The 259839-nt window shown below is 46.3% G+C and overlaps 6 protein-coding genes and 2 long non-coding RNA genes across 31 annotated transcripts; 4 read left to right on the top strand and 4 right to left on the bottom strand.

Annotated features, from left to right (window-relative positions):
* Positions 1–7567: 7567 nt before the first annotated feature.
* LOC119153017 lies at positions 7568–15053 on the bottom strand. The gene is made up of 3 exons (XR_005106012.1): positions 14955–15053; positions 14018–14092; positions 7568–12035 (listed from the first exon to the last, which is right to left on the bottom strand). It is a non-coding gene; the product is annotated as an uncharacterized LOC119153017 (long non-coding RNA).
* Positions 15054–15787: 734 nt separating this feature from the next.
* On the bottom strand, positions 15788–17541 carry POU4F3 (POU class 4 homeobox 3). Its single transcript, XM_037397914.1, has 2 exons — positions 17083–17541; positions 15788–16794 (listed from the first exon to the last, which is right to left on the bottom strand). Exons 1-2 carry the CDS (start codon positions 17200–17202, stop codon positions 15910–15912), a joined length of 1005 nt encoding a protein of 334 aa, XP_037253811.1. The 5' UTR covers positions 17203–17541; the 3' UTR covers positions 15788–15909.
* Positions 17542–33517: 15976 nt separating this feature from the next.
* Positions 33518–59418, bottom strand: RBM27 (RNA binding motif protein 27). Of its 3 annotated transcripts, none has more exons than XM_037396697.1 (21): positions 59214–59418; positions 56402–56520; positions 55461–55585; positions 52941–53047; positions 52183–52376; positions 51095–51352; positions 50315–50548; positions 49007–49141; positions 46768–46917; positions 44774–44921; positions 44334–44487; positions 42954–43217; positions 42704–42832; positions 41716–41838; positions 41137–41211; positions 40863–41027; positions 40347–40451; positions 40051–40242; positions 37993–38079; positions 37414–37524; positions 33518–36808 (listed from the first exon to the last, which is right to left on the bottom strand). In XM_037396697.1, the coding sequence occupies exons 1-21, from the start codon at positions 59270–59272 to the stop codon at positions 36722–36724; spliced, it is 3021 nt and encodes a 1006-aa protein (XP_037252594.1). In that variant the 5' UTR covers positions 59273–59418; the 3' UTR covers positions 33518–36721. The 3 variants fall into 3 exon arrangements, with proteins under 3 accessions (XP_037252594.1, XP_037252595.1, XP_037252596.1); XM_037396698.1 differs by having other exon boundaries at positions 52941–53032; XM_037396699.1 differs by lacking the exon at positions 46768–46917 and having other exon boundaries at positions 59214–59417.
* Positions 59419–60144: 726 nt separating this feature from the next.
* LARS1 (leucyl-tRNA synthetase 1) lies at positions 60145–93013 on the top strand. Of its 2 annotated transcripts, XM_037396695.1 has the most exons (32): positions 60145–60273; positions 61640–61758; positions 65014–65101; positions 65766–65846; positions 66280–66417; positions 67532–67693; positions 68393–68505; positions 68905–68968; positions 69503–69570; positions 69928–70153; positions 71172–71259; positions 71362–71438; positions 72117–72170; positions 73159–73299; positions 73963–74040; positions 74978–75063; positions 75153–75218; positions 75316–75398; positions 76051–76189; positions 78322–78534; positions 79938–79995; positions 80900–80963; positions 81572–81755; positions 81985–82075; positions 82922–83062; positions 83618–83758; positions 83853–83963; positions 84818–84928; positions 87046–87150; positions 88969–89064; positions 89965–90097; positions 92609–92907. In XM_037396695.1, exons 1-32 carry the CDS (start codon positions 60268–60270, stop codon positions 92812–92814), a joined length of 3531 nt encoding a protein of 1176 aa, XP_037252592.1. In that variant the 5' UTR covers positions 60145–60267; the 3' UTR covers positions 92815–92907. The 2 variants fall into 2 exon arrangements, with proteins under 2 accessions (XP_037252592.1, XP_037252593.1); XM_037396696.1 differs by lacking the exon at positions 84818–84928 and having other exon boundaries at positions 92609–93013.
* Positions 93014–94280: 1267 nt separating this feature from the next.
* Positions 94281–109296, top strand: LOC119152056. Of its 2 annotated transcripts, none has more exons than XR_005105656.1 (4): positions 94281–96407; positions 101849–101980; positions 102677–105371; positions 105746–109296. It is a non-coding gene; the product is annotated as an uncharacterized LOC119152056 (long non-coding RNA). The 2 variants fall into 2 exon arrangements; XR_005105657.1 differs by having other exon boundaries at positions 102677–102990; positions 105275–109259.
* A 6-nt stretch (positions 109297–109302) lies between these two features.
* SH3RF2 (SH3 domain containing ring finger 2) lies at positions 109303–150744 on the bottom strand. The gene is made up of 8 exons (XM_037396722.1): positions 148375–150744; positions 131173–131442; positions 126840–127163; positions 118391–118485; positions 116159–116329; positions 113794–114014; positions 110551–110918; positions 109303–109617 (listed from the first exon to the last, which is right to left on the bottom strand). Exons 1-8 carry the CDS (start codon positions 148744–148746, stop codon positions 109324–109326), a joined length of 2115 nt encoding a protein of 704 aa, XP_037252619.1. The 5' UTR covers positions 148747–150744; the 3' UTR covers positions 109303–109323.
* Positions 118377–172156, top strand: GRXCR2 (glutaredoxin and cysteine rich domain containing 2). 3 transcript variants are annotated; one of them, XM_037396721.1, is made up of 11 exons: positions 118377–122196; positions 125362–125461; positions 131804–131898; positions 133166–133889; positions 143097–143231; positions 143336–143475; positions 161024–161039; positions 161736–161872; positions 164564–164932; positions 167611–167826; positions 169678–172156. In XM_037396721.1, the coding sequence occupies exons 9-11, from the start codon at positions 164588–164590 to the stop codon at positions 169855–169857; spliced, it is 741 nt and encodes a 246-aa protein (XP_037252618.1). In that variant the 5' UTR covers positions 118377–122196; positions 125362–125461; positions 131804–131898; positions 133166–133889; positions 143097–143231; positions 143336–143475; positions 161024–161039; positions 161736–161872; positions 164564–164587; the 3' UTR covers positions 169858–172156. The 3 variants fall into 3 exon arrangements, with proteins under 3 accessions (XP_037252618.1, XP_037252617.1, XP_037252616.1); XM_037396720.1 differs by adding an exon at positions 130427–130647 and having other exon boundaries at positions 118377–125461; XM_037396719.1 differs by having other exon boundaries at positions 118377–125461.
* A 104-nt stretch (positions 172157–172260) lies between these two features.
* PRELID2 (PRELI domain containing 2) lies at positions 172261–251431 on the top strand. 18 transcript variants are annotated; one of them, XM_037396705.1, is made up of 11 exons: positions 172286–172370; positions 174014–174259; positions 175512–175751; positions 177498–177610; positions 180363–180420; positions 180506–180553; positions 182538–182611; positions 184116–184276; positions 188734–188839; positions 245641–245702; positions 251183–251431. In XM_037396705.1, the coding sequence occupies exons 5-11, from the start codon at positions 180375–180377 to the stop codon at positions 251370–251372; spliced, it is 687 nt and encodes a 228-aa protein (XP_037252602.1). In that variant the 5' UTR covers positions 172286–172370; positions 174014–174259; positions 175512–175751; positions 177498–177610; positions 180363–180374; the 3' UTR covers positions 251373–251431. The 18 variants fall into 18 exon arrangements, 17 of the variants coding, with proteins under 17 accessions (XP_037252599.1, XP_037252597.1, XP_037252613.1 ...); XM_037396704.1 differs by lacking the exon at positions 177498–177610; XR_005105655.1 differs by lacking the exons at positions 174014–174259; positions 175512–175751; positions 177498–177610; positions 245641–245702; positions 251183–251431 and adding exons at positions 190745–190835; positions 194250–194286; positions 194770–196154 and having other exon boundaries at positions 172265–172370.
* Positions 251432–259839: the final 8408 nt, after the last annotated feature.

The raw sequence follows: 259839 nt of genomic DNA, 5'->3' as shown, positions 1-259839 counted from the left end.
AGCGCCTGTCCCCGCAGCCCAGTGGTGCGGTCAGGGCCTGATGGTGCCTGGCTCTGCCCAGCCTGCTCCCCGCTGGCGGCGGTGCCGACGCCCCGCGCCAGAGGTGTCATCCATGCGGGCGAGCGGCTGGGCCACAAGGTGTTTGGGGAGCCACACGGGCTGGGCCCTGGCAGAGCGTGGCCCCTCTCACCTGCTGCCAGCACCTCAGGGGAGCTGGAGGGCTGCCCCCATGGCTGCATCGGTTTTAGAAAGGAATAAAAAGGAACAGAGAGTGTGCACCAGGTGCTGGAGGCAGAAGTGGCTCAGAACATGCTGTGGCAGCGGGAGAAGGCAGCATGAGGCAGCTGGTGGCCTGATGCAGGCTACAGGGCCCCACACCCACCTCCCCAGAGGCCAGAGGGGTGCTGAAGGCAGCTGTGTGCCTGCTCCCTGCACCAAGGGGACATCTCCTGTGCTGGAGGCTTCAGGGCTGGCCCCAGCTGGGACAGAGATGCAGAGTGTGGGTGGCTGTTGCTGCCTCCCTCTGCCCCCATTAGCACCACCTTGATAACGGGACACTGCAGCTGCATCCTGCTCTGCCTCGTGATCCCCGAGTCCCTAATTGAGATAACTGCTGGCAAAAATCCTAATGTAGACACGGCTGCACTGGCAGAAGCTCCTTGAAGATGCAATTTTGCCAGTAAAGCCTTGTTTTGATTGGGGTAGCTCATTTCTCCTGCTGTAGTTTGATTTACCGTAATGGCACATGGTTGCATTTGTAGTAAAAAAACCTGCCAGTGTGCCGGGCATGCGTGGAGCTGCTGCTGGGGCTCCCTGGCCAGGGCAGGCAGCCAAGTCTGCAGAAAGCTGCTAGATCTTGCCCAAGCCCTGCCCAGGCCCCAGAGTTCCCCTGGGAAACCAGCAGCTCTGCGGTGTGCTGCAGGGGCTTGGCTGGGGCAGTGAGACCCTTGTGTGGGAGCTGCTGGCCTGGGCCATCTCCTCCCTGAAGCCAGTGGAAGGGGCTTGGGTGCAGGCTGTGGCAAACAAAGCCACCGGTAGACATTGGGGTGACATGGCTCATGAGGGTGGAGGGCTGGGATGGAGCCGAGAGGCGTGAAGTTCGTGGCTAGTCCCTGCTGCTGCACTGCCCCAAGGTGCCCCGTGGACTTGGAAATGAGGGCTCATGCTGTGCTGTGTTTACTGTGGGGCTCAAGGAGACATGAGCAGATCCCTGCTGCCCTGGGGAGATGGGAGCCCCATCAGGGTGGGAGAGGACCCCTGGGGAGGTGCCAGCAGGGGGTCCAGGTCTGCAGCCGTTGCTGGCAGGCAGCATCAATGGGTTCCCCTGAGACATGGCCCTTGGGACATGTTACAGGTGGGTAACAAGCTGAGGACCCATTATATCCAAGTAACATACGTGAGAAGTTGTGCAGTCAGTGAAGGAAATGCACTTCCAGTTCAGACACCCAGTCCTGTGTTTCTTTTATGGCTCCTGTAATTGAAACACTTGACACACACGGGAAAATAGGTATTGCTGTGAAACACTTGCCAGCCCTGACTCATCAGGTGAGGGCTGAGAAAACTAAATTTACAGATAAAGCCTGCAATAGCCTGCTGCAGGAACTGGGAGCTCAGCTGTGGCGCTGATGTTGCATTTGAGCTGTAATGAGACATAAAATATTCTGTTGGAAGGCCTCATGCAGCTGAGTTACACGTTACAAAAGAAAAAGCCCTGAACAACAGGGAAGCAGATCTTTCCCCCCACAAGGCTGCATTTTGTGTGCCAAGGGACATTGCTACCTCTCCCGGCTGCGGGGAGGATGCCAGAAGCCCCCACTGAGCTATTTGGTCTTTCCATCTCTAACTGCTTTGATTTTGTGATCCCCCTTTTCCCATTCCTCTCTTTGTGTCAAAAAAGCTGTCAAATAATAAAAATAATCAGAATTACTGAGGGACCTTTTGGTGGTGCTGTGATAAAGAGACTTTCACATACTTTGATTTTGCTGCTTGGGTTTTTTATTCATTCTGTTTTGCTGGAAGTTGCTGCTGCTGTGAGGACTTTTTGACAGTTGAGCAGGCGGCTGGGGCTCCCCAGGCCTGTATGCCCCATTCCATGTTCCCAGCATGGCCTGGCCACGAGCCCAGGTGGCGGCAGCTCCAGAAGCCAGGGGTCCTCCCCATTGCCTTGGCCCCTCCAAGGAGCCATGGGAAGGAGCTGGGGGTGACCTTGGCTGGCTCTGCCCAACCGGCGAGATGTGGAGAGCCTGGCTCTGCTCTCTGTGTGCAGGGGAGATGGAGCCGGGAGTCCCCACCCTGCCTCCCCCTCGCCAGTGCCGCCAGTGATCAGAGCTTTCTGACAGCAGGAGATTAAAACAGGTTTTGGACATGATAGCTTAGATCCTCCCCAAACAGTGGAGCTGTCTGTCTTCCACTAGTGCCTTTCATCCCCCTTTTCATCTTCATGTTTCAGGATTGTCTCAATAATTTATTAATTACAGGCTGGCAGATAGAGGCATCTGCAAGGCCCTTTCCCATGTTCGGGGAGAGCTGTCCCCGTTCCACATCCCCCCTTACTGCTCAGCTTTATTTTCTCAAAACATTTCAGCCAGTAATTCTCAGACTGCAGCTTTTTCAGGAGCAATTAATTGTGAGCTGCAAAATGCAAGTAATTTTCAAAAATTTGATGGCAGCTACCTGTCCAGCAGGATGTGGCTTTTGGAAATAGTACAGTTTATTGCACTAATATGTACTTTCCCTTAGATTTCATTAAAAATCTGAACTCTAATAACACAGTTCGCTGTTTGTAGGGACACCCTCACTAATTAACCAGCAGATAAGTCTCCAGGAGTGCAGATACGAGGGGGGACTGATGAGCCACAGCCCCTGGATGCACTCAGGCAGCACCAAGGCTGCTGCAGACCAGGACCTTGCTGGTACTAGCTCATCTATCTGGGCAGAAAGTCTCGGCGCTGCTGCTGGGCTGGTGGCAGCACTGGCCGTGCTGCGTGGGGGAACGGGGCTGCAGCAGGCACTGGCTCGGGGTATAGATCCCTTCGGGGGAAAACCCAAACATAAACCAACTGCAGCGCTTCTGCGGGCTGTGATGGTGCTGAGATCTGTTAGGCAAGCTGGGTTCTTTGGGAAAGCTGGTGGCCAGGGTGCCCGCAGCAGCCTGGGTTCCCCACTCCCTGGCTCGGAAGCTGCTGGCTCTGTCTGCCACAGAACAGCACAGCACGGCTGCCGCTGCCAAGAAAGAGCATTCTCCACGGAGAATTTGAATCTGCAAACCTTTCCAAATATTTAGATCTCTGTAATTTGAAAAGGACTGTTTCTTACATGGTCTGACTTCTCTGCCAGGCATAAGGAAAGGATGCTTGAAATTTCCAGTTTTGGATACTGCCGCTCAAATCTGCTCAGTTTCCCAAGCTTCCTAGGTTCAAAGCGAGCGGCCTTTTTCTTCCTCATTGCAGCTATGTGACATGAGATGATTTTCAGCACTTTGGTTTCCTCTGGCAGAGAGTGTCACAGCCCTCAAGCTGCGGTGGGCTCCCACGAGGGCTGGCACCCCACACTGCCACTGAGAAGTGCCTCCCATCTGTGGAGCCACAATCAACTGTTTGGTTGTGCAGGCTCGCAGCTGCTGACATCTTGTCATTCTTTTTTAATTTTTTTCAGATTTCAGGTTGAAGTGTGATGCCGAATTAAAAATTTTGCCCTGGGCTGTCTGCAGGGCCTCTTGGCTGCTGCAGTGCCGGCATCTGCCAGGGAGACCCCCAGGTCCCGTGTCAGAGGGCAGCAGCCCCGGGCGGCAGTGGGGGGATCCCACTAGTGCGGGTGAAGGCGGCACTTTCTTTCCCAGCTCCCTGCTCAGCCTGGCATGTCACCGCTGCCTGGGGCAGGTCCATGGGGAGGGAAGGTCCCTGTAGGGTCTGCTCGACTTCAGCCTGTCCCGGCTGCCAGCAGTCAGCGAGCAAAAGCACGGCACAGCTTTGGCAAAGGGGAATGCCGCACTGGCTCTGGGCATCCCTTGAAGATGCTTTTCCCCAGGAAGGGCAGATCTCCCAACGCCACAGGCAGCCACTGCAGCACCACCCTTGGCCAGCACCCTCAGCAACCCAGACACGTCCAGTATGGGGTGAACTGGTGGGGCTGGGAGGTGTGCAGGCTCACGGGGAGGGAGAAGGGAGCAGCCACCCACACACCACCTCCGTCCGAGCCCTGGGGCCCCATCTTGCAGCCCTGTGGGGGCCAGTGGGGGCTCCCTGGGGGCTTGGCTATGGCTATGGCAGACCTTGCTGTGTAGGGTAAGATAAACAGAAAGGTCTTAGACTGTAGTTCTGATCGGGGTCTGGTCCTCACTGTTTCAGTAACATGTCCATTTTTTCTGCTGGTATATTTTTTTACATAGAATAGCGATGCTTAAAATGGTAATTGGCTTCACTCTGGCTAACTGCATTTCACAGCATACCTATCTGTAGAACAATCTTCATATTTTCTGACTGCTAGGCTATTAAACTAAGGGCAGAAAAAAGAATTTATGGTTGTGCTTTTCTGTGAGGTTTAAATAATTATTGGTTTTGGAAACCATACTTTGGAAATGCAGAGGAAGGAGTGGTCCTATGGAAGCCTGGGGAGCCAGCAATGGGGTGACTAGCCCCTCGATGCCCACACTGGTGGTACCTGCCACACTGCACTGTGCTGCACTGCATTGCACCGCACTGCATTGCACCGCACTGCATTGCACCGTGGCACACCACTTGCTGCCCACCCCTCTTGTTTCTGCAGCCCTGAAAGGAGATGGTGTTGTTGCAACCCTTCGGTAACCCTGTGATGGGGCTCCAGAGGGGGGTTTTGGGGCTGAAATGGTAGGGCTGGCCACCCACCTCCCCAGGTGCAGCATGTGCTCGAGGTGCCTGTGCACTGGCTGTGCCCCTGTGTGTGCTGGGCTGGGGCTGGCCCATGCCGGCGGCCTTGGGGAGGCACTGGCCAGGTGCTGTAGGGGAGCAGAGGGGTCTGGGTGTTGTCAACCCCATCTGTCACATCAGCTGCCAAATGGCATGATGCATTAGGCCCCAATCTGGGCTAATGCTTTTCCTGCATTTATATGAAAAAATCCTGTTTTTTCTGTATGAGGGAAGTCCATAGATTCTTCCCAACATGGCGAAGAGGGCTGTGGAGCTTAGCTGTGGCAAGGGCTACAGAGACAGGCAGGGGTCCATGGCAGTGCCCAGAGCCAGCCAGAGCAGAGGGTTTTGCTCAAACTCGAGCTTGTTTGGAGCTTGTAGATGGAGTATAGCTAACAAAGCCAAACCCAGCCTCTCCGCTTGCTGTTTGCAGCACGATCATCTCTTGCAGCTCCTTGGCCAGGAGGGACTGTGCCCAGACCGTGCCACCCCAGCATGCGAGGCCTTCTGAAAGCACTTGAGCCCCTGACTCTGTCAGCTGCCCACCACTGCGGACCCGGGAGCTGGGTCTGGCTGGGGACGGCACGCTCAGCCCCGTCCCGAAATTCTGGGGCACCCAGGGAAACGTCTCCTGCCTGAAACCAGCCACAGAGCTGACACTAATAGAAAAAGACCATTAAAAAGCTCTGTGATACTCTGTTCTCCTGCTTCTGGTCCCTCTTTCCCTTTGTTGCTGCTGGCATTTTATGAATTATTGATGTGCCTAGGTGCTGCTGCTCTCCCGTTTCCTCTGCTGCTGCTTCTGCTGCCGCAGCCGTACCGGACCCACACTGTCCCGGGGCCAGGCTGCCATCAGGCGATGCCCTGGGAGGTGGCAGGAGGGGCTCAGTCTCCAGCGTGTCCCCACCGCCGAGCAGCTCAGTCCCCGTGCTGGGCTGCAGACCTGGGCTCCTGGTTGGCACTGGTGGGGGCTTTACACAGATGTAGAGATGCCCTGTGTGTTTCTCTGCTCATATGAGGCTCTTCTCCAGCTCCTGACCATAACTTCTACTCGTCCCCAGGTCCCTTCTCCAGCCCACACCGTCAGGGGCTTCTACAGGCTGTCCCAGCTCTCTCCCTCAAAGCACAGGACCCGTGGTACAAGGCATACTGTGCAGGGCTCATGTTGCAGATGTGATTTGGCAGAGCCTGCTGACTGGGGGCTGCTCGACCCCAGATGTGCCCATACAAAGCCCCATACCAGTGTCACCCCAAGAGAGTGGGGTCGGGGTGGCTGTGGGGAATCACCACAGGGTCAGCTAAGGGGACAGCCCAGTGACGGCTCCATGTCCCTTCCTGGTGGGAAACGCAGGTGGGGGTGGCTGTGCGCCAGCCTTGTGTAAGTGTGCGTGACAGGGTATCAGGGAAAGGAGATCTTCCGTGGAGCATTGAAAATGTGCCTCTTTCCCTGAGAGACCAGAAACACTCCGTCTCTGGGGTTAATATTTAATGAGGTGGTTTTAGGATAGAAGCTGTTTGCTGAGGGACAGGGCAGACATGCTTTCCTGCTCATGTGGCAGTATGGAAGGGTGACAGCACTGCTGGGACAGTGTCCGTGGGGCTGCTCTTGGGGGAATGAGGCTGGCGGAGGCAGTGGGGTGGGAGTTGCAGCAGCCCAGGGGCTATGGCACCCGCAGCTGCCCACCACAACCCCTGCTCAGGGGCTCAAGTGCAAGGAGGTGGGGGGGCTGCAGCAGGGTGATGGGATCCATGCTGGTCGAGAAGGCTGCTCCCGATCTGGTGTTCATTTGGTTGCTCAGGACTGTGGTGAATTGGAGCAAACCTGCTCCTCAGGCTCTGCCTCAGCGCTGCTGTGCTGTTCCGGGGAACAGCATCGATGTTAAATCCCAGGACACTGTGTCTCATGGCCAATTTGCTCAGGTTTCCTTGGTGGGGGCTAATGTGTTTTCCATGTTAACGTGCCTGCACGTGGCATCCAACCCGACTGCAACATGGAGCCGTTAATGCTATATGACCGGCTCACGTGCCCCATTTGCAGGGGGACAGGGGCTGTGCACATTGCTGCTGCTCTGCTCCTCCAAAGCTTTGGCCTGGACCGACCCCAGATTTACAGTAGTTCAGTTTCCTCATTAAAGCAGGAAGCAAATGCCTCCTGCAACCCCAGTGCCTCTGACAATGAAAAAACTTGCTCTATACAAAATATTTCAGGTCTCTTCACTGTTCTCCCCCCCACCCCCAGAAAGCTACTGGGAAAAAGTACAAAAACTGTCTTTGGAAAGACCAGCATTTAAAGAAATATCAACATTTTTCCTAATTATTTCCTTCTGTCTTTAGAGTTATTTTTAGTGGTGAGGCATTTCAACCCTGATGGCAGCAGCAGTACTTGGTCAAAACATCCCCTTAGAGCTGGCCCCCAGCTCCCCCCCACCCCCATCCCACTGGCAGCTGCCTCTGAGGTTCCCCTCCCAGCAAAGGCATCCACCAGAGCCCATCCTTGTTGTCTACTCAGAATCACCATCCCTCAACCTCCTGTCCCATTGCTACCGCAAAGAGACCCCCACAGTCCTTCCTCTGCTCCTCAGGAACATGATGCTCCAGGAGGAGAGGCCAGCTGAGGAGGAAGGGGCAGGACAGAGCATGATGAGGGGTGGAGGGGTGGGAGCCAGCCAGCAGCAATGGCCATGCTGGGGATGGAAGGAGATCCTCCCTGCCAGCAGCAGGCACAGCTGGAGCAGACTGGACACATACTGCAAAAAAAGCACCTGCGTGCTGCCTGTCCCTCGGTGAGTCCCCAGAGCCACGGCCATCGGCCGGCTGGGGAGCTGTAGATCACAAACCCAACCAAGCAACCAACAGAAGTTCAGATTTTTTTCAGATGCTTTTATATGTTCTCATTACATTACTTAAAGAAGGATCTCTGAGTTTTGCTTTTTCTTTTTTATTTAGGCAGAAAACTGCACTCAGGCCATAATATGATAACTGTTGTAGCCTAAGAAGTTTTGGCATTTGGGGAAAAACAGATGCACTCTGAAGTAACAGAGTTATTAAACTTTAACTACAATTCTGACTCACATCCTTGACATGTTTTGCTCCTGCTCACAGAGCTGCTGAGGGAACACATAAGTGCTGGGCTCCACCAGAGCAGCACAGGGGGCTGGTGAGCTCAGGGGCCAGCTCAGCCCCTCAGAGTGGAGCAGCACAGCTGGCACCCCACCAGCATGGGGGTTCAGTGGGAAACAAGCTGGCCGCCTCTGTGGCAGGCTGCGGCACACAGGGCCCTCCGGGCAGGTGCTGGCGGGTCTCACAGGAGCTGGTGCAGACCCCAATGCGGGGCTCGGGCTCCAGCCCAGGGGCACATTGGTGCAAGCTCCAGGCAGCTCTGGGGGAGCCCATCTGGCCACGCTGGCTTGCAGGGAGCTATAGGTAGCCAGGTGACTTGCAAAAATTAGTTTAGGCTCTGGCAAATGATGGGTGACCATGGGGTGCTCAGCTGAAGCTTCCTTAGCTAGGCATCCTGCTGAGGTCTTGAAAATTTAATCCTCCCAAAATAATTTCCTAATTTTTTAGTGGGTTTGTCTTCTAGGCCTAACATCCTTTTATGTATCTTTTGTTGTGTGAATTATATAATGTATTTGGGCACGCTCTGTGAAGCCCTGTCCCACAGGTAGCTCTGAAGGAGGATTTCAAACACAGGAGATGAAAGGGATGTTCTCTGCATGCCATAAATACCGCAGCTCCCGCATATGGCCCTGCTCTCAGCACGCCTGAAGAGCATGATGGGCTCCAATCCTTCCCGGTCTCTGCTCCCCACCACCGGTCACACAGGCAAGCCCAAACACATTGCAGCCTCCCCAATCCCCATCTCCCCCCCGACTGCGTGCTGCAGGGGAGCCCCAGGGAGCAGGTGTCCACTCGAGCTGGACCCTGGCCGCGTGCTCCCCCTGCCAGCCCTCTCCCACCTTTCCTCAGCCCAAAGAATGGCTTCAGCTGCTGTTCCTGTTCAGAAGCAACTTCCAGATGCAAACGGAGGCTGTAGGACCCTTTGCTGTGAGGCCGAGGCAAAGGAGCATCACCTCCAGCAGCACCAGACCCAGCTCCCTTGGACTGTCCCGTTGGTGCAGAGCATCGCAGGGCAGCATCCCTTGCCACCCCACAGGGACCAGTGCAGCAGAGCTGGGCACCGGCTCTGGCTGTGGGGCTTGTGCTCTCCTCTCACCCTGGGAAGTGCCTTATTTTACACACACACCGATCAGCAGAAGTCTGGTTGGGAGAGTGTTGCAGCACAAACTAGTAGGCTGCAACAAGGCTTTTACCATCAGTCAGATTCTACTGTCTGTGCTGTTTCTCCTTCCTCCAAAGGTCAGACCACACTACTCATCCATCCAACTCCCTCTCCCGCACTCCTCAGTGCCATTTAACTACTTAGCAGAACGAGCTACAGCTGCACATCATCCATGTCAATCAACCCACTGCCTTTGTGGCAAGGCCACAGCTGCATATTGTCAATGCTAATTAACCCACTGCCTTCATTCCTCTACAGGAGGGTGCTTAAGTCTCACTTGCATGAGCAAAGGTGGCTTGGAGGGTGCTGGTGATGGGGTCCTGCCGAAGTGGCCCCAGGTCTCACATCCACCTGGCTGGGGCTGTGGGGTGCTGGGGCAGCTCTCAGCTGAGCCAGGTGGCAGCAGCACTGGAAGCTGCTTCTCCCCCAGGCAGCCCAGGGCACTGCCTCTCAGATCCTGCTGAGGGGGGTACCGGGGGGGATCTGTCCCCTGCACCGTGATCCTCCCTCCAGCAACACCCCCAGTGCTCTCAGGCTCCAGCAGCAGGGCTTGCTCTCTGCAAACAAGGGCCCTGGTAAACTTGTGGAAGGCATGTGTTTAGGCACACCAGCCTCAGGAAGAGGAAAATCAAAGGTTTCCCTGCAAATCCATCTGCCCTACATCTCCTCTCCATTTTGATCTCCAAACTCATGCAAGTTTGAAAAGCAAGTAAATGCTGCCAGTGTGATTAACCTCCCCACCAGCTCCCTGCTTCTTTCTCCCCTGGAAAGAGAGGCTCAGCTCACCTGCCTGGTGGGAGCATCTCCTTCCAGTGTGAGGATACAGGGAGTCAAACCAAGATGGTTCCACTGAAAGTACAAAACATGACACTTCTAAATAGGCGCTGAATTATTTAGCGCCCTTGCACTACCCAAATGCTTTGCTCTTTTGGTGGATGATGTCTTGGTTCCCCCCCAGCTTTTCTGTTATGACAGTGAGTAAATGGAGAGATACCGTGCTCTTCAAACATTTATAAATAATAACCCATGTCAGGATCGGGCTGTGGCACTGTGAACCAGGCAGGGTGCGGGGTGCCAGGGGCAGCGCAGCACTGGTGCTGGCAAGCAGTGGCAGGGATGGCCCCCGCCGCGGGGTCCCCATGCAGCCGCCGGCCAGGGCTGGTAGGCATGGCTGGTGCAGGCAAGTGCCTCCCCGCTCCCCTTGTGCACCCTGCGAGAATGGAAGCATGTAGCACTGTAAACCTCGAAGGCATGGACTGAAAGCACCAAGGGAAGGAGTAACCCCAGTGTGGGGGTCAGAGCCTGGGGGTCCCAGCCACAGCCCCATCACTGCCCGGCGCAGGTCCAGACCCTTCAGCACTTGGCATCCAGCAGCTTGGCATTTCCTTCTATGCACAAGGCTTGTGGAGCCTGTCACATAGCCCCATTCTTTAGCTCTCTATTAATTCTATTGTCTCATACACATTAAATGTCAGGCTAGGGGAACCATACAACAGGGCACTGGGTAACTGTTACTTATTCCTGAGCTTCCCAGAATGTACCCAGAAACATTTAATTAATCCTCAGCACCCCCTGACAGAAAAGACACATCTGCAGAGGAGACAAAATGTTGTTTTCCATGCAGCTGGTTTAATTTTGGCAGTATGCTATGGCCAAGAGTCCCTGCTCTGACCCCGGTGCTGGCCTTCTGGATCCATGTACAGTGAAAAAAAAGTGTCAGACCCTGAGCTGGCCCTGAGCACCCACACACCCCGCTGCCTGAGAGGGGGATCTGGGCGTTCAGCAGTTTTGAGACCACCTCTACTTTACACTGCATTTAGGAGCTTCATTTTCACTGGGTAGTTTGAAGATGTTTACCATATGTCAGTACCATTTTACAATAGCTGATCTACATTTATGTAGTGTTATTGTACATTTTTAATTCTCTTTGGATTTAAAAAACAGTCAAAGCATTTCATTTTCCTCTGTGTATTGTTTTGCTCTTCCATATAAAATTCTATTGAGAATGTTGTGACATGTATAGTTCTAAATTGGCTTAAAGAAACAAAGTCTAAACCATGTCTTGATGATGCAATAAATTTGTTCCTAACATTTCCTGGCAAACTGCAAAGCACAACTAGTGTCATTACAGACAAATTTGCTTAATTGCTTTAAAACACTGTTCTGAAAATAACTAGTGAAGTGGTACTACTGGAAGGAGTTCCTTCTGCTTTGTGTTGGTGTAAGGTGGCACTTTCTCCTGAGTCAGTGAGTCTCCACGGACCTCCCGTCTCTTCGCTGTGAATGCCCACCTCAAGCCTACGGCCACAGGCTCTTAGCACCCCTAAGCTGGTCCAGTTGAACTGGCAGGTGATGGGGGATGCAGTCCCATCTCTGTGCGGGGCTGAGCACTGGGGCTGGTTTGGGCGATGACGAGCCAGCAGTAGTGTGGGCTGCTGGGGACTGCAGGGGACAGCTCCACTCTCAGGGTCCCCAGCTCACCCTGGAAACCCCGCTCGAAGGCAGGTGGCTGTCCTGGGGCTGTTCTGACCACTGCTCCCTCACCGAACTGGGTGTAGCTGGGCTGAACCAGGCTGGGCTGGGCTGCCCAGGGCGCCGGGACTCCAACCCTCTGGCCCCAGCGCGGTGGGGGTAGCCCCCCGGAGTCCCACACCTCTGGGGTGCAGGTGCTGATCCTCACTCCAGACATGTGGGGCACAGCCCTGAGCACAGGGGTCTGGAGCGGAGGCTGGGCGCTCGGCACAGATCCCTTCCAGCAGAAACTGCTTTTCTAAGGAACATTTTTCATTCCACACTGAATATGTTTCCCAGGGAGGGCGAACATCCTCCTTACAAACTCGGGAGAAGTGAAACCTTGGGGAGGGGAAGTGCTGAGAAGAAAGAGCCTGGACATTAGGACTTTTGCAGCTGAAAATCGTCAGTTCTCCAGGAAATAAACATGGCCCCAGCTCCAGCCTTGGTTCCCCGTGCCAGCAGCTGCCTCCTTTCACCTGCGCCTGGTGCTGCCCCGGTGCGTGAGCTGCTCTGTGTCCGTTCTCAGGAGTAGCTGGGAGCTGGGACCCTCAGCGGGGCCCTGCTGCTCCCACGGGACACAGGCATGCGGGACACGGGCACACACACCCCACATCCCCCCCATTCACATCTGCACTGTAGCAGCAGCTGCTGCCTTGCTCCCACACACCCCAAGACCCCTGCACCCCCACCGCTGCACCCCCCAGCCCCAAACCCCCCAGTGCTGGCTGTCCCTGTGTGCCCCGTCCCGAGGCCCTGGCCTCCCTCTCCCCCCTCTGACCCTCCCCTCCTGCACCTGCTTTGGTGCATCTGGGGGCTGCCCCCCCCCCCCCCCCCGCCCGCCAATCCCGTGATATCAGATGTGCTTCTATTGATTTCCTCCCTGCATTTGTTTTTGTTATTCATTATTAATGGGATCATTTTTCCATCCTTCGTGCATGAAGGCAAATTTTGTGTAAAAATCAATTGAGTGAGCACCGCCAATGGCTTGTTTGGTTTTCTGTGCTTTCATCTCTTGTGCGCAGTCCCCAGGAGACAGAAAGCAGGATATTAAGGAACAAGTGCGGAATGGGGAAAAAAATAATAAATCAATTGTTAGTGGTTCAGAAACCATAGACAGGGGTTTGCCTGCTGAACCTTTGTCTCATACACACACGGGCTTCACTGGGCATTTCCCTGCCCCCCTCCCAGTTCAGCAGGTTTCCCATTCCCCTTTCCCCAGGCTGTCACTGAAAGGGGATTCCATTTCTCAGCAGGTTTGGCCTACAGTTTTTATTTTACCTGTGGGAGGTGGGCTTGTGTGTGTGTGTTGGGGGGGTGTTGAGGAATTAAGTGTCCCAGGGTAGGTCTCACAGACCTGCTGACCAGGACAAGGATCCCCAGCCCTCCAAGAAAACTGAGGGTCCTGATCCCCGCACACCTGGAGGGAACAACAGGGCACGAGGGAGCTGGGGTTTGGGTTTTGGTGGCAGCTTCTCACAAAACTGGTGCCCTGTGAGGGTGATGCCAGCATAGCCTGACTGCAGCTGACAGAGCCAGGGCCAGCACTGGCCACCATCCAGGGTCACAGTTATGGCAGCAGCCCCTGGCCCCTAGGCAGCAATGGAAGCCCAGGTGTGTGGGGATGGAGGGAGGCCAGGCAGGACGAGGCCAGGCAGGCTGCTGGTGAGGGGCTGCACCTCCCTACCAGGCTTCTCCTGGTGACACTTCTCACCGGATTTATCTGGCTGCTTGGACAGAAGACGGAGCTTCACATGAAGCCTTTCAACAGCACAACAGATACCAAAATGTGAGCAGTGCCTCATGCGCGTAATGCATCTGCATGCATCCCAGGGCACTGAGTGCGGGATCAGAAATACAAACCTTTCCGTTTAAGAGCAGCAGCCAGTAAAACTCTTATTTGCAGTTCCCAGCTGCAGCCAAAACATGGGTGCCTTGGCTTCGCAGGGACGGGGTGGGGGACAGAGAAGCCAGAGGTGACTGTGCTTGTGGTAGCAGAGAGAAGGTGACTGGAGACTAGCGCTGCACACCCGGGCCTGATGCTGCCGCCAGCCAGGGATCCTGCCGAGCACGGACTCCTGCCTGCCTTCCACCACCCCGGGCACTGACTTCTGCCTTTAGGGTGCTATTTGTTATACCAAGAAGAAAACGTGGGCTTGCTTCTTTGTGCATTCTTGGCAATAAATACTGGTTCTGAACTATTCCCACTGAAATTGATTCCCCAGCTCCAGGAAGATTAGATGAGTTTCCTGTGTCACAGTGTATTTATCTGGCACCAGAGCTTTGGGAACCAAACCCAGGGAAAGACTAAGGCATCAATGACAATTGAAACAGCACATACCTGACCTCCAAAGTAAAAACCCAATTGAAGTTATCAGGTCCTGTGTGCGATAACTGGGCAGAGCAAGGCATAAACCTACACATGCAGAGTGAAAATAAAGCTAGAATTTGCAAAGAGTAAAATCTGGGTGCAGATGCAGTGCTCTCTGCAGCTCTGCCTCCCTGCAGAGAGCAGCCGGGTATAAAGGAGGGTGAGCAAGAAGGGCCAGGTGCTTCAGATCTCCCCGGTCAGTGTATTTGAGGGGGAGAAGGAGCTGGGACAGTAACTGCAGGTTTGGGAAGGTCCGTTTAGGACTTGTTTTACACCTTTAAGCCCATCTCTGGACCTACGCAAAAGGGACAAATGCAGCATTGTCACAAAAACATAGCAAATCTGGGCAAACCCGGAACAGTCATAAAAGGTAAAACTGCGGTGGCATCTTTGCCACCGTGGGAACCAGCACGCTCCCGCTCCCCTTCCAGCGGCGAGCAGGCGGCCGCGGCCAGCACCCCGTGAGGTGCCCTGCAGCGGTGGGCAGGGGCCGGGGCCGGGTGAGGCTCACACCAGGGTCCCGCCGGGCAGGCAGGCTAGCGGTCCCGCTCGAGGGCAGGGTTAGGGACTTTACGTTATTTCTGCTGCGCGCTGGAAAACAAAAGGCTCTTGAAACGGCGAGGGCTTGCGGTGCCCTGCAGCAGTTGCAGGCTGAATGCCTCCCTCTCACCCGAAGGTGCTGTCCCGGTGGGTCCCGCCCGCTCGCCACCCCGGAAGTCGAACGAGCTGCCACGCCGGAGCCGAGCCCCGGAGCCGAGCCCCGCTCCTGCCCCGTCCAGCAGTGGCCCGGCCGTGCCCGCTAGCCCGGAGCCCCGGCGGCCGCGGAGCCGGTCCCCGGCATGAGCCGGGACGAGCGGGGAAGGCGGCCACGCACGGTGCCGAGGGAAGAGAGAAGAACGCCCCTTACCTGGGTTTGGGTGAAAAGCCCCCGGCCGAAGCCCCTGCGGGCGGCGGCCCCAGGAGCGGGGCGGCAGGGAGCGGCTGCCTGCTGGGCAGCGGGATGCCGTCTGAGCTGCCTCCTGCCCCTTTTATGCTGCGGTGGGCGATTAATATTGCATCACCCGTATTTTAAATTTTCAGAACCCGCAATATAATGTAATGGCATAAGGGCATTTATTATTAAAGAACATTTGATTGGGGAAAAATCATTGGGGCCGATTGGAAAAGCGCGGAGCGAGGGAGCGTTCTGGCTTCTCGGCGAGCTGCAATTAAAAGGCGAAATTTGTAAGGTCCTTCCCTGATGGGGGGGTGGCGGGGGAGACCCGGTTCTCGGGTTTGATGTTTGTCACTCATTGAAATGCTGAAGCGAGAGATTCAGAGGAGGCTCGCGCTTCGGGCATTAATTTTTAATCGTTAAGGTGCTTGTGGGAATCGTAAATAAAAGCCTTTTCCCCTTCTAAACAGCGTTAGACGTGAACCCGCCATAGGTTTGGTCGGGGGGAGGCTGCTTCACCCGACGGGCGGGAGGCGCGGCGCAGGTGGCTGCCGCCGGGTCACCCTCCACGGCGGCGGCGCGGGCGGCACCGGGGGGTCCTGCGGGGCCAAGCCCCGTTCCGTGCCGCCGGGGGGGCCGCCCCGCCGACGGGTGTTCGTTGGTTTTGCGCTTGCAGGCGTTCCGTCCGCTGCTGCCGGCGCGGGGCGGCGAGGAAAGACGCGTCCCTTCGGGTTGAAAAATAAAGCTTTATTCCGGGACGGGGCGGGGGTCCGGCGGGGGGGGAAAGCGCTCCTCCCGGAGCGGAAGGCGGCCCGCGGACCCCCACTGCCGCGCTGGGCTCCGCTGCCGGGGCGGGCTGGCCGGCGGCGGGGCGGGGGTTGGGGGGCGCGTCCCACCGCGGGGGCCGCGCCGTCGGGGCCGGGCGCCGTCAGTGCACTGCCGAGTACTTCATGCGCTTCTGCTTCTGGCGCTGGTTGCAGAACCAGACGCGCACCACGTTCTTCTTGAGGTCCAGCTTCTCGGCGATGGCGGCGATCTTCTCGGAGGAGGGCCGGGGCTGCAGGGCGAAGTAGGCCTCCAGAGAGCGCTTCTCGGGGGCGGCGATGGAGGTCCGCTTGCGCTTGCGCTCGGCGCCGGCCAGAAGCTCGGGGCCGGCGGCGCGGTCGCGGTGGGCGGCCTCGGCGCCCTCCAGCCAGGCCTGCAGCACCGGCCGCAGCGCCGTCATGTTGTTGTGCGACAGCGTCAGCGACTCGAAGCGGCAGATCGTGCTCTGGCTGAGCGAGCCCACCCCTGGCAGCTTCAGCGCCGCCAGCGCCGCCCCCACGTCGGCCTGGGTGACCCCCAGCCGCACCCGGCGCTGCTTGAAGCGCTCGGCGAAAGCCTCCAGCTCCCGCGGGTCCGAGTCCGCCTCGGGCGCGGCGGGCGGCGGCGCCGGGCCCCCCGGGGGGCCCACGCCCACGGCCAAGGGGCCCGCGGCGGCCAGCGGGTGCGGCGGCAGCGGGGCGGGCAGGGCGGGGGGCTCGGGCAGCCCGCCGACGGCCAGCGAGGGCGAGAGGTGCTCCAGCAGGTCGCCGCCGTCCAGCGCCGGGTGCGGGAGCGGGTGCGGGTGGGCGGCGAGGGCGGCGGGGTGCGGGAGGGCGGCGGCGGCGCAGGGGACGCCGCTCATGGCGTGGTAGGTGGCGTCCGGCTTGAAGGGGGGCGGGGGGTGGTGGTGGTGGTGGCCCTTGGCGTGGGGGACGATGTCGACGGCGGCCAGAGCCTCGGCGCGGGCCAGCAGGCTCTCATCAAAGCTCCCGAATATATTGCCCTGCAGCTGCGAGCAAGAACGCGCATGGTGGAGTCAGTGGGGAATACTGTCATCTCCGGATGAAAAACCTGCCCCGGCACCGCGATTCCTCCTCAGAGCTCAGGTCATAAAAATTAATATGAAGGCAGCAGCCCTGCTCGCGCAGACGTGTGGATCAGAGACAGGAGCGGGAGCGGGAGAGGGGGGGAGAGAGGTTCCGAGACGCGCGATTGTTCTGGCGACATGAAAAAAACATTAAGCCGGTGCCTGTCAGAAAATGTGCCTTAAAGCGGTAATTACGCTTCATCTACATACCTGCGGGGCCGGGAGGCAAACTCTGCGCATTGCCTCCGCGCTGGAGTGCAGGCTGGAGAACTTGGGCTCCTGGAGGGCGGCGTGCATGGCGAACGGCTGCTTGGCGTTCATGGCCATCATCTTGGCGCGCCTCGCAGGTAGGCAGCCCCTGACATCGGCTCGGGGTTGTCTCTCTGCCTCGCCACTGCCCAAGTGAGCGATTTTCGATGGCAGAGCTTCCCCTGCGCGCCCGCTCGCCCCCCCCCCCCCCCGCTGCTTCTTCACTCATCTTACACGCTGCCTGCCAGGAACGGGCCCCGCGCAGGCGTGCTGCGCCGCGGGGGGACGAGGGCAGCGCGGGCACCGTGCGGGCAGTGGGACCTTTCGGCCCCCCCGGCCCCGCCGCCGCCCCACCGCCATCCCCGCTCCGGGCGGCGGGACGCGCCGTCTGGGCCGGGGCCGGGCATCGCCGAGCCGAGCCCCCGGGCAGCCCCGGCCGAGCTGCCCCCCACCCCTGCCCGAATCCTGCCCTTCCCTCGGCCGGCGAGGAGCGTCGGGGACCGCGAGGGGAGGGGCGGGAGGAGGGGGCGTTTCTTCGCGGGCGAGGCCTCGCGGGCTGAAGTTGGGACCAGAGGGACCGTCCTTCCTCTGGACCTGCTGCCAGGGCTGCTTGCTCATCACTCAAAACAACCTCAAATCCCCCCCGCAGCCCGCGCAGGAGGGCTCCTCTGCCGCCCCCCAGCCCGGGGGTGATGCCGCTCGATAAACCAAGCGAGCCCCGGTGTGTCAAAGGCAAAACGCAGGGCTGACCGGAGCCCGGCAGCGCGGCCCCGGCGGAGCGGCAGGCACGGCTCCAGCTCCGCCCCAGCTCCGCACCCAGCCGGGTTCCCCGTCCAGCCCCGCACCCCTCTCTGGCAGCCGGCCCCCTCCGGCCCCCACACCGCCCCCCGGGGTTCATGCTGCCGAAGGCAGAGCGGCGGAGCCCGGCCCAGGGGCTGCAGTACCTTCATGGGGGGGTGCGCTGCCAACACCCCCCCCACTGCTGCGAGCCTTCATAAATCCCGTAAATACGTTCTCAAGGACAGGAGAATGCAGCCAACGGGGAAGCGCTCAGCGAGCTGTGCCACAGCGGTGTTACGGGCTGGAAACACCTGATCCTGACTTGGTGTGAGAAGGCAGGAACCCACCCGCCCCGAGAAAAATAGTCCTGAAGTTGGAATAACTCTACTACTGAGCAATTGTTTTATTCTTGCTCTCCTCATCTTCATGTATGTTCAGACACTACTACACTTTGATGGTCCAGGGATGAAAGTATTTTGCAAGTGTGAAATTTGAGGTTCTTAAACCAAAAGTAAAATCTACTCCTAGATTTAAAATTTCCAAAGAGTTTTACAAATCATAGAATCATCAAATGGTTTGGTTGGAAGGGACCTTAAAGATCATCCAGCCTAGTGCACTGCCACAGGCAGGGACACCGGCCACCAGCCCAGGTTGCCCCCAGCCCCGTCCAGCCTGGCCTTGGGCACTGCCAGGGATGGGGCACCCACAGCTGCTCTGGGCAGCCCGTGCCAGCGCCTCGCCGCCCTCATGGGGAAGGATTTCCTCTAATATCTAATCTAAACCTACCTTCTTTCAGCCTAAAGCCATTCCCCCTTACCCTACCGCTAAATAGTCTTTAAATCGTTTTGAAACAACTTTTAATAAATAACAAAAATTATAAGTTTTTAAAAAAAGCAGACCGAGAGCCGAAGGAGCCGCTGTCTGGGTTTCCCGGCACATATGCTGCGGCGCGGTGGCGGTGCCGCTACGGTGAAGCGCGTTTCCTTAGGACACGCACAGCACAGGGGCTGGCAACGGCTGTGGCCCCTGCGGGCCGGGGTAGGGCTGCGTGGCCAGCAGCAGTGGCCCGGTGGCGACTCGCTCGCGGGGGAGGGTTCGCGGCCGCCACGCGCTGCCCCGAGGGCGCGGGTGGGGGGCCCTGAGCCGCGCGGGGCCGCTCCCGGCGTCAGCACCGCGGACAGCGCCCGCCGCGAGCCCGGCAGGGGGAACTGTCCGTGGTGCTGACCCGGGGGGGAACGGGCGGGGGGCGCAGGGCAGGGGGCGCAGTGAGGAGGCGCGGCCGCTCCGCTGCGCAGCGGTCTCGGCCCGCCCGCCCGGGGCGCGCAGCCGGGAAGGGGCGCCGGGGCCGGGCGCGGGGAGGCGCGGAGGAGCACGCTGGCAAAGCAGCTGCCTCCCACCGGGGGGAACCGGCGCGTCGTCGCCAAGCTCCGTGCCCTGATTTATGATAAAAAATTTAAAGGAAATCATTTATATTTCAGAGGGCCTAAATAGCTGCATGAAAGTTTTATCTAAAGTGCCACCATATTCATAGGCAGTGTAGCTGTGTTGGAAGTAATTAATAGAGGGATAAATTTCAGGCTTGTGCTTTGTTTTTAATCCTCCCTGTATTTAGTGCTGTCTGGTTAACGTAAATAAACAAGACGATGCAAACAGAAAGCTGGGGGTGAAGCCCGAGGTGGTGTCTGTTGGTCAGAGCATGTCTCCCCAGCTCCAAAAGCACGTGCATTGGGCTGTCATTTTTCTTCCATCTCTCTGCTGTTGCTTCCTTCCCTTTCCAGCAAGGAGGAGATGTCGGAGACCTCACACACCTCCTTCCCCTGCTCCCGTGTGACACATGCATGCGCCATTCAGTGGGCACCCTGCAGCCGAGCATCACGCATTTGGATACAGAGCTGGGTTCGGGGCTCATGTTGCAGCTCAGAGCACCCTTCCGTCACAGCCCACCCCAGGAATACCCTTCCTGCCCGCCGATTCTAAGCACAGTCCTTTCCTTCCCTCCTGAAGGCAGCTGCTTTGAAAGAAACCGGACTGGGTAATGTAGCCGCTGAGCTCCCTTTAATTAAAGCTGTAAAATATTGATGTTCCTGGCCCTGTCTACTGATGTTACACCTTACAAACAGAGGAGAGAAGTCCAAAGGATAAACAATAACAAGTTAAAAGAGCCCAGATAGTTTCTGATGGCAAACCATCTGCAGACTCAAAGGTGTCACTGCAATAGATTTCAGAGATCATTCACCTACTGGTAAATAATTAATGGCATTCTGGAAGAAAAAAGAACACAACCAAACCCACCAAACCCATACCCTGATAAAACATCACTAGTGACTCATTGAAAATCTGAAGGTAAGAGTCAGATTAAAAGTGTGTGCTATTTTTATTCTTTGTCATAATTCAAAAATTGCTATCTGTTTTCCTGATATTCTGGAAAACGGAAAGCATTTTTTGCTACCCATCTACCCATTCACCAAAAGATTCTGTTCTTATTTAGAATTTAACTCAAAGGCCATCACCATCAGAGTGTTGTTGACAGGTTCTTGGTTTCATTAATTCAATTTAGTTTAAAAGTTACATAGTAAGTGCTTTACACAGGACTGATGGGGAGTCTGAAATAGAAACATTTTATTTAACACAGGATTCATGCTGACACCCTCTCTACCATGGATTGTAAGCAGCACTACTGCAGTCACAAAGCCAGCATAACATGCCTCATTTTCTTCAGTGGCTATTTGGAACAACCACAGTGCTTCCTGCAAATCTGGCCCTCTGGAGCAGATCACTACAGTACTTACCTCGTGAGATTTGTAAGCTAAAGCATGTGCAGCTAACACAGAGATGCTTCCCTTTGCCTCACTGGGGAACACAGCTGTGTGCACCCACTTTCTGTCTCCTGCCTTTGCTCCCCTGCCCTGTCTGCCCCAAGCCCCGGCAGGGTTGTGTTGTCATGTCCTCACGTTTGTCTTCACTGTGTAGCTGAAAAAGAACTCATGTTTTTCACACTCAAGTTTCATGTGATAAAATAAGTTCTGTTGCTGAGATGCAGCCTGCTATCATAGAATCATCAAATGGTTTGAGTTGGAAGGGACCTTTAAAGCTCACCTAGTCCAACCCCCCTGCAACAAGCAGGGACATCTTCAGCTAGATGAGGTTGCTCAGAGCCTCATCCAACCTGGCCTTGAATGTTTCCAGGGGCGGGGCATCCACCACCTCTCTGGGCAGAATGGGTCACCTCATTGTAATAAATTTCTTCCTTACATCCAGCCTGAATCTGACCTCTTTTAGTTTAAAACCATCACCCCTTGCCCTGCTGCAACAGGCCCTGTGATGCAGCCTGTCCCCACCTTTCCTGTAGGTCCCCATTAAGCAGTCAAAGGCCACAATAACGTCTCCCCGCAGCCTGCTCTGCTCCAGGCTGCACCACCCCAGCTCTCTGTCCTTCTTCACCGGAGAGGTGCCCCAGCCCTCTGAGCCTTCTTGTGCTCCTCTGGACCTGCACCAAGAGGTCCATGTCCCTCCTGTGCTGAGGTAACCCCCGAGCTGGGCGCAGTGCTGCAGGGGAGTCTCACCAAAGCGGGGCAGAGGGGCAGAAGCCCCTCCCTCACCCCACTGGCCGTCTTTCTGGTGATGACCAGGACATGGCTGGCTTGCTGGGCTGTGAGTGCACGTTGCTGGGTCATGTCCAGTTTTTCAAGCACCAGCACCCCCAGGTCCTTCTCTACAGGGCTGCTCCCAATCCATTCTGCTCAGACTGGCTTGATACTGGGGGTTGCCCTGAGCCAGGTGCAGGGCTTTGCACTTGGCCTTGTTAAACCTCATGAGGTTCCCACGGGCCACTTCTCCAGCCTGTGTCCCTGATCTGTGTGAAGGAAGAGTGGCGAGTGCTGACTTTGGAAGGCTCCTGCAGAACCTGGGTTTGCACAGCACATTTCCAGTACCCTGAAAGCGTGAGCCATGCTGCACCCAGTATGATATGGCTCTTCCACTGCACAATCTGATCGAGGAAATATCTAGGATTACCGAGACAGTCAATTATTCATCAGCTAAATAGCCAAGCATCAATTACCTGGCTTGATTCTCTTATTCATTAAGGAGATTGAAGAGCCCAACTTAACAAAGCAAAAAGAAAGTTGCTAAGTTACAGGAGCTGCCCGGCTCAGTAGCAGGGCCACACCATGTCAGGCTTTCAAAGGGAAGGGATCCGACAGCGAGGAGGTCTCCGAGGCGATAGTGTCACCCAGGGCACTCAGGTTTTAGAGTCTGTTCCTCCGCAGGCCTGAAAGCACCGGGGTTAAAGGAAGAGGCAGGACTGCGCCAGTTATAGCTGCTCCTTGGTGCGGGTCCAGCGAGAGGTCAGCTGAGGCCTGACCCAGAGGAGAAGGCTTGAGAGAGTGAAAGGTGTTTTGAAGAAGAATTTGAAGGGTTAAAGCCAGGGGCCAGAGAAAGACTATGGTCATTCTGGAAAGTCCTTAATTTGAGTGGGGGTGGGATGGAAACTACTTCAGAGAGCAAGTGGCATCACCACAAAGGTACCACTCAGCAGAGATCCTGCAGCAGAGGGTTCTTACAGGCAGTTTAAGACACGAGCATGTCTTCCACCCATCCCGAGTCATCTCCCTGTGCAAACGGACTGGGCACTGAGGGGCTCAACAGGTTGCTGGGGGTCACCACAGCCCAGTGGGCAGGGATGAACTCGAACTCAGAGACTGAAAGAAGCGTGGAGCCACAGGAGGGGGGTGCCCACTGGCTGCTGCAGGGTTGAGCCCAAGGTGTGTGTCTCCAACAGTCACAAGGACAAGCTGTGAACCGAAGTTAGAGCCAGCCCGCATTCTGCAGCGCCTCCCACAGTGCCTGGTAAAGCCCCACGGCTCCCGTCGCTAAGCTGCACGCCAACAGTAAAAACAACCAAAAAAATTGCAGTGAGGGTTTGACAGACAGCCCCCGTGCAGCATGGGCGGGCCTGACCAACCTGGCACAACTCGGGGAAATAAAGGTGGCCGCCGGTGCTGGCATTCTTTTTTCAGAGGAATGGGTGAAGACTGGGAGCCATGGGCCTGGGCAGCTGTGCTGGCTGTAAGGACCTGGGCGGTGAGGGACAAGGACAGTGCCTGTGCTCTGCCTAGAGCCAGGGCGTGCAGTGCTGGCAGGGCAGGGTGGGCTCGGAGCTGGGTCCCAGCATCCACCCAGGGAGAAGGTACTTCAGTGACACAAAGCTTGAGCTGACGGACTGTGTCCCCCCAGACTGCTGGAGCCTAGAAGAGAATAATAGCAATAAATTAAAAGTCAGAAAGCCACAATGTATATAGTTATGCAGCTAAGGACACAATCTCTTGACCATTCTGTGACTGCCTTACAGGAATCTGGGAGAACTACAGAGACACGGCATTTCATTGAGACAAGAGACAATTCTAATTAAACAGAATTTTCCAATAAATACCTGTCTCATCAACATTACCAACCTACTCTGGTAAGAACTGTCCCCAGGTCGTGCAGCCCTGCAGTCATCATGCAGGTGGGTTGGTGTGAGCACCGGCTTTCCCAGCACGGCTCCATGCCCCGGCTCTGCCCGGGGTCCCCTGGACATATCGGCTCTCCCTGTGAGTCCCTGCGCGGATCATGGTGACCATGCAGCTTCTGCTCCGGTTGTGGACCTTGGTGCCAATCTTGTGACGTGTCCTTTCCTCCCATATCTTTCTCTTCCATGATTTGTCTTTTGGTGTTCCTACCCTGTGCCCTCTGGCATGGCCGAGACCTGGAAAGCCGGTGTTGAATAGGCCAGGGCGGGGAAACCCACGGGTGTGGAAAGCAGAGTAACTATACGCAGGTCCTCTTGCTCGTGGTGCTGGAAGCAGCAGTGAGGGTCCCCTGCCAGGACTCCGTCCCTCGCAGCTCGGCCCTGCTCGGCCAGGGCTCCCCATGCCAGCGTCCTCTGCGCCAGGGCAGCCAGCCTGGCTGCTGAGCCCCCCTCCAGGGAGAGGAGGGGGGAAGCACCGGGGGTCTGGGTGTTGCTTCAGATGAAATGAGAAGTGCTCCCCTCACCTTCTGTCATTGCAGAAGAAAACGAAGCTTTGCTGGCTGCATGTAGGGGAGCTCTGGGAGAGCAAAGCCTTGGCTACGTTACTGGTCACAGGCAGCTGGCACCAGCAGCTCCGCACTGCTGAGCCCGTGTTTGCAATTATTAATCCTACATCAAAACTAAAAACCCTTTAGTATTAGAAAAGTGTTGTGGCCGTACTAGAAAATCAGAAGCGCCAAAGCTACACTGCGGCATTGAAATGCGTGTTTAATGGAGGCAGAACAAACAGTCTGTCTTCTAGCAGCAGCATCTGGAAAGCTGATGCAATCTTATTTTTTAATTTTTCAGTAAACAAGGTTTTGATTTGAGGTCCCAGGAATGCAAGATGCCAGACAGTTCTTGCTAACTAGGAGGTCTTCCTTGTACTTGTTTGTAATGTGCATGAATTATAGAACTTGCTTCTTGTATCATTCCCTGAAATTAAAATGGTAACAAAGGACACATCGGTGCTTGTTAAAAATAAACCCGATCTGTTCCTGATGGAGACAATAAGAGCAACATGACAATATTTTCCAGAGGGAGGTGGAGCAGAGCACTTATCTGTCAGGCATCTCTTTCTTGTTATATTTGCTCCTAATTCTAGAAATACATCTAAATGTAGTCTAACAGGACTCTGTTCCACAAGAAATTAATGAGGAACAAACATTAATTATTCATTTCCTGAAACAGTAGGTCTGCTAATGTTTTTGCTAATCAACAAGTCAAACAGCTGTATCTTTGTCAGGGCAATCTTGGGGAGGATGGAGAAGGAACAACATTGATGTGTTGTACCAGACTGCCCCCAAAGCCTTGCCCTTAGTTTGCACATTTCTCCATCAGGAATCCAGGGTTTCTGCTGCTTTTTAATGCCATCCGTTGTTAGAATGTCAAACTGAGACACTCTCCGGCACAACGTCAGATGTAGACTGGACCAAACTCCGGTGAAGCGGCTGTGGGGAGCACCCCAGCTGGCTTCCAGCCCTCCGTAGAAAAAAACTAAAGGAGTGAAACAGGGAAAACAAAAATTCGGCCAAAGGAAAAAGGAAGAACCGGGATTCAGCTGCTCAGGCCTGAACTAGAGACCCAATATTTGAACAAAACCTGCATTTGGCACGCCTGGTCCCTCATGCCCCAGTGGGAATCCAGCAGTTTGCTGCTGGCAAAGCTGGGTAGCAGGAGCTGTAGACAGGCTTTAGGGCCGACTTTTCATGCTGGGCCTTTATCTGGGTGAATATAATGAATCGAACCTACAAAAACATTGCTGTTTAGATATTTGCCTAACACAACACACTTAAAAATTAATGACTTTGTTTAGAAAAAAACCTATTTTTTAAGAAAAATCAAAGCAATTTAGAGAACAAGTTGCTTTCAAACAAGAGCTTGGAATGTTAAAGAAAATAAAAAAATATATTTTCTTCCAAGGGGCAAAGATTATGTAGCCAAAAAAGGATTTACAATCCTCTTGCTGTGCCAAAATTCAGTGGCCTGAAGCTATTTTTCAGTTGCTGTGACATTGTTTATTGCTTGAACTAGAGCAGAGTGAGGACTGTTCAGCGTGCATTTAAGCAGAGACTCTTAGACATCCTCCACCTAATTCTGCAGGAGGCGATTGTCTCCACACCCACCCAAAGGAGCACAGAGCATGGGGAGCAGAAACAGCCCCGGCCCTGTACTGCCCAGCAAAATGCAACAATAAGGAAACTCAGGGCAACGGTGCCACAGAAAGCAGGTCAGCATCCTCACACATTGCTCCCAGCATAGCTGTTTGTCTCATTTACCATTCTTTGGTCATCCATAAACCAGTAAGAGCAGATTCATATCTTTTTCCACTTTCAAACTGGAAAAAAAAAGTTCTAAAAAAAAATCTTTGCCAAAAACTTTCCAAACAATTTTTCAAATTGAAGGGATTTTAAGACTTGCCCATAGTACAAAATCTCTACTTGTCCAACAAGGTTCAAAATTCCATTACAGCTGCTGCATCTTAAAACTCATCCAGGAATAAGGCGAAGCTGCTTAAATCCTGGAGCTACATCACAGCTATAGTTGCAGCAGGTAAAGCCCTTCCCTCCCTGGATCCCCAAACAAGCTGATCACCAGTTTAATAACTGCACCCAGAGTTTTCCTGCTCCAGGTGCTCTAACAAACAATTTTCTGCCACATCTGCCTTGGGATTAATTTTGAATTTGTTCCAATTTGATGAGGCACCACAGGACCCTGCATCGAGGGTTTGGGGCTGTCTCCAGGAGGGGAGGTCTGGGAAGGTCTGCATCCCTAGGGGTGACCGATGCCCTGTGGGCCGAGTGCCGCAGGGAGCACAGACACCGGGAAGCTCTTGGGTGCTGCCGTGCCCTGTAGCTCTGTAAAATTATTCAGCTTTGTGCCGCTTTCACATCCCTGTTACATTAACGTTCCCTGAAATCTTCATTAAAATTTGAAATTAAAATGTAACAGTCAAAGGGGGTGGGGACCAGTCCTGCCACCTGATGTTGAACTCAGCCCTTCCACGGGCACATTTCTTGGGCTGTAATTGAAGAAGTCATACTGACTGCTGCACTCGCGCTCAAGGAGAACGAACGGTCATGGGCCAGAGCGTGCGTGCCACCAGCGATGTGCCCATGGGAGCCGTGCTGGTGCCAGTGCTGATGGGCCACGGGTCCCACTGGCTCTCGGTTTGTGGCAGAGGACGTGGGGCTGTGCCGCACTGGCTACCCGCACCCCAGTGCCCCTTGCCACAGCAGATGCTTGCTGGCTGCACGTGTTACATGGCGTGCGAGCAGCTCGGCAGGGCCTCAGCATCACGTTGCTGCTTCTTGCACAGCTTTTTTCACCTATCAGACACACCAAGACACCTTGCTGCCATCAGGAAAGAATCTCAAGCTCTGAACCTGCTTTACATTTAGACATCCCAGTTAGAAAGCTCTGTAGGCAATAAAGATTTCCAAAGGAGTGAAAGGTTTCTATATTAAAAACATTAAAGAAATCCCTGGGGTGTATTCCTGAAGGAATGCCGTGCTCGGCTCCTAACCTGGTGCTTGGCCGCGTCCCGGGACCTGCGGTTCTGCCCAGCACTGACCACCCTGCACCCGCGTTACTCAGCCCAGGCTCCCGACTCGGCGGTGCCATCATGTCCCCTCCCATGGGAAGGTCGGTGCTGCCTGCACAAACTGCAGGATGTCCAGGGGACACTTACCGTTGGGTTCTGCCAGAGACGGGCGACCCAGGGAGTGCAGGCGTTGCAGGGAAGGTGCTGGCTCCTCCCAAAGCTGGTGAGAGCTCGGACAATGGAAGGAACCATCTGAAGTCAGTCCCTGAGCCGCAGCAGGGTGAGAGCCAGCCTGGCACCATGCAGCCACGTTAAGATGCAGGCAGGGACACTGCACGCTGTCCGAGAGCTGGTCCAGCACAGCAATAGCAACAGTGGCACCCGGCTGGGGCTGCTTGGGCAGGGTTATAGGTCCCTGATCCTACCAGCATCCCGAAAGGTGCCACCATCAGCAGCTACACAGGAATTTGTGATGAAATTAGACTGGCTCAGGAAAGGGGTTCAAAGGTTACACCTTTGCTTGCAGGGGACACTAAGCAATAGTTGCGCACCGGTCAGAGCAATGCTCTATCTCCAATGATTCTTACATGTTGCACCAGCCCTTTCTCCAGGGCTGGGAGGGCTCTCCCCCACCCGGAGCTCTGTGGGCTTCGAGGGGAGCTGGAAAATGGTGCAGCCGCTTGTGAGGGTTTGTGGTGCCGCCGGGCAGAGGAAGGGTGAGAGTCTTTGCTCTGCCCCACAAACCTGCCTGCGATGGCATGAGGCTGCTTGCTGCAGCAGCGGGTGGGTGCAGGCTCGGGCTCAGGGCAGAGCTTTGCATACAATCCTGCACAGCTTTGCAGATTTTACTGGTTGAAGTCACACGCATCATGTTCTGGAGGTCTCTCCTCCCCTGGTTTAGTGGACACAGTGCCCTAAAGTTCACGGCATCAAGTTTTGCAGCCCTTTATTAGGCTTTTCCCCAAATACACAAACAGTTCTGTGTCTGTAAATCTGTAAGAATCTGTTCCTTCCACCACAGGCAAACCTCAGACGTTAACGTATTTTGCAGTTAAATTAACAAGTCTTGTTACTATTCTCCCTGTCACATCAATCCCCCACGCTGACATTAAAGCTTCCAGTATGTACAAATACAGCCCGTAAATGCTTTCTTATAGGCCTAGATACATTTACAGTTTTATACTTTTAACCTGATTTAGACTTAATTCCATCTTTTGTAACAGAGACACTAACAGCTGGAAGCGTGCTTGTACAAGAAGTCCTCCTCACTATTCTTTGACCCACAGATAACCCAAAGTCATGTTAAAAAGTGAAAAGGAAGAGCGGATGAAATTCTTGTCTGACATCTTTAGCCACCAGAGAACACGCAGAGGTATGTTTTGTTGAGTTGACTCCAAATATTTTTCACATGAATTACTAAAGTGCCAGAAATGTATAATTTATTAGCATTTAAATAAATCACAGAACAGAAGTGCTTTAAGGTTATCGGTGCAAGATCCGCAGACTAGGCTATAATTAACTCAAAAACGTCACTGAGTGCAGTGCTCTCAGGGGTGCCGCACCAACACGATCAAGGCGCAGCAAGACAAAGCACAAAAAAATCAGATGAATAACCACACAGTGGTCAAACCCCCAAGCTGGGGGTGACACTGGGGCTTCCCTAGCTTTGGGGCTCCCCCCACCAGCTCCCTGTTGCTGGCTGGGTTTCCCTGGGTGCTGGGACACCGGCTTTCCCCTCCCCAACGCTTGCAGTCGCGGCAATGCCGCAGCCTGCATGCTGCCCATTGGCATGAGCCGCTGCAGCCATCAACCTCTGCAGGGGGAATGCCACCTTGACCGGCACGTGTCCCCCCAGACAGCTTGCGGCCGGTGCAAGGGTCGCTGCTGGGCTTGGGGGGTCTGGCCAGCACTGCCTCAGCCAGGTGTTCCCCCCCCTCCCCACTGTCACTTGCCACTGCTGCAGCAGGAGGCACAGAGAGCGGTGGGACTGACACAGTTACTGTCTTCATTGGGGCTGGACTGTATCGACCAGGTAAAATGTTTTGTGAAGTTCAAGTCTAAAAGCTGTTTCTGACAAAAAGCATATTTGCCAGATGCTGTAAAGAATTAGCGAAAGAAACCTCGTTTATCTTCTGCGGGCAGAAGGGGGAGGGCCCGGGTGGAGCAGGGCGCTCAGGGACACAGGCAGTTCCGCCGTTTGACCTGGCTGTGAGGGAACAGCATAAGGCCAAGGAAATCCCTTGGTCCCCCAGGTCTAGTTGGATCCTTTGCTTGTCCTTTGCTCCCCGGGTTTGGATCCCTGGCTTGTCCCTGCACCCACCTGTCTTCCCCGAGGGATCCCCCCTTCTCGCATCGCTCCCGGCTGGGATGACAGGCAGGTCCCCTGAGGGGACACGGGCTCTGTCCCAGAGCCCAATGCCTCCCACACGCCCAGGGAGCAGTGGCGGTTTTGGGGGCTGTGCCATGGTCCAGGGCAGGTTTCTCCGCAGAGTGTAACCGCTGCCAGCTCAGAGCAAACAGTGCCCTGGCTGCACCTTGGCAGCGCCTGCCCTTCAGGTGATGCATTTCATAGCAGAACCCCACGGCTCGTTTACATGACGCATGCAAAGTGGGAGCAACAGCAGTAAAAATCTGCTTCAGCCCCACCGGCATCGCCCGCTGATGCCATGTAACACTGACCCACGCATCGCGCAAGGCCCAATGTCACCCCCATGGGCAAGGACCAACTGCCTGTGTGTCACACGTATCCAGGTGGAATCTCTCTTACGGCAAAGACAATGTTGACCCAAAGTAAGCACGGATCTACCCGTCCCCACACCAGGGACCCAAGCATGAAAGATGGATGCTGCTTCCGAAACATGGCCAGAGTGGGGACGATTGCTCCCTGCCAAAAGGATCTTGCCTCACGCGCACAATGTTCATGCAATCACAAGTTTAAAACCCCCAACGTCAGCTTTTTCCATTTGTAATTTTCAGGTCACACGAAAGCTGCAAGAACATTGCTAAATAAGTTTATAAACTTCCAATTTATACTAGGGTTAAAAGCAAGACAGCAAGCAGAAAATATTGAAAAAGTATGGGAGCAGTGTATCGTCAGTATCATAACAGTCTGCCATTATGGAAGAATGTTTAAGATCAAATTGAAAATAAAATAAGCAGACAAATCACAGTAAAATGCGTTAAGATTTGTGAATGAACATAGCCAGGGTTACAGCAGATATTGCTTTAAAAGACATTTATCTGGAGATTAACATAAATCCTGTTCTACATGGTTTCCAATAAACTTTTCTGATGTCTTCTATCTGGAGGTGCATCCCACCCCCCCTACAGGGACGGGGAGCAGGGCAGGCAGGCTCGAGCTGGGTGGGGAGCAGCCTGCGGGGGGCAATGCTGCCGACCCTACTGGCACGCCTGCCCCCACCCCAACGCCCAGGGCACCCTCCAGGACAACTGGACAGAGCCCAGTTCTTGCTGACCATGGAGGTGTCACTCATCTCCAGAGTGTCCCGTTATGACCCCTCCTGATGAAAAAATATTATTGCAGAGAAAATAACCTCACACTTTGATCTGGCAAGTATTTGTTTGTATATTCAACCTACCGGACTGCCACTGCTTCTCCCCATAAACCAAAAAATTCCCCCAAATGCAGTTTGGTGTTTATGTGCAGCAAGCGACCCAGGGAGCAGCCCAGGAAGCGTAAGGATGCCTCGTCTGCTGCTGCTGCTCTGACCCCTCCTGAAAATAAATGGTCTAGAGCAGTTACTTGGGAAACACAGTACTGTCCCTCTGCTTGTAAGGGAAAAAAGCACAAACTGCTGTGCTCCTGGCATCCAATGTCAACTTAAGATGCTGCACAGATCTATTAAAAATAAATCCTGGACTGCATATCCTGTTACGGAGCAAAGACATCAGCACCTCAAATAAAGCAGGCGTTGGGAAGCTGAGTGGCATGCAGCGCGCTACCTGCAAATCAATCCCCGACAGCGTTTTAAAGGATAAAAGCCAATATTTTGGCAACCTCACCCAGCACTCTGCCTTTGAACAGAGCGACATGAAAATCTTCACTTGGTTAATACAGGTCAGATACTTAAAAATATTCAGATGGTTAAAGATACAGATTTCAAATAATAATAAAAAAGTTGAGATAACCATTAGGTTCTGATGCTTTTACCTTTTTATTAAGCCTGTCCCCAAACAGCCAGAAAATGGGAGATGCTGAAGCAATGCCGACAGCTATGGAGCAGCAGTGCAGAGATCCCAGCTTGGGAAGGGTCCCCCGCATTCCACTGCCCTCCACAGAGCAGCCTTTAAAATGCTCAAATGGTTTCTCCAACCTACACTTTTCATCAATTCTTGTATTTAGCTCCTACCACAAGAGAGGGCCGTCCCACTGGAATTATAAGTGTGCTTTAAAGACTTATTTTGTTCTTCCAGACCAGATACTGTTCTCATTATTTGAACCATCCCCACACCTTCCCAGTATGGTAGAATGGTTTGGGTTGGAAGGGACCTTAAAGACCATCCAATCCAACCCCTGCCACAGGCAGGGACACCGGCCACCCGCCCAGGTTGCCCCCAGCCCCGTCCAGCCTGGCCTTGGGCACTGCCAGGGATGGGGCACCCACAGCTGCTCTGGGCAGCCCGTGCCAGCGCCTCGCTGCCCCCATGGGGAAGGATTTCCTCCTAATACCACATCTAAATCTACCCCCTCTGTCCTGTTGCTACATGCCCTTGTAAGAAGTCCCTCTCCAGCAGTAGCTGTACCAAAGTGGCTGCCAAGCACCAGGTTATATACAGACAAGACCTTACCTCAGCACCTCACTGTCGGCCTTGCAGTGATCTCCACATCTGGCTCTGCACATCCAGCACCTAGCACAGATCAGCCCACCTGAAAATTAACAGGCAGCAACTGGAAATTTTCTGTGGAGCAATCCTGGGGACAAAGAGAGAAAAAAAGCTCTAGTTAATCCATTTACATCTTGTTCATCAAATTGTAGACCAGTCTCAAAAAAAAGTAGTGGAAGTACACATAAAAATCTTTAGAGAAACATCAAACTTACTTTTCTGTTTTCAACCACACGCTCGTGTCAGCGAACTCGTCAATAAGGACCCAGATAGATGTTACACAACCTGCTCCATGGGCTACACAAGACAGAACTGGGTCCCAAGTTTCAAGAGATGAGTTAAAATTATTTCCATTGTTGGGAAAAGTCTCTCTATCCAATTATTGTTGTATTTCATACAGCTATGACTGTAGCTACTGAAGAGATTCTTGGCCTGAGAACTGTAGCAACAATTCACCTTTGTGTACTTGCCCTGTTACAGCGCTTGCTGAGCACACCTCATCCCCTGCCAAGGGCTGTCAGCAGAGCCACTGCTGCAGCAAAAGCTGCTGTACCCCACCAAGCAGGGGGGAGAAAAATAAATCCAAAGCCACACAAAGAGAAAACACTAGCCTCCTTTCAAGTTCCTTTTATTCCCTTTTGCCATTAAAATTAATTTTGATCACATAGGAAGAAACAAGTATTTTGAACCGAATGCCAAACATTGCCTACTCTGTGTCAGGACCCCACCTCCTTGAAGGACCTTGTTGCATCTTGCAGAATGAGGATTATTTGGTGGTTATTGACAGGGAAGTGGAATGTGGAAAGACTCTAAAGTTCCATTACTGGCACTGAGAAAGCATCCAAAAGCCAGAGATTTACCACGAAGAGCCTCTTCATCAACACAGAAAAGCCAGGTCATGTTTTAAAACTTTTACATTGCGGGATCACAAAGGGATGTGAGGGAGAGTGTGACACAAATACAGTTATTAAATACATGAGCATGCTTCTTCCTCTCCTCCCCCTATTTCTCCAAGAGTGCAGTGACAAAAGGAAAAAGGAAAAATTCCCATCAGTGAAAAATTTCTACTCTGCTCCACATCCCGCCCCCCCCCCCCCCAAATATCTTACCACAACAGCACACTAACAACACGGGTAAGAAAAGGGAGTGCAAGAGAAGACTTTTAAATTGGATCACAAACATTTACATGCATGAAAACAACACAGGAAAGAGAAGGGAATAATGGAAACTAGTGAAAGAAGCGAAGACCAAGAATAAAGTTAATAATAGAATAAATTATTTTTCAGCCCAAATGGCAAAGGGGTTAGAATTTGCATGTATCTAATTTCATGTTTTGCACAGTTTTCAATAAGCCAGCAATACTGCAAATCTGTAAGAGACCACAGAACCCACCGTGGTCTGTAAAACATTTTTTCAATTTTCTGTTAAATGTTGAACCTCCCCAACAATGTAAAATTGCCTTTACGGAATCCCTCCCACCCCCACCGTATCCTCCCCCCATCAATTCTGCTGTATTAATTAGTACTAGCGCAGAGCACTGATACACTTGAAGATTTTTCTCCTAGCTATGCTAGCAAGTAAAACAAACTCGCACACACATTCCACATAAATAAATATCCCCTCCACGCATACAATTCCCCCCCAAAAAAGTGATAACGCTCTTTTTGTGACAGTTGTAATTTTTTTTGAATGGTTCTGCTGTCCAATTTATTTAAGTTAAATTTTTCTTTGTCTTTTCTAAGTCTTGAACCATTCCACAGTATATCTTTATTGCAAAAAAGTCAACATGCATCTTAGAAATTCAGACCGTAATCAATAAAACATTACATATATGAATTTAGATGTATAAACAGTTAGAAATTCAACAATATCTCCTATTATACTATTACACAAGTTCACAATTTGTAAAAACTATAGTACAAGTTTACTATACACCAAGAGGAACTTCATTCCTTTTCACATGATTTTGTTAAAAAAAAAAAAAAAAAAAAAAAAAAAAGGAAAAATAAAAGTGTTTTCACAATAAGGAGGCAATTGTTTTCAGATTTATCTTTCTAGCTCTCATTTTGTTCTTTTTGCTTAGGCTAATTCAAGAACAAAAGGGAGGTAATTCTTCATAGCAGTTACATTCTTTTCTTATCACATACTCTTTCAGCATTTACACACTAGGTACAGACTGGTAACATCTAGTTACACATCACCTGTAAATCCACTGGCTAGTGTACACAAGTTAGTATTGATTAAAAATTTCACTCCCTGAAAGTACACATGAATTTAATAAAAAAATGTTACCATAAAAATAAAGCAAGTTGTACTGCCATGTTACTTATTAAAACAAAACCATCCCTCAAACAGTTTAACGCAGCCTGTCATACCCTACAATATGGGGAGAGCCACAAGCCTGGGAAAATGAAGGTCACTTTCAAACAGCTTTCCTCCTTCTTAAACACCAGAAGTCAGATACAGCTATACTGCCCATCACTTAAATTCCCAATAATTTAATAGCATGCTTTCAATACGCAAGCCAAGTTCAGAGGCACAACTCACTTTTGTAGCTCTGCGTTTAGAAATCATGTTTGGGATGTCACTCGAGGATTTATGTAAGCCTGCCTATGTGCACTGTTAAAGGGGGGGGGGGATAAGGAAAAAAAAAAAAAAAAAAAAAAAAAAAAGAAATCCTATGAAGCTCTCAAAAAATCATTAAAGCTACCGCACTCACCTCCCTCCTGTCTCGCTCAACTTGAACAGCCAGCACGACCGGGGGCAAGGGCAATTGTCCCTGACAGTGTGCCAGTCAGGTGTCACTTCAGAGCTAAAACCATATGAAAAGGAATCCCGTTCTACGTGTCTCAGACTACTGCAATTTTTCCTACAGCTTCATTCGTTCATTGTAATTTTAATTTTCCAAATACAAAAATACAACAATTCTTATTGAAATCTATACGCTGGTAGTTTTAGTACACAAAAAGGCAAAATATTTACAAAATTATACAGTTTAAGAAAAAACTCTGTACAAAAAAATATATAAATCCTTTTGTTCCCTCTATCTTTTGTTAAACTGTCAGGACTCAAATATGTTTGCTGCAATGTTTTTTTCAAAATATACACTGTCTGAGCCACAGACATTTAAAAAAAACAAAACGATTAGAGATGACGGGAGAAAAGCAAGACATTCTAAATATATAGGATTGGTTTCCCCTCGTTTCTCCATGTCTGTAATTTAGCCTCAGTATTAGCAGGGAAGTCCTAATTATATAAAGAACTGAGGTTTCAATGCGAAGAGGCAGAATACTGAAAGACATATTCCCTTCAACTGACAAGGAAACAGAAAATGATATGGTTTTGACTTTTGATACACCACAACGGCAAAAGGATAACAAAGTCAGGGGAACTGTAAACCCAAAGGCATGCTCAACTACATGTCGCTAGCCAGGTTCAGAGCCATTGTAATTTAAATTTTTGATGTATATTTTTCTTCAGTTGGGAACTCACTGGGAAATATACTGGTAAACTAATTATTCAAAAGAGGAGAGCATTTTTGCACCGACATTCTGTTTATTTTGTATAGAAATGTACATAAAATGTACTGAAAAGTGTACAGTACAAATGGACAGTCAAGGAAAATGCTTGCTGGGTAACATGTTCATGAACTGCAAGAGCTGCGTAACAGTTAAGATACACGGCTCAAGTATCTGAACTTGTTATCCTCATTCCTATCATAATACACGCCATTATGGGGTGCGGGTGTGTTTTTAAAATGGTACAACAGTAAGGCAACCGAGAATGTAATGGTGTTCATCTTAAATGTGTCAACAAAACTATACTCGGAGATAAATTAATAACCTTCCAAACCCAGCTCTGAACACTCCTCTGAAGACTCATCACTTACAGCGCTGGTTTGATGCCAGTCTTTGAGCAGGACACTGACATTCTATTGGCTAAAAAGCATTTTGCTCTGAACACTTCATGGATTTGGTTTGAACATAAACAGCTGGTAACAGGGTGAGGAGGAAGAGTTGCTACTGGCTGGTAGGCAGTTGCCTGCTTAGTTGTTTTCCTTTTTGAGGAAGTGTGAAACTCATTACATTCATGCTCACAAATACTGAAATGCAGTAAACAGTCTAACTTAAACTTGCACCTTAAACTGAAACTACAGAATAAAATCAACAGCGAGTGAAAATTCACTCGAATACGTGTCATTGCTGATGTTTTCTGTGAAGCAGAATTTGAAGAAACAGAGTGAACTGGACAATACTACAATACCCTGTTATGTTGCTTCTTCCATCTCCTCTCACAAAAGGCAGTAGAACACAGAACCTGTGTGGCTTTCAAACATATTGAAATAAATGATTTATGAATCTAGCCACAAATAATCCCTACAATAAGTGATTCCACACGGAACAAAATGCTACCCTTTTTCAATTAGCAAATGAGGCAATTTTTTTCTTTCATAACATTTAATGAAAGTTTGCGTCTTTCCCCTATCCCCATAATATTGCTAAATAAAACCTGTAATATCTTTTCAATTATAAACTGACAAATCAATCACATATAAAAAACCCAAAACAAGGTAATACAGGTGACACAAGAAAATACTAGTATTTCCCCCCCACCCCTCTCCTCTCTTTTTATCCTTCTTAAATAGAAAAAAAATCACCACCTTGGTGAGCTTGATAATTATGTAAAAAGTTACTGGGCCTTTGGCTAGCTTAGTATCACAGCTCTGTATCCGAAATGTTTTTATAACAAACTTTGCTCACTTTAAATCTTGTGGTTTGAAAAGAAAGTAAAGCTTTTTTTGGCTTATCAACTTCCTTAAATAAATGTTTAAAGGATGTAGCTTGAACTACATTCCTAAAATTATACATTTCCAACATCAAGTTTCATCTTCTCCAAGAACGGGATTCATCCTCATCTTCGTCGTCATCATCATCATCTTCGTGCAAAAATAAATCTGAGGTTTCAGTCTCCTAGATGAAGATAAAACATAATTTTAAAACAGTAAGTTCCACGCTGTATCCTAGGTAACTTGTCATGCAATGCAGCATCAGCTGTACTTTACATCAGGTTCTTATTTACCACGTATCTCACTTAAAAGCACACAGTTACATTCATTTTTACGGGAAGAACAGCAGCCTCACACATCAGGAAAGGAAAAGAAAGCAGGAATAAACAACCACCCACCCTCTCTGAAACAACAGTTTTCTGTTAGATGCCTGCACAGAAAAACCTTCAAAAGCTTAAATGTGTTCATCATTACAGGAAAGAATATACGTAACTTATCCTATAGTGGAGCATTAATACTGTGAAGTAAAAAGATGAGCAGCCTGCATATAGAGGATGTTAGGTTTATTTTCATACTTGACAGATCAACAACTCAACCAGAAAGTTTAGGGTTTCCCCCCCCCCCCTTTTTCCCTTTTTTTAAAATGTACTATTCAAAATGAGTTAAGTTTCTGGTTTGCAGACACATCTTTCATGAAAATTCTTCAGTAAACAGAAAATTGTATCCCAAAGAACTCTTAGCTGTTAGATTCCTAGAAGAGTGATTTAAGTTATTGACGTATTTTCATACCTCTTCCTTAGACTCCTCTTCCTCAATTTCTGTGGACACAGAAGGTACCTTAGGTTTGTACCATGATATCTGTAGCCTTCGGTCTTTGAACCGGGATCCTTGGTTAGCAGCCTAGGTTGTATTTTAAATGAACGTATTTTCAAACAGACATCAAGTAAAGAACTTTTAAAATCAACAACAATAAGCCTGACCTAGCGAACATCATGCAGGTGCACACTTGAAGATCTCAAGCATATAAGCCACAATCACCTGCTTTGGTCTTCTGAGAGCAACTTCATTCAAACCTGAATCTGCTAAATAATGCTCATTTATCAGTGGTCTGGAAAGATTAACAGGGCTCCAAATTGCTTGTGACAGAGCCCATATCAGCGAAGGACCAATGTTACTATTAAGGTAAACATGAGGTATTTGCCCCTGTAATGATGCTTCATGCAGTGGCAACAAATACTCACACTATCTAGCTCAAAGCAGTGGGATCAAAGCCTGCTAAATTTTAAAACACAAAGCTTTGCAAACACAAGAAGTTAAAAATTCTGATTTTAGAACCATTAAAAAAAATATATCCATTATTCTACTTACATTCTCAGCTTCTGATCGAGACTTAAAAGTTAGAACAACACTTAATGGGGAATCCTCTTCTTGAAGGTCTTCAATATCTCCAAATTTCTATGAGAGAAAAATCTGTTAAGAACAGTGGTAATATTCTCCTCTGAAAACACGATCATTATGTGCTAAAGTTGCAGTGTATTGAAGTGCCACTGAAACGTCTTTTTTTTTTTGGACAGAAAAGTGAAAGCCAGAGGAATCTCAGCTGTGTCATCCAGCAATATGGCAGCGCTTGTACCTCTACTTTTGGGCAAAAGCTCAGATTTTTTGTTATTCTAATAAGCAGAGCTTAATTTTGCAGGAGGAAAGGGAAGCGTATTGATTTATACCTCAGAAAGTAATTATTTGAATTTACTATTTCCCTTGTTCTCTTCTGCTTTCACTGTTGAACTTCTTTAGACCTGTTAAACAAGTCCTTTAAAGCTCATTAATTTGCAAGAGATTTCAGTAACAGGAATCAAACTTTGCTATAGAGCTCCTGAATACTTTCTGTCAGTATACTATAGGAAGGAGGAAAAAAGTATTATCTAGTATGGTTAAATTAAAAAGTTTGCATTTTTGCTATTTATGTATGGCATAATGGTGAAAACTGGAATGACCACAGCAATGATAATTAAATAGTAAAAAAACCCACCCCAAAACAAACAAAAAAAGGATTTATGCATGGAGTACAAGCAGTACAAAAGAAAACCATATTGAACTTTGGATTTAATATGAATAACAGAAGAAAAGTAGTTTAAAAGCCAGTAAGATAATAGCTTTAGTAACAGCACTAGCTGCTTGTAAAAATTTTTACTGGTTTCAGCAGCTAAGACCAGCTAAAACTTTTAAAAACACGAAGTCACTCAGAAATAGAATTAAAACAAAGACCTTTTTAGAAAAGGCACTCTGGTGCCCTCTTAGGACTTCTCCCAGGGTTCATAGCACTATTATTACACCATAAAGCAGGTTGTTCTTTTTGATCAAACTACACAACATTTTTCACTGAATTACCTAATCAAATCAGTAATAGTGGCCTCTAAGCTTTTGGTAAGCAATGAGGCCAGAGTAACAGTTCCCCAAAGAGCAAAGCTTACCCCACTGTATGAAGAACTGTAAAGTTCTCTTTTCCCACTCAACCCAGGAACAAGCAAGCTTTCAGATTACCAGTTCTCTCCAGAACTCTATTGCTTTTCTGATCCAGCTCTAAAGGGTAAGATTCTACAAAATGAGTTTTCCATATCAGTCACTTGCTTTGCAAAGAGCATCCAGAAATATCAAAGTGACTTGATCAAGCTTAGCTTTCATGCTGGGTCTATTTATGAACTATTACATGACTTCTCCAAGAAGTTTACTAGCTTTGCATATGAAAACATTTCATTCTGGAAAGCACGACTGAGGGAAATTTAAAATCAGCTTTCCCTTTATTATGGTAGCTTACTTATGATGCTAAACTCCCTTGTTACCTTAACTTGCACACTAGCAAGCTACTTGCCCTACCATGAGTTTATGAAGAAATTTAACTACTTTGAAACTGATGCTCTGTTTAGCAAAACAGTGCTTTACTTCTTGAGCTAGAGAGAAACAAGATAAATGGTAGGAATTGCTAATCTGAAAAATAATTTGTAAACAGTGAGAGGCTGATAGGTATTTTTCATCCCTCTAACATCTGTTTTGAACTACTGTAATGCAGAATTAATACGAGTAAGCTTTTTAGCTTTACCCATTAAAAGAATCTATTTATAGCTGCTTTGCAGTAGCTGCTCAAAGACATTACATTTACATCCTTGACAACTCTTGAAACCGTTTGCTTATCCACAGCCTGTTCCATGAATTCAGGATGAAGTCTTTGATTTGTTTGCACTAACAGAAACAGACTTGCATCTTCAAGATTTTGGAAAAGAAAGTGTTATTTACAAAGATCTTAGCATGCCTCTCTTCGCAAGTAAGCACATATCCTGGGTATTGGTTACCTACTTAATCTCAGATTTATAGTTTGGCCACGATTCTTCTCTTCAGGTTTTTCTTTTTTTAATGTGACCTCATACTTACAGAGAAGTGCTGTAACAATTCATCTTTTTCTTCTTCAACGAAGCCTCCAACTGTTAGTGCTTTGGGACGATGATCCACCACCATATGATTCAACATGCCTCTTCCTCTCGCACCACGACCCCGTCCTCGTCCTCTTCCTTGGGCTGGCACTGTCTTTCCTCGACCAACAGGCAAAATGCCTAAACGGGCAGCCTGTTAAAGGTGGCAAATAATGTACAAAACCATCCTCTGTTTAAAAGGATTTAAAAAACATTTAAATATAAATATATTAAAAGCATCAATCCAGACAAACTCACCTCTACTTGTAACTGATTTAGCTTTTTTCGCAATTCAGTTGTGTCTTCGCCAGATGAAAGCCTCTTATGAAAGTCCAGCTCTGCATCTAAAAGTTCCTTTTGTGCCTTAGAGAAAAAGGTGCAGAAAGAGAAAACAGAAGGGAAAAGCAGAACTGTAATGAGTGCTTTTAATGTTTTGTTCCACTTCTTCAGCAATACATTTATGTAAATGACAAATCAGTACACAACATCCATACTTTCCCCTATATTCAGTTTAATTGCCACCATGCCCCTTTTCCAACCCATTTTTTGAAGGGCCCAGAATTCTCTGCTTCAGAATTGGAACAAGTTTGGATGTGCTACATGCAGAACTAGGTCAGAGTTCCTTAAAACCATAGCTCACTTGTCCATGGTTATCACTCAAATTCAAAACACTGCCTGGGAAGTGTTTTGATCTAATGTTGCTGCATTTTTAGGAGACAGTATTAGAAATAGTTACAAGAGACAGGTGGGTAAGTTATCTTGAGCAATCAATACCTCTGTCTTGGACTTTAATTTTGACGGTGTAGTGGCTGTAGATGATGTTTTTAGTTCATCCTTTAACTGAGATATTTTTCCTGCTAGCTCCTTTAAGGTCTTCATTATTTCTGCTCTCTCTTCTGGTTTCATGCTCTTGTTTTTCTCCAGCTTGGATATCAACATCTGTGTATTAATAAATGAGCAGAAATGTGAAATTCCAGGAAAACCAACACTGAACAGAAGAGTATCTATAAATTGATAATGTATTTACTAGAAGACATTCCAGACTTACTTTCTGGCATTCTATTTGTTTTTCTAACATCTCCTGCTTCTTTTTCCTCATGTCTTGTTGGAGTTTCATTGCCTCCTGTATAAGAAGAAAATCCTTTCAATCAGTAAACAGCAATCTAACATTATATGTACTCGTATATATCTTATTTTCTTCTTAAAGCTACAGAAGTGAAGGCTGTAATGAAAACTAGCAGTCTGCAAAATGCACAAGTGTATCTAATGCAGATGAAAACAATAAAAAGTTGCTAACTTCCTGCTGTGAAGTACTCTGCTAAATTTTTGCCCCTTTCTGAAGTCTCTTAAGAAATGTTTCCTATATTGCCATTTAAGTGTCTCATACCTGCAGAGATTAAAATCGGAGAAATGCCTTGAGCCAGAAACACACGTGACCAAGTGTGTCAAGTCAAACACCCCAAAAAGGAATACCTCCATACCCATGATTTACCTACATGTACATTTGCAAGAAGTCTGATAACGATGACTAAACCCACACTAATGTAAAAAGTACACTGCAATTACCCTTCTTTGTGATGTACTTTGATCGCTATACTGTCAGTCAACCAATGAACAGTAGAAGTACCTGTTTTTTTTTAAGGGCTTCTTGTACATCATGGGGTTTAGACCCTGCACCAGGCTTCATAGGTGTCTTTAAGTTTGAAGAACTGTAAACCATTTTTGAGTGGCTTGTAGAAGTAGGAAACGTCTGAAATAATAAAACCACACAAACAAAAATATGTAATAGCATAAAATGAATGCGATACACTGCCAATGAATTTTAGAGGAATGTACGCTGTGAAAAATGACCACAAACTTCCATATTTGCGCAATGAGACAAAAAGACCAAGGTAATTAAAACACACGCATAAAAGCATTGGTCTAGCAGTCAACTTGCTCAGAAGCAATCAGCTTAAATGCTTGTTAAAAGGCTTTCTGCAAAAGGTACTTTCTTTCCTTCTTCATCCGAAACACCCTCTGCATCCTGATATCCATTTGGGAAGATCACTGAAGCTGATCTTCTGCATCTGCATTATATTCAGCTTCGCAGTCATAGTCCAACACCACCCTTTCTGATCAAATAAGGCAGCAAAAGTCACCCGTATACTTCCTTTCTTAAAAGGAGGACTTCTCTGTGGCCAAGAACACATGCTGCACTACAGTATCAGTGTGAATCAAGCAGTATCAACCTGAACTCTATGCAGAAGTATTCCATAAGCTTCTAGCACTACTGTTAAAACACAGCATAAACTGAAAAATCACTGGGAAAGCAATGAGATCACCAACAAAAAGTTGACATCACATATAGGCTGTCAAATTTTTTTACTATGAAGTATGGCCAAAAATACTTTATGCTACTTAAAATACTTTGTTTCTGAAGTCATTGTACCCGTTTTATATAAACAGCTAACAAAACTAGGAAGCAGCAACTGACCATGGGTGCATGGAACATTAGTGAAAAGAAACAGAACCAAGTGGGAACAATTTGCAAGTTCTATTTGCTAGTTCCAGCTCTGCTGACAGGCCAAAGCTTGAACTGAAAGCATGAAGACTGTCAGCCTTCACAAACGTACCTGAGAATCCTCTACTACAGCCCCAGACTGGCTTAAGTCAGGCTGGTTTCCACCTGCTGCTCCGAGGCGACGTTTCACTGGGACTTTATTAAGCACATAGGCACCAGATGCCAGTGGTTTATTCATCAGCTGTGCATTAATAGACATTAAAAAAATGAAAAATTATATACTTTGCTTTTTTGAAGTAGCAGTCATTTAGGAACACTGATAACCTTTACTGCTCAATCACTAGTTTACAATAGCACAGTACCTTTGACAGATTGCTATGCATGGTTACAGCTGGAGTTGCAGTCAGGGCTTGCTGCTGAAGGTGAAGTTGGTGATGAAGAGACTGTGTGGGTGTCTGCTGCTGTTGCTGCTGCAGCAGTGAAGGCTGCTGTTCACTTTCTCTGTGCCACAGTACCCTTATAAACCGATTGTTCAAAACTGCCTCTGTGCTGGAAATTGCCTTCCTAGCTTCATCGTTAGTTAAGTACTGAATGAGAGCAGCTTCGGGATCATTCTGGAAAGCAACCTAAATCAAAAAGTTCATTAGAATGCATTATTTCTCAAGGAAGAAAACATCTCAACCAGTAGCAAACAAATCTAAAGATCTCCAATGAGTGGGATATATAGTGGTATCAACAGCTCAAAATACAGGTAAAACATTCTACATAACTGAAACCAAGTACCTTTTGGCAAATATAACACGTACTTGCAATAAAATAGCATCAGATATCCAGAGCACTGTGAACTGCCACCATGGGGTATGGCAGAAGAGACCACAGTGTTGACTCAAAAGCTCTTTATTCTAGCCTCCTGAGAGACCACGGCTGTCCGAGGACGCACAATGTGAAGTTTCACCACATTCTGAAAGAAGCACTATCTAACAGTCCTGAATAAGACTATTTTTCTCTAAAAATGTATCACAGGAATAAAAACAAACTTTGGACTTTCTAGTATAATGACTGAGACAGCATGTTTTAAATGCATTACTTCATTATCGAGGTGCAGAAAGCACCACCGTATCTTTTGGGCTAAGACATAAAACGATTAACTCAATAAATACAGAAGCTTCCCAGGTATCTGTATTTTATTTAAACCCCTGAGGACTTCTGAGGCAACTGTTTTGTCTAGAAAAATAAATGGAAATTAAATGCTATTTTGACTGTGTAACTACCTGTGTTTTCTTACATAGTGCTTTTCCCCTTCTTACAGGGCAACGAACACCACTGAACTGGAGTCAGTTCTAGGATGCAAAGTGGTAATAAACTGATGCATATAACACTCTCCTGTAGCATCTTTGTCAAAATCCTGAGTATGAAATACTGTAGGATCATCATACAAGACAGAAAGTGTTAGAAGATATCTTGTAAAAAAGTTGCTCAAAACCTAATTTGGTTTAGATACCGTTAAACCTGTAAGCCTTTCAAATTTAGCAAGACTTCACAAAGGCAGAAGCCAATGTACTTGTACAAAATTAAGATGATAATAATACAGAGCAGATCAAGAAAAGGTTTCTTGGAATTTGATTACCTACTCTCCCAGTCAGCCTCCACTAAGAATGTGGTTCTGCTGCAATATTCAAGAAAGCTTCAGGGAAAATAAAGTACCCCCACTCAGGCATAAAAATCAAACTTTTTTTTTTTACCTGAATGTTTACAATAGTTCCAAATTTGCTGAAGTGTTCATTGAGCTGTGTAATATTGTTCAATTCTGGTGGAATTTTTCGAACTTCTAACTTTGTATTAGTATACTGATTCTTTTTCAAAAATCCTGGCTTATTCTGGTTGTTATTTGCTTGCCTAGAGAACATGAGACCAAGATAGTAATTTAGACAGGCATACACATACTTAAGTAGGGCAGAAAATGTTAGCACATTTAACTTTTTCTCATAAAAAGTATATGCTCTAGACATTAACAAAAAACCCTCCTCCCACCATTAAACATTTAGTAGTAGACCAGATTATGGGGACACAGATTTTCTGACCCAACCAGCTCAAATTACAGGGACTGGTGAATAGCAACATTCACAGCATTGACAGCAACAAATTGCGTTCCAATTAGTCAACTGCAGTTGTTAATTCTTACTTTGCCAGCCACGGTTTCTTTAATGGTGGACATTCCATGCTACTTGGAGATCTTTTCCTGCTGTCTGGTTCAAGGACAACTCTAGTTACATTGCTGCTATTATTTGTAATGGGAATGGGAGGTTCAGTCTGGATGATAATATTGGCAGCTGGAGGAAAGGAATATGGCCTGTGTTATTCACCACACATCAATGGAGACATCGGAAAAAATGGTCATTTAAACAGCAAAATAGGGTTGAGTTTAGAACCATAAAAATTAGGAAGACTTTATCAAGTTGGTCAGTTTTGTTTCCAAAGTTACTTCAAAGATCACTGCTAGCCTAACTAAACAATGTGGGGAAAACAAACATTTAGCCCAGCGAGCAGAGATGAGATTTTGACTTTTAACATTAGTATTAGCTTGAAGAAACAAAGCTAAAACTCCACCTTTCAGGTACTGAAAATTGAGATTCTGCAGGAAGAGGGGGAAAAAAAAATTTAAAAAAAGGGAGGAAAAGAAACAAGGCTAGGTTCCCAGACTTCTGCAATGTGGCATGGGCTGAATAAACAACTTTCCTTGTATTAACCCTTGACAGTCAAAAACCAACCAAGAACCCACTCCTCCCACTGCTATCCTCTTGTCACCCGTCCATCCAGTTTTCAGAAACAAACTGTCAATTAAGTACAATTACAGCATGAAATTATACTCTGAGACATTAAAGTTTGAAGCAACTTCTACAAACAGAAAGCTGAAGTGCTAGATCACAGTTTTCACTGTTTTTTTTATTTACAACCTTTTTAAGATTATGCTATTGCTGTTAGGATCCTGTGTATGCCAAACATTTAACTCCTAAAAAGAAGTCTGAGTTATAAGTTAATTTTCTATGGCTTTTATATATGTCAGAGTTCTGCTGATTACACTGGTGAGAACAAAGACTGGGCATTTTTGGGCATAGTTTTAATTTTACTTTGGAGGATGATTTTAGACTAAACCTTAGACACACACAACAAAGACAGTAAAACAAGTGGTCTGAAGCATCACCACTGAACATTCACCCATGCCTTACAACAGCAATGGGTCTTACAGAGAATCTGAGGGCCAGCAACAAAGCCCCAACCCTGCCTTTATGATGTCTGTTAAGATGCAAACAGCAACAGCAATTTCTGCAATAATACTTAAACACATTCTTTACAGGATGAGTCACTGGAAGGAAATATTGGAAAAAAAAATCCACTAAATAACAAACACTGAAGTGCAACAGTAAACAAAGAAATTTAACATTTTTTTTCTTTTAAGGATCAGGGTGGGGAAAGCAGGATGGAGAAAGAAAGTTATACAAACAGAATAAAAATTCTTTAAAGAGCTGTGACTTGTTCTCTCCCCTAAAAGATATTTTGTACATGTCACCTCTAAGAGACTACATCTACATCCATACAATTAAGGATCAGAATTACTTAAATGCAGACTGGGATTTCAACCAACTAGGAGAATTAGAATGCTATCTAAAATGTTCATTTTTGAGAGAACATCTGTCTGACAGAGTCAGACCAAGTACAAAAAACATGCCATAATAGTTTTCCTCCTTATTACCATCATAACTGCTGAGCCACGTATTGTAGATCACCACCTCTGTGCCCCGGGTCCGAAACATACCCTTGGCTACTATACTACTTAAAGCCACCTTTCTACACCATTTTCCTTTCTAGAAGCACCCAGCACCTGAAAAGTGCCTTCACAGGCTAAAGAGGAATAAAAATCCAACCAACCAATCCCCCCACCCCAACCTGTAAGTTATTTATTATTATCCCAAGCAAGTGGTTATTTTTGAGAAAAAGGCCGCTTTGACTTTAATATGGTCATATTAGCATTTTTAAAAAGGTAGAGATCTCTGAAAATTTTTCTGAAATACTAGAACAGTGAGAAAAAAATATTGCTTTCAGCCTGAAAAAGGGGAAAGTAAGTGTTGACCGCCTTGGACAAAAATAGCAACAGCAATGACTAGAAACCCTTCCTACCTCTTGGATTTGTATCCATCTCCCCAGATGTTAGGCCAATTAGATTTGGACGCTGCGTTTGTGCTCTTGTAAAGAACTGTCGATACTGAGATCTACCAGCACTGGTAATACTAGGAGCTTCAGGGTTATAGCCATCTGGCTCATATGTATCTATAAAAAAAGGAGAGAAATGAAAGAGTTTTTCAAATGAGTTTAAGACTCAGGGTTAATTTTCCTTTAAGGAAATGCATGATGTCCAAGAATCAGAAGTTGTTTTGGATGAAGAGAAGAGAGAAAAGGGGTCGTACAGCCAATGTGTGTAGCTATTTAAAACCTTCAACTGAACTTTATGCCCAAGTCGGGGGGGCATATTCTTTTAGGGTTTTTAATCTGTTATTGTTTGTCAAAAGCGCACACATCACAATAATTGAGTATTGCTGATGAGCTACCTGAAGAAGGAACATGGTGTCTATATGACAACCTTCACAACGTCTGACAATGTTTCAAGGGAAGCAACAGAAGATTTAGTTTGAGCATTTATTCTGTAGGGCCTAAGATGCAAACAGATTTTCAGTCTTTGCTGCCCAACAGTCTAGTTCACTTCAGAAAAAGATTTTTGGGGAAGAACATATTTAAATTATTCCAATCAACGAAAGCTGAGAAATCAGGTAATTTGACCAATACTTAACTATTAAATTCTCCTAATTTTTGTAAAAGCGAGATCAGCTGCCTAGCTCCAGTACTAGTAAGGTACTAATGATTATTTTCACTAAAAAGGGGTAACCATGAGAACACAAGATGACAGAATTGACTCTTATTGTTCCTCCAGCCCAAGGTCCAAATCAAGGATGATGCATTTTTTCAACCATAAAAAGGAAAAGCTATACAAGAACGAATAAAGTCTATGAAAAGCCTCCACAGAAACACACTACATCCTGGAACAGAAATGAATGCCTATACAAGGGAACTTGATAGACTTGAAGCACTCTAAATTTACAGCGCCTTATTCCATAACAACAATGAAGACCCTACAATTTAAAACAGATGCCCCAGAATTTCAATGCTGATGTCATACAGTTTAGTTTCAGACTCTGCCAAGAAGTTTCATTAACCTTGCATGAGCTGAACCGCAAGTTCCTTCTCCGCGATTGGCATACAATTGATTGCAAGAGGGCAACCAGCAGTTGTTACTGTTACCAGTCCCAGAACAGGACACAAGAATCTCCACAGATGTTCTTGAGAACTGAATTATGAAGTGTAACTGAAGTCAGTGATGCCCTGCCAGCTAAGATGGACAGTTGCCCATTAGAAGCTAAGTTCTGAAGCCGAAAGAATCTGATGGTGACATCTAAATGCCTGACAGCATTTGGAGATAATTTAACAGATAGTATCTAACAAGATATTTGAGAGACTGAAGTTCCAAAAAGCATGGAAGTCACAAAGGAAGTGACATGGATCATGAACTAGAGCCCTACTTTGAATAAAATTCAGAATATTTATGGGAAAAAAACCCAGACAGGAAGATTATAAAACACTGAGATTTAATTATTTAGCTCACATAAAACATGGAAATGCCATTACTCCTCTCACTATCAAAAGAAATACAGACTTTGATTTAAATCAAGCAATCTAGGACTCTCCAGGTGTTCTGCTACTTCCCCTAATAAAAACCCACTTCTAAAAAATTTGAGCTCTCTTAAGGAGATGGACATGTTGAAAGCCATCTTTTTATTTTTTAAATTAGAATGCTAGAACCAAGTTGATTCTGGAAAAAAAGACAGAAAGAAAGCAGTAATGTATATGAAGACTGTAAAGACTATTGTGATACACAGCTAAAAATCAAATAAAAAGAAAATCTCTCATCTGTAGTAGCCAAAACCAGACAAAGACCAAGTTAAACAGTAATTACAGGTTTGCCAATCTATCTTTTGCCTACCCATATTCTACTAAACAACGTGAAGATGAACGGATCCCTGTCTTGGATTCAACAATCTTATTGCTTTGAGCATATGAAACCCAACCAAAGCTCCCCACAAATGATCTTTCCCAAGAGAGTGACAGAACACTCCTGCTATTTCACACAGTAACTGCAGATGATGGACTGACCGCAAGGAAAGCCATCAGACTTCTTTTTAGATTTGTATGTACTGGAGGAAGACTGAGATAATCTGTCTAATCTTCTAATCACACATCAACAGAGGAATTTTAAAATGTATATCTCAAGCAGATTAAAAAAAAAAAAAAAGTAAAATTTGCTTACGTTCTGATACTGTATACAGTAGGTTCTGGGGTAAAGGAGGAGGTAGTCTTGCTCCTACGGGTGCAAGACTGGGCACTGCACTCGTCCCAGGCTGGTCACGATTATTTATCAAACTTGACTGTGTTAAAGGTGGTCCTACAATGACATCGTAGAATAGATCACTAAGACTTAGAACTCCATAGATAAATTATGCAAACAATTCAATGCAATTTGTTTATGACTTGCTATGAACAAGGTCAATTACAAATATTTACAATCCCACTACAGTAAAATAAATTGAGAAGCCCTGTTCAGAAGTTACTCTAATTCCAACACCTCTTTTCTTTCCCAGAAAGGACAAAAAAAAAAGTGTCTCCTCTTCCCCAGAGATTAATTACTATTAGAGCTTGCATTAACTAAAACACCTCCTCCCTCAGCAAGACCATGGAGAATCAAGGCTTGCTCAGAGCAAGAGATTGTATCAGCGACATTTAGATTACCGTTTTAAAACAAGAACTACAGGGCAAAAAGCATTTACAGACAAGAAATTTATCTAGCTATTTTTGCTTTGCTTGCACCATATACAAATACACACATTCCTACTTACAATATGCCCAAAAAAGGACGATGAGTTTACTACTCAACCTATCAACACACAGCTGCAATGAGGGAGCACTGTCAGTTCACTCCATAGCAAGCCAATTCTGCCCACTGAAAGGCTCATGCAAAGTTTAGTGTTAAACCTACATGAAATTATTTCTCATCCCATAACTGCTGCTATTTGACGCAACTATCACTGCATGTATTGTGTTACTGGAATAGAGTAACCACATCTCTAATACTCTTTTTCTTCATATAATTTACATTGTAAGATACAGTAAGACAACAGAAAAGGCTAAACATCACAGAGATCACTGTTGAGCTAAAATTGATCTTAGATGTATCAATTATGTACTGCTTTTTAGTAGCAGATAATATAGCACAAACACAGAAGTTTATTAGAACTTTTAGATTAAATCTTTTTTTTCTTAATGCATCAATGTTAAAAGCTAGTAATCCAATTGTCAGTGATCAATCCAAACACCAGCAGGGTTATGAGATAATCTGAAAGAGACTCCCCTCCACTTCCCCATCCAATTTAACTAATTCAGTTTGGAGTGCTAGGGAACATAGTATTTTACAAACTATTTTACAGACTTACTTTGGCAATATTTTGAATAGAACATGGCTAGCAAAGCAATTTGAACTTATTACTTCGAATACACATGGATTTCCCAGAAAGCTATCATTTTAACTTGGTAACAAAGAAAGAACAATGTTTTTACTTACTTGGTACAGGAAGCACAACAGGAGGTGGTGCCTGTGGATGAGCTTGTGGAACTGGTAACCTCATGTTACGAGCTGGACCTGGCAAAGGGGGCAGAAGCATACCAGGAGGAGGAGGAAGTCCCGGAGGTGGTGGAGGAAAAGGAATCATACTTGGCAAGGAAACTTCATCTACTACTAAAGGATCATTTCCATGATCAAACTGGCAAAGGTCACCAAGCACACAAAATCCTCGCTCTGCAAAACAGGACATTTAATAATCTTTTTAGGAAAAAAATTAATAAATTGTCAAGTGATTTGTAGCATCTCAGTTTCTGCCAGAATTTCTTATTAAAGAAAACACTCTATCACTGATCCAACATGACATTATCAGAAGAAGTTTCAAAGTAATTCAAATTTGAATAATCTTCCATAAAAGCATACAAACCTACATACATCCATCATAAAAGCTATGGGAAAAAAAAGTCAGAAGTATCATCTGTTTTATATTAAACACATATACTACAATCTTTATCAGAACTGCCAGTGGTTGAGATATTTGCCAAGCTTATACACAATTATGAAAAAACTTCACATGTTCTTATCCACCAAATAAACTGCTTCCAGAAAGACTAGTTGCCTCCCCAGTAAAATATAGGTCATACATGCATCCTTCCCATACAAGGTATATTCCACATGCTATTGCATTTTGACTTGCTGCCTACATTTAGCGAACACCTTAAAAAATGAAAGGTCACAGAATAATTGAAACAAGGTGTGAAACTGAAAACTAAGAAAGTTTACCATCATAATCTCGACATCTTCTTTTAGGAGGAGGGTTTCTGCCAAACGAACTGGGATTGCTATGATTGTTATAGTAATTTGACCAGCTCTCTGTTGTGTTTTCAAGATGGTGCGCAGGTGCAATTACAGTAACAGCACTGGGAATAGATTGTGCAGATGAATACTGTTCAGTAGATTTACTGGGAGACACAGAAACTGGATTATATGAACCTTCAACATCGTTTCTTTCACTCTTGAATTTTGATCTCTCCCGGTGCTCTGTTTTAAAAAAAAAGTTAGGCAAAGTCTTCACACTTCGTTCTAATGTAACAGAGCTTTGAGAAAAAGACAATACACAACAGTATAAACATTTCCTTTAATATTCAGTACTCTGCATGTTAAACTGTTCTTGAAGGAGCTTAGCCTTATCAACGGAATAAAACCTAGATATAATGTCAACAGGGTTTTAACTTCAGAAAACTAAATGTTTTTCTTTGCAAAATATGCATTCATTCCTCTAGTCCTTATTCCATTCTGGATTACAGCTTCTTTCTCTTTTAAAGTAGGAAGAGGGAGGGGAAAGCCTGAAACAACAAACCTACTCCATGTCCTTAACTAAGGTGGTCTCAATGCATGTTGGAATCTGTTGTAATCTGCATCTCTTAATTATCCAACAGCCCTGAATGAGCCCTAAAAGAACAATGAATCACATAATAACCACCATCAATTACAAAGAAACCTTCTCTAAAAAATACACAGTAACAGAGTGAAAGAGGGTAACACTATTTTCCAAAAAGATAGGGTTTGTGTGTGTGTGAAAGAAAAGGAGTCAACAGCTTTGTCAACAAACACAGCACAAACATATCAGCTACTGATATCCACTGGTATACACCTGTGGATAAATTAAGAGGTTAGCAAAGAAGAAAACAATCCCCTTAATTGTTCTACTCTGAAGAACAGCCTCTTAATAATTTCAGGAACACAAAGTTCTCAGAATTTACTCCAACTACTCAAGGACATCTACAGCCTGCTAGACCATACAGTATGTAGGAGCCACCTCACATCACTAGTGTTAGATATTCTCCTAAAGCAGCACCTTGGGTACTCACCAGCACTTCTGTTTGTATCACGGTCTTTGCTTCTACCCCTACTGCGGCTACGACTTCGACTTAACCCTCTGCTTTTACTACGACTTTTACTCCTGCCACGTCGCCAGCTAGACTTCTCTCTGTACAAGTCACTCCTGTCATAGTATCTGTCATAGTCCCTCCATTTTCCATCATCTCTCTTCTTCTCTCTGGTTCTAGAAAAGACATATGTAGAATGTGCTTATGAAAAGAGAAACCAAATTAAAAAAAAAGCTTGCAACAAGTGACAATACTGTTCATCCCTCCCGTCCAATCTGGGCCGTCAAGTATTAGAGCCAGAATTTCACAAATTACAAAGAGAAGTACAGAATCTCAAAGCTGAATCACTTATTTGTAGAAAACAGCAAGGGGAGAACTAAATAGAATTGGAAAGGTGAAGTTAGATAATCAAAACAAAATAAGTTTTAAAAGTGATGCTGACACTGTGTGAATCCCCCCCCAACAATGCTTTTCATTTATATCACAAGGGAAAGAATGCAATTGATGACATTCCTAGGCACTAACAATTAAAAAACACTGTCAATTTTTTGGAAGAGACCAACTTGTGGTGAAGAGTTCTCGTGCACGTGACCAGCATACAGATAATACATTGAGACAGAGAAAATAGGGAGGAAATCATGATTTTTATGAAAAATCACTACCTATGAAGTAAAAAATCCACAGTTATAGATTGCCAGCAAATACAGAATAATATATTAATATTTTGGTTCAAAACTAACCTTTGTTCACTGGAATCTCCACGGCTTTTCTGTGGACTGGAATACTTCTTTTTCCTGCCATCGCGCTCTTCCTCAACTGACTCTTGAAAATTCTGTTTAACAGACAACTACCAATCAAGAGTATCACTTTATTTTTTTATAAATGAAGAAAACAAGACCAAAATTTAGTTCAAGGTACAGTTAGCATCCCGTAGAAAAACGGTATTTAGCCATTACTTGCACAGAATAGTTAAGCACTAGAAGTAATCAAGCACCAGAGGTTGTTGGGCTTTTTGTTTCAAATCTTCCAGGTTTTTCAGCAGAGGGGATGCCCCAACACCATACTACTATAATTTTTTTTTTTTTTTAAACAGGATTAATGAAAGACAGTTTCTCTATCCACTCTCATTAGTTAGAGTGAGCAATTCTACAAATGAAGTATTTTCTGAATCTTGTAACTGGAACACAACTAAGGAAAACTACTTCTCCAAGTAGGTATGTCACTAGTTTACACTTTGAAATGAATGCTTTAAAGCAAAAAACTGTTCACATGGTTGAACTAGTCACACTCCTTGCTAGCCTCAACAAAAGAGTTTTAGAAGTCTGTCAGCTATACCACTGCTGTAAATCACTTTGAAACTACTCTGTGCTTTTGCTACCTTTGCTACCATTTCACACTGCTTAGAAGTTACTGTAAATTTTAGTGGCTAAAGTTTACTTGCAATAATATTTAAAAGATTTTTTTTTCCAATTAAAAAGGAGGGCCTCCTGCATCCTTGTTTAGGGCTATCTGGGCAAGGTTGCTACAAATATTCAAGACTTTGCTTGACAGGGCTCTAGATAGCTTAACCTAAGGCCCTGCTGTCAACACAAGTTGTATCGCATGGTATCTGGGGTCCCTTCCAACCTCAACTTAGCTATGATTCTGCACCGGGTTTCTGTCCTCCATTTGCAAGAATCCTGTAATACACTGAGCCATGTGATAAATCATCAAGGCCTTACTGATGTTGAAATAACTAATTCATGTCCTGATCCTGTAAAGTTGTCCCACAAAGCTGTCCTACATATCTTCTTTTGCCTCATCCCTGCCCCTCCCCTCATACACCCAAAAATTCCCACTTTCCCCCCACTGGAGCACTGACCAAATCAACAAAAGTAGTTCTAAAACACTTTTTCTAAATTACGACGGTACTTTTGAGAACTGATTGGAAAACTGTTAAAGTGAAAGCCCTATATAGTTGCAAATTACGAACTTCCATCACCAAAGCTACTTCCATAAATTTTTGTAATTCTGGGTTTCATCCTCAAAAAAAAAAAACAAAAAAAAAGACATCAGAAAAGAAAGAAAAAAACTAAAAATAAGAACTTTAATTTAAATCAACTGATGAATCACATTCTGTCAAATGATGACTGTGTTCTGCACGATAATGTAACGCAGCCTTGTTTTGGTTGACTGACAGATTTCGATCTACAGCCATTTGCCACCTTCATGACCATCAGCCAGTTTTAACTGTGAAGACTGAACAAGTAACTCCAGCTAAGTCTTTCCTTGGTGTTATTTTAGGCTCACAGACAAAAGCACAAATCTGAATACCATTTAGAGTACTTGTCAGAAAAAAAAAAAGTTCCCCATGGTCCATTTATAAAGAGAGCAAGGTTCTGCTCTTAACACTGCATGACACACACATCCCTGGAGCAAGGGGAAAGGACCAGAATTTCATATATACTTTCTAACTTCACCTGCATCTTTTCCATAGTAATTAAACCACATATACGATCTGAAGTATATTTGCAAACTGTGATCAGAGTATAAGGAAATAAAGAACGTTTAATTTTATAGCAATTTTTTCCCCAGCACACACTCACAGCTGGTACATTAGGATGCTACAAACACAAAGAGGTCTCCTCCCTTGGACCAGCAACTCGTAAGGAAAAAACCACCTATCTTAGACAAATGATAGCAGAGGATTATACAATATACAAGTAATTTAGACAACTATGGAAATATTACTTCGCTTTTCCCAAAAACTTGATTGTTTTCATTTCTGTCAATAAAACTTAAAAACAAGAGAACAGAACTGTTTGCAAATGAACGCTACCTCACTTTTAAAGGCAATTATCCCTTGTTATAGAGGCCACCATATTTCACTGATTTTTAAGGATTATAGAAAACCCTTGAAATAATTTCTATGCCTCCCAGAATATACAAAATTGGAAAAGGAAATGTTTTAGAATGTTTTTGCTTCTTCCCCCTCTCTTAAACCCTTCCAAATCATTACCAGCTCATAATCCCAGGGATGCCTGAATAGGATTTCTGAATGCTATTAATCCAGATTAAAGGTAGATTCTACAAAGGGATTTTAAAATGTTCTTAATGTTCTTATGTGAACAGTCATCTTCCATTTTTCTTCAGATGCACAAAGATTGTAAAGATCATTAGTCACAATAAAGTGATTTTTTCTTTCACATTTTGCCTCACAAATGTAGAGGATGGCTAATTTGCAAATCAGATACAGGTAGGCAGAAAAAAAATGATGTTACCTCCTCCTTGACTTCTTCTTTTTCCTGACCTGCAGGCTTCGCTTCTACTTTTGAAGGTTCAAGAGAAGGAAGATAACTCTTTGTATACAGACTTTCAAAAAGTTTATCTACAAACCCTGAAGTTTCTGAGGATACAGAACACAAGAAAATATTGTTACATACTGATTTAAGGGCATTGTTAGATTTACCAGAGAAGTACGGGGGGGGGGGGGGGGGGGGGGGGGGGAGGGTCATCCAGGTGGAATGCTCACAGCCTCAATCGTCATCTTAGATTAATGAACATTAGTTCCAGTGATTACATTTGTGGAACTTGAGGTTGTTTGTTTAGACAAAGAAATTCATCAGGTATATGAAAGAAAGAAATGGAGACTTTTCCTTCAATCACATTTACAACTTTGAAGTGTTCTAACGGGCAAGAATGATCATAACTTATGATTAAGGAATAAATCCACAGTTATTCCATTAGCTACAGTTGCAGCCTCTTTACGGCAAATTTTGAGTATATCATTCACAGAAGACTAATCATCAGTTCAACATCAGATCACAAAAAAACCTGCACAATAACTTCCCCAGCGAGGGTCAGAATTTCAAGTGTTTAATGCTGACCAGAAGCCTGAAAGATCAATATAGACCAGGTTTTCAAAAAGTTACCAAACATCTGTCAGCACAACTGACACTTCAAAATGAAATTGCTACCTTTTGTTTCAGAGTATCTCCTCCGACCCACCATGAATGAGTCTAAGTTACAAAACTTCATCTTAAGATTATTATTATTTTTTTTAATCACAAGAGCTTATATTCCTTCATACTCTGTAAGAAATATTCAATTCATGGATAAAAAAAAATATTTTGAAGGCAACAACGGTGCATCATCCTCCCTTCTCCCTCCTCCCCCCAAAATGAAAACCACCGAACAGATGAGGCAGTGGAGAGCACAGTACCTTTTTGCAGAAAGACATCCAGCTGATCAGCACAGAAAGCTTTCAGCTCTTTCTCAGGTTTGTCTTTCTTGACTAATGCCACAACATAGTTGGCTAAGGCTGAGGGGTCTGCATCACATCTATTAGAGAGAAAGAACCATTCTTGATTCTGCTGAAGTATGCCAAAACCTCCGTGCTAGACAATCAGTTACAGAAGAGCCACCAAAGAAAACCTGGCAACCATGTTGGATGCTTTTCTGACATCCAGCACCAACACAGCTGCACTGGGATGACTGGGCCAGCAAAGGATTTTTTTGTTTGTTGGGTTTCTTTTTCCAATTACAGAACAGTATTTTAGTTGCCTTGTGACAAGCCTCCCCCCCACCTGACAATGTTCCCCTTCTTTTGCTCCTTCCTGAGCTTTGTGCAGGAAAAACTATCATTCTTTTTTACAGAAAGATCCAATTCTAGGGCAACTGAGCAGATGCTATTTTTTCTTAACTTTCTGTGAGCGCAGCAACCCCACCAGGTATGACTCTACAAGAAGAGAAGAGTAAGTATGAGGAAAGTCACTGCACAATACGTGGAGTATTAAAGTGGTTTAAAAGTTAAACTGGATTTAAAATTAAAGCATTACCACCATCGAAAGTAGTCCAGAGAGATATATCACAAAAGCACATTTTAAATATGCACACAGATACATTCTGCAGCTTAAGTTACTGTGCCTATCACACTGGGCTTTTCCTTCCCCAGGGACTACTTCTGTGCCTACAAATTTCACAATAATCCTTTAACACTGGCAAAATGGCTTAAAGGGGTGCAAATACTTGTATAGGTTCACTACCCAAGCCCTTATCTAGCTTCATGAAGGCCAAAGATAGCCAACTTCATGCAGCTATACTCTGCCACTAATCTTTAAATTGAATATTACTTGAGATTCCATTATTCAACTACTAGAAGAACACTTGAAAGTATGAACTAGATTGACAGCATTAAATGATTAAGCAATAGCTCTTCATTTTGCCGCTCTCAAAAGAGGCAGATGCAAGCTATCAGATGGTAGGTAGGAACCTAACAGTGGATGATGTGAAGATTTTTCTGTTTTTTTTAAGATTAACATTTAAGGAGGGAATTGTGTATTTTCTAAGAACACTAACTATGGAAATAGAAGGAAATGGCATACAGACCTCAAAATAATCTCAAGCGAAAAAAAAAATAATTTCCAGAAAACAAAGTGCAAAAAGCCATGCAGCTCACAACTGGTTAGAGAAAATAAAAAACCTCAATGAGTAGCCAATCAGCAGCTCTACTCCCAATTAGTTTGCTCCATTTCCACCATCCAATGAAGCCATGTTAATGACAATTTACAACAAATTATCGACAAATTAACAACAAAGAAACCACAAATTTAGATTTTACAACTCTAACATGCACTCACAAAAAGAAATAAACTGTATGTAATGTATTCAGTTCAAATGCCCACATGCAACTTACTATAAACCTTCAAATTAAAATAAGGAGATGGTTCGTGACTTTATAACCATTCCTATTCCCTTCTTCATATACTAGTTTCTCCTAGATATTACATTAGGCATTACAGGAGCACATGTAAGGTGTGTACGCTTCTCCAGGTTCACCATTTTGTATTTTCACTGCTGAAAACTTGCCACTCAGGACCCAGCAGCAGATTCTATGATCCTCTGCCATGAACCCTCATCCCCCAGCTCACATCCCTATAGTGCCGCTCAGATACCCAGGGAATGCTGGACAGCAAGACAGGAGGTCGGCTGGAATCAGCAGTGAAGGCGCAGGAGCAGATTTATGCTCCAGTCTAGAGAGACTTTCGACAGGATCTGACAAAGTACCAGAGAGACCCGTTATCTTAAGAAAAAAGGGAAAGCCATGAAGAATTTTCAAAGGCCTGCTACTTATGGCTACATATGAGTTAGTTCCAAAACCTATCTAAAACCGAAAAGCAGAAAAATATCTGTGGAAATATTAGTTAACTACACGTTGTAAACGTATTTCTTGCAACTTCAAGCAGTTTTACTTCGGGGAAACTGTAAGGCTAGCTGATCACGGACCGGTGAGCTGCCTTTGGAGGACCCCCGCTACAGGCCAACCCTGGCACCCCCGGCCACACCCCCGCCGCCAGCACCCCCCGGGCAAGGCGCTTTTCGGGAACATCAGCTCCCGCTGCCCCGCGCAACACTCGCCCGAACACTGTCCCCCCCCAAGCCCCGCCTAGCGCACGGACCCCGCGCCCCCGGCCCCACCGCAGCGCCGCACCCCGCCGGCAGGCGCCCCGCACCCCGCTCGCCGGCTCGCGGCCGCGGTAAGCGCTGCGCTACAGCTCCAACGTTACGCGGCTGGACATATGAACTTCTACGCGGCGGCGGAGCGGCGCGCGGCCCCGCACACCGCCGGGCGCGCTCGGCGGCGCGTTCGCATGGAGGCCCGACGCAGATTTCGGGACAAAAGGCCACGCTTGGCCACCGGCCCTCGGTAAATACCCATCCCGCGGCCCCCAGCCGTACAACACGGGCGTCTCCCGTGAACGGAGAGCGCTCGGAAGCCATGCAAGCGGGCAGCCCTGACGGGCCGGAGCCTGTCGCCTCCCGGGGCTCCGGACGCGGGGCTGCCCCGGCTCGGCGGGGCGAGGGAGGGCTGCCGGCGGGGCCCGGCGCCACACCGCCTTGCCGGCTCCCGCGTCGGCCGGTGGAGAGCGCTGCCCGCCCCCGTCCCAGCGGGCAAGCCGCCTTCCCTCACGGCGGAGAGCCTGCCCTACCGCCGCACCGCCGGCCGGGCTGGCCCTGCCCCCGCCCGCACTCACATCGGCTCCAGCAATTTGGCCAGCCAAGACTTGAGAGCGTCCACGTTCTCTATGATCATGATGGCCTCGCTGCTCCGCCCGGCTCTGCCCTACACCACCGCCGCCATCGCCAGGGCCCAGCCCGCTCCCCGCAGCCGTTGCTCGCCCCGGCCCCTTCCCCCCCGCCGAGGCCTAGCACAGGAACTAGCCGCCAGCACGCAACGCAACCTGCTGAGCTTAGCCGGGGCGGGTCTGGGCCTCCGCTCACCAATCAGAAGGCGGAGCTATTCTCTGCGAGCCAATAGAAGTCGCGAAGAGCCCGTCCTGAAGGTCAGGAGGAGAACTAGCAGGCTAGGTCGAGCAAGCACATGACCCTGGTGCTACATCTTTGGGGGGGGGGGGGGGGGGGGGGGGTGGGGCTCTTAAAGGGGCCAGCACGCCTTGCCGCCCGGGTGGCCCGCCACGGTGGCGGCCCCCAGCGGGAGCTCCGCGGGGCAGCGCAGCCCGGCTAGAGCAGGGGAATTTATTTTATTTTTCCCTGTTTCGAGGTTTTCGCAGGGGCTGGGGGCCGCCCTGGCCTTGCGTTGTCGAGCCCCAGCGCAGTGACGCGCACCGGTGCCCCAGACGTGGGTCGGTGCTGGGGGGCCCAGCGGCGCGGCGGGCTCTGCCGGTGGCGCGCACAGCACGGGCAGGCCCGGCTGTCTGACCAGCGAGGCACGGCGCGCTTCCAGCGAGCAGGCCGGAGGCCCTGCCGCTGCTCGGCATCGCCACTGCCAGGCGGCCGCGCTGGCCCAACGCTGAGAGCGGGCCTGTGGCGGCGCATGGGGAAGGCCCTGCGCCCGCCGTGCCCGGGGAGTGGGGCCGCGGGAGGCGGACGGCCGCGCTGCTCCCCCGCCGGGCCGCGCTCCTGCTACTGGTGGCTATTGACAGAGGCCTTCGCACCACCAAGGGCCCGCGCCTGCCCCACCCGCCGCCCCGCCGCCTTGGTACGGCCCGGCTCAGCCCCGCCCCGCCGCCTTGGTACGGCCCGGCAGCTGCGTGGCCTGCTTCCCGTCGGGCGCGGCGGCCCAGCAACATGGCGGTGAGTGGCTGCGGCAGCTGGGCTCTGCGCAGCGAGGCCGAGCGAGGGCTCCGGCTGCGCGGCCCTGCCTACGGGGTCCCCGCTTTGGGGCCGCTGTTCAGCGGCGGGACCGGGGCTGGCTGTCCGGGGGCCGCCGTCTCTTGGCCTGCGGCTGGCTACTAGCCGGTGCCAGTGCCTGGACTCCCCCCGTGCCAGCGGCGGGCGGCCTGGCCCGTTTCAGCGCGCCGTTCGGCGGTGTGCGGGGCTGTGGGAGCAGAGTCCCGGGCCCGGTGCCCTGGGAGGGTCGCGGCGGGAGCCTGGCGGTCCCCTCGGGTGTCCCTGAGCCCTCCTGCCGCCGGGGTCGGCGGGCACGGTTTGTGTGAAACTTGCGCTTTGAAAGCCCGAGCTTTCTGCAGCTGGTTTCATGCTTTTATAGGTGACATTATAATGAGTAAAATGATAGAGCCGCGCTAAGGTGAATGATTCAGTACCATGGGGGAAGAAGAGTCTAGTGATTACACTTCTTGGCCTGAGTTAGAGCCTTTCATTAAGTTCTTGTAGTATCTTTGTTTTTCTTTTAAAGGCATTTTGAGGTTTGCTGTAATACCTTTATTATTAATCAGACTTCTGTTTGCCTGTATGAGTAAAAGTAGGCACAACTTCTGCCCCAAATACCTTAGTAGTGCCTTGATCTTGGGGAAGTAAACCCACGCCCTCAAGCATTGTGCGTGTTGAGCTTTATCACTGTGGGATCTGTAGTGCATGTATCCTTTAATGCCTGCAGTATATTAGATGATAAAAGAATAAGGAGAAGGAATATTTCACACTTCATACTTACCTGAAGAACTCTCTTTGTGAACTACAGTTAGAGTACAGTTGTGTGACAGTCTTCTGGCATAGGGAGTGCTATTCCCACTTAAATGTATAGCAAGATGAAGGAACATTACCTGGGGTTTATGAAGAGTCTGGAACAAAACCGGAATTCTGTGTGGTGTTTTTTTTTTTTTTTTCCACTAATGATTTACGTCCACTCCTATTGACTCAATTCAGGCACCTCCAGGTTTGTTAGCTACTGCTAAGATGATCGGGTTTGGTAGTGTGTGTTATGTTGACTACTGTAGAGCACTTTGTGTTGGAAAGAGGTTTTTTAACCCTTTCCTTACAGATCTTAGATCTTGTTCAGAAAGCTGAATTTCAAGGATACAGGTCTGCACAGACCAGTCATTGATCGCCTTAATGATGCTCTGTTGTGCTGTTATGCTGCAGTGTTACAGAGTCCAGAGAAATGCTTGCCCATAGCAAAAACATTTCAGGAGTGGTCTGTAATGTATTGCAATTCTGTATTTGTTGACCCATTCAGTCAAACTTTTCTTCTTACTATTAACAGGAACGTAAAGGGACAGCAAAAGTTGATTTCCTGAAGAAAATTGAAAAACAGATCCAGCAAAAGTGGGATGATGAGAGAGTCTTTGAGATTGATGCTTCAGGTAGACAGAACCAAAAGAGGTATTATTACTTTTTTTTTTTTTTACAGGCTTTATCTTTAACTGCTTGAAGTATCTTTTCAAGGAACTTTTTTTCTTCAAACCCAGGAGGGAAAAAAGTGGCCTCTTTTGAATGAGTAGTATTTCTTGGATTATCTGGAGGTACTTACTTATGCATAAGTTGGCATTTCTGTAGCTGACAACATGACAGCAATGGCGTACATATGTTTGGCCAGTTCCAGCAGGATGCATTCCTTGGTATTTGCAGTATCCTCTGAGATTTTAAAAATGGATTCTCTTGGGTGACTTCTACTGTTTGATATGAGGAGGCTTCTCAATGTGATGCCTGTGCCCTTACTGTGAGAGGGCTTGTTCTGCTTTGCTGATAAAATAGTTAAACAAGTATCTTGGGTTCTGGTGTAGGCCAACCTGTTTTACTTTGTGTAGGAGTGGATGAGGGTCAGGTGTGTGATCATTACTGCTCCTCAGGTGAAGTGTTGTGATTTCTTTTCGTGCATAAACTATATTGCAGACATTTGTCGTGATACCTTGTTTGTCATAAGAGTTTTTGGTTTGCACTTCTTGTTGTATGTGCAGCTCCAGCAAAATAGTCCCAGAACTGAGTAAAGAGTGAAGGACCCAAATGGGTCAGAAGATTTGAATGGTAAATTAGGATGTGTAATAACAACTGTTGTGTGTGGGAGGTGTTGCTCACACTTTTTTTTTTTACTTAATCAAAGCCTGCATTTCTTTTAAGTATTCACGGTCTTACAGGTTGAAATTTAAGCTGCAATTAATACTTCTGAACTTGAAACTGACCCACTACTTGACAACATAGAGCAATTTAGTATGAAATTTCAATGTTTCTTTATGCTAACATGTGACCACCTTCTAATAGAGAAAGTTGATTTGCTGAAATATTGTTCTTACACTTCTAGGTAAAATGCCATATATTTATTTCAGGGCTTTGTCTTAAACTTCTATCAATGTTGTTAAATAGCTAATACTACTAAAAAGCTACCCTGGCAGGGAGAGATGATGCTGGCAGAAAGTTTCCATGGCCAGGCCTTATATAGTCACAGTGGGATTTTATCCTGTAGCAGGAAAAGGCTTTATATAAGCAAATGTCTTTTCTATGTTGAGATAGAGCTCTACTATGATGTAGATGGAACTGCTGTAGAGATCTGTTGCTGTTCCCGCAAACTCAGTCCTAGGAGGTGCTAGCAGGAATATCTGTATCAATTGTTAAAATTCAGTTATTCAAAGAAAATGGACCAGGAGAGATGACCTATAACGTGGTGGCCTTTTCCACAAACGCTAACTTGATAAATTCTTTGACATAATTCTGGTTTGAACCAGAGGAGCTCCCTAGGAAAAAAATTAACCTTTATTTAAATAAGAATGGAATTCTACCACAGATATTCTTTGGTTGTTTTAATGGCTAACAACAATGATCTGACTTTTTTTTTTTTTATTTATTATTATCTACATAAGAAGTTCTCTTTAACTTCAGTTCTAGTCACTGCATTTATTATTGACCAAAGAAGCACTATTCTGCTTCTTTGCTTGAAGCTTCCTCTGCTGATGTAATTTACTGTGTTTCTAGAGGGACTGTGTCTGAACCATCTCTTTGTTTTCTGCTGTTTCCTCATAATAATGCCATTGGTAGGATTACCTTTGGTCTTTTCTTTTGTTAAAATAAAAGAAAAAAACCACTCCTGTTGACATTATTGCTGTGTGTGGATCACAGAAACCGTCCTGAAGTTTATCTGTTTTTTTTCCTTTCTTTTTTAGTATTTGTCACTTCTAATTAATTTGAACTGCTGTGAATTTTACCTTGTTTTTCTTAGTTAAGGATTTTTTGTTGTTGTTGTTTATAGAGCATTCTGCTTTTAGTCTATGTTGGTTTTGGTCAATATGATATTTTGCTTTGGTAATGGCTTTCTGGTTGTGTGGTGCAATATTCCTGAGCTGCTGCCTGTTGATTATAGGAGGTGTTTATGGTTTTGTTTAAATTTTCTTCCACCTGGCTGGTTTCATAATTGTTCTCAGCTTTGTGAAATAGATTCTTCTGGGCTAGTAGGCATGTGTAGCATGAGTTTGAACTCTTCACTTTCCATGTGGCAGATAGTCTGCTGTGCTGCCTGAGCAGATGGCAAGCTTTAATGTTCTGTTGCATCCCTTTGTTTGTGGGGACGGGTTGGCTGGTGGTACGTGCAGTGCTGCTGGACTGAACTGATGTGGGGATGGCTGCCGCTTGCTCAGGGCCAGGTGGCAGCCTGAGGAAGGGATGGAGCAAAGCTGCTGGCAGGAGGAAGTGATTCATGGGTGAAGGGAGTGTGCTGTGGGTTTAAGAAAGCCTGTTTAACTCCTGGGTTTATTTCTGCCCCAGAGCAACCCTGAGAAACTTAAGACAGAACGTGGGAATGCTTAGCATGCTTGGGAGCCTGATTCCTCTTGGGTCGATAGGGTCGATACTCTTTACAGTGTAGAGAGGGGCTTCCTGGTGGAACAGCATTAGTTGTTTGGGTAGGTCTCTGACTGAAAAAGCAGTGACCTTGGCAATATGAGGTTAGTTATTATCTTGGTTTAGATTGACTTTCCTACAAAACAAATAACTAAAGCGGTGTAACAGGTGGCAGCTGCTTACATTGTAATATTTTGCAAGTGAGCAAATGACTTGGCCTTCATTTATGCATGCTTATACATCAACAGTAGCGTCTGAAGAGAAAAGACAAGGCACCAAGTAGAATGCAAAGGTTGAGGTAGAAATTTATAGTGTCCTGAAGATCTGGATATTATTTTAACTTGCTTTGAGAGGTCAGGTTACAGCAACACAATATGTATTCAAAACATCCTGTAACAATGTATCCTGTGAAGTGAGTAATTATTACAGTGAGCCCCTAAAAAATCTGAACTGAGCCAGTGGGAGAGTAAATAGATGACTTCAAGTCTTTGCAGTAATTAATTTACAGAACCAGGATTAAAATTTGTTACCTTTGGGGAGATGTTCTACCTATTTCAAAGTCTCTTTGTGATGTCGGTCCTATGGGGGCTTTTTCTTTTGTGTTTTTTTAAATTTTTTTTTTTTAAGATGCTAAAACCTGTTAGTGTATCCGTTCTTTAAAATCAAAGACATTACGGGCAGGGGAAATATTTTAATGCCACTACAAGCTGATAATAGCTGAACATATCAGTGAACTGTTTTACCTGTACATCTTCTGATGGTTATTTTAAAAGCTAATTGTGTGTTTTAATTCTTTGAATTTCTTCTCAGCAAAGGAAAGTACTTTGTTACCTTTCCATATCCCTACATGAATGGCCGCCTTCACCTGGGACACACATTTTCTTTATCTAAATGTGAGGTAAGCATTTTCCTTTGCTAATACCTTCACATACTACTCTAGAACAAATGCTAATTTTGTAGTTAAATTTTGAGCTAACAGAATACCTCGCTAATTATTTTATAGATTCTGTAATGACTTATTCAAACTTTCCTTTTTTCCCATATTTTCAGTGGAAATACTGCTGGTTGAAGAGAAATGCCACTGATCACTTTTTTTTTTTTTTAATTCTAGGAGACACAGACTACAGGTGTTTCCTCTATTCATTTGTTCAGATTTGCCAAGATTTTCAGGAGGTGCTGCTAAATGGCACAAACTTCACAAGAAAACTTACTCTCTCTTTTGTTTGTGATTACTGTGCCCTGATACCTGGGTGTTAACAAGTTTTAGGCTAGTGGATAGGATTCCACAAAATTGATCTCTCCTTTGCACCCATTTTTCTCTAGTCAAAAACAGCCCCTTGAAAATTAGGGAAGCTTGTACTTAAGCAGGCAGGCAGTGGCAGACCTGATAACCAAGTCTAGTTTCACCTTCTTTCCATTAATTAGCTTCCTAGATGCTGTTGACCGCAGTCAGCGCGCTCTCAGTGGTTTCATGTTAAAGAATTTCAATTACTTTTTGAGAAGGGTGCTAGTTTAGCCTTATGCTGTTCTTGTTTCATCTGTTTCATTTTTCCACTTTATAGTTTGCAGTTGGGTACCAGAGGCTAAAGGGAAAGAACTGCTTGTTTCCATTTGGTCTACACTGCACTGGGATGCCTATAAAGGTAAGGTGTTCAGAGTTTTACCGAGAGGTTTTTCTAATGTATCTTATACTAAAGAGTACTTTGAGCGTTACTTACTGCCCATCCTGAACATCACACTAACTTATTAAAAAATTCATCAAGACAGTGTGATTTGGAACCTGAATTTGTAGTAAAGATCTGATGTGCTTGAACTGTATGTTATGAGTTTCTAGAAAATAAAATGCTTTAAAAATAAGTTTACCTATTGTATTTTTGGATTTGCAAGAAGATCCTTGCTATAAGCCTCTTCCTGCCATGGCAGGCGTTCTTGAAATTGCAAGATCTCATAGAAGTTAATGCCATGTCCAGAAAAAGTTCAAAGCATTGTAGTGAAATACAAAGTGTTATCAGTAAAAAGCACTCATTAGCTATGATTGAGGAAAAGTGCTGATAGACTGTGAATAACTCTATTCAGGCTTGTGCGGATAAGCTGAAGAGAGAAATGGAATTATATGGCTGCCCACCTGAATTTCCCGATGAGGAGGAAGAAGAGGAAGACAGTTCTGCTAAAAAAGAAGAAATTATCATCAAAGACAAAGCAAAAGGCAAAAAGGTAAGATTTTAAAGACTTTCTGGATTGGTAGCTGTGCTCTCAAAGCTTCGAAGTATGCATTCAGGGTTTTTCCTCCTTCACACTTAGAGAAACCTGCAATACAAATATTTTGATTGTTTCTTTCCAAGGTAGCTGGGTACTTTTGAGGTAGACTTGGAGAAAAATGCATCTACTGCATGGTTTCAGAGATACCATTTTAATGCATGAAATCTTAATGGTGAAATGGTGCATTGTTAAAAAGGTTCCTGACAAAAATGAGATCATCCAGACTGATACTCTGATTTTTTTCTTTTCTTTTTTTTTTCTGCACAAAGCATTCACAAACAAGTTGTAGGAAATAACCCTGCTTTGTCAGAGGTAGGGGATGTATATACCTACTATTTGATTATTTTCTTGTAAATTGGTATCTAGCCTATTCTGGTTAGATAAGCTAAGTAAAATCATCCAATCTATTTTGGCTTATTGGGTATTTAATGAGATTTATGATTTTGGGATATCATAAAGCAAAGAGAGGAATCAAGTCTATGAAAAGCTTAGAGATGTTCTTTGGTGTGTTGTTTATGTATGCTAAAGAGATTGTCATACTGGAAGCATTAGATTTGGGATTCTGTCTGCTCTACATCAACAAAGATGTGATCTTGCCTACCCTTGCAGGTAGTAAGTTGCTGTTGGGTAGAGACGTATTTGAAGGACAAAAGTTGGAGAAAGTAATACCAGCAAAGTAACAGCAGAAAAAGTTTTTGATGCAAGGATATAGTGGAGGGCTGCTCTGTCTTTTCATGGTAAAAAACCCTATTTGTTTGACTACGCTGTTGGCAAACTGGTAATTTCTTGCCCATTTGTCATGATGCCCTTTCTGCGGATGTATCGGGTATATGTAAGCATGTAACCCTTGAAAAGACGAGGGGGTAATGTATGTGTGGTTGAATACAAGCTAGGAAACAGTGCAGATCAGAAACTAATCGGTAACACCTGGAATATATCTTGAATATATGGAATCTGTGTACCTTGAAATAGAAACCATAAGATTAATGGAGAAGAATGCTCTTGAGCATATAAAGCTGTCATGGATACAAGAATGTGCAATTTTTCCTAATCACAGTTGTCCTTTCAGAGTAAGGCTGCTGCCAAGGCGGGCTCTTCCAAATACCAGTGGGGAATCATGAAGTCTTTGGGTCTTTCTGATGAAGAAGTAGTCAGTTTTTCTGAAGCTGAGCATTGGCTGGATTATTTCCCTCCCCTTGCTGTGCAGGATCTGAAAAGCATGGGATTGAAGGTAACTGTTTGAAATCTAAAACTCAATGACAGAAGCAGCCATATATGTATTGTTACTATATTTATGAATATGTGGCTTCTCCTTTGGGACTATTTTCAGCATAATACCAACAATATTCCGGAAATACTTCTGGTATTTATGGAATTATTATTTTAAACTTTTAATAGACTTGAGTGATGATTAAGTGCTTGCTTACATAGTGCTTATACCCTATGCAGTGATCACAACTGGAAAAAAGAATCTAATAAATGAATTATGACTTTCACTTCTTGTTTCCAGATTAAGTAATTGTTCTGTAGTCAGTATTGATAGTATATTAGGAAGAGTAATGATGTGATACTAAATAAAGATACTTGTCCTTCTGACAACAGATTTTTTTTTTTTTTAAATAAAGACAGGTAGAGATTATGAAACAAGGTAGTGCTGAAATTTAACTTGAGCGGCTGGTTAAAACTTATAAAACCTCTCAAATTCACAGTCAGTAGATGGGGCTTTGAGTCTTTGGCATCTTAGCTCTGAAAGACCATGTACATACAGATTGCATAGTTATGTTCTTATGCATGCACCCTTTGTGTGATAATGCACTTGCGTTACCTTTTGGAGAGAAATTTCTTTTTATTTTTAAAACAGTTTTGCTGTTGTAAGGTTCCTTGAATTTCTTTCTTTATTTACTTACTGGAGACACGTATACATTTCTAGGTGGATTGGAGGCGTTCTTTCATTACTACAGATGTTAATCCTTATTATGATTCCTTTGTACGATGGCAATTTCTTACATTGAGGGAAAGAAATAAGATCAAGTTTGGCAAACGGTAAGCCTGCCGCTCAACTCTGAGTTTATTGTGAATATGGATAAGCTTAGCTTTACCGAAGATGGAACCCTATGACATGTCTCTAGAATATGCTTATAACTCACATTAAAGTGGAATCCTTTAATTTCAAATGCTCAACTAGACAGTAAAGCAGCATGTGCTAGCGCAGACTGTGAGATCGAGTTTGTTTCAGTTTTTCCATGGATACCCACTCAAAGCAAAATAAGGCCAATACTAAAGCTCTTACAAAAACTGAATGTTGACATTGGTGGAAAATATGAAAATACCATTGAGGTGTCTTTTTCGTAAAGATCTTCCCTGTGACACCATCACCCCCACCCCCAGCTTGGTGTACTCATTATTATATTTGCTACTGTATGAGTATATGCCTTTTTTCAGATACACAATTTATTCTCCAAAAGATGGACAGCCTTGCATGGACCATGACAGGCAAACAGGAGAGGTAGTATTTTCAGTTGACATTTTTATGTGTTGCTTATGATCTTAAGTACTGAATGGAAAAATAAATTGTATCTTGGAGCAAAATTTATTTTGTATGTATAGAGTTACCAGTTCTCAGTTGTCGTGTGAAAATTGAATTAACTTCTTTATTGAAAATATTTGTCTTGAGCTATGGATAGTATTTTTTGGGATAGCTGCCTGCTGTGATTATTTGGCAATTTGTACTGATGCTGCTGGCACATCACATCATTATCTATCTGTTGAAATAAAACAAATAAACTGTTACTAATTTATGTGTTGCTGAGATAGTGCCTGTAACAAGTAAATTTTTGGATGTAGGAATAAAATAACCTCTCTCACCAGTCTGCATTTTAGTAAACAGCCATTTGTTTCAATGGAAATATGATTTACTTTGAAGAAAGCAACAGTACCTTAAATAGCATTTGGACTAGGTTGCTACAGAATAGGATTTATTTTCTGTAAGGGTTGAGTCAATGTTATATATTGATTGCTGCATTTTTTATGTGAATTGTAGGGTGTCGGGCCTCAAGAATATACGCTAATAAAAATGAAGGTGTTGGATCCTTATCCCACAAAATTAAGGTAGGTCTTGAACCTACTCACCATTACAAATTCTATCTTATGGCCAGAAGTGCCCATTAAATTAAGCAGTCTTGTTTTGCCTAATGCAGAACTTAATTCTACCCTGTTATTTCTGTCACTTCAAAGACTTCATCACTGTTTTGAGCTGCTATATTCCCTAGTCTGTGTGGAACTCAAATTGGAGTGTTTTCTTTAAAAAAAAAAATAATCAAATTAAGAACCCACAAAGAACTTAATGACCCACTTTCATCCGTTGGGAAATGTTACTGAAAAGTTCATGTTATCTTAAAAGCATGTTCTGTATTACCCTGAATGTTTTTATTTTGGTGACTTATAAAATTCTTTCCCCCCGCTCAGTGGCCTAAGAGGAAAAAATACCTTCTTGGTGGCTGCTACACTCAGACCGGAGACCATGTTTGGGCAGACTAACTGCTGGGTTCGCCCAGATATGAAGTACATCGGCTTTGAAACTGTGAATGGGGATATTTTTATCTGTACCCAAAGAGCTGCCAGGAACATGTCCTACCAGGGCTTTACAAGAGATAATGGAGTCGTACCTGTTGTCAAGGAGCTGATGGGAGAAGTAAGCATCTTGCAGCTTGCTGGTCAGGCTTTCCTGTTCCTGTGAAGCTTACACTTACATAGGTGATGGTAGAATTCTAATTACAAAGAAAATATAGGAGCTATTACAAAAATTTTGGGAGTGTTTAGTGACTAAAAAAGCAAGTAGAAGACAGCTTCCTTGGCAGCTGAGCTACAGATACTTCTGAGAGATTAGCCTGATGCACTTACCTGTGGAGAAGGGCATTACTGTTGCCTTAGCATTACTTGATGAATGAATGGTTTTAGGTAACATTTTTCTGTATGCTGGGAAGAGTGATGACTTCTCTGAGGAATGGAAAGGGACAGAAAAAAATAGGAGCTAGAAAGGGTTATGTGGAAAAGGTTTTTTGTTGATGCTGACATTTCTGGTACATCTTTGTGAATGAAGCTTTCTTATCTTAGTAGCTGAGTATTAGTGAGTTTGAGATTTAGTATCCTGAACTCCTTAACTTCTGTGCTTTGAATAAGGGTAGTTAGTGCCATTTGTTCATCCTAATGCAAAGATCTTTCATGCTGTTTGCATCGCTCAATCTCGGTTCACTAAAACTTGTCACTATGTTTCTTGATCCTGCTTTGAAGGATGAAGTAGAAAATACAGGGGTTTGGCGTTTTTTTCTTTCTTGGTAGACTTGATCTGAATTCAAGCAGATTAGGGAGATGGAAGACAACTGCAACATCTAGACTATGTCCTGTCAGTGCATAAATAGTCTTGAAAATAGGCTTTTTCTGCCTTTGTCTAACCTAGTTTTTGACAATATTATTTGTCTATATTATCTGGTATTTGACTTTTCTACCAGTAAATAGTCCATATACCATCTCAAATGGTATATGCATACTTTTCATATGTACTTTCTCTTTGTCTAACTAAATATATGTATTTATTTGTTTGTAATATATAAGTAATGCCAGCAAATTTAAAGAGTATCAGCCAGGAGAGCTTACTTGGCTAGGCTGAAAAAGTGGTATTTAATGTAATGATATTCCTTTGTTCTACATAGGAGATTCTTGGCGCTGCACTTTCAGCACCTCTCACCGCCTACAAAGTTACATATGCTCTTCCCATGCTCACAATTAAGGAAGATAAAGGTAACTTTACAGCAGTGTCTTGCCAAAGCCTGTTTGATGTGCACCGTGCATTCAGTATGTGTTGACTAATCTTTTGTCTGTTGTATCTTTTTCTTTGTTAAGGAACTGGAGTGGTAACAAGTGTTCCCTCTGATTCTCCGGATGACATTGCAGCCCTGAGAGATTTGAAAAAAAAACAGGTCAGCCTGTTAACTGAACTGCTTCTGTTTCTGTTTCCTTTCATAGTGTGGAGGGTCAAAAGTGGTTATCTGCTGGGTAAAATGAAACTCCCTTTAATTGGAGTTTTGCCATCTCTTAACTTGAAATCAAAGTAGTTAAAAATAAATGAAGTTAAAAACAGGTGGGCTGGGACAGATGTTTTTTCTCAGACTCCAAGGAGAGTTTTGGAATCGTGTAACTTCTGCTGCATGTTAGAGAAGAGTACTAGTGAAACAGAAATAAATTCCTGTTGTGCAAATGACTTCCAGACATGGGATTAAGACCTCTGTATGAATTTCAGTTTCTTAATTTGATAAAAAATAAATTGAGACTTAAAGTAGCTGTTGCTATTACAGCTTCAAGAGTACATCAGCATCTAAACAGCTATCCCTGGCTATTGAATTTTTGTCCCGCTCATTTTCAGGGTACAGCAATATTGTTTCTTCTGCTCTTAAAATTGTAGACAATTGTGACAGAGAGTCACCTGAAAATGAGATGAGGATTAAACTCATGTGAGAAATGGTGGGAAGGCAGGAAAAAAGTGGCTTTGCTTTATAAAATGTTATGTACAAGGAAGACCCTATGAATGGATGAAAACCTTTTAATTCTAGGTTTTTTCTATCCATATGGCATTTTATTTTTTCTTCTAACTTTCAAAGGCTTTGAGGGTGAAGTATGGCATCAAAGATGAAATGGTCCTGCCGTTTGAACCGGTAAGTACACCCAAGCACGGCCAACCATGATACATGTGACTTTGCATTCATGATGAGAAACGTACCAAGAACTGTGCCTGCCTTTTCCAGAATTTCTATTTAAAACTTCCTCAGCAGAAAGAGCTGAAAAGTTTAGAGTAAAGCTTTCATGTTTTGCTATAGTTTTACGATTTGGTCTGTTAGGGGTTGCAACCAAGATCTGTTATTCTGCCCTATACTTGTGGGAAATACTGTTTTGTGGGAGTTACTCGTTTGGAGAATGGGCTGTGTGATTATACTGATAACCGAATAAAACTTACAGCCTTAATAGCCAGATTATTATTGTATCTGTTCTGTGCAAAGAGCTCAAATCCCTTACTATTAATGCTGATTCATGGCTGAATCTGTTTTCATTGGAAAATATAAGTTACAGGTAAGACCATCCTGATATTCTGCATTACCATTGCTTCCACATGCTGGCTTCAGTACTGGTACAGCTTGGTACCAGTGTCATGTCAGGAGATAAAGCTGGGTTATCGCTTGCAGCAGGGCACATCAGTAGTATACTGGGGACTGCCAGGGATTTTTGATTTGATGAGTAGAATTGCACTAATACTTTTTAAGTCCTATGTAACTTGATTAGTATTAGATGCTGCAGATTTACAGAGTAGCACAATACAGTAGGACTTTGACATGCCCTAGCACCTGCTTTTGCTGCCATTGGGGTTCTTGGGTTAATATTGATTTTGGCCAAGATACCATGTAGCACAAATTCTTTCAAGTAATGAGTAATGACTGTGGTTTTTCCCACCTTCGTAATCCCTGGTTCAAACTCCCACATCAGCCTAGGGACTGAACCAAGCAAAGTGTACTTGTCTCAGTTGCATTCAATGCATCACTTTGTGAAGCTTGTGAAATCTGGGGAACAAAACTTTGTGTAGACTATAAATGTCTAAAGACATTGCGATAACTTGAACTGAATATCTGATGCTGTTTTGTTAATTCTCAGGTGCCCATCATTGAAATCCCTGGCTATGGCAACCTTTGTGCTCCATTAATCTGTGATGAGCTCAAAATCCAGAGCCAGAATGACAGAGAGAAGCTTGCTGAGGCCAAGGAGAGAGTGTACATGAAAGGATTTTATGAAGGAGTGAGTAATAATAAAAGATTTTGATAAGTGTTTTCTTGCTGAGTTTGATTAGGAGAAAAAGTGGCTAAAGATAATAATTGTAATTTTAAAAAAGACTGTAAGAAAGAAGGGAGGGGTTTTTTTTCTTTTTTCCCTGGACCACTTTTCATTTAGACTTCTACAATCAGTTTCTGCAGTTGGAGGAGTTTTGTAGAATTGAAGAAAGAGAATGGAGGAATGTGTGAATGCAAACTGAGATTTATAATCTGATTTCTTAGCAAGTGATCACTTTCTGGGGAGTTGACCAATTTTGCTACAAGTATTGTTTTGGAAGCTGATATGAAGAGAGCAATGTGTTGGTGTGGGTTGTTTGTTTGTTTTCCCTCCTGTGTTTACTTGTGTAGTGGATTACTATGATGTATTCCTCAGCTGTTTTCTCGTAAGCTGGCAACAATTTTTATTTCTGACTATCCGTGTTTGACTGTCTGTGTGCATGCTGACATGTATGCAAACTCATTTTGGGTAAAGATGACTGTATTTAATGGAAAAAAGCCAAGCTTTGTTGCTGTTTTTTGCATTTCAAAGATTGCAGTGACTGCTCCTTTATGTTGATCTAAAGAGCTATTGCACCTATTAATTGTTAGTTTTTTTTAAAAAGCAACTTCTGTGACCTGTCTTTTACAGGTAATGTTGGTGGATGGATTCAAAGGACAAAAAGTTCAAGATGTCAAGAAGCTTATTCAGAAGATGATGGTGGATAATGTATGTGATAATTTAGAAGCAGCTGCATGCATACTATCCATTTTGTCCTTTTCATAGTAGCTGAGTTGCTAAAGAAACCTCTCTGTTTTTGTTCTGCAGTCCTCTCAGTGGTGCTTTGGATCGCGACAGAGTCCAAAATAACTGCTAGCAGAAAGACCTTGTGCTCTTGGACTAAGTGGGATGAATAGCTTATTTAGAGATCTCTTACTCCCTGCTTCATCCCATCACCTTGTCTAGGAAATATTTTGATGGTTTGATTTAATCTTTGATATAGTTGGGAGAATACTGGAAGTGTAGGATCTGAATTGACAGTCTTTTTCCAGCCTGCCAATGAAGGTTATTCATGGTGTGCAAACACCCCATTTCTGGGGTTCATCGTGCAGAGAAAGAAGAATAGTACATGAACCATGATAATGTCATCTCTTTATTAAGATTTTCCTCATGAGGACTGGAAGTGGGAGAGGCTTCAGTTATTTAGTCAATATTCCTTTGCTGTTGCAGCATTGTTCTGTTCAGATTATAATACACTTCATCCTGCGTAAGAATACATGGTTTGTGAAGGTAGAGTTAAAGCTCACCATTCTATTTTTCTTTACATTCCCCCCATCCCTCTGTCCCCCAGGGCTTTCTAGAAGCTGTTGTAATCAGTAGGGGCATAGTCAGTAATATTTTGTGCTTCTGTCCTCCTTTTTGTCATGCATGGAGACATTCTTTACAAAATTATGTGAACCAATACCTCGGAGAAGTACATAGCCAAGTGTTGCCCTCATTTTACTGAAGTCAGTGCTGAGACAGAGAGCCTGTGCGGTGATGAAAGCCATGTAAGAAATGCTGTAAAACAGATTAGAATGGAGAGGATAATTTTTAGTAAGATGTGAGGATTTTCAAGACTGTTAAGTACTTAAATCTTAGCTTTTATTGCCCTTTAAACTCTTAGGGTGAAGCCATGATTTATATGGAACCTGAGAAACAAGTTATATCGAGGTCTGCTGATGAATGTGTTGTGGCCCTTTGTGATCAGTGGTAAGTGAAGTAAAGCTGTAGTTATAAAGTTACTGCCAAGTTATATTCTACTTGTGGATTGCTTTGTTACAGTAAACTTTTCCTTGTAGGTATTTAGATTATGGTGAAGTGACCTGGAAGAAACAGGCATCTGAGTGCTTGAAACATCTGGAGACGTAAGTTGTAAAAGTAGATAATAAAGTAGAGTAATTGTTTACTGCTGGTGGTGGCAGTCTAAGAGGGCTGAGAGGTGTAATAGTTTATTTCTTACAGGTTTTGTGAAGAGACGAGGAGAAATTTTGAAGCTACTTTAGGTTGGCTACAGGAACATGCCTGCTCCAGGACATACGGTTTAGGTAGGCAAAACACTCCTTTTCTAACTCAGTGCTTCATGAGAATGGTACTCATCCCTTCACTTGGAAGACTTAAGTGCTATCTAGAATCCAAAATGGTATAGTTAAGTGTAGAACAGATTTATCCAACTTGCACCTTGACGCAGCATGCCAGAGAAGACACCCTTTCTTGAAAATGCACGTGGCCAGGGGTAATTTGACTTTTGCATTACTACAGTGGTGTTGTGTGGCATCTCTGTAGCTTTTTGCCTGGGCCGTTGATTTGGAAGGGACTTCAGAGGAAGAAACTAACACCATTTCTCAGGTGTTGTTCTTACATTCTGGCTAGCCTTCCTCTTGTGTAGCTTGTGACATGGGACAGCTGTTATAACTGCATTAGAATACACAGCAAATGATCATGAGCTGAAATTTGTTCGATATGTTTGTTTAGAAGCTGACTAGAGAAATAGCAAGTATTTTTTAATAAAATTTTCAAATGTCTGAGTTGAATTTTTAACAAAAGGACTTTTAAAAGCATAAGCATGAGTACTTGCGCACGCGTGTGTGCGCATCTGTGTTCCACTGAAAGTCATAAACTGCTTAGGTATGCTCGAGTGTCATGCGTGTTAGTAGGGGTGTTATGATTGTACCGATACCTGGCTTGCGTCTCTTTTAGGTACCCGGTTGCCTTGGGATGAGCAGTGGCTGATAGAATCTCTCTCCGACTCAACCATCTACATGGCCTATTACACAGTGGCTCATCTGTTACAGGGGGGCAACCTGAGGGGCCAAGGAGAATCTCCTCTAGGCATCGGGTGAGGAGAGCGAACTGTTAAATTTTCTTGTTTAATTTGGTATGCTTATCTCCTGAATTGCTCTTGACACAGACTTGCCAAGGGGGCCGATTTCTTTGCTTTTGTGTTTAAAAAGCATTGTTATTAAAACTTAACCTGCTGTTAGCAAAGTTACAGCAAATCTACAGAAAGGGAATAAAGAAAGAGAAAGGAGTATCGTGGCTGGAGAGAGAGGAGGAATGTCCCTGAAAGCAAACTATATGCAGAGTAAATCACCTTTTTTAGTAGTTGTTTGACTTGCTTTGAAATGGTCCTTGCCAGGTGTTTTTGAGTGATTGGTTTCAGTGGCTCCTGAAGTGTCTCTGCTAATGGAGACTGCTTTGCAACTATAAAAAGTTGCATGCTTCGGTGCTCAAAGCAAGCAACATTAGCACTTAGTTTTTGTGACACTATTAAAAGTTGGTAACTGTCTTAGAAACTTAAAATGATCTTTTATGCACAACTCCTATGTAGAAGCCCTTAAAGTAAGAGGGAGAAGAAGACATTTGTACCAAAATACCTAAGACTGCTCTGTGCCCTTTTGGGTGGGAGAGGTGGTGAACTTTCAGTGAGAGAGATGAGATTGTACAACTCATCTGGAATTGGAAAAAAAACACTTTAATCTTGCCTTGAATCTTATGTTCTATTTCTGCATGTTTTATGAGCTGTTTTCTGGAGTAGTTTACGCGTTGGAACTGGAACTTACCTTATTTGATACTATAATTAATCTGAGAAACATTTTCAAAGTAACAATTCTTAGAAACAGAAATAGTTCTGAAAGACTTGGCAAGGCTTTCATTTTAGCTCAAATCTCTCTTAATTATAGAGGCTACTTATGTACTAGTCATATCTGGAAACAAACTTTGAAGTGAGCAACCTGAGCATTGAATTATACTTAATGACATGAGATCTATATACAATTGGAGCATACTCTTATGTGAGCAGATAACATCTTTCTTACAGTGTTAGCAAACACTTTTTACTGAGGCTTACTCTGTGAGGTAAAGTGAAAGGGGATTTATGGCACATCATGTCAGTCATCATTCAGTTACAACAATCTTTGGCACCAAACATAGAAGCTAAGTCACAGCACACCATTTAGAGCATAGAACAGTAACTACCAGAACTAAAGTAGCCAACTGGTGCATGTAAGACTTTTTTCTAGACTGGTGGTATCGACTGTCATCTGAACTAGTTGTTTAATATGTGCTGGAAGTGCTTTGGATCCATAATGCTCTTCCTCTCTGCATAATTTAACAGTCCAAAGCACTTTAGTAGATGTTAACAAATAGTAAACTTTGATTTGAAATTACTTAATTTGAAATGTGTGCAGGTAGTATCTGGTGGACTCCAGAGAAATTCTGAAGGGCCAGGAATAAAAATCTCTGTAGAAACAAGAAGGATATTTTTTTAATGCAGGCTAGTGGCTGCAGAACTGTGGGTCTGAGTTGCATCTCATCAGTATTTTCACTGAAAATTGTGGATCCTATCTTTGGTAATTGGTAAAATACGTCTTACAGTAAATGTTAATTTTGAATGGATTAATTCTATTCAAAGTGGAAAAAGATCATGGATTTTTCCATGTAGGAGGTGACTTTGAATTGTAGAATAACTCTCTTGTACTCCTGCTCTTTCACTTTTCTGGAAGCCAGAAGGAATGGCGCTGTGACCCAGTGCAAGGAAGGGCAGAGAAACATATGTGCTAGTAACAGGTTTTCAGTATTCAGTTAAGGTCACAAGTGGTGCTGGCGGTGGGGTGGGGGCAGCATTTGGAAAAGAAATTATCAGGTTCCCAGAACATTCAAGATAATGCTTTCATTATTAATTACTTTATGCAAGACTTCATACTTTATTAGGAAATACCAAAGGGCAATTTAAGCAGGGCATGGCCTGACCAATTCTGGAATTCTGGGTTCTGATTTTGTGACTGATGTTGGACTCCCTCGTCTGATCTTAGACAAAGTACCTGTGCACTCTTCGTCCGTGTTTGCTCTGCTTATCAAATGGAGTGTGTTGTGAGAATGAATCGACAGTTTTAAGCTGTCTTCTACAAAATTCTGTGGAGTGTAAGCGAACTTTTACTGACATCTCAGTATGGGATTAATTCTGTGCAGGGCATGTCAAATGAGCAAAGAAGTTTGGGATTACATCTTCTTCAAGGCAGCTCCATTTCCTAAAACAGAGATTCCAAAAGAAAAGTTGGATAAGCTAAAGGAGGAGTTTGAATTTTGGTATCCCGTGGATCTCAGAGTTTCTGGCAAAGATCTTGTTCCAAATCATCTGTCATACTACCTCTACAATCATGTGGCTATGTGGTCAGATCAAAGGTAAGTTTGGAGATAATGCAAAATAGTTGTGTAGGAGATAAAGCTGGAGTTTGCAGTTCTGGTTCATTTGCTAATGGCTTTTTTGGAGTGTGCAACATTCAGAATTAGGTTGAAAATGCATTCTTCCATATTGCAGCTTTGTTCCAGTTGTTTATAGTAGAAGTTACTGAAATTGAATGCTTTCTACTATTATTTCCCCAGTTATTTTCAGGAATCCTTTGAAGATCTTAGGATGCAAGATTCTTAAGTACAAATTTTAAAACATTATTTAAAGAAAAACTGAAATCTGTGTAATATGACTTTAGTTGACTTGCTGAAATCCTGTGTGTTCTAAATACTGAAATTCTAGCACGCAGCATAATTGACTTGGCAGTTTCAATTAGCTCTAGAGCAAACATAAAGATTAATATGTCCTAACTAAACAGTACCTTGGCTTGGTGTTTCTTTAGAGGATACGTGTGAAAACATACTGAGACAGCGTTGGTGTATCTTCAGGTTTTTTTTGTCCTTTGGGAGTGGAGACAATACTGAGCAGCAGCATCTAGAGCTAAATCCAATTGCAGCCACTGTTGGAATTGTGGTGCCTGATGCTATTTTGCATTTGTTTTAGCTGTCTATGCAAGCATGAAATGATCAGTTAAGTAGCCACCTGAAAAAGCAAATGTGCAAAAGTAGAGAACAAATTTTAACTTCAGCTTTCATTGGCCTGTTTTGTAAGAGTCAAATGTCTTCTGTAAATATCTCCTCCTATGGATTTTTCAGTGTGGAATTGTATTCCTGCGCTGGGATTTTAAATTACACTGTTATTATTAAGTTGTCTTAATTACTTCTCAAGGATCGTTAGAACTACACTTATATATTGCCATGGACTGCAATACAGGTTGAGAGTCTTTGTTGATCACGTGGTGCTTTTAGAAAGATGTAGTTCTGTGCACGAAGAAGCTGTGTTTGCATTCCCTTCAACCTCTGTTTAAGCATTGTATAAAACTGTATATAGGAAAAGCTGTTTTCTGATGTGTAGTAAAGATGACCGTGGGCAATTTGGTGTCTGCTTCCTCCATTAGAGATATGTGGGACCTAGCTCGATCAAGTTCTGTTGGGCAATGCCAGTCACTGGCCTTTAAATTAAATGTAGCTGAATAGAGGGAGGTGGGGTAAATGAAGTATAATTGTAGGTGCAGTGCTCCCTGCTTTGCATTTCAGCCATGATAATCGCTTAGTCCTTGCATTGTAGTTCTTTTCATCTTCAAAGACACTCCTTAATTTTAAGACACCCCCTAGGTATTTTTTGAAGATTCCACTTAAGGTGTTTATCCCAAACTGGAACGTAAAATCTTTGTTCTTTTTTTAAAAGAGAAATTGTATTTGCTTTACCAAAGGCTTTATATCTTGTCTTGAAACAGAGAGAAATGGCCAGTAGCTGTGAGAGCAAATGGACATCTTCTTCTCAATTCCGAAAAGGTACAGTGAGGTTTCATGTATGAGATGGCTTTGGTGGTTGTCAAAATAGGCACTTGCCAGCCAGACTGGAAAAATTCTCAGAATTTAAGAGGAGGAAATAGTGAAAATTCTAGTGTCTTCATTGGTGCCCTCCAGTTTTCCATTCATCAGAAGCAAAGATCTGCCTCGCATCCAATTTTATGTAATGCTTTTCTTAAGTTAGTTCTTGTATATCTTCACCAGTTTAGTAAAGATATCAGTACATTTCTATTAAGTTTTAGGGTAATATAGAATGATTTTATTTTTTGTTTTACTAAATTTTAGCTTTGTCAAGCATTGGGGTAGGTACAATGAGAGATAAGTTTGTGGCAATAACTTGCTAATGTGTGTGAGTTCTGAAATTGAATTTAATTAGAAGTGCCTGAACATAGAAATTGGGTCTTGGAGACTGTCTAATGTGAATCAAAAAACCCCCACCAGAGTCTGTCTTGAAAAATCAATGCAGGATGAGCTGAAAATGCCAATTTTGAAGTAGTATTTAAATTAGGTGATTCCTGGAATTAAATTTTGGTACCTGTTGCCCTGTTTTTCAAAGCCTGACAAGGTCTGGGGTTGAACCCAAATGATGCAGAAGGCAGCTGCCACTTCCCTGCAGGTGTGGCTTTTATGGACCTTAGTAGTAACAACTGGTGCAAATCTCAAGACAAGTTTGACATTCAGGAGTTGAATAAGTGCTTGCAAAATTTAGCCTGCTTTTGCTGTGACATCTAGTTCAGATTTACTAAATTGCTTTTGCTGTGATTCATGAGCAAATACTTTCTCAATGGTTTGCCCAAACTCTTGTTGCATCTGTCTTAATTACTGAACAACAAAATGGATGTGTGAGAAAACAAAGACTCTTTCTGGTTGTTTTTTTTTTTTTCAGATGTCTAAATCTACAGGCAACTTTCTTACCCTAACTCAAGCTGTTGACAAGTTTTCTGCAGATGGTAAGTATGTTCTGACCTACATCTGGTTTTCAGTTGTGCCAGAATGACTAAAATTAGTGTTTTACTCTCAGAGGAGCCATGGGTTTATTGGAGTATGGAATGCAATAAATCTACTGCTTACCACCTGTTCTTGTTTGAAAAGCTAAACTCTAGTTAGAAAACTAGGAAGCATGTTAGCACAACACATATTTCAACCTGGAACTGGTACTGGTGTTGAGACTTTCTAGAGGGTGCCTGTCTCATTCTTCCACGTTAATTTAAGAGATCAAACCATAAGACATGTACTGTTGATGCACATGGTGTGTATACATGCACACTTGTGTTCCCTCTTGCATGACCTTGTTTTTTGGACAGTGACTGTGCTAGTCTCCTGGTTCTTGGTGTCTGTCTGTTTTCCTTACTAAGGAGGGCAGTGTACCTCTCCTGGATAAAGTGTACTCTTTGAGACATCTCTCTCTAGTTGGCCAGGCAGTTTGTAAATTCACTTTGCATTTTATTAGTTCATAATGAATTACAATTAACACTTCATTCTGAGTCCCATGCCTTCTGTATCTATATCTACCAGCTAATTGCATGCCAGCCATGTCAGCTGATCCAGTTTCTTTCAGGCATGCGTTTAGCCTTGGCTGATGCTGGAGACACTGTTGAAGATGCCAACTTTGTGGAAGCTATGGCAGATGCTGGCATTCTTCGTCTTTACACATGGGTGGAGTGGGTAAAGGAGATGATTGCCAACAGAGACAGTCTGAGAAGTGGTCCTGCCGACACCTTCAATGACAGAGTCTTTGCCAGGTACTGTACAAAGGCTAATAATACAGTTTGGTCCATTTTTTTTCCTTGCAAAGAGCATCTCTGAAGTTATCTTTTTCCCTACAAATTAATGAATTTTACAAAACACATTACAGAATAGGTTATGGGATTGTGCTGCACTGTTGACATTGATAGTGTTGTTTTTACAGTGTTGCCATTATGTGGGGCAGACTATGCAATACTGATGTTTTCGTTTCCCCATCCTCCCTAGTGAAATGAATGCAGGCATAATGAAGACAGACCAAAATTATGAGCGGATGATGTTTAAAGAAGCTCTGAAAACTTGCTTCTTTGAATTTCAGGTGGGAGGTCTTTTTTCAGGTGTAAGAAACTAACACTTAGTGTTTGTTACTTTGTGGATTTCTCTTGATCCTGATGTCTGTGATGGTTAGTTACACAGCTGAATTGGCATCAGAATTGTGCCAAGAAATGAGTACTTTAATGGAATAAATCTAAAATGAAAAGGTAGTCTTGAGTCATTTTACAAATGTCCAGAGGAATACAACTGTGATGCTGCAAATAGTCCTGCTATCTAATATGACCAAAAAGCTGCTTAAAAAAAAGACATTATTAAAAATTGTTTCCTTTCTTTAGCTCCTTTGTAATAAGGAATTCTTAATCAGAAATCCAGATAATGTATCAACAAAATTGTTTTAAAGCGGAGTACTTTTTGGTATATTCCATAAACCATGTCTCTGGAGTGTCTGCTGAACCATGCTACTTCACTTAATGAATTATAGAGACTCCTTTATGTGGCTCTTTTATGATATTCAGGAATATGATTAAGTGGGCTGAGTTATAATGATAGATCATATTCACTGCCTTTTTATTAATAATTATTAGTATCTTCATGCAAGCTATTTGGGATGATAGCACCTGATAAACAGTTGTGGTTATTTTTGTCTTTTATGTCTGTGCCAATAAATGCTTTTAAAGTACCATATTAATGCAAAAGTCAAATGACCAACTGACAGATTCACACTCAGGTACTTAAGGAAAATACAGTTCTTGAAATAATCTATTTATTGAGTTCCAAGCTGCTTACATTCTAAAGGTGTATTAGAAGAAAAATTGTGTGTGTGTTCTTCTAAGTGTTTCTCCATGGCAGTTGGAGTGTGTTAATGATGGTTGCATTGGCTGTGTTTCAGGCAGCAAAAGATAAATACCGTGAGCTGGCGATAGAAGGAATGCACAGAGAGTTGGTGTTTCACTTTATTGAAGTTCAGACTCTGCTGTTGGCTCCTATCTGTCCGCACTTATGTGAGCACATCTGGTCACTGCTGGGAAAGGTACTAATGATTCAGTTCTGTCATTTGATTTGGATCTGAACTTCTACTGATTTTTAGTAAGGCTCGTATCAGGCTTACAGATGTCTTACATATGGAAGTAGAAGAAGCATGTCTTATAATATGAAGAGTCATAATAGCTTGTTATGCGTAGGACAGTGAACGTACAGAGTTGGTCTGTTGTGATGATACATGTGACTTTAATACAAGTGTTTTGGTTGTCTACTGACCAAGAGGTGACCTAAAATAAACCAAATGGTGCCATATTTCTATGCTTGTGCATGAAACTTAGGGTTGTTTTTTTTTCCAAGTGCCTTGTGCTTATAGATGAGATTATGTAGCTATATGGCATGTGTAATTGTATAGTCCTTAACACACTTGCAGATAAATGCTTGTTGGCTGTACACTTATTCCTTTACAGCCTAGTTATAGGTGGGTGCTCAATGAGATTCAAACTGTCTAAACTCCAGTTTCCACTCAAGCTATAACAGGTTGAAAACCCACCAGGTACTAGTGTGTTTTCATCTTGGTGCATGTCATATCTTCCTTTCTTCAAAGCCCGATTCCATCATGAGAGCCTCATGGCCGATAGCAGGTCCTGTAGATGAGGTATTAATTCGCTCTTCTCAGTACCTTATGGAAGCAGCTCATGACCTCCGACTCCATCTCAAGAACTACATGGCACCTGTGAAAGGAAAGGTGAAGTGTGCTAGGTCATCTTTTTAAGTGTGCATACTTGATAATTCTGTATTGCCTCAGGATCCCTTCCTAATTTTTTTTTTTGTTTCTTTAGAAAGGTACTAAAGAACCTTCCCAGAAGCCTTCTCACTGTACCATCTATGTGGCAAAGAGCTACCCGCCTTGGCAACACATCACCTTATCAGTTCTGCACAAGCACTATCAGGTGGTCATCCTTCTATGTTTTTGTGCTGCTTATCTGCTTTTTTGTGGGCTCTTTCCTTTTCTATCTGTAAAAAGCTTATAAGCAAGATACTTTTAATATTTATGCTTTCACAACTGTGCAATAGATTTTGGTGCTTAATAAGAATGTCCTAAGGAATGTCATTGATTTGACAGTATGATTTCATTGGTTTTTACAATCTGAGGAAAAAATGGCATGTGTTCTGTTATTTTTTTCATTTAAGTCATTAATTTTTAAACTACTCTTTTTTTCCCAAGTATATTTCTGAGGAAGCGTTGTTGACTGACAGATTAATGCTGCCCTGCTATGCAGGGGGGCTTAGAAGCATTGTTTTGGTCCTTGAATAGGTGTGTACGATCCAGTGAAGTTACAAGAAATACACTGAAATGGAATACATCGGTCATAAGTAGAAGAAATAAGCTTTTCCAAAAGCAGAAAAATCTGCTTCTGACACGAAGAAACTGATGAGAGTGGCTTTTGGCCTTTTTCTTGATTCTTCAGCCTTCTCAGCTTGAGCAAACATTATAGTAGCTGACAGATTAGAGAGGTGTGACTATTCCAAATTGTGGTATTGAGATAAATTTCACATGACGAATATGTGTTTGTTTTTGGGGTATTAAAGTTTTGGCATTCCGTAGGCTTCCTCCTGAATCCATGTTAAAATCTGCCGTTTGGCCTGACATTTCAAAGGGATGAGAAAATAATTTTATGTGGAATCAATGATGATGGCAAACCTTGCCTGGTATTTATGGGAAAGCACAAAGGCTATGTGATATTAAAGGGCAAGGTTTTTTAATGATACCTATACTTTTTAATGGATGTTCATCAATGTTTAGGTTGGTGGAGGTCAACTGCCAGATAATAAAGTAATTGCCAGTGAGCTTAATGCTTTGCCAGAGCTGAAGAAATATACAAAGAAGGTTATGCCTTTTGTTGCCATGATTAAGGTAGGTGTCAGAGGGATGGTTCTTGTGTAGAAAAAGCTTCTGTGAATGAAATATGTTAGACAAAGGCAACAATCTGTAACTTGATGCGTGGGTGGTGGTGTTTTTATTGCATTCCTGGATCTCCTAGTAACATTTGACTTCAGTCTGTATCTTGGCCCTTGCTTATTTGGTTTCTTCATGTTTTTGTTTATAAACTTCTTTGACATCTCTGGAAGAAAGGTATAATAAAAATGTGTCTACGTGAATGAGCCCAGGTGAACTGATGGTCTAGTTGAGGCTCAGTAGTTTGTGTATTTTGCAGGTTATATAATCTGCGCTTCAAATACATGTGGATTGCTCTGCATTTGAAATGAATAATATTTGCCTTTTCCAGCTTTTCATGCTGATATGAGCATAAGGTGTTCGTCTGGAAATGTAAGAATGCTTAGCATTTGAAAGTTAAGAGCAATGCTAGAGATAATTAATTGCACTACTGTTAAGGGAGTTTAAAAAGGACTGTTCTGAGCCCTGAATGGAATTACGAATTTTGTGTATCATTCATGTGGTTTTATCACTAATACCGTGATATTTCATTATTATTTTCCCAGAGTCATGCAAGCCTATTTTTTTTTTGGAAGAAACTTTTGTGCTTAGTGTTGCACATAAAAATTCAATGCAGCAATTAGGAAGGTCCAAGAAGTATAATATAAGCAAAATTTTAAATAAAAAAATAAGGTGGGCAGAGCAGAATTTAAAACCTTTTTGACTTCTACTCGTAGTCTGTGGAAGTTGAGAGGGATTAGTAATGGAAAAAAATCTTAAGTGTAAAAATACTACTTTTTCTCCTTAAGCTTTAGCTTGATTTTTAAAATTTGTCTTCTGTTTGTAGGCTCTGTCATATTTTATAAATGGAGGTGCTCTTTTGCCTTCTCTCTAGGGTTATTCTAGTTCTTCCTTTTCATGGTAGCTCAGAAGCCTTCAGAGGAGCAGAGCACAAATGGGCTATGAAGCTTCCTGTTAAAGTTTGTAACGAGATGTAGTGATGTGTTAGATCAACTGATGCAGTTGTAAAAGGTCAGACAAGCTTTCAGTCCTACAAGTGTTAGGTCTGAAACATCCCTGTTTTTTGATGTCCTTAGTCTGGCAATAGTAGTGATGCTGGTGCACACAGGGAATGGGTTGGCATGCTGAGGCTTACTCGATAATCAATCCTTTCACTTGTAAAGAGCAGCAAGCAATTTCACATAAAGACAGAAACATCTGAGCTGAAACTCCCTGGATCAGTATGTTTTTCTCTGAAACCAGTTATTCAGCAATTCTAGTGTATGAGGAGCAATTCTGCTTGCGCTTCCTATTCGTGAAAGGAAGGCTTAAATGTAGAAGAAACTTCGTGATTTACAAAGGGAAGCAATTCAGTGTTAATGTAGGGAATCTTTCACATTAAACTGACAAGGAAGCGAGGAAACCCCAACCATGCTGAGTCTGACAAAGCAGATCTTTAAAGGAGACAGCTGGCTCAGCATATGAAAGCAAGAAAGGGACAGATTAAATTCTGAAGAGGAAGTTCTGTTTTAGTGTTAAAAAAAAAAAATTAACGTGGTTTTTTATATTGCCTTTAATACTCTGTCTCTTGTGACTGTTGCTGTTGGCTTTCTGGACTAATTAAGTTCCTTTTATGTTAACATATAAAGTAGTTGTTATTTCCCTGCAGAGAACTTGTTTTATGACTGCTGTGAACATGTCCAGTTGTTGTATGCTTGTCCTTTATTTTAAACTAGGTCATAAGACTGAATTTCCTGCTGTGAAATACCACTGAAATGCTGACTTATTTTGTGAATTCTCAACCTGCACATTAAGTAGGGATTATAAATAACTGTGAATGTCAAACACCTTTTCAATTCTCTATTAAAAATATGTTCTAATTGCTCTTACTCCTCCCATCAGTGTCACTTACTCCCTGTAGAAGAAACCCTGTTACAAGAAAATTATTGCTCTTACGTTAGCATGTTGTGCCAGCAGAGAGCTCTCATATTCAAAAGCCTATTCTTTTAATGACTAATGTAGATAGTTTGCCATTTTGAAGTGTCATTTTACTTGCAGTGTTTAGAGGGTTTAAAGTTTTTTTTTTCCTCTGACAGGAAAATCTGGAGAAGAATGGTTCACGTGTTCTTAATCTGGAACTGGAATTTGATGAACGTGCAGTGCTCGTGGAGAATATTGTCTATTTGACAAATTCTCTGGAGGTTGGTACATTCTTGGCATATTCGTTACTTGTTTTTTATTGGGGTAGCTGGAGGACTGCCTTTCCTGAAGCTCTAAACCTATTTACATTAACTTCTGAGTCTATGTTGCTCAAGTAATATTTTTTAATCAACTTTCTGTATTTCAATCTTGCTGTTTAAATTTGTCAACTATAGTTATATAAATCTGTTAAATACAGGCTCGAGACACAGTGGTAGGTGTGTAGTATACAAACATCTTCCCACAGAACAGAGGTGGCTTTTAGTGCAGTGCTGGTTTTATCTGTAACAGCAAAGTCCAGTGATGCTTTTAAAGAGACATTTTCCTCTGACCCAACCAGTATCTTACATTTTTTTAGCTGAAGAAATGAGAAGGAGATGTTTCAAGGCATTATTAGCAAGAATGATCAGAGTCCCTAGCCTTGTATCCTTGGACTCTTACAACGACACATTAACTGCAGCAGATCACGTTGCCCTCTTCAAGGAGCAGGTTCTGGGCAGGGCTTTTAAAACTATGGCATGTAGTAAAATGGATGCCAATCTAGTAGCAGTTATGCTGGTTCATATGCTAATCAGAATTTAGTTCAATAGGTAATATGTTGATGAGGGGATAGCTCAGGTAGATTATGTTTAAAAAAAAAAAAAGAAAAAGAACCAAAACCCAAGAACAACCAAAAAAACCCAACCAAAAGCAACTGTTTTAGGAATTTCTTTCAAGAATTTGCAGTGTGTGTGTATATATGTCGCAACACTTCATTTTGTAACCTGTACAGTATGAAACAAATGTGGCTTTATTGGACTTGTCCCATATTACAGTCAAGAGTGAGCAACAACTTTTATTTTAAAATGTTTGTAAATCTGCAAAACCCACTGAACTGGGGAGGGAGCAGTTAAACAGCTGATCTGTTTAAACAGTGTCTCTTTCATGTGGGAGAGTCTAGAGAAACTAGAGAACTGGGCTGTCAAATCTCCTGTAGTTTAACAGGACCTGCCAAGTTCTGTACCAGGGCAGAATTACCCTGTATTTCTGTATGTTGGTGCTGGGTGGCCATCAGCTCTGCTACAAAGGACTTTGGGGTTACCCTGGGGTTGTCAAGAGTAATGTAAACTTCACGCGAGTGTGCTGTCACCACAAAGGAGCCACGCTGCATGTTAACCTACATTAGGAGGAGTTACCAATATAAGGACATGATTTGGCAAGTCAAGGGAAGTCATCCCTCTCCACTCTGCTCTGCTGAGCCTGAATTTGGCTGTGTCAGTGTCATGTCCTCCCCCACTCCACATCCCCAGTTCAGAAAGGCTTTGGGGACTTGCAGTTGTGGTGGCTGGGGGGAGCTTAGATGAGTGACATACAGCCAGAGGCTGAAGGAGGTGTGCTGGTTGAGACTGGCTGAGGGGAAGGTTTCAGGGAAACCTTCTGCAGCTTAGGGAGTTAAAGATGATAAAGCCAACCTCTGTCTTGGTGGTGGGCTGCCAGTCGAACAAGGGACAGAAACCTGAAGGTACTGCTGGAGCTGCAGCTTGTGAGATGGGACGTGAGGACCAGCCTTTGAGCAGGCCTCCCAGAGGGGCTGGATCTCTGTCCTCAGAGCTGCCCGGGGGCACTAGTCCACGCAGGGAAGAGGTGACTCTCAGAGATCCCTTCCAAACAATATTTTGTGATTTCAGTTGTGCTTTTGTTACCTTATGCCAATGCATATTTACTTTCTGTTTTACTGTACAACCAGTTGTTTGATAGCCCTGGTTCTTAACTCCTCTTGTTCCCTCTAAAACAACTGAACTCCTGTTTATTCCCTCATCCCCCTTTTTTCTTTTTTACAGCTTGATCACATTGAAGTGAAGTTTGCTTCTGAAGCAGAAGATAAAATAAAAGAGGACTGCTGTCCTGGAAAACCATTTTCTACATTCAGAACTGAGGTAAAATCAGCAATTCAGATACTGGAAGTCTGAAAGCTGGATTTCAAAAAAAACCCAGATAAAAGCAAATATGGCATTTAAGACTTTAATCAGACATGAACGTTGTATTTATTTTGCCTTTGACCCCACACCCCTTCGAAACAAGAAACATTTCCTGAAGCAATTGTGCTTTTTTCCTTCCTCTGTATAGAGCCCTAAATGTGACTATGGTTGTACCTTAGCTTTAAGGCTCGTCCAGTCAGCACAATTTAATGCTTTGTCCTGAAGACTGCTAAAAACAGGTGACCTAACATTCACATACTGTTATACTACTTCATTTCAGCCATATGCCTCAATGACTGCTGTTTAGATAAGGTAGAACACAGGCCAAAAATAGAGAATTGAGACGGTCTTGTGCAAGTATGGCAGGTATAAGTGAAACTATGTGAAAGTTTGTATTACTTGTTTCTTGAATCCCAAAGTGTTTTTTAATAACATTCTGTGCTTAGCCATTAGTCCATAATGGTCTAATAAATTCCATTCAGTTGCATAAAAATAAAGCCTTTCAGAAGTTTTTCTACAGCTGTGTTCTTGGAAGGATTAGTGAGTAATGTGTAAGATCAGTGAAACTCTACAATAGTGGTATCACGTGTGAATATTTCTAGCTCTAAGACATTTAACAGTAAAAAAATGCATTGATTTCCCTAAGTATATCCTAAAAACTTGTGCATACTCTGGCATATTTTAGAGTTGGGGGACTGCTTGCATTCTGCCACTGGCAGTCAGTGTTTCTAAATGAAGTTTATCCATCCAGAATATTTGGTGATAGATGATGTATATTTCTTTTAGTTTCACGTTTCCTCCGAGGCTTGGATCACAAGTACAGGTTCTCCTTTAACATTTGTATTAACTTTTTTACAGCCCAGTGTGTCTGTATTTTTGGTGAACCCTCAACCATCAAATGGCCACTTCTCTACAAGAATTGAAATCAGGCAAGGAGACAGCAGAGAGACAGTGATCAGGCGCTTAATGAAGATGGACAGAGGGATCAAAGGTACAGTACTAGCACAGATGTACAGCTGTCACATGCTGATTAGATTAACATTTCCATGAGAATTGGAAACAGCTGATGAAGTTTGTGCTGCTGTAATAGATGCTTAGGAAAGAGCAAGAAGTTTTGGGTCTGAGTGAACAAGAAAAGAGATAACATGCAAATAAGCAGGTTTTGCTATGCATTTTCCTCATTAATCTTTCGTTCTGCCACTGGTACACAAAAACCTAGCTTCAGCCAGAGGTGAATATGGATGATATTTCAGCTTGTGCTTTGAATTTACAAGAAAAAGGGTTAGTCCCGTAACTGGTTATAGGCAGCTTCTGCCACTTCTATTTTGGACCTCAAGGATGGAAATAAAATAAATTACTAGATTCTGTTTAGCCGAAGGTGAATTTATCAGTGCTATGTTGGCTTCTAATAATTTCAGTCTCAATTCATAGTGGAAAATGGTCTGTTCACTTAAAAGTGGTATTACTGAAGAATTGTTCAATGGCCTATTAATTACCATTGTTTATGCCAAACTCAAACTAGCAACCTCTGTAGGAATGAGTTCAATACTCTTTTTCTGTCCTCTGAGCCATTTCTTCCCTCTCTACTCCTGTATTCTTTATGTGCTAATACTTTGAGCTGTTGTTAAACATAGAATTCTGCAGTCTTAAGAGACACAGTAAGTACTGGAAGAATGTCTCTGAAAGTGCTCAGTCCTTGGGCAATAGTGTATTCCAGTGTGAAAGTATTAATCCTCACCTGCGGACTGACTTTGCATTTAAGCCATTGTAACGCTGCCTGTCCAGTCCCTTGGTGCTGGCTGGTTGCTAGTAGTGGAGACCCAGGCCGGAGTGGCCAGGGGGCAGAACTTGCTGCCATGTCTGACAGTGTCATCACTGCTTGCTTAACAGAAGCTGGTGTTTCGGTGGTGGTGCAGCGATGGCTCCGACAAAGGTCTTCAGGCAGAGCTTAGGGGTGCTGCTTTTGCTACATAGAGCCTGTTGAGTGCTCTGAAGTGGCTGGTGTTCCTGAGTTTTTCCCCCCCATGTGGTGGGGAAAACCCCAACTCTGTCGAGGTCCCTTTTTTGGGGTGAAAATCCTGACTGCTGCCAATAATGACTTTGCCTCCTCTTGCTTGTTTGCTTTCTGAATAGCTTTCTGTCTAGCAGCTTTATGAAGGGCTCTTCTGCTGCCACATTAGGTTCTTGGGGTGGTGTGCAGTGACAAGACAGAAGAGGAGAGGTGGTTTTCATCTTTGTCACAGTCTCATTGTGTGGCACTGAAAATCTTGGCGCTTTCCTGTTTCTTGCCATGTTGCAGTTGGAATAAAAGCTGCCTCTTAGTACCGCTATGATCAGTTTAAATGTTTGTGGTATCTCAACAGTCTTTGTGGTCTTTGCAGGTAGCAATATTTCAGGGCGGGTGCTTTTCCTTGATTTTTTCTTGGAAATAAGCGATGTTTTTTCTGGCCTACATATTGATAATTTCAGTATTCCTCACTTATCCACCTGCTTGGAAAGATATTTTAGGAAACCACAGGGTAGTGTGATAAAATTTCATGTCAGATGTTGTTGAAACAAGCATTAAGTTTCTGGCCAGTGTAATGAATGAAAATAGCTTTCTTAAAGGAACAGCAGCTGTGTTTTTGTTGAAGGATATGGGAATTAAAAATAAAACAAATCTGAAGCACTGTGAGCTTGGGTATAAAGGGAAAACTGGACCTCATCCAAAAGCTTGTGACAGGAGAGGAATTATTTCTTTCAGTATCTTTCAACAGCTTGTATTTATATTAATGTTTATCTGTAGAACAAAGACAACTACATACTGATGATGGTGCACACAGAGAGGAATATATGATAAAGTACGTAGTAAAATACAGGCAGGGGGAAGTGCATGGTTTACACAGTAGATGTGTATGCATAGGTGCTAGCCTTCTGCTAGGTGAGTATTTAGAAATGATTGAAAGCAAGTGAGGTTAAATAGCCACATTGTCACTCTGCCTTTTCCAGGAGGTGTCACTGTTCTGTTGGTGCACAAGGGCTGGAAGGTTGTACCTGGAGGAAGGCTTGGCTGAAAGATCCCAGGCTTCCTAGAGCTTTTTTCTTGGTCTGCTTAGTAGTCTTTTACTAGTGTGCATTTTAACAGGGAATTGTATTTAAAACATCTCACCTTCTTTCTGTCAGTCTCTGAAATGAGTTCCTCAGAAAATGCTACTATAACTGTTCAGTTACTCATAACTGTTCCAAAGCCTGATAAGGCAAATTTAGTGCTTAGGGTGTGGTGCTGGGAGTTGGTGTTTCTATGTGTTTTATTCCCATTTCTGCTGGTAACTTGCTGCATAACCACTGAATGACATCTTTGTAGCTGGTGTAAGTCTTAACATGAGTGTTATTCCTGAGAGAATGTATTTCCTTGCAGCAGGTATAGAAGTGCCAAGTATTAAGCATTGCTTTGATTAATTCAGTTGATATTAGCGCTTGTGTGTAGATCCCGTAGCCTAATTAGCCAGTCTCTTTACTGCAGATGTCTCTAAAGTGAAGCTGATGAGGTTTGATGATCCTGTGCTTGGGCCCCGCCGTGTTCCAGTCCTTGGCAAAGAAGCAGCAGAGAAAACGCCTATTCTGGAGCAAGCTATCTTCCACATCAACCTGGAAAAGAAACATGTTCACATTACTGAGAATGGTCTGAAAAAGGACATTGGTGACACAATTGTTTATCTAGTTCATTAAACTGGAATGTAGCTGGCTTGATACCTGGCAGTGAGACAACTCATAGAGTGATTTTGAAAGCATCTGTAATGAACAAAGATGAGAATTTGTTCTATTTAAAAACAACAAAAAACAAACCACCCAAAACACCTTAATTTTGCATGCAAATTCACCCCTACTCTTTTAAACGTGGATATAATAAAATTATTTTCCTCTGGCCCTTTGGCTTGTCTTGAAAAGAAACAGTTTTCCTGACTGTTAACTTGGCAAATCTTCCTTTTCAGCTGAACCAGTGTTTTCTGAAGCAAACTAGAATATGATGCTCAGTTACTCTCCCTCCTAAATAGGCTAGGATCTGGGTAGAGAAACTGGTTGTAAATCTCCTGTAATAGAGGGGAAAAAGATGCTTGCACACTTCTGTGTTTTACTTTTCAATGACCCAGGTGACTGAACACCATTTTTACACGAACTAGCAGTTCAGAAGTAATTTGATGCTGACAAACTCTTAAGCAAGAGTTAGAAAGGAAAGTTCTGTGCTTCCCAGCTCTTGAAACAGGAGTGCCTGTAGCAAACACTGTTAAAAGACTGACTTTTCCTTTCTTATTCTTTTGTAAAACTATTCGTAGATCTGTTTTAAGGAGAAAGGTTAAGTGTTCTTTTCATAGATTTTTTTAAACTGATATTTTTTTGGTAATTTCAGGGCTATCGCAGGCTGCTTTTTTCCTTTTGATTTATGAATCATCACATACAGCTTCAGGACTTCTGTCTGCAAATGCATGGAGGTGGCTGGTGACAAACAGCACACTTTGTTCTGCACCATTGCACTTTGGCAGTTTCACAATTCTTTACGCTCCATGTAGTTTAACACTTGAACTTCCTCTAATAATATGTTGCAGTGTGGGAGGAAAGAGCAGTGCAAGAGCCCAAGACTGCCATACTGAGAGTGCCAGCACTGCTGAGTGTGCTGTTTTCTGTCCCTCCCTTTATTATTCCTTTGTAAAGGCAGGTTTTGTTTGTGGTTACACAGACGCAATATGAGTTTTCTGTCGCTGTTGCTTCTCCCTGGTCCCGCTAAGCAAATACTCATGTGGTTCTCTAAAAAGGTTTGCTTGTCAAGAGAAAAAGGGTGATTCCATGGTCTTAAGGCAGTCCCTGGGCACTGGGGTTCGGCAAGTTAAAAGGCTGACCTAAATATTCCTGCTGCTGCAGGGTCTTGGGGGAAAAAAACCCCAACCTTTGCCAGCCCCAATCCTGATGGGCCTTTTAAGTTGCTGGAATACCAGTGGGCAAGGGGAACGCCTGTGATGGGCAGAGGTATCTGCTTGCTGGTTGAGAAGAGCTGCTCCCTCTGTGCACTGGACTTCTGGGTGGGCAGCTGGTGGTGCCTTCTGAGTGGAGCCTTGGGGGAGAAGAGCCCTGGGTGCAGCATGGCCGTGGGGACCCTTCACCACCGCAGCCGGGACTTGGTTCTTTGCTGAAGACTTACTTTTGCGTAGTCTGAGTGACTTCCCTTCTGAATTGGAAAAATAAACCCCAGCACAAATATTTGGTGCCACTTCTCATATGTGGCTGTCTTCATTAGGTGTTTGGAGCGCGATGGTGAGATGCCTGTGCTAGTGCTGCTCTGGTATGTGCCCTTGAGAACTCCATTTTCCTGTTCAGTATGTGGTGTTTCACACCCAGACACCATCTCTGCATTTCTTGCTCTGTAACAGTTGCTTTGCAGTGCAAAGGGTTGACGGGTCCCCTCGTTTTTCCAGTGCAGGGACCCCTTTTGCTTCAGCCAGCCAGGCTGCCCCAGCATCTCCCCAACAGCAGCGTGGCAGCAGGAAAATGAGGTATTTCAGCATTGCGATTGCGGAGCATTTGTCATTGCAGGACCAGGAACCTGATCTGAACTCTGCACTTGCTGGGGGAGAAATTGCAGCCACCAGAGCAGAAAGTTTAAATATCTTCTGTGCTGGGAGACTTTCATACCCAACTCTGTTGTGGTTAAGTGCGTAAGCTCTGAGACAGTGTGACACAGCACCTTGGGTCACCATGGGGAGGGGGCTTTAAAAAGTCTGACAAAGATTTGAAGTGGTGAGGGGCCGATGTGCTCACAAAACCAGGCATCTGGAATATTGCTCTTGTTTGATTGGCTCCCTTTGGGCAAATTTGGCTCCAAGGCTGTGAGCAGAAGTCTCTTACAGAAGACAAGACAAAGGTTGTGGGGTTTCCAAATAGTTTGAGATGGATGCAAGACTTGCTCTTTTGTCTGCAGGCAGGAGGGCAGACATTGGATGCATGAAAGCAGAGGCAACATGTTGTGGAACTGGAACCCTTGTAACTTGTCAGTGGGTGCTCTTACCACATTTTGATCACCAGTGCTTCACAAAGAGCAGCCAAGGATTGAGTGAAGCGAGTTGATCAGAAAGATACCTTTGTGTCTTGTACAAAACCACCTTTATTAGTCCCAAGAAGCAGTGATTATGGCAATAAAAATCCAATATCTTGACAAAGTAGCAGCCAGATAATCTAAGCAGGTAAAAACTAGGTCAGAGTTTTAGAACAATAAATATTGCTTCCTTACTCTTTCATAATCTGTGGGGTATTTTTTCCTTCAGCAGCTGTCCAGAGAGCAAAGGCTTTTCTACAGATGTTTGAGAGAGCTGGTTTCTAAAGGGGGGTGTGCGTGCGTGCATGCTGTTCATGGTTTTTTGGGTGGGGTTTTTTTTGTTTTTTTGATTGTTTTTTTTTCCTGCCATTAAGTGTAGGTTAAACAGTGGCATGTTTTGTAGTCTCAGTGTTCAAGTGAATCAGCTAAACTAATTGTTAATGAGCAAGATAGAGTTAAAAAGTTGGGTTTTTTTCCGTGATGGTTTGTTGGCATCCAGGAGATGTCACTGCTATGCTGGTTCTTGTGCTTTTTTTCCCAATAAAGAATAGTAACAGATAAAGAGGCTTTCTTGCTATTAGATTTCCCACGTTATTGACAAAATTCTGGCCTTGCCTAGTAGTCTTCATGGTATGATTTTTGGTTAGAGAAATCTGGAAAGGGAATGTTTTTTCTTCTTTTTAACTGAGCCAGTTTTGGAAGTGCATAAATTAACAGCCATAAAGAACCAGGGTTATTGCGTTTATTTCCTGGCTCTTCCAGTTTCCTGCTGTAGCACCATAGGATCTATTTCCTTAGCTTCCTGGGCCCTTCAGTTTTCCTGTCTTCAGGAGAGTGTATGGATACTTTTCTCCAAAATCTTGTGGTGCATAAATAACATTTCTTACAGAAGGAAGTTAAAATAATTTGGAAAAATTCAGAGGAGAACAGCAAGTGCTACCAGCTGCGTCACCTGATGCCATGCCAAGCTGGACAGTCTGGCACAGCACAGCAGCATCAGCAGTGGGAAAATCTGCTCAAGACAGAAAGCGACTTAATTGTCTCTGCAGATGTTTTCCAGTGTGTGAAAGGAGTAAATCTGCGTGGTGCTGTTCTGCTGCGCAGCTCGGCATGTGCAAGAGAAGCAGCAGGTTTGGATCAAGTTGTCTCCTATATGTGTCCCGGCATCATGGAGGAGGCAGCAATGGGCAACCGAGGCACCATGAAGACCTGTTCCTTCTCTGTGCCTGTTCTGCAGGTACTTGATGTATTTGTCTTACTTCAAAAATGAAACACCCCCCCCTGGTGTGTTAGATCTCCCCTGGCACCAGCAAAGCACTGGGTGTACTTTTCACCCACTGGCAGGTTGGGGGTTTGCTACGTTTTGGCAGGGAAAGCTCGATGGGAGGAAGGTGCTCCTGGCTGTCTGGCAGACCTGCTAAAGCTGTGCTTCTTGTCAGCTGGACTTGGCTCTGTCCTGCAAACGCAATTCAGCTGAATGCTTTAATTTGAGAGCCTCCTGCCTGGGTGGTGGGGAAGAGGAGGATGAGGAGTGGTCCTGGCAGTTGAGACCTGGTATGACATCAGGGCATGGAATATGGTGGTGTCACCTGGCCCATGGGCTGGGGCTGCTCCCAGGCATCTGTTTCCATGCCTGGCTGGAAGTCATTGCTCTGCTGGCAGGATAAATGTCTCTGAGATCTCATCCCTGTTTATTCTTTTTGGGGTAGTGCCTGAGGACAGGATTTCTTTTCTTTCTGGTCTCAAGTAAGGAGTAAAGTTAGGAGCTCCATCCTTGGTTAACATTATAAATAGTCTGGTATATGAAAAAAAAATAATAAAAAAACCATATAGCTGATGAGAAATGAATGCTCGCTGTTGCATATTGCACTGTAAAATATCTCTCTGCAGTGAGACTTGGGTAGGGCTTCTGTTACTCAAGAATTCAGTTGAAAGCAGTTTATTAATCCCTCCAGGCTTTGTAGGCAGAAGAGAGAATTATTGACTCTGTGGCACCAGCAAAGTATCCAGAATCTATATTTTGTTTAAAGCAGAAACAGTTATTTTTCAACAGTGCCTTATTGTGTCGGAAGGCTTGTGTGACCTTTGAATTATTTTCCGCTGATGAAGCGGGGAGCAACAGAAATCGTGATGGAGCTGGAGATGCACATAGTCTGCTGAGCTGGGGAGAGCTGCCTGGGAACAGTTGCTGGGGAGGTTGGTTTAGAATGGTCTTTTTTAATACTTGTACCATACTTTTGAGGATTACCATTCATATTGATCTGTTTTTGAACTGTCCGTGTGGCAGCAGTAAACCTCCGTGCTGTGGCAGAGCACGTCTGTTCCAGCTGGTTAATGTGAAGGGACTGAAGGTGTCCTCAGCCTCCCCCCATCCTTGTGTGGCCCCTGCTGCCCCCGTCCTGTCACAAGTGCTGCTGGGGCTTGGGAGTGACACCACCAGCACCCCACCAAAACCTTCTACCCTGGAAAAATCAGTATTGGCCCTTGGTGCTCCTTGCAGCGAGGTTGTGACTGGTGGGTTACAAGAAGAGCTGGAGAGCCAGAGATCTGATCACAGCACAGCTTTTAGCATCTGAGAGGCTGTGTGTGGTGACGTGGCTGCGGGATGCTGAAGTCCTTATGGGTATCATAGCTTGCTCAGGAAGCACTTGTGCCTCACTATAGATGTGGAGGGTGGTGAAGATCAGTGCTGGAGATGAGTGTAGAGCTCAGTGGCAAGATGCAGGAGCAAGCAAATCCTTGAAAGGGAATGGGTGTAAAGTAAAGCAATCCCATGACTCTTCTTCCCTCCTCCACAAGGTCACTCCAAATATGTAGTGTGTGTGATTTAAAAATAGACAGGATCTTTTAATTTTATGTGTTCTTGTTCCTTTCTCCAATGCACAGCAAAGCACCAGGGCAGCCTGAGATGAGCCAGCCAGTCCTGCTGTCGCCACTGCTGCAGGGGCTAGACCACCGGCCCCTTCGATGCTTGCCACAACAAGGCAATTTATACGAGTTGGTGTGGCTGCTTGTTACTCCCAAAATGTCCCTGTAGCTCCTGCAGCAACACCGAGATAATGGCAAGCTCGAACCTGTTCCTGTTGCCTGTCCCACCTGCAGTGCCAGTCACCAGCTGCTGTGTGGGGTGACCCAGGAGGGCTGGGCAGTGTCTGCCATGGCTTCCCTGTGAACCAGCAGTGTGGCCCTGTGTGCTCTGGGGGTCTGCGCTGCCCCCCACCGTGGAGGGGCTCCGGCAGTGAGGCACAGCTGCCTGCAGCGCAGGTGCCCTGGCTGGGTGCCCAAGCACAGCTAAAAAGCTGTGAGGAGATAAACCTGCATTTTATCTGTGGCATAAAGGGGTTTCAGCTGTTGCTCCTCTGATCTTTAAGCAGTGGCTGTTAAAGTAATTTCTGATCCATTAAGCAGAGACAAAATAGGAAGAATTTTTATTTCTTTTGATGTTTTATTTCTTTAGTAGCAGATTGGGTTTTCGTGTCCCTTTTTCTCTTTGTTTGGGCGGGGGTCACATCACTTTCTTCCAGGTTTCTTTTATGCCTTTCATAACGTGTGAGGAGGAGAAAATCATCACCACTAATTTGCATTAAGGATGTGAGTTTAGATTCAAAGGCACAGAGCACTTCAGCAGTGCTTTCTGAAAATAGTTCTTTGGGTTTTGTTCCGACACCACTCTAAAAGCTGGGCTGTTTATTTGATGGAGGGAGGTTTATAATGCTCTTTGGCTGAACATGTGAGACAGGGTGTGCAGATGCCTGCCAGACCCGAAACAGCTGAGAGGGCTGAGCAGTCTGAGCTGGGGCAGTGGCAGCGCTGGGGCTGGAGCTGGGGCAGGGAGCCCAGCGGCGTGGGGGACCTCGGGCCCTGCTGTGGGCGGCAGTTCCTACCTCACACCTTTCCCTGCTCCAGGATCTCACGTAGAGGAGGCAAACCCAGGCTTTTGATCAGTTTTCCTAGCTTTTTTGGTTTCTGTTTTGGCTGGATCAGTTGGGTCATGAAGGATGTGCTGCAAGTGCCAGTTACTTAAAACTGGGGGCACAGTTCTGACTTGTGTTCCGCGCAGCCTAAAGCATCCTTCTTGTACAGCCCAAAGTACCCTCCTTCGGGGGTTTTGATTCTCTCGCTGTGCCAGCTGCTCTCACAGGTACAAATCCAGGCAGTGTCCTCATCACAGTGTGTGGGAGAGCTGTGGGCCTCTTGTTTCCCAGCTTTTTGGCATTTTTAAAGAACTCACTTTAGCACTGCAGGGGTTTTTCATAAACAGGGACTTACCGATGAGTTTAACAGAGCAGGAAGCATTATGTCATTATAATAGTACATTGTGTAGAGTACTGTTACTGTTGTTCGAAAACAGATTCAAACAATGTGATTCCATCGCAAAGGTCTGAGAGCTTTGGTTCTGCTGGGGATGGTGCCTTGTGCTGGGTGCATTTCCCCGTGCACTGCAAAGAAAAGGCAATGCAAATGAATGGAAACAGGCTGCAATAGCAAAGTACTATTGAATTTACTTCAGGCAATAGCAATGAGAGAGGAAGCTAGATATCCAAATGGGAGTTGGTACTGCCCTCCCAGGTGCTCTGAGGATGATGCAGTTTGTATGCGTTTCTCCTTTGTTTCTGCTGGAACGATGTTTCACAGACTTTGAAGTCTGTCTTCACTACTGTTGGGGATATAGCCAGCAAAGGGGTTTCATTCTTCCAGTTAATAGCACCAGTTCAGCTGGCAGAGATGATGACACCTGGGCCCCAGGTGTGGTGGGACTCTGTGCAGTGCCGGAGATAGAATTTGCCATAAATACAGGGAATTTACTGGAATTGAAGCAAGGTTTTGAAATGCGTACACACAGAGAGCAGTTAGAAAACATCCCTCTTTGGTGTAAATCTGTTGGGGATCTGAGAACTTCAGCTGAGATTTTTCTTGTCTAGCAGCCTTAAGAATTTTGGGATATGCAGTTGTGCAGATTTATTACCCAAACGTGCTTGCCCTGCTGTTGGAGCAGAGCTGCACTGCTCGGCCTCCCCTCGGCGGTGGGTGCTGCTGGCAGTGCTGGTACCTGCCCTGCAAGCTGAGCCCCAGAGGGGTGCTGAGCATGGGCCAGTCTCTGCAGGGGTAGAGCTCTTCCCTTGTGTGTGTGTGTGGGGGGTCAGTTGGGGCACCTGTCCCCGGCGAGTGCCCCTTCCCCAGGGGCACCGCTGTGGCTCAGTGCATGCAGCCGGGATCAACGTCCCGGAGTGCAGCGCTGAATGGTCGTCTTGTTAAAATGATGTGGATGTGAGAAGTTCATTTGGGGCTCAGTGCCGGAGAAGATGGATCCTGCCTACTGCCCCCCATGTGCTGTTTGCACCAGCATGTGTGTGCAAGATCCTGTAGCCAGATTCCTTTTTGATCTGAAAATCTGTTCTGTCACCTTGATGCGTTTTTAATGCAGAACTAATCCATTAAATCTAAGGAATTGCCCTGTCTCCTGCATGGAGGCAAAAGCAGCATTTGTTTTGTAATGGAATGGCAACTCCAAGCAACGACTCATATTTTTTAAGTACTTTGTAAGAGCAGGACTGTGTGTGTCTGTGCAGCTGTGGTAGCATTGCACAGCCTGGAGCGGATGCTCTACAAGATACTTCGCTGTGTGATCGAGCAGTGGGGAGGAGACACCCAGCATCCTCACATCCTGCTTTCAGTGAAACTCGTGGGTGTCCAGCACCCCTCAGAATCTGTCTTCTCAGTGTTGAAGGTGTACTGGGCAGAGGATTCAAGGTCACAAGCTGGGATGCATAAGATATCTCTTTTATATAAACATACACACGCTCTGCTATCCCAGCAGCCAAGCACCGGGTGATTCACTGGATCGGGTCTGGATCTGGCCCATGAGCTTACTCTGGCTGGGGAGTGATCTCGGCAGGGTGTGCAGGGTGAGGTGGAGATGCTGGTCCTTGCTTGTGCTGCTTGTGTAAATCCTGCTCCCTCCTTGCAGGGGACCCTGGGTGGATGCTGGGCAGCATTCTTGGCTGCTGGTCAAGTGGCCCAAGAGCCAAAGCCATTGGCTGCCACCAGACCCTGCAGGAACGCTGCCGCTTAGCTGGGGGTGTCCTAGTTAAAACAGCTCCCAGTGAGGGAGCCTGAGTCATGGTTCTTTCTACCCGTCCAGTCCTCCTTCCTCACCACCCACCACGCGAAATGCCTTGTTTTTAAAAATAAAATGCACGAGTATCTTATAGCAGTCTCTGCTGCTTCTGGTCCCTTTTGGTAAGTTAAACCTGGATGTAATGCCCAGTAACCTGCTCCTGCCAGATTGCTGTATCACAGCAGTTTCCTGATCCAGCAGTGGCTTCGAGAGGGTGAACCTAAATTGCCATCTTCAGCTGGGACTTGTGCTCTGAAAATTTAATGCAGATTAATTTGCTGCTCTTGGGAGAGCAGCAGTGGCCCACTTGCTCTGCAGCCAAAGAGCCTTGGCAGAGGGGTAGTGCTACAGCATCGGTGAGGGTGCAGGCAGGACCGGGGTCTGTCCATGTGCTCTGCCTCTCCCTGCTTGCAGGGACTTGCTTCTTGCTGTGTGAAATGGAGGAAAGCGCTGTGCTCACCTCCTGGCTGGAAATTTCAATGCACTTTAGGAAGAAAAAAACCCCCACCAATCGAAACAGGTCAAGCAATGATAAATATTATTGTTATATTTGTTTGTAGGTTCCTGCTGGGGCAAAGAACATAAAAAATAGAAAGCAGGAGCTCGAGCTCAGGCCGGCTGGAACTCTGTTCAAGCCAGAACCTGGCTGGTGAGCCGGAGAGCAAAGCCCTGGTTCCCGACCTCAGCACCAGGTAACCCTCCTCTTCCTCACCATTTGTTCCTGACAGGTGAAACAGCAACACAAAATAAGAAAGTGAAAAACACTCCTGGGTTTTTTCATGCAAAAACTTTTAATGGTAACACAGTAGCTTCCATGGGATGGAATACCGCACACATTGGGCACCAAAAGTTTTCCCGAGAGCCGTGTTCCCCAGGGTGACCCCCACCACGCCAGCCAGTGGATCTCTTGGTGCTTACATGCTGCAGCTCAGTTCTGCAGCTTACGCTTCCAGTGTATAAGGTGCCATAAGCCATTCAGCTCCAGTTAATTAATCTACAGGCTACAGATCTAAGCATTAGTGCTATAAACTTAGATGAATAAACTTCTGAAAACTTAGAATGTTTTTAAAGCATTGTTTTTCAGTTACAGAAATAGAAAATAAATATCTTGAAGTTTAATACAAACCAGAAAACTAATATCTTTTTGTTTATTGACTTCTCTCTTCTCCCTTAATAGTATGTTAAATTGAAAAACCTTTTTAAAAAATGAACTTCAAGTCATGGAAAAAATATTAAGCATCACTTAATTTGTACAAATGTCTCTGAACAATAAACTAAATGTATATATTTTATTTATTTCTCCTACCCATCACCAAGTAAGATTATGTAGCCTACTGTTTCTAAGCATATACATGTAAAAATAGTCACTTCTGTTTTCTCATTTATAGTAATGTGGCTGTAACATTTCATTATAATGTTTCCTGGGCTCAGTGCAGAAAGAAGACAAAAAAATTCCCTGGCCTGTTATGGAGGGGATCAAGGTAAACCACCTTTTGTTGATCCCTACTGCCTTTAAAATTTCAGTTGGAACTTTGGTATAAATAGAACTTTTTCCCACTTTTATTACACACTTTTCCCCAGCCCGACCACCACTGGGTGTCTCGTGTGCCAGCCCATAGGGTGGTTTCTGATGCATTCCCAACTTTTTGTTTGAAACGGGTACGTAGTGATCAGCTTGCGTGAGCTCCCGCTGACCTTGCTGGTAAGTGCCCATCGCTTCACCTGGATGGGTTTGGGTTCTAAACACCAATTTTATGAATATTTTGAAATGTTACTTTTTAAATGGGGGAGATGCTGAGACTTAAGGCAAAAAACTTGAAAAAACTTAGTCTGTAACTATTATTACACTTAAAACATGTAGTTGCACAAATGAACTGGAATAACTATTGGGCAATGAATAAACCTCCTAAAATAATGGTAAATGTACACAAGAACTTACACAGTCCTGGGCTGCTCTGGTGTTTCCAACTTAAATGTTTTGGGGCCAGTGTTTGCATTCCTAGAGCAAGGGACAGAGAAGGGACGGGGTGACGGGACCCCTCCAGCTGCTCCCGGGCTGTGCCGAGGGCTCAGCAGTGGCAGAGCTGGCTGTGGGCTGGAGGGGCTGCAGGAGCTGGGGGCTCTTCTGTACGGACTGTTTATTCTCTCAGATTTTTCTCCTCAAGCTCCTTTCTTGGGTCCTCTGAATCTAGAGGAGATGCTTGGTGTTTTAATAGTTCTTAATTTGCTTTGGTGGCTTATGAAAAATTAAACAGGGTGAAGTCAGGAAATTAAACGCATGGATATAAGTGTTCATTAAAACACCTCATGACTAAGAATATAGCATGGATTGGAAGTCTGAATGCACTACAGCCTTAAAGGTGTCTTTTTAATGTTAGTTTTAGAAAATGGACCTTTACCAAGGGGAAAGCAGGGTGGTTGGGAGAGTGAATGAAGCAAGTATGTGGTGCTCTGCACACTGGTCTTTTACTAGGAAAAAAGTATTCCAGTCCTGATAACCTAAAGCCCAAGGGTTTTGGAATCATGTGGTCATGATGAAAAAATTTCCCCTTGACTTTCATGTAAAAAGAGGAGCCCTCATGGCTGTAGGAAAACTCTGGGCAGGACTTCGTCATGGTTACAGAGCCACCCCTGGCATTTCTCCTCTTTGTGGGTGTCTGGAGCGTGCCCATACCCGAATCCAGCCTGCGAAGCTTCGAGCCTGGCCATCCCCTGCTGCGGGCAGCGCAGTTTCTGGTGGCACCTGACCTGACGTGATGCTAAATGCTTTGCATGTGATCACAGCATCATCTTGTATAACTCATGTTTTCCGACCAAGGGATTGTTAGATCTTCTTAACAACAGAGCAAGGACTGATCCCAGGGGACTTCCTATGGACTCCAGCCTGGCTACAGTTCTCAGGAGAGGAGTTGCCAGCGATGCAGCAGCCAGCTGCTGTCTGAAATTGCCTTGCAGAGTTCCCTCCTGAGACTGAGCATCATCACTTTGACCTTCCTTGTGGCAAGTGGTAGAGGAATCCCCTTTGGACCTAAAGCTCCAGCTCTTGAATGGGCTGGGTTGGTCTGGGAGGCTCCTTTTGCATCCTCCTCCGTGGCCGAGATGAGTTGCTGGGGCAGGGAGGCATTCTTCACATGAAGGATGCTGGAGAGAATTAGTTAATGTTATGTTTTCTTACCTCCGCTGCCTCTGCTTGTAATTTATCAGGAAACATGACTGCAGTTCAAGCTCAGGGGGCAGGTTACTTACTGAAGCGCTCCAAGGTTTCTGCCAGGCTAGGCAGACAATTAAAACTGAGCTGATGAATGATCTGATTCGGGCTCCAATTCATTAACTAATGATAAGAAACGAGCAGATAGAAAATAAGGCTAATTCAAGAACTTGCAAGAGGTTTTTTAATGGTCCCTCTGTCCTTGTCTGCTGCTTTATGCACTTTTGTAGAGCTGCTTTCCCGCGCTCTGCTGACAAGGGCGATGCTCCAGGTGGCCAGAGCCTGCATCAGCCTGCCCACACCTTCAGCTGTGTAGGCAGAGAACAATGTATTTTCATTACAGAAATACATTACGCTGCAGTACAACTGCAATTGTATTTTGCCTTTCCTAATGTTTTCTTTGCACTGTGTGCTTCACACACTGGTTTGTGGTAAAACAGAAGACAGCACACATGGTGGTTTAGCAGGACCAGGGCTCAGAGCAGCCTCTCTGGACCACTGAGTGTGCAGAGGGGAGACATCCCTGTGGGGGGGAAGGGGGTGGCCTTTGCCCGTGGGCCCTCTTGGCCAACTTGGGAATGACAAAAGAGGGTCCCAGTGCTGATGTCTAACCTCTCTTCACTGGGGAAATAGGCTGAAGAGTGTCAGGAGGGTGGGAAGACAGGAGGGAAGTTAAGTTATATATATATATCAAAAAAGAACAGAAACCGTTGAAGAGCTCACCCACCTCCATGTGAAGCTACCACCCTCCTGCCAATATGTGATGCCTCTTTTTCAGTTGCTACCCAACTAACAAAAATAAAACTTGGATGACAGCAGCCAGAGAGGGACAGCGGTTTGGAGCAGATCCTCATGGAAGATGCCATGTGCTTCAGGTCAGCAGCCCAGAGGTGAAACAAAAAAATCAATGTTTGATCACGCTCCCAGAACCCAGCGTGGTGGTTCTGTCTGCAGTGTAAAGGTGGTCAGAGTATTTGTTCCAGAACAGATGTTTTTAGTCTGGTGCACTCAGAGAATTGCTCCGCGCCAGGCCTGGTTGATGTCTTCCCCAGCATGATCGGCTTCTCCATTTAGACAAGGGCCACTTGTTGGACACTGCCTCGCTCGGGGCTCACGACAAAGCTCCAGGTTGGTTCCAGGAGAGTCTGCTTTAGCCTGGGCTTTTTGAAGAAAAAACTCTTTGAGTACTAGCCCCTGTTCCTTGGGATGTTCCTTGGTGAAATAACACAGTCCAGATGCTTCCTCTTAGGTATTTCCAGGGGAGGAGTGGAGAAGGTGAGGAGGACTTAGCGATTCTGCTCAGTGGGCTGCAGTATGAGACCAGTGGGCAGGTATGTCTATGGGAATAAGATGCTTATTAGAGCTGTTGCTTTGAAATATATCTTGTTTTCAGTTCTCTCTCCCTACGTATTTTTAATATATTTAGGACACTTATCACCATAGCATCAAAGCACTCAAATATCCTGTGCAAGAATCTTGAGACATCTGTCCTAAAATAGCTGTCTGCTCTTTTACCAAAGCACCAATTTGGCTGTTAGTGCCTCCTTTCTGCATTGCCCATGATGTGCGTGTGTGTGCATGAGTGTCACAGCTCTCTCCCTCCCCATCAGCACTGTCACTTGTTAGCATAATGCGGTGGGTTAAAGGCCAAGTCCGGGAGAGATTTATGGTACTTTTTGGTGTTATTTGTCGTAAGACTTCAGTATCGTGTAATGGCCTGAACAATTTTGCAGGCTTCCCTGTGTGCATGGGTGCTGTGAAACCTTATTGCTGTTTATCTTCATATGAGAGGATAAGAGGGTGATTTTGTTTATGGAAGGCAATATTCTGAACTGACAAGTGGTGTGTTGTGAGCCCAGAAGGACTATATGGCTTGTGAAATCTTAAGGCGTGCTGAGCACCTTCAGCCTTTCCTGATGCTCTTGGTGTCCCCTGAAGCTTAGTGCATCTTGATAAATTGGGCTGAGGGAGGTGCTGTCTTTCCTCAAACCTGGGCTTTGGTGGCAGGACTGGGGCATGAGAAACAGAGCTGCAGTCACTTCTGTCTGTTGCTCTTGGAGCCTTTCATTTTGGAGCCCCAAACTGAACTTCAGATTCTTCCTTGCTGCCTGGCTTCGCATGCCTGCCTCTCATGAGAAAACCTGCCCCACTTGTACATTAAATTTACAAGGTGACTTACATCACTGTACATCTGTCTGAAGCCCCTGGTGAGTTACGGTTTGTTGTTTTCTTTTTGCCCCTCATCTTCAGTTGACTCTCTGCATGCAGATTGCACTGAGCTCCCTCCTGAGTGTCAGCAGTTACTGATGTGCTGCCTGGCCCAGAGGAACGTTTCTTCTGAGTTCCTGATGAAAGAGGCACTGGGGTCTTGCAGGGCAGGGTTAATTGCCAGTAACAAGGGAAGATCTTTGATTAGAGCTGCTGCAGTGTCCCTGGCCCATCACCTTGTTCCCAGCTCTCTGGGGACACTGAGCTTGCTGGAGCTGGGGGGCTCACGGCTGCCTCTCGCTGCAGAGTATAAAAGCTGGGGATCGGCATCAGCTGCGGTGCGTGTGCAGGGGTCAGCCTGTCCCCCTCCCCAGGGCACAGCCCAGCCTGCTCCCGGCGTGTCACCCCACTCAGCAAACAGTGACCCAGGCAGTCCTGCCAGACCTTGGCTCTGGTACGTTGGCGTGAGATGAGGACACTGCTTTTGGGGGGCAGTAAACTATGGATGTTCCCTTTCCTTCCCTACACACACCATCCCTGCCAAGTATTCAGCTGGGCTTCACTTTTCCTACTGCTCCTTCTTTGCCTGCCAGCATTTCCATCTGCATAATTAGTTCTCGTGTAGCTCCAGCCACCCATGTCACTGTCTTTTGTGAGTCCTGTGGGAGGTCAGCTGCTGGAATGCATTAGATGCTCGTCGGTGGGTGCAGATCAGGTCTTCACAAGCCGCCTGTCCTCTCATTAGCATGCAGGCAGCGAGTGAGCGCATCTGGAGCCAGGCGTGAGCAGGCAGCCCCTCCAAACCAACACTATGAATTACTTCCCAAGCTGGTCCTGGACACACTTAATGCAATTCTATTTATTTCTGAATGTGCTTGGGAGAAGTGGATATGTTCTTGGTTATACAGTCAGCTTTTGAGGTTTTCTGGTTTAGTTTTAAAGGGATGAGAGGAGTCTTCAGCAAAGAACTGGCATGTCTTCTCTGAGATGCTCAACTGCTTTTGAGGTGGCATTGCTGAGAGTCATATTCATGCTCTGATTTGCAGCTCACAACCACCTTTTATACCTGGGCAAACCACATATTTTCAGTTTGTCAGGATTTTTCTGCAGAGCTTAAATAGTGACAGAGAACACAAGGTGAAGAACTTATCTGTGCCACTGATGGCTTCTGCGCTACTGAAAATCCCTGTAGGCAGATGCCGGCTTCCTGTTCCACAAACAGAAAAAGTCTGAAAGAGTAAAAGAGCAGGGGCTGTAGACTACTAAATTACTTTATCAGTTTCCTTTTCTTAGTTCCAGAAGAAAACTTCCTTCTCTGAAGCTGTGCTAGTGCTGCAGAGAGTTTTTGTTGACCGTGGAGTTAATTTCATGGGTTTTGTGTGCAATTAACCAAAGATGTGATTTTACAGCAGTTTTGGATGAAGCACAGTTACTGCTATTAGGAGATCTAGCAGTTGGTGGCTGTAGCTAGGGTGAGAATTGCTGGTCTATAAACCAACAATAAAAACAAAAGCTGTCATGCACGGGTTTGCTGGAGAGAGGTTCCAGCTGGCAAGCTGGACACAGTGCTCTGACTCTGCCTGCCTTCCATGGATTCACAGAAAGATGCTTGAAACGGGGTCAGCTGAAACCTGGAGCTGGTGTGCTGTGACAGAGGGGTGGCCTGTGGCACAGTAATTGCTGAATTCTGCTTTCTTTTATGTTTTCATGCATCGTAATGTAGACTTAAGCCCATGAATTCCACTTAGGATATTTACAAAAGCAGTATCTGAATGGGTGGTTGGTGGGAAGAAGTTGGAGTGAGCTCATGGACTGCTAGGAGGTAGCTGGCAGGTAACTAGGGGAAACCAAGCAATGAGGAGAAGCAAGATTCAATACCCCTGTCTACAGAGTCTAAGTGACTGCGGTAATGGCACCTCCCTTTCCATTGTCTCTTTCCTCTCCAGATCACCTTTTAAATTGTATTCTGTGTTAAAACTCCTGGACTAAAACCAAACAGAAAAGCAAGCAAGCAACAAACCTAACAAAAAATCTGAGCGACCCCCTCCTCCCCTCAAAAGGCAACACAAATCGTCAGCTAGGAACTGACTGATTTTGATTTATGGTTTCTTTATCCTGCAGAAGCAGGAAGGTAATGAACCAGTGTTTTGATCTCTGTAGGCTTTCCTGCAGCAGTGTGGAGATCAAAACAAGCTTTAACTATTTCTGATACCTGCACGCTTTCTTCCTCTTCCCACTCCTCCTCCAGCACCTTACAGGCAGCCTTATATGACACCAAAGAACGTCCCTTTGGTGGATGCCACAACCCTCCTTCACATCTCCCTGGTGCTCACAGCAGCCCTGGGGGAGGGGGGCTCCTCCAGCCACGCTCAGCACGGCAGGGGCTGGGACAGGACTCTCCAGTGCAGGGATGGATGCTGTCCTGTCCCGTCCTGCTCTCTCGGGAGCTCCCCCAGTTCTCTGCAAGCCTCAGACTTGCAGGTGCTGAGGATGCTGGCGGTGTGGAGGCGTGGGGACATGGGGAATGCTGGTGCGGGGTCCGGGGCCCTCGCCCCTCACAGGAGGGAGGAGCGGAGCGGAGCAGGTGCATGAAGGAAAGCAAGCGGAGGAGTTACCCTGTCAGTTTGCAGAAATGCTGCTGTAGTTCTTCTTGACAGGGAAGGTCAGCTGCCCGGAGAGGTCCAGCGACAGTGCCTTCGGGTGCAGTGCTCGTCGCTGGTGCAGGGGGCTGGAGCTGGTCCTGGGCGAGTAGAGCACTGCCAGCTCAGGGCCGGGCAGGCTGGCCTCTGGCAGGAGAGCCTCTGCTGCGGCCGCCGGCTCCATCCTGCTGCGCGGCAGGCTCGGGGAAGGCTGCAGGCTGTGCCGCTTGGGCGGCGGGGGGCTGTGGTTCTGGAACCGCACCGTCTTCACTTGCTGCAACAAGAAGGGGACCAGAGTCATGGTGGGAAAAGCAGCCACCCACCCTCCTCGCTGTGATCTGCTCTGGAGACCCGGGAGGATGAGCTGAGGGGGTGTCTGGCTCCTTGCCGGGGGCAGAGGGTGTGGGGACGCCCAGTGTGGTGCAGCAGTGCCATGGCTATCAGAGACCTGGGAGAGCTGGCCCAGAGAGCCATCCCCCGAGGCAGCAGGAGAGCAGGGAGGGGCAGAGCAGGTGGCAGTATGACATGAGGAGGGAGGGTGTGGGGGTGGGCCCCTCCTGTGCCCCTCCGGGAGAGCCTGCGTTTCTCTCCAGCTGATGATGCTCCTCCTGGGAGCTCTGAGGTCAGTTGGGCTTTTGGGGGCTTGTGGAGCGATTTACTCTTTGGGTGCCATGGGAAGGGAAAGCTGTTACTAGGGCAATTTGCAGGATGATTATATCTTTATGAAATTTCACTCCGGCTGTCAGAGGGGAAAGAAATTTCCATTCCAAATGGCTCAGCCAAAGTGACGCGAGGGAGATGGGGAGAGCTCTGTAGAGACCAGCCTGAAATAAGGTCTAATGCCCAGGTCTGTGGTGTTTGCTCACCTGCTCCCAAACTCCCAGGGACTTCAGTGGGAGTCTTGCCCAATTTAAGACCTGAGAAAAGTCACAAGATTTGATTGTAACTTAACATTGGATTACCCCAGTGGAAGGAGACCCTGCTGTAGCATCTTGCCTTTCTAAGGGGCTCAATCTGAACAGCAGTGCCACTAACACAAAAGTCTAAGGCAGGCACCTATCCCAGTGATTTCTATCAGAAGAAAACCTGGTGAGAAGGGAGTGAAGCCCTGAAGGGATTTGGCTGTGGTCAGTATTGGTCTGATCCCGAATGCTGGTCCCCAAGGGCCCAGGGACCCCTCGGAGCAGCAGGTGGCCACTGACCTTACCTTTTCGGCGCTGTTGCGGGAGGTGTCTGGTTTCACCAGGATGGATGGTGGGGCTGATGCAGGTGGCTTCGGAGCTGCCTCGCTCTTTGCTGGAGGGTCTTTGGCATCCAGGATCACTGAGCTGCACACAGAGGGGGTTCGGCTTTCCCCTCCTCTGACCGCAAGTGCCGGTGAAGCATCGTGGGAGAAGTTTGGCCTCGTTCCTGCCTCGGCCATGCCAGCTCCAGGAGGGATGCTGTGCGGCTGGGGGCTGATGTGCTGATAAAGCTGAAACTGCTGAGGTCTCGCCACAGCTGTGGGAGGACGCCTGAGGGAGCCGGCAACCTGCACGGGGGTCCCTGCCTGCCCCGGCCTCTGCAGGGATCCATCTGGGCACCAAGAACCATATGAAAAGAAGTTAAGTCAGCAGGAATCCAGAATGGCACAGACAAAGCAAAGAGGCAGACGCGAGCAGTGGTCACAACCCCGCACTAAGAGCCCCACTCACAGAGATGCTGTGGGCTCGTAGCTCCCGGGGACTGCCAGGCACCTGCCCCCATGTGCCGGGACTGGGGTGCAGCAATGCTGTCTGCCTCCATAGCCTCTCCTTGGCAGGCAGCCGCGCCACTGGACACTGGCAAAGCCAACATACCAAAACCCTCAATCCTCCTGTATTTACATAATAACTCATGGCCACAGAAATTCTTCTATCTTGGATAGGACCGGTCTAGTTTCTGAGAGCTTGCCCTGCCTTCTCCTGGACCACAAATCCTCCTGGTGCAATCGCTGGAATGCACTAACCTCAAACATTGGGTTGCACAGCCTCAGCATGACAGGGCTGGGTTTTCCTGCCCAGCTCCTGAGCCGAGGGGACGTGGCAGCGCTGCTCCATGGGCTGTGTGGGGGGAAGCACTGCGATAAGCAGGTAGGACCAGACGTGGCCCCACTGGGAAGGGATGAAGGGGGAGGCAGTGTTGGGTGATGCAGGACATCTGCCACCAGCACATGCTGCTAGGGAGCAGAAGCCAGCCCCCTGAGCAGGAGCATTCCCTGGGGATCACCTCCTGTGACAGGGTCTCCACGGTTTCTTTGCTGAATGTCCAGCCCTGCCCTGGAGCCCTGCTGCCAGCCCTCATCATCCTGTGCCGTTTGTTCCTGTTTGGCTGCTCCATCCCATAGCTGCTTTCCTCTCTGCAGCACAGGAAGTCACGCACTTTATTTCTTCTGCAGTTACTTGCTGTTCACAAGATTGATTTTTTTTTTTTTTTCTTTTAAACAGCCACCACAGGGAACCGAGCCCTTTACCGTAAAACAACTCTTAAGATAAATCCAATTGCGAGCCTAAAACCACTGACAGTGGCCCTTGCAAATGTGCCTGCCTCCAGTAGCAGCTCTGCCTGTGAGCATTGGACAATGTGCCATTTAGTTGCCCAAATACGCTTGGAAATGTATTCCAGAACAGCGTGGATGGGCTGAAGATAAACCTTGACAGCCTTGTTGGAAAGAATTTAACCAACTGAGCTCTGCACAAACCTTCGCAAAGAGTTTTACTTTGCCAAGTGTAAAACACTAGAATTACCAAAATAACCACAGCTGGGGAAAACCAGTGGTGTGGGAGCCTGGGGTCCCCGCCAGCCGTGTGGGAGGGGATCACCAAGGTTCCCTCTGCCAGTCCCCCATCCTTGGGAGGGGTGTTTCCTACAGCCCTGGGCATGTGCGAATGAGAAGCACATTTTTGATCTTTATGAAGGAGAAGAAAAATAGAGCTGATACAGAGGGAGTTTGCCTCTAGCTCCCTGCTGCATCAAGGCTTTTTACTTCACAATTTCACTGGGTAACTCCTGCTGCTTTTTTTTTTTTTTTTTTTCTTGTGAAGTATCTTTTCTCACCTTCAGGCTATTCATGATTTTATGCATCTCATATATTTCCAAGTTGAAACTTTTTTCTCCTGAAATAGAAGTTGCTCTATTCTCTTGATCATCCTCCTGCATACTTTTCCTGATTTTACCATATTCTGAGTTACCAGAAATACGTGAAGTGTTCAGGATATGAGTTCACTGCAACTCCCCCAATGGCATGGCTGTTTTGCTCTCTTGTTGTGAGTTACTTTCTTAATAATTCCTAATAATACTCTAAATTAACCTTTTTTAAAATTGCTTCTGAGCATGGAGTTGGAGGTCTCAAAGAGCCATCTGTGACAATTCCAAAACCTCTCTCCAGAGCAAAAAAAAAAAAGCTAATTTAGGGGCCCAAGGCTGTGTGTATAATTAGGGATTATTTCTCCCCATATTTGTGTATTGATGTTTCAGTGGTTTAGTATCCTGTTGCTGGGTGTTGTGGATTTCAAAGGTTGGATTTGCTGATTTACATTTTCCAAGATCACTGCAGAAGCCTCTTTAAGGACTGATAATATTGTCTTGGTACAGTTCATGGTTACCTTGCTGGAGTTTGTATTTAATTTTCTTTGTTTGCCACACGAGGTTGCTTTTACATCTAATGGCCTCCCTTACTCTATTCTTTAAATGGTTTTGGTTAACCAGTGCATTTTGAGCCACATTCCCATGCCTTTTGAGGACATGGTCATCAGCCGCTCTGCAGAAGGGAGCCGTGCCACGTTCCAGCGTGGTGCTGGTTGGTGCAGGTGAGCCCTTTGTGGGGCACTGACCCACCCAGGCATTTCCCCCCGCCGCTGCCAGCCTGGAGGATTAATCCACAGAGGTCAGGGCATGCTTTGCTGTGCTCAACCTAGAAAATTCTGTTCTCCTTTGCATACAGCCCCTTGCTTGGTGGCAGGATAATGCTGCCTGGCCTTGGCATTGCAGCCTGGCTGTAACGAGACCCCTTGGAAAGACCTTTCTCAAGGGCCCGTTTCACAAGTGGGGTTCAGCTGTGGGTGACAGCGCTGTCACTCTGTGTCTGCAAACCCAGCATGTCAGCCACGATGCCTGCCCACCCCAGCTTGTGCTGTGGGGAGATGCTGAAAGTGCCCTGTGAACGGCTGGTCGCTGCTGGCATTGTGCTCAGCCTGATGCAGGAGCCTAGCCCTCGTGGGGACCACTTGGCAGAGCTGCCCTCTTGCCAACCTGCATTTGGTTTTGGGTTTTGTTGTGGTGTGTTGTTTTTTGGTTTTTGTGGGGGTTTTTTGTGTGTGTGTGGCTCTGGTGCTATAACTGCAGGCAGCCAGTATGATTTTTTTGGGGGGTGGGGGGTGCGGGGGGGATGTGACTGCCTTCTCTCTCCCAGAGACCCCCCCTGAGCACTTACTCTTCCTCGTGCTGCTGCGTCCGCGCCGCAGTGATGCTTGTCCTGAGGCTGCCGCGCTCCTGCTGGGTGAGGTGATGGGCACAGGCAGCAGCGCTGGTTTCAAAGGTCTGCTTTGTCTGGGGCTGTTTTCTGAGATGCTCCCTTGGGAGGAGAGTGAGGAGGTCGACAGCGTCCACGAGGCGTACAGGGAAGGCATTTTTGAGTCGGAGAGGTTAGATTTCCTGTTTAAAAAGGAAAAGAAAATAAGCTCAGACTAGACTTGGGGTTTTGTAAGGGAAGTAGCAGTTTGCCCAGCAGGGAGATCAATGGTTTTAATGTGCCTGTACTGCTCTGAAGTCAGGACTTTGGTGGGCAACACTATGGATACAGTTCAGGTTTCTGATTCCGTTATAATGAGGGCTTTCATCTTTCTGCACTGACATCAATTATTCCCAAGTAGGGTTAGATTTCATTACAGTAACGCTGTGGTATTTCAAAGGGGCCTGGCAGGCACCAGCCCTCCCTCTGCCCTTAGCCCCACATGCTGCCTCCTGCCCCTCTTGGTGTGGAGGCACGCTGCACAGCCCCTCTTGGCACAGGGGCGGGTGGGTCCTGGTGCACCGGGCAGGATTCGTGCTCTGGCCTGGCTCTTGCTTCCCTGCTGCTGTCTGGGCAGCTCTCTGGTGCACAGCAGCTACTTGGGGTTGTTCTCTGCTCCCCTGCCTTCCCTAGAGAGGTCACCTGCATGTTTTCATAGATTCATTTAGGTTGGAAAAGATCTTTGAGATCATCAAGTCCCTGAAGCCACTAAATTGCTAAAGCCCATCAGACTTCCCCACCACTGGCTGAATACCACTCCGGATTCCTGGAGAGAGTGGGCCATGATGTGAAGTGCTTTAGCAAACTCCTTAAAGGAAGGAAAAAACATTTCTCTGATTCTTTACCTTTCTTGGCGGGGTAGAGGAATGATTTATGGTTTAATAACTGAAGCAGTGATTCATCAAATAACTCAGGCATCAATTTATTATGAAGAAATTTCTGAAGGAGGACAGAATAGCAGCTCCAAAACCAGTGCTTATGGTTGGAGCACTTTATGAGGCTATTTAGGGTGACTGGGCTGTGCTCTCGATTATTGGTTTGCTCTGTTTATCGGTGAGGTGGGGCTGCAGTGTTATCAGCTATATGGTGAAGAAATGAGCTAGAGAGACGAAGAGTAATCACCAGCGCTCTTGGATGCGGGAGGGTGCAGGGGGGCAGTGCTGAGATTAAAGCAGCACTGAGACCTCCAGTCTGAACTGTGCAACTTGGCAGAATAAAATATAAGCAGGGAAAGAGAAGCAAGGAGGGGAGAAACCAAACGGTGTGGGAGTGTCGGGGAGCATAAGGGAAATTTTCGATGTGTCACTGGAAGGCTTTTAGGGGGGCAGAGGCTGAGGTGCCCCCTGCAAGCAGAGCTCACTGTGCCCATCTGTCCCCAACCCCACTCCTGCAGACGGGGCTGGACCATCGCAGTGTTTCCAGACATGGAAGCCCGGCTCCAAATAATGAAATCACAGTCCTGGGAGAGGTGTCCTGGCTTATCCCCACTTCCTATTTGTAGAAGCAAAGCTCCGCATTTCTAAGCTGTTCTTTGTTTCTCTGCTTAACCCAAGTGTCTCTCAGGGGAACTAAGGGCACAGGCAATTTTTTTTCCCTGTCCTACGCTGTATACTTGTAATTATTGCCTTTTCTAATGCATGCTTGTTTAGTTAGATCAATGGCGTCCAGTACTTAAAATGCCTGCTCTAAAGACAGTATTTTGACTCTAAAAGAGCTTGTAGCTTATGGTTTCCCTTCTGGCAGGGGAAAAAAAAAAAAAAAAAAAGACCAGTCATCCAAAAGGAATAAAAGAGAGTTCGAGCACAGACACGCTGCTCTTCGTCCTGGCTCCCAGACTAACTCATCAAAGTGTGCCGGTTGTGTCACCTATAGGTTCTGCCAAAGCTCCTGGACTGAATTAAACAGTCACGGGAGGAGCTGCTGATGTCTCTGTCAACATCCCAGGTTTAAAACAAGCAGGTGAAGGCTGACAATGTGCTGTTCGCTCCTCTGGACCTTGTGCCCCCTGTGAGGGGAACACTGCCATGACTGCTCCCTGCCGTGACACCTGTCTGTTGGAGGGAGCTGCAATTCCCGTGTGGTGCGTGCAGCCCAGTCGGTGCACAGAGAACTTGAGGGGGTGGGCGCTGCCAGGCATCATCCTGCCCGGGCGAGGAATCCCTGGCTTGTGTTAGTGCTGCAGGGATCCCTTGCCGTGATTTCTCTGCGGGAACAAGAAGACCCCAAATCCTACGTGTTACCCACTCCCCTCTCCGCATGCTTTTGTTTCATGTAAGAAAAAACAGACCTAAAGAGGGGAGCGACATAGTTGCTGGGGAAGATCCCCACTCTCCCGGTGACAAGGGACATGCCCCGCAGCCAGCCGTCATGGTCTTTCCCGAAGACGCGGACCCCTTCTCCCTTCTGCAGCTCCAGCTCGTCTGGTCCATGAGCCATGTAGGAATGGAGAGCCACGCACCTGGGGAGACAGTGGGGTGATGGGGAGCGGGGCAGGAGCTGCTCCGTGCAGGATGGCTGGAGCGCACCCTGAAGCTCCCATGTTTAACTGTGCTGGGAGCTGCTGCTGCTCCGCTGAGTGGTGGCTCTTTGCCCGAAGCCTCTTCAGCCAGCACTCACATCAAATGTTGGGGTGCTGCCGTTATTGTGGAAAGAACTTGCAGGGAAGAAACCGCCTGTAACTTCAGGCCAAAGGGGATATGAGTAAGAGAAGAACCAACAGGAATGGAGAACAGATCCTGTCGATGGTTTCTGTCCCAGAAGTGCCAGCCAAGCCAGCGACAGGCGTCAGGGAGGAGAAAGCTGCTGTTCTCCACCTCGCGATTAAGGGCTCGTGTGTACCTGTCCTAAGGCAAAGCAGCATGAAAGAGCACAGGCACGATGCTCTGTCCGAACGATAGCATCAGGAATACGTTCTGCCTTTGAAGTGTGTGGTGAGCCGGAGGCCTTGCATCTGCTTGCCTTGAGCATCATCTGGAGGTTGCAGAGGCGCAGGGAGGAGCGCTGCTCTGTGGCAAGGCGCGTGAACCCCATCTTCCTCCCTTTCCTCTTCTCTGCAGAGACTGACGCCCCTGCAGAGACTAACACTGAGATCGAGTCGCTGCCACTTGGGGGCCTTTGAGAATAGAGTGGACGACAGAGGAGGTACATGGCTCTGCTCTGGGCTAGTGAGGAAACCAGGCTAGAAACTGATTTGAGATCCCCTCTAGACCTCTCTGTAGTGATTCTGGGACTATGACTAGATGATGAAGCTTTGCTCTCCACTGTGAACCACGTGTGACCACGCAGCAAAACAGGAACAAAAGAAAACAGCATATTTTTTCAAAACATTTCTGTATTTGTTCTTTAAAGAACTTTGTTTCCAGTGTAACACATCTAATTGCATTGTTGTTTTTTTTTCCAAGGGGAATGTGATCTACTCCCACATATTAATGAGTTACAGACCAGTACAGCAATTATGAAATACTATTTAAGAAATAGTAACCACAGACCTAGTTGTCTAGATAGTCCTTGACTATCTCATAACTTTTTAAAAGGTTTATCTCTCCCTGTTGTTCAGAATGATCACGTGAAAGTTTGACTTGAAACGCCTGCATTTACATGAAGTGACTTCTGTTACTTGCCCAGAGCAGGCGAGGTTCATTGTAAGGGTGTTCTTATTCCGCAGTGGCTTATCACTTTATACAGGATTCATCTTGAAGGGCAGGACATGCAGATACTGGTCTGGTATTATAGGGTTGAAAAAGGAGCTATGCAAAATAGGCAGCTGATGGAACGCTTTAACACACTCCTCATTCTGCAAATTATTGTAGGGTCCAAGGAGTTTTCTAGTGTTTAGGATTAATTGTGTGTAATAGTCTTGGGTGACCTATGCTAATGCACACAAGTAGCAAACATTATGAGCGTAGTACAGATTTATAGGTATTGCTCACGTGTACTAGTGTTTCCACAGGTCTGGCTTGATACTGTGGAGGTGCTAATTACCGTGTCGACAGCTTGTTGCTGTTTTGTTGTCATTAGGTAGCTTACTACAGTGCCAGGCTGATGAATCTTATCTGGAGGAAACCAGATCATTACAATATATAATCTGCAAATTTTAACCCTGGGAAAGTACTAAAAGATTGGATCATTCAAAACACCAGTGACCTTCACTGTTTTAAAATAAATAACTACAGGCACTTAAGGAGTAATTAGTTTCTTTAAAAAAATGTAAAACATACTGTTGACAAGTAGGCAGAACTATGTATCTGTGGATATGAAGTAAGGTAGTTATGCGCAAGGACGGTTCACCTGCTGGGAATATAATAATTTAACAGTGATATTAAGTCGCTGTGACCCCCTGCTTAGACCAGCCAAGTACATTCCTACGAGGATCTGCTTTTGGATCCAAGCCCATGGGAGCTGCACTCTGCTCTGCCTTTACCTCCCGGCATGCAAGAACCTTTAGCTGGATAAGCCTAAGGTGAAGGTACAGAAAATTACACGCCCCTCCACCCCGCCCGCATGTATCTCAGTTACGTACATATAAGCTGATATGTGATGCTGCAGATGGGGAAGAGTGACAATGGCTGCAGAGTGCCCCAGTGATCCTGGCACAGGGTAGTAAGATGCACTGACCTAGAGGGAGAAAGAAACCAATATATTAACCTGAATGTAGACTTATTTTAGCCACTGGAAGAGCAACTAAAAACACTTCACAGGCTTCATCTACCCTTCAGAAAAAAAACAAAAAACAGCAAAAAAACCCCATATCCACCACCAAAACCCAAAGATGTTTTGGGAGAAAGATGAGTTTGGAGCATTTGGCAAACAAAAGAGCAGGCAGTAAGAGGAAGACCTTCCACTTCAACAGTGAGATGCTTTCCAGGGTATGGCCCAGTGGGACTGATGGTGCTTATCCCATGGGAACTTGTTGGGACAGGTAACCTGTGTGTGAGGAGGCTCTCACAGCAACGATGAAACAGGATAAGCTTAACTGAACAGCCGTGGATTCCAGGAGTTCAGCTTGAGCCCTAAACCTGTAACTGTTGCTCATCCTATCTGTACAAGATCCACTGGAGCAGGGGAGCACTCCTTTGCCTCTCTCCGTGTCCTCAGTGTTTTCTTGCCCCTTTTTGCTTGGCTCTGAAGAAGGTGAGTACCTCTGATTCATTGTCTCTGCTGCCTGCTTCAGAATGGGAAAGGAGCATTTCAAGCCCAGACTTTGCTAACCAGGAGGAGACAGTCACGTCTGCCAGGTGAGGGCTGGTGTAATCATTGCTGTTCTACTTGTTATGTATTTAGCTCCATCTGGGAGTATTGGCATAGTCTAAACCCTAAATAATACAGTCCTTGCCCCAGTGATCTTTTAATAACTATTATTAAAGGTATTTACTACGTCTGTGGTGTCTCGAGGAGCTCCACAGACCCATGTGTGTGTACAGTGCAGACTGTGCCGGGTAAAGGCAGCAGCTGCGCGGGCAGAGGCACTTCACCTGGGTTTGCATTTAGTTTGTGGTGGCCCTTTCCCCACCATCATTTTTCATCTATGGAGAGGTACCAGCCACCATAATGCCCCTTCTGTCCTCTTCTGGGGGCCTTTCACGTTCAAGGGAGGAACCTCAGCCCCGTTTCTGCTGTCAAGGTAACTGTGTGCCTTGAGCACACCGTGCCTGACCTGCTGCTGCAGTGGGCGAGCGCCTGGCCCCGCCGCTGCCCACCAAAGGCAAGGAGATGCCTCCTTGGACCTCCCTGCTGTGCTGGTGAGGATGCGGGCAGTGTGCTTGGCCGTTCCCCTTCCCCTGTACCTCCATGTCTCACAGGTCAGGTGACATCCACCTGCTTAGGGGGTTTCTGAGGTGAGCATGCGCTGCTGGGCATCCTCTGCCCGGCGTCCTGCTGAGCATCTGGCTGTTACCCCAGAACCTGCCTGCAGGGTGCCCCTGTTCTTCTGAGTTTGGTTTCGGTTATTTGTCCTTTGTGCTTGCTGGGCTCTGGCGTGGTCCCACCATGGGCACTGTCCCCACCTCCCATAGCGCTGATCTCTGCAGGGTTTTCACCTCCATGAGGGGACTGCAAGGAGGTGGGGCTTTTGTTCAAAGGGTGAAGGCCATGCAGTGGAAAGAATATAAGAAATTTCTGCAAACACCAGCTTCTTGTGTAAGAGCAGTGCTGCTTGCGTGCCCTGCACATTGAGGAGTAAATAGGATGACCTCTCTGAGGCTGATAAACTCTCCACCTCCATCTCCAGTGTACTGTGCAGGCTTGAGGGAGCTTCCAGATGCCAAGAACAAGATGTGGAGATGTTTCACTTGGTTGCTGGTGTAAGGTGAATTAGTGTTTTGTAGCTGGCTGATTGAGCGGTAAAAAATCAGCACTAGAGCTATTAGATATGGGAAATGTTAATTCTTTTCCAAAACCATCTGAAGAACATGCAGATAAAACCTCCTAAGCCAACTATACAAAGTGCTTCCACCAAGAAAAGCTGCTGAAGTGCATGGTGGAGGTGTAGGTCTAAGTGCCTCCTCTGCTTTTACCCCTCTGCTGGGGCTGCAGCTCCTGCTGGAAGTTTGTGTGTTGGCATCTCTGGCCTTGGAGTGCCGGTGGGTTATCTGATCTATCCGATGGGGGAATTCCTGCCATGCCAGAGGAGGAAGGTGCTGGGCTAGATCCTGTTGGGAGCTGTGTGATGGCGTGCTTTAAAGGGAATATTTTCCTTGCTGGTTGCAAACTTCTGTAGCAGTCAGGGTAGAAGGTGTTTCAATGTAAACAGAGAACTTTCTAGGGAAGGTAGTAGACCCTTCCCTTTCATGTGAAAACCCAGCTATCTTTCAAATGGCAAAAGCAAAATAATTTAAGCTGAACTTTGGTGGACAGTCTAGCTGGCCTTGTTTCTGTGCCCAGCAGCGAGGCAGGGGTTTAGCTGGTACAAGGATGAAGACATCTGTGTCCTCCAGAGGTGGTCCCTGCCGGCAGGGACCCAGCCATGGTGGTAACCCCCGCAGTTCTTGCCTTGCTCGGGGGCTCTCCGGGGGCCATGCGAGCCTGAGGAGGTGGTGGGGTCTCTCTGGCCTGGCAAGTTTGCTGTTGCCGCTCCTCAGCTGGGAGGGCCGAGTCCGTTCAGGGGATGGTGGGGCAGCGCAGCCCCCCCGCAGCTCTGGGGCGCTGGCCTGGGGGCGTCCCTCTGCTGCCCTTCCCCAGCAGCGCTGGCTTCTGAAAACAGTGAGAACAAGCGGTGCTGCTGAGCCCGGCCCAGGAAGGTCCCAGTCACTGACCCCGCTGCTCTGTGCCCACCATGCATGCTGCTCCTCCTCCTCAGTTTCTTTTCTACTTCTGCTTTTCTGGCCAGCAGCAGAGCTGGAGGCGGTGAGGGAGGGTGCTCAGCAGCGTCCTGGCCTGTTTGCGTGGGCTGGGTCTGCGGGTTTGGAGGAAAGGATGGCAGCGTTCAAACTGGCATCCTGACAATGCTCTCTTCTGCTGATCTGTCCCTTCTAAAGCAAAGAATATGTCCTGGGGTGAACTGAGCAAGTAGTTCATCCCATTTGGAATGCAGCACTATGTGCACTGGAAGGCACTAGCCAAGCTGTGCCGCTGCAGCCAGTTCCCAGCAAGGCAGGGCAGCTGGAGCAGTGTCTCTGGGGAATCTCAGCCCAGTGGAAAGTCGCTGGGCTGGGATGTGGCTGGCAGTCATGCTCTCCAGCCAAGACCACAGGACCTTTAATGATGCAAGTTGTCGGGGCTTTAATCTCTTATTCATTTCAAATCTAATTTCTAGTGGTCATGTCTGTAACACGGTGCTGAAGCACTGGCTTAGCAAGGACCTAGGGGAAAAAAAACATGACTCACCAGCTCTGTTGCTCTCCAGTAAATGAAGTTAATTAAAAAAACCCAGCAACTATAGCTTCTGTCTCTGGACCCAGAGTGGCAGGACAGCTTCAAACCATCTTTGTGTTCTTCATTTTCTAGTCCAGGTAGGGTCAGACTAGGCTCTCATATAATCAAAGGTGACTGGAAATTATAATTCCGTTTTAATATTTTTCATAATCAAAACCTTCAGAATTTGGGGATTTGGAGTTTCTTTTTCCTGCATTGGAGCAAAATTACAACCTTTTGCTGGTTGTCCTGATGGAACTGTGCTGAAATGTCCACCTCTGGATGGAAAGCTTAATGTTTTTTCTCTCTCTGTTCCCCCTCTTCGTGGAAGCAGCAATCCTTTCAGAGCCTGCATCAAAGCTGGTTTTGAATTTTCAACAGAGAAGAAAAAAGGTTGAATGAAATATTTTCTAGCCACATAAAACTGATTTCAGTACTCACTTTTGCTGATCTCCTGTGAATACCTTGCAAGCCCTTGTAAGTACAAAGAGTTTTGTTTCCTGCTTCTCCTTAAATCCCTCTCTTACTCCATCTCCCCACCTAGCTTGTCACCAACATGATTTCTAGCTTGGCTCCTCTCTACAGTGCCCTGCTGACTCAGGCAATTCCCTGTCGAGAGTGTTCATGAGATGCCTTGTGGGGAGGAGGATTTTCCCCACTGCATCACGGGGCAGCCGGTGCTCTTGGTGCTGCTGAAAGTTGGATCCCGCCAGTTTCAGATCATTTATTGCATAGAAAAGCCAAATGTACTAGAAGGCAGATGCCGGGTTTATCAGCTCACTTGAACGAGCAGCAAAGGGTAGCAGCAGCTCTTAGCCAGATGTTCCCTGACCCACGTACCGGCCAGCCCAGCGGGATAAGCTCAGCTGGGACCGGGAAGAGCTTCCTGCAGCTGCTGGTGCTTTCTGCTGGACGCGGCAAGGGAGGGCGCAGCTCGGTAGTGCTTGCTCCCCTTGCCCCGGCAGTCAGGGCTTGCACAACAGGCACATGCACAGACACGGTGCACCACAAGCCCTGCAAACTGGTTCTGGCTCCCGCCTGAGCCTGGCTTGGCACCTGGAAGGGGAAGGAAGAGCAGGAGGAGGGCTGGCGGCAGGGCTGGCTGCTGCCGGTTCTTCCCTTTTATGGGCTGAAATGAGTCCGACCTGGGCCTTGGTGGTGGAAATGCCAGGCAGGCAGACGCGTTGTGGTTTGGAAAGCCATACAAGCACCTAGCACAGCCTCTTCAGCTTCGCTTCTTAAGCCGTGCTTTGTTGCGGTGTGTGCCCAAGGTGCAGCCCCTCCTGCTCCCTCTCCCCTCACCAAGCACCAGCATCGCTCGAGACGTGATGCCATGGGGGAATGTGTCACGCACAGGGTGCTTTGGGGGATGCTAATGATCTCTTCTGTCTCCCTCAGGCATGTGTAGTCTTATAGCATAGGGAAAATGTCACATAACTACATGCTACTGGAAAAATACCACTTTTTTTGACCCCTACCCCAAAGAAAGCAATGAATGCATCCATTCAAAATGTGTGGAATCTTTTTTTTCTAAATTACCTGATCCAAACGTATGTTCAGTATCTGTCTGGAAGCCTGTCCTGGAAGAGGCGATGGATTTAAATGCTCAGGTAGTTTCAGGGTTCCATGTTTTCCAGTTTGATGGCTGAGGTTGCTCTCCTGCCCCATCCTCAAGTGATGGCTGCTGCTAGACACCCCCTCCTGTGATCCTAACCCTCACTAGTGCTAAACCTGGTCGCAGCACAGCTCCTTTCCTTCCACCTGCTCTTGTGGGGCCTTAAATCCTTGTCTTGAACTGGGAATGAAACGGGGTCGTTGCCTGAAAGGACACAAGAGCCCCGAGTGCTCGGTGGAGGGTGCGCTCCTGGCGAGCGGGTGCCTGCCCGGCGCGGAGGCGGGCGCGGGGCTGCGCTGCTGCTGCTGGGGCAGCTCCTTTCGTGGGTGGAGAAAAGCTCCGGTGTTCGGGTGCGGAGCCCAGGGGCCTGGGATGCTCTCAGATTTCTCAGGGCTCCGCATGGAGCCCCAGATGGGGAGGCAGGCTTTCCCTGGCTCCCAGGGAGGGCGGATGCTGTGGTGCGCATTCCTTCTGCCAGTGATTCATCCTCTAACCATGCGCAGCCTCCGTGGCTTCGCCTGCCATCTCGGGCAGGCTGCTGCCTTCCCACACCGTCCCTCTGCTCCGTGGAGGACGATGTCAGCGCTGGCGGCCAGGGGGGCACTTTCCACCCCCCCATCGCCCGGCCTTTCTGGTATACCTCACCCTTGCCTGCCAGCTGAGGTTATCCAATGTTGGGCTTGGTTCTCCTGGGATAATTCCCACTTAACTGGTTAAATCCTTGCCTACTTCATTCTCGCAAATTGTTCAGTCTTGCACAGCGGGTGTCGGGAGCTCCTCGCAGGGGCTGTGCTGTTTGGGGCTGGCTCCTGGGGGTTCAAGAGCGGCCACCGCTGCTCCCGCCGCAGCACAGCCGTGTGTGAGTGCAGGTGCGGCACCGGGTCAGCCCTGGGCAGGGTTTCAGCCCAGAGTCAGAAAGGCTGAGCGGTGCTGTAGACTCAGCTCCATCTGCTGCACCATATTTGTGACCACCCACAAAGATCCAGGCTACTCAACTTCTGCAGGCTTAGCGGGGAGCACGAAAATGCACGGAAGCAATTAAGGGTGTGATTCAACCCACTCTTTACTATATTGCTAATAACAGAAGACCCCAGCTTGGAACTTGTACTCCAGGGCTGGCAGTAGGCACGGAACTGCTCCTTGCTTCCAAACTTTTATCTGGAGTAGTTTAAACCCAAGAAACATTGATCTTTTCCTTTCAAGTAATGTTGTGTATATAAAACCAATTGCCATGGAACAACCATACTTTTGGAGATGCACTGCAGTTTTTCCAAAGTCTTAGCACTTGCTGTCAAAGCTGAACTTCCACCAGAAGCTGCTGAGTGGGGCAGACCAGCCCTCGGGATCGGCATCAGCTCTTGTCTCTCCTATTATTCCTCAATGCTGCAACTTTGTTCTGATCATGTGAGCTGCCTTATCAACATGTTCACCCCCACAGCTTTTGCATCTGATTAATATTAGGAGGAAGGATGAGTGACCTCACTGGGATATGGCCAGCATGGTCCAGCCTGTCAGCGTGTATCTGGGCTTGCAGAGGAGTCACAACTTTGCAGGTCAGTCATTGCAACGCAAACCCGGAGATGGAAAAAGGAAAAGCTGCAACCTGTGTGGCCCTGTGAACAAGAGGGATCCTCCTGCAGCCCTCTGGGAGATAACCCGTTGTTTAGAAGAAAGGAAACACCAACCCTTCCAGGGCACAGCGTTAACATGTTCCCTCTATTGCTTCTGCTATTGACAATAGTTCACACTGAGATGTTTCTGGTAAAATTATATTGGGTTCGCGAGACATGATACCATTTCAATTGAATTACAGTTCTATTGTAAGGCTTCATTTCCTCTCACATAAAACAGGATCTAACATCCAAGGCTTTTTGCAGGCTATTGCTAAGTACAAAATGCCTACTGGGTTTTATTGCAGACACTGAACTACCAGGGGCTGGCTTATTGCTTTATAAAACGTTAGAGCAACCTTGAATATGAAAGATGTCATATAAATCTAAACAAAACCTTTTTTTCTCCCATTTCAGATGATCTGTGAAGATTCTGTATTGAGATCTTTAGTCAGAGTGTGAAGAAGGAATAAGAATCTTTTGCCTCCTAAAGTAAGGAGCAGATATACTCCAAAAGGTCAGTCTATGTTTATTATCTCGGCCACAGGTTCATCTTCTCTCAGCACAGTCCTGGGTTCAGAGCAGGCTGGCAGGGACCCATGGGGTGCCCCCTGCCCCAGCAGGAGCTGCCCTGGCAGGAGCCGGTGCCCGGGAGGAGGTGGGCAGGTGCAGGCAGAGGCTGCCGTGGGCTGTGGCAGAGACCCCGACTGCTTTTCAGAAGGGCTGACAGCCCTGGTTAGAAGAAGCAGGAGGCTTCTTCATTATGTCTGTAGATGTTGTAACACTGCTGAGGTGACATTGTGTGAGGAAGCCTGTTCTGTAGGCAGTTTGCCTTTGGAGACAACTTTGTGTTTTAGGGTACAGTAATGGAGCTCTGTGCCTCCGCAACGCCTTCGTGTGCCCCAGCGGGCAGAGTAAAGGTGGTGGTTATAGATACCCAAATGTGAGCGCCAGGGCTGAGATTTCAGGCAGCGATTAAACTTGATAAATTTTTTCAATTAAGCCCAATGCTTACCGTTAAGGATGAGCATTGGGGATGCCGGGGACTCTTTATATGCTTGAGACTTTACCAGAAAAATTGAAATACCAATTATTAACAAGAGCAGGTTTCTCCTTTCCTTTTAAGCATAGGGGTTAGATGAAAAAGCTGTGCAAGCAATCCCTGGCAGTACAGATCCGCTCAGCGCAGGGCAGCCTCCTCACCGATCTTACTGGGCATTTATTTGCTCATAACTCAGGGCCTGATTCTGCAGGTCCTGCCATGCCAGTGCAACTTAATTCTGTGAGGAGCTCAGAAAGGCTCATCATCAAAGCAACACAGGTGAACATGGGCAATGGCTGGTTTTAGCTTTAATTTTGCAAATGCTGAGAACTGCAGAACTATCTGGTTTTGATCTACATCTTGATGTGACAAAACAGATGTTTGCTTGCAGTGTGAATCCAAGCACACACACACGTGCATGTCTGAATGGACTGAGGCTCCATTAGCTCCCTTGGGAAGTCACGTTCCTTACTTCCTAAAATGAAAAATATTTTATTTTGCAAATTAAGCTCTCTGTTTTCTCCCCCTCTGCACATGGAGCTCACTGCAGTAGGGCAGAAATCAGAATGGGAATGTGCTTTACCAGTGTGCTTTGATAACGGATTTTCTCTTTTGATTAATTCCCTTGGGCCCCTGAACTCTGAAGACAGACCTTTCAGATTCAAAAAGAGTGGAAAAAAATCCCAGGCAGCCTGATGTGGGTGACATCTCTTACTGATGCTATCAGCACAGGTGCTTTGCCTTTGCATGTGTATGCTTTTTGCATTGCCACCTGCACATGGAGTATCCCTACCCAGGACCTGCATTTTGGACTCATACTGTTCCCACAGCATCCATGCTGCCACTTCCTTACCTGGAGAGGGCTGCTGCAGGGAAACTGTGCTTTCTCGCTGCTCTGGGTGGCCACGGTGGGGTTGCTGGAGCTGATGAGCACGGGGGAGCTGATCTCCAGCGCCTGCCGCTCAGCAGGCGCGTGGACTATCCGGTTGAGGGTGTTCAGGGCAGTGGTGATGGAGAACTGCCGCAGGCTCTTGCACCTGGAGTCGGGCACCTTGGGGAAAGCTGGTGAATCCGCGCCCTTTGCTTTGGGAGATGCCGTTCGGAGGGATGTGCACTTAAACTGAGGGGACCAGTGGCTTTTGCTGGTCTGCAGGAGTTGCCTTGCAGTGGTGTTTGGCTGGAAGAGACAAAGGGAGATGTGATGGCATGCTTCAGAAGTTACGCCTGGCACAGCCCAGCACCTGCTCAGTTGTTCCTTTTTCCTCTCTTTTCCTACCTGGCAGCAGAGCTGCCAGCAGATTTCAGATGATGTTACAGGTGATCTTTAAAAACCCGTGGCTCAGTCGTTTCCCTGGTATGTTTTCAGTAACAAATCCCGAATGCAAAATTACTGATGCAAAGCTGACAGCAAAATTGAAACTGGTTTGAAAAATGTGTTGCTTAGACAACATGTTACTGAAGCTGAGCGTTCCCCCCCTGCCCAGTACTTTACAGGAAGCTTTTTTCCTGTCAAACCCTTTGGCTTGCAGAGGTATAAGGAGAGCTGGCTGACTCTCTAGCAGCATTATAAAAAATTAACTCTAAATTAGAAGGGACATTTGGGCACATCTTTCTTTTCTACTTTGTGCTGGCATGCTTAGGTGTGACTGGCAGCAGGGTGTCAGTGCCCTGCAGCTGACTCGAAGTCAAGAGCTTGGAGAAGCCCTCACTGATGGTGACTTTCCCAGCAGAAGTAAAGCCACCCAGTTACGTCTCTGTAGGTCTAAACGTTCATGGCTTGGTCCTGCTTCCATTGAAAGCCTGGCTCATTAACCACTGGGTTTAATGAGGGAAGAGTCAGGCCCTGAGTCTGCATACAGGCAACGTTCAAACAGTATTTCTTGGGAACTGCTGATCATACAGTATTAATAGCAAAGGGCATGTGGTGACAGTGTTTTTTACCACGATGACTGCCAGAGGAATTAATCATGATTTACTGCTGACATTAACGAATTGCAAAACTTTGAGATTCTCACCCACTCATATGAGGCAATGTGCCCGACTCCTGGGATGGACAAGGCTGACTCTAACGCAGGAAAGGTACAGGTGTCTGTCAAGCATTATGATTTTAAAGCAGGGATTGTTTTCACATTTCCCTCCTCCTCACTCCTTAAAGCAAGGTTTAAAAACCATATTGTGTGCATCTGTACATATATAAGATAGCAATATTGTCATTTTTGTATGTAATTAAACTTTAGCCTAAACTGGAAACATTTTCCTGCCTTCTCTAAACACCAGGAGACACGATAAAATGGAGCATAAACCTAAGTGTCAAAGCCAAGAAAAGCCTGGCATCTCCCAAAACAGACCTACCTTTGCCTTCTCCATAATTAATTTCTAATTCCTTCGTGGCTTTATGTGGCCCTAACTAACTTATTTCTGTTAACTCCAGACTTAAGTAATTACTGAAACGAAAATGATTTCATTAAATGAAAAGACATTTTACAAAATGTATGAGAGCTTCAAATAAGATGTTTTACTAGTATCCTTTTATAAAATAGCCACAAAGAAGTGCTTGCTGTAATTATGGTGATTACAAGTATTAATTTTATTTCTAGGAATTCTTGTTGGTGCCACTTACACCCTGCATCTCAAGCTAAACGGCAGGAATACAATTAATGTCTAGACCAGTGCTAACGAAGTTCTGTCAGGGAGCGGGTGGCTTAAAGGTCTGCAGAACTGGAGTGCTGGGGATGCGACCCGTGATGTGCTGGTGGTGGCTGGGAGCCACTGTGCCCAGCCAACACCCCTGCAGCCCCCATGCAGCCCCGGGAAGCAGCTGGGGGGGGGCTCACAGGGCAGATCCACGCAGAGCAGAGCTACACAGGAGCTGGCTACAACAGAACCTGCTAAAAATGCAGTTTTGATGTTTTGCCTGAATTTTCCATTTTTGTCCCTGATTTTTTTGTCCCTGTGGAGGCTTTGCGGCGGTGAGGGACAGCTGTTGGCTGGCTACCCGCAGGGCTGGGGCAGGGGGCCCTGCCAGGCTGGAGCGGGGCTCTGCCCATGGGTGCTGGCATCAGCCACTGCCCGGCATGGCATTGGGTGGGCACGGTGGCGGTGGGGCTGTACCCCCAAAATGGGGAAGGGCCAGCCCTGCTTTGTCACCTAACGTGCCCTCTGTTCCCATCAGCCCTGCGAGGGTGGTGATGCTGTCACCCTGGAGGGCAGGAACATGGTGTCACCCGCCCTCCCTTGCGGCAGAGGTGGGTGCCAGGGTGGGAGAGGGCTCACCCTGCCATTTCGCAGAGCGGCCTCATCGAACACCCACCGTGGCGCGGTCCTGTCGGGTCCTGTTCAGCACAGATTTTGGTGTCTGTGTGTTCTGAAATGCCACCTTGTCTGGCCTAACTCAGCACAAAGCTCAAACTTGCTTTTAATTTAAAGGCAGGAGCGTGGCTGAACCGGGACTGTGGACACGAGTCTGAGGGTGAGGGCATGAGAAGCCTTTGACTTGCTGGGTGGTTTCCATGGCGTGGAAATGCCTCTGTAATTGCCACGCACACAACTAATAATACAAGTAGCACTGTAGCTAGGAAGCAAGAGAAAAACCCCTATGTAAGTGCAGAGGCAGTTGGTGTCATACTGCTGAGAACTTCCCATCTCTATTTCAGCAGCCAAGATCACCTGACATTTGCTGGAGTAAGGTATTTGAAATAATGCAGAGGAAAAAAAGCTAGTTTGTATTGACTGATAGGTACATCTCTTTGGAAAGATTTACACTCCTGAGCAGCCCAGCAGAAGTAAATTTTGTTAACTTTGAAGATGTTTTCATTTCATCTTGTTAAGGATATCTGCCTTGGGGGGGGGGGGGGAATAAAGAGAATTTACAGAAAAAAATTCATGTTTTTCTCCCTTCTAAACTAACATGCCGAGTGCTGCCACTGCCTCGAGGTTACTGCAGAAGGGAGTTGCTGAAGTGACTCCTTCAGCCTTTGTAATTTCGTACGGTAACAACCGACCACTGTCACAAAGCAGGGGGACAGGAAGATGCTCTTGCCATTTTGCAGAAGCGTCTGTTTGTTTAGATGTGCGCTAACTCCCCACGTGTGAACTTTGCTGTGGGAGTGGAGATGAGCACAGCCTCCTGATGCAAATAAACAGAATGAGTAAGCTGTGAAACAAAGGCAAATTGAGTGAAAGAGAAAAAACAAGTGAACGCAGACAGCAGAAAACCAAGGCAGGTGCCTCCTGCTAATAAGTGAATCCAAATGACAAAGGGAGGATTGCTGGCTGCCTGGCATCTCTGCATCTGCACTAGCAAGTTGAGCACCCACATTTTATAGAGCTGCTGGTGATGTAATGCTGCTGCTCTGAATGGACTTCTCTCTGTCAGTTCCTCCCCTTGATCATAAGCCACAACTGGCTCTCAGCTGTTTGATTTCTCTTGCCCCCTGCTAGCCACTCCACATCCAGCATGGACTCCCTGGGGAACCTGGCCTGGGCCACAGCCTCTCTCTCCTGCCTCTTCCCACCCATTAGAGCAGCTGTGCTGCTGGCTGGACGGAGAAAGAGATGACTTCTCTGCGAGGACACTGATGCCTCTGGACAGCACTTGCTGTTCTGCTCTGCCGTGCCTCACCTCGTTCTGACACTACAGGGGCAGCTGACTTTGCTGGGAGGTGCAGTTACTCAGAAGAGTGTGTCCTCTAACAGAGTAGAGGCAAGCTCTGTAGCCTTTGGGGAATAAAGGGAAATATAGTAAAAATTCAGCTCTGCAAATCCATGCCTCCAGTAGGCTGGGTATGTTCAAGCTGCATAAATGATGTATCCCCAGACCTGGAAGCAATTTTCTTTACTATGTCAGTAGGTGTCTTCTAGAGATCCTGGAGTGTTTTGGTCAAGAGAGAGCAGACTGCCACCGTTGGCCACTCCTCATCAGCAACAGCAGCATGATTAGAAGCTGAGCTGAGGGACTGCAATCGCTGCTCGTAGCAGGCACTAGCATCCCTCTCTGGATGCCCCCATCCTGCACGTACCCCCATGAGGCAGTCCTAGGAGGTTTAACTGCTGGTGGCAGTGTCTGAGCGGGCTTGGGAACCTCACTGATTTCCAAAGGGGAGCTCCTATGGAGTTGGGGAGTAGCAGAACAGCACACAGCCTAAAGAAGAAAAGCGCCCAGCCCAGCTGCTGTGGGGTGCTGTTACCTTATGAAACGTCAGGCAGTCCTTGTTTTCAGTCTTATCCCTGCTCCTCAGGTCAAAGCTGTAGAGTGCTCTGCCAAGGGGTGCTGGCAGGGGCAGGTGCTTGATGACTTGCACGGAGCTGGCTGGAAAAACGCCGCTGATCCCGTTGACCTCCCCCAGATACCAGTTCTCGTCCAGCTGACGGAGCAGCATGATGATGTCCCCCTTGTTGAACCTTAGCTCCCCGGGGTTGTGCCCTCGGTAGGTGTACAGGGCCTTGGCTCTTGGGACCTGTGGGATGAGAAACAGCCCTTGCAGTTCATCTGTGACAGCAATACTCACCATAGACAGAATTCCCCAAAAGCTTTCCCCAAAAATAATTACTGGGAAAATTTTAGAGGTCTAAGGCTTAAGCATGCATTTGCTGGGATTAACTACCCACATCCTTTCTTGATTTGTTTTTCTAATGAAGACAAGCTCCAAAATACTTATGCTAAATTTCTATCAAGATGAAAAGCAAGCTGAACTTGTTTAAGAATATTAAGAAACAATTAATGCCTTAAACTAGTCTTCCCATGGGATCTTATTGCCTGCTATATGGCCTCCTCTAATACAATGTCTATTTTAATGAACCCAAGTATTTCTATTTCAGAATGACCGGAGGTCTCGGCCATCGTCCAGCTTCCCTGGCGGCTGTCACCTGCGGTGGCCAACTGTGCATGTCTGCAAGAACATAGCAAGAGCAAGGTGAGTGCAGGTTACTGCTCTCCTGTGGTTATCGCCCTGCTGTAACACTGTGATTTTATTTCTGGGTTACAGGAAGACAGGCTTCTTAATATTGCTGTTTCAGTATAATATGAGAAAGAAGAGATATACCAAACCCAGAAGAGATGAGGGAACTTTACCGTCTTGACTCTCATAAAAATGAAACTACAGAGTTCACTTAAAATAACTGCTTTACTGACACTTATCTATACTCAAAACCTCAATTTAATACACAGTGCAACAGATCATTTAGACAGCTGAATAAATCCACAGCTGTCCCTAGCCCGGTGCTGTGAACCCACGCGGTACAACTCCAGGGCAGCCTGAGGGGTGTTTTTCCTGGGAGAAGTGCAGATACGCCACCCTTTTCTGTGCTCTGTGTAGCTGTTCTAGGTATGTGTTTGGGGGGTCCTGTGCACTGGAAATCAGCAACACTGAAAGGCTCAATCTTTACCTACTTGTGCTAAAGACAAGGCGGAGATACCTTTAGCATGTTTGTTGGATTAGAGTACTGCATCCCACACAAGTGCATCCTAGAACAAATACGCAACTTGAGTGTATTGCCATTTGCAACATCACAGTTGTGTATGAAATGCAAAACACCGAGTGTTAAGCTCTGTCCCGCTGGCCCATTGGCTGGAACCGAATGCTGCTCCTTTAAATGCTGGTCGGCCCTGAAGCGGTCAGGCAGCTCAACCAGGTGATCACTGCGGATCCCTTCCAACTGGAATCCTGTCCCGTCCCGTCCTGTTCCGTGTGTTTGAACGCTGTGAGGTGTGCCGTGCTCACAGGACAGGCTGCCAGTGGACCCATTGTCCTGTCATCTCTGCAGACAAGTTAGAAATAAAAGTTGGAAGAACAAATATCCTCATGTGTGTTTGTGGAGCCTCGATGGCTTAATGATGCCATTCTAGCACGGGCCCCTGTCAGTACGCAGCGTTTCTGTGCTGTACTGGGGGAGTGGGCCATCCAGCCTCACATCCAACTGGAAGCAGCAATCAAGATGATGCGCTCGGCTCTGCTGCACAGTGCGCCACTGGGAGAGTTTCCTTCTTTGCTGGAGGCAAACAGTGACTGTTTTTGGCATGAAGACAGACAGCTGTAACTAAACTATTATCTGAACTGTTAATGCTGCAGATATTGCTGTTTCCTTGAACTGTACCAGATTCTCAGCTTCACTAATATCTTGCGTTGTGGTTCATTTTCTTTGATTAATTTTGAATAACTGTTCCTCTGATTCTCATTGCAGGACCTTCACTGCAATTGGTAGGAATCTGGAAATAAGGAACAGATCCATTTTCTGGTTTCTGCCTGCTTTCCAAGACATGGCAGTAGCTGCTTCAAAGGATTCCTTGGACCAAGAGGGGAATCCTTGAATTTGGAATGGGAAAGTAGTTTTAAGGGTCCTGGCTGCCCCTCCTGTGCTGGTCGATGAGATAAAAACCCCATCAAGTGTCTCCTGGGCACCTGCAATGGAGGCAGCCACGGCTCTGCACCTCTGCAGCGTGGGAATCTGTGCTCTGCCTCGGGGGTGCCTGCCCTCACCGCAGCGGTGCCTCTGCACACAATGCACCCCTAAAGTTTAAGTGAAAATAAACCACATGCTGAGCTCTGTTTCTGGCCTCTATTTAGCTGCATGAGGTACATGCTGAGAAACTGGGAAGCTGTGATTGTCCACAGCTCCAGAACCTCCATCAGTTTTAAGCAGAGGTGCCGGTGCCCAGGTCAGCCAGGGACAAGAGGCTTTTCTGCTGCTTCTGTGCCAGTCTGCAGATTTACATTGTCCTTCCCCACTTTTTAGTATTTGTAATGTCACGTGTGGGAACTGCAGGAAGAACCTTTGCGGATGGCAGAGGAGCTCCATCGGTGGCCAAGTGCTTCAAACCCAGCTCTCTCCAGCTCTGGTCTGCTGGCTGAGATGTGTGGGCACCACGGGGAGCTGGTCCTGTCCCATGAGAGCTGTGCTGCACCAGGTGTGAAGGGGATAAAGGGGAGCGTGCTGGGGGGGGTGATGGGACCCAGGGCTGCTGGCTCTGCAGCTCCTGTGGGTGGATTTTTGTCTGTCAGCTGCCAAGTGCTGCGGCCTTTGAGCAGGACCCTGCACTGCTGTTTTTCCAAGCCATAGTCACCAAACCCCTGCCGACCTCGTGGGAGATGGCACATTTGTACCAGTGACCCAGTCAGGCTTTTCCAGCCTTCTTCTGTGGAAGGACATAAACCCATTTCGCCAGGTCTGCCTGTGTCAGTGCCCCGGGCTTGGGCAGGATTTCTGCAGGGCTCACGCCCCCATCAGCCACGTTTGGGAGGTCAGGAAGGTGGAAGACAGAAACTTGATAGGAGTTTCCTGAAGTGTGGAAAAGATCAAATTTTTCATGGAAATGATCTAGGTTTTGGGAAGATAACATCTTCCAGCACTCTCAAATACTGATGCTTGATAGGAAAAAGGAACCAAGAAGAGAAAAATGTCATGTACCGTGTTTACTTCAAAGCACTTGAAACAGGAAGCAATTAGTTTAATGTTTAGTTCTAATTAACACATTTTGTCTGGTAATTTGTGCTAGTAGTAAAGACGTGCACTCAGCTTAGTGACACTGAAAAGTACATTGCTGGAAAAAAAAGAAAATGATGAAAGTGAGACTGTGGCTAGCGCTGCTCTCCATCAGCCCCCCGAGCACGTATGGGACGTGGGGACCGTGTGCCAGGATGGGAACGCTCCTTGCAGACTTGGGCCTGGCGGCCGCGCTTCCACACACACAGAAACAGGCTGTGGGAATACAGCATCACGGGAGGGCCGTTCTCCTTCGGAAAGACTGAGCTGACAGACTCTCTGGTGTGAACCAAGGACAAGGAACACAGAAAGAGACTCTTGATTGCCTCAGGAGCAGCCAGAAAACAAACAGGACTCATGCAAACTGTGAAGCCAGGGCTTGTGAAGGAGGAGCGCAAACGGACGGGGATGATGAGAGTATGGTTGCACAGCAAAATAAAGCAAAACATAAAAGGCATCAGGAACGAGTTATGGAAATGTATTAAAAGTAAGAGAAACTCCGAAATGAAAAGCATGCCTGTTACTAACTGGGAAAAGTGAACAAGCAGTAGGGTGCTGAATCTGGAATATTCTTTCTTCAGCAAGAAAAAGGATGACACAGGCAGGCAGGCTGGAATAAATAACTGAAAACTAGGTAGGATAGGCGTGCTGGTGACATCAGGGCTGGCTGAAAGTTGCCTCTCCTGCTTGGATGGATGGGCTGTTTCTTCCTCTAACCATGGTCACAACCTTCCTTTCTTCACCTTTCATCCCACTTCCATGCTCTTCCAATCTCACAGCCATTCTGTTTTCAGGTTTCCATCTAAGCCTGGTTTTCTTTCCTGTCACCATTTCCTGGAGCTTGCAGACCACTGACATAATCTTACGCCTCGCTTTATAGAGCAGAGCGCTTGTATTCAGTCATTGAAATTTGTTGTAAAACTTTTGTGGATCTAAGTGATTAACAGTTAATGCCTACATGCTGCTTTAGCACCCAAAAAGTACTCAGAACGTTGGTCTTTTGGGGCTTGCTAGTAATTTCAAACACTTACAAGGTAACGCAGGTATATTCCTTCACAGATGTTTTGCTCAGGAACTATTGTGACGTTGGTGGCCCTTTGATCTGTACCACTTATTCCCTGCTAAAGCTCCCTGTACTCCAGGGAAGGGCTCTGCAGTTCCCCATATTTGGGGTGGGGAACCTCAGAATTGTTTCGAAGGGATGAATGGTGTTATGAAGAGATTTGGAGATTTATATTAGATATTAGAGGAAATCCTTCCCCATGAGGGCGGCGAGGCGCTGGCGCGGGCTGCCCAGAGCAGCTGTGGGTGCCCCATCCCTGGCAGTGCCCAAGGCCAGGCTGGACGGGGCTGGGGGCAGCCTGGGCTGGTGGCCGGTGTCCCTGCCCGTGGCAGGGGGTGGGACTGGGTGGTCTTTAACATCCCTTCCAACCCAAGCCGTTCAATGATTATTCCACAACTGGATGTGCATTTCTAGTTGTATAACAGGGAAAAACTGTAATCACACTGGACTGTTTCAGCACTTGATGACTGACATTTTCATAGTTACATATTCTTTGTAACTGCCAAAATATTTTTTTCTAATATTTTAATAGTCTGTTAACAGCAAAAATCAATGTAATTTAAACAAAGAGGAGAAGAATTTAAAGAAGCCATAGCAATACAAAGCATTTTGCTTTGGAACCAATTGAAATTAACTTGAAATGAAGGTTTTAATGATCTTCACTTCATAAAAAATAATAGTAAATAATTCAAGTAATTTTTAAGGCCCAAGTAATTTTTTCACAAGTCTATCTTTGTTGCTTTTTTTTAAAAAAATGTTCTTTGTCTGTTCAGATACTGAGCCAAAAATATCCCATTGATTTCCCAACTTTACTTAGGACATAAACCAAGCTTTTATCTATCCACATGGAGCAACCAGTGTGGTTTTCGCTGTACTTTTCACTTTCCTGCTTTGCAGGCCTTTCACAAAGTAGTCAAGCTGAAGTTTTCAGAAGGGCATACATCAGGGTCACTGTTTTCTAATGTGTTCCTAAGATGTAGAAAAGACAAAGAAAAGCAGCTAAACCCCCTGCAGCAACTGCCCGGTGTGTGTGGGGGGGCAGCCAGCAGAAGCCCTCCGCGGGAGCTGAGCTCATTGCTTATCGCTCCTCCTGGGGCTGAAACAGGCCGCTGTAGGTGCATCTCAGACCTGATTTCTTTCTCAGGCTTTGGCTGGTTTCTGTCCACTCCTGGATGTATAAGATCCTCTACAAGGCATCTGTTTCGCTTTATTTAAAGTAGGTTAATTGCAATGACAGAAACTGGGGTGCCAATTAAAGCTGGTGATAAAGACAAGGTGTGCCTGGAGGTAGATCGCTCCGGGCTAAGGGCAGAGGGAGAGGCTTTCCCAGGAGAGGACATGGTCGTGGGCGTGGGGTGAAGAGGGAGCTGCTTTGTTGTGATGGGTTTTTCTCCCGTTAGCATGTCCAGTTGCTTTTTGTTAATCCGAGGCAGCATTTTATTTCAGCAGGGTGGTAGCTGCAGCAAAATGTTCAGCCAAACACTGTAAATATTAGCAGCTCCCTTGCTGCAGAGTTCAGCACCTGTTTTTAAATTCATTTGGGAAAACACTGTGAGAAGTTCCGTGAAAAACTCAGCTAAAGGCGGTTGAGAAGTTGTGTAGAATATTTGCTGCCCTGTAGCAGAGAGGCAGCAACTACAAAGAAACATCACCGGTGAACAGAACAGGCTCTTTTCCCGTGATGCCATGCCATACTGCAGCTCTAGTAGCAATGCTAAATTAAATAAATGAGAGGGAGAGAGGAGAGTTTTTCACGTACTCCTATGTGAAAGCCTCTAAAATCAGTGGGAAGCTGAGCAGAAGAAGGGAATGCCATAGTACATCAGATTGCCCACTGGTACTTTTCAGGCTGTCAGGCAGATGGAGACCAACAGGATGCTTTGCCCAGACCTTTGGGCCAAGGGCAGCCGATGGTCACGAACCCAAACCCCTGTGGGTTTTGGTGCTGAGGAAATGCTTTTTTTCCTGCCTGTGGTGCCTTTGATGGCTGCAGAGAGCCTTGCCTCTCCCTCTCTCTGTCTTCTAGGCAGTTGTAACATTTTTCAACGCTGCTACATTTTTTTTCAGTTTCCCCCCCTCCTCTGTGTTCTTCTCTGTCATGCCCAAGTGAGACATGACCCTGCCCCCCGGAGGTATTTCAGTCTGTCAGAGCAGCTAGAGCCCCCTTGCCGTGGGGCTGCCTGCGGAGCTGCTGCGAGAGCCCAGGTGAGAAGATGCAGCAGGTGAACTCCGGGATGTGGAACCAGAGACGGCCTCTTGCATTGGTGTGCTATGTGGTGCGTAGTGTCTAGGTGAGGTACTTTTCTGTCCTTGGCCGTACTGCCAGCAGGGATGGCCATGGCAGATGCATCTCAAAGCGTTGTCCCCATTCTTAGTGGATTTAAGGCCATTAAGGGAGAAAATATTTTTTTTTTCCTATTTTTGGCATTTGACATCAGCTGCGCTAGGGCAGCCATCCAATGCATCTGAGTCTCCCTCCGTACAAAACAAAGAAGCAAATTAAAAATATGTACATGTGTGTGTGAGGAAGCAATTCAAAGCATCTCTTCATAGCTGGGAGAAATGCACACTATAATTATCTTAAATGAGCTAGTTATAACTTCCTTATTATTGGCAGTGGATTAATGTAAGACCACACACTCATAGCACTGGTATTTAAAAAAAAAAAAAAAAGAGAGAGAGAGAGAGAGAGAGAAAAAGAAATGTGTGAGGCTGGCTGGGGTGGTGGTCACCAGGGAGAGACATTCAAAATTGTCACCGTAGGAGGAAAGCAAAGCCAGGGAGTGCAGTGGAGAGATTTCTGATGGAGGCTGTGAATGCCTGTAAACCTTGTCCCAGGTGACTCCATTTAACCGCCCCCCGAGGAGCAGCATGGCCCCATAGTGACACTGTCCCTGCACAAGCAGACCGCGCCGCTGCCTGTGATACCCCGGGCTGAGCATGAGCACAATGCCATAAACCTCCCTGCACCTGGGATTTGTTTACTCCTTCACCCACTTCCAAGCAAGGCTCACTGCAAATGGCTTCAGCGAGACACAGCTAACGATGCTGGGTGGGATCCCTCTGATTCCCAGATGCTCTGAGTTCACCAGCATCCATGACTGTGTAGATGGACATATGGGATGAGTGACGAATTAATCCTTGGAATAGCTTATGGCTGTTGATGTCCAGGGGTGCTTCCTTCTGATTTTCTGCATGCTGAAGGGAGAGCAGCAGGAGCTGTTTTGGCAGGAGCGTACCCCAGAGCGCTGCCTGCTGCGGGCACCCCTGCTCCTGCTCCGCTGCCCGGGAGCAGCACTGGAGCTGGGACCCCAGCCCTTGGCAGGCGCCCTGCTGGCTCCGGCAGGGGAGGCAGACACATGGGGCTGAGGAGGCTGCTGGTAGGTGGATCAGGAATGGCCTCAGACGGGTTTGGACCTGCACCCAGGTGGTTTCCCAGCTCTGATTTTCATAACTCCACACAGGGAATGCCCTGGAGTGGCTCTTCGCTGTGCCTCGTCCCTCGAAGGTAGACAGCCACCACAAGCATGTGGTCTCCTCCCCCACTGGCTGAATGTCTTTGCAGTAAATACCGAGGGCCTGATCCTGATCTGGGTTTCATGGGTGTTGCCCCACGTGCAGGGAAGCAGTCACCCCCTTGGACCCTGTGCGGGAGAAGCAGCCCAGGTGTGGGATGCCTGGGAGCCCCGGTCCCCTGAACTGGAGCAGCGGCGGCACTGCCGGGCTGTCCCACCCTGGAAGAAGCTGGTTGACCAGAAACTGACCCAGGACACTGCAGGTGAGCTGTGACAAGCCGGGCCAGCCCCACTGCATCACCTGGAAGGTCTGAGGGGATGGAGAAGATGCAGAGGGGAGATGCGCCCGTCCTTGGTGCACAGTCCACGGAGCCCACATGAGAGGCAGCTCAGCCCCGTGCTCTGCACGAGCTCTGCCTTCCCCTCCCACCCCCGGCACTGCGTTATTTGTGCAAAGAGCTAAACAGCTGTGCTGTGCAGAGGCAGCGATATTCCTGTAGATACATGATTTCTGTAACACGTAACAGCCTCCTTGAGAGGAACAGTTTATTTCTAGGATAGCGCCAGGAAGAAAAGAAATCCAGTCCTGGATGTCTTCCAGTTCGATTTTTCCCCCACTAGGTACTGTGGGTTCGGTTTGCAGGTGTTTTTTGATTACTTTTTATTTTGGAGCAGGACTGGTGTCAGTCGGAGGGGACTGGCACATGGGTGTGCTGCACGAGGTGGCATCAGGGGTGCCGGAACCAGGATTCACCAGGACTTGCTTTTTGGGGAAGCATGTTGAATTGGGTCCTGCAAGCCTCTGAACTCCATGGCACCAGCTCTACGCCTAGAAGCAGGAGTCCAAGTACAGCCTAACAGTTAAATTGTACTGAGGTGCTCGAAAGAACTTCCCACTCCAACACCAAAGGATGGAGAAGGCTCTTCCTACCAACCCTATAAGAACTGCGTGGTGTGAAGAGGTGGTATGTGGTAGGTGAGGGCACATTTCATTCCCAAGATCCACAAGCGAGTGCTAGAGGTGTACCGGCGCGGCTAAAGAAATGTTACGAGTATCTCTGCTCTCGACTGGGCCCAGAGTGACCCATCCAGCTCTGCACAGAGATGCTTGCATCTTCAATGCGGTGACCCCCACAGTGCAGGGACAGGCTGTTCCACAGCACACATGGAAACATCTAGAATACTCAATGCATGAAGGAAATGGAAAGCTTGTGTGCTGACCCCGCCATGCGGGCGGTGAGGGCAAGATGGCCAGTGGTCCCCATGCTCAGGCACGGTACATGTTACCAGAGGCTAGTGCTGTGCCAGGCACTGTACAAGCACAGCAGATTCCTGCCCTGGAGAGCCGGCAATTTAAGAGACTGTGCAGATGAAGGTTGGGGTGATGGTGGAGGTACTCTCCCTGCGTTACCTGCGGGGATAGTACCAGGGGAGTGTGAATGACTCACCTAGAGGCAGAGAGCAACTCCAGGACAGATCTGAGAGCACAGCCCAGGCCACGATCCTGATGAGCAGTGATTTACACACCATGAATGGAGAACTGGTTATTACCTACGTTCTGATGCCAAAGGACATGCTGGCTTTTCATAAAGAGATAATCAACAACAACTGCCATACATTTTGATTACTAACTTCTGCAAGCCGCCTTCAGCATCCTGCCACCGACTGCCCACATTTCAATGGGATGAATGAGCCCCACATAGTCTCCTTTGTGTACTCAGTTAGCACAGTTTCAGGGCTCTTTAGGATCCAGTTGGGTGAAAAGAGCTGTCTGAATGTAAATTAATTGCCATTACAATTCTGTTTTTCTGCTTTTCAGCAGAGGCGATAACTTCAGCCTTGTCACAGAGAACAAAACCATCAGAAGTGAACTTGTCATTTCAATCTCTTCGTATAATTATATTCTGAGGATTCAGAGAGCTGGGTGGTTTCTGCATTATTTCTCCCCTCAGGAGGATTGCTCCCATCTTCCAAGCACAAGCTGACTGAGTGCACCAGGGAGAACAGAGTTAGTCCCCTCCCGCTCACGTTGGTGCTGGAGCTGACCGGATCTGCCCCGTTCCCTCTGGGGTTTGCCAGGACGTGAGGCCAGCGCTGGTCATGGCTAAAGCTGGTGGCCCTCCTGCACCGTGAGCCAACAGGCCGGCATGGGGGCAAGCTGGAGGTGTCGATTGTACAGAGTTAGCTGGGTGTGGAAAACAGCATCTTAAGTTACAGGTGTAAGTGGGTGTGATTTACAGACTGAGGAGATTAAAGCAGCTGAAGGAGTCTGCAGAAGCAGGTATTGGAGCCTGTTGCTGAGGGTGCTGGGGCTGGTTTCTGTGCTGCAAAGTCTGTGCATTGTGGGCGCTGGTGGCGGCGAGCGGGAGCCCTCCCACCGCCTGCCAACTGACCCCCTTTGGTGTGACACGGCACCAGGGCTGCTGCCACTTCTGAACTTTGCCTGTCCTAACTCTGGCTTTGCACTGCAGGAATGAAACGGAAAATGGGGAAGAAGACTGAAGAAAATACAGAGTAACTTCTGTCACGGAGAGGCCCAGTGGGTGCCCTGTTGGTGATGGCTGAGGTGCTGCTGCAGACGCCCAGCCTGAGAGGGTGCCTGGCTGCCTGCCGGTGCTGTCCCCATGGCTCTGCGGGAGGACAGTGCTGGGTCAGGCTTCCCTTTGCCCCAAAAGGGGTTCAAGTGGGCAGGAGGGGTGCCAGGGGCACAAGGCAGGAGCTGTTCAGTGGGAGGGGAGAGGGCAGTCTGGCTCAGGGCATGGCAGGGTGATGCTGGGGACCAGCGTTTGAGCTGCAGTGTCTGCACGAAACCTTTTTGCATCTCTTCCACTCATTGCTGCTATCAGATGTTTTTGTCTCTGCTGCAGTCAGCAATCTCGGGCAATGGTTGAGTTGTGTGTCATGGTTTTAAGCCGTGCAGAAAACAAACTGTGTCAGCCCTTGGCGTGCCCGGTCATGATGCTCTGCCTCAGCACCGCAGTTCTCAGAAGTGGCTGTTTACTGTGCAGGGAGGAAACCTGCATCCCGCTCCCTCCTGCTGCTGCTGAGCCCTGTCCCTGCCAACGCGTTGCCCTGCCTGCGTTGGGGACGGGTGCTGTGGCCACCGCTGCTCTCCCTGGCCTGGCAGCAGTGCTGCCCTGCTGGTGCCCTGTGCCTTCCGACTGCCCGACAGCCCAGGACTGGGTTTTCATAGTATTTCAAGGAAGTCCTTAATTAGTGATGGTACCTCTCTCCATTAGCCTGCCACCTCCACTTAGCAGCCATTTTGATGGTAAATTAACGGCTGTCATGAAGTGATGGCCGCTAGCTGGGCCTTGCCTCAGCTGTAGGCTGAGCCCAGGAAGGACACTGTCCACCTGGCCTTGGGCGTCCTCATCTTGCCCAGACATGGGGCTGGGTGAGGGAGCTGCTCTCCCCTTCCTTACTTCCATCTCCTCGGGAGACCGACTGACTCCGCAGCCCAGTTACACACGCTGCACGCCAGTGTGGTTTCCCAGCAGGTGAGGCTTGCTCTTTCCTCCCTGCAAAGCCAGTGAGAAATTCTGGGCCCATCAGTTGTTCATGGCCCAAAGAAAACCCCCTTAAAGGGGTTGGATGGCCAAAGGACGCACCTGTCTCTTACAAACAAGATCGTAAACTTTGTCCCCTGTGCCGACATCAAAAAAACGGAGGTTCCCCAAATCAGGGTAAGCGCAAATCTCCACCTACAAGCTCCTAGGGAAAAGGTTTTCTTAAAAAAAAAAAAAGGTCATAGTTCTTTGTTCATTTGCCCAGTGCCTTGCTCGTGGGCTCCTGATGGTAAATGGAATTCCAATACCTGAAAATTAGTAGCAGCAGAACAAAGTCCAGTGTTCAGTGCCAGCACCGCAGTTTTCCTACAGTGAAGCAGTGCCACAGTGAAGGGGGAGCCAGGCAAGGTACAGACGGCAGCAATAAATGGGTTTTCTCCCTGCCAGGGTCCGGTCTTGCCTCTCTCAGGACATCTTTTATCTCCAGCCCCAGCGCATCGGCAGAGCTGCACATGAACATGCCTCCTCCTCTCCCTTCCCTCCAGAGTGGAAAATTACAAACTGAGGCCAATGACCAACTTTGTGGACCCAGGGATGTCGTCCAGCCACCAACAGGGAAACTGCGAGAAGAGGAGGACTCTCAGAATTCCAGCCTCCTGCCTGACCACGATACTTAGCAGGTGAACACACATGCTGAGAAACCCTGCTGTTCTATTCCTGACTTGCCATCTGAGCCTGACTCATTGCCTTGGTAACAAATTAAAACACTTCCATGTGTTTGCAGCTCGGAACCTAATTTTGTAAAACCAGGGAAACTGGACCTCGTGGAGGTCCTTCGGCTTTCCCCCGCTCTGCGGTATCACCTGGGAGTGGCCCCGTGTCCCGCCTTGCTCATCCTTCGAAAGTATGGAGGGCTGTTTGCTGGTAAGTGAAATGGACCTGAATAGTCTTAAAACAATCACGCACCCACCCCAGCCCACTGCAGAGCCACCCTCACACCACCCTGTCCTGCCTGGAGTGCAACAGTGCCACCTCGCATTTACAGTGCAACTGGGTGTTTCATCCTTTGTCCCATCAAAACGGTGTTTTCTTTTTAAGCTTTCTGTAGGGAGCCTGTCATAGCCCTCATCCCCTGACCCTGAGGCTGTGGCTCTGCCCCACACTCCTCTCCGACAGAAATGAATGGCTCAGTCTCCTGGTGTAACACCAACTCGTTCTCGTGGCTGCAGCAGTGCTTGCAGCTACTGTGAAGCTTCCTGCTTCTGTGCTCCCAAATCTGTTGTTGCACGCACAGCTTTTGGGGCGTGTATTGTCAGGCAATCTATATCAAGGTGACTTCACTCTCACTTTGCAGTAGATAAAAGTGCTAAAACTACATGCAAAGGTGAAAAAAGGCATACGACAGTATCCTGCGCAAGGTGCAAGCCAGCACTGTGCAAACAGCTCCTTAAGCCACACTCGGCATTTTTTTAGAATGAGACAAACCCCGATGGGATGTGGCTGTGGAGGAGAATTGGGGCAAGCCCTTTCTCCCAGAAGGCTGTAAGGCCAGCAGGATTGTTTTAGCCAAATAAAGTGGCTCCACTTCCAGCTGAGGGACCCTGTGGCACAAGCAGCCAGAACCCACAGCACTGCTGGGCGAAAGGATGCTGCCCCTCTCCAGCAGAAAAGCAGCTGATGACACCTGTTCAGTCAGAGCCAATGTGCCTGTGTAGAGTTTCTGGGTTTCTAACATCTGCGTAGTGCTTGTCCAGCCTGAGGTGATATGACATGCGTCATGAGGTCATTGCCGTGACTGCACAGGAACTACTGGGCTTTTGCACAGCGAGTGGGTCAGGAAACATATTTGCCTCTGGGTGCAGATGAGAAGGTTGCTTTGAGTAAGGTTTCAAAAAGATCCAGCAATTAAGTCCTGTCTGTCAAATTTGGAAAGGAGTTGGAGATGTTTGTGGAGGAGAAGAAAATATCAAGACACAGGCACTATATATAGACGTCCGTGTGAAGGTGGCGATGTTGGAGCGCAGTGTATTTTTATCCCAATAGAGGTGTTATCTGTCTATCTCCCATGAAATACTGGAGGGGGGTGTTACAGCACTGAGTTCATGCAAAGAGAAAACAGCCGAAGTCACAGTTAAATTTGTGTGGTCTGTGTTTTCCAAAGGCAAGATGTCATACTCGGGACTTTTCTCCTCTGGCTCACTGCCCTGTATTTGTTGCATGACAAAGTTCATCATCCAAGTAGCTGTCTAGTGGCCTGGATGGATTTTTGCCGTGTGCAGGGTATGGTTTAGGTTTGCTACTCATCAGAGAAGTACGGGAGTTTTGTGTATACCTCAGCACACACAATCTTTCTGTTCTCTCACCAGCAGCAAAGCCATGTTTAGCTTACATCAGGGTTGAGGCCAAATAAGAAGGATGCTTCAGCACAAGATGTAACCACATCTGGCACATGCCAGGGGCGGTTCCGAAGAGTTCAAAGGCTTCAGTGTAGATTAGTTACGCATTCACCTCCTAGCAAATCCTTTTATTCTTAAATTCCAGACAGTTTATTATGTGGAGATCCTGAAAATCCAAAGTCTTGTCCTCTGCATAGATGTTAAACGATCTTAAAACCTGGCCAGACATCCCGGGAGCTGCTGCTGGGCAGTGCCAGCGGTCCCAGCACTGCACTGCCTGAGCGGCTGCTCCCACGGTGGCTGCTCAGGGCCCATCGGATCCCTGCGAAGCACAGCCTGTGCATCAATAACGCACGTATGTGCCCACGTGCATGGACCCGGCATGTGCCCACCCCACATCAGCACATAGGAAGTGGATTCAAAAGGGATTTATATGCTAGAAAATAAAAAATAGTTTGGGATGGGCTGTAACTAGAATACTCCCTGCTTTTTAAAGGACTGGCTGTGTGAAATTCCTGACTGAAAAATGAGTATTGCAGTACTGCTAATTCAGAGCTCTTCTGGGGCCTGCTTGCACTTCCCTCTCGGAATGGAATGCGTTCTTGGCTTGCTTGGTGATGAGGGGATTTATTTTACTTTTTTGTCTTCATGGATGCTCATGAGGATGAAGAGCAAAAAGCTGGCAAGGAACATCTCTGCTGAGAAAAGAAACTTTGCTCAAAGTTGTGAATTTCTCAGCTCCATGGAGTAAAGGAAGTTTATTTATAGAATGGGTTCTTTGGTGAAAACAAAACACATCCTGTATCCTGCTTTTGATGGCATATCTGGCTGCAGTGCAGCATGGTGCTCGTTAATTTTATTTGCTTTGTAGCACCAAGTGGTGCATAGTTTTAGCAGTAATTAGCGGACTATGCAGATTGGGGCAGTCTTTCTTTGGAGAGTACACGACCTTCCACTGCAGTTGCAAATGGATACTGCATTTAAGCGTACCAAGGAAAGCAGTTGTGGTGGGATTAACTGTGGCGGAGCAGGATTGCACGATAGCTGTTCTCACTGTGATTCTTGACAAAAAGCATCTGTTCTGCCTTTGGAATGGTCTGGAGGCCTCTGCTCACCCAGATTACTTCAGATGAACACCCTTCATGGAACTCTAGCACTCCGCAGTGTAGGGAGACCTTATGACTGCCTTGTCACTTTGCAGCACACAGGCACTTCCAGATGAGGCCTTGCTGCTGCCAGGTGAAGCACTGCTGTCACCGGGGGCCGGTTCAGGGGAGGCTCCGCATGCGTGAACACCCCACTGGAGCACGTAAAGTAACACCTAGTCCTGTCTGCGTGTAGTTATAACCACCAAAACATGACTAATATGTTACATTCTTCACCTTGCAGCTGAGGATTCCGAAGTGTTTTATAATTCATTAACTAATTAAGTCTAAAAGCATTTCAGTGTAACGTGTTTTTATATCCCTTTGCTGGAGAGGCACAGGGAATCGGAGGGCTATCCCAGTGCCGCGTCCCCGCGCTGCAGGGAGCGGGGCCCCAGCCCCTTCACTGGTGCTCGCTAGCTCTGCTGATGCCCAGGAATTTGGTCTTAAAAGGGTTTTGGGAGCTGCAGACTGATGGATGTTGCCATTATGTAATATCAGCAACAAGTCCCTACCTGACCTGAGAACTAGTAAAAGAAATGTGAAACAGGTGAGAGAGAAGGAAAAAAGATGAGCGTATTTGTGCTTCTTTATCTACAGCTCGGGGAGGCGGGTTGGAAAACCTACAAATCTCATTTTCAGCTGAGATGCCGCCCGTAACGGCAGTGGCTGGAAGCTGTGGCTGTCCGATGGTGTGTCCCGTGCGCAAACGGCACCAGCAGCCCCTTGCCACTGCCCTGGGGAGCTGGTTTGCGGCGAGGGGCCTTGCTGGCCGTGGCTCTGCTGCTGGCAGGAGCCGGCTGACACCGATGGAGCAGGGCCAGCTGCGGCGGAGACTACCAAGCCCCACAGGTCACGGCAGCCCAAGGACCGTGCTTACCCTCGCCCTGCTCTGTTGTGAACTCCGGCCACCACCCACCTCATGGGTGCTGAAGATGGGAGATGGCTGCTGGGCTGCGCTGTTGCCCACCCACCCCTACACCCCAGCACCAACAGCACAGCATCGCTCCGTGCCTGCAGGGACTGAGCTATGTCTTGCCTTAAGCTAAGGCATAATTCACAGCTGCCGAGGTGCATGAGGGAGAAACGGATGGCCGCTTCCAGGCCACCCCAGGTTGCCCACCCGGCCCAGGCTCTGCCTCCGTGCGCGGGCAGCGTGCCTGCCTGCCTGCCAAGCTGTGGGCTGGGCAGGGCTCCCAGGAAAGGCACCCAGTTCCTGTGTCTCAGGGCCATGCTGCCCTGTTTCCCAGTGGGAAAACCTGAGAGGTGCCTGGTTTTGATGTGTGATCCATCCAAGACGCCTTAACACTGCCACAGAGGTTCCCTGGGATACGCACACCAGCTTGTGCCCACACGACCTAGGGGGTCAGCTCCGCCGCGATAGCCACACACGTGCACCCCTGTAGCGCAGGTGAGAAAACCTGTCCTATGTCTGCCTGGGAGTTTATAGCTCTGCAGTTGTGAAAAATGCTCTGAGAATTAACAGCCGTTTAAGCAAAGCTTTTGAATATTATGGAGAGGTTTGTGGAGACATTGTACAGAAGAATAGTTTGGGTGGGAGAAGTGGAAATCCAGGAATATTATGCAGGAAAGGTGAATCCACAAGTCAGTCTCTGCCCCAAATTCAATCTGAGCCAAGCTCCTTTAACAGGTCTAATATCATGTCCTCGTTATTTAAGAACAGCTTTTGTACTGTTAAAGAAAATGACAGAAACATCTTAGAATTTTAAAATCAGCCTAGTTTACTAACATAAAGTTGGTAAGTTAGTTGAGTTTAGTATTTTTGATTAGTAAACCTCAGAGTATTTTGCCATGGACATAAGCATCATTAGGTGTTCTCCTTCCTTTCCAATGGTGGGGGAAACTGAGGTGCAGCAATGGGAAATACCTTTCTCTGCCTCTTAACAGTTACAGCTTTGCAATTACTGATTTAATTGCTATCATTCAAAAATTGTTACATTGCCTGAAAGTCAAAGCACCTGAAATGCCCCCCAAAAGTCAGAAACCACCTGAAAACTCCTAGGGAAAACAGCTGCTGTGAAGTTTTTGTAAGGAGAAGGGCAAGCTGGTTTTGTCTCAACCTGAGCGTGCAATTACTGCTGTGATGAACTTTAAATAGTCAAATACACAAGGAAATAGCAGACAGATTTGCAAACAAAATGATCTCTCTTACTTCAAACATTTCTGCAATACTGCTAACAGGAAAGTTTCATAGCTTTTGGCACACAGATAGAAAGCTTTCTATGCTTACAGAGAGAGTAAAGAACGTGGACCCTCCTTACCCCTTCCATGTGGATCCTGGGATTGGTCAGCAGCCGGTGCTGATGAAGTTGCAACCCCCTGGGGACTCTCCTGATGGAGGCAGGGGAGGACAGGACCCCTGACCTCTGGATTGAGCCAAACCTGGTAATGTTTTGTCCACACCTGACTCCATCCAGGAGGCGAATGAGGAGCAGGTTGGAGGGCAGCTGCTCGATGCTGCAAAGGACAAGGGTCCTGCACTCGGGGCACCTGAGCTCCTTCTGGGTTTTCAGGATCCTCTGCAGACAGGGCTTGCAGAAAGTGTGCTGGCAAGGTAGCACCTTTGCTGTGGCATCGAGCTTTTCAAAGCACACAGGACACTCCAACAGGTCAAGGAGCGCTAAATCATCCATCTTCAGTGCAGAGCTCTGTCACAAGCAGAGCCATCCACATGCCCCATCCACTGGAGCAGGCTGATATGCCTTCCTGCGCCTGCAAGAACCACACCAAAATCCTGGGCTGAAACAGCTATCCTGCACAGAGGGAGAGGGAGGAGGGAAAAAAGAGCAGAACTTGACTGCTGGAGTATGTAATACATCCCACCTACATTGCAAAGCAGTGCCTCACCAGCCAATTTGCAAATGTATACTTTGCGCTCACATCCAAGTTTGAAGTGAGTCACTTGTGACTCAGTATGCGCGAGGGGACGACGTTTGGGCTGGCACCAGAGGCAGGTCCTGCTCGCTGGGCAGACAGATCCCGCAGCTCAGATGGGGCGAGCTGGCTCCCCACTGCCGGCTGGGGCAGCGCTGGCTGCAGCAGGACAGGATGCTCAGCCTTACTTACACAGTACACAAAGTTGTCTTTAATGCTTCCTGGTCTGCGGATCATAACTGACACAACAGTAAAAAAATTGCTAGCTCAGGAGATGAGTCCATGATAAACATCAGACTGGACCTGTTCACACTGGGCTCCGGCTGAAAGCAGCCACTTGCTGCATACATCCCTCGCACACCTACATGCCACCTCGTTTTTCAGATCAGTCCCAATTAAACTTTCTCTCTACCCATTTTGACAGCAGTTCTATAAAAAGTCCTTCAAACACAAACACTCTCCGGAGGTACCTGGCAGAGACGCGAGGCACTCCGCAGTGCCATCCTCGCCCAGTTTGGCTGCCTCAGCTCTCTGAAGCAACCCAAGACGATTATTCCTCCCACAGCCTGAAGTCACTCAACCTGTTCAGCTCCCCCGGTGCTGCACGCTGGTTGAGACTGAAGTGCACACCACGTCGTGATTCAAGTCTGGACTTGCGGCAGCCATGCATCCCCACGGCGCAGAGGACGCCCCGTGCCCACCGCTGGCCAGCTGCTGGAGCAGCCACGTGTGCCAGACCTGACCCAGCCTCGGCCTTCTGTGCCCTCGGCACAGGGAGCAGCCTCTCCAGCTGCTCATCCCTATGGATGCTCGCCTCAACAGCAACCGCTCTGTGCGGCAAGAGGGAAAAGCCGAAAAGCATGCGTTTGTTAGCTGACTCCCTGTGTGACCTTCAGTGCCATCACGACGCGCTCCAGCAGCTCCCGGCTGTTCCCACTCCCGGGCTGGTGGGGCAATGGGTTCTGTGCTGGGATGCGGTGGCCACAATGAGGTGCCAAGTGCGTCCAGCTCCTGCCACAGCTCCCCGCAGGAAATGTGCCCACACGCTGCAGTGGGACCCAAACCCAACAACAGCAGTGTGGGCTTTGTGCCTTCTCACCCCAGTGAGGCACTGGCTGTGGCATGGGAAGGCCAGGGGACATTTCATGGCATCTGTGATTTGCATTCACTTTATCAGCTGAATTCCTGTCTTGAGGTCTGCCTTGCTCACACATACTGATGGATTGCCTAATGAGAGCAGCAGATGTAGTGAAGATCCAAGATAGTTTTCCTTATAATCCTTGCCATATCTCAGTTGTGTGTTTACAACCTACAAGTACGACAGATATTAAAGGAGGAGAGTTAAATCTGAAGGAATGGTTTCTCCTTGATCCTCTCACAGATAACGCTACCAGATTGCACATAACGTCCCTTCCCTTTTCGCTGGAGGACTCATTCAGAAGTACAGAGTGGAAATAGTTAATGTGATTTTTCAGAAGTTCCTCCCCCCAGATCATGATTTTGTCAAAACAAAGGGTTTTTTTCTCTCTCTCTTTTTTAAAAAAAATAGTGGCCATTTGCTAAATTAAAATGTTGACAAACATCTTCAGGATAATGCAAGAAACCAATGACCTCACTCTGTTTCATCTTGAGTTTCCTTTTACTTTGGTATTTCTTTGTAGTCTGTCATATGTTGATTTGTGCTTGGCTGACTGAGTGCACACTTTTTAATGAATGTTGCAAATAACATCATCTTACCTACTGGTATTTTTAAATGCAATGCGTGACATAAACTATTTTGAAAACAAAGGTTTTGAAGGTTGTTTTTCTTTCTTACATATTCTTCCATATTTGTGCTCTGTGATTAACACTCATGTCATATTTTCATCTGATTAGAAAGGAAACAGAATCATGAAATATTTTGCAGTGGGCAAGTAGTGGTGGAAATGAAGTTGACCGGCTAGTTTTTTGCACGCCAGTTAATGCTAATCTCTGATCAGATCTGTTTTGTGAGTGCTTCTTCAATTTTTCCTAAACTTTAAAGGCCAGTCTGCTTTAGTTGTGCTACCAAAACAACAGGCAGGACTGAAACTGCTGGGGAGCAGAGTGTGCATTTTGCAGCACAGTTCCTGGCAAATTCCCAAAGGAAATCAGCAGCTGCTGCCCGCACACCTGGCACCTCGGGAGGGCCCAGCCCAGGGGATCCAGCGGCGCTGAGTGTACTCGAGGGATCCAGGGGGATCCGGGGGGTCCAGAGAGCACTGTGCCTGCAGGGTGGCCAGGCCAAGGCAGCAGTTACTCTCTGGGCTCCTTGCAGGGCTGGGTCTTGCCCCTCAGTGCAATGTGCAGCTGTGGGAAGCATGCAGTGTTGTCCATCGCTTCAGAATGCCACCAGGTGCTAAGCTTGGGGCAGCCTTTCCCCCTGAAGCTGAGAGTGATTCCATCCCCCTCCCTGGAGCAAGCAGGCTGCAGGTCACCGAGGCAGGGACAGGGGCTTTTTCCAAGCAGGAGTTTCTAAATTGCCTGGTACAGCGAAGCGAGGCTCTGATCTTGATTGCAGTCTCTGCATTCTGCTGCAATATAAAAGTTGATGATGCTAACACCTAGCATTTATATAACACTTTAAATCTTCAAAGCACTTTCCAAATGCTAATTCATCTGTGGAACGCCCCTCGGGCTAAGCATCACCCCCACTTTGCATGGAGAAAACCAGGAGATGAGGCCACACAGCATATCAATGTCCAATTTGGGATCATGATGTGAGGCTTTCCTGGTTCTCCACTTAACACTCAGACCATCCCATTGAACTTTATTATCTGCCTCCGCCTCTCCCTTGCAATGTGTCTCGTAATTGGGGTTAAAAAGCAAAGGCAGAACTAGAAAGCTGCTGGTCCTTCCCTTTCATTTTAAAAGTCTCTGTTTGATGCTGGTGTTGTAATTAACTCCAGGCTGGATGCAGTGGGGTGCCTGCTCTGGAGGACGCTGCTCCTCGGGCAGCAGGCAGCACTGTCGCTGCAGAGAGCTCCTTCCCCGGGCACAGCCATCCTGGCCCCGCTTGGCTGCAGGAGCTCTCTTCGGCTTACCAGTACCACAGGGATGAAACTACTGAAATACGTATTGTGAGTCTTGTAATCAAGGTGGTTTGTCGTGAAGCTGGAAACTAAGAAACAACATTGAGAACAGAAATAGTTGTTCTGCTCTGACGGGCCTGTTCTTCACTTTGGTGCTGAGTGGCTGTGCATCCGTGTCTCGCCAGAGAGCTGCATCCCTTGGCTTCCCCCACCTCCACAGTGGACTCAGAGAAAGCTCAGACAGGTCCCAAATAGCAAATACACTTTGTCCCCATTGTCCTGCAGGAGCCGGGCTGTCCAGTAAGCGCTTCTGTGCACCCAAATCACGTCAATGCCGGGGACAGGCTGAGTGTGCCCAGCCTTGCAGCAGCTCATCTGTGTGCTCCCCCAAGGAGAAGGCTTGCTGTTACCAGAGCACACAACGCATGATGGGAAGCCAGCCCTGTCACTCCTGAGAGCACGGAGGGTTTACGGCAGTATTTTTCACTGCTGACTCTTGAGGCTTGGCGATATGTGCCATGGTGAGAAGTGTGAGGTTTGTTTTCTCCACACTGTCATGGCAAGTGCCTTGTGAGAGCCACAGTCTCTCCCACCACCTTGCTCCAAACCTTTCTCTGTTTGTTTTTTCCGGGAGAAAAATTGGACAGATTTCTGTGTTTACCTGAGTGTGTGCAGCTCCTCCTCTCTCTTTGACCAGCAGGCTGTGAGCATCCAATGCATAATGAGACCAGTGAAAAAGTATTGCCTTTTACCAGCTTTGAATTTCATGTTTTAATATCGTTGGCTATTGCCAGTTCTGGTGGTTATGAGACTCCGACATATACAGAGGCTTTGTATTTAATACCTTTAGATCACAAATAGCTCCGTGAAGTTGGATATAATTACTTCCATTTAAAGAGGAGGAAAACCAGAGGTGGGGTGACTCTTCAGGGTCATAAAAGCAATCAGTGGCAGAGTGGAGAAGGGAGCTTACATCAAACAGCCTCTGTGATCAGCTCTGCCTCACTCATGGCCTGATGCACTGGGATGCATCCTTACAGTATGAAAACTAATTTTATCACTTTTCCTGTGGCTGTCTGGGCAGAGTTACCAGAAGATAAGGCACTGTTACAAGAAATGGGAAACTCCACTCATTTCACATGTATCATACAGTTTCAATATTGAAGGGCAACAGAACATGGGGAAACTGATCGTGAAAACCCTGCTGTTGCAAAGCAAACAGTTGGTCCGTACAGCCAAAGCCATTTTTACATGTCTGGTCTGTCCAACCAAACAGGTTTACTTTGACCCACCAGAAAGTTGACTCACAGAGCTCTGCGACCTTCCGTCTTCTGGCTGAAACGATGGAGACGGTGCATCTGTGTCTCCACTCTCCCGGCATAGGGAGTCATGCCGGTGGGACTATTGCACCTCTAGGATGCCGCGTTCTCTACGCTGCCTGCCGGTGTGCAGGCTGGGCAGCACGGCTCTGCGGCAGCACCGACATCCCGCATGGCTCTGGCAGCGGGCTCCCGGGAAGCCCCTTTGGCAGCAGGTGGGGCAGCTCTTGTTTCTGTGTCCCTTTGGGCTCCCTACTCGAAATAACAATGGGGAATAATGTGAGCAAGTGAGAGGAGCTTCTTTCTGTTACCCCTCTCCTCGTCTGCTCAGGACCATCCTCTTCGCCCCATCCTTCATCCCACCACACAGCCCAGTGCCCGGGCAGCCAACCCTGTGGGTGTCAGGGACCCTGCGCCCCCCGCCAGTGCCACAGGGGCACCAAGCTGTGGCTGGCTGAAGGCTGCAGCACTGCCTCAGAAGGGGACTGTGCATGCTAGGAGAGGGCATGGCCACGGCAGCGCTCCCTGTGCCCTTCCTGGGAGTTATAAAAAGCCTCCGCTACTCTGCATCTTGCGAGTGGATGGCACATGCCTCCTCCTCTTGGGAAGAGGGACCTTTCAGGCTGTTTTTAGCTCCCGGAGGGCAGGGAGAGGGGGTGCCTCTTACAAGCTGCTACAAATTATAGATCTGAAGCTAACAGCTTGTCCTCCTACCCACCCACAAACATAACGCCCAGTGTTGCCACTGCAGGGGGGCGAATGGCAGGACCTGCCCATGCCTCCAGACCCCGAGCAGCGGGACGCAGAGCAGTCCCCTGGCACGGCATGGGGTGGCTTGCTGTGCCACTCGGCTCCCCAGCTGACAGCACACCTTTGGCTGCGGCAAGCGGCTGTGCACAGCTGCAGCAGTGGGTTTTGTACACATGGGCTAATGCTAATTTAGAGAAGCCTGCACATTTAGTAAATACATTGCATTTGTGTGAAGGCATAATTAGGCCAGTGTGAATCTGCAGGGATGTGCACAGCACAGGGACCTGCAGCCAGCAGAGCAAAAGCCTTCCTAAAATTTTCCATCTCTCAAACCAGCGCTTGGTCCCCTCTGCTACGTCCTGGTATGGCAGGCAGCCAGCCGCCACCACCTCTCTGCTTCCAGCACCCAGCTCCTCAGCCTCCGGAGGGACACACAGCAGGGGCAAACCCACCAGCAGCTGGATATGTAGTCTTTCTTTCACCTTCTTCCCTTTCATGAGCTATGCCTGAGATGGTGGATAGAAGCCAAACGTTGAGAAGATATCTACCCTTATGTAAGAAGAGTGGTTCAAAGAGCTGTTTATTAATCTCGTGGAGAGTTGAATGCTGTATTTTGCCCATAAAAGCCTTGTGCAGTCTTGCTGTTGGGTAATGTGAAGGCTTCAGCCAATTCTGAAGTAGCTGGAGCAGAGCAGTGCCTATCCAGAAATAGAGAAGTATTTTTAAATGAAATTTATTCACTGGTTTTCCTTAACACAGATTGTTATGTGTTTGTTGAAATATCACTAGAAGTAGCTGGTGGTGGAGCTGGGTGAGCAGCAGTGAGTGGATGGATGCTATCCTCCCAGTGCCTGGGGAGGTCACCCAGTCCACCTCCTCCTCCTCCTCCTCTTCCTCCTGCTGCCACCTGATTGCTGCACCAAGGGCTGCAGCGCCAGTCCAAGAGGGGAACGAAGGTGATTAAAGCTGAAACCAGGCTTATGAGATTTTGGGGCAGCCCCAGAAGAGGCTTTGACACCTCTGAGTGAGCACCTGCGAGGTCTGAGCTCAGGCACTGGGTCCCAAGTGGGTGCCGCTGGCAAGCGATGGGGCAGCACCGCCACCCGTCCAAGGGCAGGTACCCTGGGCGCCATGTGCTGCAAGGGCTGGTGCTGGAGTTTCCTCTTGGGGAGGGAAGGGCACTGGGCAGCCTCTTCTCAAGTAACCCCAGTTTGGACCTAAGCTGCCTGTGCGGCTGTGGCCCCTGCAGCAGGCAATGCCCCGGGTGCCCTGGCACCAAAGCCAGGGCTGAAGAGGTCGCTGCTGGCAGCCTCTGCTCCACTCTCCTGCTGCGGCTTTCTCTCTCTCTGCTTGCTGGTACGTTTATCCTTTTTCCCTACAGTGCAGTGAAGAACCAAAGAACACAAGCACTAAATCCTGCTTCACTGGGATTTGCCTGATAAGGGCTGAATCTGCAGAGATGCAATTTTCCATTTTTTAAGACAAGAAGAAATAAGTGTTTCCAAGTGGCACTAGAGCTGAGCACCACTTAACAGGCCTTTGCAAGTTGCTTTGAGCACTTCTCAGCTGTTCTTCACATAGGTTGACCACAGAAAATATCAGGCTTCAGTTACCTAATTAAACACAGATGCAAATAACAACACTGCTTGCCACAATGCATCACCTTTTAGTGTTTCCAGGTGCTTCTGGCCAACAGTGTGTGCTGCAGCCCAGAGCAGGGCCTGGAGCTCAGCCAGTGAAGCCAGCCAGGTTATAAATACTGCTGCTGAGGAAGCACTAGGGTGGGATGGTTGTGGGAGGGAGAGTGAGCATGATGGGGGTAAGTATTTAGTGGACTGCTGCAGATGTACCTCTGCATTATTGAGTTAAGTAGCAGCTGGATGAGCTGTTTGCTGCTGCTCTGTTTTGTCACATGGTGATTTGAGGGCTGGTGGTTTGAGTTTGTGTCTCCAACTACTTGCAGAGCAGTGCTCCTTGTGGAAGGAGGTCTGGAGAGCAGGACCCAGGCTGCCTGTAAGCCTTGTGAAGAAGAGTGTAGTGGAAAGGCACAGTGGGGTTGGAGTCATTGTGGTAGAGTTACTCCACACTGGCAGGCCAGTTTCCATGTCTGCAGGTGCCTGGGAGCTGTAGCTCAGCCATGGGACAGACCTGTGTTCCTTATGCACTTGCCTCTGATGTGAGGTGGTGTTTATCCAAGCACTGCCCATTTCTTTCCTGTTGTTCTTCTCCACAGCTGTAGTCACTGAGTGTTTCTGGGGGTGTTTGTGGTGCCATGCTGTTGTTGCACAATGGTGGTCTCTGCTGCTCTGCTCTCTACCCAGAGCACATGTGGTGTTCTGCACTCCAGTTTCAGGTTGTGCTGCTGCTCTCAGCTGGAGCCAAGGGATGTTTGCCTCTGTAGGTAAAACTCAACCCTTGGGAATTTCCCTCTTTGAAGTGCTTTTTCCTGGTTTTTTTTCTTTGTGACTTCAAGATTTTTATGCTTACTTGGGACTCTTACCCGCACATGTAAGAGTCTCTAAGGCTAAGGTGGGTGCTAAGTAAGCTGGCTTTCATCAGGGAGCCTGCACGCTCCTGGAAGTGCTGGGTGTCCTCCACTCCCACTGAGCTCAGCCTCCAGGAATGCACGGCGGGACCTGCCTTGCGCCAGGCAAGGCAGCAGCCAGCAGAAGGAGACCTTCTGAGCTTGGGTTCCTACAAAAATGGAGTCTTACGAACTCGCAGTGTAGGTGAAGGTGAGCATGTGTAGTTCTGTCTCTATGCATCCTTGTAACTTGTGAATCCAGTTCAGCGGAGAGTAAAAGCATCCAGAATTTTAAGTATCCTGTGACTTCTGTGAAAACAGGAGGCCGAGCACAAAAGAAGGAAACCCTGTTAGCCCTCTCGTGAAGGGAGATGATGCAACATGTCTTCATGCCTTATTTCAAATCTAATTAGATGCTCACAACTCACCACAGGAGATGGTAAAGGTGCTCCAAACAAGAGAGGATGTTTGCCTATTAACGGACATCAGAGAATCCAACTGTGAGCTAAATGCATATGGAATCGGGCTTGCTTTAGCTGCTCTACACATAAGCCTGCTAGTTATTACCATAATACCAATGGCTTCATTTATGCTGTGTCCTGGTCCTTTAGCCTATAGGGGGTGTATTGACCCGTGATTTCAGCCCTCTGTAACAAGAAGTTTGGATGCAGGATGAGAAAGAAAAGTGAGTTAAGAAGCCCCATGGTCAGGATGCTCAGCAAGGGCTGGTGGTGAATGAGCAGCAACTGATTGCCAGTTGATGCACATGCTCATCAGCAAGTGAATGAACACCTTTGGGGGAGCAGACTGGCACTGAGCAACCCCAGCCTAGAGGGGAGTGGGAGTGCTGGGGCTGCACCCACCAACCCTCCGCAGCAGCATGGGTCCCTTGGCTGTGGGAGCCAGGGGTGTGCCCTGCCTTAGGGAAACCCCTGCTTCAGCTCCCTGGAATTTCAGCAGGGTCCATGCTTGCCCCTGTATTTCGTAGCAGGAACAAGTTGCCTGCCCAATGCTTCAGGGTTTTTTATGTAAATCTTTGGTAGAGGATGAAGATGGCTGTGGATTTCAGCCATGCACTGTGCAGGTCAGACTGCTCACCATCACCAAATGGAGACAACACGTAGTGCTTCCTGATCTGACCATCAGAGCTTACACTTGCATCCAGGGCTGAGCCAATCTCGTAATGATTTCCATGATTTTGAAATTGTGTTGTCAGGCTAATTAGTTTCACTGGTACCACCCATTTCAGTTGCTGTGTGTTGCTCTTTTGTGCCTGTTTTCTGCTAATACTGTTAAACAAATTCACTGCTATGCATATCTGTAGGAACAGAGAATAGTGAACAGATTGCTTTGAGCAGGAGGCTGGATTAGATACCTCTTGAGGTCACTTCCACCCTGGTGATCCTAAATCTAATAATGAGCGTTGTATAGCTAGCACTGAGCACCCTGTGACCTCCCTGTTCAGTCAGATCTGGCTGGGGCAACTCATATTAAGAAAATTATTCAGACTTTTAAATTGTTCATTTAAAAAATGATACAATCTTTAATGTCAGATAGAAGATTACAAATACTATGAGCTGCTTGCAGAGATAAATGGAAGATATCTAGAAGCAGACCTTTGCCTGTCTTTTCTCATGTAGACTGGTTTGTAAGGCCCCCAGTATAAAACCTCAGCTAAGACTTTCTTGATGCTGCTGAATAGGAAAATACAGAGCAGTAATTTGCAGAATACTTTTATTTGCTAAAATATACTTGTAGCTGCAGATGCCAATATCTCCTGATACTTTGGGTAAGCAGAGGGATAAGGTTATAGTCTTCCAGATCTCATGTCCATGCTCTGCATCTCCACCTGCGTTCTTCTGCAATGTATTTGCACTGTGTCACTGTCATGTCCCCAGTGTGGAGGTGGCCGTACTGAACTGATAGGCTCTGCTGCTGGGGACCACGTGAGGACAAAATGATGCAGCCTGGCATGCCGTGTTGCTGCTTGCAGCGATGGCAAGTCTTCTATCAACTAATCTGGAGGGAAATATCTGGGTTTAAGGAGGGCTTTGGGTGATTCAAGTGCAGACCTTGTCCGATCAAGGTGGTGATCCAGTGTGAGCACTGGAAAGGTTCAGTGCTTGAAATGAAAAGATGGTGATCTCACTGCTTGACAGGCACTGTATTGCATTGTTTCTTTTACATGGGAACATAGGACTTTCTGAAACACATTTAAGGCATGCCAAAAGGGAGAATTTTTTTCGCTACGTATATAAGGACTGGTCTGGTCCTGTCTTTTTTGCCATCTTTCCTCAGAATTGCTGTGCTTTGCTTAATTACTGTAACTTTCTTCAATACAGATCCATGTGTTGTGGTAGTACTTAATGGAAAGAGGAATGGTGAAATGTGATTCTTTGTATCAATGGCATGCTCCCATTTACTGGAATGGAAGCCTGGCTGGAGGAGGCTTGTGTTTCACCACTTCTTCAGCTAAAAATGCAGGAGGGTGTTTGACAGACTTGGGTGAAGTAAGGGGAGCCAGCAACAGTGAAGACCCCTAGTTTGAGAGCTTTGAGACTTTGCACCAGACAAATCAATACATGTTTACTCCAGGTCCCAGTCTAACCCCACACACTGTACTGGGAGGCTTTTTCTGCAGATGAAGAAACAAGTGCTGTATTTAGGCAACAGCCTCATGGATATCTTCCTCACGCTGGTGGGTGAAGTAGTCTGGTCTCAGCCACTCCCTTCATCAAGCACCTGCTGTGGCACTATATATGGTGCAAGGTTCCTGTAACCAGCATAACTTCCTAGGCTGTCCTGCATCAGTGGGCAAAATGTCTTGTTCCATGTGCAGACCATGTCACCGCTCCCCATGTCTGGTCCGGGTGCTGTTGGCCTGGTCGCCCATCCTGTCACGGCTGGTCCTCTGCAGGCTGGCCCCAGCAGTGAGGGAGTATGGCTGGTGTACAAACATCAGTCTGTGCTTGCAGCAAGTTGGTTTAGAAGGGAATTAACTGTTTTTTTCTTTATTTTATGAGATCAGAAATATGAGGGGTTTATTGTAGCCATTCTGCCTGCTGGGTGGCAAATCCTCCTGGCTGGCAGGTTTGAGTGAGTGAGTCCTGCAGAGCAGATGCTATCAGGAAACTGCACGCAGTCTGTTCAATGATATATGGAAAACCCTCATTTTGTAATGAATGATGAAATCTAAGCACAGGCTGTCAGGCCAGGTGGAGCAGTGACCGTGCTGCCTGTAAACACCCTTCTGGGAATCCCAAGCCCTGCTTTTTTTCATTGTCATGTAGCATGTTGAGAAACATCCTCAGTTTGCTGGCACCGTGCTGTGAACCCTCCCACCGGCAGCAAGCACGAGCCTCCCCGTGGGCAGCGTGGCTGTGGCGAGCAGCACATCCAGCCCCGCTGCGCACATCGATGGGCCCAGGGCAGGAGGAGAGGAGGGGGTGCCCCTTGGGCAGGGACAGCATGGATCCCCCAGCTGCTGGCAGCAGCAGAGGAGGGAGAGACCTGTTCTTGGGGCACAGAAATGCCTCTGAAACCTCCTGATGGCAATTCTGAAATTTGGAGGAAAATGGAGCATGGCAGAAGGAGGCCTGAAAATTGGACCAAAGGGCAAATGTGTGAATAACCACCAAAGAGCCAAAACCCAGCTCTGGCTTGGACAAACCCCCTGACGCTCCCCACCTTGTTTGGTTTTTCTGCTTTCCAGTGACTTGTCTCAATGCCTGAGCCGTCAGCTAACGGGCTTGCTAAGCCCAGCAGACGAAAGGCTCAGAGGGGATATGACTGCTCTCTCTAAATTCATCAGGAGGTAAAAAATAGCAGCATAGAAGAGGTATTAAACTAAAGGACAGTATTGGCACAAGCATAAATGAGTACCAATGGGCTGTGAATAAATTTAGGCCAGAAGCTAGAATATTTCTAACTGTGCAACAAACTAGCATCTGTAGCAGCCTTTCGGACAAAGCAGCAGGGGCCAAGATGTCAGGATGCTCCCGGCTGCCTAATTAGCTCATGAAGGGGATGGTGCAGTATCGCAGCCACGGCAGCACACAGGCTGGGCAAGCCCAGTGTGGTGCAGACCCCTGTATTCAGGGGTTCAGTAACTCACCCTAGAAGAGATGCGCTGGTGCGAGCCCTGCCTGTGCTGGGTGTGTCTAACTGTGCTCCTCTCTCGTGAGGGACAGGCTGTCCCCCTGCTGCAAGGAAACCCAGAACAACAGGGGAAAAAAGTTTCCTTCTTTTACTAACGGTCAATTATGGTTCACATGGCATGCCTCACAGTTCCTCATGCACACCTCCATATCTACGGTGGTAATGCCGCTGTCTGTCTTGCCATTAAGTCTTGCAAATATTGACTCCTTCCCTTCTTTCTCTTCATGCATCCAAGATGTGTCTAAATGCTGGTGAGTTTTTCCTAGCACATATCCAAAATGTACTTTTTCCTTAGGGCAGCAGCAAGCAGCTTTGTTTGTGAGTTCGTGCAACATCTTTTTGCTCCTGCTTTTACTTGTTGGCCTCTTCAGCACACACAGAGCCTGCTCCAATTCCTTGAAATTATCAGCTAAAATCTTCTTGACCTGCTGATCTGAACCTTTCTGCTTGCTACTCTCACACTGAGGCAAATGTAATGCTTGTGTCCTTGCTTTCAAGCATTTGCTTTGCTCCTTTGCTTCTGTCGTATCTGACCTGCTGTCTTATCCATGACCTCTAGCTCTTCTCTGTAGCCCCTAATGCTGTCTCAGGCCCCCTTTTTTTCTCTCCTCTCTAGCAGTCACCCAGAGATCTTACTTTGATGCTGTGCATGCTCAGAATTATGTGAGCAGTGGGGTAGGACTGAAGCGTTTGGGCATTGCTGCAGCTGAAACCACAATGCTCTTCCCCATCCCGATGCACTGCCTGCCCTGTGCTTTCCTGAGGAGGATTGTAGTACTTGCTCCAAGGGAGTGAAACACAACAAAACATCTTTCAGCAAAACTTGCAGGTAGAAACATGCCTTCAAAGCCTTACAGTCCAGTTCACAATAGCTTTTCTTTCTGTCCTTTTTTGTACATACCCTACTTTGTTGCAATAGATCTAACCCAACATGTTACACTCCTTAGGGCAAGGGGTGTCTCAATTTGTTCTGCAGAGCCTCCAGCATGCTTCCAACAATCACTTTGTATTTCCTGAGATGGGGAGGACAGCGAAGAGAGGGCCCGTTTTGAAAGACAGATGTCATTAAAATACAGAGTCTGAGGTAAAGCACAGTGCAGTGATGATCTAGATCATGAAACTTAATGATTTCACTGTTGAATGCAAAATGATCATTGTTGTATTATTAGGAAGATTTGTGCTAGCTGTGGGAAATAAACCCATGCTGACGCGAGAACAGCATGAATGCTGCCAGGCCGGCAGGGCTGTAGCAGGCAGTGTCAAGCTGCTCATAGACCATCCATCCATCCTTCACCCGCCGATACCCAGCTCTCACAGCTGTGCCGCTTGCCCCCAGCACGCGGCAGGTACGGCCTTGGAGATGGCCTCATGAAACACCACCTGGAAAGTCCCTGTTTGGGATATTTAATGTGGAAAGGTCGAGCCAAGTTGTTCAGAACAGCTAACAAATGCAGAAAGGCTGTTCAGAAATCTTTTCTTTGCAATATTTATCTGTACAGGGACATAAAATGAAGTGCGTGCATAGGTGAGTGAGGAATCCCTCTGCAGCAAAGCCTGGCGAGCAGCCTTGGTGCGTTGACCGTGGCTTTACATGGGGAACATGTGGCTGTAGGACTCTGCACTTCTGCAGAAGGCTGGGTCTCCCCTGCGCAGGCAGCCCCGAGCTGTTCAAGTAAACAGCACATCCAGCTGATAGTGCTGCAGAGGATGGGGTGGTTCTAACCTGAAAATTACAGGGCCAGGGTAGATTTCCTGTGTTTTGACAGCAGCCGTAGGTAACTGTAAGGATGGGTTGGGATGGGCTGTTGCTTTGCTTGTCTTACAAGTGCGGAAGGCGGCAGTGGTGCTCGCGCTGTGTTCTCTCATTGCTGCTTTGAACTTCATTTCCTGTTTGATTGTTCCCTTAATCAAAAGAAAATGAACTCCAATTAAGGCATCTTACAAAATATGATTTATGTCAAATTAAGACTGCTGGTGTACCTTTGAAGAAGCAGTAATGCTGAGGCCTGATTCACACAGGAGTTAGAAGAGAAAGGGATAGATCAAGCTTCTCAAGAAAATGCAGTATGAGCTGAGTTTGATTCATGCAAATCAGAGTTTTCACGTAATGCAAGATCCTCCTGTTTGAGATAGGATAGGAGACTGACATGAACATTATAATAGTGTTTTGGAAATGAAAAGGGCGTATCTGTGGCTGTATGTTTACCCAGGCATGTTCGTGCATGTTCTCTTGGTGGAATATACATCTTTTATGTGTACTTACAGTGAGGCTTTCAGCAGCCCAAGGAAGCTGCAAAATCAATGTCTGTCACAACAGAAACTGTTTTTGGCACCTGAAGGCTGGCTGGTTGGTTGGAAGGTCTATATGGTGTATTATTAATATACAGCCTTCTAAACTGTTGTCCTAGTGTTTAATGAAGAAACTTTTAATAAATATAATAAATCAATCTATTGACAATATTAATCTTTAAAAGCACTAGGTTTGAATTAAAAGAACATAGCCTTGGCAGGATGTAGTCAGAAAGCTGAAGTTCCCACTCAATGAAATTGCATTTAATAGTGGAAATTTACTGAAATCTTGGCACCTGAAAGACTTTACTCCTGTTGCGTGTACTTGGTACAAGTAGGTATCAGGAGATGTTTAAAACCCAGACAGCAGTTACCCTCTTGATGCATTTTGCACTAAACACACTCTTCATTTTTTCCCTCAAAAGGAAAGCCAAGCCCTGCGTGCGCAGCAGGGGATGGTGCAGGGAGCGAGCCCCGCTCTGACAGTCACAAAGCACACGCTGGTAAGGTATCAGTTTCGCCATAACCAGCAGGCACCTCTAACAACAGCTGTCAAGGGACGGTAACTTGGGTGACTGCCATCAGGATGGAGGTTTGTGTGTGTGTCGAGGAACTCAAGCCCCTCAGCCAGCGGCTGAGCGAGGCTGGCTGTAACCAGCACCAAGCAGAGACCTGCCGGAGGCAGACGGCCCTTCCCCAGGGTAGCCAGGGGCCCCATCCCTTCTGCTCAGCCCCTCTGCAAACCGCTGCTTTGCCTACTGGAATCAGAATGGCTGCACTGCCATGCTCCCCGGGCGCCTGCACAGGACTGCACATGAGCAGAGGGCTGGGTCTTCGGTGGCTCTCGGTAGGTGACTGTCTTAAAAATGAAAAGCAAACCTAGAATGGTCAAAAGGCCCTGAAAAGGCAGCAAGAATTACAAATAGGGATTGAAAGCTAAAGAGAGAGAAAATCTTAATTAGATCTCCACCAACCTGTAAAGGAACACATTTGGATCAAAATGAAATGGAGCTTTGTACTCTCGGGGCTTTGGTGCAAGAATGGAAGAGGAATTATTCGCATTTTGCTATTTGTGAAGCTGGATTGCTTTTTCTGTGAACCTGTCTTTTTAACTTCTCACCTTGTCAGAAAATTGTGAAGAGCTGCTGGGATGGTGTATTTGGGGTAGTTCTTATCACATCACATAGCAGAAACATTTCCATGGTTTCAGAACATGGGCAAAGTTTCCTATTTAATTCTGTCCTCCCCAAGTTAACCCCTTTCCTCTTGCGGTAAGCCAGCCTATCCACTATTCACTAACCTGCCTCATATTTCACTACCATCGATATTTTCTCTTTGTGAATATCTATCAATATTTAATACAGTGGTGTCAGTTTTGCTGTAAGATGAGAGGGACTACTAGAAACCTTGAATTATACATTGTGTGGCTGGGAGAAGCTGGGGAGAGTTTTCTTTTGGACCCAAAGCTCTTGCTGTTGATCTCCAGGACCTGCAGCTTGAAATCCTAATAATGGATGAGCACCAGAAGAAACTCAATCAGCGGCATGAAGGAAGGCCCCGCAAAGTGAGGTTCAAAATATCATCAGCTTACAGTGGTAGAGTGTTAAAACAAGTCTATGAAGATGGGCAGGCACTCGAGCCCCCAGCCAAAGAGCGCACTCGGCACTTTCTGCGCCACAGCTTCGAGCCAGGGGACCATTTCTGTGGGGCTGGGGAAATGCCAGAAAGCAGGTTTTACTCGACAGCCAAGATGACTGCCCAGCGGATCAGCATATTCAAAGAGGATAAGAAATATGGTCTCACCAGTAACTCACCTCTCCTCAGTGACTACCAGTCTAGCGACAGCCTTTGCAAGGTAAGTAATGTCAGCCCAGGGCTGTCAAACTGTTTGGAAACCAACTTTGGACTAAACAACTGTTATAGTAATATGGTAACAGGAGTCTCAAATTGGAACCTTGTTCAGATAAAACTCAGTTTTGTCAGTCCAGGATTTTAAATCTTGTAAATCTTCAGCCTCTATCCCACAAATTCTGTGTTCTGCTTACTCTTCAAATGGCAGGATCTGTGTGTTTTGCAGCAGTGCAGTCAGCAAGTGAACAGCATCTGCTAGCTAGCTGTGCTCCGTCTTCTCACTGGATTGATTTACATCTCTCCATTTTGTAGAGTAAGATATAACATTGCCATATATATCAATATCTATGCATAGTAATCCTAACGCATCTAAAGCAGTCAAATGTAAGGTGGGTATTATCTTAACTAGTTACATCTAACACATCAAAGTTGCATGACTTCAGCTGGCAAAAAGGTTAGTGCCACCGGCAGCAGCATACCAGTGAGCTTCCGAGCTAGGCATCCTCTGGCAAGTCAGAATTCCCCTTTGGCTACTTTTAAACTCCCGGCTTAGTTTCGCTGGATATTTTGTTGACATATAATTAATGTCATTGATACAGAAGTGTCTCTTTAGTCCTACTAAAAAGACAGTACGTGTGTAATAGATGTTAAATTGATTAATACACAGGGATTATGTTCATTTTCTTATCCTGTCAAATTAGATTTATGTATCTTTTACTGCTATTTGGTTTTATCAAATCTAGCTGCACCAACTAAGCAATTCATGTAACAGTGATGGCATATCAGCACTATTGATAACACAGCCACATCACGCCGATATGCAAACTAAATAGAGTACATTATACTGATATAATAAGTAGATTTCTAAAACCTGATGCGAGTCTGCTCAGAGAAAAGATGATAAAAAGGAAGAACAGTGTGAGGCAAGCTGGTTTGCTGAATCAGTACCTGGCCTTTGCCTGGGAGACAGCTCATTCAGCTCCAGTTCAGGCTGCACAGTGAGCAGCTAGTGCCAGCAAACAAGTCAGCCTGTGGTCTGTTTTCCCCCCCCTCATCTGTTTGTCCCCTATCTGCCTTCTCCCCCCTGCCCTGTCTTGCAGTGCCTGTCTGCTGGTGGTGCCCCAGATGCTTGCAGAAAGGCCAAGAATTGAGTGTATCCCCAGAGGGAAGTGTGAGGTCACTCAGGTACACCAACTGCTGCGATATAAAGAAAGTTGTGTCATCATCCGTTGTGGTCTTTGGGTAAATAAGGAATGTCACTCTGGCACTTGCATAACTAAAGAGACTGAAGTGCTTTAAAAAGTTTAAAATGCTTTTTATGGCCTTGATTTGAGTACCTTAAAAGTCTGTTAGTTCTTGGTGCTGATCACAGTTGCACACAGGAAACCCAGATGCCTGATATCAGAACTATATTTAGCTGATACACTGGACATCTAGTTTAACCGAAAATATCAAACCACAATGAATCTCTCCTGCCTAAAGGCAGAGCACTAATGTGATCTTATCCACACCATTAATTTGTTCTGCATTCTTGGGTAATGCTCATCTCTTCCCTAGTTTCCCTAACCATAAACACTTCGAGTAATCATGCTATCCAGTACTGGTTTTGTTTTGTATCAGCATGTGTTTGGTATGTGGAGACACCATGTCTGTGTAACAAATACAAGGCTTTTAAAGCCTTTTGCTAATAGTGAGGGTTTGTGCTCACCTGCCTCCCCCCCCCCCCCCCCCCCTTCTCCCCAAAGAGAAGCAGGTGCCCAAGTGCCAGGAGAGCCATCAGCCATCTCATGTCAGCAGATGTGACTCTGGTAGGGTATTTTCCCAGGAGAACATCTTTTGCATAGTTTCTTGACACGGATACTTAAACAGAGCGAAATATGAAGAGTGTGTAAAACAACAGGCTATGGTGACTGCCATAGGATACCTAGTGCAAAGGGAAAAGGGGACCAGGTAAGCAAAATGCTGCTTTCAGAGAAAGGTTTGACCATACCAAGTTTAGCTTTAAAATCGTTAGAAAAGAATACAAATTCAAGTGTGTCTACAGATGGTTATTTAGACTGGTTCCTCATTGTTAGGAACACAATTCAGCATTAGATAACGAGGGGTTTTTTTATCATCTGACCTTTTTGCCAGCATTAATAAATTTCAAAGAAAAGCTTTCTTCAAAATCTGAAAAACGCTTTGATAGGCTGAAGAATAGGTCACCATCATGGGGAATTTCTACTTCTGGCCAAAAACATGAAAACCCCTCTCTATGCCTGCACTCCAACTACTCAGCTTTCATAGAAATGTAGGTTAGTCCCCACTGAGGAGGTTGCTTCTCCATATATGCCAACACCACTGGTCTTGGAGTTTTGCCTTTTTTTTTCTTTTTTTTTTTTTTCTTGCATATGGGTTAGAATGAGAATTTACATTCCAGAAAGCTTTCCGCATCCAGAACATAACATTAAAGTGAGGCTACTAAGACTTGACCCAACGTTTTGGTCTGATCCCATAGCCCATTAGGGCTGGGTCTCCACTGCCATTCTGCTTGGTGCACTGGGTGGTGTTGGGGAGCTGGCTTGTGCTGCAGAGCCAGCTGAGCAGATCATTGGGTGAAGGGGATCTTCTAAACGCCCAGGGATCATCAGTGTTTGCAGAGTGTATTTATACAGGCGAGACACTGATACAATCTTTCTACAGGCTTCCCCAATTATAGATTTTGGCAAGATCATAATCTACACTAATAACCTGAAAATCGTCCGTGCGCCAATGGACCAGAGAGAGCTCATGAGAAGACTCATCCAGACTGAGGGAATAAATGACTGGACCTTCATATACCGGGAAAGAAAAGAAAGATTTGGTGGTGGACATAGAAAAGACATTGACAAAAATTTTGCCTGCAACCAGTATGTGCAGGTAAGAGAAAATGGGAAGTGGTTTTTTTTGCCTAAGGCTTTTGGGTCTTTCAGCCCTAGTCAGGCCACTGAGTATTCCCACCCAAGGCCCATCTGTATCTGGCACTTAACTAAATTTGGGTTTAAAGCATCACTTTGCTCCTCTTTCCACTCGGGAGATAACCAATCAATGCTGCACTGCAGTTTGTGCTCTGGGGACAGCTGCTGTGTTTCCAGATGCTCATGCCTCCCACTTGATTCTTTCCCTGGAGATCACTGACATTTATGCAGTTTGGCTGAGGTCCATCCTTCATCGCCATCTCCCAGTGGAATAAGAGCAGGCCGGAGTCTCTCCAGCCTGACAAGGCTAAACACAGCTGCTCTGTGGTTGAGACTGCTGGAGGCTAAAATTTTAATATCAGCTGAAATAAGATTGTGCCTTCCACTTGTTTTCTCATGGGTTAGTCTTTGTTGGTCAGAATCCAAATTAGTCTGACCATAATTTGATCCCACAAAACATAATGTCGTGCAGGGCAAATGCAAAGTATTACAGTTTTGCAGATCTGAGACCAACCTGTGCCGAGTACAGGTTGCCTCAGTCTGTCTGCAACCAGCAGCCTTGCTTATGGCTCACCTGCACAAACACCCCATGAAAACTGGAAACAGCCATGAGAAACTAAGTAGGCATTTTGGCCTCTGTCAGTTTTGAAATAAACTTGATTTTCAGAAAGAGAGCTTTAATGTAAAAGCCAAGATTCACCCCATCTATCAGCAGATATCAGAGTCATCAAAAAATCACTTCTGACTTTTGGAGGAATATGTCAGAAAGGACCTTCAAAAGGTAACTGTCTTCCTCCAGTCGCCCTCACTGGAGCAGCGTGCTTTGGAGAAGGACAACAGCTCCTGTAAGGCAACATTCCAGAGAAATCTGTTAACCTTGGAAAACTCAGCAATGTACTTCCGTTCTCCTTGATGTCTGGGGAACAAAAAGTAAAACCTGAAGGTCCTAAAACTATGATATTATTATTTTTTTTAGAATACTTCTGGACTTTGTATACACTGGTATTATGAACATTCATTTAAAGATGACCAAGTCACAGTAAGGTTATTCTTCTGAGAAGTCAATTAATTTGGACTATGAAATTTATAAGTAGGCACCAACATGAAGCATATCTGGCACCAGCTGCCTATACCTTAGTTAAAACCTCATTCTCTAGTGCCATGTAAAGTAGAACTGCTGCAGAGGAATGATGCAGGACTCTGAACCTGACATCAAAGGGACAAACCTATGCCATGCTACTACGTTCTTCTGATGCAGATATTTAATAATTTGTGGGCTCAGTGGAAGCAGTGAATTTTAAGATGAGATTTGAAAGAGGCTGTCTGGCACCCCGGGGGAAGAGTTGCAGGCACTAGGGACAGCTTGAAAGAAGCTGTGTTTGTCTGTGATGAGGGATGGGGGGGGGGGGGGGGGGGGGGGGGGGGGGGGGGGAGAGGGTGAGAAGAAATGCTTGAAGAAATGAAACTCAAAACTGAGGATACAGAGCTGAGAAGATGGATGTGTTAAGAAATGACAGGAATATGGGTGGAGCTATGTGGACCCTTGCAGGAGGAGAAAGATGAATTGTGTCATAAGCGCAGTCACATTAACTTCTCATTTTCTAGAAGTATCCACAGCTTGTACCCAGATATACAGGGGCCTTTTTCTTGAATATCTTGCTGTACAGAGCTGAACGTTATCATGAGAGTGGCATGTCAGGAGCAACAATTACTTAAAAGACCAGAAGACAGGATTTCCCTCTTTCAGGTAGGCTGCTGACTTTGGTGTCTGATATCCAGTAACAGATTTCTTTTTGTGGTCTGTCTCTTTCAGGAAGGGGATGCTGAACATGGTTGTTCCCAGTGTAAAGGGTCAGGCTCAGCTCCTTGCTCACTGTGCCATGGAAGCAAGTTTTCAATGCTGGCAAACAGATTCAGAGAGTCCTACAGGGCTCTCCGATGTCCAGCTTGCAACGAGAGAGGCCTGCAGCCCTGCCAGATCTGCGCTGCCTGACCAGGACTGCCACCCCTGCAGCAGGCTACAGGCACCACAGCAATATTGTGTTAAAAACTGGTTTATTTAACCTTCAAGCAGCCTCACTATAATGACAAGGGAAAGGCACATGATACATATCTCACCACCACACCTCTGCTACTGACTGTCCCTCTTGCCTGCTACATACACCTGTCTAACTTTCAAATCAGGCCAGATCCCAGTGTCTGCATGGTGAGCATATCCCCTGACAGTAGAGGAAATTATCAGCGTTTGGAAATTAAGCACCTCTGTAAATGTCTCTGGCATCTGGAACCCAGCCTGAATTTGCTGGCACTAGCCCTCAGTCAGGTGTTTGGTGCCCGGCACAGCCAGGTCCTGACCCACCAGGCACTCCAGTAACATCATTAAAAGCAGCAGAAGTAGGTGCAGTCTGGGCACGTCAGTAATGTGTCAGGGTGTAAAGTCTGTAATGACAACAGCAAAGCAGTGCCTCCCCATGGTTTTAATTTGCTGAATGTTTTAAAATTACACTGTTTTTTGCAGTTAACTCTTTACTTTCCCTGCAGTGTCACAAGCATTTCCTGAAGATTTTGCCGACTCTTATATCTGCTTTAGTGGACACAATGACTCCTTTGAGGTCTGATTCATGGGGAAAATTGAAAACCCTTTCTGAACCTGGAGCTATAAAAAAATGAACAATAATTTATTGTTATAGATAGTGGTTATTAAGTTTTCAGCTTACTTATGAGGAACTGCTGAACCAAAATTCCCTTGTACGATGCTCAGCATTTTTCAGGATCAGGCTGATGGTGAGCAGGACTTCTGCTGCTTAATATTAATCCCGTTTTGTAATCTGCAGAAGGTAAACTGTAATTAGTTGAGGTGAAGCAATGATATGGGGATACTTTGCAGGCTGCCACTGGTGGCAGAGAACACAGGGGATTCAAGGAATTGAGGCAAACAGGGGAAACTATTTTTTTCCCAAAGTATTAACCTGTTTCATTTTATATTCGTAAGTAATGTTAATGCAGCCTTAACTTGCACATTGCCTCTGAGACTCTGATGAGGTAAGAGACTGCTCACATGTACTTCGTGCTGAGGTTGCAAGCTTACACAGGGTAGTTTATGGCCAAGTTTGTTTTCCTATGGTAGGTTATAAGATTTCTCTACAAAAACTTAAATTATTAGAAATAATGCTGTTTTAAGTCTTAGACTTCTATGTCTCCTACTGAAATTGTTCAGTGGGTACTGAGGGTTTATTTTTCAGAAAATGTGCATAAATCCAGAGCAGATACTTGGCTGGCTGCATTTATCCTATCAGGATCTGCAATACAAAAAAAATGTAGTCCCTGAGGTATTCATTGAGGGCAGGCGAGACCTCACAAATCAGAAATTGTTGTCAAGCGGATCTCTTCCCTCAAATTGGACCTGTTTGATCTCATAGTTTGTTTGGCTTGTTTAAAATTGCTGGCTTAAGATAAGAAAAAAGCTACCAGGCAAAGTTGTTGCCTGATAGTTTACTGTTTACAATTAAACTAGATGCAAATACCCATTTATAAAATCAGTATTTATTGTTCTTTGGTAATTATGTCTCAACCACCATTACTCCTCCTGGTGTGTCAGCTATTCCCATCGATCCTGACACGTCCCTGTGGCGATGCTGGCAGCCAGCTGTGCTTTCCCTGGTGTAGCCTGGTGTCCTGCTGGCCCAGCGGGCTGGGGGCCATGGCACTTGTCCACATACAGCGTCAGGGCTGGGCTGCAAGCAGACGCGATCCCAGCAGCACCACCTGGATTTGCTCCCTCCGCTTCAATGTGCTCATTTTATTTTTGCTAATACACTGACTCAATTTGCCCAATAAACGCTCTCTTGTTTCATGTGAAACAAAGGTTTGAGCTTTCCTAAAGCATCGCGTCAAGGCTATGGGTTACTTTTACTGCTTTGCTGGATTTTGGCCCCGCGGGTCTGGGGCTGCAGCTCCAGCAGGGCCAAGGCCTGAGGCGCGATCCCAGCCACAGCCCTTGCTGGCCGCCCAGGCAGCGCTGCCCGTGTGTCCTCCGGCTCGGAAAGCAGTGTCAAGAGAACAGACTTGCCCAGGGCCACCACTGCTCCGGGCCATCGCCATGGCCTGCAGGCAGGCCCAGGCCCGCTGTGAGGCACCAAGGCCGCGGTGCGGCGGATGCGCTCTCTTCCTTCCCTGGGTTTGTGGCTGGGCTTCATCTTTTCCTTTTCCAGCCTAAATGGTCCCACGAGCTGTGGCGACGCTGTGCCGCGGGGCACCCCACGGAGCCCAACGGTGCGGGCCCGGCCCGGGGATGCTGCTGCGGCCCGCGGAAGCCCCACCGGGCAGCCCGAGGCGGCCGCCGGCCGCACACAAGATGGTGGCGGGGCGGGACAGGCCGGCGGCGGGCCCGCGGGGCGGGGCGGGCAGCAGCGGGGCCGGGCCGGACCCGCCATGGGGGTGACGGTGAAGGTGCACCGCGTGTACCGGTACCCTTTCGAGCAGGTGGTGGCCAGCTACCTCCGCAAGGTAACGGGCCCGGCCCCGCCTCCGCGGACGCTGCCGGTCTGCAGGAGCGCCTCACGGCGGCGGCGGGGCCGGGCCGCGGGCTGCGCCCGCTCCGGGGCCCCCTGCCCGGCTCTGGCTGCCGCCTTAAGCTCCGGCTCCGCCCCGTTCTCTCTTCAGCGGCCTTTGTGGCGCGGCGGCCGCGTGGAAAACCGTAAATCCTGTCAGTGGGAGAGTAAACCGGCGTGGGCAACGCGCCGGAGCGGGGCCGGGCCGCAGAAAGCCGCCAGGCTGCTTTGTGCTACCGCAGCGGCGGCAGCTGGCCCGGGCTGGGCGTGCGGGGTGTGCGGGCGAGCAGGGTGTGCGGGGCTGTGCGAGGTGTGCGGGGTGTGTGGGGTGAGCAGGATGTGCAGGAGGGGCAGGGCTCGATGAGCCTTCATGCAGGTCCTGCTTTGGGGCGTTGTGCATGTGCTGGCCCTTCCTGAAGCTGAAAGCTTGGATTTCCTCTTTATCAGAGCTTTTTCTTTATGCTTAGATGAAAACCCGCATTTCTGTGCCCGAGGCGTTGGTTGCGCATCAGTTGCATCCGAGTCCCAGAGCGGAGCGGTTTCCTTTTTGCTGCCTGGTACCCCAGGGTGCCCGGCGTGGGTCCCACAGCCTTGCCCCTGGTGGTGTTCATCGGGGATGGTGCTGGCCCCAGTGCGGAGGACAGGATGGGCAGTGCTATGGCAGTGGTGAAAAGCAGGTGGCCTTTCTTGGCCAGGAACAGCCCAGCTGCTGCTTGCAGAGCGTGGTGTGGCCAAAACATGCAAGAGGGACTTCGATGCAGTAAAGAAAGCCAGCAAATCCTGCCTGCTGCCACAGGCTCTGCTCCGCTGGTGTTGTGTGCGAGTCTGTGAGCTGTGACGGACTCGGGGATCTGGCACGGCTGCCCTGTGGTACAAGGGGTGCGCACAGCCAGCACAGCAGCACCTGCCCTTCCAGCGGCTCTGCCGTGGTGGCTGGGATCTGTTTGAAAGAAAGATCGGATCAGTAGAAATGAATTCTAGTTTTCTGTCCTTGCAGAATGCTGACCCCTTCGCTGAGGCTTGGTGCAGTATGGCTTTTGGCCTAGTAGTGCAACAATCCCTATGCTTTTTAGTAGGCTTTAAAATGAAAATGTTTTGCAGTGACAGAAGGCGGTGTTAATGGCAGGTAAAGAGCGTTTCTGTGTTGCATCCTAGCAAAACAGCATCCTGCTAAATTTTCCTTGTGAGCACTGTTGCCCCTCAGACCCGAGCTCCAAGCTGTGCATCAAAACTGCCCTTTTTGCTGGTGTTTTCCTTTGAACAGCAGCGTAGAGATAGGCGTGAGTTCTAATCCTTATTACAAGCTGATGCTAGGCTTTTGCCCTCTAGCTGTGACTGTTTTTTGTGAACACCAGGGTGAAGAATAGAGTGGGCTCCATAATCTTTGTTTTGGCCACGTGTGTTTAAACATTAAGGATAGATGTAAGCTGCTGTGTTGTGCAGGGTGTTCCTTGGCACAAAACCCCATGGGTTTGTGAATGTTCTCAGCCGGACAAGGTGTTTAAACAAATGCTGACTTTGGGCTAAATTCATCCTTGATGCAACAACTTAAAGCACAAGGAAGGAGTATTTTTTTTGTTTTGCTTTGTTTTGTTTCAGCCAGCTGCCAGTTCTCCATCTCATGTTAACGGAGGTCTGGCTTTGACAAAGGCAGTGCCGAGAGGAACCTGGCGTGTCCCTGCTCGCAAGATGCACAGCCAACTCTGGCACCTGGGCGGCTGTGCGACTGATGCACAGCAGAACTGAGCTGAACCTGCCTGGTGTTGCGCTGCGGTGAGGATGCCTGAGGCAGCCCCAGCTGGTGTGGTGGTGGAGCAGAGCCCCACATGCTTACTTGCAGCTGAGGTAGTCCCAGTGACTCTTAATTCATCAGCAGTGCCATGACGACTTGTGGTGTGCATCCTTGCTTCTGCTGCAGCCACCCTGGGCACAGGGAGGCAGAGAGTGCCCTGTGCTAAGTAACTTTTTATTAAGAATTGTCACATCCTTGAAAACTGGATTGGTTTTATGGGTAGGGTAGGACTGGAGAACATATGTTGCACTTCTAACAAGTTTTTCCTGTTTGCTGAAAGCCTGTAAAGACAACATTGGGCTTGCTGAAGTCACCAGGCTTCTGCACAGGATCTCAGTGGGGTCAGCCACTTGTCTTCAGTGTCCATCTCATGAGGAAATGACCGATAACGTGAATCTCTAAAAGATGTGGTAGCATGTTTTTGTTTTAATTGATTGACTGTTTTTTTCTGATGCTTGATGGCTCAGTACAAAATGGAATTGGATCCCTGTAGTGGTGCCATGCCCTGTTCTGAAAATCAAACTGTCATGTATGTGAAAATCTTTTACAAAGGAAAACCCCAAAATATCCCCACTAGCCAGAACTTTGAACAGTAAATATAGACAAAGATGCTTAGTCTGGAGTCTTTCTGTTTCTCTTTGGTTTCTGTTAATCATCTACAGCTATGATTTTTTTGCCCTAGAGTAGGACTGTGCAAAGATGTATTTAAGGTTTTCCTTAAAAACCGCCAAAAATCAAAAAGGCAAAAAAGTCTTTTTTTTTTTTTTTCCCCTCTCACCCTGCTGCAGAAATCCTGAGCTATATATCTGGCAAGCTTGGGCAGTCAAATTTGCTAACCATGTAGTTTAGACTGCCACACTATGGCTAACCAATGGATGTGCTCTGAAATACTCATTTGAAAATTCCAAACTCACATGGAAAAGTGGAAGCAGGGCCACCTTTTGCTGATTTTCTTGAGTGTTTGGCAATTAAAGGTGAGAGGAGAAGCAGAGTTAATGCTTTTTCATTGTGAAAGATTTGAACCAAAATAGAAGTGCAAATGGAAATTGTATTCTGTAGTATACTTTCATATGACTTGAGGAGGGCAGTTGGAGGTGAATAGTGAGGTTAATTATGACAGCCAGAAGCGCAGAGCAGAAAGGTTAAAATAATCCTCATTTGTGTGTGGCAGCAAAGTGCATCACATGCTTTTAACCGGGAATTTGATATGATTGAAAAAATAATTGCCATAGTTACTCATAAATGCTGTCGTTAAGAATTGACTTCAGGCCTCCTGCTCTTGTTCTTTCTGTTGTGACTCTGCAGGTTGAACCTTTGAATGTTGTTGTGCTGCAAAATAGGGTGGGAAGGTGCAACCAGACGTGCTCTCAAGAGGATGCCAAAGCAGTCAGGGTTCTTCAAGGGCGTGTTTGTGCCACCAAGACCATGTGTTGCCTCGACTGGGGCGCTTTGTGTATCAGCTGCAACGTATGAGGATGGAGCAGAGAAGCCACTCAAGGCTGTGGAAAGTGTCACTGTGGGCTTGTGCATCTCTCAGGTTATGAGGTTAGGTTTAAAACATCCCTGCACTCTGCAGCGGAATTACACCCAGCTTCTCTAGAAACATGCTCTTATACGTCCTCCGGTTTCATTACGTAGAATCAGTGAGAGATAGGTGGTAATCAGGTGGATAGCCTGCTACAGATATTGGGGTATATGTTCTTGTATGTCAGTTCAGAAATATGCTAGAGAAAATATTCTGCCTTTGCCACATGTTTCTAGAGAAAATGGTTGGTGCGGGAGGATGGGCACTGGCAGAGGTCTTGAGGAATGTATTGGATGGGTCGGAAGGATGGTGCTTTGCCAAGTAAGCCTTTCGGGCATCTGCAACATAGATGAGGAAAAATCCTGGTGGAAGTAGGGGCATTAACTTCCGTCATACCTGCCTGATGTGCCTGGGCTCGTGTGGCCAGTCCCCAGGCAGAGCTGCAGAAAGCCAGGCTTTTTGGGCATTTGTGGCGTATGGAGCCAAGGGGAGTGTCGTCCCGTGCCAGGGGCCTGAGCCTGCTAGAATGGGCAGCAGGTTCTGCTGGCGTGGCCTTTAGGTTAGCACAGGTGATGTTTTAAAGTGAGCCTGTGAACTGTAAATCAAACATGACAAATTGATTTGTATTTGAAATAATTGTATCTGAAAGGCTTTTGTATTTATTGATCTGTATCACAGCAGGTAATCCGTGCAGTAGGTTTGCTAGACTTTTTAATTTATTTATTTACATTTATTCACTATTACCACTTTCCCAAACCAATAACAAAGTGGAGGAATCTGGAAAGGTTTAGCTGATTTTGCAGTGTCACTGCTTCATTTCCTTGCAGTTAAAAAAGAAAGAATCAGAATATTTTTGAATTCAAATATTATTATTTTTCGCAAGACTTTGAGGCTGTGATTTTGATTTATGTGGGCTCCATTTGATCTTGCATGTAAAACCAGCCCTTCATTGCTTTGAAATATGTCATTTTTATACAAATCATTATGTGTAACCTGCAGTGATTCCTCTCTGCTTCTAAACACTCTGCTGCTTTTAGAGGCCTGCTATTTCCCTCAAATAACTTCTAAGAAACATTGCTGTGGTTAGGAACTGCTGCTTTTGATAAATGAGCGTACATGTTCTAGTTTGGAAAGGTATGTGCAGTTCTTAATTCCTTGGATTCAGAATAATGACTATATGCAATTAGTTCTGCTTGTTATTTGTAGAAAACAGTCAATATGTTTGCAGCAAGAACGAATGAGCTCAAGCACAAGAATTCTTTAATTTTAATTGCCAGGTTTTTGCAAGTGGAGAATGAAGTACGTCAGTTCCTGTTGGGGTGAATTGAGGGATAACCCTGTACCCTCTCGGGTACCTCCGTGCTGCGGTGCTGAGGGCTTTCTGGGTACGGAGGTCTTCGTGCTTCCAAACTGCTGTCTGCTGGCACCATGCTTGCCACGCCACATGTGTAAAATGGGCTCTGATATCTTCAGGAAACACTCATGACTGGCAGCTAGGATAGAAAAAAGTCATCTCAAAGCTATGGATAGCTTAAAGGCAAAGTCAGCTTTGTGGCTTCTGCTGTCACTGATTTGCTTGAGGTCCTCTTAGTGTGATGGAGGAGGAATGTCTTTAAGATGGGCAAATCAGTCTGGAAAGAAATTTACTACAGGAACTCATTGGAATTATTCAGTTTTTTCAAAATATGTGCACTTCGCCTGGGTAACTTCCTTTTTCATAGAAGTAGAGCATTTTGTGTTACAGTGTTCGGCACTTACTTCCCCAGGTGCAGTCTGAGATACAGGAGCCAGGTCGGCTGCAGCCAGGGATGCATTTGATGAAGGCAAGGTGTGAAGGTCGAAGGCAAGGTGTGAAGGTTGTACCTAAGCAGGCGGAGGGGTAAGATGCGCTCCTCTATCCGATGGTCAGGCCCCGTGGCTTTCCTCCACCTGTGCCTTTCCAGAACAACAAGAGGGTCGTGTTGGTCCCCTGGGGTGGGACCCTTCTGCAGCTTGGCACACGCCAGGCTGGGGGCTGGGGCCGAGGAGCGCTGCCTCAGCTGGGGGGCAGGCGGAGCCCCTGCCGCTGCCCGCACCGCTGCCCACACGCTGCCCGTGCCATGCGCTTGCAGGCAGCACCACGAGATGGCATTCCCTCCTCGGCCGGTGCCGTCGGCGATGCGGGAACAGCCTTGGGTGTTTCTGCTCAAGCGGTGAAGAGGTTTAGGCTCGTTGGCCTGTCTGCCCTGCTGCCCTAACAGCAGGCAGGAGAGCTGCCCTACGACACCCTGGCCGGATTCTGCCCAGCAGTTGCTGGCCATCCTCTCAGCTTGTAGCCTGGTGCTCCTGGCACCCTCTCCGGTGCTGGTTTGCAGGTGCGGGCTGTGAGGACAGTAGGTGTGCCCTGATTGCTCCCAGGGATGTGTGGCGAGAGCGGGTGGGCAGCCCGTCCCTGTCCCAGCACCCTGAGCCCACTCTCCTGGTGCAGGCGTGCCCTGCGGAGCATGGCCAGCAGTTGTGTGCTCGGCAGCGTGGTGGGAAGCTGCCGTTGTTGGGCCCAACCCAGGTTAGCAGCACAGTAGTAGCCACCTCTCTTCTGGCAGTTCTGAATTTCGGAAGTGCTTGCTCAGTCCTGCGGCCTGACACAGTTGGGGATTTGGGGATGGTAGGGATGAGGATGCTGGAGCCGGTGTTACATGTGACTGCTGGCAGTGACAGCTGTGCCTGCCCCGTGCCCTTGCTTAGCAGGAGAGGTGATGCAGGGCAATGTGCATTTGCACACTTGGGCAAGGACAGGGCAGTGCTGAAGCCCTTGGGCTGGTGGGAGCCCTTTGGATGGGGCTGGGAGTCCTGTGCCTCTGGTGCTGGGCAGCAGGGTTCGGAGTTGGGTTACTGCAGGCTGAAATACCAGCCAGGCTGCGAGCTCTGTTCTGTAGTGCTGTTAACTTTGGTGTCCCCAGGGAATGGAAACCTTGCAGGGAGGCCATGGCTGGCTGGAAACACTATTTTTGTGGCTGTTAGACTCTCTTAGCTGTTACATCTGCTTATAGACTAGTAATGTTATTTCTTTTACTGTGCAGTATAGAAAATTGAGTCTATTTCTGTTTAAATACTGGGGTAATAGAGCCTGCTATTTAGCGAAAGATTTATGTAAATGGCTCTTTGTTTCACACGATTGGGCCTTACAGAGTGTAAGTTACATTGATAATGTAATTATGCCACTCCTGCCATTTGAAAGCAGCACATTGTGGAGAAGCCTCCAAATTCTGTATAGAACAGGACTTGAAAACCTTGTGCTTTTTAAATCAACTTATGTTCTGCAGCAAGAAGTAGTAGAGCTGGGTTATAGAACAGCCTATTCTGGAATTGTTGACATTTTTAGCTTGGAACCTGAGATTTCTTTTATATCAGAATTTTGAAGCACCTATTATTGCACACCATAATTGCATTATGTAACTGAGTTAGCCTTAGGATGCAATTCCCCCACCCTTCCTAAAGCTTTGTATTTTGTTTTATGTCAGTCTGGTGGTCAGTATTTCTTCAGTCTGGCATTTTGTTAGTGTGGAGGTTACAGTAACTTTGAGTATTACTTGAGATCAATACATTATCTTGTGCTTCACAATTTGGAGTTCATTATTCAGTGAATGTTGATGACTTTTTGCAATGGAGAGTAAGGTACTTGTAGCCTTCTGTGTCTGGTTTCTAGCCAGAGGAGTTTTCTAAGTTCCTAACTAGACTATTAATCCTTAGAAGTCCTGTTCTTGTGCTTATGCTTCTTATATAGGATGTTGCCCTACAGGCAACCTGTATAATTTTGGCATAATTCCTTTTCAGTGGGGGTCTTGGAATGAGAATCTCTTTCTTCCAGCCTTGAAGTGATTCGTCTGTATGGCCGAAGGAAAATGAGGCTGCCTTGAGCAGGAACAGGCAGTAGCAATCGTTTATCCTTGCTGCACCCCAGCCTGCACCCCAGCCCCTGAGCAGAAGAGCATGCCCTGCTGCCCGGGTGGACCCACACAGCAGTCTGAAGTGACGTCCTGCCCTTGCAATCTTACAGCAGCTTTTGCAGGACAGTAAAATGTTACGTACCAGAGTCTGCATTCAGGTGACACCGCACTGTACCGTTCCAGCTTTTTGCTCGAGGAAATAGGTTGTGTGGCTGAATGCGCTTAGCGACAGTGGCAAGGCATGAGCTTGCTGCAGAAACTCAGGATGCCATGGCTCTCTGCGGCCACAGTGCAGGGGCTTTGGCCCGTGGAGCTGCCACGCTGCTGAAAGCTCTGCAGAGCCCTCGTTTGAAAAACGTGATATGGGTCAAGAGCTTGTGTCTTTGTTTCTGTGCTACAGAGGGTGTGTGGAAGGTGCCTGTATGCTGCAGGAAAAGCTAGCATCTCCCCCTTCAAGCAGTTTTTCTCATAGCAGGATTGTGGGTTTTCTGTTCATTTTCTATTCTTACTTACTAAGCTAATCTTACTAAATTCTTCCTCTCCGCTAACCTGAATAGAGACTGCAGATTGTTAGTATCAGGCAGCTCGGCTCGTGCCCATTGAGAGAAGCTATGCAAGTGCTTCTGACTTGACAAGTGACAGCTAGTGATTTTCTTTTACCTGTATGAGAAGTGGTAATCTTCATCCTATGCATTTTTATCCCAGTATCCCAGTCCCATGGAGAAACACATCACAGCTGTAGAAACAGTGGAAGAGAAAACAGGTAAGCTGCCTGAATATTTTTACAGAGCTAGTTAAAATTTTTCATAACCTTTAAAATTAATTATGAAATACTTCTATTTCCTTAGAAGCCGTGCACTGCAGACATGCCTGGAATTCTGTGTGCTGGACATTGTGTAAGCAAAACGAAGAAAATATAGTCCACTCCCCACCCCAAAGTGTGGGGTTTAACTGCATTAAGTATTTGAATTTTCAGCTTATTCCAGGGCCGTCAGACATGTTGTGCCTGTTTCTGTGTAGATGTTCTTTTGTGTTATGGTTCCTTGGTGTTTCTGTGATGATTTCCATCTGCAGTGCTCCACAGATCAGATGTAAGGCCCCTGGAAGGAAGCACAGTGAGTTGTATGGATCGAGCCTCAGGCGCTCTGCAGGCATTGTGCTACTTAGCTTTCATGATCCCTGCCTTCGGAGGGATCTCTTGCTGTTTCACCTCCTGGATGAGGAGGTAGTTCCAGGAATCACACTCACGTGGTGGCCTTGTAGGATGCTGATGCTCAGAAAGCCATCACACATCGTCAGTCTCTTGCTTCATCAGTCAGAATTCCTGAAACACTGAAAATCAGAAGTTACTGTTTCCCAATCATATTGACAGGAAAATAAATCTGCTTGGGCTGGAGCACAGTTGTCAGATCAGGTCTGCTGGTACCACATGGCCTTTTGTTTTCCTGTTGCTGAGCTTGCAGGAATTGCTTGCAATTAGGAACTTAAAGTAACATGCCTCTGGGAGGGTGGGTTAAACAGTTGTGCAGCCACGTGGGAAACAAGTACTATAGGACTTTGTGTGGAAATAACAACCTTTCTTCCTAATATGGGAACTCTGATCAAATACCTATTTGGGATGAAATAACTTGTAGACTTTAAACTTTTAGTCCCAGACGCTTTGGAATTAAAGTTTTGATGGAGTTGATGTAGCTCAGAGCAGCCTGGTCTAGTGGGAGGTGTCCCTGCCCATTGCAGGGAGTTGGAACTGGGTGATATTTAAGGTGCCTTCCAACCCAAACCATTCTATGGTTCTGTGAAGTTTTAGTCCCTAAATTCTTTATCATACATTTAGAGATGTGTTCTGTCTTGCAGCTCAGGTTTAATGATGGCTCTTAATTCCAGGTTTATGCTCTCTAACCAAGTTGTTAGTGAGGTTGCCCTGGGATTCAAGAAAGCTGAGCATTAGTGCTGCTGTTGCTGTTTTCTTCAAATGCAGTAAACCACTCTTTCCAGAGAATGCTTTTCTATTCCATGTTGCATGGAGGTGCTTCATATTATTAATGTGGTGTTTGTTAAGAATTCTGAAAACCAAACCCCATGAAGTTTTCATTTCACAGATCCCACCAAATGCAACTATTCGAGAAGGTACTCTTTTTATCCCAGAGAAGTCTTTAACCTGGGCCGCCTGCCAGTTGGCTTCTTGTTCAGTAGCGTTCTGTTCTTGATCTGGGTCATTAAATATTAAAAGGCAAAGTGATTCTAAAAGCCAACCATTTTTTTGGAGGTACTAAATAACTGTAATTTGTTTCCTAATAGATAGTTTTGTCCTTGTCACTGGGTCCAACTCAATACAAAACTGAATGTGTGATGAGACAGGACTGTTCTGTAAAACTTGTACACAGTGTGTTTGCCCGGAGAATGAGCCTGAGAATATAAATTGGGGTGGGGATAGAAATAAATTAAAGCCTAAGCCTGTACGTTGGTCTGGTAGCTGCACGCTCCCATGCAGCCTGGCACTGCCTGCAGTGTGCTTTGCTACCCAGGAGCACCAGTATAAATGCCAGTAAAATGTTAGTACTGTGTGCTGGAATAGGGGAGTCTGGGTTACAGTGATGGATACAGGTGCCTTCCTCCTCAGGCAGAGCACAGAATGCCCATAGCAGTCTTACTTAGAGCCCTCTGTCTGGCAAAGCAGGAGCAGTACTGGGTTATACTTAAAAAACAAAAAAACCCAACCCCCAAAGCAAATGACCCCCTCCCCCAGCACTCTGTTAATTTGCCAGCATTTCTGTTTGCACATTTGCTCTGATGTGAAGTCTTTCAACTACTTTGCTTTTGTTAAAAAATGGTAATACTAGCGGCTGTAACTCTTCCTTTCTGATTTTCTTTTATAATCAGATTTGTCTACAGGGATTATTTACTGGAGGAGAATTGCAACATGCCAGAATGTAATTCCTGAAATTTTAAGAAAGGTAACTATTTAGAGAAATTTAGTCAAGTTGTAAAACCTTAATGCTTCACGGTGTTTTATCTTGTTTAAAAGAATCACATTTCCAAATGATTTCTTTTTTTTTTTTTTTTTTTTTTTTAATTAGAAGAGTTACTTTAAAAGATAAGTTAAGAGAAAAAACCCTCTAGGAACCGATTCTATACTTAACTTGAATGGACAAAATTGTGGCCTTGAGCAGACTAAGATGTAACTGGTGGTGGTGGTTGTTTTACATGCAGATGGGCTTTCAACTTTTGTACCTGGAAAAAGTAAAGCTGCTTTAAAAGCTTACCTGGGCCACGGTGAAAGTACAGCCATTCCCCCCATCCCAATATAATGATCATATTGCTGTCAATACGATTTTTGTGTGGTAGATGGTATTTTTACAAAAGCTCAGTCTTGTGGATCTCGGCAAAAGGGTGGCAGCTAGTAATAAAAACTAGGTAATTCTAAGATGAGCTCAGGTGTTTTGGATGTCTGATCCATGGCTTCTGAACATGTTGGGTTGTAATCTCTCACAAGACTATTCTGTAAGTGAATTCAGAGGGAATGAAAGAATACTTAATGTGCCTGTAGCATGTTGCAAGTTAAATACGGCATCGTAGGGTTCCAATGAAGAAGATAAGACAAGGCTGTAGAAAACATTAGAACCTGGGTTGTGCAATCCCTTAGTGTCTCTTTTAGTGACAGCCCTTTCTTCACAGTTTGTTATGGGAGGAGAATTTGCCTTATTTATTCTTTGGGTTTTTTTCAGAGTATCTTGCAGCAGATAGTCTGTATACAGAAAAGTACATTTACATTCATGCATGATCAAACAACTACTATTTCACTGTCTGCATGCTTAAACGTGTGCATGTCCTCTTTTTCTGGTGCTGACAACTCTGTATGTTTTTGCCTCTAAACATGTGTTTGTCTCTTCCAAGCCTCACCTGCCAAGGAGAACATATCATTGTCCTATACAGGCAGAATGTAAATAAACCGATGGTGAGATTTTTATCCTTTCTTTAGCCCACGCTTATTAGATCAAGGTCACTCAGTTTGAGAGTGGGCTCTTGGAGGAGGAGGAGGCCTCCTGGGAGAAAGGAGCTGGAGCAGGGCAGAGGTGCAAGCTGTTCTCCTGCCCTCATGGTTTAGCTGGTGGGTTTGGCTCCCTTGCATTTAACGGTTTGGAAGTGGCTTCTCTTATCCTTCTTTGTCATAAGTTAGTTGTCATCAGCAAGACAGGAAGCATGAAGTGATGCTGGTAAGTTGGCCTGCAGTGGTCTTGGAAGCCTGGCTGGGGACTGAGCCGCTTCCCTAAATTTTGGAGCGTTTACATGGCCTTCAGTAGCTTCTGAACAATTTGAGTGTTCATATTTGGGCTATCCACAGCTGTTGTGCCCTCCTGCTGAATCCTCAGTCTTACCCTATGAGGCTAGTAACACTTTAAAAGTACTGGGAAGTGTTTCTACCTTTTTTTCTTAAAAAGCTGTAATTCTGTTTGCCAGGTCGGTGTCTTAAAAGTGCCCGACATCTACTTGGAAGAGGAATCTTGGCTTAATATGCGGAAAAGAAATATGACTATGAAAACTCATTGCCTTACGTGGACACAGTATGCTTCTCTCAGTGAGGAGTCTGTCTTCAGAGAGAGCTTGGAGAATCCAAACTGGTGAGTACTGGCCTCTGGGTACAGCAGCATCCCTGTGCTGGCTCTGGGCTGCTGCTGCAGGCCCGAAGCCCTGCAGATGGGTTTTCTGTTGCCTTTTGCAATGAGAGGGGTCTGAATAACAATTTCTTTGGTATGTCTTGAATGCATTTGAAGCAGCAGCTGTAGATGTCCTGTAGCTTTCCTCTGGCTTGTTCAGACGTAAGCTTAGGCTCTGGCCAGAGCACAAATAATCGCTGGAAGTTAATTTTCTATGTGCTGCTTTGCAGTTACAGAAGGCTGCCCTGCTGTTCCTGCACAGCAGGTGTAGCCAGAGTGTTCGTTTTGCTCTTGCATCTACCAACAGATGCTTGGACAGCAGTTTAAAAATTATCAGCTCCCTCCTGCTTGCCCACCATTGGCATGGAACGTACTTGTTCCCAAACAATTTTCTTTCTCCGGTGTTTGGCCCGCTGTGACCCAGAGATGTGAGCTGCTGTGGGACTTTGCCTGGGAGAGCACAGACTTGTGTTTGTACACAGTGGAGCCTAGAAATGTCTTTATGCACATTTACAGCAGGATCAGAGTGGAATTTCTAATTTCCATAGCACTGAAATGAGCAGGTATGTGATAATGTGACTGTCTTTAAAAAAAGATTTATTTCCAGCTGATGTCAACCCCATTAATTCTTTGTTCTAGTGTCTCTTGTAATTTGTTGTTACTTTTGCCTTGTGATGTTCTCTGGGAAGTGTGGCAGGGATGTCCAGCAAGGTCCATGTGACTTTGGAAAGCTCTAAGGGTGTTAAGGAAGAACCCCAGCAACTTCAGATGAAATTAAATTCCTTGTGGCTGAGGCATTTTTGAAAGCCCCATGCTGGGACATTGCTGTTTGAGGACATGTTCCTCTGGCTTTTTAAAATGTTTTGTTTCAAAAGTTTGCTGGGACCCTCTGTCCTTACTGAGGCTTCCTCTGCATCAGACTTGCATTGCAGCTGTAGATGTTGGTCCTGTTGGTGTAGAAACTGATTTACTGCAGCTGTTCGGCCACTCACACCCTATTTTCAAGGCTTTTCAGTTCCAGTTTAGGAGAGATGCTGTCCTTAGCATGCTGTGTCTGCTCCTGCAGGCTTGTGCAGGGGAGTTGTGCGAGTTTGGCATCACCACTGCTCACTCTTACCTTGAAGCACACTGGCAATGGGGAAGGCAGAGGCATACCTGGGCTGCCAGGGTGTGATGGCAGCCTCAGCAGGTTCGCTCATGCAGGTTTGCAGCACCTGCCGGGCTGCCGGTGCCTCTGGAGGTGCGGTGGGTGCCGGTGCAGGTCAGCAGCGGCAATACTTGGCTGCAGGAGCCTGCAGCCCTCAGCCATGCAGCCCTGGCTGGGTAGGTTCAAGGATACCTGGGCATGCCTGTGCACACCACTGTCACCTCTTCAGGGTTCTTATGAAGGTAATCGGATCTAACAAATGCTGGCTGCCAAAACGGGTGTGAAATTTCAGCTGCATGTAGTGTACATACGGTGACATTTACATTTTAATAGGCGAAGGAATTACGCAAAGGGCATAACATTAGCAGCATACTGTTGTAGTGGAGAGAAATAAGAAAACACACAGTGAGGAGACTCAAGTGATCCTGATTAGTGGGAAAATTGTATATTATGCCCCTAAAAAGAGAACAGTGTTATGAGAGTGATAGTAGCCTGAGTACAGAGAGAAACTTGTTGTTCTCCCCTACTGTGCACTGCTGGGCAGATTTCAATAGCGACCTTGTGAAACTCTTTAGGTCGCTAGAAGGGTGTGTGATGGGCTCTGTGCCAGGCATTGCCTGTTCCCAGCCCAGCAGGGAGCTGGTGGCTTGGGGGGTTGTTGGGGTGCTGGCTGCAGGCTGCTTTGTGGGTGTTCCCTGGGTGCGTTACAGCCATGGCACCCACTGCCCTGCTCTGTGCCTCTGCAAGGTCTCTTGCAGTGGGGTTGATTACGGAGCTGCTGCTTTGGAGAGCTGCAGCCTGGTCCCACCTGTGGTGGGATGATGTTGATGGGAATCTAGAATATTTCTGCCCTTGTCAGATGAAGTTACAACTGTCTGTGCTGACTTCAGCTCAGCTACTTTGTAGACCAATATGCTGTAGAAAATCAAACTATGAATCCAGTCCCTAGGCGCCTAGGAGAACCTCTTCCAGAGGACATGAATTAGTTCACCCAGTTTGAGATTGGCAGTTACATCATTTATTATTTTCAGTGAGAGAGCTGCAAGTCAGGGAAGGGAGACTGTGACATTCCTGGTGTCCCTAATAGAACTGGGGCAATTGAAGTGATGCTTGCTTAGTCCCAAACAGTTCTTCCTTTTAGCATCAGGTGGTTATTCTGTTCTAGATAAATGTGAATGCAGTGATGCCAAGTGCTGCATATTCTTGCAAAGTGAATTATTGTGGGTGCTTCCAAGTAAGAGTATATAAAAGTCTGAAAAGATCTAGTAGCAAACAGACATTACTGTAAATAAATTATAAACCATTGAAAAAGGCACGATGGGGCATATCCGGATATTCAGAGGCCAGAAAGCACCTGTTACCCTCTTGGCTGAACTTCTTTGTGACACTTTTTATTTGGTTTCTGTGATTTAATTGCTGTTACAGACAAGCATCTCCTTTTGATGCCTGAAGTCCAAAGAAAGCCAGTTAGTCCCCGCAGGCGAGGCTGTGCTGCAGGTAGGGCAGGTCCAGCCCTGAGCAGTGTTTGCCTGCAGAGGATTGGGGCTGGTTTGCTGGCACTGCCCAGTGTTCGCCAGCACTGCCCCGCAATGCAGCTCCAGAGGGCTCTGGGGCTCACGGCTTTCACTGCTGGTATATCAAACCCGTCTGAATCTTGTCAGCTGTTCCCCTCTGCTTGCACGCATATGTGTTTGCGTTGGAAATTCCTAGAGTGATTCATTTGCACTTACCCTAAAAGTGTGTATTACATAAATTAGGTATGAGCCTGCTACCCACCCAGCTGAGATGGGCAGTGTCCGTATTGACGGGGAGGGCTCTGGGAAGAGTTGTCTGGTGCACAGTGCCAAACTGAAAGGGAAAGTCAGTGGCAAAACTCCCTTGTAGCTGCCTGGATTTATGCTGAAGTTGTGTACTGGCAAATTTCCATGTGTCGGGACACATTATATCTGGTTTTCCACAGTGGAGAATCCCTGTGTACCTTGAATTTTGTCTCTGGTGCTGTTTGCCATCCCTGCGTGTTTTGGTTTGACTGCTTTCCCCCTCCCTGCCAGGAGCATTTTGATGCTTTTTCATGTTATATCCCTCAATTGCCATCAGATTCCCTTTATTGCCCAGCACTTTCCCTCATTTCAGAGAGCCCAAGGGAGCCACAGTCTCTTGCAGTGCGGTGGGCGCAGGGTGAGATGCCTCCCTGACGTGGAGAGAGGCACGTGATGCATGAGCAGTGCTTGTCAGCTGGAGATGGGAATTAAAAAGATCTTCCGTACAAAAGCTCCCTCTTTTGAAGAGCCTTGCATTGGATGTAACTTTTAATTTAATTTTGAAAGCCATGCAGGCTTTGGAAACTCTCCCTGACACTATCGGAGCAAGAATATTGCTAGACTTTTTATACTAAAGACACTTTAATTAAACCCCCATCATGAAAACAATTAGACCAAATTTGCTGTACTTAACTAGTCAATAATTTAGTAGCTGGATCTCATTAATAGACTTCTCCCTGTGACTGTGTTGTAATGATGCGGCATTGCTAGCTGCGTGCTACAGAAATCAATTAGAGATCAATATTTTCCTTGTAGGGGACAAAAAAGAAAGAGGCTCAATGGTGAAACTGCAAAATGAATAAATAAATTCCAACCAAAGCGGCTGAGTTCAGTGGTGGATTTTTAGTGCTGACATCCATTCTGTGGTTGGGGCAAACTTCTCATGTTCTCCTGCTTCTTCACTGCAACTCCATGTGTCTGCATTTTTACTGAATTGCATTGACAGAAATTAAAGATGTTAGTGGCACACCGAGGGCATCAGTGATGGTGGTTCGCCTGCGTGCTGCCGGGATGGGACTGCGGGGTCCTCTCCTCACTGGTATCACCACCTCTGCTTGGGTGGAATGATGTCCTGAGGACTCTATAAAATTGTAGAGGTGTATTTTCCTGTGTCTGCCGTTGGCTTTCATGATTCTGGGGACAGCTGTTGTGTCTCCTTCAGACCTCTCTGTGTTGCTGCTCTTTGGGTTTCTCCAGTAAACGTGTGTCTTGTGTCCTCCCTGGAGCAGAGTCCAGCTGGACCTTCAGCAGTGCTGGCGGCGGGAGATGCTAGTCACAAGCATCTTGTTATGCCACTGGTCTGCTGTGTGTTTGCCTTTGAGATTGTCATACAAAATGTGTGAATGTAAGAGATTAATCCTGTACTTGGGTATCAAAGACTAACTTTCTAACATACGCTTAGTGTTTACTAAGTAGACAGAAAAATAAAAGGATGTTCTGTTCCTGTTTCTTAGGACAGACTTCACACAAAAAGGCCAAATATCAGTCACGGGGGCAGGTTTGCTCAACTGTGTGTTGGAAGCTTTTGCTCAATCATTTTTAAAACAGGCTGTGAGGAAGGTAAGTAATTTTTTTGCTTGAATTTCCTCTCTGAGTTATATTCTGTATTTTTTTGAATCACCAGATCATCTTGGGTTCAAAATTAAATTGAGTCTGGATTCTTTGTATCTTTTAATTGTTGAAAGAATATTTGATATTTTGTCTACAGAGAATAAGCAGAATAAAAATGGATTTAGTTTTATTATGGTAATAGTTTTATTTCAGATACATCTTAAAACATGGCGTATATGACTGTATCAGTTTCTGTAATTCATTCTTATTCCTGATTTCCCCCAGGCACTGGAACAGTTCTTCTTCCTAATGCCTCATTGTACCAGCTAATACTGTAGTAATAATTTGCCGTTCTATAGCACCTTTATACTGAAGTAGTCAAAAGTAGTCAACATGAATTTATATCATGTCACACATTTTTCTCCAGTAATGTCAGGGGTTTTTTTTTGGCAGCTTGATGTATTTACAATAGCCACAGTCAATCTCCCTGTAGCAGTTCTGTATACTTCAATAGTTCTGTCTTTCAGTAAGAATTATGAAAGAGGATAAAAGCTATCCAGCAGAGCATCCCAAGGGAGGTGGTGTTCAAAGGCTTTTCATTTCGGGGAGTCATGTCATATTGATAAACTAGGTTTAAGAGCCATGTCTCCTGAAGCATTTGTTCATTGGGAAATGAAGTTTTGTGGAATTCTTGTTCTCTGCGAGTTTATACTTTGAAGAGATTTGGGGGTTCAGGTTGTGCTGTGCAGACTGTTTAAAATTTACATCTGCTGAAAAGGGAGCAAGAAGGAGAAGGAAGGAACATTTCACTAAACTTTTCTAATGAGAAACTGAGAGGGTTTTTGCCTTATTTCTTTTTTTTTTCTTTTTGTTTTGGGTTTTTTTGTTTGTTTCTTTCTTTCTTTCTTTTTCCCTCCCTCCAGTTTATATCTTGTTTCAGGTGAATGAAAGCATGTGTATGTGCCTGAAAACATGGCCATGGCATTTTCATGGCTGCGCTCATGAATCTTATGTACTGCAAGACTATAATGAATTTAGATTTACCATTATTTATCATTTTTTAGTTATCTAATTGAAAAATTTGTTTTTCACATGAACTTAGATGTCCATGGTTCAGATCATACCTTATGCCATTCTTTAATTATTCACAGGGACCAAGAGGTTAATACTCTTGAAGGTGGGGTTTTTGGTTTTGGGGCTTTTTTGGTTTGGTTTTGTTTTGAAGTGGCCTTAGCAGTGTCCTGCCTTTTCTTGCACTGAAGTCAGTGGGAGCCTGGGCAGCACCCCACCCGCAGTCCCTCGGGACTGTCTCCTCTCTGCCAGCCTAGGGGCTGACAGTCCCCACCTCTCATTTGTGCTTGAAAACCTGATTTTGGAACCTGTGTCCCAAGAGCTGTAGGTAGAAATATATTTGATTATTCTTGATAACTGTAAGATACTTTTGTTGAGGCTTTGAAAGAAAAACCCCAGAAATCGTGAGCTATGCTAATGTAAGCAGTGACTGTGAGCAATGGGACACATCTTGCTGGCTTGTGGCAGCGTGGAGCTAGCGGGTAGAGCAGACTAGCTCGCAGTATCTCTACAGTGCTGCATTAGAAATCCTTTAGCAATTTTGGCTGTGTCTGCAGAACTGTGAAAAAGAAAAATACAAGTGCACCAGATCTGGTATAAATGTGTGGTCTTGCCTGGTTTTTCCCCCCACCTCCAAAACATCTGTCTCCCTAAGGCAGAAGCTGTATCTAGGCATCTCATTTCTTCTAAGCTCTTAGACAGGGTTCCTTTGGTGGCTTGGCCATAAGAGTAGTTCTGAGGCACATTATACCCAAATGTAATAAATGGCAATACAAAGACAATATTTAAAGTTTTAAAATGTATATGTTGCATGTATGACAATGCTTGATAAATGCTGTCTAGGCTTCCATTTACTACTTCCAGTACCTGATCTCCATCCTTCCTAACGGCCTGACCAAAAAGGCTCTGCACCTGGTATAATTGGTTGGAATAGGTAAGGATGTTACTTTCAAAGCCAAACCATGATTCCTGCTTTATCTCCTCTATCCTGACAGCAGTGCACTCCTCCATCCATCTGTTTGGACAGGCTCAGATGAGATAAGGGAGTAAGGAATCAGTGGGAGGCAGCAACGTGAGGGGGCAGAGGAAATGGAGTAGGGGATGAGCTACATGAAGAGCAGGAGGAAATACTGAATGGATATTAAAATCTGTTTGACAACAATAATGCTCATGTATTCACGCAGTCAATATTAAGTATCTTTATTTTGTAGAAAGAGAGGGAAAGTTACTATTCATGGATACCAAAGGCACTTCTCTTTTGAATCATTATTTTTGTAACTGAGATATGAGCCTGTTCTGTGGGTAGGGTTTTTTTTAATGCCTAGCAGAACGACAGTGACATTTTATGGCTCCTCATACTTGTCATGTTTCCCTTACTTTGTTCCAACTCTGAACAAAAATGTAGGAGAGAAAATCTTTCTGCCCTGCTTTTGTTTGTATAGAAGTTGTAGTGCATTTGAGTGAAAAAATTACAGCATTTATGGTTATTTTTTTTCTTACCTGTTCAGAAAAGGTATTAATGCATGATGTGCACTCACATTATTGCCAATAAAACTCTGCTCCTGAATAATTCAGAAGTCTGAGCAGATACGCTGGTAAATGCCAGCTACCAGCGCAGCCTGTGCTGGGTCTGATGGTGAGAGCCTGGCTTCCTTCAGAGAGGTGAAAGGATGCTCCCTTGTCTGCAAGAAGTTTCCAGCCCAGGGGGTAGTGGTGGCCCCTGAAGTCGGCCTTTGTGTGTTTGAGTTTTTAAAATTTGTTTAAAGAGTGGCCTAATTAGTTTGTACCTGTCTAAGTTACAATGATCTCTGGCAGTGTGAAGCAGTACAGATGATGAAGTTATGAGTGATTTTAAGGCCACACAATAAAGGAGCGTTTGTAGTGGGAAACTTTTGTTATGTTGGTAGGTGTTTTATTGTTGCCTCTTAAATGTTGCAACATTTCTGTCATTTTCACATCTTGGTTTCTTATTTTTTTGCTTAACTTGAATATATAAGGAGATGGAAGTTAAAAGCCATGATGTAGTGTTTGTTAAATGGTGGCACTGAGCTCAAATAACAGATATCTAACTGAAAAATGTTTTGTCGTGGTAAGAAAAAGATTGAAAGGTCTTAGGTGCTCTTTTCAGAGACAGCATAAAATCTTCTGCTAGTCTGTTAAAATGCTACCCTGCTTTTGTGATGGCAACAGAAATGGGGTGTGCACTGCAATAGGCATTGCCTTCATCACATTCAAACAGGCCATTTATCTTTTTCCTGTACATCACTTAACCTCTTCTTTAAAACTTACAGTGTTTGGTAAAGCTGTGGAGTTGCTACAGATGTGATATGTTCTGACTGTCCCTGTCAGCTGGCAGTCCAGTCTGGCTCCTGGCAGCTACTCCAGATGCAAATGTAGGCTGCTCAACAAGTCTGTAGTGCTGGAAAGTCCTTAGACTGCCATTTCTCATTTCCCTCATTGCCCTGTCACCCCACTGCTGGGTCGGTGTGGTTTCCACGTACTGGCTGTGGGGACAAAGTGGCACTTGCTGGAGGAGTTGCCCATAGCTGTTGCTGGACTGGGATCTGCTGGGCTCCCATCCCTTCGAGTGCCTTGGGGTATTGCACTGATAAGGGCTGTATGTAGACACTTACGGCAGGAGAGCTCTTACACTAGCAGAGCACTTCCACCTCTGAAAATAAAACTATTCTGTGTCTTGTCCATCAGAGAAGCTTTTAAGCTGCAGCTGTAGAGGTGCAGAGTGCAGTGAGTAGGCAATGTTTGTTCTGCATTTCAAGTGCATCATTGCACTCTAAGCAGTGTAAATTTAGCTCCTTTAAGCTTGATCTCCTGGGGCTGAGACTTAAGCGTTTGAACTTTAGTTGAAAGGAATATATTGATTAGGCTTTGATTTAGTTGTTCCTAGCTGAAAAGATACTGGGTAATGACTTGTGCCTGCCCTTTCATATTTTATTCATTTAATTGAGTCCCCTCTCAGTCCCCTTTTCTTCCTCAACACCACATTGCCTAAAAGTCTGCAGCGCTATGAGGAGAAATAAAAGAAAAAGCAGTTGTCACACTGTGAACATAATTGATTCAATAAGTAACATTTTTAAATTCCCTAGGCAAACCTCCGAGTCTTCACTTACGGCAATTAGTGCTTCATTCTGTAAACAGTGGCATGTCCAATTTAGGCTGATAGACTAAGGTAGCCAGTTTATTGCCTTCTACAAAGAATAGGCATGGAAGATGAACTGTTTTTTATAGGTATAAAATACCTCGTCCATTTTGGTTTTGTAGAGATGTGAAGAGAAATTCTCTTGACCTATTTGTTAACATTGCCCTTTTTTACCTCCTCTCACAGTGACTCAGAGAAATCCTTTTTCTTTTATCTTGACAAACAGAGAGCCTACTAGGGTAAACCTTAGCCCCACACAGGTTATAGCTAAGCTCAGAGCTTGCTTTAGTCCACATGATCTCACCAAACATTAGAGGCAGGGTTGGCAAATCACTACAGTTTCAGTACACGCTGCTTCTCTCTCACTTTGTACTGAACCTCGAACCTAAACTAATTGCAGAATAGTAAAGCATCTGGCTGTGGAGCAGGCTGTAGCCCTGACGTGGGAAAAGCACTTGGTTGAAAGCTTCCCCCCAGTTTTTGGATGGCTGCCCTGCTGTAGGTAGTTCCGTGGTTTGCACCCCTGCAGCCGTTGCTGGTTGGTGAGCACCCAGGTTGCAGGCTGGTGAGCTGCTTGTCTGCAGCAAACCCCCTGCCAAACAAACCCCCTAGATTCAACGTGCATTTTGCTTTGATTAATAGTTCATTGTTTAGAATTTCCTCCTTCCTTCATAGATCAGTCCTGGAGAAAGAAGTATTCACCTTCTTGGTCCTCTGATGGCATTTTTTACTTCATTCCAACATGAATTCCTTCATTATAGAAATAATCATGGGGCTTTTATGGGGCGCTTTCATACTCACGCTCCCAATTGCTTGCATGCAAAGAACATGAGTGATGGTATATCCCTCTTTAAAATGGAAATACCAAGGTGCAGGGATGAGTAGTGGTTTGGTGCAAGCGAAGCAGTGACAGAACTGGAATGAAATGTGTGACCTGATCAAGCGCAGTCTTGGCCTGGAAGAGCTTGCAAGCTGCTAAGGGTCCTTGGTCCTTTCTAGGTTCCCCTGAGCAGCCTCTGCTGTAATGTTCCTTGTGCTTCCCAGGCAGAGGGGAGACCCGCACTGAGTTTGTGCAGGACCATAATACGCAATTTCTTTTAAGGCTTAATGGTATGTTGTGGGATGCCCTTTCTAATGTATGAAATACTTAAGTTGTGTGCAAAACTGGCATTTTTTTTGCTTTTTTTCCAGGGTATTAAAATAATGGAGACGCTTCTTCAGGAGCAGTGTAGGTGATGGTGCTCTTAGTGAGCAGCTTAAGTGCAACATGCATCTACAGATTGTAAAAATTGTTGAGAGTTAGTGACACCTATTGCACATTGTGCTCCTTGTAGTTCTACAAATAAATGTGGGGGTTTTGTCCATTATAAATAGCATGCAATTTTTGAGGAATTTTCGAGAAAAGTAGTGATCTACTGCAGCATTAGGCTCAATACTATTGCAGAGTTACTGAATAGTATGTTGATGAAAATGACTTATGTGTCCTGTACTTCATCCTCTGGTTTTTGTTAATTTACCATGAGTGTAATAGCCTTAGTAAAATAAGATGTTGGTCCTATCTAAGAATCTTTACTGAAAAGTAGTATCTTCAGGGGTTATCTGTGGAGAGAAGAATTGGTCGACTCTTAAATTAGCGTTAGAACAAGAGGAAATGACTATTGATTACCTCCTAATAAATTTCTTCTAAAAGCTATTTTCTCTGCTTTTGCAGGAGAAAATGTATTTGCATAAGAGTTTCCTCGGAACCACATATCTTCATTGCCATGGGAATTCCAGGTCCATTGTCTGAACTTTACTGGTACCATTTTTATTGAGGAAAGAGCGTTTAATATACACAGCTGGAAGAAAAGACCACCACAGACTGCAAATGTTTTACAAAAGATTAAGGAATTGTACTGCTTAAGGGAACATTGATAATGAAAGTCATGGAGGATCAACTGTAAGCTTGGAAACAGCATCTTCCTGTGAATTGGTGCTATAATCTCTAGAGACTGAGAATTTGGTAAGGGAACACAGAGCAACAAAACAAAAATAGCCCTTGTTGCTCTGAAGACACCCTTGCCTAGTCAACCAGTTGCTTTGTGCCTTATCAAGGGAGGCGCAAGCACACCCTGTGCCCTCTTTATTTCACAGCTTAATTCCTTCTACAGAAATGAAGCTGAGTGGTAGCAGCCGAGTAGGGTTACTGTTCCCCACTTGAGTCACGCATTACTTCAGTTCTGATGGCAGTGTTGGAAGTATTTGGTTATTATACTCCTGCCAGCTTGATTATTTTCTGCTGTAAAGATATGCCTTAATACAAGTTTTGCATATATTTGAATTCTTTCTAAAAGTATTTCTCTCGTATTGCTTCTGAGTAGAAGAAGAAGAAACCTGGAGGGGAATTGATCAAGCGCAAAAGATCTTGACAAAGAGCATCTCTCATACGCTTCTCTTCCTTCTGTTACACACACCGCATCAGGATGGTTTTATTTTAAACTTTTCATTTAAAATTCAGATAAGCACAACCTGTCTTTGATACCCTTTACTGTGTTAGGGTAATACCACACTTTACAAATAGCCCCATGAGAGCCTGCATGTGTTCTTTGTGAAGATTTAAACCAGGCATTTGATTGCCCTAAAGGAAAACAATGGGCTCTGCATTTTTCAGGGTGGGTTGTGCTTTATTTCCTGAAACGTCATGTAAACTCTTAGTGGACTCTTCCTCATACTATGCCTAAGTGCTGTGGTCCTGCTTATTTCAATATTTATTGGTCTCAACCATCCTATTCTGAAGCTAAACAAGCATACTGCTGAACAGCCCAGCCACAGCCTGTGGCCACCACCGGCTCTCCAGCAGTGAAATCCACGAACCTTTGCTTCCGTGGGTGGCGCTACAGGTTTATGCTGTGGGAGATGCTGGCCCATACTTTGTGGTGGAAGAGCCGCAACACAGTCCTTAGGAAATGACTGTATTCCATACTGGCACGGTGGAACAAAATACTTCATCTTATTTTGGTTGTTAAACGATTCTTGCAAATTTGGACTCTGAATACGGAACAGTAAATATTTATGAAATGTAATGGCCAAGACTAAATATATTCATTAGCATATTTATTTTTATTGAGTTGCTACTTTGTGTGCCTGAGGAAATAATCAAATTTCTTCTGTTTGAGCTGCTGTGTACAATTTTAGGACTAGCATTTTTCTTCTCGCATCAGTCTGGATTCTGGAATTAGGACAGAGGAAGCATTTGCCTCCTCCCCCACCCCCAAAGCAGAAGTAGTTTGTGAATAATGGAAGTCAAATACAATCCAGTCTCTTCTTTGAAGCCTGTGTTGCCCATCTGCTGGGTGCCAGAAAGAGAAGGGTTGAGGCTTCTTCTGGGAAGCGGGGTGCTCTTTGTGAGGCCAGGGCACATGGTCAGGGTTCTGGGATTGTACTACAAAGTCTGAAAAGTGAGCAAATGAGGGGAGAAGTTAGGGAAGGCTCCATTGTAACTTCTGGGATCAGTTGACGGGCTGAACCCGTATTCTTCCCAGTAGGGACGCCTGCTGGTTTAGAACTTTATTCTGTGGCTAACTCATGCTAGCTGTTACTAGGTGTGTTATTTTAAGCTTGCTTTGCAGTCAGTGTGTTATCACCAGCAATCTTCAAACCTTAGTCTGTCACAAACTTGCATTTTGTATAACAAAAATCTTCAGCTGAAGTTCATTTTGTATAAATCTCCAGAGTTTTGAGTAGTTATTGTAAGGGATGTGACTCAGTGACGCTGTCAGCAGGGGTCCCTGAATGGCTTAGCAGAATCACCCTCCAATACAGCGGGCTGTCGGAGTGCAGGGAGTGGGTGGGCTGGTTGGGCACAAGGTTCTCATCTGTCTTGGGAAACTGACAGGCTGATGGAATATGAAGGGTTCTAGGAAACCCCCGTCCTTAACATGAGTGAAAAACTGACTGTCTCTGCTCGTCCCCAGGACCCAGGTCTGCCCTGGCCCGCTGGAGAACAGCCCCAGGGCTGGGGAGCCGTCCCGCTCTGGCTGCAAACCAGCAGCCACCTGCAGCTTTTGCTTTGAGGGTCTTCCAGTGCTGTGTCCCATGTTGGAGCTTAAGTCACTGGCTGATCAAAGGTGTCCCCGTGCTCCCTGCCACAGCGGCACATGAACAGCTTGAATTTGCCTGCAAGTCTCTGCTGGAGGGCTGCTCTGTTACCGGGAATGAGCTCTCCCGTGTTCAAAGCTGCCTCTTGATCCTGTGCTGCATTTTCTGTCAGCTGCCTGCTTCCCTGCTCCAGCGGCTGAGAAGTCCTTGTTTCTCTTTGCTCTAAATACACATGATTGTTCCGAACGTTCCTGGCTGGGGTTGGGTCAGCACAAATGCGGAGAGAAGCCCGTGAGCTTCTGAACCCTTCCTTGCCGTGACATAGGCACAGCTCTGCTCCCCCGGAGCCATGGCACACATTTGATGAGCAGGGGATGAAACATTTGGCTCCATGAAAAATAACTGTGCTAGGAGCAGATTTCTGCTGTAAATACCTACCTACAATCAACCCAGTGTCAGGATTTAATGGGTGGCTTTGGTTGTTTTTATATCTGAAACCCGGGCACCTTGGGGGGAGCAGGGTGGTAGGGAGGGAGGGCTGGGTGCAGCCCTGGAACTGGCAGCTCCCTGGGGAGGGGCAGAATGGGACGACCGAGGGTCTGAGGGGGAGCGCTGGGAATCTGGAGCCGAGAGGAACCGAAGGTCTGGAGGCAAAAGCTTTACACAAAATCACTCTATAAGAAATGAGGCTGGATCATGCATCGGACTGAGTAGCAGAGGAGCAGGGAGTAAAGCCGGAGCGGGAGGGAGGAATGTGCGTGGGGGCTGGGGGTCCGTGTGGCCGCAGCATCTGACGCGGTGATGGCAGGACTTGCTGTGCGTGGGTTGGGCACTGCTGCCACTGCCAGGGCCCAGCCTCGCTGGTGCTGCAGGAGTGTTGCTGCCCGAAGTCAAGCACATCTGGAAAGTTTGCCTTCCCCAGACCTGGTGTTTGTTTCCATGCTGATGAGCTGACAGCTCTGAGGACACAAATTCAATGCACGATAGTTTTCCCATGATCTAAACCCATCGTTTTCAACTCTATTTCCAGCTTTCAAGCCTGTGGTTTTTTTTTTCTGTGTTTATTTCTTTTTTTGTGTATTCTGTTTCACGTCTGTCTCACTAATGGGACAAACATTTCAGTAAAAGTGGCAAGATTTAGAGCACTTAATCTGCTTTAATATTAATCCATTGCCTTATTTGGAGGGATAACAGGGCCTTGGGGAAAACTCCATTTCTAGTTACCTTTGCAGCTGGAAATAATGATGCTCATGCCGGGCATGGCCACTGGTCTGCGGCTCGAGGGATGTTTTCCTGGGTGAATTCTTGGTTCCAGCTGAAGAGCCCACCCTCCCCTGCTCTGCAGCCGAACAACACTCTGAACCACAGAGGGATGTGAAAGGTGACAGGTCATTAAAGCTTTTCTAGGGAATCCTGCTTAGCAGAGGCAAAACTTGAGAAAAGCAAAGGATTTGGTAAGGGGAGCATGGGGTGGGGGTGAGTGCAGCAGCAGCATCACCGGAGAGTGGGGCGGGCAGGAAGGGCAGCAGGAGGGGTGTGATGCGGTGTGGCGCTGTGGTCCATGGTCTGTACAAGCAGCACATGCACGGGAGGGCAGCAGGATGCCCAGGTGCCCGGGCTGTCACAGTGCACCCAAGAGCTGGGGGTCAGACCCTCCTGTGCCCCCGAGCTCGGGACCGCGCCTGGTGCATCTCCTGCTTGGTCCAGGACACTGCACAGGCAGGCGGTCACCTGCTGTCATGCTCCTATTTTTTAAACTTTGTGCTGAATCTGACTGAAGCTTTGTTTTGTTTTGGTTTTTTTTTGGTTAGGTTTTTTTGTTTGGTTTTTTTTTCTCCAGTGAATAAACAGCTCGCCTTAGCTACTGGCTGGAAACCTGGTTTGGCTGAGAGCCTAAACCAGCCGACACTGGCAGGCAAGAGCCAGGTGCAGACAAGAGGCCAATTAAACGCAGAACAGTAAATCCATCTGATGCCATTATGCTTTAGTTTGCATTAGCTGAAGAAACAAAGCGCCCAGATGAACGGGCTTGGCAGAATGGCACTGATCTTTTGTACTCTTTAGAAATCAAGTTTTTAAAGTGCTGAATACCTGGTGGATAGTATTTGCCTTTAAAAATAAAAAGTTATATTCTGTTTTCAAAGGAATTAAAGAATACCCATGATTGGATCCTTTCAAAGAGAAAATAATTTAATTTGCTCCCAAGATCAATTAGGAAAGGATTGTGAAAAGGGACATTGCTGTCAGGAGGCAGGATGCAGTTCAGAGCAAAGCATTGAAAGAAATTGCCACATTTGGTGTTGCCTTGTAAACAGAAAGTGTTGTAAATGTTCCTGTCATTTGAAGTGACACTGCTGTAATCTTAGGTCACTAACACCGTCTTTGGGGGAAGAGACGGTACATTTCCACTGGGTTTTTTTGTTGTTTTTTTTTTAACTGCCAGGCACTCATCATGTGTTCCAAATGTCAGGAGCCAGCTCTGCTTTGTGCAGGAATCACATTTTGTTCTTCGTAGGCATGTTTGCAGGCACAGAGCTGCTGACTGCCACCAAGGGTCAGCCCTGTGCGCGCACTGCCCCCAGCCCGGGCACTCCAAGTGCCTGCACGGGGGACAGGGAATCACCCTCCTCGCCTGGTGCCCCTGCCCGCTGCGCAGACAGGGTTGGCGGGGTGTACGTGCCCGAAGGCTGCAGCTGGGTTTCTGGCAACACGGGCTGGTTTTCAGTATGGGAGGGCGGCATGTGGGAACCCACTGGGGGCTGTGGTGGTGCTGGCTCTCAGGAGCCAGGCTCTGCGGAGCATCCTCATCTCCTCGCTGGGATGGCAGCTCCTTGGCTGGGAAGCAGGTACTTGAAAGCATTGATAAAGCTGCAGAGATTTAGTTGTGGGGTTCTGTTTCCAACCAAGCCCCAGAGACCGGGGGGCTCAGCAATGCTCCCCCTGTGCCCTGGCAGGCAAATGGCCAATGCTGGCCTGTGCCCTGGCAGCCCCTTGCCACCTGCTCGGCACAGCAAAGGTGCCCTCGTGCTTTCAGGCTCCCATCCCCACAAGAGCTGCCGCAGCTCCTCTGTCAGCCCTTGTTTGGTTTCTGCCCCGGTGCCCCTTGCTCAGGCCGGGGCCGGGTAGCTGCCCTCCCGCCTGCCAGCAGAGGTGTGCCTGCGATGCACGGGCTCGGGCTCTGGGCACAAACTTTCTATTTTGGTGTCAGTTTCTCCATTTCGTCTGCAGAATTCCCTCACACCTATTTTTCTCTTTATTTCTGCTTCGATTCTCATTTGTTTTACACATCAGCAAGTCTCAAGCCAGAGGAGTAGACTGGACTCCCTTTGGCAGTCTTGGTCTCTTGCAAACGATGCAGAGAGACCATTAAAGTGCCAGAGTTCTATATGTTTTTCCCATTGATACCGCTCGGAAAGACCTTGCAATCCAATTGCTCTGTCTTGATTGATTTGTTCTCATTATCAGCCCTCAATTATTTGCAGATGTAAATGACAAGGCTCTATTTTCTCATAGTGCTTTATCTTTTCACAAAATGCATCCAACAAAGTTGCTAATGGAAAAGCTTTTAACCTGCCGAGGCGGAGGGTGATCCTTGTCTCTTTGGGTGAGCGTGTGACACGTGGAGCTGACTAACGCTGCAGGCTGCAGAAAACCCTGCTGCCGCCTTTGCAGTCCTCCCTCAAGTTACTGGGAGATTTAATAGACACCCCAAGGTGACTGGCACAGCAGCGGGGATGAATTGTTTACTTCGAAAATTGAAGAGAACAGAAAGGACAAATCTATTTCCTTGCTTCGGAGGCAGGGATGCTTAACCAGCGCATCTTGGCTTCACTGCTGGGAGCCTGGACAGCTGGAAGGATGGTGCTGGTTGTGCTCCATGACAGGATAATAAACAGATTCCCAGGGATGCAGGAGTGAATACTGCTGCAGGGCACGAGCAAAGTGAATTGGTCTGGGCTGGTACCCCCAGCGCAGTGTCACACTGTCCATCTGTCCGCCTCGGGCAGCTCTGCACCATGTGGGTGCAGTGTTACTGCTGGCAGAGGCTCAGGAGGGACCTGGGGATCCAGGGAGCATTGGCTTCAGTAGCAGGAGAAAAAGCAAACTGGTGTATTTGGAGGTAGAATAGCCAGAGCAGTGTAAATGCAAAGAAGTGAGGCTTGCCAGGCCCATGACATTTATTAAAAACCAAAAGCAATCAAACAAGAAAAAAAAGCCAAAGATCTCATTTTCCAAGTCCTGAAAAAAGCATTTCACTGTCCCCAGGTCTGGGTGTTGCAGCGGCCACAACCAAGGGAGCAGAGCATGTGGGAGCATCAGGTCAGACCCGCTGGGTACCATGGGCTGAGCATCTCCCTGGGTGAGTTCCTGCTGCATGGTCAGGCTGGGCTGGAGAATATATTTTAGAGAAAAGTATGTGATATAAAGCATCTGGTGATGAGGAAAGCACCCCACTCACCCTGGTGCTCCAGTCCCCTTGCTGCTGGGAGCACTTCACCTTCCGTTTCAGATCCCTGCTCCTGTCAGACCTTTGCACATAGCCTGGAGGGCTCATCCTCACCAGATGCCGTCTGGTGGTGCTTAGAAGTCATGGCCAAGGCATGTTTTCAGCCTTAGATATTAAACAGATCGATGGCCTGGAGTACAGGCATTCTTTTTGAACTCTGCAAACCCTGCTGGCCTGTCCCTGGTCTGCAGCCCTCCCCAGTGTGCTGACACCAGCCAGCCTGGGGACACATCCCCGCAGGGGCTGCGGCTGCCCCACTCATGTCTCCCCTCGCACTGACCCAGCAAGTCAGCAGTGCAGCAGCACTTCACCTCCCAGCTGCAAAAATGTCTCTGGAGCAATCCTGCTGCCTGGTTCTCCAGGGACAGAACTGAACAGGAGCGGCTGTGGTGGAGGTGGGTCCCACCACAGGACCCCCACGCTGGGGGCTGTTGAGCTCCCTGGGCGTCCCCTGCCCTGGGCTGCCCTGGGGGTTCCTCACCCTGGATTTGAAACGCAGGGCATCAGTGGTTCCAGGGCTGCTGCTGCCTCCAACCTGAGCTCAGCCATCACACAACTGCATCCTTCTTCTGACGATTTCATCCCATTGCTGGCTCCTGCATTTAAATAACAAGATGAACTTTCAGTTTATATTACAATAATCTGTACCTATTGCACTTCTTTCTGTCCTTTATTCTCAGGGTGGGAATTTGTCCTGCAGGGATGGAACAGATCGGGGGAAATATTAGGAAAACCAGATCAAATGATGGTATAATGGCGTGAGATGACTCAGTTCTATTGTGGCATCATCTTACAAAAACAGGGCATCGAACAAAACGTACTTGTATAGAAAAGTTTTTTTCATGTTTTTTCCTTTTAAAAGCTGAAGAAAAAAAAAGTTGAAGAAAAAAGAAAAAAAACACTCCTCCTGATTTATATCTTTATGTAACTTTGGGTTTTTTTCTATTTGGGCTCCTTATGCTCTCCGTGATGCCTGTGAGCAGCGGGATGCCTGCAGGTACCGGTGTGCCAGAGGGTCTCTGGCAGTGCAGTTGGGGTCCCACCCCGGGGCAGTTTCAGCTGGCACCAGGAGCACCCCTTGAGGACACGTGGCATTAAGCTCTTTCATGGTTAAAAGCAGCGTTATCCTTATATTGCTCTATACGAGGCTATCAGCTCCCTGCTACCCTTGCGCATCACAGGGGGCAAAAGGCCAATTTTGATCATCTGACCCAATGCTAACTCTTCTTTTCTTGCTGTTGGCCAACAGAAAAGGGCTTTGAGGTGGGGGATGGGCAGGCGGGAGCTCGGCACGGCACCCTGCTCCATCCTGAGACACCCCCAGCACCCGTGGTGTGTGTGGGGCCGCACCACCAGCCCCACTGCCTCTGTCGGCAAGCAGAGCACCGGACAAGCCAGGGGAGGTCTACATGTTCCCCAGGTTTTGCCCTCAAAAATGGCACTTTTCCAGAATTCCTGCCTATTCCCAACATAATTCCCAGCAACATGGCTGCATGTTGCAGCTTTGAAGCCTCATGTTTGCTGGGAGCCCTGGAACAAACGAACGGTTTAATGACCTGACTGCTTATTTCTTTGGGCCAAATGGAGCTGTAACAGGGGGTCTCATGTGAAACCTGTCCTTCCTAGCTGGGCAGAGTGCAGGGTGCCCATAACAAGGCATTGCCACGTGTGTGTGCAGTGCTAATAACGCTTCTCATGTTGTTACACTTTGTTGGTTTTTGTAGTTTTTTAGGCCTACAGCATTTTCTTCATGGTTAACATGAAAAAAAAGCAGGCTGGCTGAGCATCTGGGGAGAAAGATGCTCTGTGGAAGAAGATAAAGAGCTTCTGCAAATATTTATGCACAGAAAACTGATCAAATGTTAACGAATCTCATTTACACAAGAATTGTGTGTATTTGTGTGGTTGTAGCTCCTGCAGCTGGTTCAACAAGGGGCAGCTGTTTGTCACAGATAGTTTAGGGGTTACCCACTGACATGCTTGTCCGGGGGGAGGATTTGGTGCTGTTGCCCCCAGTACATAGCTCTCAGGCTCCCAGGGAAGCAGGTCATGTTGGGCGGGTGTGTAGGCTTCAGGTGATGCTGATGGCTGTGATAGAGGCACCTGGGAGTATCACACTGCGCCTGCCCACCAACTGTATTTAATCCTCTAAATTAGCAGGTGGGCTGCTGGCTAGTGGGTGCTCTGTGCCTCTCTGGGGTCTGGTTCTGCAAGAACTCTCTGTGCTGGGAGTTAGTTGGGCTCAAGCTTTTAATGCCCTGTGTTGGGGAGGGGGACAGCGTAGAGCTGCTGCATGTCACGTCATGACTGATTTCAGCAAAAACATGTGTGCCCCCATCACATGCTTGCTAATACATATTATAAAGGAAGGTGTTACTTTGGAGATAAGAGAAAACCTAAATAGCCTAATTCCTATTTAAAGTAAAGTTGACTTAAAGTAACTTTCTGTGCAAGGTTTATAAGCAAACTTTACTTTCCTTCCCCCTGTTTAGTTTTTGCTACCTTAATGCTTTTGAAAAGAGTTTTAAAATATTTAAAACTGGTCAGATAAAAACGTGTGTAAAGGCTGCCCTAGCTCTGAGTCAGTGCATTATAAATAAAACAAAAAACTAGAATAAATCTTGTTAACAAGTAAACATAATATATTTTAATCTAAAAGCCCCATAAATTCCCCTCTACCTGTCAAGAGTGATGCTGCTTTTCTCTGCAGGCAGTGCAGAGACCCACAAGTCACCCTTCACTGGGAGGAAATGTGAAGTAAAGCAGGGCAGTAATTAATAATAACCCATCACGACTGAAACTCTTCTACCAGGCAGAAAAGTGTGTTTAAAAAAGGGGTAAGTTCCTTCTACTACATCTGCTGACTTTGGATCACTGGGAGAGTGTACCGCGACTGTATTCAAAAGCACAGCAGTAAATTACTAACAAGTGCTATTTAAAAGAGAAAAAATAAGTGGTTTTTTTCTTTAATCTTTGTAGCATTTTTGCCTTTGTTACATTACAGAAAAACCCTACTAGCAGCTTCCCTTTATAAAATAAGGGAAGCAGGGTCATAAATACAGGTGTTAGGAGCTGTCCCTGAGAAGAGGTCTGGGGATGTTCGGTGGGGAGTGATTTGGGGCTGTGACCACCGTCTACTGCCAGTGCCTGTGTGGCAGGGGGTCCCCAGGAGCTGGGCTCTGCTGCCCACAGACCGTCCCCGCGGCGGGGCAGGGGGCAGGGGGCAGGCAGCACCACTGTGCCCCGCTGGGTGGGTGTTCCTGGAGCAGCCAGGCTGATGCCATCTTTCCCCTCCAAGTGGGGTAAGGGGCAGCACCGCTCTCCAGAGGGTGGGGGGTGCGGGTGCTCAGCAGGGCAGAGTGCCAGTGGGCGCAGCGCTGGGCACGAGGGGTGTTGTGCAATGGCTTGTCTGTTCCCTGTGTTGCCACCCTCCCGCCCCAGTGATGGGGAGCACCTTGCCCGTGCCTTGGCCAGGCGAGTGGCTCGCTGCCATGCGCGGGGGGCAGCCTGCTGCGGCATGGATTCAGCTGTCCTTGGGTGGTTTTGACGTGTGTTGGTGCCGCGGGCAGTGCCCAGAGCTGATACACCCACGGGTTGCAGCCCTGGCCATGCTGGCAGGTGGAGAGCTGCGAGCTCAGCCCCTCGGCCCGAGCCTGGGGCCCCAGCAGCTGCTGCAGATGTGTCAGTGGGTACCGGCCTGGGGCTGGCGTGTGCCACCAGCCTGGCATCCCAGTGATCCACAGTGCCATCCCTTGTTAGATGGGCAAGGGGGGTTATGTCTGGGAGCACTGCGGGGGCGTTAAGCCTCGTGCAGCATGCAGGGGTGGTGGGATGCTCCAGGACCAGAAGGGGATCCTCCAGCACACCAGCAGCCACGTTTCATATCTTCAGATGACCCTGAGCCCGTTTTTCACCCACAGTGGAAATTCGTCCCTTCCAGTGTTTAGCTTTCTACTGAAAGGTGCAAATATCTGGGAAATTCCATATTGTACAGTGACCTACTTTACAGTTGCGGGTTTTTTTAAAAGTACCGGGAAAACTGCCAAAAAGTTACGACTTAATTTTTTGGAAGTTGGCCCGTTAGCTCCTGCCTTCACAGGAGGGGGAGCGGGGGGTGAATTTGCAGGCGATGCTTTGCTTCCCCGGGTGAGCTGAGACCTGCTCTGGCTCCTGACCATGTGGTGCTGTGGAGATGCTTGTGGAGGATGTTTTGGTTAAGGAGCTGCAGTTTTAACATTCATCCCTCCTTCCTCAGCTGGTCCAGCCTGGACTTACTAAGAGCTGGATAGGAGAGTATTTGGTCAGTTCTGAGAGAAGCTGATTTACAGGGACACATTTTTATATGTAAAGAATCCTGGGTTTGGAATTGGCTAATAAATACCCAGGAACGTACATGAGATCCACGTACTTTCCTCTGTAAGATCAGCCCTGCGTGACATTGGCACAGTGTGTGCTCACTGGAAGTACAGAGCTTGTTGCTTCACGAGCAGGTCTGGTGGGTGCTTGGGGAGGGTGGCAGCGCAGGTGCCCTGGCTTCTCTGAAGCAAAACATTTTGGGGAAAAGCTCAAACTGTTTCACCTGGGAGGCTCTTGATTGTGGTGGTTGTGGGAGTGTGAGCCTGAATGGAGACAGACTTCTCGGGGGTCTCAGCTGGTGCTCTAATGAAGATGAGTTGTGCTTTGTGTACATATAAAAAAAAGTGTATGTTTTTCCCCCTCTCTGCCCAGCTGGCACTGCGTGCTTGTAACTGCCTCAGACTTGCTGGGATGCTGAGGTTTTCTGAAGACCTGGTGGCACTTGTCTTTGGGAAAATTTCAGTTGTAAAGATTAAAAAACAGAGGGTCTGAGTCCCTATTTTCTGGCTGAACACCAACATTCTTGTTAGAAGTGATGCACTTTGGAAAAATTTCATTTGGCCAGAAAATGAAGATTTCTTTTTGGTACATTAAAAAAATCAGAAGCAAACTGAGCTCAAAATCTATTATGATCTGATTCAGTATCCCCAGGGAGTTAAGTGTCCTGCAAGTGCCTTTTAGTAGCGAAACAGCAACGCTGGCTGCACTGGTTGGTCTGACATGAATTCACAAGTGGGTGACAGATGGGCAGGGGGAAGGAGTTAGTGGGTTTCCACTGTTGCCTTTGTTTTGCTGTGGAAAATTGTGTTCCAGCTTCTGCTGGAGAAGTTGGGATCTTTCCATCAGGTTTGGTGGCAAGGGCCAGAAGAGGTGCTTCAGTGTTTCACAACATGGAAATGCGGATACAATTATTGTTATTGGTTGTGGTTTTGGATGGGTTTTTTTTCCCAGTTCTGGTGGAGAACACTCATCCCTTACACCCCCATGGAGCACAGCAGCCTCGGCTCCATGGACCCTTACTGGGTTTTCTGCCTGTTGGTTTTAAACCAACTTCTAGTAACAAAAGGTAGAACTTTTAAGGAATGACTCATTTAAAATTGCCTTTTGGCCCCTTGGTGGCAGCGACTCTCTGGGTGAGAAGGATGCTGCAGCAGAGCTGGTGGGTTCCACTGTGCTGGTACCCACCCCTGAAGGCAGCCATGGGGAGCTGGCTGGGGGCTCCTGGCTGGTCTTCCTGTTGTTTGCTGGAGTCTCTCTCGCCACTTTAAAGTAGAACTAGGTTGAGCTCATCAGGCAAATTAATTTTTCCTGGGTGCACTTTGTTATTTGTCTTTAAAAGGAAGGAAAAGAATTATACTGAACATTGCAATTAATCTGAGTAGTTTTCTGTAGCCGACTTCAAATCCTGCTGGAAACATAAATGAGCAGTAGGTAAGAGGTTGCAGTGCTGTAGTTCCAATTAGAGTGCCTTCTGTTCAAGTTCATAGGCTGCAGGTAATTTATACAAAGTGCTTGTAGTGCTTTGGATGCTTTAGCTTGATGGGGAAGAAAAGGAGGTCAGCGTTCACCTGAAATATGCCTGTTATTAGCTGCACTTCTCAGTGTTTCTGCAAGGCATAATTTAAAAACAATTTTTCTGAATTGCACCATCTGGAGGAAGAAAAAACCAATAATGTATTTACATGAGGTTCAGTAGCTCTACCCACCTCGATCGCGTCAGTGGATGCAGCTCCTCTTGCTTTGCCATGTTTAGGTTATGGATGGAGATAACGCACCGTCTGGTGGGGGCATGGGAGGTACAGCCTGTGACTTCGGGTGGATGTGTGGGGAGTGGAGGGTGCCCTTGGCTGGGGAGGGGGTGCTGTGTGCTGCCTGCCTGCAGCTCCTCTGCTAGTGCTGCCCTGCCTTGTGCCTGCGGGCCTTTCTCAGCTGGGGTGGCAGCTCATTAGTCAGTGAGGTGAGTACCTGGTGCTGGGTGTGACCTAAAAACTGTTGGAGAAACAGAATGCAGCGATTCTTGCCCGTGCAGCGGCTGGCTGCCACCTTTCTGATCCAGCATTACATTTGGAGTTTGACCTAGTTAGATCCATCCCTTGTGGGGACGTTACAGGTGACATGTACAGCTGTATGGCTCCCTCTGGTCACAAGACAGTATGTATGGCCCCATCCCTGCAAGCTCCATATGATGCCTTCCAAATCCAAGTGATTGGAGGAAAAAGAATTTTGTGACCCTGGGGAAAGGTACAATCATAGAGCTTGTGCTGGCATCAGTGCAGAAGTGATACCATTCCATGATTCTGCAGTATTCTGGTGTCCTGAAAGATCAAAAGAAGGTTGGTAGTTTTTATTGTATTACTGCAGTGAGAGTCCACTTCTCAAGTTTAAAATGCCACAAACAGGAGAAAAAAAAACCCAGAACGTAACTGAAATTCTGGTGCATTTACAGCGGTGTCTGAAGCAGAGGGATCCCTTCCTCCACCATGGGCTGCAGCCGCAGAGGGCAGTGCCCGTTGGACCCACAGGAGGGATGGAGATCCACAGCGTGGGGGGATGCAGCCAGGTATGAAACTGGTATTCTATCCTGACAGATACTGGTGAGGCTATCAAGTTGTGCAGTTGATATTTTTGGTATTTATATATCAATAAGCTGGTGATCCACATCGGTTTTTATGAAATTTAGCTTTAAGGCAGAGGGAACTGTTGTTGTCTCTGGGCAGGTGGCCCATGGCTGATCCCTGAGGTGCTGCCACCTTCAAACAGGTTCTTGCAGGACTGCATGGGGGTCGTGTCCCTTGTGAAAAACCAAGCAGTGCCTTTGGGTCCAAAATGACTTCACAGAAAAGCTGTGTCTGATGTTGAGCACTTTAAATTCAACCTTGGAGTAGTCTGATACTGCTGACACTGAGACACGGGAGTTTTGTTGGTGATTTGCAGTGGGAGAAGATGCAGACCTCTCGGCAGAGCAGGTATTTCTGTCTGCTGGGTGCTCAGTGCTGGTGGCTGGGGCTGCTGCCGCTCCCGGATGCTGAGCCAGGACAAGGGGGATCTGACGGACCCAACGCAGAAGCAAGGGAAGCTACAGGAGACATCAGGAAAAGAGGAGGAGGAAAAAGGAAAATATGGCTGCTTAAAGCCATGGTCTTTCTTCCTGAGCAAGGACAGATTGACCTGAGGAATCTGGATCGCCGTCCTGGGCTGAGGACTCAGCAATGGGGGTGTCCTCTGAAAGCTCCAGCAGGAATAAGGGGTGTGAGTAAATGTGTGCCCGTGCTGGGCTGCTTGTACCAACTGCCCTGTGGTTTGGTGCGGAGCAAGTCCCTGAGCATCAGTGTCTCCGTTTCTTTGTGTTGCGCAAGAGATAATTATTTACTCTGCTCTCAGCTTGCTGTGAGAAGTAATTAGTTAACAAGGTGACAGTGCTGTGAATGCAGCAGTTGCTCTTTGGTGCTTTTTTCAGACAAATGAGGTTTGAGAACTTCCTCTTCTGATCACCTTGATAGGAAGGAGGAGCACTTCTGCTTAATGAAAGGAGGCTGAACCCCAGTGATGTTAGTTGCTCGGAGATAAGGCTAAGTCTTGATTTGATGGTGATGGAGAGCACTTGTGCGTGGTGGCTCTTTTTTTTTTTTTTTTTTCTTTTTCTTTTTTTTTTTTTTTTCACTTGGGACGTCAGGAGCATGAGCAGTGCAGGGCTCCAGCATTACTGTTGGCAGCTCCCCAGCTGCGAAGGGTCTATCGCCTTCATTAGCTGGCGAAGGTTGCAGGATTTGCTGGATGATTTGAGATGCCTTTTTCAGGTGTCACTGAAATATTGCTCTTGCGGTGTTGTTTGGGATTTCAGTCTTGCTGGCACTGCAGATAAACTAAAGGTGAACAAAGGAAGGATTTGAAAAAGGCCAAACCTAGCTTTACCTTTTGCTGCTTCCCAGCACAGTATCGAACATGCAGCTGGCAAACTGGGAAATATGAAACCTACAGCTGTAATTACCTTTCTGAGGGCAACTCTCTAAGCTGTGAAGTTGGTGGTGAGTCTCGCCTGAAAAGCAAGCCAGCACAACATAGCTTATTCTTACACACACACACAACCTGAAAACAACAATAAACCCCTCCTGTAGTGTGAGTAAATTAATTTGGTTTTTTTTGTATGGTGCTCCCATAAACATAGTATAAATTGTTGGTGTGTTGTGCTGCTAGTGAGAAGAGGGAAAATGCAGCTGTTTTCTTAGCAAGTGGATTCCTTCCTTTGGTCAAAAAAAAATAAACCATGCAAATTTCTTTAAGTTGCTTGCTGCTATGTTTTCTGACCAGAATAAAATTAAAACTGTACCCAAGAAGACGCAGGCTGTGCTGTGTGGTGAGGACCAGCTGGGTCTGTGTTTTGCTGTGCAGGTGATGCTGCCGTGCTCCTGCCTGGGGGACTCCTGCATCAGAGAAGATGCTCTGCTAATGCTGCGTGCTCAGAGCTGTGCATCTTGTATCCCCAAACCCCGTTTTGTGTGTGAGCTGTGTGAGCCAAAGGGTTATGTCTGGCGTGTGTCCTCAGGCCTTATTCTGCAAGAGGAAGAAACCTAGTGGGTGCTCAGCCTCGGGAGGGGGCGGCTCTGGGGGCCTGGTGGCTCCCTACGGCCACCTGACAGGGGGGCTGGGCAGGGGGGGTCGGTCTCTTCTCCCAAGTAACCAGCGACAGGACAAGAGGAAACGGCCTCAAGTTGCGCCAGGGGAGGTTCAGATGGGGGAGTAGGAAGAATTCCTTCACGGAAAGGGTTGTCCAGTGCTGGACCCGGCTGCCCGGGAGGTGGTGGGGTCACCGTCCTTGGAGGTGTTTAAAAGCTGTGTAGATGTGGTGCAGAGGGACATGGTTTAGTGATGGACTTGGCAGTGCTTTGTTAATGGTTGGACTCAATGATCTTAAAGGTCTTTTCCAAGCTAAACAATTCTGTGATTCTGATTGATTGATTATTCCACTTTTTAATGTCACTGTAACTGAGAGCCCAGAAGATCATGAATTCTTCTGTCTTCAGTTTTCCATTTTCCTTCCATAAAATCCCTTGTTAATGACAAGTGATCACAGCTTACCCTATAAGAACAGGCTTTGTAAAAGCAAGGCTGGGAGCTGGGGGTTGTTTCCAGCAGTAGCGGGTGATCATTCAAAATCCCATTAAGCATGCAATTTCAGAGAGAGCTCAAAGTGTGTGAGCAAGGAATGTACGCGGGATAAATGCTCCTTTGTTTCACTTGCAGGAAAAGGTCCCCAGGAAAGAATGACCTGGTCTGTTCAGCGTTACCTGTGATGATCAGCTGATTGAATTTCATTGACCAGGTTAATATTGAGCCCTTGTGCAATTACCGGGAAAGAAGAGAATATGGTTTCTTTTTGCCTTGCTTTTGTGATGTAGAAGAAAGGTTTGTATTTCAAATGATTTTTTAATTTGTGCAAGCAATCTCTTGAAAAAGACCCTTTAATTTAGGGCAGACTGGAAGAGTGCAATTCTTGAGGTTGTTCTTAAAGTAAGACTTTGATTTTTTTCAAATGTAGTTATAGCTCAGCATTTAAAATAATAAAAATAAAGAAGCCACTAGTCTTCATCACAGAATAAGCTATATTTAAATCTGCGTGGGCTCTCTGAGACCAAAGTAGTCTACCTGCACAGCTCAGGGAGTGGGATTGGAATAGCTTGTGGCAGTGTGGGCTTGGGTTTGGTTTTGTCAGTCTTGGTTTTTTGGCTGTTCAAAATCTAACCTTAGAGGTCCAGGTTTGTTTTTAAAATGGAAATAATCCCTGCCTTCAGGTCTCCCCTGCGATGGAGTGGTCTCTGTAGGCAGTCTGGGCTCTGCACAAGGGAAGGATTTGCTGCGTGGGGTGGGTTGCAGCAAGGACAGGTGGTACCAAGGAGGGAAAGAGGGAAGGTGGTGTTGAAAGTCCTGTTTCTTCTGTTACTTCTAGTTCATGTGTGCTTCCAGAAGGACTCTCAAATGGTCAGAAACTGGCTATTTTGGCATTAAACTTAAATGCTGAATTAAAGTGAAATTTTGAAAATCTGAGATCAATCAAAATGTTTTCTGTGCTGAATCTGTGTTGTATTAAAGATAAAAAATGTGGAAATTGGAAACTAATGCTGAAATGCCTTGTTTTGACAATTTTGACAGTGTTTAAGTGGTTATTTAAAAGCTGTTTTAATACAGTAATATTTTTCCAGTGGAAAACAGGCTTGGTGTAAACTTTCTGTGTTTCCCTGAGCCAGGCTGGCGTGGACAGGGAGCAGCTTTTCCTGCTCGGGCACGGGAGGCTGGGGATGCTGTGGATCCTGGTGGCTAGCAAAGAGGGAACGCTTGTTTCCTATGGAGATAAAACAAAACCAGTTGGTGACTTCTTTTATGCCCATTAATTGAACAAAGTACTAATTAGAATATATCTATACTAATGGAACTGGGTTTTACTTCTGTTTTTGGCTGTCTGCTTCTGTGATCTGGTCTGTCCCTTTGCTCCTCCTGTCCCTGTTTCCAAGGGGATCTTGTGTCCCTTGGCTGCTGCTTCTCACTTCGATCCCATCTCCAGACTGCTTCCACATCTTCTAGAAATGAATGGAAGTTCATCCATATCTCCTGCCATGGGGTCGGCAAATACTGATATTTTTTTTTGATCCTGTTTTTCTGCTCTGATCCTAATATTTGTGGCCTATCTGTGAGTGTCACACTGTTGACATAAAGCCTCTCCGCTGGCCCTTGGGGTGGGTAGGACCCAGCAGGTGAGGCACTGGTGGGTTCCACACCAGCAGTGATGCACCAGCTGCATGGCTGATGGTGCCAGAGCTGCTGTCCTGCTCCGTGGGCATGGTTCAGGGCGGCTGGGCAAGGCGAGGGCAGTGTGATGCTCCGCTGTCACCTCCTGGTGTAGGAAAGCTGTGGTTTTGGGAGCTCCTGAGCTGGAGCTTCTCTGAGTTGTCATGTTGGTTAACCTTTGATGGTCATTGTTCCCATAAACTTTATTTTATTGCTTCTAGTGCAGTGTTAAAAGGATCTCAGTCTGTTACTTTAACTTCCTACTTGTCACTTCATTTTGTGCCTCCTTATTCCTGTATTATAAGAAACAGCAATCAATGAATTCCCTACTTGCTTTCTTTGACACCCGTGATTTGATGTAGCTGCATCGTATCTGTCCTCCTGCAGTTCCCTGTCAGCCAGGGGATCCTGGGCTTCATTAAGCTCTTGTTGGAGCTCTGCTGCTGCTGTGCTCATGCTTGTCATCCCTGTCTGCATCTCTTCAGATCCCCTTAGAACTTTATTCAGAAACAGCAGCCAAAAAAACCCCAAACCACCAAGCCCAGCTGTTAACAGCATGAATTAGTATTTTTTTTTAACTGTTGTCATTCACACAGGAACATGGTGGTTGTGGTGTGTTTGGGGTTTTTTTCTTTATTTTAGTATTAATTTTTCCCTGTGGTCTATACCTGATGCTTCAGAAGTGGGTTGTGGCTGGTGTTTTTATCCTGGAGTATGCAAATGACAGTAGCATGATTGTGACTTTTTTGTGCACAGATTAGGGCATACACAGGCATTGGCTGAGTCCGTAATCTCTTGGTGTGCTGTGGGATGTAGTTACTCTGAGCCAGGAGGGATGATTGCTCAAGCAAGCCAGGTGTTTTCTTGTTGGACAACTTAATACAAACTTCATCCCACTGACAAGCTAGCATTTCTCGAGCTCTAATCTGCTGTGCACTTGTGACAGGCAGGGTGCTGGGCAGGGTGCACAACAGCAGCTGCAAGCCTGTGTCTCTAATTGCATTGCGTCCCCTGCCAAGCGTGGAGATGGCTTTGGGGAGTGGGGGGAAGGAGCTGTGCCTGGGATCCATATGGTGAGAGAGGAGGTGTCTCTGCAAATTGTCATAATAGCTGGAGAGCTGCAGGTGGTCAAGATGCTACTTTTGGCCTCGTGCAGTCTGTCATAGTTGTGTGGGTTTGTTTGGTTTTTTTTTTTTTTTTTTTTTATGGAGCTTCCTTATAATGTAGATTTAGAAACAAAGCTCTTTACAGGGTGAGACTTTTATCCTGCTTCGGAGCCTGTAGTCTGCTCCCTTGGCAGTGTACTTCCAGGGTTCTATGTGTCTTTTTTAAAAGCAACAGCACGTGATAGTGGGTTTAGCTTAACTCTCTCTTTCTGAGCAAGCGCTGGGCGCGTGAAGAGGCAGCAGAGCCTCCCAAAGCAGGAGGCTGGGGAGCAGGACCGGTGCCGCTCGCCCCTGCCTGTGCTCTGCTCCACTCTTGCTCCCGTTTATCAAATGATGGGACTTGGTGTAAAGAAGTAAAAAATTCCTGTTGGCATATAATGTGGAAACCTGCCATACCTGGGTGAATATTCTTTTTCTTTTCATGAAAATCAAGAAACCAGAGCTTATGTTTTCCTATACGGTATACAACACATCCCTGGTGCATATGGCACGCGCCACTGCCACAGACCTTAGTCTATCATCATTCCCCTTGCAATATGTAGTACAAGCTGTGTTCTCCAAATAGTTCTCATGTGAGCTTTGCTCTGTTGGTGTCTTTGGTATGTTGCTTACAGAAAAGCCTCATCTCTGAATGCCTTCCACACCGCACAAATTGATACGCCTGTAAGAATATGTCAGCAGCTTTCCAGAATATGTGATTGAGGCAAAATGCCAGTTGTTTAGATAGAGAAAATTGGGAGGGTATCTCTTCATTTCAATTAAGCAGCCTGCACATTAACATTTTCCCAGTAGAAATAGGGCTCATTTCCTCCTTGGAAGCCAGTCTTGGTTCTTTTTGTTATTGTTTACTGTTTCAGATGTGCATTTCCTCATGTCTTCAGAACCTGCTACAGATATAGGTTTCCTCATATCTCTCCTCCTGGGCACAAGCGACTGGAATCCATGGGGACTGGATTTGCTATGCAAACACTGCATTTTGAGTATGAGCCAGTCTACCTTCTATTGCTAAACAGGACCCAGTGCAGTTACAGTACAGAAGTACTCACAATATTCAAACAAACAGTGAGAGCATATCTTAGCCTATTATTTGTCTCAGTTTCTTTAAACTGCTTCTGCTACATACATACTTTATTTTCTTATGTATAAACCTGGTTGTGCTTTGTGGCTGTCAGTTGATTATCCTGTTGTGGATTGAGCTCCTGGTTTAGTACATCAAAGTCCTGACACTGCACTCTTGAGCTACTGGTGGCCACTTCAGCCAGGTACTCCATTGCAGAAAGGGCTGTTCAGTTTGGTTGAGTGACCCGAGGTATTTCTGAACTGACATCCCTGGTCTCTTTGCAAGCTGCTGGTTTGTTTGCAGCAGCTGAAGCTGAGCAATCAGTCGATTACATCTGAAATCAGAACTGCATGCATCAAGTAAGGCTTAAAGTCATGGTTTTGCTCTGGTTGGTGTTCTTCTGCAAGTGTTGTGACACCAGACAGTTTTGGGGTTTTTGTTCTTGAGTAAAGGACTTAAGAGAACCATACTTTCTAAAAATTATTTTTCAAGTAGTTGCACTGAAAAAAACTTTAATTTTTGAGTAGCTGGTGGATCATGAGCTCCTATTAACGTTTTTCTTGGAAGCATTTCTCTTCCTTGGGAATTTGAACACTAATATCATTAGAGCAGCTCCTGGTATAAAGCTTACCTATCATCCAGTTGCATGGCTTGAAGTAAATTACACTTCTGAGTAGGTGTAAATTAATGCTTCCCTATGGATGGCCTTTCTTGCTGGACAGAGAATCTGAATACCTAGTAATGTATTTGCAGGATTTCAGATCTATTTTATGTTCTGAAATGCAATATTCATTTTAGGTGATTTTCAAATGAATGTGGCAGCATGGAAACTTCAAGAATATAGTGTATAGCTTTACTAACTTTTATAGTATTGGACCTGACAGCTTTAACATGCAGCAATGATGATGGGTATAAAAATCTGTGATGCTTCTTGTTGCAGTGTGGTTGCTGCAGCTTCTGCAGGCAGCAGTGTCCTATCACAGCATGATCGGGGCAGTGAAGTTTCTCTGATGTCTGTGCAATAAAACACACCTTTAATTACTGATGCAATTAGTTCTGCTGATGTTCATGGTACATTGTACAGTTCACTGAATGCTTCATGAATATGTATGCCATCATCCACAAACCAGAGTATAAAATTACTTCTGTTGGAGCCTGTTATTTCATCTACCATAAATGTATGCCACTCTTCAGAGCATTCCAAAAAATACCCCTTTTGACTTGAAGAGCTGCAGTTTCTGTTCTTTCATTTTGGATGAATTTGTCTGGGTTTGTGAATATGTCTGGACATTCCTTTCAGTCATTTTAAAATACCAGGATAACACTCTGCCTTCAAACAAAGCAGCTGAATAAAATTATGATCAATCTTTCAGTTTAAGAGTGTGTTTTCTGCTTTTCAGCATGATTGCCCTTTAGTACAATCTTTTCTCTGGCAATGTAATGTAGGCTGCTTACTGCTCTCAGTGAGAGAACAGATGCAAAAAGCAGCCTGGAAACCTTGAGTAAATACGATGGCTTAGGTGGGAATGGGCTGGGATATTGTAAATGTAGGTTGAAGCCCTGGGGTGGTAGGGCAGGAAGACTGACTCCTGTCGAGCTTTGTCCACAAAGCAGGTCAGAGCTGAATGAGGTGATGGAGTTATGGCTGGGGTGTGTGCATCAGAGCGCCATCCAACGTCACTAGGAAGGGGTAAAAGCCAGTCTGGAGGCAGCGGTGCAAAGGCTGTAAGAAAGAACTGCCTGCGGTTCCACTGAGGATACTCTAACTTTCCTAGGCAGGTGATTGTGTTGTGGCTGTATAGCCATGGGCGATGTAGGGACTTCCAGAGGAAAAGGATTGTGGTGGGGACCTCAGGGTCTGCAGACTCTGGAATGAGGCTGCTATTCCCTCTTGTGCAGTTCCTCACAGCTTTCACTTTCTTGGGAAGTGGCAACAAAGACCCAGTCACACAGGTAAGCTACAAGCATGAGATGCCTGTGGTGAGATCCAGGCAGTGCATCACTTGATGTACCACCCTGTACAGGACCTCAGGACACAGCCCTTGTCCACTCCTGCAGATGGCTAGCATCCATTCAGTGCTGTATATGCTAAGCATGGGTTGGAGGTGAACTATCAGTCTGTGTATCGAAAAGCTGGAAGGTTTCTTCCCTTGGACACTAATGGATTTGTAAACTGGAAGCCCTGAAGGCTAAGATTTTGAAGGGAATCAAACTGTGTGCTCAGGAGACTGAAAGATCCTAATTTCATTAATGAGTAGTGCTAGAGACCCCAAACCAGCCATTTGGAAGTGAAGGCAATCAATCCAAAGGTGCCACAGCTCCTTACAGCATGATGTTGTTGAAAGATTTTAGGAACAATGTTAATGCGAAGCCAGCAACCCTTATTGTCTGTGTGATGCTGGAAAGATATATGTGCACCCAAGGGACTGCAATGATGCAACCGGCTTGTCCAAAAAAAAAAAAAAAAAGCACAAACCACAAACATCTTCTGCACCTGCCTTGCTTGCGGTGTATTTCCATTTGAGTAACGGAAAGAGTTGTAGAACTTTTGCAATTTGTGTGCTGCCAAGACTTTGCAGAGTACTGCAGTGCCCTTATGCACTTCTGCATGCTTGGCAGTGAGGGAGCAAACAAATGAATCTGGCCTTTCTGCTGCGGCAGCAGGCTCTTCATTTTGTACTTCAGCACACAATGATCTCTTTATACACAGCCTTCTGAAAGAAGGAAAGCTTGATACAGCTATTAAAATGGAAACCCTTCCTTGGGACCGTCCATATTTCAACAGAGATGGATGTGTGAAGGTGGAAAATATATTAGTGTGATGTATGCATCTCTCTTCCAGGTTTAAAAACTGAGAGGAGGAAGCCCTTTCAACTGCATAGCTGTTTCCCCTAATGGTCGGTAGATCTTCCCTCGGGTACAGTTCTTCTTTTTGGTGTAATTAGTTCCTTATCACTGGCTATTCACTGTCTGTCTCTGTGCAGCCTCCTCTGTAAGGTCTGAAATGGCGAATTAACCAAGTTAAATAAGAATGTCAATGCACTTTGTCATACCTAATCACACTTTGGAGACCTAGCAAAAGCTCTGTGAGGATCAGATGTTGGTTATCAGAGGGAAGGTAAAGCCCAGACAAACTTGAGACCCTGTGAGAAAAGCAGGCTGCTTTACCTGTAACGGTCAGGGTTTGGCACCTTTGAAGTGCGTAAGTGTTTCTGTGTTTCTCTTCTGGGTGAACGGGTTGGTTTGCCCGTGTTTGTTCAGGAGGAGAGTTACAGCCTTAAAACAGACACATTATCGATTGAAGCCTGTGTGCATCTTTTACTTGTACAGCTGTAATTCTTCAGATGGTTGCTATCACAGCTGAGCTTGAGATGGAGAAATCCCTCCTGCTTCAGTTCATTGCCAAGATCCTGCGAGGCCCTGGGGAGGTGGTATCGATGCCAGAGCAGCGTCTGTTTGAGGGCTGCCCCATGCCCCCTGGTCGCCCTTGGGTGGCACCACCCAGTCACCCTGCCTGGTCACGATCTTGAGGTCTCAGCCCTGGACTGCTTCATGCCTGGGAACAAAGAGCTGATTACTCTGGGTGGCTTTTTCTCTTACCTTCTAAACACCTTTTCAGGAGGTGAGTCCCAGGATATGGTGTGTGGCTCAGTTAACCCCCCCGCTGGGGCTCTCATTTTCAGGACTCTGTGCAGGTGGTGTGGGTACGTGAGCAGGACAGCAGCCCTGGCCAAAGCGTTCGGGTGTGAGTGGATGAGGCTGAGCAGCCCAGACCTGCTTCCCCTTGCAGAGCAGAAAGCTCAGGTATTTAAAAACCCACAAACAAACAAAAAGCCTAAACCCAGACGTGCATACAAGTGTTTCCAAACAATAAAGTCATTCCCTTTATTTACAAACTCTGCTGTAAGACAGGTTAGTAGATGGAGCAGCGTCAGAGAGCCAACCTTGTTTGCAGCACAGTGCTTTAAATAGGGGCTGCTACTCCGCATCAGCAGCTGCTTTATTCACTGTCGCTTTCCCCTCCTCTCCCCCTCTTATTCATCCATGCTGTGATTCACCACATGGGACTTGATAGGAGCGATGCTGTTTGATGCCAGCCCGGCAGTGCGGCTTGCCTCCCCTGGAGAGAGCCCCCTCCCTCCCACCTCACTGCCGGGGTGCATGTGGCTGCACAAAGATGTACTAGAGGATGTCACCACAAAATGCCACAGGGATGCGAAATGCCATGTGGCTTTCTGGTGGCAAGTGCAAAATGCATGCCAGCTGAGCTGATAGGGACCACTGCCTGTCGTGTAACACATTGTCCCTCTGCTTTTCTGGGGACCCTGGTGCCACCTCATAGTGATAAGCTTGTTTCAGTGTGCATGCAGCCACTGGTGCCTGAATTGCTCATAAATAAAACCAGCTGGCTGCAACAAAAGTTGGTATTCCCAAAGCTTCATAATTATTTATGAGTCAGACCAGCGAGGCGAGTGCTCTGAAGCAGAGCAGTAGTAAACAGGATCTTACAGTCTCTGAGAAAACTGCTGACTTACAAAATGCAATACCTCCACACAAACCCCCAAAATCACTAATACGTTTATTTTTACATTGTTGTTGTTATATGGTGATGGATGATAAAACATGGTGTAGTTCAGCCCTTGTGAGATTGCATTCAAACAAATACACTTCTCACAATCTAGCAATTTTAATTATCGTCTCTAAGTTTGGTTCCTGGTGTTTTAACGTTGACTTGTGTTTGCCTGAATGAGGTTTGGGTAGCCCAATAGTTGAGTAAATAAGCTTTTGAATTCCATCACTGTTAATATTGTTGGTATTTGTAATCACAAACACAGTCAACCTTACCTGGGCAATCCTGCCGCTTCAAATTTGTGTTTAGGGAAAGACTTTTCCTTTCTTTCTGTGATGCCTGTCTTGCTTCTACTTCTGTAGTATTTGTTTAACTTTAGCTGTCACTAGTTACATAACGTTTCACTTCCGCCTGCAGTTTTCAAGGTCAGATTCAGGTTTTACTTGAACAAACAGTAAGTGCCTGCATGTGGAATAGGAGAGCTACAGGCAGAGTGTGTGCACAATGCAGTGCGAGTACCTCAAGAAGCCAGTTGCTAAAAGCATTGCAGTAGTTGTCTGCCTTGCGTATTTTGGGAGGCTTACTTCAGAGCTGGGGTTTTGCTTGTGACAGCTATGTTAAAAAGCTTGCCTTAATTCCAAGATGTAATTTGTTGATTTGTCTGTTTTGGTCAGTGTGCTTTCCTGCGTAAGTGCATCTCTGCATTACCTGCTCGCTGGTGTCATGGACAGCACAATCTGTTTCCTTAGAACGCAGGGAAACGAACGGCACCTGTGTGGCGGGCTGTGTGCCTTGGCATTTATTTGTGAAGTTGGGGTGGGTTTGAGTTTAACAGCACCAAGTCATCTTCTGTGAGTTCTGCCTGATTCTTGGCTTAACTTTGGGATGGATCAGATCTGTCCCTGTTTTCCAGCTAATTCCTGCAGTGTTTGAAAGGTGCTGTGACACTTGAAGGCTTTGGATGCCAGAGCTCCTACACCATTCCCCACGGTTCTCATTCCTGACTTGGTGGCCCTGTCCTTTTGCCTCCTGCACAGGGTCTTCCCAAAAGTGCAGTCAAAGCCAGAGAAGGCCAGGTTACTCAGGGCGGTTTCTAGGTGGCTCCCAGCTGTGGTGGCACAGGGTGCTGCACGGGGCTTAAGAGATGGGAAGCACAAAATGGGCAGTTTTGGTCCTGGCTCAGAAAATGGGACAGGGTGGGAAGCTGGTTTGGGCAAGCTGGGCTGGTAAACTTGGCTCAACACAGACTGCAAATTAATTGTGGCTGCACCCCTAAAAATTACCAATTATTGCAAAATGTAATACAGCTGTAGCAGGACCTTTGGTTCCCTTGGTGTCCTTGGTGGTGAACACTGGGAGAGACCTCATCCTGCTGAGCCCTGAGCCTGCGGCATGTCAAGGCTTTCCCAGGTGCTGGGGAAGAGGTGTTTCATGTTAGTCATAATTGGCAGTGGGTATTTAAAAGGTGCATGAGACTTCATATATCTGACAACATCACTTTATTTTTCCAGCTGTACAGCTACGTGGCCAGCTGGCTGGAAGTTGATTGACTGTCTAGCTTGAGGGAAGGCCACGATGAGTCTGTCTTCTACCCATCAGCCCTAAAGGAAGAATGTGATAGATGGAACCTGAGTTATATCCCAAAGCGAAATCTCGCTTCCTTTGTGTGGGGAGCTTGCAAAACCTCTTCCCTTATGAAGTGGAGTCCCTGTCACCAGAGCTGATCTTTGCTTTCAGGAGCAGTGGGGCGCCAGTCCTGAAATAACTCCGTGTGAGTCGTGATCAGAAGCAGGATCAGGTCTCTGTGTTCCCATTCATTTAAGAAGAACAAATACCACATGTTCTAAATCTCTGTGAACTTCAAATAACTTCAAATAGCTTGGAAACTTGAAAAAATATATTGCTGCTACCTTTACTTCCTGACAGACAATTTTATTCTCTTATAGTTGGCTGGATAGCTGTAAATACTTCATATAGTATGGATTAATATTTTGAGTATAATGCCAGTCTTGGAGGGGAAGAAGAGCCACAGAAATGGAACATGAGATGAAATTTATTATAGTAGTCAAATTGCTGCTGATCGACTTCTTTTCATCTCTCAGACGAAAACTTGTAAACCACTTTTACTCTAAATAACGTAGCAAATGAAAGCTGTAGCTTTTTGTATTTAATTTGCTGTTCCTGTAGGTCTTCGCTTTGACCTTCCTGGAGACTCCCCCAATCCAACAATGCCCAGGGAGGGGGGATCTGTTATCTCCATCTTATGAATGGAAAAACGAGGCAAGGAGAGGCAAAGTGGCTTGCTTAAGCTTATGAAAGTCTGGGAAAGTTAAACTTGACCAAACTTTCCAAGATCCTAGGTGGATGGCTTAACATAGTCTGTTTCAGACTTGGTATTATAAAATATCGTTGGAGGTTTTTTTTCTACTACATAATGACTACTAATTTCCTGATTGGAATTAGCTGGAGGAACACAAATCCATGCTGCAGTTGTAATTTAAACCAATTTCACTTATGTACTTTCAGCTGTAGCAGCTCAGGCTCTCTGATTAATCCTCAGGAGCAAGGCAAGGCTCATATGGAAAGTATATTAAAATGAAGTTAATAAACAATGGGGTATTTCCAATTACATGCAAAACTACATATTGAGGTTTTAAATGCTGGCTGTGAGAACAGAAAAAGTCCATAGGAAACCCAAATCCTTTAAAGCTTTTAAAGCGTTTAAAACTTCAAGTTTTAAAGTGTTGGCTCTATTATTGATGATGTGTGGCTTGGAGCGGGCAGGGAATGGAGCTTTGAGGATAGTAAGGGGGGCAGTGACTAGCGATGAATGACAACGCCTGTCAGGATTTTATCCCCCTCATGTATAACGTGTAAGCCAACCCCACATGACACAGAGCTGTGGGGATAATCGGGGTGTTATTTTGATTCCCAAAAGTGAAGGAGTACTTCTGAGGACGAGGCACTGCACCAGACATGGTGCAGTTGCTTAGAGGTGCAGGAACCCTCCCTGGCGCCAGTGCTGTCCCTGTGGGGCTGGTTGCACGCACATATGCGCAAGCAGGTCTCAGCTCGGTTTTGCTAGAGCTGAGGGAACCTTCCTCTGGTATGTTTTCTGGCCAAAAGACTCAATCCTTGCCATGCTGAGCTTGAATAGCTCTACAAGCTGAAAGCACCACAAACATCATCCTGCGCCGTGGCAGTGAGCGGGATTGTGCAGCCAGGAACCTGCATGTCCTGGGGCGAGGGGGTGTTCAGATGCAGTAACATCACCCAGCGACTGCCCTGCATGGTGGACCCATCCCAGCTCTCCAATCACAGCCCAGACCACTATCTTCTATCTCATTATTACTGTCCAGGTTTTTTGTGTTTGGAAAACTTTTTGTAAACTTGGAGTGCTGAACCCTTCCTCCTGCTGTCTTTTCCTCCCAGACAGGAGCTGTGTAGCATGTAAAACAACCTGCGATCACGTCAGACTTTCTGCGAGGGGTTGTGAAGGCAGCTTGGCTATTATGGTAACACCTGTAGGGCCCGAGTGCCCCAAACTTTTAGTTTCCCCTCTGCAGTTTTGATTCTGAGGAACGCCAAGGTGAAGTGAAATGTGGTGCAGTTGGAGGGGTAGGGTGGCTCTACCGGGGTGGCTTTGTGCATCTGTGCTCATGTGAGCTCTGACTGTAGAGCCATCTCCTGCACCAATATGAAGGGTTAAAAATGCTCAATAAATAATAGCTGCAAAATAATGGGCTCTAATATATTCTGCCAAGATACTGTACTGTTTTCAGTACTTTGTAGCTGACAGTTTTCTGTTTTCAATAACTTAAAAAGTGGAGCCATAGAATTTCAATCACCTTCCATCTTACCAAGAGCCTGAATTCTCCAGAATAACTCAGAGGAATTGACTCAACCATATTTTTCATGTTTCCCAAATGAGCAGTGCAATGCTGTGAAAATTAGGATGGAACAGGAAATAGACAGCTGTACCTTCTCCATCCTTCTAAGAAGATGAAGGTCAAAGACACCTTTATTTTTCTCAACATTTTTCCTCCCAAATGGGTTGTAAATATGAGCACAGCCCAGTGCAATTAATTGTTAAGAAAACCAATTCTTATAGCCTCTTAAAAGGATGGGGAGCAAGTTATTTTGATTATATGAGGCACTGTATTTCGTAGTGTTATCCTTCTACTGTATCGTGGACCTTGAACTGATCTACATAAGAAATAGCAATGTCAGAACATCTTCTTGCATGCTTGACCCTAATTGTGTAATCTCCACTTCTTTTCCCTCTGTTGTATATTCTGCAACATGCACAAAACCCCAGCGTTTCTTAGCTAGTCAGGCTGGAAGAAACCCTTTGTTCCCATGGTGTACAGACCTGTCACCGATTCATCTGTCTTCTATTCCCAGTGCTATATGGCAAAGTTGAAATCACCTGAACTATCCGTCGTCTTCCTGTTCCCTTCTAGAAAGCTTTTATTCTTTCATATGTGCTGCAGGTAAACAACCCTTAGATTAAACAGAACTCTTTAATTTGACTATGTACAGTTTAAGATCAAGTGGAGGAATCACTGCATTGTATCAACCAGAGAAAATAGCTCTCTTTTTATACTGAGGCAAGTGCTACAGAGTCTTGACCTCGTCTGCATGTAATAAATCATTAATAAAATCATTGATACATCCCCCGCCCCCCCACCTTCATTTTCTGCTGGTTCCTTGTCTGAAACTGTACCTTCACTGGTGGTATCACTTTGCTTTCCACATTAGAGAGATTCTCCCTTCCTCACATTGTCTGAAACAGTATGAATGGCTTTCCCAGGAAAGAAAATTAAGACCTACCTTTACCTGCCATGTAACAACCTTCCAGCTTAGATCTAAACTACGATCATTTTCTGTATCTTTTGTCAACTTATTTAGTCTTCACTTGGTTCCCACAGATTCTTAAATATGTGTTAAATAATACATAGTATGCCTGTTTCTTGATGCTGAATCCCAAGGATCAGGTTTGGTCCTTTGTTTTCAGTCAAAGGCATAATTATAATGAAAATCAATGAAAATCAGATAACAAAAAGATATAGGATAGAGTTATTTTCTAAATAAACTGTATTGTGAAACTTTCATTAGAGGCATCTTGCAGTGCTCTGAAGGAATGGCCATGTTTGCCATTGCAATTCAAGATGCATGAAGTTTTCAAACCTCGTTGCCTTGTGCTTTCTTCATTTGTTTGAAAGAGAGATCTGGAAATTGTATCTTGAACATATTTGAAACGTCTCTTATCAAACAGCTTTCAATTAATGGTACATTTGTGACTTAGCAAGCAAAATTAGCTCACAGTACGAATTTAGACACCAACATAAATAGCCCATATTGGTATTTTTAATGTGCAATATTCACCTGTTTGCCACTGAGGACAGCACAGTGAATGTGCCCATTGTTAGCAGTGAGAAGGTTAAGTCTGAGCTCACTAAAATCTTTTTGAAGCCTGCACTTGTAAAGCAAAAGAGGATTTCTAAGTAATATGCTACTTGAGCTTGTTTTAGCCCTGAGCCTTTCTTAAGGCAAAACCCATCAACTGCATTAGAAAGTATACATACTGGTCATTATTGAAGGATTTTAGACTTCCCCAAGGAGATGTTTAACTAATAAGAAGGCTAACTGTGCATATATACTTGTCAGTCAAGCGAACAGTAGTCTACAAAATCTTTCTATAAAGGAGAACAAATAAAGAAAAAAAAATAGATGGAGCATGCAGTTTCCCACATCCATAAGGCACAATTTCTTCTCTCACTGGATCATTCTGTTTCGTGTCAGGTATTCCATGACTCCTATGAAATAAACGGTTGCCATTAGCGTGACCTTAACAGCTTAATGCAGCATGGTATCTTCTGCATTATTTCTGTGCCTCTTATACCATAATAATATAACAACAATTTTGAGTTTGTTAAGCATATTCTGTTTACATGGTATACATAACTGGAAGTTATTGTTAGGTAACTGGTCACTGTGCTTTTTAGCTTGTAATCGTGCATGACAGCATTTAATGATTTTTTTAAACCAAAGATGTTGCATCCTTTTCAAGGACTGCAGCCTACAGAAATTAAGTCAAATTACTTGCAATGAATTTTATGATGGAAGTCTCTTGAACTTCATACATGTACTAAAGCTTGAAAACAGTCCAAATGAGGACTTTGAAAACACACGCTTGTTTAACAGAAAACATTGCAAGTGACTTTGCAATGTGACATTAAATCTGTATTAATTTTCTATGTATGGACATTTAATCTGATTCCCAAACTCTTAATATGGGCCAATAGTTTGAGCGTGGATCAGACAACTGACAGCATGGGTTTTCATACAGTTACTAACATCGCACGTGAGCTGCTGACACCGGTCAGCAAGGCTGTCTTTTAGTGGGCTGTCTAAAGAACCAGTTTGTGCTGCAAAACTATCTTCCATGACGTGCATTTTCTCTTTCCCTCTGTGTCTTTGGGAGAGACTGAGAACGTGGAACCGCAGTGCCAGGATAACATTTTTGGCTTCTTAAATTATTCGTGAATAATTTTAGTTAAATACCAACATGCTGAAATTGCAGAATCCCTGCCCATGCTCATACTTTCACTACCCTCATTTTGAGCTGTTTTCAATATTGTTTTGAATTCTTTCAGGTTTGGACATCTCCCAGCCTTTAGTGATCTTGTCAGGAAATGGAATGAGTGAGTCACAGGAAAAAGCCCTTTAGGCAGATCTCCTCACAGCCCAATTCCTCTTAATCTTTTAAACTGGAAATTTACTGTTGCAGAAAGCCGGTGGTGAGTGGTACCAGCTGATGAGTGGAGCTGCTCAGCTGGTCCCCTGTGACACTGCAGGGGACTGGGCTTTCCTGGGCGCAAGCGTTCTTTGTCCCATGGCTGGGGAGGGAGCCCATGGGCTCACTATGGTGCCGTGGGAAGGTCCTGTGTGAGCAACTCAAATTGTGCCTTGGTCCATAGTAAAATTTTCCTTGTTGCTTTGAAAGCCAGTTCTCTTTCATCACTGGCAGCAGATGGGGCTGGTACTTGGCTTGATGGCCCTGTTTGAGAAGTGTGTCCAAGGCATGGGTCCATCCCCAAGGAGTAACTGACCCTCTCTGCCTACATGTGAAAAACCCTCCTGAACATGCGGTCTGTCCTGGATAGCTTTTACTTATGCCACAGTTTAGAGATACTGAGAGTGCAAAGCATTTTTCACGGAGACCCGACAACTTTTCTTTCCCTGCTGACGAACTGTTTGATATTGAAATGATATCATCTACCCCACTGGTTATACTGGAATAATGAAGCCTGTGTGGCTCAGACAAAGCACGTCCCAATCACTGGAGCACTCAGAAGGCATTTGCTATCCTAGATTGTTATCTTGATACGACTTTGTCCGGGGATATTACTGAAAGTGAAGGCATTCCTGGGAAACAATTCCTGTCTATGACAGAAAGCACAAAATGGAGATGCAAAATGCTACAGCTGGATCCTCTATCAAAATAGAATTAGAAAATCCTGAGCCCTCTCCTTTTGGCTAGATGTGTAATTCAATAAACACAAAACACAGCCTGTAATGGGATGTGTGCAATGAAACACTACTAAACTTAAGACTTATGCAAAGCTGTATCGGTAGGGAATAGATACGCAACCTTTCGGCTTAATAAAGCCATCAGGTTGGTGGATGTGCTTTTGGTTTCTTCTTACTGCATTTGTATTTGTATAAAAGTTGTACGCTTCCCTTGATCGAGAGTTTGAAGGCAATGCCTTACAGCGCTGTCGTGGGTGCCTGCTGCTGGCGCAGATCCCTGCGTGTTTGCAAAGCGAAGGGGCGAGCCATGCTGCAAAGCATTCCCCGTCCCGGCTGCTTTGATGTATTGTCAGTGTAAAATCATCGATTACACAATGGTTTTCCATCCCTGAAATGTCGTGTTGCCAAACTACTTAATAATGGCATAGCAAACTGGAATTGAATTCTCATAGATGGTTTGAGCCAGTTTGTGACAGCTGATTTACAGCATCTGATTCACTGCTGTTCCCCACTTCCAAGACCCTTGATAAATCAAACTCTTACATGCATTTAGTTGTTTTTAATTTGTGTCTGTGTTACAAAAAGTGGGAAGAAATTCAGTTCCTCGAGGGATGGCAGCACTTCCAAGAGATTGTTTTGTGTATCTTGCAGAACTCAGGCTCCCATCCTAATGCCAACCCTTCCTTTTTTTGTCCCTCAATGTCGTCTTGTGAGAGGCCCAGTGTCACTTGAGTGGTGTCAGGGAGTTACTACACTGATGCTTTCAAAAAAATATTTTTTCTTGTAACTCCTTGATGGTTCTGATAGTTATTCCTTAAGTGTTTTCCCTCTCCCCAGCCAGAACCCAGGCTCCAGTTACCTTTCTCTTGTGACCTTGGTGACCCTCTGTGACCTTTTTAGTGTCACACTTGGCACTGGCTTCCTCGGAGCAGTGGCTGAGTTGTATGGGGGTAGTTTTGGTGGTAGCTAAAAGCCACTAGATTGTTTCAGGCTGTTATTTCCTTAGCTTTTTGCTTCCAAAACAACAACTGACTGACCACGAATCTCATAATTCATTTGTAACCTCACACGCAGGTAAAATCCTAGCTGGTTATCCTAGCTGTTTTTTGTGCTGGGCTGCAGTTGTTTGGGAGAGCGGCAGTGGAGCCCAGGTTTTTGGAAGTTACTCTTTAAAGGGCCTTGTGAACACTTTATTTCTTTTTTTAAGGGTGGAATTTGAACAAACAGTTCAACATAATGCAATGACATGGGACTGGGATAGGACTTGTTCCCCTGCCTTCTGTGTAGCCCTCTTAATTCACATTTTCTTCAGTTAGCAAGCCATGTAAACAGGATTGCCTGTGAAATGATTTGTTTCTTTTGATGTGTTTTGCCTAACTCATCTTGGCACAGTGAATCTGGAGATGGAACTGCTCTTAAGGGTGCTCTTGCTTCTCTCACCCTGTGTCACCTCCACCTTCTTGTTACCTTCACAGCTGAGGGCTTCTCTTAATCCAGGTCATTGGGCACTGGCTGGCATCGTGCCCATGAGGGATATACCCCTGCAGGACTGCTTGTGCCCAGGGTGTGGGAAGGAAAACGGGAACAATTGTATTGCTTACAGGGCTGAGACTACTGTGTGCTGCAGAGGTATGAGGCTGGAGCAGGGCATGGCCACATGCCGGGGTGCTGGCCCCAGCACTGGAGCAGGTTCATCTTTAATCCTGGTACCAGCCTCTGAGGCTTTGAACGACTGCTTGGACTGTGTCTGTGCAGAGGGAGTGCTGGAATCCTCTAGAAAAGATGGGTACTTTCCTTGCATGAGACTTTTTGTGCTTATAATTACCAAGAGGTGTTTTTAGGTGCTCAAGTGACAGAAAAATGTTGTGCACATTGATATCTAAACATAGAGAAAAAGAAGCTGCTGCTGGCTAACAAATGTGTCAACCTTCAGGTGAATGAAATAGCATGGCTTGCTCTTGCATGTCTTGTAACTTTTGATATGGCTTTTTCTTCCCTGCTCATCTACTGTGCTGAGGTTTCCTTTATTGCACAGTAAGTCCAAATTCAGCAATTTACATTTCTCTTAGCTTGAACAACTCTTTCCGCTGCTTATTACTTTGCAGACACCATGATGCAGCGCTACACACAGGCAGCTTTCACCGAGGGAGCCTGTTGTGTTGGTATTTCCTTGATTGCGCTGTCTGCTGAACCCTCTCGCGCTGCTTGTTAAAAGAAACAAGGCCTTTGCGTTTCAAACGCAGCCAGATCGGCCTCTTGCCTTTTGATATGGAAAGTGCACTTATGGCTGGGAAGGAGAAGCTGCAGCAAAAAGGTGCTGGTGGAGAGAAAAGAATAGCCTTTTGTTTTCACCTAATTTCAGAACAGATTTTCTCCACCTCCTGTGAGCTGGGACATGGCAGGAGTGCCTTGGGCAGCTGAGGGCAGGTGCATTTTCTGCCCCTTTGCACCATCAGTGTCTGTGTTTGCTCTGTCAACATGCATCATGAGAAGGGTTTTTCAGTAAATCGTAGCTCTCCTTGGAAAGGACCTTCGGCAGCTGCCAGGTGAGGAGCCAGAGCTGGTCCCTTCTCTAGGTAGGGCTTAAGCATGCCTCACCTCACTGTCACAGCTGGGCTGCCACCAGCAGAAGTTTCTGTCAGGTTGGAATGTCAGTTGAATGTGGACAGTCTTTTGGGGCTAGAGGAGGTTTTGCAGTGCCGCTGTGGTCTGAATTAGGAAGGGAGCATAATATTTAAACTAAATGAATAAGGCTTTGCAGTGGCCTTTGGTAAAGGCAGGTGTGTGGAGGGTAAAGGGTCCCTCAGTTTGGGATGCAGGTGTGAGTGATTGCACAAGGTTACGGAAAGGTCAAGGCAGGAGTAAGACTTTTGATGAATAGTGATTTTGGGAGCACCTGTAACAGTTGGGGTGGAGGACAGAAAACCTCAGTCAACAGATGTTTTGGGAGCTGTCTGATGTCCGACAGATTCAGGTGCCATCACAGGAGTGTGACCGATGTCCACTGCAGTGGTCCAAGCTGTGCGGAGTCAAACATTTTCTGTTTTCCACCTTGGTCCTGAGCACCGCTCACTTGGGCAGCAGGGATGGGCACGGCACCGAGTATGGCAGGAGGCAGCCAACAGGAGAGTCACTTTTCAGGGGGAATGGAAAGTTTCTGAAGCTTGATGGCCTTGAGACAACCTGTCCACATTTTCAAGGGAATCAAGTGGCTCAAGTGTTTGCAAAGGGCTATCTTTGAATTTCAGCTTTTTGGCCCCAAATGAAGTAACAGTAACGGTCTGTCTAAACAACATATGGTGATGCTGTACAGAGATGCATGAGCTCATTCAAATGCTGAAGAGTTGATAGCTTAATTAGCTGTTGAGGTACTTCTGTGTGGATACAGCTGGAAGATACCCAAGGTCCCCTGCCTCTCAGGGGCCTGTGTGCTGGCTGCCGAAATCCCTGCTATGCGCTATGTGCCTGCCCGTGGTGGAGCTGCCTCTGAGCAGCACAGGGACCTGTTGATACTAAAGACCGACCTCCTGGCAAGATTCCTCTCGATGAAAACTTCTAGGAAAATAACTGCCTTTGGCTATGTGAACTGTTTCACAAAGCAATGGCTAGGTGAGGCCAGGTCCCTTCGTACCAGGATTTAGCAGCATGTCCCAGGACAAGTTGGTTAGATGTCAGTGATGTACTCCAAAAGCAGCGTGAAGGAACCTGCTCTTACAGTGGGTTTATTCTTCCTTTTGGCCACTTTCAACACAATGGCACATCCTTTGATCTTGTTTTATGGTTTATCAGTCTTTGTCATAACAATATCTCTATAGCTTTTACCTTCAGAGAGCCTAATTGCTTTATTGCATTTCTTTCAGTGGGTACCTGCTTATTGATTTCTTTTTTCTCTGCTCCCTCTTCTGTGCGATAACGCAGCAGTACGGGCATCTGTGCGCAGAGTTAAACACCCAGGCTCCATGCAAGCTGAGTGGCTCAGGATAATGTTCAGTGATGTTGCGCAACCTGAATTGTGCCTTAGGTTGTGTAAGTGGTACTGAGTGGTCTTGAGAGAGAAATGGCCTTTATGAAATGTTTTCTTTATCAAGAGCTTCAACGAAGCTTTTTAGTTCAGGTTGCAAGTCAGATCTTCAATTTATTATTCTGAGAATGTTAAGGAAATAGATGAATTGTAATATCTTTCTTCTCAGGTCATTATGCAGTACTCTCTCTACTTGGTAAGGAGAGATGCTTTTTTTTATCATTTCTGAGTCTAAAGCCAAAGGCATTTTTGTAGAAGAAAATAGAATAGCATTGCAGTGAATTTTATTAAAAGCCCCGTATAAATGTGTATATACGTATGGTAATACATTCTACCTGCTCCATGTATTACAGTTTTCTGCTGAACTGCTCTTATTAAAAATGGGCAGAAATGTATAAGGTGTAATATGTTAGTAGTTTAAAGCATGGCAAAAAGCAGCTTAAGGTCAATTTAAAGGTGGGGGTTTTTTCAACTATAGTTGGTGGAAACTGTTTACCGAGTCTTGTGTGAAAATTTTTAACCTGCAAATTCCGATTTCATAGTTCATTCATACTTGGGAACTTAATTTGAGATCTGAGCAGTTTTGATCTGATTAGCAGGCCACATGCTCTTCCATTTCTGGATGGAGAAACTGAGATCTCCGAGCTGGGTTTCAGTATGTGTGAACGCTCACACAGGCATTTGGCAGTGGTTTCCGTAGGTAATCTGTAGCAAATATGTTTTCTTATATGTAAGCTGCTTGTTAAGATCCCTTCCAACCCAGACCGTTCCATGATGATGTGATTTCTGGCGATGAACTGTTCAATGCAGTAGGCATGTGGGGTGAAATGTACAAAGACACGGAAACATGCTAGAAATGACCTGGATGATTTTAAAAGAACATTAACAAAACCTTTTTTTTGCTGCTGTCACACGGGAACATGGGGCAACAGCTCTGTGATGGCAACTGTAAGCAGCCAGGTGGCAGCTCACCAAAGCCTTGTTTCCTCAGAGCCCGTGCTGGGCACATACCTGAGCTCTGATGACATCCAAAGTTTAAACCAATGTTTTTTCCAAACCCACAAGCCTGCTGCCTTGCATCAGGTCTTGGTTCAGTTCTGGTGAATATCCAGTAGATACCTTGTTGGGAGAACAAGCTGGAGGGGTGAGTGTATTTCATGTATCTGAGGAGATGGGTACAAATGTTTTTTCACGCCCTGCCGAGGCAGGTTGTATGGGGAGCAAGGCCCCTCGAACTGCCTCTCGGTATCCAATCAGGGAAATCCTAGCCCTGATTTCTGCTCTTCTGCCAGCAGCACTCAATTCTAGTTTCTCTGCACCTAATACAAAAAAATGAGAATGCCTTTTTGCATTTATTACCACAGACCATTGCCTTAGCACTCCCAAGATTTATCCAATGTGACTTTTCTAACCTTGTGGACAATTGCAGTGATGGAAGATGTATCAGTAATTTCAATCTTATTCTTAGCCAGCGGTGCCCCGGCAGCTTGCTACACAGCTAATGAATGAGTCACAGGTGCTTTTCTTCTACGATCTTTCAGTTGTTTGAAGGGAGCTGTATTTTGGTCAATGAGGACAGATGGTAGAGAGGCAAGGTGAACGAAAGTTTACCTTTTTTCATATGTGTCTAACAGCATATGATTAAACGTTAAAACTATGCAGTTAATTCTGCTGTATTTACCAAAAGAAAATTTTCTGAGGATGGTTGTTATGGAAACAGTAGCCCTCTGTCCTTCCAATTGGAAAAGATTTATTTTAAGGGAGCTAAAAACCTTTAAATATTCAGCAAGTATAAAAAGGTGAGATCATAATATTCATCTTGCATATCCTCTACAAAGCTTCAAAAACTTCTGTGACGATGAGAAGATAGTGGGGTGTGGCAGGCAAGAAAGGCTCGAGAGCCCGTTTTTAATGTGGGAAAGTGAGGGCACTCATAAATAAGGGAAATAGGACATTCGTAAGGGGAAATGAGACTGCTCGAGGGGAGCTGCATCATCACGAGCAAGCCCTGCCTGGAGGATGACCCTGCAGCCACGGGCGCTGCGCATGGCGTGGGCAGCCTGGCCCCTGCGGGAGTGGGGCTGGCATGGGGCTTTTGTGGGCTTCTGAACAGGAACCGTGGAATCTGTGTGTGCCGAGAGCACTTCCACTCAGACCGTGCAATGGCTCCACAATGGTTCTCTGTGGTGTATGGAAAGAATTTTAGATTCAGCATACCAGTAGCTTCAGATGACAAGTTAAAATACTGTAATTTGCTGAACAATCAGATGCATTAAAAAAAATAAATTACTGGACTAATAACAAAATAACGTGCCCAAAGCTGCAGTAGATACCAGAAAAATTGTTCCCCAAAGTACTTTCAAACTGAAAATCGAGCATCAGCTTTTCTATGTTCCTGTTCCTCTTGTGCACACTTTCAAAAAACATTTAGGGCTCAACTACAGATTAAAGAATTATTATTTTTCCCCACTGAAAATGAATTATAAATGTATCTTGAATTGGAATTTTCTATTTTTTAGTATTTCTTTAGCTACAGCACACATCTAGGTACATATTGTGTTTCTGATACTTTCCTGATAGGCATTTCTTTCTATATTAGTTGCTTTTAGGTTACAACCTGGATACATCCAAATCTGAGGGTTCTAATGAGGTCTAAACCTGGAATTCTTCTTTATTTTGTCATAGATCCGTAACGAGTGACTGCACTGATTAACCGTAAGGGCTTTCGTGGTGCCAGGGAGCACAGCACTTCATGCAATGTCCTTTCAGATCTACCATTCGTGGCCCTTGACAGAAAAGGTGAAAAATGGGGAATCTCAGATGAAAGAAGATGCCTCATCTTAGGAGGCAGCAGGTTAAATGCAGAACATCACCTTTTTTTCATGGGCTTCATGTGAGGATGGCCTTTCCATCCTAGTGCAGAAACTGATGGATGAGTGGATTGACAAACTTACAGTCATGATAGACTCTCTTACTTTCATTTCCACAGACTTGTCCACTAATACTGAAATTATATGCTGACTCTAGTATTTTCCTACGTAAGCGTTTTGATTATAATTAAGAAAGACACTGCTTGCAAACTCTCATCTGGATTTAACTCACAATATTTCATTGTATGCCAGAAATAGTTTATTAAGCTTTCAGATCAAATAGGAGCTAACATAGGGAATGGAAAATCAATGCTGCTTTAATTAATCTTTTGTTTTTGAGAAGGAGAGGAGGGGAATGTCACTTTCAATGGGAAAAAGTGAAATCAACCTTCTTCCAAACTCCTGCAAAAGCACAGCTTTTGGTAAAAGTCTAAATATTGCAGATTCAATGGAGGAGGAATGAATCATGGCACGCCAATATCCAGGCTTTCAATGTCATGAACACATTTGCTCCCTGCAGAAATAACTATCAGTCACTACAGTTAGCAGATCACCATGCGGAGCCATTGTACCAGCCCATGGCTGTGTTTTGTTTGAGATTTCTTTTGTTTGGGTCAAAACTGGGGGTCTGCAGAAGTCATTAACTTTGCTCCCTGCCACTTATCCTCTGTTTTGCTGGTCCTTTGCAGAGTGTGAATGTCACCTTCTGTGAATAAACTTACCAGCTGTCTGGGGAAGACAGTGAATTTCAGTTCTACCTGACGTGCTTCATGTTCTGTTCCTTGGGAGGTTTTATAATGATATGATATTTTCCTGTTGGATTTTACTCTGGAGAAAATGACGTCAGTGTAACTTTGAGGATCTTTTGTCCTGTCAAATCCATTCTCTACTTTGCATCTGTTAAACCATTTTTTAAACACTGTCTTTTACTTTTCAGACTGTATTCTAAGGGTTCAGCTATGGGAAGTGTTAGCAGCATGCAGCTGCTGAATCCCAGATTCTTCCATTTAGGACAGTTTCCATGCTGGGGTAGGGAGCAGCTCCCTGTCCCATGGCATTTCCCACCCCGCTGCTGGTGCTGGGGTGTGTCCGGGGCTGAGGTTCCCCAGATGGCTGCAGAGGGAGGTGAACTCCTCCAGGGTGGAGGAGGACACAGGTGCCTTCCTGGGGGTGGCACTGGCTGTCCCAGCTTTGCCAGAGCTGTTTGTTTCCTTTTCTGTGTGTGCATCAGCAAAAGGCTTTAGACGACAGCCATCCATGGAGAATAGTGTGGTCTTGTTCATACACCTCCATACCATATGTTCTAGATGGATATGGACCTTCAGCTGAAACCCATCAGTGTTATTTCTCTTGTCACAATTTTAGCAGTCTCTCTTTTACCCTTGGCGTGCATATTGTCAATGCCGTGGCTGTTAATAGAGTTGGCTTGAGAGACTCTTGTTTCTTCACAAGAGGAGAGGCGAACTCTTTTGTGGTAAACTCCTTTACTGCTCCTCTGTTGATGTAGAATTGCAGAATCATTTAGGCTGGAAAGGATCTTTGAGATCATCAAGTCCAACCGTTAAGCCAGCACTAAGTCTATCACTGAGCCATGCCCCCAAGCACCGCATCTTCGTGTTTGTTAAATACCCCCAGGGATGGTGATCCCATCACGTCCCTGGGCAGCCAGTTCCAATGCTTGACCACCCTTTCCATGAAGAAATTTCTCCTAATATCCAGCCTAAATCTCCATACTGTAATATATAGGTATCTGAGGTGTCCTGGCTGCCGTGGTCTGTGCAGCTGAGGGTCCATCCTGGCCCTTGAGTACCCTCAGCTCCTGGCCAGCAGCCATGACAGTGATTTCTGACTGTAGCAGCGTGCCTGTAAAAACTTTTTGGAAAGAGATCTGGAGTGAAGTGCAGCCTTGCTATTAAATTGGGTTGTTAATCTGGACTGGATCCAGAACAGATCCATCCAAGGGGGATGTTGCGTGCTGTAAGAAGGAAAAAAAAATATTCTTTGCAGAACTTCTCATAGATTTAATTGAAAATTAGGCAAATAAATTTCCAAGGAGACTGTAATGAACTCACAGATGATGAATCTGGGTTTTTTAGAAGCGCATTAGCTTTGAAATCCTAATAAACCTGGAGGCACAGATGATCTCCCAGGGTGCACCAGCCTCCCTGAGCTATGCAGGTCTGTTACGTGGGCTGATAGAGGCACGTGGTCTGTGCAGGCAGCTGGTCTGGATGTTAAACATCCGTGTATGTGCTGCCAGTGCACAACAGCCCTGTGTGAAGGGAACGCTCCCGGCCTGGGAAAAACAATCTGGCGAGTGGGCAGGTGGAGAGCAGAAGTGAGTGGGTGCTGGGCACCCTGATCTTGCTCCGGGGATGGTGTCGCAGGTGCCGTCTTGGTGTGTAGCATCACCTCTGATTGGGCAGAGGAAGGTGGAGACCTGGTTGCTGGATTCCCTCAGATGGCTTTAGGTGGGGCCTCAGAGAGGTTTGCACCCACTGCCAAAGCATGTCCATGGTGGGGGGCATGCTGACATGCTCCCAGCCTCTCCTGGCCAGCTAGGAGTCACAGAATTGCAGAATGGTCAAGGCTGGAAGGCTCCTCTGGAGAGCATCTCGTCCATCTGTAATGCAGCTTTCCTAGAGCAGGACCCACCATGTCCAGGCGGGTTTGAATGTCTCCAGAGAAGGAGACCCCCCAGCCTCTCTGGGCAGCCTGTGCCAGGGCTCCGTCACCTGGCAGGGTGGAGAAGTTCTTCCTCACGTGGAGCTGGAACGTCTCGTGATGCAGTTTGTGCCCGTTGCCCCTTGTCCTGTTGCTGGGCACCACTGGGAAGGGCCTGGCCCCATTCTGCTGGCAGTTGCTCTGAAGACATTTGTAGAGTCCCTTAAGGAAAGCCTGACATTGTCTTAACAAAAAGACAAGGGGCATTGAACCCCTTTTGCACTTGTTGGTGGAGTTCTGGGGGAAGGTAAATCGCAATGAAATGGGTCGCTGTGCGAAGCTCCGTCTCAAAGAGCTGGGAGATCACATTTATGTCTTGGACCATGTTTAGGCCTAGGCTGTGTGATGTCTCCTGCAAGCTTTTTTGGGGGGTTTGGAGGCTTTTGATGATCATACTGGCTTTGGGGAAGGAATTTGCCATGAAAAACCCAGCCCCGAAGTAGCAAAAGGCCAATTTCCACACTTATAGTCATTTAGCAGTGCCCCAGACATGTGTTCTACCCCTCTGGTTATCTGCCCTCCTCTGCCACCCTGGGCTTGCTCCTGTTCCCCTGGCAGCAATCCCCTCCCTCTGCTCCAGTTTGGAGGCTGAGCCTTCTCATAAAGGAGCAGCAGCAGTGCTTGAAGTCAGGTCCTGAACTTTTCCCAGTGCTGGTGAGGAATGCAGAGCTGCCGTGGAACTTTTCAAGGGAATGATGATAATATCCAGATCTTGATCCCTGAACTCCTCTGCTTTAATGACCATTTCTGGGGAGTTGTGCCCTTGGTGGATCAGCACTTTCCAAAGGGAAGCAATCCTGAACGCATTGGTGGGTGTGTGTGGGAGCCCTCGCAAGGAGTGCTTGAGCAAAGGGCTGAAAGTCTCTCTGCGGTTTTCTCTTTCTGTATCTGAAATGCCGGTGCAGATGCCCAAGGTACCTGCACTCACACGGGCTGCTCTCTGCACAGCTGAACTGCAAGGCCCAGTGCCACATTTATAAAATCCTTGTAATGCTACTTTCTAAAATATTTAAAATAAATGTAATCTCCCAAGTCCAGGAAAGAGCACTAATGATATGCAACTAAGTGTTTATGTAAGATGAGTCTTTAGCTGAATGTTTTGGATCAGGTAAAGGACCTTTGTAATGAACTAAGAAGGTGACTCTATTGCCTAGACCTTAGGGCCTGTTTTCTCTCCTTCTGCGGTCTGGTGACAAATGGCTTGCTCTGAAAGCAAAGGTAACTGCTGTGGCTGCTGCTGGGTTACTCTTCACAGGTGGTCAGCATTGAAAAAACAAATTCCACCTCTAGATGCTGATTCTGTAGCATACTGTGAAAGTTTTACAGTCCATTTGTTAAAGCTCATTTTAGAAATTCTAGAAATTCTAGTATTTTGCTTCTCTGCTTTGATTTATTTTCATGAGAAATAAAAAAGATAATTTATCCATCCATCCAACCCCCACGCCACCCCCCTGCCAAAGGGTGTTGGAGAGAAGCTTTTTTTAATCAGGAGAAAAAGTTTTAAAAACACAATTTTTGAAATAAAAGATTTCTTGTGCACATAAGAAGAGGGTACAGCAGGCAGCGGAGAAGGCTGGCTATTACAAAGTAGACCAAACTCCGCCACACCAGTAAAACTAGACTTTTAATTGCTGCTGTCTGCACCTTCTTCAAAACTATTTCATGTTAGATTTTTAGCTGTGTGAGGTTGCTATAGCTGTTCCTCTGGGTGATAGTCAATGATAAAAACAATTTTGTTTCTTATGTTTTCAGAGTAATTTGATTTATTTTTTTATATATATATGTATGGCTAGAGGTCATTCCAACCTGGTTGTTTCTATGTATATTTAAGTATGAAATGGATTCATCATGAAGTGGTTCAGCACATCCAATTAATTTTAATGGGGTACTCATTGGATCGGAGCCTGGGAACTGAAAAGTAGCTGAGCTTTTTAATAAACCCCTACAAATCTTGTTCTAAGTGTTGCACGTGATTTATCAGACTCAGGCTAAAGAAGAGCTTACTGTATCAATTTATCCTGACAGCATGTGTCTCTGATGTTTAATTTCATTAATAAAGAAACATTTGCACAGAGCATTCAGAATTGTATGGGGCTGCTACTGTGGCAGAAAGTTAATCACCTTGAAATAAATGATCACTTCAGGGCAACTGGGGAGAGTGACAGGGGGAGGAGAGCGTTAGGATTTTAAGAGCATATCTTCATGTTGGCTACTTGGTGTGCCACGTGAGAGCATTGTGCTGGGGTGCGATGCAGCTCTTTGTGTGGAAGCGGCAAGATACTGTAGAATTTCCCTGAGCATACCAAAGTAAAGTAGCAGGACAATGTCTACCAAGTTTTTCAAGTCTGGTTGTTGCCTTCTTTCTCTTTCTTTTGGTTTGTTTTCTCTATTCTTTCTACAAACGAAATAGAAGTTCATAGATAGGCTGGATCCCTAAGCACGCTGTTGAATCTGAATTACCCTCTGTGGAGGGGCTGGTGCATAGTACCTTTCTGAAGAGGAGGGTTAACCGAGATGAGCCTCAGGTTGTCCACAACTGCTCCTGAAGCCCCGTTCCTTGTCTTCAGAGAGACAGATGGACAGACACAGCTGTGTCCAAGATGCCGAAGGGCTGAACCAGCCCAGCCCAGCTGCAGCAGCGGGGCTGAGAGGGATCATGTCCTGTGGGCAGGTGGTTTTTATGAGAGTGACGCTCACAGCATCTGTGAGCAACGCCAGGAGGGATGGTGGGCAGAGGGCAAGGTTTGGTTGCCTGGTGGTGGGGTTTCCTGTGACATTCCCCATGCTTCTGCACACCTTGTAAAGCAGGGTGCTATAAAGCATCACCTCTCTTGTGCTAGTTCCGCTGTGAGAGCCAGGGAGGCTGCTGGGTACACTGGTTTGCACAGGAATCCCTCTTTGGTAGTGACCTTATTGATGACTATATACAATAACCTTGAGTCATTATGAAGGACCTTTAGCGCAGAGTTTTTTGGTTATAATTCCCTCTCCAACGTAAGTAAAAAGTACAGAACAGTGCATCAACTCCTGATGCGTGGCCATTTCTGAATGAGAAAGCTCCATGGGACAAGAATGTAGGTAGGAAGGATGAAACCTGCAGGGAATGGGAATTTTGGTAGACAGCAAAGACAAGCATCCTAATGGAGGGGGGGGGGAGGAAAAACCAATAGCGTTGTTGTGGGATCTGTGAAGAGAATGAGTGGGCAGTATTGGAGGCAGGCTCATCTGAGAATTAGCTGCTATTCTGCCTGTTTAGAAGGAAGAATTGCAGCCAATTACATTATTTTAGCACCAGGTTGTATTGTAAGGAGGTTCTTCATCCAAGCATCTGATCCAGCCCTATTTGGTTTATGAGATCTGACAAGAACCCCACATAAAATCTGATGCCTTCAGGCAGGTGATTAGTGTAAGCAGTGTATAATTAGTGAAGACGCTTATAGTGAAAATTAATGGAAATGAAAGCTTTACTTGTGCATTAAATTGAAGTGTTTGTGTGGGTATGTATATGCAATGAATTCCAGTATTCTGTCATGCCTGCCCTTCAGTGCAGATACGCATCCTTCCCATGCCAATGTGGATTTGGATCTGTTGCTGTGATGAAATGACACTAGAATTCCCAGCATCTGTTTTCTGGTGATATTATTATTATTGTTATCTTCCTGCTTTGCATCCCACAAGGCTCGTTCACGTCTCCCCCTGCTCCTCGCAACTTCCACTCTGACCTTGCTTCACACCTGCCCCAGCGCTCCGCGGGAGCATCTCGGCAAAGCAAACAGAGGCGCTGTGCAACACGCTGCCAGCCAGGGAGGAGCGGGCTTTCCTGATCTGCACTGCAGCAGGCTCGGTGAGGAGAGCAGCACCCTTCAGCTCTTCCTTTACTAGATTAAACTCTCAAGTATGCTCAAAGCTAATTTTGTATTTTATCTTATTTTGTGTTAAAAAGTGGGTGGGTTAGGGGAAGGGAATTTGGAGAAACTTGATGCACAGTGTGTATTTATAATCCGTTCAGGGGGTGACCCTTCTTAGGTTGCCACGTGTGTTGCCTTGGGGAGTCTAGAATATTTTATTAGTTCTTAGGCATTTATACCCTTCCAAATAAACTCCCTGGACTGGAAAGCTGTTGTCCAAGGACCCTGCTTATATCATCTCTGCCAGTGATTGCTCCAGAAAAAGAATGTGCTGAAAAAATGAAACTCAGAATGAAATATAAGAGAGACAGCAATAAACTCTCTGACCAGAGAAGTTTGTTTTTGGTTTTTTTTTTTAATTCTATCAGTCCCTGGTAATAGAGTTATACCCAAAATAACTGCTCCAGACAGAATTTTGATTGTGACTTGGAGAATTGCAGGGAACTGTAGGAAAAGTTGTAAGGATGTAGCTATTTCTGTTGATTTTAGGGGTAATGGACTTGGGGGAAAACATGATGGGTAGAGTCAGATAAATAACTCTAAAAAAACTTAGGGCAGTTGGGTATAGAATTCTCAAATCATTGGTCTGGGCCACTTCCCACTGATATTTTTTGCTTTCTTCCTTCTCCTCCCAAGACACTTCAGTCCTCCTCCATCTGCATCCTTATTTCCTTCTGGGTTTTTTTCCAGCTTCCTTGGTTTCATGGTAACTGCTGTGCTTGGCACCCAGCAATTGCTCATAAATCCAAATCTGTAGATAGGGTACCTCTTTAAAAACAATTTTAGTAAGCAGAACAAGGTCCATTTAGTCTTCATTGTCACAGACTGCATTTCCTGAAGAGACTGGGGAAGGATCGCTGTGCAGTTTAGTGAATTAACCCACATGCTCTTTCTGCATATCTGAGGCGGGGGAATCTGAACTCATCCCACAGAAAACTGACTGAAAATCGATCAGCTCAGATGGATGTAAAGAGCTCGCTGGGGAAATGCAGGCAGGGAACTCCATTCTGAACTACTTACAGTATGACAACAGCAGCCTGCATTTCCACTAATTCAGTTGTCTCCAGGGCATTCATGGTAAGCAGGTTCGGGAAAGACATTTGTTTAATATTGCAGCTGCACAAATGACTGCTGTAGGAGGCATGGCACAAGGTGACTGCTAACTATGTGCTGTAGGCACATTGATTCACTGGTGTCCACCCATGCGTGCTGACTTACAAAGACACTGGGTGAGGCTGTTGGTGCCTTGCAGAAAACCAGGGCTATTTATCAGTTCTCCAGCCTAAAATGTCTTTGTTGCATGATTCCCAAGTGAGCAAGCACTTTCTAAAAAAATAATAAAAATTAAAAGGAAGCAGCAGCTCCAGTTGGCTCCATCACTCGTCTGCAGAAGAGCTTAATTTTGATAGTGTGTGATACGGTCACACATGCTCTCTCCCCAGCTCTGCATTCTCTGAAACTAGAGTTTCCATGTCTTACATGAGACGGTTTGTTATGTCCACTCTACCCATCTACCCCTCAGCTGGCTGCTAACGAAAGCCTTGCTTTCATTCCTGTTTGTGCTGGCTCTGCACACTGTTCATGATGGAAGTGTGTTGTCCACATCACGCTACTTTTTTTTTTTTCCCCAGCCAGAAGAGCTTTCTATTAACACATCAACAACCTGAATTTATGAATATTGTGTGATACATGACAAGGAAGATACTCTGCTGGGAAGTCAGAACTGGGATGCAGTCCTTGTCTGCAGAGTACCATTCTGAGGATGCTTTTTTTTCCTGCTTTTTTCTTTTCTTCCATCTTTCTCATAATCATCTTGCTGTGAAGGAGGTGAGAACTGATATTAAAAAATACTCTGCAACTGGGTTTAATCAAGACCTTGTTTTATGATTCAGAGAAGTTGTCTCCTCCTGGTTTGACCCAAGATTTGAACACGCATGGGCTAACTATGGAAGTGGGCAGTGCAGCTGGTGAGGGCTGGTGGTTCTGCACAAGGTCCCCAGATGTGCTGGGAAGTGGTCCTGGGAGAGCCATGGCATTTCACATTATTTCTAGAACTTGTGAAATAGGCTTGTTTCTGAATTCTCAGAGAAGCAAAGTTGGCGTTCATTTTGGTTGACTGATGCTTTGGCGAAATGCTGTGAGAGCGAGAAGCTGCTGTTAGATGTGGGATATGGGTCTGCAGGGCCAGGGCTCGGGGAGGCTCTGTGGGGCTTCCCTGGGGGTGTATGTGTGTCTGCTGGCTGAGGGGCTGGGGCTGGTCCCCACCCATGCTGCAGGCAGAGCGGTGCCGAGGGGGACTGCCTGCCTCCCCTCAGCCGTCCTGGTACCCCTCACTGAAGGTTCTGCCCAGGGCAAGGAAACTGAAATTATTTTTGCCTCCCCTGTCTTTCAGCATGGGATGAACTTATTTCTCCCTAGGCTGAAGATCAAAATAGATCCCTAGTTCCCAGTAACAGGGGTCAATAAAATATTTGATTTATTTGAAGTTAGTTAAGTAATATTTCCACACAATGCTGTTTAAGCCTCTGGTGATCAGGCTAAAATATAAGGAATCTGGGTTTGTGCCAACATGCTATTCCTGGGTACTAGGGGGTTTGTAAGCACAGCACTAGCTAGTACGCAGAGGCAATGCCACCCAACAGGACGCATTAACACCCTGCTCCAGGGGCTCATGGAGCACTGGGCCGGCAGCGTCCCCCTCCCTCCACTGGCCCTGTGCCCCCGACACAAAACCCAGACTTGAAGGATGCGGCCACGGGGTGCGCTGCGTGCCTGAGGGGTGGGGTGTGCTGAAGGGTAGGGGTGCGGCACGACAGGAAGCACAAGAAATACCTGTGCAGTTGTCCTGAGTCTCCAACAGCCTCATGAAAAGGACAGTTTGGTCTTGCAAATTTCCTGCTGTTTGGTAAAACAACTGAACTCCCCATAAGTGTTAACATCATCCAACAGCAAAAAGCTGCCCAAGACCTGGAGTTGATGAGTTTCTTCCCCTTGTGGTGACAGCTCTTCCTCTGCGTGAAGAGCATCACTGCCAAACTGCCAGTGAGAGGGCACAGGCATGAACAAAGGCATCTTCCAGCTGCTGAAAACCATCAACTGCTACCTGTACAAGGAGTGTCATATTTGGGTGACTTGCCCAATGGATTATTTTATATTGATTTGTCAGCAGATAAAAAAACCACAGCAAACCATAGTGAAATTCAGGGAATCTGCCCTTTTTGAGTGATTCTCTGGCCACGCTGGAGTGAACAGTATTGACTTGCAAGAGGGTGTTTTGTTTTTATTGACTTCTAGGTGGAAATTTATGATGAGGACCGAAGTTGCTCTCCAGAGAACCCAGGTCTGACAGCAAGCCCTCTTTACCTAGGCAGTGTGCTGGCTGCCAGGCAGGCTCACTCAGCACAAGGCAAGCCTAAACTGACCCAGATTTCTCCCAAAAGACTGACGATTTTGGTGACCTGTGATCGCCAACGGGACAAGATGATTCTGTGCTCCAGGGAATCTGCTTCTATTTCTTTCCCTGCTCTCTCCCTGGTTGTTCTCAAATTAATTTAAGCAGTGAGAGGAGAGCGGTATCAAGACTCTGGAGTTGCGTTGGCAGCAGAAGGAAAAGGTTTTTATCTCTGTAAATATGTGGATGTCCATGTGTGCTCTCTCCCTGCTCCTAGCTGTGTCTTCAGGAGAGTGAAAGGTTTAAGCTGATCGCATTAGTGCAACCTGCATAGATACAAACCCTTTCCACACTGAGTGTTGAGCAATAAGGAAGAAAATATTTTGGAATGTAGCTGGATCTCTAGGTAATATGGGCATGGCTCTTAGGGAAATAACATGGGAAAAACAGTTCCTCACTTTCATCTTCTGCATGTAACTGAGGAACATTTACTGTGTGTCCATTTTCCCCTGATTTTGGCAAGGTCTCTGGCAGGATGAGGCTGACGATGATGGGGAGGTGCCTCTCCTGTTAGGAAAACTGAGGGATCATCTTGTTACCATTGAAGCATAGCTAATTAGTAGGACTGAGGCACTGCAGGAAAAGCTATTCAAGCCTGAGTGTTTGGAAGTGTGAAATGTTTCTAGCAAGATACTTTTTAAAAGAGTGTATTCAGTGAAAACCAGCTTGAGAACGCTGGAGAACCACTCAGTGTAAAAGCTTGTGCCTCAAAGTCCTCTTTAAAGGCTGGGAAAGCACTCAAACCAGCTCTGCCATCTTTCAAAAGCTCTTCAGAAAGGCCATCAAAGTTTATAGCTCTGATATTTCATAGGTCGTCTTGTCCTTTGCTCTTTAGTGTGTCCCTGGCTCCTGGCATCTGAGACAGTCCCAGGTAATGTTTTGCTGCAAAGATGGTGTTTCAGTTCCTATACAGAGATTTAAAATGCTTTATATCTTTTCTTTTACTTTATGCTTTTCAAAGGAATACTTTTTAGTAGTGTCTTGGTTTTTCCAATGTGGCTTGGTTTTGTTTTGCTCACTTTTTTTTTTTTTTTTTTTTTTTTTTTTTTTTTTTTTTTTTGCTAACTAACCCTGAAATATGGAAGAAGGATGCTTTGGGGTGAAAGACCATAAAGTGTCTTGTTGCAGACTTCAAACAAACTCTGCCATGAGTAAATCCATATCAAATTCACATAAAATTGTGTTGGCTAGCGTGCTTTTGATGTTATTGAATTACTGCACAAAAAACACCCAACACAGATTATCTATTAAGATTTTCAGTTCAGTCAGGCAATTCTTTAAACAAATAAAAATGTTTCATCTTCAGTGAGCCCTAGCTAATAGCTGTTATTTCTTCCTTCTGATATAAAATAGATCGATTGGTGCCTGTCTCGTCAATAACATTCAGATCACCTTTAGGTTTCCGATAAAGCGGTTGTCCTCAGGTATTTCCAGATATTGCTGGGGAGGGTGGTTTGGGTTTTACCAGGTTCCCCACCTGTCATGGAGCCAAGGACACACAGATTCAGCAGATGGGGCTGTAAAAGTCACTAAATTTATTTTTTACCTTCCAGCAGACAGGCATGGAGGTGCTTCTGGAGAGGATCTTTTCACAGGGCAAAATGAAGGCACTGCGCAGGTATTTGCATTCTGACCTCTTTTGCTTATAATTTTATTGAAGAGAAATAAGAGTGGGTTTGGCTTGGGCTTTTTTCTGTATTTTGAAAGGTGAATTGAGACAATGTAGTATTGTGATAATTTTTCTGGGGACCATGGGGTTCCTGCCCCACTGGCTAACTCCTGGTCCTACTGCCTTTGCTGCTGGAAACGGAAGAGTCCAGTGAAAGCACACATGGGACTGGGAATCCCTTGCTTTTGTGAGCCTTTATGCCCATATTTAATATATAATGTCCAGCACTGGGCATGGTCTCCTGCATTGAGTATTGCCCTAACTTGGTGCACACCAGCACAAAGCTGTGCTGAACCCTGGGTGTCTCTGACCATTGGGGACCTTCAGCAGTATCTCCGCGGCTCTGGGACCTGCACCTGCAGAAAATCAATGCTCCATACTGTGAATCACAGATGAAGCTGGTAGGAATTTCGGTTCCCATGTCCTCAGTCTGGTCAGCCAGCGCGCTGGCTTGTCCCATATGAAAACACAAGTTGTGTGTGACTGTGCTGGCTGGGGGCCTCTGAAACGTGGGTCTGCAGCTCCAGGGACAGGGTGGCAAAAAGCCACCCATGCCACAGACTTCAGCTGGGCTGTGCAGGTGGTGTCCCCTCAGGGCTGGTCCCCTGGTGCTGGCAGCCTCCAGGGTGCCGCGTTTTCCACTCGACTGCGCTGCTCTTGCTCTATTACATGGTCCCTTGCCCCTGAGCTTGAGTTATTGCCTACATGCATGGGTAGAGCCTTTGGAAAAAAACAAGAAAACAACTAAGCATGTAATTAAGAGAGTCAGTATATTTTATGGGGATAGTGACTAAAGGAAACAGCTTTCCACTTTAGTAATTGTGAGCGCCTGTCAGAAGAGATTTGTGGCAAAGGGAGGTCAGCTGGGAAGAGAGCTGCTGCTGAAGAAATGCTGGCTTCCTTCTCAAGAGGGTATAATTGTGTTCATCAGAATTATGACTTCTTACAGATGCCATGCGTATAGGTAGATTTGGTTCTTTCAGGGCACGTACTGCCCGTGCTGCAATCTGAGACCAAAAAAACCCCAACACCAAACTCCACTGACCTTTCTGAAGAGAGGCAGAGTGTCAGCAGGTCATGCAGAGCCAGAAGTTTGGGTACCAGCTCTTACGCTTTATGTGAGAACAAATCTCCACCACTTGGAAGTGTGGGCAGGGAAGCTGGGGACTGATGGAAAGGGGGGTTTAGCGCGGCATTGGGAGGCTGAGGCATGGCAGCCTGGTCCACCCAGGTATCCGTCAGCAGGAGAAAGAGTAAGTGGGAAAGTCAAAGCATCTTTGGTGTGGTCTCAGTTAAGTTCCTGGTTGAGAGTAAACAGTGATATGTGGAGAAAGTCCAGCACCATTCAGTACTCGACTCCTTGTATAAAGGACTCCATCATGAGCCTTGCTTCAGTGCCAGCATTTCTGTTTCTGCTGGTATTTTTCTCTGAAATGCCCCAAAGTGCACTTAGTAAGGCAGATTGTGATGTTGTTTTCATAGGGGAGTGTCGCACCAAAGGATGGCTGGAGAGCACAGAGCCTGCTATCTGCTTTCAGTAGCTATTGGGTTTAACATATTCTGGAACAGCTCCTGGGTCTTCAGTTGGATTTTCAGTGCCTTGCAGTATTTTTCTCTCCCTCCACGTACATTAACAAGTGCTTTATAGTCATAAGGCCTTTGTCTTTAAACAAAACCCGAACAAATTAGCTAATTCAACAATGAAAGAGGTGGAGATACTTTTTAAGTTTTCTTGTGAAAGCTGTGTGAAAGCAGCAGTGATTAGTTTAAACCAAAAGGGTGTTTGCTTTTGAGCTGATTAGCGGACATCTGTATGCGATGGCAATGGTAGATACACAGACAAATAAAGACAGAGCAAAATAAGGTTTTACTGAAATATTTGGGTTGTTGTGCTCTGCAAACACTTAAAGAAGTGGCATATTAATGTCTCTGACTTGTTTTCCAGTAAGTCATTAGTTGCTTAAGTGAAGTTGCTCATGCCAGTTTTCCCTTTCATTATTCATGTTTACTAATGGAAATTGTCTTGACAAATTGGTCAAACTGAGCAACTTATGATTTTATGCCATAGACTAAAAAAAGTTGGTTTGGAACTCCCAGTGAGCTGAAGTAATGCTTAAAATCATTAACACTTCATTGATTTTATAATTAGAAAATCCCTAGAATAAATAGACCGTCCTTTTAAATGTAGCATAGTTGTTTATCTCGACACTTGGTATTAATATTCATACTTATTCCCTGAAAATATCCATGAGCTTCTGAAGATACTTTTTATTGCCAAGCCTTAGGACTCACTCCCTTCCCCAGTGCTTTAACTGGTGGCAGTTAACAGTCACCGTCTTCAAGGGGCACTTCTTGTTCAGTGTGCGTTGCCCGCCCAGGAGCCAGGGCAGTGCAGTTAATTTTGGGGGCAGACTCGGGCTGCCAATAGATGAACCCACCCCAGAGAGCTGAGCTGGTGCTGTCTGAAGGAGATAACAAGACCCCTGAGGCGGCGGAGGCTGAGCCGCCATGATGATCCGCGGCCAAGGGTGAAGCACTGGCTGGGGACCAGGTGGTTTGGTGGCGCAGTGATGTTGGGAAGAGGGATGGTGTAAACCCATGTGCTTAAGTGGCTGTGCCTGAGGGGAGGGGGTAGGGGGTAGGACCCTACTGGGCAAACCGCACAGGAGGGTGATGCGACCGGCACAGAGCTCATGTGTGATGATGGGCAGTGGGGGTGTGGGGAAAATGAAGGATTCTGCCCTAAAATGGCCCAAACCAACCATTGGTGACTATTGGGTGGCAAAAGAAAATCCACCTGGGGATCCAAGTGTCTTGGGAGCATGGATGTATGAGTGTTCCACGGGGAATAATTGCACTGGAAAACCGACTGCCTGAGCTCAGGCAAAATTAATGCTGCCTGAGGCAACAGTAACAAGTATTAATTAACAGATCGCTATCTTCTCTAAGCACGCTTATGTGGCCAAAGGCTTATGATAAAGTGAAATAGAAGTAATTTTCATGGAGACTAATTCAGTACATTAACCAATAACTAATAGCCCATAACTAGTTTCGTGGAGACTAATGTTTCAATTCTTTTCCCCAAAGCACGGCTGCTAGAGAGTTTCAAGGGAAAAATAAGAACTTTTCAACATAGACACTTTTTTTTCTTTTTCTTTTTTTTCTTTTTAGCCTAAACTCATTGTGGTGATAAAAAACATGTTACTTAAAGCAAAACAAGTAAAATCTTTAAATATAACCACTACTGTGCACTTGTGGAAATACCCAGGCGGACTGTTAATGGCAGCTGTGCCCTGTGCAGCATGTGAGGATGTCCCACTCCTGCGGGGGTCCCCTGGGAGGACAGGAAGGAGAGCGATGAAGGTGGCTCATGCCAGGGGCTGAGGATGGAGACAGGAGCTGCCAGCTCAGCCTTGGCAAGCAGCAGCTGCGGGTGCTCTTGTCCTGTCAAGCCCTGAATGACAAGTAATTTATTTTCCCATACTCTGGAGCAAACGTTCTGCACTTGTTAGCCTTGCCCTGTGCCCCCTCCACAGCTCAGATCCAGGAGCACATTAAAAGTACTTGGTGAAGCACAAACAGTGGGAGGACAGAATGCATTTTACTCATCAACTTCATATTTCTTGGGATAATGAGAGCCTTCTGTTGCCTCAATATCAGTCTATTTTCTCTTGTAATTAGTTTTCATATGCCTATAAAATATATTCTAGTGGCAAACTCTTAGAGCAGCAGTGAAGCCCCACTTGTAGAAGGTCATAACAAGCCATCAAGGAGGCATTTGAACAGACCATTAGCTTTTAGGAGTCCAGGGCTTGTTGGCCAATATTACAGATGAGAAACCTGCCTGCACCTGCTGTTACAAGATGACACGTAACTCCAGCCTATCTGATAGGAAAGTGCTATTTTTACCATCCTTAGCTATCACAAACGAAAGTGCAAGTGTCTGATCTAAAAACAGAACGGGTGAATATTTTTTTAAATTTATCCACAGTTATTTGTTCCAATTGAAAACATAAATTTGTTTTACTGGCATATGATCTTTCCTGGGTTTTTTTTTTCCACGTGGATTATGTTTTCTTTCAAACGCTTTGAAGCACAGCTGGCATGCTTTTGTAACATTGCTGTTTTACTCCTTTTACTTGTAAAAGCCCCATTCCTCCAGTCCTGGAATAGAAATACTCTGAGGTGATATTTTGAGTGGCCATGTGCCACAAATAATTCACTGTTATGATAAATTGGCTGTGCACTACTCACCTGAGAAGAAATCTCATGAAATATTCACTAAAAAGAATTAGCCACATGCACCCATAGCAATCAAATTCTATTACTGAGTAATTAAAAAAGGAAGAAGGGTTAAAATTATTTGAATAGATGGTTCACTGTGTAATTTGCTTGAGATCTAACTGCCTCAGTAATCATTTGTAATATGATGTACAAAATTCATAAGATAATACATTAGAAATAAAAAGATGGTTGGATAGCAATTAAAATATCCATTTTGCTGCTTCTGTTGTGCTTTATGGCAGCGGGTCAGCACCACGGGGGGAGGGAGGTGGCAAGGCTGGGGCTGGGCATGGGCTCCGTCCCACGCAGGGCTCCCCGAGTTACATGCAGTATATAGCTTACGCTTTGCTTAATCCCTACGGAATACCGAAACAAGCCTGTCGTCTATCCTGTCTTGGTGCGATATGCATGCGTGTTCCCTGTAGTATATTACTAAGTGCTGACAAAGTGTTACTAAGGGTAGTGATTTGTGTGTTTTACTGATGAGGTGAGCAGAGCGGGACTGCAGGCAGGGCTGGAAGTAACACAGGGCATGTTCCTCGCACCCCACAGGGCAATCCCTGGTGTTGAGGGTGACATCGAAAATGCAGATGTATTTCTTGCAGATCAGCACCACAAAGAGTAGTCCGTTAGACCAGACGAAGTGCAAGAACAGGGGCTCCTTTTTCTGCAGTGTTACTGTTTTATCTGGTGCAGTTCACAGGAGCACAGGCGTGTTGGGCCGGGAGGGTGCGAGGGGGAGTGTCGGTGCCACCCGCAGCTCGCGGAGCAGGAGGCTTCCAGCCGGAGACCACTGGGGTTGCGGGATCACTCCCCAAAACAATTTGGAGCCTGTAGCTGATGGGCGGTTACGTGTGAGACGACTGCAGTGCAATGTGCCTGGAAAGCAATTAGCCAGCAGATGAGGAAGGGAGGAAACATCAGTTTGGTCCATAATTTCTTCTATATTTTTAACAAATAATTTCATGGATGCCATAAGGGGTACTAATTTGCTAGTCTAGGATGTAGAATTCAATTTGAAAATGTTTTGGCTATGATAAAGGATTTGATTTCTATAATTCCTATCACCTGCAGAGAAGTTACATGGGCTGGATTGCGGACCTGGCCAATGTTGACTTTAATTAATGTTCTATTGATTTCAGTAGGATGCCTGTCATCACTTTGAGAAATAGAGTGCTTCTGGATGTTTGGAAAAGCTGGCCTACATTCTTTCTACGGGATAAAACAGGATGGCTAGGTATTTGTCCTGTGTGCCAAATCTGGGAATGGGGATACTCAGGGAAGGTGGGATTGTGTGCTTCGGTGTGTCAAAGGGTTAGAGGGACTGGAACCTAGAAAGCTGTTTGAACATTAATGCCCTGCTCCAAAATTCTGAAATAAAAGGGCTGGTTTTTCATCTGTGTTTCATTTTCTGCCTGTTGCTGCGTGCCGGTGCCCCTCGGGCAGTATGAGCTCACGGGCTGCGGCTGGCTGATGGCAGCAGTTCCGCCAAGGAGACGAAAGGAAGAGTCAGGGTATGGGCATGTTCTCTGTTAAACAAATAATATTGCTTGGAAAACCAAGCAAATGGTTTGGGATGTTTTGTTCAGAGGCCTTGATTGTGACTGGGTCCCCTCTCCACCAGGGAGGTGTTGCCACAAATCTGCCAACATGTGGGATATTGTTCTAGCAAACAACCCAATTAATATCTTCTGTAACATGATGAATGTCCATAGCTTTGATTTCTCATGGGTATGCAGATCAGGTTATGTATTTCTTTAGTATTTTGAATAATGGGGAGGGGTAAAACTTGTAAAATATGTTATTCAATGAAAACCGTGACTTTTATGGGAAAAACCTTCTGCAAATATTCACTCTCTTTTGAATTATTTTTTTTTTCATCTTTTTCTTTTACATCTGAGATCTGCAGAAACTTGAAACTTGTCAGTGGTGTGGTTCTCTGAGGATGAACATTGGCTGAAAGCCTGATTTAAAGGGTATGTGTGCATATTCATAGAAACAGAACTTTGCATCCAGACACGTGGGCAGCTACGGTGGGGGCTGTCCTTCCTGCAGCTACCCAGCTGAAACTGGACCTTGCTACTTATTTTATCAATTACAAATAAGCAAGGTGATGTGGAATTTGCTATCCACAGTATGGGGAAAACAAACTATTTAGAGAGGCTTCTTTTCAGTTAAAAATCATCAAGGAGGTAACGAACAACCTGTCATGTATCTGCAGAGAGAAAGAGAGGGATTAGTTATCCTACTGCAGAGAAGTACTTAAAATACCCATAAAGCATTTTTCTTTCATTTCCTCTAATGATTTGAGAGATTTCTCCATCTAGATTTGTTGACAAAGATCTAATGCAGGTTCACAACTTTCCTGAGGCTGTTGGCTCTGGCTCTGCAAAGTATGTGGGAAGATTTCCAAGATAAGAATGTCAAAATTAAGCACAGAATTAAGCTATCATTTCTGATACCTTATAACTGGGTTCATTGGGATTTAGTCTTTTTGATCAAGTCAGGAAGCTCAAGATCCCACAAGACTCAATATGATCTTACTAACTGAATATTGGTGAGTGTCCTATTTCTACACATCTTGCATAATCCCATGATTTGACTTTGCTTCTGTCTTTCTACAGTTTTTGTTGATTTTTTTAGAGAAAGTACTTTGCTAAGCTTCGTTTAACTAGAACAGTTACTAAATAAATTTTTTTCTGGGTAGAAATGTGTCCCAGTTGAAAATTCAAGAAGACTTAATCCAGATTTTCTCCTCTTTCCTGATTTATACCTTTCAAAAGGAGGAAATTCTTTCCTGGGAAGAGGCTGGATAATCAAATCAGGGATTCCCTGGCTTGGAGAAGTCTGTGGTAGGAAGCTGATGAGTTTAAGGTAGATGGCTGCTTAAAGCTAGGTGATGTGACCAAGTTAGGATGCTAATTGTGTGGGCTCTCCTGTTGAGGTTCTGTAATTTAGGCTGATCTAGATTACCTGAATTAGGCATCTGCTCCCTCTCTGCTGACCCTGTAGAGACCATAATGATAGCAACCTCCTGCTTTAAGTAATTAAGAGTAAAATCCTGACCCTAATGATGTTGAGTTTTGCCATTCGTATTATTTAAAGCAAGGAGCTGCAGAAGTGCAGGGTTGGTAGAGAATACATTAAGGAGATTGAAGGATGATTGTGGTGGGGTTTTTTACCTACTGAAGCTCACCGTGCTGAGGGCTGTATTAATTCTTCCACAAAGTCCCGCTGGGGGGGTGGCTGGGGAGGGGCTGGGAGCCGGGCTCTGCCGGCACTGCTGGAGACCAGCAATGAAGCTTCTGTGGACATTGCTGTGAGACTTGTGGGCTCGCACACTCAATTTTGAACAGTGTCCCAAGAAACATTACTTTTATTCCTTCACTCTAAGCCTGAGCTCTTTTATAAGTTCTTCTGTAGTTTTACCTCATAAACAAAAATTGGTCTAAGCTTGGTGTCACCATGGCTGTGGGTTGTGTTGGGCCCAGAGCGGTCTGCCCGCGCGTTCAGCTGGTCGTAGCTGAGCAAACTCCAATCCAGGAGCTGCTTAGGGACACCGTACTACATCCAGGCTCATACTCTGACTTGCAGTAGACTTTTATTTTGTATGAAATGACATGAATCGCAGTGTCAGCTGATTAGCTTGGTGTGATTTCTGGACTAGTGTGAGCACAAACAGCTGCAGTTTGGCTCTCTAGAATTGCTGCTCCAGCTGCCCCTCAAGACTTGAACTCCCCCTTACGTGGGTGATTAAGGAAGGCACTGGGGGGTGGGTGTGTGTGTGCAGCATATGGAAGTCAAAACTGAGCAAGCAACACCCGCGATCAATCCAAAGGCAGAAAAAGCCCCTGTGGAGGGTAGGCAGTTCGTCCCCATCCCAGGTTTCCTAGGAGATGAAAGGCGTTTCGGAGATGGCTAAGATCTTGGTTCATATTGCTTAGCTAAAATAACTTTCCATGCCGGTCCCCAGCTGCTCCAGGCTTGTCCTTAGCTCCGTGTTAACAAAGCAAGCGTTCAACCAGAGCAGCAGACAGACCCTCCACCACCCCTCCTGCAGGTGCTTTGCTTCCTTACAACTGGGTCTGAACTGAAATATGATGATCGGGCAGCTCACATCATGCTCCATTGATTACTGGTGACTGGAAAAGTGAATCTATTTCAACAGTGCCATGATCAGCATTTAACTTTGAATCTTAAAAAAAAAAAGAAAAGAAGAAAAAAAAAAAGAATGAGAGAGGACAGGATAAGGAATGGGAAATTTCTCCCTAGATTAAGCCACTAAATGTCAATATTATATAAGAACTTTATCTGGAATAAATCAAAATGAAAATGATACAAAATTTCTCAAATGCCATCTGCTTTAAATTCAGTCAGGGCAGCTCAGGTACTCAGGATGTGTTGTTTGTTATTACATAGAGCCAGGCAGCAGTCTGGAGAGGATGGGCTGGAATATGTCGGTTCCACTTAGCCACTGGGCACCCTGTGCAAGTCAGCACAATGCTGTGTGGTGCTGAAACGTTCATGTCACAGCCTTAAGTGCAGGGTATGGTTACGAATTATCTATTTAGCCTTAAAATTTTAGAAATTGTCACTCCAATGTAGCTTCACTGTAGTGTTTTTAGTGCCAAAAGTGGGACAAGATGCTGTATGCAAATTTTGCTGACTCTTCCCTTAGTAACGGGCCTGTTTCTGCCCCGGCATGTTTGTGTGCAAGGCATTTAGATTTTCATTTTCTTGAAACTGCAGAATACAAATAAATGAAAAAATAACACCGCATCTGAACACTGCTTTGAGCGTGACTTGCAAGACCGACAACCTCTTGCTGCCAGTTCTCTATTTCAGATTATTGTGTGTTCCTTGGGATGGAAATAGGCATTTGTTTCAGGAGCTGCGTGTTACTCTGTTGGCTGATATCCTGTGATTTAAGGATTTCCTGTAGCTCTGTTATTAGCTTTTAAGAGTCTTAATTTAGCAGTTTACTTGCAGTGCAAATCCTCAATGTGCCAGAATGTATCCTTAAATATGCATATAAGCAGAGGAAAATAGTGGGTTTACATGCCTTTTAAGTCTGTAAGTGATGAGTTAGGGAACAAGACAGAGGCTGTGGCTGAAGAGGGGCTGGGGTACCCTGTGGGGTACCCTGTGGGGCTTGGGCAACCCTCCCACTGGTGAATCCTCCTCCGGGCTGCGGCTGCTCTGGGCTCCACATTGCTGTTGCTGGGGGAGTGTGATGGGCCAGCGGGGCTGGCTCTGTGGCAGTAGATGTGTCAGAGCATTACCCGATAGGTGAAAATTGACTTTTAACCTTGATTGATCATCAAAAAATTTCCCAGAATTTTCCCATCTGAAGAACTCTTTTTATTTTGCTTTATTGATTTGTTTGATTTTGTGCTGAGCTCAGCTCTATATTTCAGATTTGGTGAAACAGGTATTCTATATATCTATACAAATATAACAGGTAATATATAATGTTCCCAGATACAGGACTAGCATTGTATCCTCTGCATTAGATTCTCCTTGGTTTTTATTCATATTGTGTTGGGGTTTTATTGTCTTTTAAGATGATAAGACAATCTTTTATTTCCTAACAGCAGTTATGTTTGACAGTAGGTATATTTTGACTGATAAAATTAGTTGCCAGGAACCCCTTGGTAGTTGCTTGAGTCTGAACTATGTATGTAGGTCTGCTCGCAAGACACTGCTTTTAAAAAGGTAATTACAACACAGTGGTTGTGCACTCCAGAAAGACAATGGATACTTTTTTAAAAGCAAGCGCACCGGTGAATGCGTATTGTCAACAGCAATGTGCCTTTCTTACACTCATCAGGGGCAGCCAGAGAGATCACCCACCATGGTGGAGTGAACAGTGTTACATCAGGCTGCAGCTTGCACTAATATGTACTAAAATCTTCCTTTTACTGTCACTGTTGTAGCTGTTTGTGGTGGTAGAGTGGACCCTCAACTCTGATGGGCACTGCTAGCCTCCATGGCTGTGATGTCCTCCTTCTCCCCTTCTCTTCCCTCTCCTACTCTGTGGCCCTGAAGGACACAGGTTCGCACTAATACAGGGGTAATGTACAATTGGCAGTGTGGTGACTGGTGATTTACATACTTACAGCCCTTGCAAAATAAGTATTGTCATTCATCATAAAGCATTGCCTAAATTTGTGGCAGAAATGCTCCTCGCCGCAGGGAATTTGCTTTATGGCTTGAGAAGAGTGGCATGTATTTCAGTGCCTATAGTAATGGCTGTCTCTTTCCTGTGCTTAAAGATCATTATGCAGTGCTCTTTCATTCAGCATAACTTTTACGCCTAGCAAATTAAATTCCTGGGCAAAATAATTACATGTAAATGCTGCTGGGCTATTATTCACAAGGGGCCAATTTTGTAGCCATTTGTTGCATTTGAAATGTCGAATTTATCACACTGTAACGTATGCAGCATATAGTTCAGAAATAAAACATGAAAAGCTCTAATCAAGTCTGCAGATGTAAATTTTGAAGATAGCTGGACATCAGAGAGGAGAAATAAATTATCTAAGTTAAGCTAAATGAGTACTTTATTTCAAATGTGTTTTCTGCTCCCCAAACATCGCTGGGTTCCTGGAGGCATGTGATGCTGCCAGAGTCTTGCGCTCCACCCTGGGCAAGTGTTTTTCTGAATGTATTTTGCAGCTGGGAACCTGCCTGTGCATCCAGCTAAACAGATCTGGTGTCCCCTTCACCTGCCTGAGCTGGACGGGCAGCAGGATGCTCGTTATCTCTTGCTTAATGTCTAACTGGTTAGTGCTATTGATGGTCTAATGGATGAGCTTGTGCACAATTTTGCATTCACCACCTAGCATAAGGAACACGATTTGGAATAGTGCTATGTTAAGAGCTGTAGTAGCACAGTTTGGAGAACCTAGGTCATACCTCTCTCACAGTTTGAAGTTTCATGGGTACTTACTCAGTTTTCTGGGTATCTGGATCAGTATTTTGAACCTCCACTTCAGAAAATACAGTCAGTATCTTTCACTCAGGTGAAAACAGTTTAGCCTCTGCTGTTCTTGTCATTGTGCACATGTCCAGAAAAGGCTAACTGCTGCATCTCACTTGATGCTATCTCCCCACAAACTCTACGTTAATGTGGACACCCGTGCGCTTCTGTTTTCTCTCAGGGTGCTCCTGGAAAAACAATCAACATCAAATCCCGCCGTTTCCTCCTACGACACATGACTAATGAGTTGTAATTGCTCCCCAACCCTACAGGAAACTAACTTCATGAGGAGTTAAGGATTGTCTAGCTGTATATCCCTGGGAGGTTATTATTCTGGGAAATTAATTAGTTTAGACCTATTAGAAATATAGAGGAAGAGCTGAAGATTGGCAGGGCAGAGACAAAGCAATATGCTTTTTAAAAAATTGTAACAACTCTGAGTGAAAGAGGTAATTTCATGTTAACAAAATCATTCTTTCTCCTTTGGGGCTTTATTGTTCTGAAAATAAAATTCTATGTTGAAGTTTTCTAAGGCAAACAGCTTTATTCTCCTCTCCTCCTGAGCAAGGTTTGTGCACCTGGAGACGCAGGCAACCTGCTCTGCTGGCTCCTTCGGGGACACACACTGTCCTCTCCCATCTGCAGCAGGGCGCATTGGCAGTGGGGGGACGCAAGGCAGATCCCTCTGGCACCCCCCAGCCGCTCCCACCTCTGACCACTTTCAGCTCTTGAAACTTGCAGAGTGAGATGAATCTTTTGTATTTAGTGTTTCTTAATGAATTTCCCCTCTGCTGCGTTTGTCCAGTTTCCTTTACTTGTTACCAATATAAAACGTAACTCTGTTTTTGGATGGCTGTATTGGAATAAAACAATTTGTTGCGGTGTTAGATAATGAGCTCAGTATCTAAATAAGTATGGTTTCTTGTCCAGACACGAGTAGTGTTGCTCGTCCGGGGTGTGCTTAGCTAGCAAGTCTTGTTGATAGAGAAATTTTACAAAAAATTGCCAAATTTACCTCAGCCATGAAGGCTGCAGCATCAGTTGGGCCATCAGCATGTTTTGCTGTGTGTGGTCCTGCAATATTTTGTGGGGGGAGGCTGCTCTTGTTGTCTGGGGGTGACCGCAGCCTGCCAGCAGCGGCTCCAACTGCAGCCATCGCTGGGGTAGGAGACCCTGCCCCTGTGGCAGCTGCCCCCCCATCCTCCACCTGTACAGCAGAATGTATCGCCTGCTCTTGGATGGAAAAGCAATCCCTCAGCAAAACGCTTTCCTGTAGGTGCTGACCGGGATGTGCGTTGCTGACAGGGGCTGCACCGATCCCGTTTGAGCTCATCGGCGGGCGAAGGCGCAGGGCTTCGCTGAGTGCGGCCAGCTGAGCTGGTGGCAGCAGCCTGGGCACCGCTGCTCGGCCACTCCCGGGCGAAGCGATGGGTGCTGGTGGTGGGTGCAGACAGCAGCAGAGCCCAGCAAGGCAGCAGCTGGGCTGGTGGGACGTGTGCGTCCCCCGCTGCCCTGGGGTGCCAGCTCAGGTCCACCCAACACGTGCATCAGCCAAGAGTGATGTCTTCTTGGTGCTGTGGGATGGTGGCTGTGAGTCCTGTGCATGTGTGTCCTCCACACCACAGAAATCCTGCCCTGGCACCACCGCAGGCCTTCCTGGAGCTGTGGTATGGCCGTGGTGGCAGGGGCGGTGATGTGGTCACCGCAGCGGGGGGCTGCAAGGTCACTCTCTCGAATGCCTGTTGCAGGGGCTTTGCGGATTCTGTCCCTGTGTTAGCTGAGTGTCAGCTCAAAGGAAATGGAAGAAATCTAAACTTTGTTCTGAAAAGGCAGAGGTGTTTCAGGGGACAGGAGCCGAGTGACGGGGCCACCATGAGCTGCTCAGCTAGCCCTCCCGCAGTTGCTTCTGCTGCTTCTTACTAAAAGATGTGTTAGTACCAGGCGGAGAGTGGTGTGGCAAAGAAGCGCTGTTCCACTCGCTGTGAGGTTTATCCAGATTTGTGGGGCTGTACCACTGCTCACTTGCGTTCAGGGCTGAGAATGATCTGGGGGCTGGCATGGTCAGTGTGCAGTGAGCACCTGCTCCCCAAAAAAGCAGCACCTTTCTTTGGAAAGCAGATGGCTGATATTTACTATTTTCGCATTCAATTTTCTGTCTTTCTGTGTGTGGGGTGGTTGAGCATGTGGGAGCAGTCTGTCTGGGATACACGGGATATGTCGTGTTTGATAAGATGAAATTTAATAGTGTTTGCTATGAAGCATCCCATCAGAAAGCATGCTACATTTTAGTTGGTATAAATCCCAGCGCAGCAGTATCTATTAGAAATGAAACTTTTCCTGTGTGCAGTTGGGGAGGAAGATAACCACCGCAGGGCTCAGCAAGCCCTGGAAGCAAACAGTTCATCTCAGGCGTTGTTATCGCTGGTGCTTCTCAGTCTGTTGCTCGTGCTAAGGTGCCTCCCATCCAAGACGGCAATGGATGAAGAACGTGACTTTCCAGTGTCACGGAACATGCAATTTGGAGTAGTTTTAGATGCACAGAAGAATGTTTTTCATTGCTGATGGAGTGTGGTGCCTTTGCTCATCCATGAGGTGTGTTGGGAAAATAGTGAAAAATATTATTCATAATTATCTTTAAAGCATATGTATCTGTGACATAGCGTATGTTCCCAAAGAAAAATTCTCAACAAAATATTAAAAAATGCTGCTGCTGCTGAATTTCCCATCAACATCAATCAGTGAAAAATCTGCTTTCTGATGGAAGGTGGTGGTCATGAATTTCCACTTTCCATGGGGGGTTCCCCCACCCTGAGGAAAAAC

Source organism: Falco rusticolus, chromosome 8 (genome assembly GCF_015220075.1).
Source record: "Falco rusticolus isolate bFalRus1 chromosome 8, bFalRus1.pri, whole genome shotgun sequence".
Lineage (NCBI taxonomy): Eukaryota > Metazoa > Chordata > Aves > Falconiformes > Falconidae > Falco > Falco rusticolus.
Note: the sequence above shows the minus strand (reverse complement) of the source record. Positions and strands in the feature narration are given on the sequence as shown.

Coding starts and splice junctions, on each gene's coding strand:
- POU4F3 (XM_037397914.1), bottom strand. CDS start 17,202: ATGATGGCCATGAACGCCAAGCAGCCGTTCGCCATGCACGCCGCCCTC. Junction 16,795..17,082: donor TTTGCCTCCCGGCCCCGCAG/GTATGTAGATGA, acceptor TCTTGCTCGCAG/CTGCAGGGCAATATATTCGG.
- RBM27 (XM_037396697.1), bottom strand. CDS start 59,272: ATGATCATAGAGAACGTGGACGCTCTCAAGTCTTGGCTGGCCAAATTG. Junction 43,218..44,333: donor GAACTATTGTAAACATTCAG/GTAAAAAAAAAA, acceptor TTTTTGATTTAG/GTTGCTTTCCAGAATGATCC. Junction 41,212..41,715: donor AAGCCCTTAAAAAAAAACAG/GTACTTCTACTG, acceptor CTTCTTATACAG/GAGGCAATGAAACTCCAACA.
- LARS1 (XM_037396695.1), top strand. Junction 65,102..65,765: donor TTTCTTTATCTAAATGTGAG/GTAAGCATTTTC, acceptor TCCACTTTATAG/TTTGCAGTTGGGTACCAGAG. Junction 83,759..83,852: donor TGGCACCTGTGAAAGGAAAG/GTGAAGTGTGCT, acceptor TTGTTTCTTTAG/AAAGGTACTAAAGAACCTTC.
- SH3RF2 (XM_037396722.1), bottom strand. CDS start 148,746: ATGGATGATTTAGCGCTCCTTGACCTGTTGGAGTGTCCTGTGTGCTTT. Junction 118,486..126,839: donor CCTGCAGCAGCCCTCTCCAG/GTAAGGAAGTGG, acceptor TTCTCCCTCTAG/GTCAGTGCATCTTACTACCC. Junction 116,330..118,390: donor CATCACATATCAGCTTATAT/GTACGTAACTGA, acceptor CTGTCTCCCCAG/GTGCGTGGCTCTCCATTCCT.
- GRXCR2 (XM_037396721.1), top strand. CDS start 164,588: ATGGATGAGCACCAGAAGAAACTCAATCAGCGGCATGAAGGAAGGCCC. Junction 164,933..167,610: donor CTAGCGACAGCCTTTGCAAG/GTAAGTAATGTC, acceptor ATCTTTCTACAG/GCTTCCCCAATTATAGATTT. Junction 167,827..169,677: donor CCTGCAACCAGTATGTGCAG/GTAAGAGAAAAT, acceptor TGTCTCTTTCAG/GAAGGGGATGCTGAACATGG.
- PRELID2 (XM_037396700.1), top strand. CDS start 172,296: ATGGGGGTGACGGTGAAGGTGCACCGCGTGTACCGGTACCCTTTCGAG. Junction 188,840..245,640: donor TAAAACAGGCTGTGAGGAAG/GTAAGTAATTTT, acceptor ACCTTCCAGCAG/ACAGGCATGGAGGTGCTTCT. Junction 245,703..251,182: donor AAAATGAAGGCACTGCGCAG/GTATTTGCATTC, acceptor TGATTTCAGTAG/GATGCCTGTCATCACTTTGA.